General features: G+C 43.8%; 2 long non-coding RNA genes across 4 annotated transcripts; both read right to left on the reverse strand.

The window, feature by feature from the left end:
- Positions 1 to 5844: 5844 nt before the first annotated feature.
- On the reverse strand, positions 5845 to 240191 carry LOC307181417. Of its 3 annotated transcripts, none has more exons than XR_013826737.1 (3): positions 240130 to 240191; positions 7423 to 7508; positions 5845 to 5925 (listed from the first exon to the last, which is right to left on the reverse strand). It is a non-coding gene; the product is annotated as an uncharacterized lncRNA (long non-coding RNA). The 3 variants fall into 3 exon arrangements; XR_013826738.1 differs by lacking the exon at positions 240130 to 240191 and adding an exon at positions 79055 to 79120; XR_013826739.1 differs by lacking the exon at positions 240130 to 240191 and adding an exon at positions 75892 to 75958.
- LOC307181418 lies at positions 145378 to 169121 on the reverse strand. Its single transcript, XR_013826740.1, has 3 exons — positions 169065 to 169121; positions 151696 to 151777; positions 145378 to 145462 (listed from the first exon to the last, which is right to left on the reverse strand). It is a non-coding gene; the product is annotated as an uncharacterized lncRNA (long non-coding RNA).
- Positions 240192 to 288358: the final 48167 nt, after the last annotated feature.

Here is a 288358-nt window from a genome sequence, read left to right on the forward strand (position 1 = left end):
GAGAGGTTCGGTGAGCAAATGAAGACCCTTTGAAGTCATATTGCATGGTACCCATTCCACGGGTTTCAACTACCCAGGTTTAAGGTATTCTTCCTTCAGCTAAAACATGCATGTGGAACCTAGAGTATGATCAACCATGTGATCGGGAGACATGTTCAAATATGTCTCAGTTTTCGTACCCTGGTACTCGGGTGCAATATTCCAGACGCTTTACTAACACTCTCCCGACTTGGAGAGTCAGTCCCTTTAACCTCCTGTTTGGCCCAGTTTGCAATTTCTGCGGAAGATGAACAGGAATAGCGAGAACCAATGAGAGACTAGCTGGAGGTGTCTGGACGGGCAAATTTAACTCTCATTTCCCACCAGGAAGAGGAATTAACCAAAGGCTCAGCGTGCCGTGCCGGAACCAGATTAGGGCCTGAAGCCATCCTGCGGTGTTGCGGCCAGCTCACAAGAAAGCGAGTTGAAGAAAGGAGCTCAGGGGCACTGTAATTCACAAACCTGCAGAGTTATAAATGACAGCTATCGTCCAAAAATATACTGAAGTAAGGCTGCCAACAGGACTTGAAAGCGGGGCAGAATTGCAGGAAACCGATTTCAGGAGGTAGACTGGAATTGCATTGAAAGCATAGGAAGAGGCAGAACGTCCACAATGATGCACTTGGCCAAAAAGGGCGTATGCGTTTTTTCCTGAATATATTCAGGAAAAAACGCATACGCCCTTTTTGGCCAACCAAGCAAGTTTGCAAAGAAATCTGCACTATAATGAAGTCTCACTTCCCCCCGGTCAAAAGGGACATCTGATAAAAGTGTAAAATCCAGAAAGGCAGGACAGGCCATGGAGAACTGGGAGCCTTGTTATGCTGATGGGCGGGATGTAAATTGCCAACAACCACTCGGGGGAAGTGTATGGTGTTTCCTGAAACATCTAAAAAACAAAGCAACAGAGCCTAGGGCACTTCCACTTATGGTCCTATAGCTTAGGGAAATTAAAATCAAAAAGACACAGCCACCCCAATGTTTGGAATGGCTCTGTTTACAAGAACCTCGTTTACAGTACAAGTTCAACATCGCAGAAAGTGAAAAATGGATAAAGAAGTTGTGGTATTCACTTACAAAGCAATATCACTCAGCAATGAAATCTATGTCATCAGGCCCTTAGCAGCACAATGAGTGGATTCAGGTATGATGATTCTAACTGAAATAAGTCACACAGAAAAAGAAACATCATAAGATATCAGTAATACACGGAATGGAAACTTGGCTACACAGGAACTGAATTACAGAACAGAACAGGGTCTCAAATTTAGAAAACGAACTTCTGCTTGCTTAAGGGGAAAGGTGAGTTGGGGTGCTGCATAAAACCAGAGATTGAAATGAGCACAGATAAAGTTCCTTAAGCCAAATATGGAATAGACAAGAGCTACTCCTTGCTCAACGAAATGGACTCAACACCGCATATTAAACGCCTAAGAATGTACCTGACTAGTAAGTATCTTAAAACCTATGGATTGCTATGTCTCCGAAAGAGAATCAAGCATGTGTGCAGGTGCATAAACGCAGCAGTGATAGGATTGGAGAGGTTCGGTGAGCAAATGAAGACCCTTTGAAATCATATTGCATGGTACACATTCCACGGGTTTTAACTACCCAGGTTTTAGGTATTCTTCCTTCAGCTAAAACTTGCATGTGGAACCTAGAGTATGATCAACCATGTGATCGGGAGACCTGTTCAAATATGTCTCAGTTTTCGTACCCTGGTACTCGGGTGCAACATTCCAGACGCTTTACTAACACTCTCCCCACTTGGAGAGTCAGCGCCTTTAACCTCCTGTTTGGCCCAGTTTCCAATTTCTGCGGAAGATGAACAGGAATAGCGAGAACCAATGAGAGGCTAGCTGGAGATGTCTGGACGGGCAAATTTAACTCTCATTTCCCACCAGGAAGAGGAATTAACCAAAGGCTCAGCGTGCCGTGCCAGAACCAGATTAGGGCGTGAAGACATCCTGCGGTGTTGCGGCCAGGTCACAAGAAAGCGAGTTGAAGAAAGGAGCTCAGGGGCACTGTAATTCACAAACCTGCAGAGTTATAAATGACAGCTATCGTCCAAAAATAGACTGAAGTAAGGCTGCCAAGAGGACTTGAAAGCGGGGCAGAATTGCAGGAAACCGATTTCAGGAGGTAGACTGGAATTGCATCGAAAGCATAGGAAAAGAGGCAGAACGTCCACAATGATGCACTTGGCCAAAAAGGGCATATGCGTTTTTTCCTGAATATATTCAGGAAAAAACGCATATGCCCTTTTTGGCCAACCAAGCAAACTTGCAAAGGAAATCTGCACTACAATGAAGTCTCACTTCCCCCCGGTCAAACGGGCAATCTGAAAAAAGTGTAAAATCCAGAAAGGCAGGACAGGCCATGGAGAACTGGGAGCCTTGTTATGCTGATGGGCGGGATGTAAATTGCCAACAGACCCTCAGGAGAAGTGTATGCTGTTTCCTGAAACCTCTAAAAAACAAAGCAACAGAGCCTAGGGCACTTGCGCTTATGGTCCTATAGCTTAGGGAAATTAAAATCAAAAAGACACAGCCACCCCAAAGTTTGGGACGCCTCCGTTTACAAGAACCTCGTTTACCGTACAAGTTCAATATCACAGAAAGTGAAAAATGGATAAAGAACTTGTGGTACTTACGTACAATGCAGTATCACTCAGCAATGAAATCTATGTCATCAGGCCCGTAGCAGCATAATGAGTGGATTCAGGTACGATGATTCTAACTGAAATAAGTCACACAGAAAAAGAAACATCATAAGATATCACTAATACACGGAATGTAAACTTGGCTACACAGGAACTGCATTCCAACACAGAACAGGGTCTCAAATTTAGAAAACCAACTTATGCTTGCTTAAGGGGAAAGTTGAGTTGGGGTGCTGCATAAAACCAGAGATTGAAATGAGTACAGATAAAGTTCCGTAAGCCAAATATGGAATAGACAAGAGCTACTCCTTGCTCAACGAAATGGACACAAAACCCCATATTAAACGCCTAAGAATGCACCTGACTAGTAAGTATCTTAAAACCTATGGATTGCTATGTCTCCGAAAGAGAATCAAGCATGTGTACAGGGGCATAAACGCAGCAGTGATAGGATTGGAGAGGTTCGTGAGCAAATGAAGACCCTTTGAAGTCATATTGCATGGTACCCATTCCACGGGTTTCAACTACCCAGGTTTAAGGTATTCTTCCTTCATCTAAAACATGCATGTGGAACCTAGAGTATTATCAACCATGTGATCGGGAGACGTGTTCAAATATGTCTCAGTTTTCGTACCCTGGTACTCGGGTGCAACATTCCAGACGCTTTACTAACACTCTCCCCACTTGGAGAGTCAGTCCCTTTAACTTCCTGTTTGGCCCAGTTTGCAATTTCTGTGGAAGATGAACAGGAATAGCGAGAACCAATGAAAGACTAGCTGGAGGTGTCTGGATGGGCAAATATAACTCTCATTTCCCACCAGGAAAAGGAATTAACCAAAGGCTCAGCGTGCCGTGCCAGAACCAGATTAGGGCCTGAAGACATCCTGCGGTGTTGCGGCCAGGTCACAAGAAAGCGAGTTGAAGAAAGGAGCTCAGGGACACTGTAATTCACAAACCTGCAGAGTTATAAATGACAGCTATCGTCCAAAAATAGACTGAAGTAAGGCTGCCAAGAGGACTTGAAAGCAGGGCAGAATTGCAGGAAACCGATTTCAGGAGGTAGACTGGAATTGCATTGAAAGCATAGGAAAAGAGGCAGAAGGTCCACAATGATGCACTTGGCCAAAAAGGGCGTATGCGTTTTTTCCTGAATATATTCAGGAAAAAACGCATACGCCCTTTTTGGCCAACCAAGCAAGCTTGCAAAGGAAATCTGCACTACAATGAAGTCTCACTTCCCCCCGGTCAAAAGGGCCATCTGAAAAAAGTGTAAAATCCAGAAAGGCAGGACAGGCCATGGAGAACTGGGAGCCTTGTTATGTTGATGGGCGGGATGTAAATTGCCAACAACCACTCGGGAGAAGTGTATGGTGTTTCCTGAAACATCTAAAAAACAAAGCAACAGAGCCTAGGGCACTTCCACTTATGGTCCTATAGCTTAGGGAAATTAAAATCAAAAAGACACAGCCACCCCAAAGTTTGGATCGGCTCTGTTTACAAGAACCTCGTTTACAGTACAAGTTCAACATCGCAGAAAGTGAAAAATGGATAAAGAAGTTGTGGTATTTACTTACAAAGCAATATCACTCAGCAATGAAATCTGTGTCATCAGGCCCTTAGCAGCACAATGAGTGGATTCAGGTATGATGATTCTAACTGAAATAAGTCACACAGAAAAAGAAACATCATAAGATATCAGTAATACACGGAATGGAAACTTGGCTACACAGGAACTGAATTACAGAACAGAACAGGGTCTCAAATTTAGAAAACCAACTTATGCTTGCTTAAGGGGAAAGGTGTGTTGGGGTGCTGCATAAAACCAGAGATTGAAATGAGCACAGATAAAGTTCCTTAAGCCAAATATGGAATAGACAAGAGCTACTCCTTGCTCAACGAAATGGACTCAACACCCCATATTAAACGCCTAAGAATGTACCTGACTAGTAAGTATCTTAAAACCTATGGATTGCTATGTCTCCGAAAGAGAATCAAGCATGTGTACAGGGGCATAAACGCAGCAGTGATAGGATTGGAGAGGTTCGGTGAGCATATGAAGACCCTTTGAAGTCATATTTCATGGTACCAATTCCACGGGTCTCAACTCTCCAGGTTTAAGGTATTCTTCCTTCAGCTAAAACATGCATGTGGAACCCAGAGTATGATCAACCATGTGAACGGGAGACGTGTTCAAATATATCTCAGTTTTCCTCCCCTGGTACTCGGGTGCAACATTCCAGACGCTTTACTAACACTCTCCCGACTTGGAGAGTCAGTCCCTTTAACCTCCTGTTTGGCCCAGTTTGCAATTTCTGCGGAAGATGAACAGGAATAGCGAGAACCAATGAGAGGCTAGCTGGAGGTGTCTGGACGGGCAAATTTAACTCTCATTTCCCACCAGGAAGAGGAATTAACCAAAGGCTCAGCATGCCGGGCCGGAACCAGATTAGGGCCTGAAGCCATCATGCGGTGTTGCGGCCAGGTCACAAGAAAGCGAGTTGAAGAAAGGAGCTCAGGGGCACTGTAATTCACAAACCTGCAGAGTTATAAATGACAGCTATCGTCCAAAAATAGACTGAAGTAAGGCTGCCAAGAGGACTTGAAAGCGGGGCAGAATTGCAGGAAACCGATTCCAGGAGGTAGACTGGAATTGCATTGAAAGCATAGGAAAAGAGGCAGAGAGTCCACAATGATGCACTTGGCCAAAAAGGGCGTATGCGTTTTTTCCTGAATATATTCAGGAAAAAACGCATACGCCCTTTTTGGCCAACCAGCTTCCAAAGGAAATCTGCACTACAATGAAGTCTCACTTCCCCCCGGTCAAAAGGCCATCTGAAAAAAGTGTAAAATCCAGAAAGGCAACAGGCCATTGAGAACTGGGAGCCTTGTTATGCTGATGGGCGGGATGTAAATTGCCAACAACCACTCAGGAGAAGTGTATGGTGTTTCCTGAAACATCTAAAAAACAAAGCAACAGAGCCTAGGGCACTTCCACTTATGGTCCTATAGCTTAGGGAATTTAAAATCAAAAAGACACAGCCACCCCAAAGTTTGGAACAGCTCTGTTTACAAGAACCTCGTTTACAGTACAAGTTCAACATCGCAGAAAGTGAAAAATGGATAAAGAAGTTGTGGTATTTACTTAAAAAGCAATATCACTCAGCAATGAAATCTGTGTCATCAGGCCCTTAGCAGCACAATGAGTGGATTCAGGTATGATGATTCTAACTGAAATAAGTCACACAGAAAAAGAAACATCATAAGATATCAGTAATACACGGAATGTAAACTTGGCTACACAGGAACTGAATTACAGAACAGAACAGGGTCTCAAATTTAGAAAACCAACTTATGCTTGCTTAAGGGGAAAGGTGAGTTGGGGTGCTGCATAAAACCAGAGATTGAAATGAGCACAGATAAAGTTCCTTAAGCCAAATATGGAATAGACAAGAGCTACTCCTTGCTCAACGAAATGGACTCAACACCGCATATTAAACGCCTAAGAATGTACCTGACTAGTAAGTATCTTAAAACCTATGGATTGCTATGTCTCCGAAAGAGAATCAAGCATGTGTACAGGGGCATAAACGCAGCAGTGATAGGATTGGAGAGGTTCGGTGAGCAAATGAAGACCCTTTGAAGTCATATTGCATGGTACCCATTCCACGGGTTTCAACTACCCAGGTTTTAGGTATTCTTCATTCAGCTAAAACATGCATGTGGAACCCAAGTATTATCAACCATGTGAACGGGAGACGTGTTCAAATATGTCTCAGTTTTCCTCCCCTGGTACTCGGGTGCAACATTCCAGGCGCTTTACTAACACTCTCCCCACTTGGAGAGTCAGCGCCTTTAACCTCTTGTTTGGCCCAGTTTGCAATTTCTGCGGAAGATGAACAGGAATAGCGAGAACCAATGAGAGGCTAGCTGGAGGTGTCTGGACGGGCAAATTCAACTCTCATTTCCCACCAGGAAGAGGAATTAACCAAAGGCTCAGCGTGCCGTGCTGGAACCAGATTAGGGCCTGAAGCCATCCTGCGGTGTTGCGGCCAGGTCAAAAGAAAGCGAGTTGAAGAAAGGAGCTCAGGGGCACTGTAATTCACAAACCTGCAGAGTTATAAATGACAGCTATCGTCCAAAAATAGACTGAAGTAAGGCTGCCAAGAGGACTTGAAAGCGGGGCAGAATTGCAGGAAACCGATTTCAGGAGGTAGACTGGAATTGCATTGAAAGCATAGGAAAAGAGGCAGAACGTCCACAATGATGCACTTGGCCAAAAAGGGCGTATGCGTTTTTTCCTGAATATATTCAGGAAAAAACGCATACGCCCTTTTTGGCCAACCAAGCAAGCTTGCAAAGGAAATCTGCACTACAATGAAGTCTCACTTCCCCCCGGTCAAAAGGGCCATCTGAAAAAAGTGTAAAACCCAGAAAGGCAGGACAGGCCATGGAGAACTGGGAGCCTTGTTATGCTGATGGGCGGGATGTAAATTGTCAACAACCACACGGGAGAAGTGTATGGTGTTTACTGAAACATCTAAAAAACAAAGCAACAGAGCCTAGGGCACTTCCACTTATGGTCCTATAGCTTAGGGAATTTAAAATCAAAAAGACACAGCCACCCCAAAGTTTGGAACGGCTCTCTTTACAAGAACCTCATTTACAGTACAAGTTCAACATCGCAGAAAGTGAAAAATGGATAAAGAAGTTGTGGTATTTACTTAAAAAGCAATATCACTCAGCAATGAAATCTGTGTCATCAGGCCCTTAGCAGCACAATGAGTGGATTCAGGTATGATGATTCTAACTGAAATAAGTCACACAGAAAAAGAAACATCATAAGATATCAGTAATACACGGAATGTAAACTTGGCTACACAGGAACTGAATTACAGAACAGAACAGGGTCTCAAATTTAGAAAACCAACTTATGCTTGCTTAAGGGGAAAGGTGAGTTGGGGTGCTGCATAAAACCAGAGATTGAAATGAGCACAGATAAAGTTCCTTAAGCCAAATATGGAATAGACAAGAGCTACTCCTTGCTCAACGAAATGGACTCAACACCGCATATTAAACGCCTAAGAATGTACCTGACTAGTAAGTATCTTAAAACCTATGGATTGCTATGTCTCCGAAAGAGAATCAAGCATGTGTACAGGGGCATAAACGCAGCAGTGATAGGATTGGAGAGGTTCGGTGAGCAAATGAAGACCCTTTGAAGTCATATTGCATGGTACCCATTACACGGGTCTTAACTCTCCAGGTTTAAGGTATTCTTCCTTCAGCTTAAACATGCATGTGGAACCCAGAGTATGATCAACCATGTGAACGGGAGACGTGTTCAAATATGTCTCAGTTTTCCTCCCCTGGTACTCGGGTGCAACATTCCAGACGCTTTACTAACACTCTCCCGACTTGGAGAGTCAGTCCCTTTAACCTCCTGTTTGGCCCAGTTTGCAATTTCTGCGGAAGATGAACAGGAATAGCAAGAACCAATGAGAGATTACATGTAGGAATCTGGACGGGCAAAGTTAACTCTCATTTCCCACCAGGAAGAGGAATTAACCAAAGGCTCAGCGTGCCGTGCCGGAATCAGATTAGGGCCTGAAGCCATCCTGCGGTGTTGCGGCCAGGTCACAAGAAAGCGAGTTGAAGAAAGGAGCTCAGGGGCACTGTAATTCACAAACCTGCAGAGTTATAAATGACAGCTATCGTCCAAAAATAGACTGAAGTAAGGCTGCCAAGAGGACTTGAAAGCGGGGCAGAATTGCAGGAAACCGATTTCAGGAGGTAGACTGGAATTGCATTGAAAGCATAGGAAAAGAGGCAGAACGTCCACAATGATGCACTTGGCCAAAAAGGGCGTATGCGTTTTTCCCTGAATATATTCCGGAAAAAACGCATACGCCCTTTTTGGCCAACCAAGCAAGCTTCCAAAGGAAATCTGCACTACAATGAAGTCTCACTTCCCCCCGGTCCAAAGGCCATCTGAAAAAAGTGTAAAATCCAGAAAGGCAACAGGCCATTGAGAACTGGGAGCCTTGTTATGCTGATGGGCGGGATGGAAATTGCCAACAGACACTCAGGAGAAGTGTATGGTGTTTCCTGAAACATCTAAAAAACAAAGCAACAGAACCTAGGGCACTTCCACTTATGGTCCTATAGCTTAGGGAAATTAAAATCAAAAAGACACAGCCACCCCAAAGTTTGGAACGGCTCTGTTTACAAGAACCTCGTTTACAGTACAAGTTCAACATCGCAGAAAGTGAAAAATGGATAAAGAAGTTGTGGTATTTACTTACAAAGCAATATCACTCAGCAATGAAATCTGTGTCATCAGGCCCTTAGCAGCACAATGAGTGGATTCAGGTATGATGATTCTAACTGAAATAAGTCACACAGAAAAAGAAACATCATAAGATATCACTAATACACGGAATGTAAACTTGGCTACACAGGAACTGCATTCCAAAACAGAACAGGGTCTCAAATTTAGAAAACCAACTTATGCTTGCTTAAGGGGAAAGGTGAGTTGGGGTGCTGCATAAAACCAGAGATTGAAATGAGCACAGATAAAGTTCCTTAAGCCAAATATGGAATAGACAAGAGCTACTCCTTGCTCAACGAAATGGACTCAAAACCCCATATTAAACGCCTAAGAATGTACCTGACAAGTAAGTATCTTAAAACCTATGGATTGCTATGTCTCCAAAAGAGAATCAAGCGTGTGTACAGGGGCATAAACGCAGCAGTGATAGGATTGGAGAGGTTCGGTGAGCAAATGAAGACCCTTTGAAGTCATATTGCATGGTACCCATTACACGGGTCTCAACTCTCCAGGTTTAAGGTATTCTTCCTTCAGCTAAAACATGCATGTGGAACCCAGAGTATGATCAACCATGTGAACAGGAGACGTGTTCAAATATGTCTCAGTTTTCCTCCCCTGGTACTCGGGTGCAACATTCCAGACGCTTTACTAACACTCTCCCGACTTGGAGAGTCAGTCCCTTTAACCTCCTGTTTGGCCCAGTTTGCAATTTCTGCGGAAGATGAACAGGAATAGCGAGAACCAATGAGAGGCTAGCTGGAGGTGTCTGGACGGGCAAATTTAACTCTCATTTCCCACCAGGAAGAGGAATTAACCAAAGGCTCAGCATGCCGGGCCAGAACCAGATTAGGGCCTGAAGCCATCCTGCGGTGTTGCGGCCAGGTCACAAGAAAGCGAGTTGAAGAAAGGAGCTCAGGGGCACTGTAATTCACAAACCTGCAGAGTTATAAATGACAGCTATCGTCCAAAAATAGACTGAAGTAAGGCTGCCAAGAGGACTTGAAAGCGGGGCAGAATTGCAGGAAACCGATTTCAGGAGGTAGACTGGAATTGCATTGAAAGCATAGGAAAAGAGGCAGAACGTCCACAATGATGCACTTGGCCAAAAAGGGCGTATGCGTTTTTTCCTGAATATATTCAGGAAAAAACGCATACGCCCTTTTTGGCCAACCAAGCAAGCTTCCAAAGGAAATCTGCACTACAATGAAGTCTCACTTCCCCCCGGTCCAAAGGCCATCTGAAAAAAGTGTAAAATCCAGAAAGGCAACAGGCCATTGAGAACTGGGAGCCTTGTTATGCTGATGGACGGGATGTAAATTGCCAACAGACACTCAGGAGAAGTGTATGGTGTTTCCTGAAACATCTAAAAAACAAAGCAACAGAACCTAGGGCACTTCCACTTATGGTCCTATAGCTTAGGGAAATTAAAATCAAAAAGACACAGCCACCCCAAAGTTTGGAACGGCTCTGTTTACAAGAACCTCGTTTACAGTACAAGTTCAACATCGCAGAAAGTGAAAAATGGATAAAGAAGTTGTGGTATTCACTTACAAAGCAATATCACTCAGCAATGAAATCTATGTCATCAGGCCCTTAGCAGCACAATGAGTGGATTCAGGTACGATGATTCTAACTGAAATAAGTCACACAGAAAAAGAAACATCATAAGATATCACTAATACACGGAATGTAAACTTGGCTACACAGGAACTGCATTCCAAAACAGAACAGGGTCTCAAATTTAGAAAACCAACTTATGCTTGCTTAAGGGGAAAGGTGAGTTGGGGTGCTGCATAAAACCAGAGATTGAAATGAGCACAGATAAAGTTCCTTAAGCCAAATATGGAATAGACAAGAGCTACTCCTTGCTCAACGAAATGGACTCAAAACCCCATATTAAACGCCTAAGAATGTACCTGACTAGTAAGTATCTTAAAACCTATGGATTGCTATGTCTCCAAAAGAGAATCAAGCGTGTGTACAGGGGCATAAACGCAGCAGTGATAGGATTGGAGAGGTTCGGTGAGCAAATGAAGACCCTTTGAAGTCATATTGCATGGTACCCATTACACGGGTCTCAACTCTCCAGGTTTAAGGTATTCTTCCTTCAGCTAAAACATGCATGTGGAACCCAGAGTATGATCAACCATGTGAACGGGAGACGTGTTCAAATATGTCTCAGTTTTCCTCCCCTGGTACTCGGGTGCAACATTCCAGACGCTTTACTAACACTCTCCCGACTTGGAGAGTCAGTCCCTTTAACCTCCTGTTTGGCCCAGTTTGCAATTTCTGCGGAAGATGAACAGGAATAGCGAGAACCAATGAGAGGCTAGCTGGAGGTGTCTGGACGGGCAAATTCAACTCTCATTTCCCACCAGGAAGAGGAATTAACCAAAGGCTCAGCATGCCGGGCCGGAACCAGATTAGGGCCTGAAGCCATCCTGCGGTGTTGCGGCCAGGTCACAAGAAAGCGAGTTGAAGAAAGGAGCTCAGGGGCACTGTAATTCACAAACCTGCAGAGTTATAAATGACAGCTATCGTCCAAAAATAGACTGAAGTAAGGCTGCCAAGAGGACTTGAAAGCGGGGCAGAATTGCAGGAAACCGATTTCAGGAGGTAGACTGGAATTGCATTGAAAGCATAGGAAAAGAGGCAGAACGTCCACAATGATGCACTTGGCCAAAAAGGGCGTATGCGTTTTTTCCTGAATATATTCAGGAAAAAACGCATACGCCCTTTTTGGCCAACCAAGCAAGCTTGCAAAGGAAATCTGCACTACAATGAAGTCTCACTTCCCCCCGGTCAAAAGGGCCATCTGAAAAAAGGGTAAAATCCAGAAAGGCAGGACAGGCCATGGAGAACTGGGAGCCTTGTTATGCTGATGGGCAGGATGTAAATTGCCAAGAACCACTTGGGAGAAGTGTATGGTGTTTCCTGAAACAACTAAAAAACAAAGCAACAGAACCTAGGGCACTTCAACTTATGGTCCTATAGCTTAGGGAAATTAAAATGAAAAAGACACAGCCACCCCAAAGTTTGGAACGGCTCTGTTTACAAGAACCTCGTTTACAGTACAAGTTCAACATCGCAGAAAGTGAAAAATGGATAAAGAAGTTCTGGTATTTACTTACAAAGCAATATCACTCAGCAATGAAATCTGTGTCATCAGGCCCTTAGCAGCACAATGAGTGGATTCAGGTATGATGATTCTAACTGAAATAAGTCACACAGAAAAAGAAACATCATAAGATATCACTAACACACGGAATGTAAACTTGGCTACACAGGAACTGCATTCCAAAACAGAACAGGGTCTCAAATTTAGAAAACCAACTTATGCTTGCTTAAGGGGAAAGGTGAGTTGGGGTGCTGCATAAAACCAGAGATTGAAATGAGCACAGATAAAGTTCCTTAAGCCAAATATGGAATAGACAAGAGCTACTCCTTGCTCAACGAAATGGACTCAAAACCCCATATTAAACGCCTAAGAATGTACCTGACAAGTAAGTATCTTAAAACCTATGGATTGCTATGTCTCCAAAAGAGAATCAAGCGTGTGTACAGGGGCATAAACGCAGCAGTGATAGGATTGGAGAGGTTCGGTGAGCAAATGAAGACCCTTTGAAGTCATATTGCATGGTACCCATTACACGGGTCTCATCTACCCAGGTTTAAGGTATTCTTCCTTCAGCTAAAACATGCATGTGGAACCTAGAGTATGATCAACCATGTGATCGGGAGACGTGTTCAAATATGTCTCAGTTTTCGTACCCTGGTACTCGGGTGCAACATTCCAGACGCTTTACTAACACTCTCCCGACTTGGAGAGTCAGTCCCTTTAACCTCCTGTTTGGCCCAGTTTGCAATTTCTGCGGAAGATGAACAGGAATAGCGAGAACCAATGAGAGACTAGCTGGAGGTGTCTGGACGGGCAAATTTAACTCTCATTTCCCACCAGGAAGAGGAATTATCCAAAGGCTCAGCGTGCCGTGCCGGAACCAGATTAGGGCCTGAAGCCATCCTGCGGTGTTGCGGCCAGCTCACAAGAAAGCGAGTTGAAGAAAGGAGCTCAGGGGCACTGTAATTCACAAACCTGCAGAGTTATAAATGACAGCTATCGTCCAAAAATAGACTGAAGTAAGGCTGCCAAGAGGACTTGAAAGCGGGGCAGAATTCCAGGAAACCGATTTCAGGAGGTAGACTGGAATTGCATTGAAAGCATAGGAAAAGAGGCAGAACGTCCACAATGATGTACTTGGCCAAAAAGGGCGTATGCGTTTTTTCCTGAATATATTCAGGAAAAAACGCATACGCCCTTTTTGGCCAACCCAGCAAGCTTGCAAAGGAAATCTGCACTACAATGAAGTCTCACTTCCCCCCGGTCAAAAGGGCCATCTGAAAAAAGTGTAAAATCCAGAAAGGCAGGACAGGCCATGGAGAACTGGGAGCCTTGTTATGCTGATGGGCGGGATGTAAATTGCCAACAACCACTCGGGAGAAGTGTATGGTGTTTCCTGAAACATCTAAAAAACAAAGCAACAGAACCTAGGGCACTTCCACTTATGGTCCTATAGCTTAGGGAAATTAAAATGAAAAAGACACAGCCACCCCAAAGTTTGGAACGGCTCTGTTTACAAGAACCTCGTTTACAGTACAAGTTCAACATCGCAGAAAGTGAAAAATGGATAAAGAAGTTGTGGTATTTACTTACAAAGCAATATCACGCAGCAATGAAATCTGTGTCATCAGGCCCTTAGCAGCACAATGAGTGGATTCAGGTATGATGATTCTAACTGAAATAAGTCACACAGAAAAAGAAACATCATAAGATATCAGTAATACACGGAATGTAAACTTGGCTACACAGGAACTGAATTACAGAACAGAACAGGGTCTCAAATTTAGAAAAGCAACTTATGCTTGCTTAAGGGTAAAGGAGAGTTGGGGTGCAGCATAAAACCAGAGATTGAAATGAGCACAGATAAAGTTCCTTAAGCCAAATATGGAATAGACAAGAGCTACTCCTTGCTCAACGAAATGGACTCAACACCGCATATTAAACGCCTAAGAATGTACCTGACTAGTAAGTATCTTAAAACCTATGGATTGCTATGTCTCCAAAAGAGAATCAAGCATGTGTACAGGGGCATAAACGCAGCAGTGATAGGATTGGAGAGGTTCGGTGAGCAAATGAAGACCCTTTGAAGTCATATTGCATGGTACCCATTCCACGGGTTTCAACTACCCAGGTTTAAGGTATTCTTCCTTCAGCTAAAACATGCATGTGGAACCCAAGTATGATCAACCATGTGAACGGGAGACGTGTTCAAATATGTCTCAGTTTTCCTCCCCTGGTACTCGGGTGCAACATTCCAGACGCTTTACTGACACTCTCCCCACTTGGAGAGTCAGCGCCTTTAACCTCCTGTTTGGCCCAGTTTGCAATTTCTGCGGAAGATGAACAGGAATAGCGAGAACCAATGAGAGGCTAGCTGGAGGTGTCTGGACGGGCAAATTTAACTCTCATTTCCCACCAGGAAGAGGAAATAACCAAAGGCTCAGTGTGCCGTACCGGAACCAGATTAGGGCCTGAAGCCCTCCTGCGGTGTTGTGGCCAGCTCACAAGAAAACGAGTTGAAGAAAGGAGCTCAGGGGCACTGTAATTCACAAACCTGCAGAGTTATAAATGACAGCTATCGTCCAAAAATAGACTGAAGTAAGGCTGCCAAGAGGACTTGAAAGCGGGGCAGAATTGCAGGAAACCGATTTCAGGAGGTAGACTGGAATTGCATTGAAATCATAGGAAAGGAGGCCGAACGTCCACAATGATGCACTTGGCCAAAAAGGGCGTATGCGTTTTTTCCTGAATATATTCAGGAAAAAACGCATACGCCCTTTTTGGCCAACCAAGCAAGCTTGCAAAGGAAATCTGCACTACAATGAAGTCTCACTTCCCCCCGGTCAAAAGGGCCATCTGAAAAAAGTGTAAAATCCAGAAAGGCAGGACAGGCCATGGAGAACTGGGAGCCTTGTTATGCTGATGGGCGGGATGTAAATTGCCAACAACCACTCCGGAGAAGTGTATGGTGTTTCCTGAAACATCTAAAAAACAAAGCAACAGAGCCTAGGGCACTTCCACTTATGGTCCTATAGCTTAGGGAAATTAAAATCAAAAAGACACAGCCACCCCAAAGTTTGGAACGGCTCTGTTTACAAGAACCTCGTTTACAGTACAAGTTCAACATCGCAGAAAGTGAAAAATGGATAAAGAGGTTGTGGTACTTACGTACAATGCAGTATCACTCAGCAATGAAATCTATGTCATCAGGCCCTTAGCAGCACAATGAGTGGATTCAGGTATGATGATTCTAACTGAAATAAGTCACACAGAAAAAGAAACATCATAAGATATCACTAATACACGGAATGTAAACTTGGCTACACAGGAACTGAATTACAGAACAGAACAGGGACTCAAATTTAGAAAACCAACTTATGCTTGCTTAAGGGGAAAGGTGAGTTGGGGTGCTGCATAAAACCAGAGATTGAAATGAGCACAGATAAAGTTCCTTAAGCCAAATATGGAATAGACAAGAGCTACTCCTTGCTCAACGAAATGGACTCAATACCGCATATTAAACGCCTAAGAATGTACCTGAATAGTAAGTATCTTAAAACCTATGGATTGCTATGTCTCCGAAAGAGAATCAAGCATGTGTACAGGGGCATAAATGCAGCAGTGATAGGATTGGAGGGGTTCGTGAGCAAATGAAGACCCTTTGAAGTCATATTGCATGGTACCCATTCCACGGGTTTCAACTACCCAGGTGTAAGGTATTCTTCCTTCAGCTAAAACATGCATGTGGAACCTAGAGTATGATCAACCATGTGATCGGGAGACGTGTTCAAATATGTCTCAGTTTTCGTACCCTGGTACTCGGGTGCAAAATTCCAGACGCTTTACTAACACTCTCCCCACTTGGAGAGTCAGTCCCTTTAACCTCCTGTTTGGCCCAGTTTGCAATTTCTGTGGAAGATGAACAGGAATAGCGAGAACCAATGAGAGACTAGCTGGAGGTGTCTGGACGGGCAAATTTAACTCTCATTTCCCACCAGGAAGAGGAATTAACCAAAGGCTCAGCGTGCCGTGCCGGAACCAGATTAGGGCCTGAAGACATCCTGCGGTGTTGCGGCCAGGTCACAAGAAAGCGAGTTGAAGAAAGGAGCTCAGGGGCACTGTAATTCACAAACCTGCAGAGTTATAAATGACAGCTATCGTCCAAAAATAGACTGAAGTAAGGCTGCCAAGAGGACTTGAAAGCGGGGCAGAATTGCAGGAAACCGATTTCAGGAGGTAGACTGGAATTGCATTGAAAGCATAGGAAAAGAGGCAGAACGTCCAAAATGATGCACTTGGCCAAAAAGGGCGTATGCGTTTTTTCCTGAATATATTCAGGAAAAAACGCATACGCCCTTTTTGGCCAACCAAGCAAACTTGCAAAGGAAATCTGCACTACAATGAAGTCTCACTTCTCCCCGGTCAAAAGGGCCATCTGAAAAAAGTGTAAACTCCAGAAAGGCAGGACAGGCCATGGAGAACTGGGAGCCTTGTTATGCTGATGGGCGGGATGTAAATTGCCAACAGACACTCAGGAGAAGTGTATGGTGTTTCCTGAAACATCTAAAAAACAAAGCATCAGAGCCTAGGGCACTTCCACTTATGGTCCTATAGCTTAGGGAAATTAAAATCAAAAAGACACAGCCACCCCAAAGTTTGGGACGCCTCCGTTTAGAAGAACCTCGTTTACCGTACAAGTTCAACATCGCAGAAAGTGAAAAATGGATAAAGAAGTTGTGGTATTTACTTACAAAGCAATATCACTCAGCAATGAAATCTGTGTCATCAGGCCCTTAGCAGCAGAATGAGTGGATTCAGGTATGATGATTCTAACTGAAATAAGTCACACAGAAAAAGAAACATCATAAGATATCACTAATACACGGAATGTAAACTTGGCTACACAGGAACTGCATTCCAAAACAGAACAGGGTCTCAAATTTAGAAAACCAATTTATGCTTGCTTAAGGGTAAAGGAGAGTTGGGGTGCTGCATAAAACCAGAGATTGAAATGAGCACAGAGAAAGTTCCTTAAGCCAAATATGGAATAGACAAGAGCTACTCCTTGCTCAACTAAATGGACTCAACACCGCATATTAAACGCCTAAGAATGTACCTGACTAGTAAGTATCTTAAAACCTATGGATTGCTATGTCTCCGAAAGAGAATCAAGCATGTGTACAGGGGCATAAACGCAGCAGTGATAGGATTGGACAGGTTCGGTGAGCAAATGAAGACCCTTTGAAGTCATATTGCATGGTACCCATTCCACGGGTTTCAAATACCCAGGTTTAAGGTATTCTTCCTTCAGCTAAAACATGCATGTGGAACCTAGAGTATGATCAACCATGTGATCGGGAGACGTGTTCAAATATGTCTCAGTTTTCGTACCCTGGTACTCGGGTGCAACATTCCAGACGCTTTACTAACACTCTCCCGACTTGGAGAGTCAGTGCCTTTAACCTCCTGTTTGGCCCAGTTTGCAATTTCTGCGGAAGATGAACAGGAATAGCGAGAACCAATGAGAGACTAGCTGGAGGTGTCTGGACGGGTAAATTTAACTCTCATTTCCCACCAGGAAGAGGAATTAACCAAAGGCTCAGCGTGCCGTGCCGGAACCAGATTAGGGCCTGAAGCCATCCTGCGGTGTTGCGGCCAGGTCACAAGAAAGCGAGTTGAAGAAAGGAGCTCAGGGGCACTGTAATTCACAAACCTGCAGAGTTATAAATGACAGCTATCGTCCAAAAATAGACTGAAGTAAGGCTGCCAAGAGGACTTGAAAGCGGGGCAGAATTGCAGGAAACCGATTTCAGGAGGTAGACTGGAATTGCATTGAAAGCATAGGAAAAGAGGCCTAACGTCCACAATGATGCACTTGGCCAAAAAGGGCGTATGCGTTTTTTCCTGAATATATTCAGGAAAAAACGCATACGCCCTTTTTGGCCAAGCAAGCAAGCTTGCAAAGGAAATCTGCACTACAATGAAGTCTCACTTCCCCCCGGTCAAAAGGGCCATCTGAAAAAAGTGTAAAATCCAGAAAGGCAGGACAGGCCATGGAGAACTGGGAGCCTTGTTATGCTGATGGGCGGGATGTAAATTGCCAACAACCACTCGGGAGAAGTGTATGGTGTTTCCTGAAACATCTAAAAAACAAAGCAACAGAACCTAGGGCACTTCCACTTATGGTCCTATAGCTTAGGGAAATTAAAATCAAAAAGACACAGCCACCCCAAAGTTTGGAACGGCTCTGTTTACAAGAACCTCGTTTACAGTACAAGTTCAACATCGCAGAAAGTGAAAAATGGATAAAGAAGTTGTGGTATTTACTTACAAAGCAATATCACTCAGCAATGAAATCTGTGTCATCAGGCCCTTAGCAGCACAATGAGTGGATTCAGGTATGATGATTCTAACTGAAATAAGTCACACAGAAAAAGAAACATCATAAGATATCAGTAATACACGGAATGTAAACTTGGCTACACAGGAACTGAATTACAGAACAGAACAGGGTCTCAAATTTAGAAAACCAACTTATGCTTGCTTAAGGGGAAAGGTGAGTTGGGGTGCTGCATAAAACCAGAGATTGAAATGAGCACAGATAAAGTTCCTTAAGCCAAATATGGAATAGACAAGAGCTACTCCTTGCTCAACGAAATGGACTCAAAACCCCATATTAAACGCCTAAGAATGTACCTGACTAGTAAGTATCTTAAAACCTATGGATTGCTATGTCTCCAAAAGAGAATCAAGCGTGTGTACAGGGGCATAAACGCAGCAGTGATAGGATTGGAGAGGTTCGGTGAGCAAATGAAGACCCTTTGAAGTCATATTGCATGGTACCCATTACACGGGTCTCAACTCTCCAGGTTTAAGGTATTCTTCCTTCAGCTAAAACATGCATGTGGAACCCAGAGTATGATCAACCATGTGAACGGGAGACGTGTTCAAATATGTCTCAGTTTTCCTCCCCTGGTACTCGGGTGCAACATTCCAGACGCTTTACTAACACTCTCCCGACTTGGAGAGTCAGTCCCTTTAACCTCCTGTTTGGCCCAGTTTGCAATTTCTGCGGAAGATGAACAGGAATAGCGAGAACCAATGAGAGGCTAGCTGGAGGTGTCTGGACGGGCAAATTCAACTCTCATTTCCCACCAGGAAGAGGAATTAACCAAAGGCTCAGCATGCCGGGCCGGAACCAGATTAGGGCCTGAAGCCATCCTGCGGTGTTGCGGCCAGGTCACAAGAAAGCGAGTTGAAGAAAGGAGCTCAGGGGCACTGTAATTCACAAACCTGCAGAGTTATAAATGACAGCTATCGTCCAAAAATAGACTGAAGTAAGGCTGCCAAGAGGACTTGAAAGCGGGGCAGAATTGCAGGAAACCGATTTCAGGAGGTAGACTGGAATTGCATTGAAAGCATAGGAAAAGAGGCAGAACGTCCACAATGATGCACTTGGCCAAAAAGGGCGTATGCGTTTTTTCCTGAATATATTCAGGAAAAAACGCATACGCACTTTTTGGCCAACCAAGCAAGCTTGCAAAGGAAATCTGCACTACATTGAAGTCTCACTTCCCCCCGGTCAAAAGGGCCATCTGAAAAAAGTGTAAAATCCAGAAAGGCAGGACAGGCCATGGAGAACTGGGAGCCTTGTTATGCTGATGGGCGGGATGTAATTTGCCAACCACCACTCGGGAGAAGTGTATGGTGTATCCTGAAACATCTAAAAAACAAAGCAACAGAACCTAGGGCACTTCCACTTATGGTCCTATAGCTTAGGGAAATTAAAATGAAAAAGACACAGCCACCCCAAAGTTTGGAACGGCTCTCTTTACAAGAACCTCATTTACAGTACAAGTTCAACATCGCAGAAAGTGAAAAATGGATAAAGAAGTTGTGGTATTTACTTACAAAGCAATATCACTCAGCAATGAAATCTGTGTCATCAGGCCCTTAGCAGCACAATGAGTGGATTCAGGTATGATGATTCTAACTGAAATAAGTCACACAGAAAAAGAAACATCATAAGATATCACTAATACACGGAATGTAAACTTGGCTACACAGGAACTGCATTCCAAAACAGAACAGGGTCTCAAATTTAGAAAACCAACTTATGCTTGCTTAAGGGGAAAGGTGAGTTGGGGTGCTGCATAAAACCAGAGATTGAAATGAGCACAGATAAAGTTCCTTAAGCCAAATATGGAATAGACAAGAGCTACTCCTTGCTCAACGAAATGGACTCAAAACCCCATATTAAACGCCTAAGAATGTACCTGACTAGTAAGTATCTTAAAACCTATGGATTGCTATGTCTCCAAAAGAGAATCAAGCGTGTGTACAGGGGCATAAACGCAGCAGTGATAGGATTGGAGAGGTTCGGTGAGCAAATGAAGACCCTTTGAAGTCATATTGCATGGTACCCATTACACGGGTCTCAACTCTCCAGGTTTAAGGTATTCTTCCTTCAGCTAAAACATGCATGTGGAACCCAGAGTATGATCAACCATGTGAACGGGAGACGTGTTCAAATATGTCTCAGTTTTCCTCCCCTGGTACTCGGGTGCAACATTCCAGACGCTTTACTAACACTCTCCCGACTTGGAGAGTCAGTCCCTTTAACCTCCTGTTTGGCCCAGTTTGCAATTTCTGTGGAAGATGAACAGGAATAGCAAGAACCAATGAGAGGCTAGCTGGAGATGTCTGGACGGGCAAATTCAACTCTCATTTCCCACCAGGAAGAGGAATTAACCAAAGGCTCAGCATGCCGGGCCGGAACCAGATTAGGGCCTGAAGCCATCCTGCGGTGTTGCGGCCAGGTCACAAGAAAGCGAGTTGAAGAAAGGAGCTCAGGGGCACTGTAATTCACAAACCTGCAGAGTTATAAATGACAGCTATCGTCCAAAAATAGACTGAAGTAAGGCTGCCAAGAGGACTTGAAAGCGGGGCAGAATTGCAGGAAACCGATTTCAGGAGGTAGACTGGAATTGCATTGAAAGCATAGGAAAAGAGGCAGAACGTCCACAATGATGCACTTGGCCAAAAAGGGCGTATGCGTTTTTTCCTGAATATATTCAGGAAAAAACGCATACGCCCTTTTTGGCCAACCAAGCAAGCTTGCAAAGGAAATCTGCACTACAATGAAGTCTCACTTCCCCCCGGTCAAAAGGGCCATCTGAAAAAAGGGTAAAATCCAGAAAGGCAGGACAGGCCATGGAGAACTGGGAGCCTTGTTATGCTGATGGGCAGGATGTAAATTGCCAAGAACCACTTGGGAGAAGTGTATGGTGTTTCCTGAAACAACTAAAAAACAAAGCAACAGAACCTAGGGCACTTCAACTTATGGTCCTATAGCTTAGGGAAATTAAAATGAAAAAGACACAGCCACCCCAAAGTTTGGAACGGCTCTGTTTACAAGAACCTCGTTTACAGTACAAGTTCAACATCGCAGAAAGTGAAAAATGGATAAAGAAGTTCTGGTATTTACTTACAAAGCAATATCACTCAGCAATGAAATCTGTGTCATCAGGCCCTTAGCAGCACAATGAGTGGATTCAGGTATGATGATTCTAACTGAAATAAGTCACACAGAAAAAGAAACATCATAAGATATCACTAATACACGGAATGTAAACTTGGCTACACAGGAACTGCATTCCAAAACAGAACAGGGTCTCAAATTTAGAAAACCAACTTATGCTTGCTTAAGGGGAAAGGTGAGTTGGGGTGCTGCATAAAACCAGAGATTGAAATGAGCACAGATAAAGTTCCTTAAGCCAAATATGGAATAGACAAGAGCTACTCCTTGCTCAACGAAATGGACTCAAAACCCCATATTAAACGCCTAAGAATGTACCTGACAAGTAAGTATCTTAAAACCTATGGATTGCTATGTCTCCAAAAGAGAATCAAGCGTGTGTACAGGGGCATAAACGCAGCAGTGATAGGATTGGAGAGGTTCGGTGAGCAAATGAAGACCCTTTGAAGTCATATTGCATGGTACCCATTACACGGGTCTCATCTACCCAGGTTTAAGGTATTCTTCCTTCAGCTAAAACATGCATGTGGAACCTAGAGTATGATCAACCATGTGATCGGGAGACGTGTTCAAATATGTCTCAGTTTTCGTACCCTGGTACTCGGGTGCAAAATTCCAGACGCTTTACTAACACTCTCCCCACTTGGAGAGTCAGTCCCTTTAACCTCCTGTTTGGCCCAGTTTGCAATTTCTGTGGAAGATGAACAGGAATAGCGAGAACCAATGAGAGACTAGCTGGAGGTGTCTGGACGGGCAAATTTAACTCTCATTTCCCACCAGGAAGAGGAATTAACCAAAGGCTCAGCGTGCCGTGCCGGAACCAGATTAGGGCCTGAAGACATCCTGCGGTGTTGCGGCCAGGTCACAAGAAAGCGAGTTGAAGAAAGGAGCTCAGGGGCACTGTAATTCACAAACCTGCAGAGTTATAAATGACAGCTATCGTCCAAAAATAGACTGAAGTAAGGCTGCCAAGAGGACTTGAAAGCGGGGCAGAATTGCAGGAAACCGATTTCAGGAGGTAGACTGGAATTGCATTGAAAGCATAGGAAAAGAGGCAGAACGTCCACAATGATGCACTTGGCCAAAAAGGGCGTATGCGTTTTTTCCTGAATATATTCAGGAAAAAACGCATACGCACTTTTTGGCCAACCAAGCAAGCTTGCAAAGGAAATCTGCACTACAATGAAGTCTCACTTCCCCCCGGTCAAAAGGGCCATCTGAAAAAAGTGTAAAATCCAGAAAGGCAGGACAGGCCATGGAGAACTGGGAGCCTTGTTATGCTGATGGGCGGGATGTAATTTGCCAACCACCACTCGGGAGAAGTGTATGGTGTATCCTGAAACATCTAAAAAACAAAGCAACAGAACCTAGGGCACTTCCACTTATGGTCCTATAGCTTAGGGAAATTAAAATGAAAAAGACACAGCCACCCCAAAGTTTGGAACGGCTCTGTTTACAAGAACCTCGTTTACAGTACAAGTTCAACATCGCAGAAAGTGAAAAATGGATAAAGAAGTTGTGGTATTTACTTACAAAGCAATATCACTCAGCAATGAAATCTGTGTCATCAGGCCCTTAGCAGCACAATGAGTGGATTCAGGTATGATGATTCTAACTGAAATAAGTCACACAGAAAAAGAAACATCATAAGATATCACTAATACACGGAATGTAAACTTGGCTACACAGGAACTGCATTCCAAAACAGAACAGGGTCTCAAATTTAGAAAACCAACTTATGCTTGCTTAAGGGGAAAGGTGAGTTGGGGTGCTGCATAAAACCAGAGATTGAAATGAGCACAGATAAAGTTCCTTAAGCCAAATATGGAATAGACAAGAGCTACTCCTTGCTCAACGAAATGGACTCAAAACCCCATATTAAACGCCTAAGAATGTACCTGACTAGTAAGTATCTTAAAACCTATGGATTGCTATGTCTCCAAAAGAGAATCAAGCGTGTGTACAGGGGCATAAACGCAGCAGTGATAGGATTGGAGAGGTTCGGTGAGCAAATGAAGACCCTTTGAAGTCATATTGCATGGTACCCATTACACGGGTCTCAACTCTCCAGGTTTAAGGTATTCTTCCTTCAGCTAAAACATGCATGTGGAACCCAGAGTATGATCAACCATGTGAACGGGAGACGTGTTCAAATATGTCTCAGTTTTCCTCCCCTGGTACTCGGGTGCAACATTCCAGACGCTTTACTAACACTCTCCCGACTTGGAGAGTCAGTCCCTTTAACCTCCTGTTTGGCCCAGTTTGCAATTTCTGTGGAAGATGAACAGGAATAGCAAGAACCAATGAGAGGCTAGCTGGAGATGTCTGGACGGGCAAATTCAACTCTCATTTCCCACCAGGAAGAGGAATTAACCAAAGGCTCAGCATGCCGGGCCGGAACCAGATTAGGGCCTGAAGCCATCCTGCGGTGTTGCGGCCAGGTCACAAGAAAGCGAGTTGAAGAAAGGAGCTCAGGGGCACTGTAATTCACAAACCTGCAGAGTTATAAATGACAGCTATCGTCCAAAAATAGACTGAAGTAAGGCTGCCAAGAGGACTTGAAAGCGGGGCAGAATTGCAGGAAACCGATTTCAGGAGGTAGACTGGAATTGCATTGAAAGCATAGGAAAAGAGGCAGAACGTCCACAATGATGCACTTGGCCAAAAAGGGCGTATGCGTTTTTTCCTGAATATATTCAGGAAAAAACGCATACGCCCTTTTTGGCCAACCCAGCAAGCTTGCAAAGGAAATCTGCACTACAATGAAGTCTCACTTCCCCCCGGTCAAAAGGGCCATCTGAAAAAAGGGTAAAATCCAGAAAGGCAGGACAGGCCATGGAGAACTGGGAGCCTTGTTATGCTGATGGGCAGGATGTAAATTGCCAAGAACCACTTGGGAGAAGTGTATGGTGTTTCCTGAAACAACTAAAAAACAAAGCAACAGAACCTAGGGCACTTCAACTTATGGTCCTATAGCTTAGGGAAATTAAAATGAAAAAGACACAGCCACCCCAAAGTTTGGAACGGCTCTGTTTACAAGAACCTCGTTTACAGTACAAGTTCAACATCGCAGAAAGTGAAAAATGGATAAAGAAGTTCTGGTATTTACTTACAAAGCAATATCACTCAGCAATGAAATCTGTGTCATCAGGCCCTTAGCAGCACAATGAGTGGATTCAGGTATGATGATTCTAACTGAAATAAGTCACACAGAAAAAGAAACATCATAAGATATCACTAATACACGGAATGTAAACTTGGCTACACAGGAACTGCATTCCAAAACAGAACAGGGTCTCAAATTTAGAAAACCAACTTATGCTTGCTTAAGGGGAAAGGTGAGTTGGGGTGCTGCATAAAACCAGAGATTGAAATGAGCACAGATAAAGTTCCTTAAGCCAAATATGGAATAGACAAGAGCTACTCCTTGCTCAACGAAATGGACTCAAAACCCCATATTAAACGCCTAAGAATGTACCTGACAAGTAAGTATCTTAAAACCTATGGATTGCTATGTCTCCAAAAGAGAATCAAGCGTGTGTACAGGGGCATAAACGCAGCAGTGATAGGATTGGAGAGGTTCGGTGAGCAAATGAAGACCCTTTGAAGTCATATTGCATGGTACCCATTACACGGGTCTCATCTACCCAGGTTTAAGGTATTCTTCCTTCAGCTAAAACATACATGTGGAACCTAGAGTATGATCAACCATGTGATCGGGAGACGTGTTCAAATATGTCTCAGTTTTCGTACCCTGGTACTCGGGTGCAACATTCCAGACGCTTTACTAACACTCTCCCGACTTGGAGAGTCAGTCCCTTTAACCTCCTGTTTGGCCCAGTTTGCAATTTCTGCGGAAGATGAACAGGAATAGCGAGAACCAATGAGAGACTAGCTGGAGGTGTCTGGACGGGCAAATTTAACTCTCATTTCCCACCAGGAAGAGGAATTAACCAAAGGCTCAGCGTGCCGTGCCGGAACCAGATTAGGGCCTGAAGCCATCCTGCGGTGTTGCGGCCAGCTCACAAGAAAGCGAGTTGAAGAAAGGAGCTCAGGGGCACTGTAATTCACAAACCTGCAGAGTTATAAATGACAGCTATCGTCCAAAAATAGACTGAAGTAAGGCTGCCAAGAGGACTTGAAAGCGGGGCAGAATTGCAGGAAACCGATTTCAGGAGGTAGACTGGAATTGCATTGAAAGCATAGGAAAAGAGGCAGAACGTCCACAATGATGTACTTGGCCAAAAAGGGCGTATGCGTTTTTTCCTGAATATATTCAGGAAAAAACGCATACGCCCTTTTTGGCCAACCCAGCAAGCTTGCAAAGGAAATCTGCACTACAATGAAGTCTCACTTCCCCCCGGTCAAAAGGGCCATCTGAAAAAAGTGTAAAATCCAGAAAGGCAGGACAGGCCATGGAGAACTGGGAGCCTTGTTATGCTGATGGGCGGGATGTAAATTGCCAACAACCACTTGGGAGAAGTGTATGGTGTTTCCTGAAACATCTAAAAAACAAAGCAACAGAACCTAGGGCACTTCCACTTATGGTCCTATAGCTTAGGGAAATTAAAATGAAAAAGACACAGCCACCCCAAAGTTTGGAACGGCTCTGTTTACAAGAACCTCGTTTACAGTACAAGTTCAACATCGCAGAAAGTGAAAAATGGATAAAGAAGTTGTGGTATTTACTTACAAAGCAATATCACGCAGCAATGAAATCTGTGTCATCAGGCCCTTAGCAGCACAATGAGTGGATTCAGGTATGATGATTCTAACTGAAATAAGTCACACAGAAAAAGAAACATCATAAGATATCAGTAATACACGGAATGTAAACTTGGCTACACAGGAACTGAATTACAGAACAGAACAGGGTCTCAAATTTAGAAAAGCAACTTATGCTTGCTTAAGGGTAAAGGAGAGTTGGGGTGCAGCATAAAACCAGAGATTGAAATGAGCACAGATAAAGTTCCTTAAGCCAAATATGGAATAGACAAGAGCTACTCCTTGCTCAACGAAATGGACTCAACACCGCATATTAAACGCCTAAGAATGTACCTGACTAGTAAGTATCTTAAAACCTATGGATTGCTATGTCTCCAAAAGAGAATCAAGCATGTGTACAGGGGCATAAACGCAGCAGTGATAGGATTGGAGAGGTTCGGTGAGCAAATGAAGACCCTTTGAAGTCATATTGCATGGTACCCATTCCACGGGTTTCAACTACCCAGGTTTAAGGTATTCTTCCTTCAGCTAAAACATGCATGTGGAACCCAAGTATGATCAACCATGTGAACGGGAGACGTGTTCAAATATGTCTCAGTTTTCCTCCCCTGGTACTCGGGTGCAACATTCCAGACGCTTTACTGACACTCTCCCCACTTGGAGAGTCAGCGCCTTTAACCTCCTGTTTGGCCCAGTTTGCAATTTCTGCGGAAGATGAACAGGAATAGCGAGAACCAATGAGAGGCTAGCTGGAGGTGTCTGGACGGGCAAATTTAACTCTCATTTCCCACCAGGAAGAGGAAATAACCAAAGGCTCAGTGTGCCGTACCGGAACCAGATTAGGGCCTGAAGCCCTCCTGCGGTGTTGTGGCCAGCTCACAAGAAAACGAGTTGAAGAAAGGAGCTCAGGGGCACTGTAATTCACAAACCTGCAGAGTTATAAATGACAGCTATCGTCCAAAAATAGACTGAAGTAAGGCTGCCAAGAGGACTTGAAAGCGGGGCAGAATTGCAGGAAACCGATTTCAAGAGGTAGACTGGAATTGCATTGAAATCATAGGAAAGGAGGCCGAACGTCCACAATGATGCACTTGGCCAAAAAGGGCGTATGCGTTTTTTCCTGAATATATTCAGGAAAAAACGCATACGCCCTTTTTGGCCAACCAAGCAAGCTTGCAAAGGAAATCTGCACTACAATGAAGTCTCACTTCCCCCCGGTCAAAAGGGCCATCTGAAAAAAGTGTAAAATCCAGAAAGGCAGGACAGGCCATGGAGAACTGGGAGCCTTGTTATGCTGATGGGCGGGATGTAAATTGCCAACAACCACTCCGGAGAAGTGTATGGTGTTTCCTGAAACATCTAAAAAACAAAGCAACAGAGCCTAGGGCACTTCCACTTATGGTCCTATAGCTTAGGGAAATTAAAATCAAAAAGACACAGCCACCCCAAAGTTTGGAACGGCTCTGTTTACAAGAACCTCGTTTACAGTACAAGTTCAACATCGCAGAAAGTGAAAAATGGATAAAGAGGTTGTGGTACTTACGTACAATGCAGTATCACTCAGCAATGAAATCTATGTCATCAGGCCCTTAGCAGCACAATGAGTGGATTCAGGTATGATGATTCTAACTGAAATAAGTCACACAGAAAAAGAAACATCATAAGATATCACTAATACACGGAATGTAAACTTGGCTACACAGGAACTGAATTACAGAACAGAACAGGGACTCAAATTTAGAAAACCAACTTATGCTTGCTTAAGGGGAAAGGTGAGTTGGGGTGCTGCATAAAACCAGAGATTGAAATGAGCACAGATAAAGTTCCTTAAGCCAAATATGGAATAGACAAGAGCTACTCCTTGCTCAACGAAATGGACTCAATACCGCATATTAAACGCCTAAGAATGTACCTGAATAGTAAGTATCTTAAAACCTATGGATTGCTATGTCTCCGAAAGAGAATCAAGCATGTGTACAGGGGCATAAATGCAGCAGTGATAGGATTGGAGGGGTTCGTGAGCAAATGAAGACCCTTTGAAGTCATATTGCATGGTACCCATTCCACGGGTTTCAACTACCCAGGTGTAAGGTATTCTTCCTTCAGCTAAAACATGCATGTGGAACCTAGAGTATGATCAACCATGTGATCGGGAGACGTGTTCAAATATGTCTCAGTTTTCGTACCCTGGTACTCGGGTGCAAAATTCCAGACGCTTTACTAACACTCTCCCGACTTGGAGAGTCAGTCCCTTTAACCTCCTGTTTGGCCCAGTTTGCAATTTCTGCGGAAGATGAACAGGAATAGCGAGAACCAATGAGAGACTAGCTGGAGGTGTCTGGACGGGCAAATTTAACTCTCATTTCCCACCAGGAAGAGGAATTAACCAAAGGCTCAGCGTGCCGTGCCGGAACCAGATTAGGGCCTGAAGACATCCTGCGGTGTTGCGGCCAGGTCACAAGAAAGCGAGTTGAAGAAAGGAGCTCAGGGGCACTGTAATTCACAAACCTGCAGAGTTATAAATGACAGCTATCGTCCAAAAATAGACTGAAGTAAGGCTGCCAAGAGGACTTGAAAGCGGGGCAGAATTGCAGGAAACCGATTTCAGGAGGTAGACTGGAATTGCATTGAAAGCATAGGAAAAGAGGCAGAACGTCCAAAATGATGCACTTGGCCAAAAAGGGCGTATGCGTTTTTTCCTGAATATATTCAGGAAAAAACGCATACGCCCTTTTTGGCCAACCAAGCAAACTTGCAAAGGAAATCTGCACTACAATGAAGTCTCACTTCTCCCCGGTCAAAAGGGCCATCTGAAAAAAGTGTAAACTCCAGAAAGGCAGGACAGGCCATGGAGAACTGGGAGCCTTGTTATGCTGATGGGCGGGATGTAAATTGCCAACAGACACTCAGGAGAAGTGTATGGTGTTTCCTGAAACATCTAAAAAACAAAGCATCAGAGCCTAGGGCACTTCCACTTATGGTCCTATAGCTTAGGGAAATTAAAATCAAAAAGACACAGCCACCCCAAAGTTTGGGACGCCTCCGTTTAGAAGAACCTTGTTTACCGTACAAGTTCAACATCACAGAAAGTGAAAAATGGATAAAGAAGTTGTGGTATTTACTTACAAAGCAATATCACTCAGCAATGAAATCTGTGTCATCAGGCCCTTAGCAGCAGAATGAGTGGATTCAGGTATGATGATTCTAACTGAAATAAGTCACACAGAAAAAGAAACATCATAAGATATCACTAATACACGGAATGTAAACTTGGCTACACAGGAACTGCATTCCAAAACAGAACAGGGTCTCAAATTTAGAAAACCAATTTATGCTTGCTTAAGGGTAAAGGAGAGTTGGGGTGCTGCATAAAACCAGAGATTGAAATGAGCACAGAGAAAGTTCCTTAAGCCAAATATGGAATAGACAAGAGCTACTCCTTGCTCAACGAAATGGACTCAACACCGCATATTAAACGCCTAAGAATGTACCTGACTAGTAAGTATCTTAAAACCTATGGATTGCTATGTCTCCGAAAGAGAATCAAGCATGTGTACAGGGGCATAAACGCAGCAGTGATAGGATTGGACAGGTTCGGTGAGCAAATGAAGACCCTTTGAAGTCATATTGCATGGTACCCATTCCACGGGTTTCAAATACCCAGGTTTAAGGTATTCTTCCTTCAGCTAAAACATGCATGTGGAACCTAGAGTATGATCAACCATGTGATCGGGAGACGTGTTCAAATATGTCTCAGTTTTCGTACCCTGGTACTCGGGTGCAACATTCCAGACGCTTTACTAACACTCTCCCGACTTGGAGAGTCAGTGCCTTTAACCTCCTGTTTGGCCCAGTTTGCAATTTCTGTGGAAGATGAACAGGATAGCGAGAACCAATGAGAGACTAGCTGGAGGTGTCTGGACGGGTAAATTTAACTCTCATTTCCCACCAGGAAGAGGAATTAACCAAAGGCTCAGCGTGCCGTGCCGGAACCAGATTAGGGCCTGAAGCCATCCTGCGGTGTTGCGGCCAGCTCACAAGAAAGCGAGTTGAAGAAAGGAGCTCAGGGGCACTGTAATTCACAAACCTGCAGAGTTATAAATGACAGCTATCGTCCAAAAATAGACTGAAGTAAGGCTGCCAAGAGGACTTGAAAGCGGGGCAGAATTGCAGGAAACCGATTTCAGGAGGTAGACTGGAATTGCATTGAAAGCATAGGAAAAGAGGCCTAACGTCCACAATGATGCACTTGGCCAAAAAGGGCGTATGCGTTTTTTCCTGAATATATTCAGGAAAAAACGCATACGCCCTTTTTGGCCAACCAAGCAAGCTTGCAAAGGAAATCTGCACTACAATGAAGTCTCACTTCCCCCCGGTCAAAAGGGCCATCTGAAAAAAGTGTAAAATCCAGAAAGGCAGGACAGGCCATGGAGAACTGGGAGCCTTGTTATGCTGATGGGCGGGATGTAAATTGCCAACAACCACTCGGGAGAAGTGTATGGTGTTTCCTGAAACATCTAAAAAACAAAGCAACAGAACCTAGGGCACTTCCACTTATGGTCCTATAGCTTAGGGAAATTAAAATCAAAAAGACACAGCCACCCCAAAGTTTGGAACGGCTCTGTTTACAAGAACCTCGTTTACAGTACAAGTTCAACATCGCAGAAAGTGAAAAATGGATAAAGAAGTTGTGGTATTTACTTACAAAGCAATATCACTCAGCAATGAAATCTGTGTCATCAGGCCCTTAGCATCACAATGAGTGGATTCAGGTATGATGATTCTAACTGAAATAAGTCACACAGAAAAAGAAACATCATAAGATATCAGTAATACACGGAATGTAAACTTGGCTACACAGGAACTGAATTACAGAACAGAACAGGGTCTCAAATTTAGAAAACCAACTTATGCTTGCTTAAGGGTAAAGGTGAGTTGGGGTGCTGCATAAAACCAGAGATTGAAATGAGCACAGATAAAGTTCCTTAAGCCAAATATGGAATAGACAAGAGCTACTCCTTGCTCAATGAAATGGACTCAACACCGCATATTAAACGCCTAAGAATGTACCTGACTAGTAAGTATATTAAAACCTATGGATTGCTATGTCTCCAAAAGAGAATCAAGCGTGTGTACAGGGACATAAACGCAGCAGTGATAGGATTGGAGAAGTTCGGTGAGCAAATGAAGACCCTTTGAAGTCATATTGCATGGTACCCATTCCACGGGTTTCAAATACCCAGGTTTAAGGTATTCTTCCTTCAGCTAAAACATGCATGTGGAACCTAGAGTATGATCAACCATGTGATCGGGAGACGTGTTCAAATATGTCTCAGTTTTCGTACCCTGGTACTCGGGTGCAACATTCCAGACGCTTTACTAACACTCTCCCGACTTGGAGAGTCAGTCCCTTTAACCTCCTGTTTGGTCCAGTTTGCAATTTCTGCGGAAGATGAACAGGAATAGCGAGAACCAATGAGAGGCTAGCTGGAGGTGTCTGGACGGGCAAATTTAACTCTCATTTCCCACCAGGAAGAGGAAATAACCAAAGGCTCAGCGTGCCGTACCGGAACCAGATTAGGGCCTGAAGCCATCCTGCGGTGTTGCGGCCAGGTCACAAGAAAGCGAGTTGAAGAAAGGAGCTCAGGGGCACTGTAATTCACAAACCTGCAGAGTTATAAATGACAGCTATCGTCCAAAAATAGACTGAAGTAAGGCTGCCAAGAGGACTTGAAAGCGGGGCAGAATTGCAGGAAACCGATTTCAGGAGGTAGACTGGAATTGCATCGAAAGCATAGGAAAAGAGGCAGAACGTCCACAATGATGCACTTGGCCAAAAAGGGCGTATGCGTTTTTTCCTGAATATATTCAGGAAAAAACGCATACGCCCTTTTTGGCCAACCAAGCAAGCTTGCAAAGGAAATCTGCACTACAATGAAGTCTCACTTCCCCCCGGTCAAAAGGGCCATCTGAAAAAAGTGTAAAATCCAGAAAGGCAGGACACGTCATGGAGAACTGGGAGCCTTGTTATGCTGATGGGCGGGATGTAAATTGCCAACAACCACTCTGGAGAAATGTATGGTGTTTCCTGAAACATCTAAAAAACAAAGCAACAGTGCCTAGGGCACTGCCACTTATGGTCTTATAGCTTAGGGAAATTAAAATCAAAAAGACACAGCCACCCCAATGTTTGGGATGCCTCTGTTTACAAGAACCTCGTTTACAGTACAAGTTCAACATCGCAGAAATTGAAAAATGGATAAAGAAGTTGTGGTATTTACTTACAAAGCAATATCACTCAGCAATGAAATCTGTGTCATCAGGCCCTTAGCAGCACAATGAGTGGATTCAGGTATGATGATTCTAACTGAAATAAGTCACACAGAAACAGAAACATCATAAGATATCAGTAATACACGGAATGTAAACTTGGCTACACAGGAACTGAATTACAGAACAGAACAGGGTCTCAAATTTAGAAAACCAATTTATGCTTGCTTAAGGGGAAAGGTGAGTTGGGGTGCTGCATAAAACCAGAGATTGAAATGAGCACAGATAAAGTTCCTTAAGCCAAATATGGAATAGACAAGAGCTACTCCTTGCTCAACGAAATGGACTCAACACCCCATATTAAACGCCTAAGAATGTACCTGACTAGTAAGTATCTTAAAACCTATGGATTGCTATGTCTCCGAAAGAGAATCAAGCATGTGTACAGGGGCATAAACGCAGCAGTGATCGGATTCGAGAGGTGCGGTGAGCAAATGAAGACCCTTTGAAGTCATATTGCATGGTACCCATTCCAGGGGTTTCAACTACCCAGGTTTTAGGTATTCTTCCTTCAGCTAAAACATGCATGTGGAACCCAAGTATGATCAACCATGTGAATGGGAGACGTGTTCAAATATGTCTCAGTTTTCCTCCCCTGGTACTCCGGTGCAACATTCCAGACGCTTTACTAACACTCTGCCCACTTGGAGAGTCAGCGCCTTTAACCTCCTGTTTGGCCCAGTTTGCAATTTCTGCGGAAGATGAACAGGAATAGCGAGAACCAATGAGAGGCTAGCTGGAGGTGTCTGGACGGGCAAATTTAACTCTCATTTCCCACCAGGAAGAGGAAATAACCAAAGGCTCAGAGTGCCGTACCGGAACCAGATTAGGGCCTGAAGCCATCCTGCGGTGTTGCGGCCAGCTCAAAATAAAGCGAGTTGAAGAAAGGAGCTCAGGGGCACTGTAATTCACAAACCTGCAGAGTTATAAATGACAGCTATCGTCCAAAAATAGACTGAAGTAAGGCAGCCAAGAGGACTTGAAAGCGGGGCAGAATTGCAGGAAACCGATTTCAGGAGGTAGACTGGAATTGCATTGAAAGCATAGGAAAAGAGGCAGAACGTCCACAATGATGCACTTGGCCAAAAAGGGCGTATGCGTTTTTTCCTGAATATATTCAGGAAAAAACGCATACGCCCTTTTTGGCCAACCAAGCAAGCTTGCAAAGGAAATCTGCACTACAATGAAGTCTCACTTCCCCCCGGTCAAAAGGGCCATCTGAAAAAAGTGTAAAATCCAGAAAGGCAGGACAGGCCATGGAGAACTGGCAGCCTTGTTATGCTGATGGGCGGGATGTAAATTGCCAACAGACACTCGGGAGAAGTGTATGGTGTTTCCTGAAACATCCAAAAAACAAAGCAACAGAACCTATGGCACTTCCACTTATGGTCCTATAGCTTAGGGAAATTAAAATCAAAAAGACACAGCCACCCCAAAGTTTGGAACGGCTCTGTTTACAAGAACCTCTTTACAGTACAAGTTCAACATCGCAGAAAGTGAAAAATGGATAAAGAAGTTGTGGTATTTACTTACAAAGCAATATCACTCAGCAATGAAATCTGTGTCATCAGGCCCTTAGCATCACAATGAGTGGATTCAGGTATGATGATTCTAACTGAAATAAGTCACACAGAAAAAGAAACATCATAAGATATCAGTAATACACGGAATGGAAACTTGGCTACACAGGAACTGAATAACAGAACAGAACAGGTTCTCAAATTTAGAAAACCAACTTATGCTTGCTTAAGGGTAAAGGTGAGTTGGGGTGCTGCATAAAACCAGAGATTGAAATGAGCACAGATAAAGTTCCTTAAGCCAAATATGGAATAGACAAGAGCTACTCCTTGCTCAACGAAATGGACTCAACACCCCATATTAAACGCCTAAGAATGTACCTGACTAGTAAGTATCTTAAAACCTATGGATTGCTATGTCTCCGAAAGAGAATCAAGCATGTGTACAGCGGCATAAATGCAGCAGTGATAGGATTGGAGAGGTTCGGTGAGCAAATGAAGACCCTTTGAAGTCATATTGCATGGTACCCATTCCACGGGTTTCAACTACCCAGGTTTAAGGTATTCTTCCTTCAGCTAAAACATGCATGTGGAACCTAGAGTATGATCAACCATGTGATCGGGAGACGTGTTCAAATATGTCTCAGTTTTCGTAGGCTGGTACTCGGGTGCAACATTCCAGACGCTTTACTAACACTCTCCCCACTTGGAGAGTCAGCACCTTTAACCTCCTGTTTGGCCCAGTTTGCAATTTCTGTGGAAGATGAACAGGAATAGCGAGAACCATTGAAAGACTAGCTGGAGGTGTCTGGATGGGCAAATTTAACTCTCATTTCCCACCAGGAAGAGGAATTAACCAAAGGCTCAGCGTGCCATGCCGGAACGACATTAGGGCCTGAAGACATCCTGCGGTGTTGCGGCCAGCTCACAAGAAAGCGAGTTTAAGAAAGGAGCTCAGGGGCACTGTAATTCACAAACCGAAGAGTTATAAATGACAGCTATCGTCCAAAAATAGACTGAAGTAAGGCTGCCAAGAGGACTTGAAAGCGGGGCAGAATTGCAGGAAACCGATTTCAGGAGGTAGACTGGAATTGCATTTCAAGCATAGGAAAAGAGGCAGAACGTCCACAGTGATGCACTTGGCCAAAAAGGGCGTATGCGTTTTTTCCTGAATATATTCAGGAAAAAACGCATACGCACTTTTTGGCCAACCAAGCAAGCTTGCAAAGGAAATCTGCACTACAATGAAGTCTCACTTCCCCCCGGTCAAAAGGGCCATCTGAAAAAAGTGTAAAATCCAGAAAGGCAGGACAGGACATGGAGAACTGGGAGCCTTGTTATGCTGATGGGCGGGATGTAAATTGCCAACACACACTCCGGAGAAGTGTATGGTGTTTCCTGAAACATCTAAAAAACAAAGCAACAGAGCCTAGTGCACTTCCACTTATGGTCCTATAGCTTAGGGAAATTAAAATCAAAAAGACACAGCCACCCCAAAGTTTGGGACGCCTCTGTTTACAAGAACCTCGTTTACCGTACAAGTTCAATATCACAGAAAGTGAAAAATGGATAAAGAAGTTGTGGTACTCATGTACAAAGCAATATCACTCAGCAATGAAATCTATGTCACCAGGCCCGTAGCAGCATAATGAGTGTATTCGGGTACGGTGATTCTAACTGAAATAAGTCACACAGAAAAAGAAACATCAAAAAATATCACTAATACATGGAATTTAAACTTGGCTACAGAGGAACTGAATTACAAAACAGAACAGGGTCTCAAATTTAGAAAACCAACTTATGCTTGCTTAAGTGGAAAGGTGAGTTTGGGTGCTGCATAAAACCAGAGACTGAAATGAGCACAGATAAAGTTCCTTAAGCCAAATATGGAATAGACAAGAGCTACTCCTAGCTCAACGAAATGGACTCCACACCCCATATTAAACGCCTAAGAATATACCAGACTAGTAAGTATCTTAAAACCTATGGATTGCTATGTCTCCAAAAGAGAATCAAGCGTGTGTACAAGGGTCATTAACGCAGCAGTGATAGGATTGGAGAGATTCGGCGAGCAAATGAAGACCCTTTGAAGTCATATTGCACGGTACCCATTCCACGGGTCTTAACTCTCCAGGTTTTAGGTATTCTTCCTTCAGCTAAAACATGCATGTGGAACCCAAGTATGATCAACCATGTGAACGGGAGACGTGTTCAAATATGTCTCAGTTTTCGTCCCCTGGTACTCGCGTGCAACATTCCAGACTCTTTACTAACACTCTCCCCAATTGGAGAGTCAGCGCCTTTAACCTCCTGTTTGGCACAGTTTGCAATTTCTGTGGAAGATGAACAGGAATAGCGAGAACCAATGAGAGGCTAGCTGGAGGTGTCTGGACGGGCAAATTTAACTCTCATTTCCCACCAGGAAGAGGAAATAACCAAAGGCTCAGTGTGCCGTACCGGAACCAGATTAGGGCCTGAAGCCATCCTGCGGTGTTGCGGCCAGCTCAAAAGAAAGCGAGTTGAAGAAAGGAGCTCAGGGGCACTGTAATTCACAAACCTGCAGAGTTATAAATGACAGCTATCGTCCGAAAATAGACTGAAGTAAGGCTGCCAAGAGGACTTGAAAGCGGGGCAGAATTGCAGGAAACCGATTTCAGGAGGTAGACTGGAATTGCATTGAAAGCATAGGAAAAGAGGCAGAACGTCCACAATGATGCACTTGGCCAAAAAGGGCGTATGCGTTTTTTCCTGAATATATTCAGGAAAAAACGCATACGCCCTTTTTGGCCAACCAAGCAAGCTTGCAAAGGAAATCTGCACTACAATGAAGTCTCACTTCCCCCCGGTCAAAAGGGCCATCTGAAAAAAGTGTAAAATCCAGAAAGGCAACAGGCCATTGAGAACTGGGAGCCTTGTTATGCTGATGGGCGGGAGGTAAATTGCCAACAGACACTCGGGTGAAGTGTATGGTGTTTCCTGAAACATCTAAAAAACAAAGCAACAGAGCCTAGGGCACTTCCACTTATGGTCCTATAGCTTAGGGAAATTAATATCAAAAAGACACAGCAACCCCAAAATTTGGGACGGCTCTTTTTACAGGAATCTCTTCTACGGCACAAGTTAAATATCCCAGAGAGCAAATAATGGATAAAGAAGTTGCGGTACTTCTGTACAACAGAATACCACTCAGCAATGAAATCTATGTCACCAGGCCCGTACCAGCATAATGAGTGGATTGAGGCACGATGATTCTAAGTGAAATAAGTCACACAGAAAAAGAAACATCATAAGGTATCACTAATACACGGAATGTGAACTTGGCTACACATGAACTGAATTACAAAACAGAACAGGGTCTCAAGTTTAGAAAACCAACTTATGCCTGCTTAAGGGGGAAGGTGAGTTGGGGTGCTGCATAAAAGCAGAGTTTGAAATTAGCACAGATACCGTTCCATAAGCCAAATATGTAATAGACAAGAGCTACCCCTTGCTCAACGAAATGGATTCAACAATGAGGTATCACCTCACACCTGGTAGAATAGGCATCATTGAAAATCTACAAACAAAAAATGCTGGAAAGGGTGTGGAGAAAAGGAACCCTCTTCCACTATTGTTGGGAATATAAATTGATACAGTCATTATGGAGAACAATATGGAATTTCTTAAGAAACTAACAATAGAATTACCATATGATACAGCAATCCCAGTACTGGACATATACCCAGACAAAACCATAAATCAAAAAGAGTCATTCACCGCAATGTTCAATGCATCACTATTTACAATATCGAGGTAATGGAAGCAACCTAAATGCCCACAGACAGACGAATGCATAAAGCTGTGGTACATATATAAAATGGAATATTACTCAGCCATGAAAAGGAATGAAATTGGGTCATTTGTAGAGACGTCGATGGATCTAGAGACTGTCATACAGAGTGAAGTAAGTCAGAAAGAGAAAAACAAATCTTGTATATTCATGCATATATGTGGAACCTAGAAAAACTGTACAGATTAACCATTTTGCAAGGCATAAATAGAGCAACAGATGTAGACAACAAACGTATGGACAACAAGGGGGGAAAGCTGTTGGGGGGGTGGTGGTGGGAGGAGTTGAGAGACTGGGATTGGCATGTATACATTTATATGTATAAAATAGATAACCAATAAGAACCTGCTGTATAAAAATATAAAATAAAATTCAAAATTAAAAAGAAATAAAATTTAAAAAATAAAACAGAAAAAACAATTATTCCCTGCACATACATGTATTTATATGAATAAATTATTTCCATGCTTATATCTGTAAATACAAAAAAGAGGAATAAAATCTACCTTGAACCAAAAACGAAAAAGAGAAAAAAAACACAGAACCCACCAGTTACACAGAGGAAAACCGTATCAGGGCACTTGCTCCAGTTGTAAACAATTCTGAAGTTGGTCAGTGGTGGGGAATCGTCTCCCATTCAGCCAGCAGCCCCCACGCAACAAGCGTCCTCATTGCAAAGCTGGGGCACCGTGCCGAGGCATCTGTGAGTAAACGTGAGCTGAGCCCCAGGCCAGTTGCTGCTGAACTATTCCCACCCGTCCCAGGTAAAACACCTGAATATATACAAGGACTTGAAAGCCTAGAGGAAGGGCCATAGAGCCACACGAGTGACAGCATGCCGGCCGACTTGGTGCCTGCAGGCCAGCCAGGATGGTCCTGGCCCTGGGTGCTCTTCTGGAAGATTTCCATTTCCCTGCCTGAGATACCCGTCCTGTCCCTGCCCCCACTGCTTTTTTCCTTCCTCACCTCTGCCCAGGGAGAAATTCCAGCAGCAGGTATGGGTGACACATCCTCTTCTTTAGCAGGTGGCAGCCTGGCAACTGCTGCAGAAAGTCCAGCAGAGCCCCACTCACACTGGGCCACCCACAAAGCCGTGGCCTCTCACTCCCTCCCACCAGCCCAGCCCCGAGACTGCTGACAGGGCAGAGAAAATGGCGTCAGGCACGGCTGCAGGGGCTCTTGCTGCCTGGAGTGGTATTTTTATTGATCTCAACCCAGGCACACCTGGGGAGGGCTGGCCGGCACGGTAAGGCTGCCCAGGTCAGCCAATCATCACCCCTCAGGGGCTCACAGTTGCAGAAAATGGAACTTGCTGAACCGGCCAGGTCCAAGGAACAGGTGTGGGCTCCTGAGAGTCAGGATAGACAAGGGGCTGCAGCTTTGGCTTGTTTTCTAATCATTTTATCTGGCCCATGAGTGGGAGACAACTTCAAGAAAACCCTCTCCTAATGAGAGGAACCCAGGAGTCAGGGAGAGGAGGGGTGGGTGGTGGTTGGAGACAGAGGCCTGGTGCCCCGGGTGCAGTGGAAGTCTCTGGAAGACCAGGTGGAGGGAGGCCTCACGGAGTGATGCCCAGGGTCACAGACCTGTCGCAGCTGCTGTTTGTTAGTTCAAGTCCTGCTCTGAGGTGCTCTGTGTCAGCTCTGAGCGACAGGTGAGCTGGGGGTGCTCTGCAATGAGGGCTATGTGCACGGTTCCTGTGTGCCCAGCCCTGCCACGGTACCTGCAAGGGTAGCTCTGTATCCTGGGAGGGGCCTGACCACGAGAGCCCCGTGGGCTGGGGTGGGGGTGGGGTACTTGCCCAGGTGAGCTCCATATTCTGGGATTGGTCTGACCACGAGAGCCCCATGGGCTGCTGGGGACCTGGTAAAGGATGTCAGGACAGTCAGTGAAGCCACCGAGGATATACCTCCAGTTGCTCCTAATTCCTACACCCTGCTGGTCATTCTACCAACCACCAGGACATGGTATTCTGTATTAGTCTTCAATGATGCCTTCTTTTGTATTCCATTAGTCCCAGAGTCACAAGAAATTTTGGCTTGTGAGTGGCAGGACTCAACATACAACTAAAACAATACTTCCGGGCCGTCTGGCCCCAAGGGTGCAAAAATTCCCACACCATCTTTGGGGAAAGCTTAGCTAAAGACCTAAAAGTTCTACCTCTGGAAAAGGAAACCCTCCTTCAATATGCAGACGACATTCTGATCACCAGCCCTACTAAGGAGGCCTCTGAACTACCAAGCCAATAAAGGATAGAAGTTGTCCAAGAAAAAGCTCAAATATCACAGACTGCGGTGACCTGCCTGGGCTTCATTCTCACAGAAGGTCAGAGAAGCCCATCCCAGGAAAGGGAAGAAACCATTTTCAGCCTTACCCCTTTCTAAAACTAGAAGACAGCTTAGGGGTTCCTGGGGAGGCCAGGGTTTGCTGCTTCTGGATCCCTAACTACAGTCTACTAGCTGGGCCTCTATATGAAACACTGAAAGGAAAAGATGATGATCCTTTTGAATAGAATCCAGAAGTGGCCTTTCAAGAATGGAAAGAGCAGTCAATTCAGACCCTTGCCCTGGAACTCCCTAATTTAGCTAAACCCTTTGACCTTTACATTCCCGGTGAAAGGTGAATCGCCATTGGAGAATTAGTGCAAAAACTGGGACCACTTGAAATGGAACAATGCAAGAATGCCATCCAGGTAGGATAAACTACGGTCACTAAGGGGCTTGGCCCACTGCCACATCTGGCCAAGATACTGGCGGTATCTAAAAACCTGGAAATCAGCAGCCCAAAAGGCCACCTCCCTCCTAAGGGAAAAGGACCCCACGTGGTGATCCTAACCACCAACCATGCCCTGAAGTTGCAGGGTTCGCTCCGTGGGCACACCGACCTCGAGTGAGGAGGCCCTCCAACTCCAACATCCAGAGAGATAACCGGGGGCAACAGGGCACCATGACGACTCGTGTGAACATCACTTGACCTGGAGTTTCTCTCATAAAACAACAAGAGTGTGTCCCAAAAGAGTAGACTACTGCTTGCAGGACTTACTGCACCCAGAGGGGAGCTAATAATCTTGGCGGGGGAACAGTATACCACACTGTCACCATAGAAAAGCCTACAGACACCGTGATGATGGTGGCCAATAAGACCGGCTGGACTCCTGTTTACTTCAAAAGGCTGTTGACTCAGTAGCCATCATGGTCCTTGATCACCACTGACCCTGGACTGTCTGGGAGTTGAGCGGGCAGGGCTCTGACACCTGGTGCTGTTTGTACGTTAATTCAGGGGCCTAATTGAAGAAAGCGCAGACTACTGGTCAGAGCATCTAGGCTGGCAGAGACGGTCAGCCTAAGGTGGCCGAACAAATGTGGGGCGGGGTGAAACCGGCCCCCACAGCGTCTCTGCACATCTCTTTCCTGGACCCTTAAAGGTCATTAGAATCTATAACACTTCCAATGCTGGTGCTCAGGTGGACGAGCAGGGAGGCAGGTGTCCTGGGGACAATCAACGTCACCGGGAGGCTGCTGGGGAGAAGCTCTGACCCTCGCCCCAGGGTATGAGGGCTCCCAACTCAGCACTCAGCAGTTACAGAAGAAGGGTCTGCACCCTCAGCACTCCAAGAATGAGGAACGGGACAAAAGGCAGAGGAGGGGTTTGTCCCCAGCAAAGCCCATTAAAAATCCCTGGGAGATAAAAATAGAATCTGGGCAATAAAGTCAAGTCTAACCTTTTTTATCCTTTGTGCTTTGTCTAATTTCACGTGCTCCTAGGGTCCCGCATGCAGAGGTTCCACACCCGGCACTTCAGACCAGATTTCCTAGTGCAGAATGGCTGGGTCGACACCTCAGCTCCTGGGGCCCAGTGCAGACTCCACGATATAGAGCCTGAGCTACAGCCAACCCGGCCCTCGAGAGCTCCGCCGCCTCCCTCCCTCCCACTGACTCTGACAGGATCTCTACACAGCAGCCCAGCCCACAGCCCACGGGGTAGTGCATGCTCTCACCTCTCCATTCTCTGATCAAAATATAAAGTTTCCTTTGCTTGTGAACAAAACTCAGTCTCGATCTGTTGGCCCCAATGACACTGGGCAGGGGGACACTTGTTGGGGTCCACTCTGGAGGATCAGTAACAGAAATTGAGACTATTGTAACCTCAATGAACAGATGTGTGAGCCAAACTGTAGTTAACATAGAACAGTGTATAAGGCTCGGGTAAAATAAGATGTTTTTAACACTTCCATTTGATATTTCCATCACTTTTTATAAGCAAGTTCAGTGAAAAGGTTTGTCTTATTTGTCAGGTCAATATTAGAGAAACGAAGTGATTTCTTTCCAAGGATGTACAGCTAATAATCTTGGTTAAACCTTCAATCTTGTTTTAAATGCTTTTCCATTGAAAATGATACCTCTCTTTCAGCTCCCCCATTTCTGAGAAGTATAAAATCTTATAATTTATTATTACCAAAGGGGAAAGGTGGGAGGAGGGATAAATTAACAGTTTGGAATGAACACATACACACTGCTATGTATAAAATAGATCATCAACAAGGAACTACTGTATAGCACAGGGAACTACACTCAACATTTTGCAATAACCTATAAGGGGAAATAATCTGAAAAAGAATAGATATTTTTATTGACATCATCTATCAATGACAGTTAAAGTGTAGCCTAAGGGAAGCTGGTGGTGAGTGCTTCTGACCCTGAAGACTTCAATCATCTAAAGTTTGGACTCTGCCTACTTCCCAAGGCCCTTAATGAACATATGTGTAGCTGTAGCTTAAAAAATTCCCCAGTTTGGGTTTCGGGGAGACACTGATTTTGAAAAAGCCCTGGTGTTCTCCTTACATGAATGGGACTCTTCCTACTGCTAAAACATGTCTGTCACACCCAGAGGATGGTATACCGTCTGATCGGGAAGAGTTTGGAAAAGGCATCTCATCTCCTCATCTCCTGGTGCTCGGGTTCACCCCTCCAGCGTCTTTACTAACAGTCTCCCCACTTGGAGATGTCAGCACTGTCAACATCCTGTTGCGTACAGTTTGGAATTTGTCCAGAGGATGAAGCGGAAGGATGAGGAACAATGAGAGACAAGTCCTAGGTGTTCAGACAGGCACATGTCACTCTAATTTCCAATCAGGAAGACGAATTGACCAAAGGCTAGGGTTGCCCATGGAAACAGTATAGGGCTTGAGGAAATCCCGCTGCTTTGTGGCCAGTTCCCATAAACACAAGTTGAACAATGGAACTCAGGGGCAGTAAAATTCACAAAACTGCAGAGTTGAAAATATCCATCACTGAAAAATGTCTTGAGGAAAGTCAGAGAAAAGGACTTGTAAGCAAGGGAGAATGGCAGGAAAGGGATTTGAGGAGGTAGAAAGGACTCGCCATTAAGCACAAGAAAAGGAGCTGAACATTGCCAACATTGCCAACATTGCAGTTGGCCAAAAAGGGTGTATGCGTTCTTTTCTGTATATATTCAAGAAAAGGGCATACACTTTTTTAGCCAACCAAACAGGTGGGCACTGGAAGTCAATACTACAAAAGATATCACTTCGCATCAGTCAGAAGAGCCATCCTCATAAAGCGTAAACAACAGAAATGCAGGACAGGGCAACGAGAAGAGGGAGCCCTGTGAGACTTATAGTGGAAATGTATATTGCCAACGGCCATTCTGGAGAAGTGTATTGTGTTTACTAAAGCATCTAAAAAATGAGCTACAGAGCATAGGGCACTTGCACTCATGGGCGTATATCTTGGGAAAAACAAAAATCGAGAGGACACAGGCACCCCAATGTTTACCCCCTCTCTGTTTAAAAGATCCTCGACTAGGATATAACTTAAATGTCTCTGGAGGGAAAAAATGGATAGAGATGTGGTACTTAGGTAGAGTGGAATATTATTCAGCCTGGAAATCAATGAAATATGGCCAGTTGTAACAACTCCAGAGGAGTTACGTATGATCATTCTAAGTGACAGAATTCAAAAAGAAAAAGACACATATCATAAGATATCACTTAAAGGTGGAATCCAAAATGGCTACACATGAAATAAATTACAAAACAAAAACATAGTCAAATATGTAGAAAACACGCATAAGGCTGCTAAACGGGAAAGGTGGGGAGGGGTGAGGCATCATCCAGGAGGTTGAAATTAGCAAAGATACCATTCCAAATACCAAACTGATAATCAACAAGGCCTACACGGTAGCTAAAAGAACTGCACTCAGCACACTGAAGTCACCGGAAAAGAATATATACGACTGGTAAGAATCTGAAAAAGAATTTATTGATGTCTCTCTGTACGTGAATCAAGTGGATGTACAGCAGCAAGAAACAGAGCTTTGAAAATCAGCTGTAACCAATATAGTAATAAATTGAAAAAAATAAACGACAGAGAGACAGAGAAAACCTCTTACAACTTTTCCTCAGGGACGGTGATGCAACATGGATTGAACACATCTAGACCCACAGCAGGATGAGACATAAGGCTGGAAACTGTTTGCACTAAGAGAAATGTGAGGTTGGGTGAGGAAATGCACACCCTTTAAAGTAATACTACCTGGTACCCATTCAATGGGTCCCAAATCTGCAGGTTCAAGGGATCTTCCTACAGCTAAAACATGCATGGAAAACCCAGAGGACTGTACACCATGTGATCGGGAGATGTGTCTAAAATGCACCTCATTTATCCTCTCCTGGTGCTCCTGTTCACCATTCCAGCCACGCTACTTAGAATCTCCCCACTTGGAGAATCAGCACATTTAAACTTCTGTTTCACACATTTTGCAAATTGTGAGGAGGATGAACGGGAAGAGGGGGAACCAATGAGAGAAGAGTTGTAGGGGTTTGGACGGGCACATATCACTCTAATTTCCCATTAAGAATAAGAATTAAAGAAAGGCTCAGCCTGCCTCGCCGGAGCCAAAATAGGGCCTGAAGCAATCCTGTGGGTTTGAGGCCAGCTCACAAAAGAGCAACTTAAAAAATGGAGCTCAGGGTCACTGCAATTCACAAACCTGCAGAGTTATAAATGAAAACTAACGTCCAAAAATATGTTGAGGTAAGGCAAAGAAGAGGATCTGAATGCAAGACAGAATTGCAAGAAACAGATTTCAAGAGATAGATTGGACTCGTCTTTAACGCACATGAAAAGCGGCAGAATTTCGACAATGATGCAGTTGGCCCAAAAGGGCGTATGCGTTTTTTCCTGATTATATCCAGGAAAAAACGCATACGCACTTTATGGGCAACGAAGCAAGCAAGCAATGCAAATGTGCACAACAAAGAAGTCTCACTTCCCACCGGTCAAAAGGGCCATCCTAAAAAATTGTAAAAACCAGAAATGCAGGACAGGCCATGGAGAACAGGGAGCCTTTATACGCTGATGGGCAGTGTGTGAACTGCCAAGAGCCACTCTGGAGAAGTGTATGGTGGTTCCTAAATCATCTAAAAAACAGAGCTACAGAGCATAGGACACTTCCAATCATGGGAGTATATCTAGGGAAGTCTAAAAATCAACAAGACACAAGCACACCACAGTTTAGGGCTACTCTGTTTACAAGAACCTCAACTTCAGTACACCTTAAATATCCCAGGAAAGAGAACAATGGATAAAGAAGATGTGGTACTTATGTACAATGGAATATCTCTTCACCATGAAATCAATGTAATAAGGCTAGTAGAAGGATAAAGAGTGGATTTAGGTCCGATAATACTACTTGAAATAAGTCAAACAGAAAAAGAAACATATCATAAGATATCACTTATAGAGGGAGGGTAAATATGGCTGCACAAGAAATGAATTACAGAACAGAACAGTGTCTCACATTTAGAAAACACACTTATGTCAGCTTAAGGGGAAAGGAGAGGTGGGGTGATGCATAAAACCAGAGTTTGAAATTAGCACAGATACCGTTCAATAAACCAAATAGGTATTAGACAAGATCTACACCTTGCTCAATGAACAGGCCTCAACACACCCTATACACCGCAGAGAAATATATCTGAGTAATAAGAATCTTAAAACCCATGTATTGATATATCTCCATAAGGGAATCAAGTGTGTGCAGAGCGGCACAAACACAGCAGTGAAAAGGAGCTAAACCCCATTATAGAAATAAATTTTAAAAACAAAACGCTGAAACAATGAAAGAGAGAAAAATTCTTACAAAATTCGCTCAGGGGCTGTGATGCAACCTGGATTGACCACATATAAACCCACAGCTGGATAAGACATAAGGCTGGACACTTGGGGCTGACAGGATTGGTGAGCTTTGGTGAGCAACTGCCGAAAGTTTAATGCAATACTTCATGCTACTCAGTCCAAGGGTCCCAACACTCCAGGTTGAAGGGAATCTTCCTACAGCTAAACCATGCTTGGGAAACCCAGCGACTGGTATACCATATGATCGGGAAAGGTTTCTAAAACGCACCTCATTTTTCCTCTCCTGGGGCTCCGGATCGACATTCCAGCCGCTTTACTAACAACATCCCCACATGGAGTCAATGCCTTTAAGTTCTGGTATCGCACAGTCTGCAGTTAGTGCAGAGGATGAATGGGAATAGGGGGAACCAGTGAGAAACTAGCTGTAGCGGTTTCAATGGGCACATGTCACTCTAATATCACATCAGTAAGAAGAATTAACCAAAGGCACAGCAAGGTGCCCCAGAAGAAAAATAGGGCTTCAAGGAATCCTGTGGTTACGGGGCAAGACCACAAAAATAAGAGCTAAAAAATGGAGCTAAGGGCCACTGCAATTCAAAAACCTGCAGAGTTATAAAGGCCAACTATTTTTAAAAAATATATTGAGGTAAGGCTATGAAGAGGCATTGAAAGCAAGGCAGAATTGCAGGAAACCGATTTCAGGAGGTAGACTGGAATTGCATTGAAAGCATATGAAGAGAGTCAGAAACTCGACAATGATGCACTTGGCCAAAAAGGGCGTATGCGTTTTTTCCTGAATATATTCAGGAAAAAACGCATACGCCCTTTTTGGCCAACCAAGCAAGCTTGCAAAGGAAATCTGCACTACAATGAAGTCTCACTTCCACCTGGTCAAAAGGGCCATCTGAAAAAAGTGTAAAATCCATAAAGGCACGACAGGCCATGGAGAACTGGGAGCCTTGTTATGCTGATGGGTGGGATGTAAATTGCCAACAGCCACTCTGGAGAAGTGTATGGTGTTTCCTGAAACATCTAAAAAACAAAGCAACAGAGCCTAGGGCACTTCCACTTATGGTCCTATAGCTTAGGGAAATTAAAATCAAAAAGACACAGCCACCCCAAAGTTTGGGACGGCTCTGTTTACAAGAACCTCGTTTACGGTACAAGTTCAATATCGCAGAAAGTGAAAAATGGATAAAGAACTTGTGGTACTTACATACAATGCAATATCACTCAGCAATGAAATCTATGTAATCAGGCCAGAAGCAGCATAATGAGTGCATTCAGGTATGATGATTCGAACTGAAATAAGTCACACAGAAAAGAAACATCATAAGGTATCATTAATACACAGAATGTCGACTTGGCTACACATGAACTGAATTACAAAACAGAACAGTGTCTCATGTTTAGAAAACCAACTTATGCTTGCTTAAGGGGGAAGGTGAGTTGGGGTGCTGCATAAAACCAGAGATTGAAATGAGCACAGATAAAGTTCCTTAAGCCAAATATGGAATAGACAAGAGCTACTCCTTGCTCAACGAAATGGACTCAACACCCCATATTAAACGCCTAAGAATATACCTGACTAGTAAGTATCTTAAAACCTATGGATTGCTATGTCTCCAAAAGAGAATCAAGCGTGTGTACAGGGGCATAAACTCAGCAGTGATAGGATTGGAGAGGTTCGGTGAGCAAATGAAGACCCTTTGAAGTCATATTGCATGGTACCCATTACACGGGTCTCAACTCTCCAGGTTTAAGGTATTCTTCCTTCAGCTAAAACATGCATGTGGAACCCAGAGTATGATCAACCGTGTGAACGGGAGACGTGTTCAAATATGTCTCAGTTTTCCTCCCGTGGTACTCGGGTGCAACATTCCAGACGCTTTACTAACACTCTCCCCACTTGGAGAGTCAGCACCTTTAACCTCCTGTTTGGCCCCGTTTGCAATTTCTGCGGAAGATGAACAGGAATAGGGAGAAACAATGAGAGACTAGCTGGAGGTGTCTGGACGGGCAAATTTAACTCTCATTTCCCACCAGGAAGAGGAATTAACCAAAGGCTCGGCATGCCGGGCCGGAACCAGATTAGGGCCTGAAGCCATCCTGCGGTGTTGCGGCCAGCTCACAAGAAAGCGAGTTGAAGAAAGGAGCTCAGGGGCACTGTAATTCACAAACCTGCAGAGTTATAAATGACAGCTATCATCCAAAAATAGACTGAAGTAAGGCTGCCAAGAGGACTTGAAAGCGGGGCAGAATTGCAGGAAACCGATTTCAGGAGGTAGACTGGAATTGCATTGAAAGCATAGGAAAAGAGGCAGAACGTCCACAATGATGCACTTGGCCAAAAAGGGCATATGCGTTTTTTCCTGAATATATTCAGGAAAAAACGCATATGCCCTTTTTGGCCAACCAAGCAAGCTTGCAAAGGAAATCTGCACTACAATGAAGTCTCACTTCCCCCCGGTCAAAAGGGCCATCTGAAAAAAGTGTAAAATCCAGAAAGGCAGGACAGGCCATGCAGAACTGGGAGCCTTGTTATGCTGATGGGCGGGATGTAAATTGCCAACAGACACTCGGGAGAAGTGTATGGTGTTTCCTGAAACATCGAAAAAACAAAGCAACAGAGCCTAGGGCACTTCCACTTATGGTCCTATAGCTTAGGGAAATTAAAATCAAAAAGACACAGCCACCCCAAAGTTTGGGACGCCTCTGTTTACAAGAACCTCGTTTACAGTACAAGTTCAACATCGCAGAAAGTGAAAAATGGATAAAGAAGTTGTGGTATTTACTTACAAAGCAATATCACTCAGCAATGAAATCTGTGTCATCAGGCCCTTAGCAGCACAATGAGTGGATTCAGGTATGATGATTCTAACTGAAATAAGTCACACAGAAAAAGAAACATCATAAGATATCAGTAATACACGGATTGTAAACTTGGCTACACAGGAACTGAATTACAGAACAGAACAGGGTCTCAAATTTAGAAAACCAACTTATGCTTGCTTAAGGGTAAAGGTGAGTTGGGGTGCTGCATAAAACCAGAGATTGAAATGAGCACAGATAAAGTTCCTTAAGCCAAATATGGAATAGACAAGAGCTACTCCTTGCTCAACGAAATGGACTCAACACCCCATATTAAACGCCTAAGATTGTACCTGACTAGTAAGTATCTTAAAACCTATGGATTGCTATGTCTCCGAAAGAGAATCAAGCATGTGTACAGGGGCATAAACGTAGCAGTGATAGGATTGCAGATGTTCAGTGAGCAAATGAAGACCCTTTAAAGTCATATTGCATGGTACCCATTCCACGGGTTTCAACTACCCAGGTTTTTGGTATTCTTCCTTCAGCTAAAACATGCATGTGGAACCCAGAGTATGATCAACCATGTGATCGGGAGACGTTTTCAAATATGTCTCAGTTTTCGTACCCTGGTACTCGGGTGCAACATTCCAGATGCTTTACTAACACTCTCCCGACTTGGAGAGTCAGTCCCTTTAACCTCCTGTTTGGCCCAATTTGCAATTTCTGTGGAAGATGAACAGGAATAGCGAGAACCAATGAGAGACTAGCTGGAGGTGTCTGGATGGGCAAATTTAACTCTCATTTCCCACCAGGAAGAGGAATTAACCAAAGGCTCAGCGTGCCATGCCAGAACCAGATTAGGGCCTGAAGACATCCTGCGGTGTTGCGGCCAGCTCAAAAGAAAATGAGTTGAAGAAAGGAGCTCAGGGGCACTGTAATTCACAAACCTGCAGAGTTATAAATGACAGCTATCGTACAAAAATATACTGAAGTAAGGCTGCCAAGAGGACTTGAAAGCGGGGCAGAATTACAGGAAACCGATTTCAGGAGGTAGACTGGAATTGCATTTCAAGCATAGGAAAAGAGGCAGAACGTCCACAATGATGCACTTGGCCAAAAAGGGCGTATGCGTTTTTTCCTGAATATATTCAGGAAAAAACGCATACGCACTTTTTGGCCAACCAAGCAAACTTGCAAAGGAAATCTGCACTACAATGAAGTCTCACTTCCCCCCGGTCAAAAGAGCCATCTGAAAAAAGTGTAAAATCCAGAAAGGCAGGACAGGCCATGGAGAACTGGGAGCCTTGTTATGCTGATGGGCGGGATGTAAATTGCCAACAGACACTCAGGAGAAGTGTATGGTGTTTCCTGAAACATCTAGAAAACAAAGCAACAGAGCCTAGGGCACTTCCACTTATGGTCCTATAGCTTAGGGAAATTAAAATCAAAAAGACACAGCCACCCCAAAGTTTGGGACGCCTCTGTTTACAAGAACCTCGTTTACAGTACAAGTTCAACATCGCAGAAAGTGAAAAATGGATAAAGAAGTTGTGGTATTTACTTACAAAGCAATATCACTCAGCAATGAAATCTGTGTCATCAGGCCCTTAGCAGCACAATGAGTGGATTCAGGTATGATGATTCTAACTGAAATAAGTCACACAGAAAAAGAAACATCATAAGATATCAGTAATACACGGAATGGAAACTTGGCTACACAGGAACTGAATTACAGAACAGAACAGGGTCTCAAATTTAGAAAACCAACTTATGCTTGCTTAAGGGTAAAGGTGAGTTGGGGTGCTGCATAAAACCAGAGATTGAAATGAGCACAGATAAAGTTCCTTAAGCCAAATATGGAATAGACAAGAGCTACTCCTTGCTCAACGAAATGGACTCAACACCCCATATTAAACGCCTAAGAATGTACCTGACTAGTAAGTATCTTAAAACCTATGGATTTCTATGTCTCCGAAAGAGAATCAAGCATGTGTACAGGGGCATAAACGTAGCAGTGATAGGATTGCAGATGTTCGGTGAGCAAATGAAGACCCTTTAAAGTCATATTGCATGGTACCCATTCCACGGGTTTCAACTACCCAGGTTTTTGGTATTCTTCCTTCAGCTAAAACATGCATGTGGAACCCAGAGTATGATCAACCATGTGATCGGGAGACGTGTTCAAATATGTCTCAGTTTTCGTACCCTGGTACTCGGGTGCAACATTCCAGATGCTTTACTAACACTCTCCCAACTTGGAGAGTCAGTCCCTTTAACCTCCTGTTTGGCCCAGTTTGCAATTTCTGTGGAAGATGAACAGGAATAGCGAGAACCAATGAGAGACTAGCTGGAGGTGTCTGGATGGGCAAATTTAACTCTCATTTCCCACCAGGAAGAGGAATTAACCAAAGGCTCAGCGTGCCATGCCAGAACCAGATTAGGGCCTGAATACATCCTGCGGTGTTGCGGCCAGCTCAAAAGAAAATGAGTTGAAGAAAGGAGCTCAGGGGCACTGTAATTCACAAACCTGCAGAGTTATAAATGACAGCTATCGTACAAAAATATACTGAAGTAAGGCTGCCAAGAGGACTTGAAAGCGGGGCAGAATTACAGGAAACCGATTTCAGGAGGTAGACTGGAATTGCATTGAAAGCATAGGAAAAGAGGCAGAACGTCCACAATGATGCACTTGGCCGAAAAGGGCGTATGCGTTTTTTCCTGAATATATTCAGGAAAAAACGCATACGCACTTTTTGGCCAACCAAGCAAACTTGCAAAGGAAATCTGCACTACAATGAAGTCTCACTTCCCCCCGGTCAAAAGGGCCATCTGAAAAAAGTGTAAAATCCAGAAAGGCAGGACAGGCCATGGAGAACTGGGAGCCTTGTTATGCTGATGGGCGGGATGTAAATTGCCAACAGACACTCAGGAGAAGTGTATGGTGTTTCCTGAAACATCTAGAAAACAAAGCAACAGAGCCTAGGGCACTTCCACTTATGGTCCTATAGCTTAGGGAAATTAAAATCAAAAAGACACAGCCACCCCAAAGTTTGGGACGCCTCTGTTTACAAGAACCTCGTTTACCGTACAAGTGCAATATCACAGAAAGTGAAAAATGGATAAAGAACTTGTGGTACTTACGTACAATGCAGTATCACTCAGCAATGAAATCTATGTCATCAGGCCCATAGCAGCATAATGAGTGGATTCAGGTACGATGATTCTAACTGAAATAAGTCACACAGAAAAAGAAACATCATAAGATATCACTAATACACGGAATGTAAACTTGGCTACACAGGAACTGAATTGCAGAACAGAACAGGGTCTCAAATTTAGAAAACCAACTTATGCTTGCTTAAGGGGAAAGGTGAGTTGGGGTGCTGCATAAAACCAGAGATTGAAATGAGCACAGATAAAGTTCCTTAAGCCAAATATGGAATAGACAAGAGCTACTCCTTGCTCAACGAAATTTACTCAACACCGCATATTAAACGCCTAAGAGTGTAACTGACTAGTAAGTATCTTAAAACCTATGGATTGCTATGTCTCCGAAAGAGAATCAAGCATGTGTACAGGGGCATAAACGCAGCAGTGATAGGATTGGAGAGGTTCGGTGAGCAAATGAAGACCCTTTGAAGTCATATTGCATGGTACCCATTCCACGGGTTTCAAATACCCAGGTTTAAGATATTCTTCCTTCAGCTAAAACATGCATGTGGAACCTAGAGTATGATCAACCATGTGATCGGGAGACGTGTTCAAATATGTCTCAGTTTTCGTACCCTGGTACTCGGGTGCAATATTCCAGACGCTTTACTAACACTCTCCCCACTTGGAGAGTCAGTCCCTTTAACCTCCTGTTTGGCCCAGTTTGCAATTTCTGCGGAAGATGAACAGGAATAGCGAGAACCAATGAGAGACTAGCTGGAGGTGTCTGGACGGGCAAATTCAACTCTCATTTCCCACCAGGAAGAGGAATTAACCAAAGGCTCAGCATGCCGGGCCGGAACCAGATTAGGGCCTGAAGCCATCCTGCGGTGTTGCGGCCAGGTCACAAGAAAGCGAGTTGAAGAAAGGAGCTCAGGGGCACTGTAATTCACAAACCTGCAGAGTTATAAATGACAGCTATCGTCCAAAAATAGACTGAAGTAAGGCTGCCAAGAGGACTTGAAAGCGGGGCAGAATTGCAGGAAACCGATTTCAGGAGGTAGACTGGAATTGCATTGAAAGCATAGGAAAAGAGGCAGAACGTCCACAATGATGCACTTGGCCAAAAAGGGCGTATGCGTTTTTTCCTGAATATATTCAGGAAAAAACGCATACGCCCTTTTTGGCCAACCAAGCAAGCTTGCAAAGGAAATCTGCACTACAATGAAGTCTCACTTCCCCCCAGTCTAAAGGGCCGTCTGAAAAAAGTGTAAAATCCAGAAAGGCAGGACAGGCCATGGAGAACTGGGAGCCTTGTTATGCTGATGGGCGGGATGTAATTTGCCAACAACCACTCGGGAGAAGTGTATGGTGTTTCCTGAAACATCTAAAAAACAAAGCAACAGAACCTAGGGCACTTCCACTTATGGTCCTATAGCTTAGGGAAATTAAAATGAAAAAGACACAGCCACCCCAAAGTTTGGAATGGCTCTGTTTACAAGAACCTCGTTTATAGTACAAGTTCAACATCGCAGAAAGTGAAAAATGGATAAAGAAGTTGTGGTATTTACTTACAAAGCAATATCACTCAGCAATGAAATCTCTGTCATCAGGCCCTTAGCAGCACAATGAGTGGATTCAGGTATGATGATTGTAACTGAAATAAGTCACACAGAAAAAGAAACATCATAAGATATCACTAATACACGGAATGTAAACTTGGCTACACAGGAACTGCATTCCAAAACAGAACAGGGTCTCAAATTTAGAAAACCAACTTATGCTTGCTTAAGGGGAAAGGTGAGTTGGGGTGCTGCATAAAACCAGAGATTGAAATGAGCACAGATAAAGTTCCTTAAGCCAAATATGGAATAGACAAGAGCTACTCCTTGCTCAACGAAATGGACTCAACACCCCATATTAAACGCCTAAGAATGTACATGACTAGTAAGTATCTTAAAACCTATGGATTGCTATGTCTCTGAAAGAGAATCAAGCATGTGTACAGGGGCATAAACGCAGCAGTGATAGGATTGGAGAGGTTCTGTGAGCAAATGAAGACCCTTTGAAGTCATATTGCATGGTACCCATTCCACGGGTTTCAAATACCCAGGTTTAAGATATTCTTCCTTCAGCTAAAACATGCATGTGGAACCTAGAGTATGATCAACCATGTGATCGGGAGACGTGTTCAAATATGTCTCAGTTTTCGTACCCTGGTACTCGGGTGCAACATTCCAGACGCTTTACTAACACTCTCCCCACTTGGAGAGTCAGCGCCTTTAACCTCCTGTTTGGCACAGTTTGCAATTTCTGCGGAAGATGAACAGGAATAGCGAGAACCAATGAGAGACTAGCTGGATGTGTCTGGACGGGCAAATTTAACTCTCATTTCCCACCAGGAAGAGGAAATAACCAGAGGCTCAGCGTGCCGTGTCGGAACCAGATTAGGGCCTGAAGCCATCCTGCGGTGTTGCGGCCAGGTCACAAGAAAGCGAGTTGAAGAAAGGAGCTCAGGGGCACTGTAATTCACAAACCTGCAGAGTTATAAATGACAGCTATCGTCCAAAAATAGACTGAAGTAAGGCTGCCAAGAGGACTTGAAAGTGGGGCAGAATTGCAGGAAACCGATTTCAGGAGGTAGACTGGAATTGCATTGAAAGCATAGGAAAAGAGGCAGAACGTCCACAATGATGCACTTGGCCAAAAAGGGCGTATGCGTTTTTTCCTGAATATATTCAGGAAAAAACGCATACGCCCTTTTTGGCCAACCAAGCAAGCTTGCAAAGGAAATCTGCACTACAATGAAGTCTCACTTCCCCCTTGTCAAAAGGGTCATCTGAAAAAAGGGTAAAATCCAGAAAGGCAGGACAGGCCATGGAGAACTGGGAGCCTTGTTATGCTGATGGGCGGGATGTAAATTGCCAACAACCACTCGGGAGAAGTGTATGGTGTTTCCTGAAACATCTAAAAACAAAGCAACAGAACCTAGGGCACTTCCACTTATGGTCCTATAGCTTAGGGAAATTAAAATCAAAAAGACACAGCCACCCCAAAGTTTGGGACGTCTCTGTTTACAAGAACCTCGTTTACAGTACAAGTTCAACATCGCAGAAAGTGAAAAATGGATAAAGAAGTTGTGGTATTTACTTACAAAGCAATATCACTCAGCAATGAAATCTGTGTCATCAGGCCCTTAGCAGCACAATGAGTGGATTCAGGTATGATGATTCTAACTGAAATAAGTCACACAGAAAAAGAAACATCATAAGATATCAGTAATACACGGAATGGAAACTTGGCTACACAGGAACTGAATTACAGAACAGAACAGGGTCTCAAATTTAGAAAACCAACTTATGCTTGCTTAAGGGGAAAGGTGAGTTGGGGTGCTGCATAAAACCAGAGATTGAAATGAGCACAGATAAAGTTCCTTAAGCCAAATATGGAATAGACAAGAGCTACTCCTTGCTCAACGAAATGGACTCAACACCGCATATTAAACGCCTAAGAATGTACCTGACTAGTAAGTATCTTAAAACCTATGGATTGCTATGTCTCCGAAAGAGAATCAAGCGTGTGTACATGGGCATAAACGCAGCAGTGATAGGATTGGAGAGGTTCGGTGAGCAAATGAAGACCCTTTGAAGTCATATTGCATGGTACCCATTCCACGGGTTTCAACTACCCAGGTTTAAGGTGTTCTTCCTTCAGCTAAAACATCCATGTGGAACCTAGAGTATGATCAACCATGTGATCGGGAGACGTGTTCAAATATGTCTCAGTTTTCGTACCCTGGTACTCGGGTGCAACATTCCAGACGCTTTACTAACACTCTCCCCACTTGGAGAGTCAGTCCCTTTAACCTCCTGTTTGGCGTAGTTTGCAATTTCTGTGGAAGATGAACAGGAATAGCGAGAACCAATGAGAGACTAGCTGGAGGTGTCTGGATGGGCAAATTTAACTCTCATTTCCCACCAGGAAGAGGAATTAACCAAAGGCTCAGCGTGCCGTGCCAGAACCAGATTAGGGCCTGAAGACATCCTGCGGTGTTGCGGCCAGGTCACAAGAAAGCGAGTTGAAGAAAGGAGCTCAAGGGCACTGTAATTCACAAACCTGCAGAGTTATAAATGACAGCTATCGTCCAAAAGTATACTGAAGTAACGCTGCCAAGAGGACTTGAAAGCGGGGCAGAATTGCAGGAAACCGATTTCAGGAGGTAGACTGGAATTGCATTGAAAGCATAGGAAAAGAGGCAGAACGTCCACAATGATGCACTTGGCCAAAAAGGGCGTATGCGTTTTTTCCTGAATATATTCAGGAAAAAACGCATACGCACTTTTTGGCCAACCAAGCAAACTTGCAAAGGAAATCTGCACTACAATGAAGTCTCACTTCCCCCCGGTCAAAAGGGCCATCTGAAAAAAGTGTAAAATCCAGAAAGGCAGGACAGGCCATGGAGAACTGGGAGCCTTGTTATGCTGATGGGCGGGATGTAAATTGCCAACAGACACTTGGGAGAAGTGTATGGTGTTTCCTGAAACATCTAAAAAACAAAGCAACAGAGCCTAGGGCACTTCCACTTATGGTCCTATAGCTTAGGGAAATTAAAATCAAAAAGACACAGCCACCCCAAAGTTTGGGACGCCTCCGTTTACAAGAACCTCGTTTACCGTACAAGGTCAATATCACAGAAAGTGAAAAATGGATAAAGAACTTGTGGTACTTACGTACAATGCAGTATCACTCAGCAATGAAATCTATGTCATCAGGCCCGTAGCAGCATAATGAGTGGATTCAGGTACGATGATTCTAACTGAAATAAGTCACACAGAAAAAGAAACATCATAAGATATCACTAATACACAGATTGTAAACTTGGCTACACAGGAACTGAATTACAGAACAGAACAGGTTCTCAAATTTAGAAAACCAACTTATGCTTGCTTAAGGGGAAAGGTGAGTTGGGGTGCTGCATAAAACCAGAGATTGAAATGAGCACAGATAAAGTTCCTTAAGCCAAATATGGAATAGACAAGAGCTACTCCTTGCTCAACGAAATGGACTCAACACCGCATATTAAACACCTAAGAATGTACCTGACTAGTAAGTATCTTAAAACCTATGGATTGCTATGTCTCCGAAAGAGAATCAAGCATGTGTACAGGGGCATAAACGCAGCAGTGATAGGATTGGAGAGGTTCGGTGAGCAAATGAAGACCCTTTGAAGTCATATTGCATGGTACCCATTCCACGGGTTTCAACTACCCAGGTTTAAGGTATTCTTCCTTCAGCTAAAACATGCATGTGGAACCTAGACTATGATCAACCATGTGATCGGGAGACGTGTTCAAATATGTTCCAGTTTTCGTACCCTGGTACTCGGTTGCAACATTCAAGACGCTTTACTAACACTCTCCCGACTTGGAGAGTCAGTCCCTTTAACCTCCTGTTTGGCCCAGTTTGCAATTTCTGCGGAAGATGAACAGGAATAGCGAGAACCAATGAGAGACTAGCTGGAGGTGTCTGGATGGGCAAATTTAACTCTCATTTCCCACCAGGAAGAGGAATTAACCAAAGGCTCAGCGTGCCGTGCCGGAACCAGATTAGGGCCTGAAGACATCCTGCGGTGTTGCGGCCAGGTCACAAGAAAGCGAGTTGAAGAAAGGAGCTCAGGGGCACTGTAATTCACAAACCTGCAGCGTTATAAATGACAGCTATCGTCCAAAAATAGACTGAAGTAAGGCTGCCAAGAGGACTTGAAAGCGGGGCAGAATTGCAGGAAACCGATTTCAGGAGGTAGACTGGAATTGCATTGAAAGCATAGGAAAAGAGGCAGAACGTCCACAATGATGCACTTGGCCAAAAAGGGCGTATGCGTTTTTTCCTGAATATATTCAGGAAAAAACGCATACGCCCTTTTTCGCCAACCAAGCAAACTTGCAAAGGAAATCTGCACTACAATGAAGTCTCACTTCCCCCCGGTCAAAAGGGCCATCTGAAAAAAGTGTAAAATCCAGAAAGGCAGGACAGGCCATGGAGAACTGGGAGCCTTGTTATGCTGATGGGCGGGATGTAAATTGCCAACAGACACTCGGGAGAAGTGTATGGTGTTTCCTGAAACATCTAAAAAACAAAGCAACAGAGCCTAGGGCACTTCCACTTATGGTCCTATAGCTTAGGGAAATTAAAATCAAAAAGAGACAGCCACCCCAAAGTTTGGGACGCCTCTGTTTACAAGAACCTCGTTTACAGTACAAGTTCAACATCGCAGAAAGTGAAAAATGGATAAAGAAGTTGTGGTATTTACTTACAAAGCAATATCACTCAGCAATGAAATCTGTGTCATCAGGCCCTTAGCAGCAAAATGAGTGGATTCAGGTATGATGATTCTAACTGAAATAAGTCACACAGAAAAAGAAACATCATAAGATATCACTAATACACGGAATGTAAACTTGGCTACACAGTAACTGCATTCCAAAACAGAACAGGGTCTCAAATTTAGAAAACCAACTTATGCTTGCTTAAGGGGAAAGGTGAGTTGGGGTGCTGCATAAAACCAGAGATTGAAATGAGCACAGATAAAGTTCCTTAAGCCAAATATGGAATAGACAAGAGCTACTCCTTGTTCAACGAAATGGACTCAAAACCCTATATTAAACGCCTAAGAATGTACCTGACTAGTAAGTATCTTAAAACCTATGGATTGCTATGTCTCCAAAAGAGAATCAAGCATGTGTACAGGGGCATAAACACAGCAGTAATAGGATTGGAGAGGTTCGGTGAGCAAATGAAGACCCTTTGAAGTCATATTGCATGGTACCCATTACACGGGTCTCAACTCTCCAGGTTTAAGGTATTCTTCCTTCAGCTAAAACATGCATGTGGAACCCAGAGTATGATCAACCATGTGAACGGGAGACGTGTTCAAATATGTCTCAGTTTTCCTCCCCTGGTACTCGGGTGCAACATTCCAGATGCTTTAATAACACTCTCCCCACTTGGAGAGTCAGTCCCTTTAACCTCCTGTTTGGCCCAGTTTGCAATTTCTGCGGAAGATGAACAGGAATAGCGAGAACCAATGAGAGGCTAGCTGGAGGTGTCTGGACGGGCAAATTTAACTCTCATTTCCCACCAGGAAGAGGAATTAACCAAAGGCTCAGCATGCCAGGCCGGAACCAGATTAGGGCCTGAAGCCATCATGCGGTGTTGCGGCCAGGTCACAAGAAAGCGAGTTGAAGAAAGGAGCTCAGGGGCACTGTAATTCACAAACCTGCAGAGTTATAAATGACAGCTATCTTCCAAAAATACACTGAAGTAAGGCTGCCAAGAGGACTTGAAAGCGGGGCAGAATTGCAGGAAACCGATTTCAGGAGGTAGACTGGAATTGCATTGAAAGCATAGGAAAAGAGGCAGAACGTCCACAATGATGCACTTGGCCAAAAAGTGTGTATGCGTTTTTTCCTGAATATATTCAGGAAAAAACGCATACGCCCTTTTTGGCCAACCAACCAAGCTTGCAAAGGAAATCTGCACTACAATGAAGTCTCACTTCCACCCGGTCAAAAGGGCCATCTGAAAAAAGTGTAACATCCAGAAAGGCAGGACAGGCCATGGAGAACTGGGAGCCTTGTTATGCTGATGGGCGGGATGTAAATTGCCAAGAACCACTTGGGAGAAGTGTATGGTGTTTCCTGAAACAGCTAAAAAACAAAGCAACAGAACCTAGGGCACTTCCACTTATGGTCCTATAGCTTAGGGAAATTAAAATCAAAAAGACACAGCCACCCCAGAGTTTGGAACGGCTCTGTTTACAAGAACCTCGTTTACAGTACAAGTTCAACATCGCAGAAAGTGAAAAATGGATAAAGAAGTTGTGGTATTTACTTACAAAGCAATATCACTCAGCAATGAAATCTGTGTCATCAGGCCCTTAGCAGCACAATGAGTGGATTCAGGTATGATGATTCTAACTGAAATAAGTCACACAGAAAAAGAAACATCGTAAGATATCAATAATACACGGAATGTAAACTTGGCTACACAGGAACTGAATTACAGAACAGAACAGGGTCTCAAATTAGAAAACTAACTTATGCTTGCTTAAGGGGAAAGGTGAGTTGGGGTGCTGCATAAAACCAGAGATTGAAATGAGCACAGATAAAGTTCCTTAAGCCAAATATGGAATAGACAAGAGCTACTCCTTGCTCAACGAAATGGACTCAACACCGCATATTAAACGCCTAAGAATGTACCTGACTAGTAAGTATCTTAAAACCTATGGATTGCTATGTCTCCGAAAGAGAATCAAGCATGTGTACAGGGGCATAAATGCAGCAGTGATAGGATTGGAGAGGTTCGTGAGCAACTGAAGACCCTTTGAAGTCATATTGCATGGTACCCATTCCACGGGTTTCAACTACCCAGGTTTAAGGTATTCTTCCTTCAGCTAAAACATGCATGTGGAACGTAGAGTATGATCAACCATGTGATCGGGAGACGTGTTCAAATATGTCTCAGTTTTCGTACCCTGGTACTCGGGTGCAACATTCCAGACGCTTTACTAACACTCTCCCCACTTGGAGAGTCAGTCCCTTTAACCTCCTGTTTGGCCCAGTTTGCAATTTCTGTGGAAGATGAACAGGAATAGCGAGAACCAATGAGAGGCTAGCTGGAGGTGTCTGGATGGGCAAATTTAACTCTCATTTCCCACCAGGAAGAGGAATTAACCAAAGGCTCAGCGTGCCGTGCCAGAACCAGATTAGGGCCTGAAGACATCCTGCGGTGTTGCGGCCAGGTCACAAGAAAGCGAGTTGAAGAAAGGAGCTCAGGGGCGCTGTAATTCACAAACCTGCAGAGTTATAAATGACAGCTATCGTCCAAAAATAGACTGAAGTAAGGCTGCCAAGAGGACTTGAAAGTGGGGCAGAATTGCAGGAAACCGATTTCAGGAGGTAGACTGGAATTGCATTGAAAGCTTAGGAAAAGAGGCAGAACGTCCACAATGATGCACTTGGCCAAAAAGGGCGTATGCGTTTTTTCCTGAATATATTCAGGAAAAAACGCATACGCCCTTTTTGGCCAAGGAAGCAAACTTGCAAAGGAAATCTGCACTACAATGAAGTCTCACTTCTCCCCGGTCAAAAGGGCCATCTGAAAAAAGTGTAAAATCCAGAAAGGCAGGACAGGCCATGGAGAACTGGGAGCCTTGTTATGCTGATGGGCGGGATATAAATTGCCAACAGACACTCAGGAGAAGTGTATGGTGTTTCCTGAAACATCTAAAAAACAAAGCAACAGAGCCTAGGGCACTTCCACTTATGGTCCTATAGCTTAGGGAAATTAAAATCTAAAAGACACAGCCACCCCAAAGTTTGGGACGCCTCCGTTTACAACAACCTCGTTTACCGTACAAGTTCAATATCACAGAAAGTGAAAAATGGATAAAGAACTTGTGGTACTTACGTACAATGCAGTATCACTCAGCAATGAAATCTATGTCATCAGGCCCGTAGCAGCATAATGAGTGGATTCAGGTATGATGATTCTAACTGAAATAAGTCACACAGAAAAAGAAACATCATAAGATATCACTAATACAAGGAATGTAAACTTGGCTACACAGGAACTGCATTCCAAAACAGAACAGGGTCTCAAATTTAGAAAACCAACTTATGCTTGCTTAAGGGGAAAGGTGAGTTGGGGTGCTGCATAAAACCAGAGATTGAAATGAGCACAGATAAAGTTCCTTAAGCCAAATATGGAATAGACAAGAGCTACTTCTTGCTCAACGAAATGGACTCAAAACCCCATATTAAACGCCTAAGAATGTACCTGACTAGTAAGTATCTTAAAACCTATGGATTGCTATGTCTCCAAAAGAGAATCAAGCGTGTGTACAGGGGCATAAACGCAGCAGTGATAGGATTGGAGAGGTTCGGTGAGCAAATGAAGACCCTTTGAAGTCATATTGCATGGTACCCATTACACGGGTCTCAACTCTCCAGGTTTAAGGTATTCTTCCTTCAGCTAAAACATGCATGTGGAACCCAGAGTATGATCAACCATGTGAACGGGAGACGTGTTCAAATATGTCTCAGTTTTCCTCCCCTGGTACTCGGGTGCAACATTCCAGACGCTTTACTAACACTCTCCCGACTTGGAGAGTCAGTCCCTTTAACCTCCTGTTTGGCCCAGTTTGCAATTTCTGCGGAAGATGAACAGGAATAGCGAGAACCAATGAGAGGCTAGCTGGAGGTGTCTGGACGGGCAAATTTAACTCTCATTTCCCACCAGGAAGAGGAATTAACCAAAGGCTCAGCATGCCATGCCGGAACCAGATTAGGGCCTGAAGCCATCCTGCGGTGTTGCGGCCAGGTCACAAGAAAGCGAGTTGAAGAAAGGAGCTCAGGGGCACTGTAATTCACAAACCTGCAGAGTTATAAATGACAGCTATCGTCCAAAAATAGACTGAAGTAAGGCTGCCAAGAGGACTTGAAAGCGGGGCAGAATTGCAGGAAACCGATTTCAGGAGGTAGACTGGAATTGCATCGAAAGCATAGGAAAAGAGGCAGAACGTCCACAATGATGCACTTGGCCAAAAAGGGCATATGCGTTTTTTCCTGAATATATTCAGGAAAAAACGCATACGCACTTTTTGGCCAACCAAGCAAGCTTGCAAAGGAAATCTGCACTACAATGAAGTCTCACTTCCCCCCGGTCAAAAGGGCCATCTGAAAAAAGTGTAAAATCCAGAAAGGCAGGACAGGCCATTGAGAACTGGGAGTCTTGTTATGCTGATGGGCGGGATGTAAATTGCCAACAGACACTTGGGAGAAGTGTATGGTGTTTCCTGAAACATCTAAAACACAAAGCAACAGAGCCTAGGGCACTTCCACTTATGGTCCTATAGCTTAGGGAAATTAAAATCAAAAAGACACAGCCACCCCAAAGTTTGAAACGGCTCTGTTTACAAGAACCTCGTTTACAGTACAAGTTCAACATCGCAGAAGGTGAAAAATGGATAAAGAAGTTGTGGTATTTACTTACAAAGCAATATCACTCAGCAATGAAATCTGTGTCATCAGGCCCTTAGCAGCACAATGAGTGGATTCAGGTATGATGATTCTAACTGAAATAAGTCACACAGAAAAGGAAACATCATAAGATATCAATAATACACGGAATGTAAACTAGGCTACACAGGAACTGAATTACAGAACAGAACAGGGTCTCAAATTTAGAAAACTAACTTATGCTTGCTTAAGGGGAAAGGTGAGTTGGGGTGCTGCATAAAACCAGAGATTGAAATGAGCACAGATAAAGTTCCTTAAGCCAAATATGGAATAGACAAGAGCTACTCCTTGCTCAACGAAATGGACTCAACACCGCATATTAAACGCCTAAGAATGTACCTGACTAGTAAGTATCTTAAAACCTATGGATTGCTATGTCTCCGAAAGAGAATCAAGCATGTGTACAGGGGCATAAATGCAGCAGTGATAGGATTGGAGAGGTTCGTGAGCAAATGAAGACCCTTTGAAGTCATATTGCATGGTACCCATTCCACGGGTTTCAACTACCCAGGTTTAAGGTATTCTTCCTTCAGCTAAAACATGCATGTGGAACCTAGAGTATGATCAACCATGTGATTGGGAGACGTGTTCAAATATGTCTCAGTTTTCGTACCCTGGTATTCGGGTGCAACATTCCAGATGCTTTACTAACACTCTCCCCACTTGGAGAGTCAGTCCCTTTAACCTCCTGTTTGGCCCAGTTTGCAATTTCTGTGGAAGATGAACAGGAATAGCGAGAACCAATGAGAGGCTAGCTGGAGGTGTCTGGATGGGCAAATTTAACTCTCATTTCCCACCAGGAAGAGGAATTAACCGAACGCTCAGCGTGCCGTGCCAGAACCAGATTAGGGCCTGAAGACATCCTGCGGTGTTGCGGCCAGGTCACAAGAAAGCGAGTTGAAGAAAGGAGCTCAGGGGCGCTGTAACTCAGACACCTGCAGAGTTATAAATGACAGCTATCGTCCAAAAATATACTGAAGTAAGGCTGCCAAGAGGACTTGAAAGTGGGGCAGAATTGCAGGAAACCGATTTCAGGAGGTAGACTGGAATTGCATTGAAAGCATAGGAAAAGAGGCAGAACGTCCACAATGATGCACTTGGCCAAAAAGGGCGTATGCGTTTTTTCCTGAATATATTCAGGAAAAAACGCATACGCCCTTTTTGGCCAACGAAGCAAACTTGTAAAGGAAATCTGCACTACAATGAAGTCTCACTTCTCCCCGGTCAAAAGGGCCATCTGAAAAAAGTGTAAAATCCAGAAAGGCAGGACAGGCCATGGAGAACTGGGAGCCTTGTTATGCTGATGGGCGGGATGTAAATTGCCAACAGACACTCAGGAGAAGTGTATGGTGTTTCCTGAAACATCTAAAAAACAAAGCAACAGAGCCTAGGGCACTTCCACTTATGGTCCTATAGCTTAGGGAAATTAAAATCAAAAAGACACAGCCACCCCAAAGTTTGGGACGCCTCCGTTTACAAGAACCTCGTTTACCGTACAAGTTCAATATCACAGAAAGTGAAAAATGGATAAAGAACTTGTGGTACTTACGTACAATGCAGTATCACTCAGCAATGAAATCTATGTCATCAGGCCCGTAGCAGCATAATGAGTGGATTCAGGTATGATGATTCTAACTGAAATAAGTCACACAGAAAAAGAAACATCATAAGATATCACTAATACACGGAATGTAAACTTGGCTACACAGGAACTGCATTCCAAAACAGAACAGGGTCTCAAATTTAGAAAACCAACTTATGCTTACTTAAGGGGAAAGGTGAGTTGGGGTGCTGCATAAAACCAGAGATTGAAATGAGCACAGATAAAGTTCCTTAAGCCAAATATGGAATAGACAAGAGCTACTCCTTGCTCAACGAAATGGACTCAAAACCCCATATTAAACGCCTAAGAATGTACCTGACTAGTAAGTATCTTAAAACCTATGGATTGCTATGTCTCCAAAAGAGAATCAAGCGTGTGTACAGGGGCATAAACGCAGCAGTGATAGGACTGGAGAGGTTCGGTGAGCAAATGAAGACCCTTTGAAGTCATATTGCATGGTACCCATTACACGGGTCTCAACTCTCCAGGTTTAAGGTATTCTTCCTTCAGCTAAAACATGCATGTGGAACCCAGAGTATGATCAACCATGTGATCGGGAGACATGTTCAAATATGTCTCAGTTTTCGTACCCTGGTACTCGGGTGCAACATTCCAGACGCTTTACTAACACTCTCCCGACTTGGAGAGTCAGTCCCTTTAACCTCCTGTTTGGCCCAGTTTGCAATTTCTGCGGAAGATGAACAGGAATAGCGAGAACCAATGAGAGGCTAGCTGGAGGTGTCTGGACGGGCAAATTAAGTCTCATTTCCCACCAGGAAGAGGAATTAACCAAAGGCTCAGCATGCCATGCCGGAACCAGATTAGGGCCTGAAGCCATCCTGCGGTGTTGCGGCCAGGTCACAAGAAAGCGAGTTGAAGAAAGGAGCTCAGAGGCACTGTAATTCACAAACCTGCAGAGTTATAAATGACAGCTATCGTCAAAAAATAGACTGAAGTAAGGCTGCCAAGAGGACTTGAAAGCGGGGCAGAATTGCAGGAAACCGATTTCAGGAGGTAGACTGGAATTGCATTGAAAGCATAGGAAAAGAGGCAGAACGTCCACAATGATGCACTTGGCCAAAAAGGGCGTATGCGTTTTTTCCTGAATATATTCAGGAAAAAACGCAAACGCACTTTTTGGCCAACCAAGCAAGCTTGCAAAGGAAATCTGCACTACAATGAAGTCTCACTTCCCCCCGGTCAAAAGGGCCATCTGAAAAAAGTGTAAAATCCAGAAAGGCAGGACAGGCCATGGAGAACTGGGAGTCTTGTTATGCTGATGGGCGGGATGTAAATTGCCAACAGACACTTGGGAGAAGTGTATGGTGTTTCCTGAAACATCTAAAACACAAAGCAACAGAGCCTAGGGCACTTCCACTTATGGTCCTATAGCTTAGGGAAATTAAAATCAAAAAGACACAGCCACCCCAAAGTTTGAAACGGCTCTGTTTACAAGAACCTCGTTTACAGTACAAGTTCAACATCGCAGAAAATGAAAAATGGATAAAGAAGCTGTGGTATTTACTTACAAACCAATAACACTCAGCAATGAAATCTATGTCATCAGGCCCTTAGCAGCACAATGAGTGGATTCAGGTATGATGATTCTAACTGAAATAAGTCACACAGAAAAAGAAACATCATAAGATATCAGTAATACACGGAATGGAAACTTGGCTACACAGGGACTGAATTACAGAACAGAACAGGGTCTCAAATTTAGAAAACCAACTTATTCTTGCTTAAGGGTAAAGGTGAGTTGGGGTGCTGCATAAAACCAGAGATTGAAATGAGCACAGATAAAGTTCCTTAAGCCAAATATGGAATAGACAAGAGCTACTCCTTGCTCAATGAAATGGACTCAACACCCCATATTAAACGCCTAAGAATGTACCTGACTAGTAAGTATCTTAAAACCTATGGATTGCTATGTCTCCGAAAGAGAATCAAGCATGTGTACAGGGGCATAAACGCAGCAGTGATAGGATTGGAGAGGTTCGGTGAGCAATTGAAGACCCTTTGAAGTCATATTGCATGGTACCCATTCCACGGGTTTCAACTACCCATGTTTAAGGTATTCTTCCTTCTGCTAAAACATGCATGTGGAACCTAGAGTATGATCAACCATGTGATCGGGAGACATGTTCAAATATGTCTCAGTTTTCCTCCCCTGGTACTCGGGTGCAACATTCCAGATGCTTTAATAACACTCTCCCCACTTGGAGAGTCAGCGCCTTTAACCTCCTGTTTGGCCCAGTTTGCAATTTTTGCGGAAGATGAACAGGAATAGCGAGAACCAATGAGAGGCTAGCTGGAGGTGTCTGGACTGGCAAATTTAACTCTCATTTCCCACCAGGAAGAGGAAATAACCAAAGGTTCAGCGTGCCGTGCCAGACCCAGATTAGGACCTGAAGCAATCCTGCGGTGTTGCGGCCAGGTCACAAGAAAGCGAGTTGAAGAAAGGAGCTCAGGGGCACTGGAATTCACAAACCTGCAGAGTTATAAATGACAGCTATCGTCCAAAAATAGACTGAAGTAAGGCTGCCAAGAGGACTTGAAAGCGGGGCAGAATTACAGGAAACCGATTTCAGGAGGTAGACTGGAATTGCATTGAAAGCATAGGAAAAGAGGCAGAACGTCCACAATGATGCACTTGGCCAAAAAGGGCGTATGCGTTTTTTCCTGAATATATTCAGGAAAAAACGCATACGCCCTTTTTGGCCAACCAAGCAAGCTTGCAAAGGAAATCTGCACTACAATGAAGTCTCACTTCCCCCCGGTCAAAAGGGCCATCTGAAAAAAGTGTAAAATCCAGAAAGGCAGGACAGGCCATGGAGAACTGGGAGCCTTGTTATGCTGATGGGCGGGATGTAAATTGCCAACAACCACTCGGGAGAAGTGTATGGTGTTTCCTGAAACATCTAAAACACAAAGCAACAGAACCTAGGGCACTTCCACTTATGGTCCTATAGCTTAGGGAAATTAAAATCAAAAAGACACAGCCACCCCAAAGTTTGGAACGGCTCTGTTTACAAGAACCTCGTTTACAGTACAAGTTCAACATCGCAGAAAGTGAAAAATGGATAAAGAAGTTGTGGTATTTACTTACAAAGCAATATCACTCAGCAATGAAATCTGTGTCATCAGGCCCTTAGCAGCACAATGAGTGGATTCAGGTATGATGATTCTAACTGAAATAAGTCACACAGAAAAAGAAACATCATAAGATATCAGTAATACACGGAATGTAAACTTGGCTACACAGGTACAGAATTACAGAACAGAATAGGGTCTCAAATTTAGAAAACCAAGTTATTCTTGCTTAAGGGTAAAGGTGAGTTGGGGTGCTGCATAAAACCAGAGATTGAAATGAGCACAGATAAAGTTCCTTTAGCCAAATATGGAATAGACAAGAGCTACTCCTTGCTCAACGAAATGGACTCAACACCGCATATTAAACGCCTAAGAATGTACCTGACTAGTAAGTATCTTAAAACCTATGGATTGCTATGTCTCCGAAAGAGAATCAAGCATGTGTACAGGGGCATAAACGCAGCAGTGATAGGATTGGAGAGGTTCGGTGAGCAAATGAAGACCCTTTGAAGTCATATTGCATGGTACCCATTCCACGGGTTTCAACTACCAAGTTTTAAGGTATTCTTCCTTCAGCTAAAACATGCATGTGGAACGTAGAGTATGATCAACCATGTGATCGGGAGACGTGTTCAAATATGTCTCAGTTTTCGTACCCTGGTACTCGGGTGCAACATTCCAGACGCTTTACTAACACTCTCCCGACTTGGAGAGTCAATCCCTTTAACCTCCTGTTTGGCCCAGTTTGCAATTTCTGCGGAAGATGAACAGGAATAGCGAGAACCAATGAGGCTAGTTGGAGGTGTCTGGACGGGCAAATTTAACTCTCATTTCCCACCAGGAAGAGGAATTAACCAAAGGCTCAGCGTGCCGTGCCGGAACCAGATTAGGGCCTGAAGCCATGCTGCGGTGTTGCGGCCAGCTCACAAGAAAGCGAGTTGAAGAAAGGAGCTCAGGGGCACTGTAATTCACAAACCTGCAGAGTTATAAATGACAGCTATCGTCCAAAAATAGACTGAAGTAAGGCTGCCAAGAGGACTTGAAAGCGGGGCAGAATTGCAGGAAACCGATTTCAGGAGGTAGACTGGAATTGCATTGAAAGCATAGGAAAAGAGGCAGAACGTCCACAATGATGCACTTGGCCAAAAAGGGCGTATGCGTTTTTTCCTGAATATATTCAGGAAAAAACGCATACGCCCTTTTTGGCCAACCAAGCAAGCTTGCAAAGGAAATCTGCACTACAATGAAGTCTCACTTCCCCCCGGTCAAAAGGGCCATCTGAAAAAAGTGTAAAATCCACAAAGGCAGGACAGGCCATGGAGAACTGGGAGCCTTGTTATGCTGATGGGTGGGATGTAAATTGCCAACAGACACTTGGTAGAAGTGTATGGTGTTTCCTGAAACATCTAAAAAACAAAGCAACAGAACCTAGGGCACTTCCACTTATGGTCCTATAGCTTAGGGAAATTAAAATAAAAAAGACACAGCAACCCCAAAGTTTGGGACGGCTCTGTTTACAAGAACCTCGTTTACAGTACAAGTTCAACATCGCAGAAAATGAAAAATGGATAAAGAAGCTGTGGTATTTACTTACAAAGCAATAACACTCAGCAATGAAATCTATGTCATCAGGCCCTTAGCAGCACAATGAGTGGATTCAGGTATGATGATTCTAACTGAAATAAGTCACACAGAAAAAGAAACATCATAAGATATCAGTAATACACGGAATGGAAACTTGGCTACACAGGGACTGAATTACAGAACAGAACAGGGTCTCAAATTTAGAAAACCAACTTATTCTTGCTTAAGGGTAAAGGTGAGTTGGGGTGCTGCATAAAACCAGAGATTGAAATGAGCACAGATAAAGTTCCTTAAGCCAAATATGGAATAGACAAGAGCTACTCCTTGCTCAATGAAATGGACTCAACACCCCATATTAAACGCCTAAGAATGTACCTGACTAGTAAGTATCTTAAAACCTATGGATTGCTATGTCTCCGAAAGAGAATCAAGCATGTGTACAGGGGCATAAACGCAGCAGTGATAGGATTGGAGAGGTTCGGTGAGCAAATGAAGACCCTTTGAAGTCATATTGCATGGTACCCATTCCACGGGTTTCAACTACCCAGGTTTAAGGTATTCTTCCTTCTGCTAAAACATGCATGTGGAACCTAGAGTATGATCAACCATGTGATCGGGAGACGTGTTCAAATATGTCTCAGTTTTCCTCCCCTGGTACTCGGGTGCAACATTCCAGATGCTTTAATAACACTCTCCCCACTTGGAGAGTCAGCGCCTTTAACCTCCTGTTTGGCCCAGTTTGCAATTTTTGCGGAAGATGAACAGGAATAGCGAGAACCAATGAGAGACTAGCTGGAGGTGTCTGGACTGGCAAATTTAATTCTCATTTCCCACCAGGAAGAGGAAATAACCAAAGGTTCAGCGTGCCGTGCCAGACCCAGATTAGGGCCTGAAGCAATCCTGCGGTGTTGCGGCCAGGTCACAAGAAAGCGAGTTGAAGAAAGGAGCTCAGGGACACTGGAATTCACAAACCTGCAGAGTTATAAATGACAGCTATCGTCCAAAAATAGACTGAAGTAAGGCTGCCAAGAGGACTTGAAAGCGGGGCAGAATTACAGGAAACCGATTTCAGGAGGTAGACTGGAATTGCATTGAAAGCATAGGAAAAGAGGCAGAACGTCCACAATGATGCACTTGGCCAAAAAGGGCGTATGCGTTTTTTCCTGAATATATTCAGGAAAAAACGCATACGCCCTTTTTGGCCAACCAAGCAAGCTTGCAAAGGAAATCTGCACTACAATGAAGTCTCACTTCCCCCCGGTCAAAAGGGCCATCTGAAAAAAGTGTAAAATCCAGAAAGGCAGGACAGGCCATGGAGAACTGGGAGCCTTGTTATGCTGATGGGCGGGATGTAAATTGCCAACAACCACTCGGGAGAAGTGTATGGTGTTTCCTGAAACATCTAAAAAACAAAGCAACAGAACCTAAGGCACTTCCACTTATGGTCCTATAGCTTAGGGAAATTAAAATCAAAAAGACACAGCCACCCCAAAGTTTGGAACGGCTCTGTTTACAAGAACCTCGTTTACAGTACAAGTTCAACATCGCAGAAAGTGAAAAATGGATAAAGAAGTTGTGGTATTTACTTACAAAGCAATATCACTCAGCAATGAAATCTGTGTCATCAGGCCCTTAGCAGCACAATGAGTGGATTCAGGTATGATGATTCTAACTGAAATAAGTCACACAGAAAAAGAAACATCATAAGATATCAGTAATACACGGAATGTAAACTTGGCTACACAGGTACAGAATTACAGAACAGAACAGGGTCTCAAATTTAGAAAACCAACTTATTCTTGCTTAAGGGTAAAGGTGAGTTGGGGTGCTGCATAAAACCAGAGATTGAAATGAGCACAGATAAAGTTCCTTTAGCCAAATATGGAATAGACAAGAGCTACTCCTTGCTCAACGAAATGGACTCAACACCGCATATTAAACGCCTAAGAATGTACCTGACTAGTAAGTATCTTAAAACCTATGGATTGCTATGTCTCCGAAAGAGAATCAAGCATGTGTACAGGGGCATAAACGCAGCAGTGATAGGATTGGAGAGGTTCGGTGAGCAAATGAAGACCCTTTGAAGTCATATTGCATGGTACCCATTCCACGGGTTTCAACTACCCAGGTTTAAGGTATTCTTCCTTCTGCTAAAACATGCATGTGGAACCTAGAGTATGATCAACCATGTGATCGGGAGACGTGTTCAAATATGTCTCAGTTTTCCTCCCCTGGTACTCGGGTGCAACATTCCAGATGCTTTAATAACACTCTCCCCACTTGGAGAGTCAGCGCCTTTAACCTCCTGTTTGGCCCAGTTTGCAATTTTTGCGGAAGATGAACAGGAATAGCGAGAACCAATGAGAGACTAGCTGGAGGTGTCTGGACTGGCAAATTTAACTCTCATTTCCCACCAGGAAGAGGAAATAACCAAAGGTTCAGCGTGCCGTGCCAGACCCAGATTAGGACCTGAAGCAATCCTGCGGTGTTGCGGCCAGGTCACAAGAAAGCGAGTTGAAGAAAGGAGCTCAGGGGCACTGGAATTCACAAACCTGCAGAGTTATAAATGACAGCTATCGTCCAAAAATAGACTGAAGTAAGGCTGCCAAGAGGACTTGAAAGCGGGGCAGAATTACAGGAAACCGATTTCAGGAGGTAGACTGGAATTGCATTGAAAGCATAGGAAAAGAGGCAGAACGTCCACAATGATGCACTTGGCCAAAAAGGGCGTATGCGTTTTTTCCTGAATATATTCAGGAAAAAACGCATACGCCCTTTTTGGCCAACCAAGCAAGCTTGCAAAGGAAATCTGCACTACAATGAAGTCTCACTTCCCCCCGGTCAAAAGGGCCATCTGAAAAAAGTGTAAAATCCAGAAAGGCAGGACAGGCCATGGAGAACTGGGAGCCTTGTTATGCTGATGGGCGGGATGTAAATTGCCAACAACCACTCGGGAGAAGTGTATGGTGTTTCCTGAAACATCTAAAAAACAAAGCAACAGAACCTAGGGCACTTCCACTTATGGTCCTATAGCTTAGGGAAATTAAAATCAAAAAGACACAGCCACCCCAAAGTTTGGAACGGCTCTGTTTACAAGAACCTCGTTTACAGTACAAGTTCAACATCGCAGAAAGTGAAAAATGGATAAAGAAGTTGTGGTATTTACTTACAAAGCAATATCACTCAGCAATGAAATCTGTGTCATCAGGCCCTTAGCAGCACAATGAGTGGATTCAGGTATGATGATTCTAACTGAAATAAGTCACACAGAAAAAGAAACATCATAAGATATCAGTAATACACGGAATGTAAACTTGGCTACACAGGTACAGAATTACAGAACAGAACAGGGTCTCAAATTTAGAAAACCAACTTATTCTTGCTTAAGGGTAAAGGTGAGTTGGGGTGCTGCATAAAACCAGAGATTGAAATGAGCACAGATAAAGTTCCTTTAGCCAAATATGGAATAGACAAGAGCTACTCCTTGCTCAACGAAATGGACTCAACACCGCATATTAAACGCCTAAGAATGTACCTGACTAGTAAGTATCTTAAAACCTATGGATTGCTATGTCTCCGAAAGAGAATCAAGCATGTGTACAGGGGCATAAACGCAGCAGTGATAGGATTGGAGAGGTTCGGTGAGCAAATGAAGACCCTTTGAAGTCATATTGCATGGTACCCATTCCACGGGTTTCAACTACCAAGTTTTAAGGTATTCTTCCTTCAGCTAAAACATGCATGTGGAACGTAGAGTATGATCAACCATGTGATCGGGAGACGTGTTCAAATATGTCTCAGTTTTCGTACCCTGGTACTCGGGTGCAACATTCCAGACGCTTTACTAACACTCTCCCGACTTGGAGAGTCAATCCCTTTAACCTCCTGTTTGGCCCAGTTTGCAATTTCTGCGGAAGATGAACAGGAATAGCGAGAACCAATGAGGCTAGTTGGAGGTGTCTGGACGGGCAAATTTAACTCTCATTTCCCACCAGGAAGAGGAATTAACCAAAGGCTCAGCGTGCCGTGCCGGAACCAGATTAGGGCCTGAAGCCATGCTGCGGTGTTGCGGCCAGCTCACAAGAAAGCGAGTTGAAGAAAGGAGCTCAGGGGCACTGTAATTCACAAACCTGCAGAGTTATAAATGACAGCTATCGTCCAAAAATAGACTGAAGTAAGGCTGCCAAGAGGACTTGAAAGCGGGGCAGAATTGCAGGAAACCGATTTCAGGAGGTAGACTGGAATTGCATTGAAAGCATAGGAAAAGAGGCAGAACGTCCACAATGATGCACTTGGCCAAAAAGGGCGTATGCGTTTTTTCCTGAATATATTCAGGAAAAAACGCATACGCCCTTTTTGGCCAACCAAGCAAGCTTGCAAAGGAAATCTGCACTACAATGAAGTCTCACTTCCCCCCGGTCAAAAGGGCCATCTGAAAAAAGTGTAAAATCCAGAAAGGCAGGACAGGCCATGGAGAACTGGGAGCCTTGTTATGCTGATGGGTGGGATGTAAATTGCCAACAGACACTTGGTAGAAGTGTATGGTGTTTCCTGAAACATCTAAAAAACAAAGCAACAGAACCTAGGGCACTTCCACTTATGGTCCTATAGCTTAGGGAAATTAAAATAAAAAAGACACAGCAACCCCAAAGTTTGGGACGGCTCTGTTTACAAGAACCTCGTTTACAGTACAAGTTCAACATCGCAGAAAATGAAAAATGGATAAAGAAGCTGTGGTATTTACTTACAAAGCAATAACACTCAGCAATGAAATCTATGTCATCAGGCCCTTAGCAGCACAATGAGTGGATTCAGGTATGATGATTCTAACTGAAATAAGTCACACAGAAAAAGAAACATCATAAGATATCAGTAATACACGGAATGGAAACTTGGCTACACAGGGACTGAATTACAGAACAGAACAGGGTCTCAAATTTAGAAAACCAACTTATTCTTGCTTAAGGGTAAAGGTGAGTTGGGGTGCTGCATAAAACCAGAGATTGAAATGAGCACAGATAAAGTTCCTTAAGCCAAATATGGAATAGACAAGAGCTACTCCTTGCTCAATGAAATGGACTCAACACCCCATATTAAACGCCTAAGAATGTACCTGACTAGTAAGTATCTTAAAACCTATGGATTGCTATGTCTCCGAAAGAGAATCAAGCATGTGTACAGGGGCATAAACGCAGCAGTGATAGGATTGGAGAGGTTCGGTGAGCAAATGAAGACCCTTTGAAGTCATATTGCATGGTACCCATTCCACGGGTTTCAACTACCCAGGTTTAAGGTATTCTTCCTTCTGCTAAAACATGCATGTGGAACCTAGAGTATGATCAACCATGTGATCGGGAGACGTGTTCAAATATGTCTCAGTTTTCCTCCCCTTGTACTCGGGTGCAACATTCCAGATGCTTTAATAACACTCTCCCCACTTGGAGAGTCAGCGCCTTTAACCTCCTGTTTGGCTCAGTTTGCAATTTCTGCGGAAGATGAACAGGAATATCGAGAACCAATGAGAGACTAGCTGGAGGTGTCTGGACGGGCAAATTTAACTGTCATTTCCCAACAGGAAGAGGAAATAACCAAAGGCTCAGCGTGCCGTGCCAGAACCAGATTAGGGCCTGAAGCCATCCTGCGGTGTTGCGGCCAGGTCACAAGAAAGCGAGTTGAAGAAAGGAGCTCAGGGGCACTGTAATTCACAAACCTGCAGAGTTATAAATGACAGCTATCGTCCAAAAATAGACTGAAGTAAGGCTGCCAAGAGGACTTGAAAGCGCGGCAGAATTGCAGGAAACCGATTTCAGGAGGTAGACTGGAATTGCATTGAAAGCATAGGAAAAGAGGCAGAACGTCCACAATGATGCACTTGGCCAAAAAGGGCGTATGCGTTTTTTCCTGAATATATTCAGGAAAAAACGCATACGCCCTTTTTGGCCAACCAAGCAAACTTGCAAAGGAAATCTGCAGTACAATGAAGTCTCACTTCCCCACGGTCAAAAGGGCCATCTGAAAAAAGTGTAAAATCCAGAAAGGCAGGACAGGCCATGGAGAACTGGGAGCCTTGTTATGCTGATGGGCGGGATGTAAATTGCCAACAGACACTCAGGAGAAGTGTATGGTGTTTCCTGAAACATCTAAAAAACAAAGCAACAGAGCCTAGGGCACTTCCACTTATGGTCCTATAGCTTAGGGAAATTAAAATCAAAAAGACACAGCCACCCCAAAGTTTGGGACGCCTCTGTTTACAAGAAGCTCGTTTACCGTACAAGTTCAATATCATAGAAAGTGAAAAATGGATAAAGAACTTGTGGTACTTACGTACAATGCAGTATCACTCAGCAATGAAATATATGTCATCAGGCCCGAAGCAGCATAATGAGTAGATTCAGGTACGATGATTCTAACTGAAATAAGTCACACAGAAAAAGAAACATCATAAGATATCAGTAATACACGGAATGTAAACTTGGCTACACAGGAACTGAATTCCAAAACAGAACAGGTTCTCAAATTTAAAATACCAACTTATGCTTGCTTAAGGAGAAAGGTGAGTTGGGTTGCTGCATAAAACCAGAGATTGAAATGAGCACAGATAAAGTTCCTTAAGCCAAATATGGAATAGACAAGAGCTACTCCTTGCTCAACGAAATGGACTCAACACCCCATATTAAACACCTAAGAATGTACCTGACTAGTAAGTATCTTAAAACCTATGGATTGCTATGTCTCCGAAAGAGAATCAAGCATGTGTACAGGGGCATAAATGCAGCATGATAGGATTGAAGAGGTTCGGTGAGCAAATGAAGACCCTTTGAAGTCATATTGCATGGTACCCATTCCACGGGTTTCAACTACCTAGGTTTTAGGTATTCTTCCTTCAGCTAAAACATGCATGTGGAACCCAGAGTATGATCAACCATGTGATCGGGAGACGTGTTCCAATATGTCTCAGTTTTCCTCCCCTGGTACTCGGGTGCAACATTCCAGACGCTTTACTAACACTCTCCCCACTTGGAGAGTCAGCGCCTTTAACCTCCTGTTTGGCCCAGTTTGCAATTTCTGCGGAAGATGAACAGGAATAGCGAGAACCAATGAGAGGCTAGCTGGAGGTGTCTGGACGGGCAAATTTAACTCTCATTTCCCACCAGGAAGAGGAAATAACCAAAGGCTCAGCGTGCCGTACCGGAACCAGATTAGGGCCTGAAGCCATCCTGCGGTGTTGCGGCCAGCTCAAAAGAAAATGAGTTGAAGAAAGGAGCTCAGGGGCACTGTAATTCACAAACCTGCAGAGTTATAAATGACAGCTATCGTACAAAAATATACTGAAGTAAGGCTGCCAAGAGGACTTGAAAGCGGGGCAGAATTACAGGAAACCGATTTCAGGAGGTAGACTGGAATTGCATTGAAAGCATAGGAAAAGAGGCAGAACGTCCACAATGATGCACTTGGCCAAAAAGGGCGTATGCGTTTTTTCCTGAATATATTCAGGAAAAAACGCATACGCCCTTTTTGGCCAACCAAGCAAGCTTGCAAAGGAAATCTGCACTACAATGAAGTCTCACTTCCCCCCAGTCAAAAGGGCCATCTGAAAAAAGTGTAAAATCCAGAAAGGCAGGACAGGCCATGGAGAACTGGGAGCCTTGTTATGCTGAAGGGCGGGATGTAAATTGCCAACAACCACTCGGGAGAAGTGTATGGTGTTTCCTGAAACATCTAAAAAACAAAGCAACAGAACCTAGGGCACTTCCACTTATGGTCCTATAGCTTAGGGAAATTAAAATCAAAAAGACACAGCCACCCCAAAGTTTGGAACGGCTCTGTTTACAAGAACCTCGTTTACAGTACAAGTTCAACATCGCAGAAAGTGAAAAATGGATAAAGAAGTTGTGGTATTTACTTACAAAGCAATATCACTCAGCAATGAAATCTGTGTCATCAGGCCCTTAGCAGCACAATGAGTGGATTCAGGTATGATGATTCTAACTGAAATAAGTCACACAGAAAAAGAAACATCATAAGATATCAGTAATACACGGAATGTAAACTTGGCTACACAGGAACTGAATTACAGAACAGAAGAGGGTCTCAAATTTAGAAAACCAACTTATGGTTGCTTAAGGGTAAAGGTGAGTTGGGGTGCTGCATAAAACCAGAGATTGAAATGAGCACAGATAAAGTTCCTTAAGCCAAATATGGAATAGACAAGAGCTACTCCTTGCTCAACGAAATGGACTCAACACCGCATATTAAACGCCTAAGAATGTACCTGACTAGTAAGTATCTTAAAACCTATGGATTGCTATGTCTCCGAAAGAGAATCAAGCATGTGTACAGGGGCATAAACGCAGCAGTGATAGGACTGGAGAGGTTCGGTGAGCAAATGAAGACCCTTTGAAGTCATATTGCATGGTACCCATTACACGGGTCTCAACTCTCCAGGTTTAAGGTATTCTTCCTTCAGCTAAAACATGCATGTGGAACCCAGAGTATGATCAACCGTGTGATCGGGAGATGTGTTCAAATATGTTTCAGTTTTCCTCCCCTGGTACTCGGGTGCAACATTCCAGACGCTTTACTAACACTCTCCCCACTTGGAGAGTCAGCGCCTTTAATCTCCTGTTTGGCCCAGTTTGCAATTTCTGCAGTAGATGAACAGGAATAGGGAGAACCAATGAGAGACTAGCTGGAGGTGTCTGGACGGGCAAATTTAACTCTCATTTCCCACAAGGAAGAGGAAATAACCAAAGGCTCAGCGTGCCGTGCCGGAACCAGATTAGGGCCTGAAGCCATCCTGCGGTGTTGCGGCCAGCTCACAAGAAAGCGAGTTGAAGAAAGGAGCTCAGGGGCACTGTAATTCACAAACCTGCAGAGTTATAAATGACAGCTATCGTCCAAAAATAGATTGAAGTAAGGCTGCCAAGAGGACTTGAAAGCGGGGCAGAATTGCAGGAAACCGATTTCAGGAGGTAGACTTGAATTGCATTGAAAGCATAGGAAAAGAGGCAGAACGTCCACAATGATGCACTTGGCCAAAAAGGGCGTATGCGTTTTTTCCTGAATATATTCAGGAAAAAACGCATACGCCCTTTTTGGCCAACCAAGCAAGCTTGCAAAGGAAATCTGCACTACAATGAAGTCTCACTTACCCCCAGTCAAAAGGGCCATCTGAAAAAAGTGTAAAATCCAGAAAGGCAGGACAGGCCATGGAGAACTGGGAGCCTTGTTATGCTGATGGGCGGGATGTAAATTGCCAACAGACACTCGGGAGAAGTGTATGGTGTTTCCTGAAACATCTAAAAAACAAAGCAACAGAGCCTAGGGCACTGCCACTTATGGTCCTATAGCTTAGGGAAATTAAAATCAAAAAGACACAGCCACCCCAAAGTTTGGGACGCCTCTGTTTACAAGAACCTCGTTTACAGTACAAGTTCAACATCGCAGAAAGTGAAAAATGGATAAAGAAGTTGTGGTATTTACTTACAAAGCAATATCACTCAGCAATGAAATCTATGTCATCAGGCCCTTAGCATCACAATGAGTGGATTCAGGTATGATGATTCTAACTGAAATAAGTCACACAGAAAAAGAAACATCGTAAGATATCAGTAATATACGGAATGTAAACTTGGCTACACAGGAACTGAATTACAGAACAGAACAGGGTCTCAAATTTAGAAAACAAACTTATGCTTGCTTAAGGGGAAAGGTGAGTTGGGGTGCTGCATAAAACCAGAGATTGAAATGAGCACAGATAAAGTTCCTTAAGTCAAATATGGAATAGACAAGAGCTACTCCTTGCTCAACGAAATGGACTCAACACCGCATATTAAACGCCTAAGAATGTACCTGACTAGTAAGTATCGTAAAACCTATGGATTGCTATGTCTCCAAAAGAGAATCAAGCATGTGTACAGGGACATAAACGCAGCAGTGATAGGATTGGAGAGGTTCGGTGAGCAAATGAAGACCCTTTGAAGTCATATTGCATGGTACCCATTACACGGGTCTCAACTCTCCAGGTTTAAGGTATTCTTCCCTCAGCTAAAACATGCATGTGGAACCCAAGTATGATCAACCATGTGAACGGGAGACGTGTTCAAATATGTCTCAGTTTTCCTCCCCTGGTACTCGGGTGCAACATTCCAGACGCTTTACTAACGCTCTCCCGACTTGAAGAGTCAGTGCCTTTAACCTCCTGTTTGGCCCAGTTTGCAATTACTGCGGAAGTTGAAGAGGAATAGGGAGAACCAATGAGAGACTAGCTGGAGGTGTCTGGACGGGCAAATTTAACTCTTATTTCCCACCAGGAAGAGGAATTAACCAAAGGCTCAGCGTGCCGTGCCGGAACCAGATTAGGGCCTGAAGCCATCCTACGGTGTTGCGGCCAGGTCACAAGAAAGCAAGTTGAAGAAAGGAGCTCAGGGGCACTGTAATTCACAAACCTGCAGAGTTATAAATGACAGCTATCGTCCAAAAATAGACTGAAGTAAGGCTGCCAAGAGGACTTGAAAGCAGGGCAGAATTGGAGGAAACCGATTTCAGGAGGTAGACTGGAATTGCATTGAAAGCATAGGAAAAGAGGCAGAACGTCCACAATGATGCACTTGGCCAAAAAGGGCGTATGCGTTTTTTCCTGAATATATTCAGGAAAAAACGCATACGGCCTTTTTGGCCAACCAAGCAAGCTTGCAAAGGAAATCTGCACTACAATGAAGTCTCACTTCCCCCCGGTCAAAAGGGCCATCTGAAAAAGGTGTAAAATCCAGAAAGGCAGGACAGGCCATGGAGAACTGGGAGCCTTGTTATGCTGATGGGCGGGATGTAAATTGCCAACAGACACTCGGGAGAAGTGTATGGTGTTTCCTGAAACATCTAAAAAACAAAGCAACAGAGCCTAGGGCACTTCCACTTATGGTCCTATAGCTTAGGGAAGTTAAAATCAAAAACACACAGCCACCCCAAAGTTTGGGACGCCTCTGTTTACAAGAACCTCGTTTACCGTACAAGATCAATATCACAGAAAGTGAAAAATGGATAAAGAACTAGTGGTACTTACGTACAATGCATTATCACTCAGCAATGAAATCTATGTCATCAGGCCCGTAGCAGCATAATGAGTGCATTCAGGTACGATGATTCTAACTGAAATAAGTCACACAGAAAAAGAAACATCATAAGATATCACTAATACACGGAATGGAAACTTGGCTACACAGGAACGGAATTACAGAACAGAACAGGGTCTCAAATTTAGAAAACCAACTTATGCTTGCTTAAGGGGAAAGGTGAGTTGGGGTGCTGCATAAAACCAGAGATTGAAATGAGCACAGATAAAGTTCCTTAAGCCAAATATGGAATAGACAAGAGCTACTCCTTGCTCAACGAAATGGACACAACACCGCATATTAAACGCCTAAGAATATAACTGACTAGTAAGTATCTTAAAACCTATGGATTGCTATGTCTCCGAAAGAGAATCAAGCATGTGTACAGGGGCATAAACGCAGCAGTGATAGGACTGGACAGGTTCGGTGAGCAAATGAAGACCCTTTGAAGTCATATTGCATGGTACCCATTCCACGGGTTTCAACTACCCAGGTTTTAGGTATTCTTCCTTCAGCTAAAACATGTATGTGGAACCCAGAGTATGATCAACCATGTGATCGGGAGACGTGTTCAAATATGTCTCAGTTTTCGTACCCTGGTCCTCGGGTGCAACATTCCAGACGCTTTACTAACACTCTCCCGACTTGGAGAGTCAGCGCCTTTAACCTCCTGTTTGGCCCAGTTTGCAATTTCTGCGGAAGATGAACAGGAATAGCGAGAACCAATGAGAGGCTAGCTGGAGGTGTCTGGACGGGCAAATATAACTCTCATTTCCCACCAGGAAGAGGAAATAACCAAAGGCTCAGCGTGCCGTACCGGAGCCAGATTAGGGCCTGAAGGCATCCTGCGGTGTTGCGGCCAGCTCAAAAGAAAGCGAGTTGAAGAAAGGAGCTCAGGGGCACTGTAATTCACAAACCTGCAGAGTTATAAATGACAGCTATCGTCCAAAAATAGACTGAAGTAAGGCTGCCAAGAGGACTTGAAAGTGCGGCAGAATTGCAGGAAACCGATTTCAGGAGGTAGACTGGAATTGCATTGAAAGCATAGGAAAAGAGGCAGAACGTCCACAATGATGGCACTTGGCCAAAAAGGGCGTATGCGTTTTTTCCTGAATATATTCAGGAAAAAACGCATACGCCCTTTTTGGCCAACCAAGCAAGCTTGCAAAGGAAATCTGCACTACAATGAAGTCTCACTTCCCCCCGGTCAAAAGGGCCATCTGAAAAAAGTGTAAAATCCAGAAAGGCAGGACAGGCCATGGAGAACTGGGAGCCTTGTTATGCTGATGGGCGGGATGTAAATTGCCAACAACCACTCGGGAGAAGTGTATGGTGTTTCCTGAAACATCTAAAAAACAAAGCAACAGAACCTAGGGCACTGCCACTTATGGTCCTATAGCTTAGGGAAATTAAAATCAAAAAGACACAGCCACCCCAAAGTTTGGGATGCCTCTGTTTACAAGAACCTCATTTACAGTAGAAGTTCAACATCGCAGAAAGTGAAAAATGGATAAAGAAGTTGTGGTATTTACTTACAAAGCAATATCACTCAGCAATGAAATCTATGTCATCAGGCCCTTAGCAGCACAATGAGTGGATTCAGGTATGATGATTCTAACTGAAATAAGTCACACAGAAAAAGAACCATCATAAGATATCAGTAATACACGGAATGTAAACTTGGCTACACAGGAACTGAATTACAGAACAGAACAGGGTCTCAAATTTACAAAACCAACTTATGCTTGCTTAAGGGTAAAGGTGAGGTGGGGTGCTGCATAAAACCAGAGATTGAAATGAGCACAGATAAAGTTCCTTAAGTCAAATATGGAATAGACAAGAGCTACTCCTTGCTCAACGAAATGGACTCAACAACCCATATTAAACGCCTAAGAATGTACCTGACTAGTAAGTATCGTAAAACCTATGGATTGCTATGTCTCCAAAAGAGAATCAAGCATGTGTACAGGGGCATAAACGCAGCAGTGATAGGATTGGAGAGGTTCGGTGAGCAAATGAAGACCCTTTGAAGTCATATTGCATGGTACCCATTACACGGGTCTCAACTCTCCAGGTTTAAGGTATTCTTCCTTCAGCTAAAACATGCATGTGGAACCCAGAGTATGATTAACCATGTGAACGGGAGACGTGTTCAAATATGTCTCAGTTTTCCTTCCCTGGTACTCGGGTGCAACATTCCAGACGCTTTACTAACAGTCTCCCCACTTGGAGAGTCAGCGCCTTTAACCTCCTGTTTGGCCCAGTTTGCAATTTCTGCGGAAGATGAACAGGAATAGCGAGAACCAATGAGAGGCTAGCTGGAGGTGTCTGGACGGGCAAATTTAACTCTCATTTCCCACCAGGAAGAGGAAATAACCAAAGGCTCAGCGTGCCGTACCGGAACCAGATTAGGGCCTGAAGCCATCCTGCGGTGTTGCGGCCAGCTCAAAAGAAAGCGAGTTGAAGAAAGGAGCTCAGGGGCACTGTAATTCACAAACCTGCAGAGTTATAAATGACAGCTATCGTCCAAAAATAGACTGAAGTAAGGCTGCCAAGAGGACTTGAAAGCGGGGCAGAATTGCAGGAAACCGATTTCAGGAGGTAGACTGGAATTGCATTGAAAGCATAGGAAAAGAGGCAGAACGTCCACAATGATGCACTTGGCCAAAAAGGGCGTATGCGTTTTTCCTGAATATATTCAGGAAAAAACGCATACGCCCTTTTTGGCCAACCAAGCAAGCTTGCAAAGGAAATCTGCACTACAATGAAGTCTCACTTCCCCCAGTCAAAAGGGCCATCTGAAAAAAGTGTAAAATCCAGAAAGGCAGGACAGGCCATGGAGAACTGGGAGCCTTGTTATGCTGATGGGCGGGCTGTAAATTGCCAACAGACACTAGGGAGAAGTGTATGGTGTTTCCTGAAACATCTAAAAAACAAAGCAACAGAGCCTAGGGCACTGCCACTAATGGTCCTATAGCTTAGGGAAATTAAAATCAAAAAGACACAGCCACCCCAAAGTTTGGGACGCCTCTGTTTACAAGAACCTCGTTTACCGTACTAGTTCAATATCACAGAAAGTGAAAAATGGATAAAGAACTTGTGGTACTTACGTACAATGCAGTATCACTCAGCAATGAAATCTATGTCATCACGCCCGTAGCAGGATAATGAGTGGATTCAGGTACGATGATTCTAACTGAAATAAGTCACACAGAAAAAGAAACATCATAAGATATCACTAATACACGGAATTAAACTTGGCTACACAGGAACTGCATTCCAAAACAGAACAGGGTCTCAAATTTAGAAAACCAACTTATGCTTGCTTAAGGGGAAAGGTGAGTTGGGGTGCTGCATAAAACCAGTGATTGAAATGAGCACAGATAAAGTTCCTTAAGCCAAATATGGAATAGACAAGAGCTACTCCTTGCTCAACGAAATGGACTCAACACCGCATATTAAACGCCTAAGAATGTACCTGACTAGTAAGTATCTTAAAACCTATGGATTGCTATGTCTCCGAAAGAGAATCAAGCATGTGTACAGGGGCATAAACGCAGCAGTGCTAGGATTGGAGAGGTTCGGTGAGCAAATGAAGACCCTTTGAAGTCATATTGCATGGTACCCATTCCACGGGTTTCAACTACCCAGGTTTTAGGTATTCTTCCTTCAGCTAAAACATGCATGTGGAACCCAGAGTATGATCAACCATGTGATCGGGAGACGTGTTCAAATATGTCTCAGTTTTCCTCCCCTGGTACTCGGGTGCAACATTCCAGACACTTTACTAACACTCTCCCCACTTGGAGAGTCAGCGCCTTTAACCTCCTGTTTGGCACAGTTTGCAATTTCTGCGGAAGATGAACAGGAATAGCGAGAACCAATGAGAGGCTAGCTGGAGGTGTCTGGACGGGCAAATTTAACTCTCATTTCCCAACAGGAAGAGGAAATAACCAAAGGCTCAGCGTGCCGTACCGGAACCTGATTAGGGCCTGAAGCCATCCTGCGGTGTTGCGGCCAGCTCAAAAGAAAGCGAGTTGAAGAAAGGAGCTCAGGGGCACTGTAATTCACAAACCTGCAGAGTTATAAATGACAGCTATCGTCCAAAAATAGACTGAAGTAAGGCTGCCAAGAGGACTTGAAAGCGGGGCAGAATTGCAGGAAACCGATTTCAGGAGGTAGACTGGAATTGCATTGAAAGCATAGGAAAAGAGGCAGAACGTCCACAATGATGCACTTGGCCAAAAAGGGCGTATGCGTTTTTTCCTGAATATATTCAGGAAAAAATGCATACGCCCTTTTTGGCCAACCAAGCAAGCTTGCAAAGGAAATCTGCACTACAATGAAGTCTCACTTCCCCCCGGTCAAAAGGGCCATCTGAAACAAGTGTAAAATCCAGAAAGGCAGGACAGGCCATGGAGAACTGGGAGCCTTGTTATGCTGATGGGCGGGATGTAAATTGCCAACAACCACTCGGGAGAAGTGTATGGTGTTTCCTGAAACATCTAAAAAACAAAGCAACAGAACCTAGGGCACTTCCACTTATGGTCCTATAGCTTAGGGAAATTAAAATCAAAAAGACACAGCCACCCCAAAGTTTGGAACGGCTCTGTTTACAAGAACCTCGTTTACAGTACAAGTTCAACATCGCAGAAAGTGAAAAATGGATAAAGAAGTTGTGGTATTTACTTACAAAGCAATATCACTCAGCAATGAAATCTGTGTCATCAGGCCCTTAGCAGCACAATGAGTGGATTCAGGTATGATGATTCTAACTGAAATAAGTCACACAGAAAAAGAAACATCATAAGATATCAGTAATACACGGAATGTAAACTTGGCTACACAGGAACTGAATTACAGAACAGAACAGGGTCTCAAATTTAGAAAACCAACTTATACTTGCTTAAGGGTAAAGGTGAGTTGGGGTGCTGCATAAAACCAGAGATTGAAATGAGCACAGATAAAGTTCCTTAAGCCAAATATGGAATAGACAAGAGCTACTCCTTGCTCAACGAAATGGACTCAACACCCCATATTAAACGCCTAAGAATGTACCTGACTAGTAAGTATCTTAAAACCTATGGATTGCTATGTCTCCGAAAGAGAATCAAGCATGTGTACAGGGGCATAAACGCAGCAGTGATAGGATTGGAGAGGTTCGGTGAGCAAATGAAGACCCTTTGAAGTCATATTGCATGGTACCCATTCCACAGCTTTCAACTACCCAGGTTTAAGGTATTCTTCCTTCAGCTATAACATGCATGTGGAACCTAGAGTATGATCAACCATGTGATCGGGAGACGTGTTCAAATATGTCTCAGTTTTCCTCCCCTGGTACTCGGGTGCAACATTCCAGACGCTTTACTAACACTCTCCCCACTTGGAGAGTCAGTCCCTTTAACCTCCTGTTTGGCCCAGTTTGCAATTTCTGCGGAAGATGAACAGGAATAGCGAGAACCAATGAGAGGCTAGCTGGAGGTGTCTGGACGGGCAAATTTAACTCTCATTTCCCACCAGGAAGAGGAATTAACCAAAGGCTCAGCATGCCGGTCCGGAACAAGATTAGGGCTGAAGCCATCCTGCGGTGTTGCGGCCAGGTCACAAGAAAACGAGTTGAAGAAAGGAGCTCAGGGGCACTGTAATTCACAAACCTGCAGAGTTATAAATGACAGCTATCGTCCAAAAATAGACTGAAGTAAGGCTGCCAAGAGGACTTGAAAGCGGGGCAGAATTGCAGGAAACCGATTTCAGGAGGTAGACTGGAATTGCATTGAAAGCATAGGAAAAGAGGCAGAACGTCCACAATGATGCACTTGGCCAAAAAGGGCGTATGCGTTTTTTCCTGAATATAATCAGGAAAAAACCCATACGCCCTTTTTGGCCAACCAAGCAAGCTTGCAAAGGAAATCTGCACTACAATGAAGTCTCACTTCCCCCCGGTCAAAAGGGCCATCTGAAAAAAGTGTAAAATCCAGAAAGGCAACAGGCCATTGAGAACTGGGAGCCTTGTTATGCTGATGGGCGGGATGTAAATTGCCAACAGACACTTGGGAGAACTGTATGGTGTCTCCTGAAACATCTAAAAAACAAAGCAACAGAGCCTAGGGCACTTCCACTTATGGTCCTATAGCTTAGGGAAATTAAAATCAAAAAGACACAGCCACCCCAAGGTTTGGAACGGCTCTGTTGACAAGAACCTCGTTTACAGTACAAGTTCAACATCGCAGAAAGTGAAAAATGGATAAAGAACGTGTGGTACTTACGTACAATGCAGTATCACTCAGCAATGAAATCTATGTCATCAGGCCCGTAGCAGCATAATGAGTAGATTCAGGTACGATGATTCTAACTGAAATAAGTCACACAGAAAAAGAAACATCATAAGATATCAGTAATACACGGAATGTAAACTTGGCTACACAGGAACTGCATTCCAACACAGAACAGGTTCTCAAATTTAGAAAACCAACTTATGCTTGCTTAAGGGTAAAGGTGAGTTGGGGTGCTGCATAAAACCAGAGATTGAAATGAGCACAGATAAAGTTCCTTAAGTCAAATATGGAATAGACAAGAGCTACTCCTTGCTCAACGAAATGGACTCAACACCGCATATTAAACGCCTAAGAATGTACCTGACTAGTAAGTATCGTAAAACCTATGGATTGCTATGTCTCCAAAAGAGAATCAAGCATGTGTACAGGGGCATAAACGCAGCAGTGATAGGATTGGAGAGGTTCGGTGAGCAAATGAAGACCCTTTGAAGTCATATTGCATGGTACCCATTACACGGGTCTCAACTCTCCAGGTTTAAGGTATTCTTCCTTCAGCTAAAACATGCATGTGGAACCCAAGTATGATCAACCATGTGAACGGGAGACGTGTTCAAATATGTCTCAGTTTTCCTCCCCTGGTACTCGGGTGCAACATTCCAGACGCTTTACTAACACTCTCCCCACTTGGAGAGTCAGCGCCTTTAACCTCCTGTTTCGCCCAGTTTGCAATTTCTGCGGAAGATGAACAGGAATAGCGAGAACCAATGAGAGGCTAGCTGGAGGTGTCTGGACGGGCAAATTTAACTCTTATTTCCCAACAGGAAGAGGAAATAACCAAAGGCTCAGCGTGCCGTACCGGAACCAGATTAGGACCTGAATCCATCCTGCGGTGTTGCGGCCAGCTCAAAAGAAAGCGAGTTGAAGAAAGGAGCTCAGGGGCACTGTAATTCACAAACCTGCAGAGTTATAAATGACAGCTATCGTCCAAAAATAGACTGAAATAAGGCTGCCAAGAGGACTTGAAAGCGGGGCAGAATTGCAGGAAACCGATTTCAGGAGGTAGACTGGAATTGCATTGAAAGCATAGGAAAAGAGGCAGAACGTCCACAATGATGCACTTGGCCAAAAAGGGCGTATGCGTTTTTTCCTGAATATATTCAGGAAAAAACGCATACGCCCTTTTTGGCCAACCAAGCAAGCTTGCAAAGGAAATCTGCACTACAATGAAGTCTCACTTCCCCCCGGTCAAAAAGGCCATCTGAAAAAAGTGTAAAATCCAGAAAGGCAGGACAGGCCATGGAGAACTGGGAGCCTTGTTATGCTGATGGGCGGGATGTAAATTGCCAACAACCACTCGGGAGAAGTGTATGGTGTTTCCTGAAACATCTAAAAAACAAAGCAACAGAACCTAGGGCACTTCCACTTATGGTCCTATAGCTTAGGGAAATTAAAATCAAAAAGACACAGCCACCCCAAAGTTTGGAACGGCTCTGTTTACAAGATACTCGTTTACAGTACAAGTTCAACATCGCAGAAAGTGAAAAATGGATAAAGAAGTTGTGGTATTTACTTACAAAGCAATATCACTCAGCAATGAAATCTGTGTCATCAGGCCCTTAGCAGCACAATGAGTGGATTCAGGTATGATGATTCTAACTGAAATAAGTCACACAGAAAAAGAAACATCATAAGATATCAGTAATACACGGAATGTAAATTTGGCTACAAAGGAACTGAATTACAGAACAGAACAGGGTCTCAAATTTAGAAAACCAACTTATGCTTGCTTAAGGGTAAAGGTGAGTTGGGGTGCTGCATAAAACCAGAGATTGAAATGAGCACAGATAAAGTTCCTTAAGCCAAATATGGAATAGACAAGAGCTACTCCTTGCTCAACGAAATGGACTCAACACCCCATATTAAACGCCTAAGAATGTACCTGACTAGTAAGTATCTTAAAACCTATGGATTGCTATGTCTCCGAAAGAGAATCAAGCATGTGTACAGGGGCATAAACGCAGCAGTGATAGGATTGGAGAGGTTCGGTGAGCAAATGAAGACCCTTTGAAGTCCTATTGCATGGTACCCATTCCACGGGTTTCAACTAACCAGGTTTAAGGTATTCTTCCTTCAGCTAAAACATGCATGTGGAACCTAGAGTATGATCAACCATGTGATCGCTAGACGTGTTCAAATATGTCTCAGTTTTCCTCCCCTGGTACTCGGGTGCAACATTCCAGACGCTTTACTAACACTCTCCCCACTTGGAGAGTCAGTCCCTTTAACCTCCTGTTTGGCCCAGTTTGCAATTTCTGAGGAAGATGAACAGGAATAGCGAGAACCAATGAGAGGCTAGCTGGAGGTGTCTGGACGGGCAAATTTAACTCTCATTTCCCACCAGGAAGAGGAATTAACCAAAGGCTCAGCATGCCGGGCCGGAACCAGATTAGGGCCTGAAGCCATCCTGCGGTGTTGCAGCCAGGTCACAAGAAAGCGAGTTGAAGAAAGGAGCTCAGGGGCACTGTAATTCACAAACCTGCAGAGTTATAAATGACAGCTATCTTCCAAAAATACACTGAAGTAAGGCTGCCAAGAGGACTTGAAAGCGGGGCAGAATTGCAGGAAACCGATTTCAGGAGGTAGACTGGAATTGCATTGAAAGCATAGGAAAAGAGGCAGAGCGTCCACAATGATGCACTTGGCCAAAAAGGGCGTATGCGTTTTTCCTGAATATATTCAGGAAAAAACGCATACGCCCTTTTTGGCCAACCAAGCAAGCTTGCAAAGGAAATCTGCACTACAATGAAGTCTCACTTCCCCCCGGTCAAAAGGGCCATCTGAAAAAAGTGTAAAATCCAGAAAGGCAGGACAGGCCATGGAGAACTGGGAGCCTTGTTATGCTGATAGGCGGGATGTAAATTGCCAGCATCCACTCGGGAGAAGTGTATGGTGTTTCCTGAAACATCTAAAAAACAAAGCAACAGAACCTAGGGCACTTCCACTTATGGTCCTATAGCTTAGGGAAATTAAAATCAAAAAGACACAGCCACCCCAAAGTTTGGAATGGCTCTGTTTACAAGAACCTCGTTTACAGTACAAGTTCAACATCGCAGAAAGTGAAAAATGGATAAAGAAGTTGTGGTATTTACTTACAAAGCAATATCACTCAGCAATGAAATCTGTGTCATCAGGCCCTTAGCAGCACAATGAGTGGATTCAGGTATGATGATTCTAACTGAAATAAGTCACACAGAAAAAGAAACATCATAAGATATCAGTAATACACGGAATGTAAACTTGGCTACACAGGAACTGAATTACAGAACAGAACAGGGTCTCAAATTTAGAAAACCAACTTATGCTTGCTTAAGGGTAAAGGTGAGTTGGGGTGCTGCATAAAACCAGAGATTGAAATGAGCACAGATAAAGTTCCTTAAGCCAAATATGGAATAGACAAGAGCTACTCCTTGCTCAACGAAATGGACTCAACACCGCATATTAAACGCCTAAGAATGTACCTGACTAGTAAGTATCTTAAAACCTATAGATTGCTATGTCTCCGAAAGAGAATCAAGCATGTGTACAGGGGCATAAACGCAGCAGTGATAGGATTGGAGATTCGGTGAGCAAATGAAGACCCTTTGAAGTCATATTGCATGGTACCCATTCCACGGGTTTCAACTACCCAGGTTTTAGGTATTCTTCCTTCAGGTAAAACATGCATGTGGAACCCAGAGTATGATCAACCATTTGATCGGGAGACGTGTTCAAATATGTCTCAGTTTTCCTCCCCTGGTACTTGGGTGCAACATTCCAGACGCTTTACTAACACTCTCCCCACTTGGAGAGTCAGCGCCTTTAACCTCCTGTTTGGCCCAGTTTGCAATTTCTGCGGAAGATGAACAGGAATAGCGAGAACCAATGAGAGGCTAGCTGGAGGTGTCTGGACGGGCAAATTTAACTCTCATTTCCCACCAAGAAGAGGAATTAACCAAAGGCTCAGCGTGCCGGGCCGGAACCAGATTAGGGCCTGAAGCCATCCTGCGGTGTTGCGGCCAGGTAACAAGAAAGCGAGTTGAAGAAAGGAGCTCAGGGGCACTGTAATTCACAAACCTGCAGAGTTATAAATGACAGCTATCGTCCAAAAATAGACTGAAGTAAGGCTGCCAAGAGGACTTGAAAGCGGGGCAGAATTGCAGGAAACCGATTTCAGGAGGTAGACTGGAATTGCATTGAAAGCATAGGAAAAGAGGCAGAACGTCCACAATGATGCACTTGGCCAAAAAGGGCGTATGCGTTTTTTCCTGAATATATTCAGGAAAAAACGCATACGCCCTTTTTGGCCAACCAAGCAAGCTTGCAAAGGAAATCTGCACTACAATGAAGTCTCACTTCCCCCCGGTCAAAAGGGCCATCTGAAAAAAGTGTAAAATCCAGAAAGGCAGGACAGGCCATGGAGAACTGGGAGCCTTGTTATGCTGATGGGCGGGATGTAAAATGCCAACAACCACTCGGGAGAAGTGTATGGTGTTTCCTGAAACATCAAAAAAACAAAGCAACAGAACCTAGGGCACTTCCACTTATGGTCCTATAGCTTAGGGAAATTAAAATCAAAAAGACACAGCCACCCCAAAGTTTGGAACGGCTCTGTTTACAAGAACCTCGTTTACAGTACAAGTTCAACATCGCAGAAAGTGAAAAATGGATAAAGAAGTTGTGGTATTTACTTACAAAGCAATATCACTCAGCAATGAAATCTGTGTCATCAGGCCCTTAGCAGAACAATGAGTGGATTCAGGTATGATGATTCTAACTGAAATAAGTCACACAGAAAAAGAAACATCATAAGATATCACTAATACAAGGAATGTAAACTTGGCTACACAGGAACTGCATTCCAAAACAGAACAGGGTCTCAAATTTAGAAAACCAACTTATGCTTGCTTAAGGGGAAAGGTGAGTTGGGGTGCTGCATAAAACCAGAGATTGAAATGAGCACAGATAAAGTTCCTTAAACCAAATATGGAATAGACAAGAGCTACTCCTTGCTCAACGAAATGGACTCAACACCGCATATTAAAAGCCTAAGAATGTACCTGACTAGTAAGTATCGTAAAACCTATGGATTGCTATGTCTCCAAAAGAGAATCAAGCATGTGTACAGGGGCATAAACGCAGCAGTGATAGGATTGGAGAGGTTCGGTGAGCAAATGAAGACCCTTTGAAGTCATATTGCATGGTACCCATTACACGGGTCTCAACTCTCCAGGTTTAAGGTATTCTTCCTTCAGCTAAAACATGCATGTGGAACCCAAGTATGATCAACCATGTGAACGGGAGACGTGTTCAAATATGTCTCAGTTTTCCTCCCCTGGTACTCGGGTGCAACATTCCAGACGCTTTACTAACACTCTCCCCACTTGGAGAGTCAGCGCCTTTAACCTCCTGTTTGGCCCAGTTTGCAATTTCTGAGGAAGATGAACAGGAATAGCGAGAACCAATGAGAGGCTAGCTGGAGGTGTCTGGACGGGCAAATTTAACTCTCATTTCCCACCAGGAAGAGGAAATAACCAAAGGCTCAACGTGCCGTACCGGAGCCAGATTAGGGCCTGAAGCAATCCTGCGGTGTTGCGGCCAGCTCAAAAGAAAGCGAGTTGAAGAAAGGAGCTCAGGGGCACTGTAATTCACAAACCTGCAGAGTTATAAATGACAGCTATCGTCCAAAAATAGACTGAAGTAAGGCTGCCAAGAGGACTTGAAAGCGGGGCAGAATTGCAGGAAACCGATTTCAGGAGGTAGACTGGAATTGCATTGAAAGCATAGGAAAAGAGGCAGAACGTCCACAATGATGCACTTGGCCAAAAAGGGCGTATGCGTTTTTTCCTGAATATATTCAGGAAAAAACGCATACGCCCTTTTTGGCCAACCAAGCAAGCTTGCAAAGGAAATCTGCACTACAATGAAGTCTCACTTCCCCCCGGTCAAAAGGGCCATCTGAAAAAAGTGTAAAATCCAGAAAGGCAGGACAGTCCATGGAGAACTGGGAGCCTTGTTATGCTGATGGGCGGGATGTAAATTGCCAACAACCACTCGGGAGAAGTGTATGGTGTTTCCTGAAACATCAAAAAAACAAAGCAACAGAACCTAGGGCACTTCCACTTATGGTCCTATAGCTTAGGGAAATTAAAATCAAAAAGACACAGCCACCCCAAAGTTTGGAATGGCTCTGTTTACAAGAACCTCATTTACAGTACAAGTTCAACATCGCAGAAAGTGAAAAATGGATAAAGAAGTTGTGGTATTTACTTACAAAGCAATATCACTCAGCAATGAAATCTGTGTCATCAGGCCCTTAGCAGCACAATGAGTGGATTCAGGTATGATAATTCTAACTGAAATAAGTCACACAGAAAAAGAAACATCATAAGATATCAGTAATACACGGAATGTAAACTTGGCTACACAGGAACTGAATTACAGAACAGAACAGGGTCTCAAATTTAGAAAACCAACTTATGCTTGCTTAAGGGTAAAGGTGAGTTGGGGTGCTGCATAAAACCAGAGATTGAAATGAGCACAGATAAAGTTCCTTAAGCCAAATATGGAATAGACAAGAGCTACTCCTTGCTCAACGAAATGGACTCAACACCGCATATTAAACGCCTAAGAATGTACCTGACTAGTAAGTATCGTAAAACCTATGGATTGCTATGTCTCCAAAAGAGAATCAAGCATGTGTACAGGGGCATAAACGCAGCAGTGATAGGATTGGAGAGGTTCGGTGAGCAAATGAAGACCCTTTGAAGTCATATTGCATGGTACCCATTACACGGGTCTCAACTCTCCAGGTTTAAGGTATTCTTCCTTCAGCTAAAACATGCATGTGGAACCCAAGTATGATCAACCATGTGAACGGGAGACGTGTTCAAATATGTCTCAGTTTTCCTCCCCTGGTACTCGGGTGCAACATTCCAGACGCTTTACTAACACTCTCCCCACTTGGAGAGTCAGCGCCTTTAACCTCCTGTTTGGCCCAGTTTGCAATTTCTGAGGAAGATGAACAGGAATAGCGAGAACCAATGAGAGGCTAGCTGGAGGTGTCTGGACGGGCAAATTTAACTCTCATTTCCCACCAGGAAGAGGAAATAACCAAAGGCTCAACGTGCCGTACCGGAGCCAGATTAGGGCCTGAAGCCATCCTGCGGTGTTGCGGCCAGCTCAAAAGAAAGCGAGTTGAAGAAAGGAGCTCAGGGGCACTGTAATTCACAAACCTGCAGAGTTATAAATGACAGCTATCGTCCAAAAATAGACTGAAGTAAGGCTGCCAAGAGGACTTGAAAGCGGGGCAGAATTGCAGGAAACCGATTTCAGGAGGTAGACTGGAATTGCATTGAAAGCATAGGAAAAGAGGCAGAACGTCCACAATGATGCACTTGGCCAAAAAGGGCGTATGCGTTTTTTCCTGAATATATTCAGGAAAAAACGCATACGCCCTTTTTGGCCAACCAAGCAAGCTTGCAAAGGAAATCTGCACTACAATGAAGTCTCACTTCCCCCCGGTCAAAAGGGCCATCTGAAAAAAGTGTAAAATCCAGAAAGGCAGGACAGTCCATGGAGAACTGGGAGCCTTGTTATGCTGATGGGCGGGATGTAAATTGCCAACAACCACTCGGGAGAAGTGTATGGTGTTTCCTGAAACATCAAAAAAACAAAGCAACAGAACCTAGGGCACTTCCACTTATGGTCCTATAGCTTAGGGAAATTAAAATCAAAAAGACACAGCCACCCCAAAGTTTGGAATGGCTCTGTTTACAAGAACCTCATTTACAGTACAAGTTCAACATCGCAGAAAGTGAAAAATGGATAAAGAAGTTGTGGTATTTACTTACAAAGCAATATCACTCAGCAATGAAATCTGTGTCATCAGGCCCTTAGCAGCACAATGAGTGGATTCAGGTATGATAATTCTAACTGAAATAAGTCACACAGAAAAAGAAACATCATAAGATATCAGTAATACACGGAATGTAAACTTGGCTACACAGGAACTGAATTACAGAACAGAACAGGGTCTCAAATTTAGAAAACCAACTTATGCTTGCTTAAGGGTAAAGGTGAGTTGGGGTGCTGCATAAAACCAGAGATTGAAATGAGCACAGATAAAGTTCCTTAAGCCAAATATGGAATAGACAAGAGCTACTCCTTGCTCAACGAAATGGACTCAACACCGCATATTAAACGCCTAAGAATGTACCTGACTAGTAAGTATCGTAAAACCTATGGATTGCTATGTCTCCAAAAGAGAATCAAGCATGTGTACAGGGGCATAAACGCAGCAGTGATAGGATTGGAGAGGTTCGGTGAGCAAATGAAGACCCTTTGAAATCATATTGCATGGTACCCATTACACGGGTCTCAACTCTCCAGGTTTAAGGTATTCTTCCTTCAGCTAAAACATGCATGTGGAACCCAAGTATGATCAACCATGTGAACGGGAGACGTGTTCAAATATGTCTCAGTTTTCCTCCCCTGGTACTCGGGTGCAACATTCCAGACGCTTTACTAACACTCTCCCCACTTGGAGAGTCAGCGCCTTTAACCTCCTGTTTGGCCCAGTTTGCAATTTCTGCGGAAGATGAACAGGAATAGCGAGAACCAATGAGAGGCTAGCTGGAGGTGTCTGGACGGGCAAATTTAACTCTCATTTCCCACCAGGAAGAGGAAATAACCAAAGGCTCAGCGTGCCGTACCGGAACCAGATTAGGGCCTGAAGCCATCCTGCGGTGTTGCGGCCAGCTCAAAAGAAAGCGAGTTGAAGAAAGGAGCTCAGGGGCACTGTAATTCACAAACCTGCAGAGTTATAAATGACAGCTATCGTCCATAAATAGACTGAAGTAAGGCTGCCAAGAGGACTTGAAAGCGGGGCAGAATTGCAGGAAACCGATTGCAGGAGGTAGACTGGAATTGCATTGAAAGCATAGGAAAAGAGGCAGAACGTCCACAATGATGCACTTGGCCAAAAAGGGCGTATGCATTTTTTCCTGAATATATTCAGGAAAAACCGCATACGCCCTTTTTGGCCAACCAAGCAAGCTTGCAAAGGAAATCTGCACTACAATGAAGTCTCACTTCCCCCCGGTCAAAAGGGCCATCTGAAAAAAGTGTAAAATCCAGAAAGGCAGGACAGGCCATGGAGAACTGGGAGCCTTGTTATGCTGATGGGCGGGATGTAAATTGCCAACAGACACTGGGGAGAAGTGTATGGTGTTTCCTGAAACATCTAAAAAACAAAGCAACAGAGCCTAGGGCACTGCCACTTATGGTCCTATAGCTTAGGGAAATTAAAATCAAAAAGACACAGCCACCCCAAAGTTTGGGCCGCCTCTGTTTACAACAACCTCGTTTACAGTACAAGTTCAACATCGCAGAAAGTGAAAAATGGATAAAGAAGTTGTGGTATTTACTTACAAAACAATATCACTCAGCAATGAAATCTATGTCATCAGGCCCTTAGCATCACAATGAGTGGATTCAGGTATGATGATTCTAACTGAAATAAGTCACACAGAAAAAGAAACATCATAAGATATCTGTAATACACGGAATGTAAACTTGGCTACACAGGAACTGAATTACAGAACAGAACAGGGTCTCAAATTTAGAAAACCAACTTATGCTTGCTTAAGGGTAAAGGTGAGTTGGGGTGCTGCATAAAACCAGAGATTGAAATGAGCACAGATAAAGTTCCTTAAGTCAAATATGGAATAGACAAGAGCTACTCCTTGCTCAACGAAATGGACTCAACACCGCATATTAAACGCCTAAGAATGTACCTGACTAGTAAGTATCGTAAAACCTATGGATTGCTATGTCCCCAAAAGAGAATCAAGCATGTGTACAGGGGCATAAACGCAGCAGTGATAGGATTGGAGAGGTTCGGTGAGCAAATGAAGACCCTTTGAAGTCATATTGCATGGTACCCATTCCACGGGTCTCAACTCTCCAGGTTTAAGGTATTCTTCCTTCAGCTAAAACATGCATGTGGAACCCAAGTATGATCAACCATGTGAATGGGAGACGTGTTCAAATATGTCTCAGATTTCCTCCCCTGGTACTCGGGTGCAACATTCCAGACGCTTTACTAACACTCTCCCCACTTGGAGAGTCAGCGCCTTTAACCTCCTGTTTGGCCCAGTTTGCAATTTCTGAGGAAGATGAACAGGAATAGCGAGAACCAATGAGAGGCTAGCTGGAGGTGTCTGGACGGGCAAATTTAACTCTCATTTCCCACCAGGAAGAGGAAATAACCAAAGGCTCAGCGTGCCGTACCGGAACCAGATTAGGGCCTGAAGCCATCTTGCGGTGTTGCGGCCAGCTCAAAAGAAAGCGAGTTGAAGAAAGGAGCTCAGGGGCACTGTAATTCACAAACCTGCAGAGTTGTAAATGACAGCTATCGTCCAAAAATAGACTGAAGTAAGGCTGCCAAGAGGACTTGAAAGCGGGGCAGAATTGCAGGAAACCGATTTCAGGAGGTAGACTGGAATTGCATTGAAAGCATAGGAAAAGAGGCAGAACGTCCACAATGATGCACTTGGCCAAAAAGGGCGTATGCGTTTTTTCCTGAATATATTCAGGAAAAACCGCATACGCCCTTTTTGGCCAACCAAGCAAGCTTGCAAAGGAAATCTGCACTACAATGAAGTCTCACTTCCCCCTGGTCAAAAGGGCCATCTGAAAAAATTGTAAAATCCAGAAAGGCAGGACAGGCCATGGAGAACTGGGAGCCTTGTTATGCTGATGGGCGGGATGTAAATTGCCAACAGACACTCGGGAGAAGTGTATGGTGTTTCCTGAAACATCTAAAAAACAAAGCAACAGAGCCTAGGGCACTGCCACTTATGGTCCTATAGCTTAGGGAAATTAAAATCAAAAAGACACAGCCACCCCAAAGTTTGGGACGCCTCTGTTTACAAGAACCTCGTTTACAGTACAAGTTCAACATCGCAGAAAGTGAAAAATGGATAAAGAAGTTGTGGTATTTACTTACAAAGCAATATCACTCAGCAATGAAATCTATGTCATCAGGCCCTTAGCATCACAATGAGTGGATTCAGGTATGATGATTCTAACTGAAATAAGTCACACAGAAAAAGAAACATCATAAGTTATCAGTAATACACGGAATGTAAACTTGGCTACACAGGAACTGAATTACAGAACAGAACAGGGTCTCAAATTTAGAAAACCAACTTATGCTTGCTTAAGGGTAAAGGTGAGTTGGGGTGCTGTATAAAACCAGAGATTGAAATGAGCACAGATAAAGTTCCTTAAGTCAAATATGGAATAGACAAGAGCTACTCCTTGCTCAACGAAATGGACTCAACACCGCATATTAAACGCCTAAGAATGTACCTGACTAGTAAGTATCTTAAAACCTATAGATTGCTATGTCTCCGAAAGAGAATCAAGCATGTGTACAGGGGCATAAACGCAGCAGTGATAGGATTGGAGAGGTTCGGTGAGCAAATGAAGACCCTTTGAAGTCATATTGCATGGTACCCATTCCACGGGTTTCAACTACCCAGGTTTTAGGTATTCTTCCTTCAGCTAAAACATGCATGTGGAACCCAGAGTACAATCAACCATGTGATCGGGAGACGTGTTCAAATATGTCTCAGTTTTCCTCCCCTGGTACTCGGGTGCAACATTCCAGACGCTTTACTTACACTCTCCCCACTTGGAGAGTCAGCGCCTTTAACCTCCTGTTTGGCACAGTTTGCAATTTCTGCGGAAGATGAACAGGAATAGCGAGAACCAATGAGAGGCTAGCTGGAGGTGTCTGGACGGGCAAATTTAACTCTCATTTCCCACCAGGAGGAGGAAATAACCAAAGGCTCAGCGTGCCGTGCCAGAACCAGATTAGGGCCTGAAGCCATCCTGCGGTGTTGCGGCCAGGTCACAAGAAAGCGAGTTGAAGAAAGGAGCTCAGGGGCACTGTAATTCACAAACCTGCAGAGTTATAAATGACAGCTATCGTCCAAAAATAGACTGAAGTAAGGCTGCCAAGAGGACTTGAAAGCGGGGCAGAATTGCAGGAAACCGATTTCAGGAGGTAGACTGAAATTGCATTGAAAGCATAGGAAAAGAGGCAGAACGTCCACAATGATGCACTTGGCCAAAAAGGGCGTATGCGTTTTTTCCTGAATATATTCAGGAAAAAACGCATACGCCCTTTTTGGCCAACCAAGCAAGCTTGCAAAGGAAATCTGCACTACAATGAAGTCTCACTTCCCCCCGGTCAAAAGGGCAATCTGAAAAAAGTGTAAAATCCAGAAAGGCAGGACAGGCCATGGAGAACTGGGAGCCTTGTTATGCTGATGGGCGGGATGTAAATTGCCAACAGACACTCGGGAGAAGTGTATGGTGTTTCCTGAAACATCTAAAAAACAAAGCAACAGAGCCTAGGGCACTGCCACTTATGGTCCTATAGCTTAGGGAAATTAAAATCAAAAAGACACAGCCACCCCAAAGTTTGGGACGCCTCTGTTTACAAGAACCTCGTTTACAGTACAAGTTCAACATCGCAGAAAGTGAAAAATGGATAAAGAAGTTGTGGTATTTACTTACAAAGCAATATCACTCAGCAATGAAATCTATGTCATCAGGCCCTTAGCATCACAATGAGTGGATTCAGGTATGATGATTCTAACTGAAATAAGTCACACAGAAAAAGAAACATCATAAGTTATCAGTAATACACGGAATGTAAACTTGGCTACACAGGAACTGAATTACAGAACAGAACAGGGTCTCAAATTTAGAAAACCAACTTATGCTTGCTTAAGGGTAAAGGTGAGTTGGGGTGCTGTATAAAACCAGAGATTGAAATGAGCACAGATAAAGTTCCTTAAGTCAAATATGGAATAGACAAGAGCTACTCCTTGCTCAACGAAATGGACTCAACACCGCATATTAAACGCCTAAGAATGTACCTGACTAGTAAGTATCTTAAAACCTATAGATTGCTATGTCTCCGAAAGAGAATCAAGCATGTGTACAGGGGCATAAACGCAGCAGTGATAGGATTGGAGAGGTTCGGTGAGCAAATGAAGACCCTTTGAAGTCATATTGCATGGTACCCATTCCACGGGTTTCAACTACCCAGGTTTTAGGTATTCTTCCTTCAGCTAAAACATGCATGTGGAACCCAGAGTACAATCAACCATGTGATCGGGAGACGTGTTCAAATATGTCTCAGTTTTCCTCCCCTGGTACTCGGGTGCAACATTCCAGACGCTTTACTTACACTCTCCCCACTTGGAGAGTCAGCGCCTTTAACCTCCTGTTTGGCACAGTTTGCAATTTCTGCGGAAGATGAACAGGAATAGCGAGAACCAATGAGAGGCTAGCTGGAGGTGTCTGGACGGGCAAATTTAACTCTCATTTCCCACCAGGAGGAGGAAATAACCAAAGGCTCAGCGTGCCGTGCCAGAACCAGATTAGGGCCTGAAGCCATCCTGCGGTGTTGCGGCCAGGTCACAAGAAAGCGAGTTGAAGAAAGGAGCTCAGGGGCACTGTAATTCACAAACCTGCAGAGTTATAAATGACAGCTATCGTCCAAAAATAGACTGAAGTAAGGCTGCCAAGAGGACTTGAAAGCGGGGCAGAATTGCAGGAAACCGATTTCAGGAGGTAGACTGAAATTGCATTGAAAGCATAGGAAAAGAGGCAGAACGTCCACAATGATGCACTTGGCCAAAAAGGGCGTATGCGTTTTTTCCTGAATATATTCAGGAAAAAACGCATACGCCCTTTTTGGCCAACCAAGCAAGCTTGCAAAGGAAATCTGCACTACAATGAAGTCTCACTTCCCCCCGGTCAAAAGGGCAATCTGAAAAAAGTGTAAAATCCAGAAAGGCAGGACAGGCCATGGAGAACTGGGAGCCTTGTTATGCTGATGGGCGGGATGTAAATTGCCAACAGACACTCGGAAGAAGTGTATGGTGTTTCCTGAAACATCTAAAACACAAAGCAACAGAGCCTAGGGCACTGCCACTTATGGTCCTATAGCTTAGGGAAATTAAAATCAAAAAGACACAGCCACCCCAAAGTTTGGGACGCCTCTGTTTACAAGAACCTCGTTTACAGTACAAGTTCAAAATCGCAGAAAGTGAAAAATGGATAAAGAAGTTGTGGTATTTACTTACAAAGCAATATCACTCAGCAATGAAATCTATGTCATCAGGCCCTTAGCATCACAATGAGTGGATTCAGGTATGATGATTCTAACTGAAATAAGTCACACAGAAAAAGAAACATCATAAGTTATCAGTAATACACGGAATGTAAACTTGGCTACACAGGAACTGAATTACAGAACAGAACAGGGTCTCAAATTTAGAAAACCAACTTATGCTTGCTTAAAGGGAAAGGTGAGGTGGGGTGCTGCATAAAACCAGAGATTGAAATGAGCACAGATAAAGTTCCTTAAGCAAAATATGGAATAGACAAGAGCTACTCCTTGCTCAACGAAATGGACTCAACACCGCATATTAAACGCCTAAGAATGTACCTGACTAGTAAGTATCTTAAAACCTATGGATTGCTATGTCTCCGAAAGAGAATCAAGCATGTGTACAGGGGCATAAACGCAGCAGTGATAGGATTGGGGAGGTTCGGTGAGCAAATGAAGACCCTTTAAAGACATATTGCATGGTACCCATTCCACGGGTCTCAACTCTCCAGGTTTAAGGTATTCTTCCTTCAGCTAAAACATGCATGTGGAACCCAGAGTATGATCAACCGTGTGAACGGGAGACGTGTTCAAATATGTCTCAGTTTTCCTCCCCTGGTACTCGGGTGCAACATTCCAGATGCTTTACTAACACTCTCCCGACTTGGAGAGTCAGTCCCTTTAACCTCCTGTTTGGCCCAGTTTGCAATTTCCGCGGAAGATGAACAGGAATAGCGAGAACCAATGAGAGGCTAGCTGGAGGTGTCTGGACGGGCAAATTTAACTCTCATTTCCCACCAGGAAGAGGAATTAACCAAAGGCTCAGCATGCCGGGCCGGAACCAGATTAGGGCCTAAAGCCATCCTGCGGTGTTGCGGCCAGCTCACAAGAAAGCGAGTTGAAGAAAGGAGCTCAGGGGCACTGTAATTCACAAACCTGCAGAGTTATAAATGACAGCTATCGTCCAAAAATAGACTGAAGTAAGGCTGCCAAGAGGACTTGAAAGCGGGGCAGAATTGCAGGAAACCGATTTCAGGAGGTAGACTGGAGTTGCACTGAAAGCATAGGAAAAGAGGCAGAACGTCCACAATGATGCACTTGGCCAAAAAGGGCGTATGCGTTTTTTCCTGAATATATTCAGGAAAAAACGCATACGCCCTTTTTGGCCAACCAAGCAAGCTTGCAAAGGAAATCTGCACTACAATGAAGTCTCACTTCCCCCCGGTCAAAAGGGCCATCTGAAAAAAGTGTAAAATCCAGAAAGGCAGGACAGGCCATGGAGAACTGGGAGCCTTGTTATGCTGATGGGCGGGATGTAAATTGCCAACAACCACTCGGGAGAAGTGTATGGTGTTTCCTGAAACATCTAAAAAACAAAGCAACAGAACCTATGGCACTTCCACTTATGGTCCTATAGCTTAGGGAAATTAAAATCAAAAAGACACAGCCACCGGAAAGTTTGGAATGGCTCTGTTTACAAGAACCTCGTTTACAGTACAAGTTCAACATCGCAGAAAGTGAAAAATGGATAAAGAAGTTGTGGTATTTACTTACAAAGCAATATCACACAGCAATGAAATCTGTGTCATCAGGCCCTTAGCAGCACAATGAGTGGATTCAGGTATGATGATTCTAACTGAAATAAGTCACACAGAAACAGAAACATCATAAGATATCAGTAATACACGGAATGTAAACTTGGCTACACAGGAACTGAATTACAGAACAGAACAGGGTCTCAAATTTAGAAAACCAACTTATTCTTGCTTAAAGGTAAAGGTGAGTTCGGGTGCTGCATAAAACCAGAGATTGAAATGAGCACAGATAAAGTTCCTTAAGCCAAATATGGAATAGACAAGAGCTACTCCTTGCTCAACGAAATGGACTCAACACCCCATATTAAACGCCTAAGAATGTACCTGACTAGTAAGTATCTTAAAACCTATGGATTGCTATGTCTCCGAAAGAGAATCAAGCATGTGTACAGGGGCATAAACGCAGCAGTGATAGGATTGGAGAGGTTCGTTGAACAAATGAAGACCCTTTGAAGTCATATTGCATGGTACCCATTCCACGGGTTTCAACTACCCAAGTTTAAGGTATTCTTCCTTCAGCTAAAACATGCATGTGTAACCTAGAGTATGATCAACCATGTGATCGGGAGACGTGTTCAAATATGTCTCAGTTTTCCTCCCCTGGTACTCAGGTGCAACATTCCAGATGCTTTACTAACACTCTCCCCACTTGGAGAGTCAGTCCCTTTAACCTCCTGTTTGGCCCAGTTTGCAATTTCTGCGGAAGATGAACAGGAATAGCGAGAACCAATGAGAGGCTAGCTGGAGGTGTCTGGACGGGCAAATTTAACTCTCATTTCCCACCAGGAAGAGGAAATAACCAAAGGATCAGCGTGCCGTGCCGGATCCAGATTAGGGCCTGAAGCCATCCTGCGGTGTTGCGGCCAGGTCACAAGAAAGCGAGTTGAAGAAAGGAGCTCAGGGGCACTGTAATTCACAAACCTGCAGAGTTATAAATGACAGCTATCGTCCAAAAATAGACTGAAGTAAGGCTGCCAAGAGGACTTGAAAGCGGGGCAGAATTGCAGGAAACCGATTTCAGGAGGTAGACTGGAATTGCATTGAAAGCATAGGAAAAGAGGCAGAATGTCCACAATGATGCACTTGGCCAAAAAGGGCGTATGCGTTTTATCCTGAATATATTCAGGAAAAAACGCATACGCCCTTTTTGGCCAACCAAGAAAGCTTGCAAAGGAAATCTGCACTACAATGAAGTCTCACTTCCCCCCGGTCAAAAGGGCCATCTGAAAAAAGTGTAAAATCCAGAAATGCAACAGGCCATTGAGAACTGGGAGCCTTGTTATGCTGATGGGCGGGATGTAAATTGCCAACAGACACTCGGGAGAAGTGTATGGTGTTTCCTGAAACATCTAAAAAACAAAGCAACAGAGCCTAGGGCACTTCCACTTATGGTCCTATAGCTTAGGGAAATTAAAATCAAAAAGACACAGCCACCCCAAAGTTTGGAACGGCTCTGTTTACAAGAACCTCGTTTACAGTACAAGTTCAACATCGCAGAAAGTGAAAAATGGATAAAGAAGTTGTGGTATTCACTTACAAAGCAATATCACTCAGCAATGAAATCTATGTCATCAGGCCCTTAGCAGCACAATGAGTGGATTCAGGTATGATGATTCTAACTGAAATAAGTCACACAGAAAAAGAAACATCATAAGATATCAGTAATACACGGAATGGAAACTTGGCTACACAGGAACTGAATTACAGAACAGAACAGGGTCTCACATTTAGAAAACCAACTTATGCTTGCTTAAGGGTAAAGGTGAGTTGGGGTGCTGCATAAAACCAGAGATTGAAATGAGCACAGATAAAGTTCCTTAAGCCAAATATGGAATAGACAAGAGCTACTCCTTGCTCAACGAAATGGACTCAACACCGCATATTAAACGCCTAAGAATGTACCTGACTTGTAAGTATCTTAAAACCTATGGATTGCTATGTCTCTGAAAGAGAATCAAGCATGTGTACAGGGGCATAAACGCAGCAGTGATAGGATTGGAGAGGTTCGGTGAGCAAATGAAGACCCTTTGAAGTCATATTGCATGGTACCCATTCAACGGGTTTCAACTACCCAGGTTTAAGGTATTCTTCCTTCAGCTAAAACATGCATGTGGAACCCAAGTATGATCAACAATGTGAACGGGAGACGTGTTCAAATATGTCTCAGTTTTCCTCCCCTGGTACTCGGGTGCAACATTCCAGACGCTTTACTAACACTCTCCCCACTTGGAGAGTCAGTCCCTTTAACCTCCTGTTTGGCCCAGTTTGCAATTTCTGCGGAAGATGAACAGGAATAGCGAGAACCAATGAGAGGCTAGCTGGAGGTGTCTGGACGGGCAAATTTAACTCTCATTTCCCACCAGGAAGAGGAATTAACCAAAGGCTCAGCATGCCGGGCCGGAACCAGATTAGGGCCTGAAGCCATCCTGCGGTGTTGCGGCCAGGTCACAAGAAAGCGAGTTGAAGAAAGGAGCTCAGGGGCACTGTAATTCACAAACCTGCAGAGTTATAAATGACAGCTATCGTCCAAAAATAGACTGAAGTAAGGCTGCCAAGAGGACTTGAAAGCGGGGCAGAATTGCAGGAAACCGATTTCAGGAGGTAGACTGGAATTGCATTGAAAGCATAGGAAAAGAGGCAGAACGTCCACAATGATGCACTTGGCCAAAAAGGGCGTATGCGTTTTTTCCTGAATATATTCAGGAAAAAACGCATACGCCCTTTTTGGCCAACCAAGCAAGCTTGCAAAGGAAATCTGCACTACAATGAAGTCTCACTTCCCCCCGGTCAAAAGGGCCATCTGAAAAAATTGTAAAATCCAGAAAGGCAACAGGCCATTGAGAACTGGGAGCCTTGTTATGCTGATGGGCGGGATGTAAATTGCCAACAGACACTCGGGAGAAGTGTATGGTGTTTCCTGAAACATCTAAAAAACAAAGCAACAGAGCCTAGGGCACTTCCACTTATGGTCCTATAGCTTAGGGAAATTAAAATCAAAAAGACACAGCCAACCCAAAGTTTGGGACGCCTCTGTTTACAAGAACCTCATTTACCGTACAAGTTCAATATCACAGAAAGTGAAAAATGGATAAAGAACTTGTGGTATTTACTTACAAAGCAATATCACTCAGCAATGAAATCTGTGTCATCAGGCCCTTAGCAGCACAATGAGTGGATTCAGGTATGATGATTCTAACTGAAATAAGTCACACAGAAAAAGAAACATCATAAGATATCAGTAATACACGGAATGTAAACTTGGCTACACAGGAACTGAATTACAGAACAGAACAGGGTCTCAAATTTAGAAAACCATCTTATTCTTGCTTAAGGGTAAAGGTGAGTTGGGGTGCTGCATAAAACCAGAGATTGAAATGAGCACAGATAAAGTTCCTTAAGCCAAATATGGAATAGACAAGAGCTACTCCTTGCTCAACGAAATGGACTCAAAACCCCATATTAAACGCCTAAGAATGTACCTGACTAGTAAGTATCTTAAAACCTATGGATTGCTATGTCTCCAAAAGAGAATCAAGCATGTGTACAGGGGCATAAACGCAGCAGTGATAGGATTGGAGAGGTTCGGTGAGCAAATGAAGACCCTTTGAAGTCATATTGCATGGTACCCATTACACGGGTCTCAACTCTCCAGGTTTAAGGTATTCTTCCTTCAGCTAAAACATGCATGTGGAACCCAGAGTATGATCAACCATGTGAACGGGAGACGTGTTCAAATATGTCTCAGTTTTCCTCCCCTGGTACTCGGGTGCAACATTCCAGACGCTTTACTAACACTCTCCCCACTTGGAGAGTCAGTCCCTTTAACCTCCTGTTTGGCCCAGTTTGCAATTTCTGCGGAAGATGAACAGGAATAGCAAGAACCAATGAGAGGCTAGCTGGAGGTGTCTGGACGGGCAAATTCAACTCTCATTTCCCACCAGGAAGAGGAATTAACCAAAGGCTCAGCATGCCGGGCCGGAACCAGATTAGGGCCTGAAGCCATCCTGCGGTGTTGCGGCCAGGTCACAAGAAAGCGAGTTGAAGAAAGGAGCTCAGGGGCACTGTAATTCACAAACCTGCAGAGTTATAAATGACAGCTATCGTCCAAAAATAGACTGAAGTAAGGCTGCCAAGAGGACTTGAAAGCGGGGCAGAATTGCAGGAAACCGATTTCAGGAGGTAGACTGGAATTGCATTGAAAGCATAGGAAAAGAGGCAGAACGTCCACAATGATGCACTTGGCCAAAAAGGGCGTATGCGTTTTTTCCTGAATATATTCAGGAAAAAACGCATACGCCCTTTTTGGCCAACCAAGCAAGCTTGCAAAGGAAATCTGCACTACAATGAAGTCTCACTTCCCCCCGGTCAAAAGGGCCATCTGAAAAAAGTGTAAAATCCAGAAAGGCAGGACAGGCCATGGAGAACTGGGAGCCTTGTTATGCTGATGGGCGGGATGTAAATTGCCAAGAACCACTTGGGAGAAGTGTATGGTGTTTCCTGAAACAACTAAAAAACAAAGCAACAGAACCTAGGGCACTTCCACTTATGGTCCTATAGCTTAGGGAAATTAAAATGAAAAAGACACAGCCACCCCAAAGTTTGGAATGGCTCTGTTTACAAGAACCTCGTTTACAGTACAAGTTCAACATCACAGAAAGTGAAAAATGGATAAAGAAGTTGTGGTATTTACTTACAAAGCAATATCACTCAGCAATGAAATCTGTGTCATCAGGCCCTTAGCAGCACAATTGGTGGATTCAGGTATGATGATTCTAACTGAAATAAGTCACACAGAAAAAGAAACATCATAAGATATCACTAATACATGGAATGTAAACTTGGCTACACAGGAACTGCATTCCAAAACAGAACAGGGTCTCAAATTTAGAAAACCAACTTATGCTTGCTTAAGGGGAAAGGTGAGTTGGGGTGCTGCATAAAACCAGAGATTGAAATGAGCACAGATAAAGTTCCTTAAGCCAAATATGGAATAGACAAGAGCTACTCCTTGCTCAACGAAATGGACTCAAAACCCCATATTAAACGCCTAAGAATGTACCTGACTAGTAAGTATCTTAAAACCTATGGATTGCTATGTCTCCGAAAGAGAATCAAGCGTGTGTACAGGGGCATAAACGCAGCAGTGATAGGATTGGAGAAGTTCGGTGAGCAAATGAAGACCCTTTGAAGTCATATTGCATGGTACCCATTCCACGGGTTTCAAATACCCAGGTTTAAGGTATTCTTCCTTCAGCTAAAACATGCATGTGGAACCCAAGTATGATCAACCATGTGAACGGGAGACGTGTTCAAATATGTCTCAGTTTTCCTCCCCTGGTACTCGGGTGCAACATTCCAGACGCTTTACTAACACTCTCCCCACTTGGAGAGTCAGCACTTTAAACTCCTGTTTGGCCCAGTTTGCAATTTCTGCGGAAGATGAACAGGAATAGCGAGAACCAATGAGACTAGCTGAAGGTGTCTGGACGGGCAAATTTAACTCTCATTTCCCACCAGGAAGAGCAAATAACCAAAGGCTCAGCGTGTCGTGCCGGAACCAGATTAGGGCCTGAAGCCATCCAGCGGTGTTGCGGCCAGCTCACAAGAAAGCGAGTTGAAGAAACGAGCTCAGGGGCACTGTAATTCACAAACCTGCAGAGTTATAAATGACAGCTATCGTCCAAAAATATACTGAAGTAAGGCTGCCAAGAGGACTTGAAAGCAGGGCAGAATTGCAGGAAACCGATTTCAGGAGGTAGACTGGAATTGCATTGAAAGCATAGGAAAAGAGGCAGAACGTCCACAATGATGCACTTAGCCAAAAAGGGCGTATGCGTTTTTTCCTGAATATATTCAGGAAAAAACGCATACGCCCTTTTTGGCCAACCAAGCAAGCTTGCAAAGGAAATCTGCACTACAATGAAGTCTCACTTCCCCCCGGTCAAAAGGGCCATCTGAAAAAAGTGTAAAATCCAGAAAGGCAGGACAGGCCATGGAGAACTGGGAGCCTTGTTATGCTGATGGGCGGGATGTAAATTGCCAACAACCACTCGGGAGAAGTGTATGGTGTTTCCTGAAACATCTAAAAAACAAAGCAACAGAACCTAGGGCACTTCCACTTATGGTCCTATAGCTTAGGGAAATTAAAATCAAAAAGACACAGCCACCCCAAAGTTTGGAACGGCTCTGTTTACAAGAAACTCATTTATAGTACAAGTTCAACATCGCAGAAAGTGAACAATGGATAAAGAAGTTGTGGTATTTACTTACAAAGCAACATCACTCAGCAATGAAATCTGTGTCACAAGGCCCTTAGCAGCACAATGAGTGGATTCAGGTATGATGATTCTAACTGAAATAAGTCACACAGAAAAAGAAACATCATAAGATATCAGTAATACACGGAATGTAAACTTGGCTACACAGGAATTGAATTACAGAACAGAACAGGGTCTCAAATTTAGAAAACCAACTTATGCTTGCTTAAGGGGAAAGGTGAGTTGGGGTGCTGCATAAAATCAGAGATTGAAATGAGCACAGATAAAGTTCCTTAAGCCAAATATGGAATAGACAAGAGCTACTCCTTGCTCAACGAAATGGACTCAACACCGCATATTAAACGCCTAAGAATGTACCTGACTAGTAAGTATCTTAAAACCTATGGATTGCTATGTCTCTGAAAGAGAATCAAGCATTTGTACAGGGGCATAAACGTAGCAGTGATAGGATTGGAGAGGTTCGGTGAGCAAATGAAGACCCTTTGAAGTCATATTGCATGGTACCCATTCCACGGGTCTCAACTCTCCAGGTTTAAGGTATTCTTCCTTCAGCTAAAACATGCATGTGGAACCCAGAGTATGATCAACCGTGTGAACGGGAGACGTGTTCAAATATGTCTCAGTTTTCCTCCCCTGGTACTCGGGTGCAACATTCCAGATGCTTTACTAACACTCTCCCGACTTGGAGAGTCAGTCCCTTTAACCTCCTGTTTGGCCCAGTTTGCAATTTCTGTGGAAGATGAACAGGAATAGCGAGAACCAATGAGAGGCTAGGTGGAGGTGTCTGGATGGGCAAATTTAACTCTCATTTCCCACCAGGAAGAGGAATTATCCAAAGGCTCAGCGTGCCGTGCCAGAACCAGATTAGGGCCTGAAGCCATCCTGCGGTGTTGCGGCCAGGTCACAAGAAAGCGAGTTGAAGAAAGGAGCTCAGGGGCACTGTAATTCACAAACCTGCAGAGTTATAAATGACAGCTATCGTCCAAAAATAGACTGAAGTAAGGCTGCCAAGAGGACTTGAAAGCGGGGCAGAATTGCAGGAAACCGATTTCAGGAGGTAGACTGGAATTGTATTGAAAGCATAGGAAAAGAGGCAGAACGTCCACAATGATGCACTTGGCCAAAAAGGGCGTATGCGTTTTTTCCTGAATATATTCAGGAAAAAACGCATACGCCCTTTTTGGCCAACCAAGCAAGCTTGCAAAGGAAATCTGCACTACAATGAAGTCTCACTTCCCCCCGGTCAAAAGGGCCATCTGAAAAAAGTGTAAAATCCAGAAAGGCAGGACAGGCCATGGAGAACTGGGAGCCTTGTTATGCTGATGGGCGGGATGTAAATTGCCAACAGACACTCCGTAGAAGTGTATGGTGTTTCCTGAAACATCTAAAAAACAAAGCAACAGAGCCTAGGGCTCTTCCACTTATGGACGTATAGCTAACGGAAATTAAAATCAAAAAGACACAGCCACCCCAAAGTTTGGGACGCCTCTGTTTACAAGAACCTCGTTTACAGTACAAGTTCAACATCGCAGAAAGTGAAAAATGGATAAAGAAGTTGTGGTATTTACTTACAAAGAAATATCACTCAGCAATGAAATCTATGTCATCAGGCCCTTAGCAGCACAATGAGTGGATTCAGGTATGATCATTCTAACTGAAATAAGTCACACAGAAAAAGAAACATCATAAGATATCAGTAATACACGGAATGTAAACTTGGCTACACAGGAACTGAATTACAGAACAGAACAGGGTCTCAAATTTAGAAAACCAACTTATGCTTGCTTAAGGGGAAAGGTGAGTTGGGGTGCTGCATAAAACCAGAGATCGAAATGAGCACAGATAAAGTTCCTTAAGCCAAATATGGAATAGACAAGAGCTACTCCTTGCTCAACGAAATGGACTCAACACCCCATATTAAACGCCTAAGAATGTACCTGACTAGTAAGTATCTTAAAACCTATGGATTGCTATGTCTCCAAAAGGGAATCAAGCGTGTGTACAGGGGCATAAACGCAGGAGTGATAGGATTGGAGAGGTTCGGTGAGCAAATGAAGACCCTTTGAAGTCATATTGCATGGTACCCATTCCACGGGTCTCAACTCTGCAGGTTTCAGGTATTCTTCCTTCAGCTAAAACATGCATGTGGAACCCAGAGTATGATCAACTGTGTGAACGGGAGACGTGTTCAAATATGTCTCAGTTTTCCTCCCCTGGAACTCGGGTGCAACATTCCAGATGCTTTATTAACACTCTCCCCACTTGGAGAGTCAGCACCTTTAACCTCCTGTTTGGCCCAGTTTGCAATTTCTGCGGAAGATGAACAGGAATAGCGAGAACCAATGGGAGACTAGATGGAGGTGTCTGGACGGGCAAATTTAACTCTCATTTCCCATCAGGAAGAGGAATTAACCAAAGGCTCAGCGTGCCGTGCCGGTACCAGATTAGGGCCTGAAGCCATCCTGCGGTGTTGCGGCCAGCTCACAAGAAAGCGAGTTGAAGAAAGGAGCTCAGGGGCACTGTAATTCACAAACCTGCAGAGATATAAATGACAGCTATCGTCCAAAAATAGACTGAAGTAAGGCTGCCAAGAGGACTTGAAAGCGGGGCAGAATTGCAGGAAACCGATTTCAGGAGGTAGACTGGAATTGCATTGAAAGCATAGGAAAAGAGGCAGAACGTCCACAATGATGCACTTGGCCAAAAAGGGCGTATGCGTTTTTTCCTGAATATATTCAGGAAAAAACGCATACGCCCTTTTTGGCCAACCAAGCAAGCTTGCAAAGAAGTCTGCAGTACAATGAAGTCTCAATTCCCCCCGGTCAAAAGGGCCATCTGAAAAAAGTGTAAAATCCTGAAAGGCATGACAGGCCCTGGAGAACTGGGAGCCTTGTTATGCTGATGGGCGGGATGTAAATTGCCAACAGACACTAGGGAGATGTGTATGGTGTTTTCTGAAACATCTAAAAAACAAAGCAACAGAGCCTAGGGCACTTCCACTTATGGTCCTATAGCTTAGGGAAATTAAAATCAAAAAGACACAGCCACCCCAAAATTTGGGACGCCTCTGTTTACAAGAACCTCGTTTACCGTACAAGTTCAATATCAAAGAAAGTGAAAAATGGATAAAGAACTTGTGGTACTTACGTACAATGCAGTATCACTCAGCAATGAAATCTATGTCATCAGGCCCGTAGCAGCATAGTGAGTGGATTCAGGTACGATGATTCTAACTGAAATAAGTCACACAGAAAAAGAAACATCGTAAGATATCACTAATACACGGAATGTAAACTTGGCTACACAGGAACTGAATTCCAAAACAGCACAGGGTCTCAAATTCAGAAAACCAACTTATGCTTGCTTAAGGGGAAAGGTGAGTTGGGGTGCTGCATAAAACCAGAGATTGAAATGAGCACAGATAAAGTTCCTTAAGCCAAATATGGAATAGACAAGAGCTACTCCTTGCTCAACGAAATGGACTCAACACCCCATATTAAACGCCTAAGAATGTAACTGACTAGTAAGTATCTTAAAACCTATGGATTTATATGTCTCCAAAAGAGAATCAAGCGTGTGTACAGGGGCATAAACGCATCAGTGATAGGATTGGAGAGGTTCGGTGAGCAAACGAAGACCCTTTGAAGTCATATTGCATGGTACCCATTCCACGGGTTTCAACTACCCAGGTTTAAGGTATTCTTCCTTCAGCTAAAACATGCATGCGGAACCTAGAGTATGATCAACCATGTGATCGGGAGATGTGTTCAAATATGTCTCAGTTTTTGTACCCTGGTACTCGGGTGCAACATTCCAGACGCTTTACTAACACTCTCCCGACTTCAGAGTCAATCCCTTAAATCTCCTGTTTGGCTCAGTTTGCAATTTCTGCGGAAGATGAACAGGAATAGCGAGAACCAATGAGAGACTAGCTGGAGGTGTCCTGACGGGCAAATTTAACACTCACATCCCACCAGGAAGAGGAATTAACCAAAGGCTCAGCGTGCCGTGCCGGAACCAGATTAGGGCCTGAAGCCATCCTGCGGTGTTGCGGCCAGCTCACAAGAAAGCGAGTTGAAGAAAGGAGCTCAGGGGCACTGTAATTCACAAACCTGCAGAGTTATAAATGACAGCTATCGTCCAAAAATACACTGAAGTAAGGCTGCCAAGAGGACTTGAAAGCGGGGCAGAATTGCAGGAAACCGATTTCAGGAGGTAGACTGGAATTGCATTGAAAGCATAGGAAAAGAGGCAGAACGTCCACAATGATGCACTTGGCCAAAAAGGGCGTATGCGTTTTTTCCTGAATATATTCAGGAAAAAACGCATACGCACTTTTTGGCCAACCAAGCAAATTTGCGAAGGAAATCTGCACTACAATGAAGTCTCACTTCCCCCCGGTCAAAAGAGCCATCTGAAAAAAGTGTAAAATCCAGAAAGGCAGGACAGGCCATGGAGAACTGGGACCTTGTTATGCTGATGGGCGGGATGTAAATTGCCAACAGACACTCAGGAGAAGTGTATGGTGTTTCCTGAAACATCGAAAAAACAAAGCAACAGAGTCTAGGGCACTTCCACTTATGGTCCTATAGCTTAGGGAAATTAAAATCAAAAAGACACAGCCACCCCAAAGTTTGGGACGCCTCTGTTTACAAGAACCTCGTTTACCGTGCAAGTTCAATATCACAGAAAGTGAAAAATGGATAAAGAACTTGTGGTACTTACGTACAATGCAGTATCAATCAGCAATGAAATCTATGTCATCAGGCCCGTAGCAGCATAATGAATGGATTCAGGTACGATGATTCTAACTGAAATAAGTCACACAGAAAAAGAAACATCATAAAATATCACTAATACACGGAATGTAAACTTGGCTACACAGGAACTGAATTCCAAAACAGAACAGGGTCTCAAATTTAGAAAACCAACTTATGCTTGCTTAAGGGGAAAGGTGAGTTGGGGTGCTGCATAAAACCAAAGATTGAAATGAGCACAGATAAATTTCCTTAAGCCAAATATGGAATAGACAAGAGCTACTCCTTGCTCAGCGAAATGGACTCAACACCCCATATTAAACGCCTAAGAATGTACGTGACTAGTAAGTATCTTAAAACCTATGGATTGCTATGTCTCCAAAAGAGAATCAAGCGTGTGTACAGGGGCATAAACACAGCAGTGAAAGGATTGGAGAGGTTCGGTGAGCAAAAGAAGACCCTTTGAAGTCATATTACATGGTACCCATTCCACGGGTTTCAACTACCCAGGTTTAAGGTATTCTTCCTTCAGCTAAAACATGCATGTGGAACCTAGAGTATGATCAACCATGTGATCGGGAGACGTGTTCAAATATGTCTCAGTTTTCATACCCTGGTACTCGGGTGGAACATTCCAGACGCTTTACTAACACTCTCCCGACTTGGAGAGTCAGTCCCTTTAACCTCCTGTTTGGCCCAGTTTGCAATTTCTGCGGAAGATGAACAGGAATAGCGAGAACCAATGAGAGACTAGCTGGAGGTGTCTGGACGGGCAAATTTAACTCTCATTTCCCACCAGGAAGATGAATTAACCAAAGGCTCAGCGTGCCGTGCCAGAACCAGATTAGGGCCTGAAGCCATCCTGCGGTGTTGCGGCCAGCTCAAAAGAAAGCGAGTTGAAGAAAGGAGCTCAGGGGCACTGTAATTCACAAACCTGCAGAGTTATAAATGACAGCTATCGTCCAAAAATAGACTGAAGTAAGGCTGCCAAGAGGACTTGAAAGCAGGGAAGAATTGCAGGAAACCGATTTCAGGAGGTAGACTGGAATTGCATTGAAAGCATAGGAAAAGAGGCAGAACGTCCACAATGATGCACTGAGCCAAAAAGGGCGTATGCGTTTTTTCCTGAATATATTCAGGAAAAAACGCATACGCCCTTTTTGGCCAACCAAGCAAGCTTGCAAAGGAAATCTGCACTACAATGAAGTCTCACTTCCCCCCGGTCATAAGGGCCATCTGAAAAAGGTGTAAAATCCAGAAAGGCAGGACAGGCCATGGAGAACTGGGAGCCTTGTTATGCTGATGGGCGGGATGTAAATTGCCAACAGAAACTCGGGAGAAGTGTATGGTGTTTCCTGAAACATCGAAAAAACAAAACAACAGAGTCTAGGGCACTTCCACTTATGGTCCTATAGCTTAGGGAAATTAAAATCAAAAAGACACAGCCACCCCAAAGTTTGGAACGGCTCTGTTTACAAGAACCTCGTTTACAGTACAAGTTCAACATCGCAGAAAGTGAAAAATGGATAAAGAAGTTGTGGTATTTACTTACAAAGCAATATCACTCAGCAATGAAATCTGTGTCATCAGGCCCTTAGCAGCACAATGAGTGGATTCAGGTATGATGATTCTAACTGAAATAAGTCACACAGAAAAAGAAACATCATAAGATATCAGTAATACACGGAATGTAAACTTGGCTACACAGGAACTGAATTACAGAACAGAACAGGGTCTCAAATTTAGAAAACCAACTTATGCTTGCTTAAGGGGAAAGGTGAGTTGGGGTGCTGCATAAAACCAGAGATTGAAATGAGCACAGATAAAGTTCCTTAAGCCAAATATGGAATAGACAAGAGCTACTCCTTGCTCAACGAAATGGACTCAACACCGCATATTAAACGCCTAAGAATGTACCTGACTAGTAAGTATCTTAAAACCTATGGATTGCTATGTCTCCGAAAGAGAATCAAGCATGTGTACAGGGGCATAAACGCAGCAGTGATAGGATTGGAGAGGTTCGGTGAGCAAATGAAGACCCTTTGAAGTCATATTGCATGGTGCCCATTCCACGGGTTTCAACTACCCAGGTTTTAGGTATTCTTCCTTCAGCTAAAACATGCATGTGGAACCCAGAGTATGATCAACCATGTGATCGGGAGATGTGTTCAAATATGTCTCAGTTTTCGTACCCTGGTACTCGGGTGCAACATTCCAGACGCTTTACTAACACTCTCCCCACTTGGAGAGTCAGTCCCTTTAACCTCCTGTTTGGCCCAGTTTGCAATTTCTGCGGAAGATGAACAGGAATAGTGAGAACCAATGAGAGACTAGCTGGAGGTGTCTGGACGGGCAAATTTAACTCTCATTTCCCACCAGGAAGAGGAATTAACCAAAGGCTCAGCGTGCCGTGCCGGAACCAGATTAGGGCCTGAAGCCATCCTGCGGTGTTGCGGCCAGCTCAAAAGAAAGCGAGTTGAAGAAAGGAGCTCAGGGGCACTGTAATTCACAAACCTGCAGAGTTATAAATGACAGCTATCGTCCAAAAATAGACTGAAGTAAGGCTGCCAAGAGGACTTGAAAGCGGGGCAGAATTGCAGGAAACCGATTTCAGGAGGTAGACTGGAATTGCATTGAAAGCATAGGAAAAGAGGCAGAACGTCCACAATGATGCACTTGGCCAAAAAGGGCGTATGCGTTTTTTCCTGAATATATTCAGGAAAAAACGCATACGCCCTTTTTGGCCAACCAAGCAAGCTTGCAAAGGAAATCTGCACTACAAAGAAGTCTCACTTCCCCCCGGTCAAAAGGGCCATCTGAAAAAAGTGTAAAATCCAGAAAGGCAGGACAGGCCATGGAGAACTGGGAGCCTTGTTATTCTGAAGGGCGGGATGTAAATTGCCAAGAACCACTCGGGAGAAGTGTATGGTGTTAACTGAAACATCTAAAAAACAAAGCAACAGAGCCTAGGGCACTTCCACTTATGGTCCTATAGCTTAGGGAATTTAAAATCTAAAAGACACAGCCACCCCAAAGTTTGGAACGGCTCTGTTTACAAGAACCTCGTTTACAGTACAAGTTCAACATCGCAGAAAGTGAAAAATGGATAAAGAAGTTGTGGTATTTACTTACAAAGCAATATCACTCAGCAATGAAATCTATGTCATCAGGCCCTTAGCAGCACAATGAGTGGATTCAGGTCTGATGATTCTAACTGAAATAAGTCACACAGAAAAAGAAACATCATAAGATATCACTAATACACGGAATGGAAACTTGGCTACACAGGAACTGAATTACAGAACAGAACAGGGTCTCAAATTTAGAAAACCAACGTATTCTTGCTTAAAGGTAAAGGTGAGGTGGGGTGCTGCATAAAACCAGAGATTGAAATGAGCACAGATAAAGTTCCTTAAGTCAAATATGGAATAGACAAGAGCTACTCCTTGCTCAACGAAATGGACTCAACACCGCATATTAAACGCCTAAGAATGTACCTGACTAGTAAGTATCTTAAAACCTATGGATTTCTATGTCTCCGAAAGAGAATCAAGCATGTGTACAGGGGCATAAACGCAGCAGTGATAGGATTGGAGAGGTTCGGTGAGCAAATGAAGACCGTTTGAAGTCATATTGCATGCTACCCATTCCACGGGTTTCAACTACCCAGGTTTAAGGTATTCTTCCTTCAGCTAAAACATGCATGTGGAACCTAGAGTATGATCAACCATGTGATCGGGAGACGTGTTCAAATATGTCTCAGTTTTCGTACCCTGGTACTCGGGTGCAACATTCCAGACGCTTTACTAACACTCTCCCGACTTGGAGAGTCAGTCCCTTTAACCTCCTGTTTGGCCCAGTTTGCAATTTCTGCGGAAGATGAACAGGAATAGCGAGAACCAATGAGAGACTAGCTGGAGGTGTCTGGACGGGCAAATTTAACTCTCATTTCCCACCAGGAATAGGAATTAACCAAAGGCTCAGTGTGCCGTGCCGGAACCAGATTAGGGCCTGAAGCCATCCTGCGGTGTTGCGGCCAGCTCACAAGAAAGCGAGTTGAAGAAAGGAGCTCAGGGGCACTGTAATTCACAAACCTGCAGAGTTATCAATGACAGCTATCGTCCAAAAATAGACTGAAGTAAGGCTGCCAAGAGGACTTGAAAGCGGGGCAGAATTGCAGGAAACCGATTTCAGGAGGTAGACTGGAATTGCATTGAAAGCATAGGAAAAGAGGCAGAACGTCCACAATGATGCACTTGGCCAAAAAGGGCGTATGCGTTTTTTCCTGAATATATTCAGGAAAAAACGCATACGCCCTTTTTGGCCAACCAAGCAAGCTTGCAAAGGAAATCTGCACTACAAAGAAGTCTCACTTCCCCCCGGTCAAAAGGGCCATCTGAAAAAAGTGTAAAATCCAGAAAGGCAGGACAGGCCATGGAGAACTGGGAGCCTTGTTATTCTGAAGGGCGGGATGTAAATTGCCAAGAACCACTCGGGAGAAGTGTATGGTGTTAACTGAAACATCTAAAAAACAAAGCAACAGAGCCTAGGGCACTTCCACTTATGGTCCTATAGCTTAGGGAATTTAAAATCTAAAAGACACAGCCACCCCAAAGTTTGGAACGGCTCTGTTTACAAGAACCTCGTTTACAGTACAAGTTCAACATCGCAGAAAGTGAAAAATGGATAAAGAAGTTGTGGTATTTACTTAGAAAGCAATATCACTCAGCAATGAAATCTATGTCATCAGGCCCTTAGCAGCACAATGAGTGGATTCAGGTATGATGATTCTAACTGAAATAAGTCACACAGAAAAAGAAACATCATAAGATATCACTAATACACGGAATGGAAACTTGGCTACACAGGAACTGAATTACAGAACAGAACAGGGTCTCAAATTTAGAAAACCAACTTATTCTTGCTTAAAGGTAAAGGTGAGGTGGGGTGCTGCATAAAACCAGAGATTGAAATGAGCACAGATAAAGTTCCTTAAGTCAAATATGGAATAGACAAGATCTACTCCTTGCTCAACGAAATGGACTCAACACCGCATATTAAACGCCTAAGAATGTACCTGACTAGTAAGTATCTTAAAACCTATGGATTTCTATGTCTCCGAAAGAGAATCAAGCATGTGTACAGGGGCATAAACGCAGCAGTGATAGGATTGGAGAGGTTCGGTGAGCAAATGAAGACCCTTTGAAGTCATATTGCATGCTACCCATTCCACGGGTTTCAACTACCCAGGTTTAAGGTATTCTTCCTTCAGCTAAAACATGCATGTGGAACCTAGAGTATGATCAACCATGTGATCGGGAGACGTGTTCAAATATGTCTCAGTTTTCGTACCCTGGTACTCGGGTGCAACATTCCAGACGCTTTACTAACACTCTCCCGACTTGGAGAGTCAGTCCCTTTAACCTCCTGTTTGGCCCAGTTTGCAATTTCTGCGGAAGATGAACAGGAATAGCGAGAACCAATGAGAGACTAGCTGGAGGTGTCTGGACGGGCAAATTTAACTCTCATTTCCCACCAGGAAGAGGAATTAACCAAAGGCTCAGCGTGCCGTGCCAGAACCAGATTAGGGCCTGAAGCCATCCTGCGGTGTTGCGGCCAGCTCAAAAGAAAGCGAGTTGAAGAAAGGAGCTCAGGGGCACTGTAATTCACAAACCTGCAGAGTTATAAATGACAGCTATCGTCCAAAAATAGACTGAAGTAAGGCTGCCAAGAGGATTTGAAAGCAGGGCAGAATTGCAGGAAACCGATTTCAGGAGGTAGACTGGAATTGCATTGAAAGCATAGGAAAAGAGGCAGAACGTCCACAATGATGCACTTGGCCAAAAAGGGCGTATGCGTTTTTTCCTGAATATATTCAGGAAAAAATGCATACGCCCTTTTTGGCCAACCAAGCAAGCTTGCAAAGGAAATCTGCACTACAAAGAAGTCTCACTTCCCCCCGGTCAAAAGGGCCATCTGAAAAATGTGTAAAATCCAGAAAGGCAGGACAGGCCATGGAGAACTGGGAGCTTTGTTATGCTGATGGGCGGGATGTAAATTGTCAACAGACACTCCTGAGAAGTGTATGGTGTTTCCTGAAACATCTAAAAAACAAAGCAACAGAGCCTAGGGCACTTCCACTTATGGTCCTATAGCTTAGGGAAATTAAAATCAAAAAGACACAGCCACCCAAAAGTTTGGGACTCCTCTGTTTACAAGAACCTCGTTTACTGTAAAAGTTCAATATCGCAGAAAGTGAAAAATGGATAAAGAAGTTGTGGTACTTACGTACAATGCAGTATCACTCAGCAATGAAATCTTTGTCATCAGGCCCGTAGCAGATTAATGAGTGGATTCAGGTACGATGTTTCTAACTGAAATAAGTCACACAGAAAAAGAAACATCATAAGATATCACTAATACACGGAATGTAAACTTGGCTACACAGGAACTGAATTACAGAACAGAACAGGGTCTCAAATTTAGAAAACCAACTTATGCTTGCTTAAGGGGAAAGGTGAGTTGGGGTGCTGCATAAAACCAGAGATTGAAATGAGCACAGATAAAGTTCCTTAAGCCAAATATGGAATAGACAAGAGCTACTCCTTGCTCAACGAAATGGACTCAACACCGCATATTAAACGCCTAAGAATGTACCTGACTAGTAAGTATCTTAAAACCTATGGATTGCTATGTCTCCGAAAGAGAATCAAGCATGTGTACAGGGGCATAAACGCAGCAGTGATAGGATTGGAGAGGTTTGGTGAGCAAATGAAGACCCTTTGAAGTCATATTGCATGGTACCCATTCCACGGGTTTCAACTCTCCAGGTTTAAGGTATTCTTCCTTCAGCTAAAACATGCATGTGGAACCTAGAGTATGATCAACCATGTGATCGGGAGACGTGTTCAAATATTTCTCAGTTTTCGTACCCTGGTACTCGGGTGCAACATTCCAGACGCTTTACTAACACTCTCCCGACTTGGAGAGTCAGTCCCTTTAACCTCCTGTTTGGCCCAGTTTGCAATTTCTGCGGAAGATGAACAGGAATAGCGAGAACCAATGAGAGACTAGCTGGAGGTGTCTGGACGGGCAAATTTAACTCTCATTTCCCACCAGGAAGAGGAATTAACCAAAGGCTCAGCGTGCCGTGCCAGAACCAGATTAGGGCCTGAAGCCATCCTGCGGTGTTGCGGCCAGCTCACAAGAAAGCGAGTTGAAGAAAGGAGCTCAGGGGCAGTGTAATTCACAAACCTGCAGAGTTATAAATGACAGCTATCGTCCAAAAATAGACTGAAGTAAGGCTGCCAAGAGGACTTGAAAGCGGGGCAGAATTGCAGGAAACTGATTTCAGGAGGTAGACTGGAATTGCATTGAAAGCATAGGAAAAGAGGCAGAACGTCCACAATAATGCACTTGGCCAAAAAGGGCGTATGCGTTTTTTCCTGAATATATTCAGGAAAAAACGCATACGCCCTTTTTGGCCAACCAAGCAAGCTTGCAAAGGAAATCTGCACTACAATGAAGTCTCACTTCCCCCCGGTCAAAAGGGCCATCTGAAAAAAGTGTAAAATCCAGAAAGGCAGGACAGGCCATGGAGAACTGGGAGCCTTGTTATTCTGAAGGGCGGGATGTAAATTGCCAACAGACACTCGGGAGAATTGTATGGTGTTTCCTGAAACATCTAAAAAACAATGCAACAGAGCCTAGGACACTGCCACTTATGGTCCTATAGCTTAGGGAAATTAAAATCAAAAAGACACAGCCACCCCAAAGTTTGGGACGCCTCTGTTTACAAGAACCTCGTTTACAGTACAAGTTCAACATTGTAGAAAGTGAAAAATGGATAAAGAAGTTGTGGTATTTACTTACAAAGCAATATCACTCAGCAATGAAATCTGTGTCATCAGGCCCTTAGCAGCACAATGAGTGGATTCAGGTATGATGATTCTAACTGAAATAAGTCACACAGAAAAAGAAACATCATAAGATATCAGTAATACACGGAATGGAAACTTGGCTACACAGGAACTGAATTACAGAACAGAACAGGGTCTCAAATTTAGAAAACCAACTTATGCTTGCTTAAGGGGAAAGGTGAGTTGGGGTGCTGCATAAAACCAGAGATTGAAATGAGCACAGATAAAGTTCCTTAAGCCAAATATGGAATACACAAGAGCTACTCCTTGCTCAACGAAATGGACTCAACACCGCATATTAAACGCCTAAGAATGTACCTGACTAGTAAGTATCTTAAAACCTATGGATTGCTATGTCTCCGAAAGAGAATCAAGCATGTGTACAGGGGCATAAACGCAGCAGTGATAGGATTGGAGAGGTTCGGTGAGCAAATGAAGACCCTTTGAAGTCATATTGCATGGTACCCATTCCACGGGTTTCAACTACCCAGGTTTTAGGTATTCTTCCTTCAGCTAAAACATGCATGTGGAACCCAGAGTATGATCAACCATGTGATCAGGAGACGTGTTCAAATATGTCTCAGTTTTCGTACCCTGGTACTCGGGTGCAACATTCCAGACGCTTTACTAACACTCTCCCGACTTGGAGAGTCAGTCCCTTTAACCTCCTGTTTGGCCCAGTTTGCAATTTCTGCGGAAGATGAACAGGAATAGTGAGAACCAATGAGAGACTAGCTGGAGGTGTCTGGACAGGCAAATTTAACTCTCATTTCCCACCAGGAAGAGGAATTAACCAAAGGCTCAGCGTGCCGTGCCGGAACCAGATTAGGGCCTGAAGCCATCCTGCGGTGTTGCGGCCAGCTCAAAAGAAAGCGAGTTGAAGAAAGGAGCTCAGGGGCACTGTAATTCACAAACCTGCAGAGTTATAAATGACAGCTATCGTCCAAAAATAGACTGAAGTAAGGCTGCCAAGAGGACTTGAAAGCGGGGCAGAATTGCAGGAAACCGATTTCAGGAGGTAGACTGGAATTGCATTGAAAGCATAGGAAAAGAGGCAGAACGTCCACAATGATGCACTTGGCCAAAAAGGGCGTATGCGTTTTTTCCTGAATATATTCAGGAAAAAACGCATACGCCCTTTTTGGCCAACCAAGCAAGCTTGCAAAGGAAATCTGCACTACAATGAAGTCTCACTTCCCCCCGGTCAAAAGGGCCATCTGAAAAAAGTGTAAAATCCAGAAAGGCAGGACAGGCCATGGAGAACTGGGAGCCTTGTTATGCTGATGGGCGGGATGTAAATTGCCAACCGACACTCGGGAGAAGTGTATGGTGTTTCCTGAAACATCTAAAAAACAAAGCAACAGAGCCTAGGGCACTTCCACTTATGGTCCTATAGCTTAGGGAAATTAAAATAAAAAAGACACAGACACCCCAAAGTTTGGGACGCCTCTGTTTACAAGAACCTCGTTTACAGTACAAGTTCAACATTGCAGAAAGTGAAAAATGGATAAAGAAGTTGTGGTATTTACTTACAAAGCAATATCACTCAGCAATGAAATCTGTGTCATCAGGCCCTTAGCAGCACAATGAGTGGATTCAGGTATGATGATTCTAACTGAAATAAGTCACACAGAAAAAGAAACATCATAAGATATCAGTAATACACGGAATGGAAACTTGGCTACACAGGAACTGAATTACAGAACAGAACAGGGTCTCAAATTTAGAAAACCAACTTATGCTTGCTTAAGGGTAAAGGTGAGTTGCGGTGCTGCATAAAACCAGAGATTGAAATGAGCACAGATAAAGTTCCTTAAGCCAAATATGGAATAGACAAGAGCTACTCCTTGCTCAACGAAATGGACTCAACACCGCATATTAAACGCCTAAGAATGTACCTGACTAGTAAGTATCTTAAAACCTATGGATTGCAATGTCTCCGAAAGAGAATCAAGCATGTGTACAGGGGCATAAACGCAGCAGTGATAGGTTTGGAGATGTTCGATGAGCAAATGAAGACCCTTTGAAGTCATATTGCATGGTACCCATTCCACGGGTTTCAACTACCCAGGTTTAAGGTATTCTTCCTTCAGCTAAAACATGCATGTGGAACCTAGAGTATGATCAACCATGTGATCGGGAGACGTGTTCAAATATGTCTCAGTTTTCGTACCCTGTTACTCGGGTGCAACATTCCAGACGCTTTACTAACACTCTCCCGACTTGGAGAGTCAGTCCCTTTAACCTCCTGTTTGGCCCAGTTTGCAATTTCTGCGGAAGATGAACAGGAATAGTGAGAACCAATGAGAGACTAGCTGGAGGTGTCTGGACAGGCAAATTTAACTCTCATTTCCCACCAGGAAGAGGAATTAACCAAAGGCTCAGCGTGCCGTGCCGGAACCAGATTAGGGCCTGAAGCCATCCTGCGGTGTTGCGGCCAGCTCAAAAGAAAGCGAGTTGAAGAAAGGAGCTCAGGGGCACTGTAATTCACAAACCTGCAGAGTTATAAATGACAGCTATCGTCCAAAAATAGACTGAAGTAAGGCTGCCAAGAGGACTTGAAAGCGGGGCAGAATTGCAGGAAACCGATTTCAGGAGGTAGACTGGAATTGCATTGAAAGCATAGGAAAAGAGGCAGAACGTCCACAATGATGCACTTGGCCAAAAAGGGCGTATGCGTTTTTTCCTGAATATATTCAGGAAAAAACGCATACGCCCTTTTTGGCCAACCAAGCAAGCTTGCAAAGGAAATCTGCACTACAATGAAGTCTCACTTCCCCCCGGTCAAAAGGGCCATCTGAAAAAAGTGTAAAATCCAGAAAGGCAGGACAGGCCATGGAGAACTGGGAGCCTTGTTATGCTGATGGGCGGGATGTAAATTGCCAACCGACACTCGGGAGAAGTGTATGGTGTTTCCTGAAACATCTAAAAAACAAAGCAACAGAGCCTAGGGCACTTCCACTTATGGTCCTATAGCTTAGGCAAATTAAAATAAAAAAGACACAGACACCCCAAAGTTTGGGACGCCTCTGTTTACAAGAACCTCGTTTACAGTACAAGTTCAACATTGCAGAAAGTGAAAAATGGATAAAGAAGTTGTGGTATTTACTTACAAAGCAATATCACTCAGCAATGAAATCTGTGTCATCAGGCCCTTAGCAGCACAATGAGTGGATTCAGGTATGATGATTCTAACTGAAATAAGTCACACAGAAAAAGAAACATCATAAGATATCAGTAATACACGGAATGGAAACTTGGCTACACAGGAACTGAATTACAGAACAGAACAGGGTCTCAAATTTAGAAAACCAACTTATGCTTGCTTAAGGGTAAAGGTGAGTTGCGGTGCTGCATAAAACCAGAGATTGAAATGAGCACAGATAAAGTTCCTTAAGCCAAATATGGAATAGACAAGAGCTACTCCTTGCTCAACGAAATGGACTCAACACCGCATATTAAACGCCTAAGAATGTACCTGACTAGTAAGTATCTTAAAACCTATGGATTGCAATGTCTCCGAAAGAGAATCAAGCATGTGTACAGGGGCATAAACGCAGCAGTGATAGGTTTGGAGATGTTCGATGAGCAAATGAAGACCCTTTGAAGTCATATTGCATGGTACCCATTCCACGGGTTTCAACTACCCAGGTTTAAGGTATTCTTCCTTCAGCTAAAACATGCATGTGGAACCTAGAGTATGATCAACCATGTGATCGGGAGACGTGTTCAAATATGTCTCAGTTTTCGTACCCTGTTACTCGGGTGCAACATTCCAGACGCTTTACTAACACTCTCCCCACTTGGAGAGTCAGTCCCTTTAACCTCCTGTTTGGCCCAGTTTGCAATTTCTGCGGAAGATGAACAGGAATAGCGAGAACCAATGAGAGACTAGCTGGAGGTGTCTGAACGGGCAAATTTAACTCTCATTTCCCACCAGGAAGAGGAATTAACCAAAGGCTCAGCGCGCCGTGCCAGAACCAGATTAGGGCCTGAAGCCATCCTGCGGTGTTGCGGCCAGCTCACAAGAAAGCGAGTTGAAGAAAGGAGCTCAGGGGCACTGTAATTCACAAACCTGCAGAGTTATAAATGACAGCTATCGTCCAAAAATAGACTGAAGTAAGGCTGCCAAGAGGACTTGAAAGCGGGGCAGAATTGCAGGAAACCGATTTCAGGAGGTAGACTGGAATTGCATTGAAAGCATAGGAAAAGAGGCAGAACGTCCACAATGATGCACTTGGCCAAAAAGGGCGTATGCGTGTTTTCCTGAATATATTCAGGAAAAAACGCATACGCCCTTTTTGGCCAACCAAGCAAGCTTGCAAAGGAAATCTGCACTACAATGAAGTCTCACTTCCCCCCGGTCAAAAGGGCCATCTGAAAAAAGTGTAAAATCCAGAAAGGCAGGACAGGCCATGGAGAACTGGGAGCCTTGTTATGCTGATGGGCGGGATGTAAATTGCCAACAGACACTCGGGAGAAGTGTATGGTGTTTCCTGAAACATCTAAAAAACAAAGCAACAGAGCCTAGGGCAATGCCACTTATGGTCCTATAGCTTAGGGAAATTAAAATCAAAAAGACACAGCCACCCCAAAGTTTGGGATGCCTCTGTTTACAAGAACCTCGTTTACAGTACAAGTTCAACATCGCAGAAAGTGAAAAATGGATAAAGAAATTGTGGTACTTACGTACAATGCAGTATCACTCAGCAATGAAATATATGTCATCAGGCCCGTAGCAGCATAATGAGTGGATTCAGGTACGATGATTCTAACTGAAATAAGTCACACAGAAAAAGAAACATCATAAGATATCACGAATACACGGAATGTAAACTTGGCTACACAGGAACTGCATTCCAAAACAGAACAGGGTCTCAAATTTAGAAAACCAACTTATGCTTGCTTAAGGGGAAAGGTGAGTTGGGGTGCTGCATAAAACCAGAGATTGAAATGAGCACAGATAAAGTTCCTTAAGCCAAATATGGAATAGACAAGAGCTACTCCTTGCTCAACGAAATGGACTCAACACCCCATATTAAACGCCTAAGAATGTACCTGACTAGTAAGTATCCTAAAACCTATGGATTGCTATGTCTCCCAAAGAGAATCAAGCTTGTGTACAGGGGCATAAACGCAGCAGTGATAGGATTGGAGAGGTTCGGTGAGCAAATGAAGACCCTTTGAAGTCATATTGCATGGTACCCATTACACGGGTCTCAACTCTCCAGGTTTAAGGTATTCTTCCTTCAGCTAAAACATGCATGTTGAACCCAGAGTATGATCAACCATGTGCACGGGAGACGTGTTCAAATATGTCTCAGTTTTCCTCCCCTGGTACTCGGGTGCAACATTCCAAACGCTTTACTAACACTCTCCCGACTTGGAGAGTCAGTGCCTTTAACCTCCTGTTTGGCCCAGTTTGCAATTTCTGCGGAAGATGAACAGGAATAGCGAGAACCAATGAGAGGCTAGCTGGAGGTGTCTGAACGGGCAAATTTAACTCTCATTTCCCACCAGGAAGAGGAATTAATCAAAGGCTCAGCATGCCGGGCCGGAACCAGATTAGGGCCTGAAGCCATCCTGCGGTGTTGCGGCCAGGTCACAAGAAAGCGAGTTGAAGAAAGGAGCTCAGGGGCACTGTAATTCACAAACCTGCAGAGTTATAAATGACAGCTATCGTCCAAAAATAGACTGAAGTAAGGCTGCCAAGAGGACTTGAAAGCGGGGCAGAATTGCAGGAAACCGATTTCAGGAGGTAGACTGGAATTGCATTGAAAGCATAGGAAAAGAGGCAGAACGTCCACAATGATGCACTTGGCCAAAAAGGGCGTATGCGTGTTTTCCTGAATATATTCAGGAAAAAACGCATACGCCCTTTTTGGCCAACCAAGCAAGCTTGCAAAGGAAATCTGCACTACAATGAAGTCTCACTTCCCCCCGGTCAAAAGGGCCATCTGAAAAAAGTGTAAAATCCAGAAAGGCAGGACAGGCCATGGAGAACTGGGAGCCTTGTTATGCTGATGGGCGGGATGTAAATTGCCAACAGACACTCGGGAGAAGTGTATGGTGTTTCCTGAAACATCTAAAAAACAAAGCAACAGAGCCTGGGCAATGCCACTTATGGTCCTATAGCTTAGGGAAATTAAAATCAAAAAGACACAGCCACCCCAAAGTTTGGGATGCCTCTGTTTACAAGAACCTCGTTTACAGTACAAGTTCAACATCGCAGAAAGTGAAAAATGGATAAAGAAATTGTGGTACTTACGTACAATGCAGTATCACTCAGCAATGAAATATATGTCATCAGGCCCGTAGCAGCATAATGAGTGGATTCAGGTACGATGATTCTAACTGAAATAAGTCACACAGAAAAAGAAACATCATAAGATATCACGAATACACGGAATGTAAACTTGGCTACACAGGAACTGCATTCCAAAACAGAACAGGGTCTCAAATTTAGAAAACCAACTTATGCTTGCTTAAGGGGAAAGGTGAGTTGGGGTGCTGCATAAAACCAGAGATTGAAATGAGCACAGATAAAGTTCCTTAAGCCAAATATGGAATAGACAAGAGCTACTCCTTGCTCAACGAAATGGACTCAACACCCCATATTAAACGCCTAAGAATGTACCTGACTAGTAAGTATCCTAAAACCTATGGATTGCTATGTCTCCCAAAGAGAATCAAGCTTGTGTACAGGGGCATAAACGCAGCAGTGATAGGATTGGAGAGGTTCGGTGAGCAAATGAAGACCCTTTGAAGTCATATTGCATGGTACCCATTACACGGGTCTCAACTCTCCAGGTTTAAGGTATTCTTCCTTCAGCTAAAACATGCATGTTGAACCCAGAGTATGATCAACCATGTGAACGGGAGACGTGTTCAAATATGTCTCAGTTTTCCTCCCCTGGTACTCGGGTGCAACATTCCAAACGCTTTACTAACACTCTCCCGACTTGGAGAGTCAGTGCCTTTAACCTCCTGTTTGGCCCAGTTTGCAATTTCTGCGGAAGATGAACAGGAATAGCGAGAACCAATGAGAGGCTAGCTGGAGGTGTCTGAACGGGCAAATTTAACTCTCATTTCCCACCAGGAAGAGGAATTAATCAAAGACTCAGCATGCCGGGCCGGAACCAGATTAGGGCCTGAAGCCATCCTGCGGTGTTGCGGCCAGGTCACAAGAAAGCGAGTTGAAGAAAGGAGCTCAGGGGCACTGTAATTCACAAACCTGCAGAGTTATAAATGACAGCTATCGTCCAAAAATAGACTGAAGTAAGGCTGCCAAGAGGACTTGAAAGCGGGGCAGAATTGCAGGAAACCGATTTCAGGAGGTAGACTGGAATTGCATTGAAAGCATAGGAAAAGAGGCAGAACGTCCACAATGATGCACTTGGCCAAAAAGGGCGTATGCGTTTTTTCCTGAATATATTCAGGAAAAAACGCATACGCCCTTTTTGGCCAACCAAGCAAGCTTGCAAAGGAAATCTGCACTACAATGAAGTCTCACTTCCCCCCGGTCAAAAGGGCCATCTGAAAAAAGTGTAAAATCCAGAAAGGCAGGACAGGCCATGGAGAACTGTGAGCCTTGTTATGCTGAAAGGCGGGATGTAAATTGCCAACAACCACTCGGGAGAAGTGTATGGTGTTTCCTGAAACATCTAAAAAACAAAGCAACAGAGCCTAGGGCACTTCCACTTATGGTCCTATAGCTTAGGGAATTTAAAATCAAAAAGACACAGCCACCCCAAAGTTTGGAACGGCTCTGTTTACAAGAACCTCGTTTACAGTACAAGTTCAACATCGCAGAAAGTGAAAAATGGATAAAGAAGTTGTGGTATTTACTTACAAAGCAATATCACTCAGCAATGAAATCTGTGTCATCAGGCCCTTAGCAGCACAATGAGTGGATTCAGGTATGATGATTCTAACTGAAATAAGTCACACAGAAAAAGAAACATCATAAGATATCAGTAATACACGGAATGTAAACTTGGCTACACAGGAACTGAATTACAGAACAGAACAGGGTCTCAAATTTAGAAAACCAACTTATGCTTGCTTAAGGGGAAAGGTGAGTTGGGGTGCTGCATAAAACCAGAGATTGAAATGAGCACAGATAAAGTTCCTTAAGCCAAATATGGAATACACAAGAGCTACTCCTTGCTCAACGAAATGGACTCAACACCCCATATTAAACGCCTAAGAATGTACCTGACTAGTAAGTATCTTAAAACCTATGGATTGCTATGTCTCTGAAAGAGAATCAAGCATGTGTACAGGGGCATAAACGCAGCAGTGATAGGATTGGAGAGGTTCGGTGAGCAAATGAAGACCCTTTGAAGTCATATTGCATGGTACCCATTACACGTGTCTTAACTCTCCAGGTTTAAGGTATTCTTCCTTCAGCTAAAACATGCATGTGGAACCCAGAGTATGATCAACCATTTGATCGGGAGACGTGTTCAAATATGTCTCAGTTTTCGTACCCTGGTACTCGGGTGCAACATTCCAGACGCTTTACTAACACTCTCCCGACTTGGAGAGTCAGTCCCTTTAACCTCCTGTGTGGCCCAGTTTGCAATTTCTGTGGAAGATGAACAGGAATAGCGAGAACCAATGAGAGACTAGCTGGAGGTGTCTGGATGGGAAATTTAACTCTCATTTCCCACCAGGAAGAGGAATTAACCAAAGGCTCAGCGTGCCGTGCCGGATTCAGATTAGGGCCTGAAGCCATCGTGCGGTGTTGCGGCCAGCTCAAAAGAAAGCGAGTTGAAGAAAGGAGCTCAGGGGCACTGTAATTCACAAACCTGCAGAGTTATAAATGACAGCTATCGTCCAAAAATAGACTGAAGTAAGGCTGCCAAGAGGACTTGAAAGCGGGGCAGAATTGCAGGAAACCGATTTCAGGAGGTAGACTGGAATTGCATTGAAAGCATAGGAAAAGAGGCAGAACGTCCACAATGATGCACTTGGCCAAAAAGGGCGTATGCGTGTTTTCCTGAATATATTCAGGAAAAAACGCATACGCCCTTTTTGGCCAACCAAGCAAACTTGCAAAGGAAATCTGCACTACAAAGAAGTCTCACTTCCCCCCGGTCAAAAGGGCCATCTGAAAAAAGTGTAAAATCCAGAAAGGCAGGACAGGCCATGGAGAACTGGGAGCCTTGTTATGCTGATGGGCGGGATGTAAATTGCCAACAGAAACTCGGGAGAAGTGTATGGTGTTTCCTGAAACATCGAAAAAACAAAACAACAGAGTCTAGGGCACTTCCACTTATGGTCCTATAGCTTAGGGAAATTAAAATCAAAAAGACACAGCCACCCCAAAGTTTGGGACGCCTCTGTTTACAAGAACCTCGTTTACCGTGCAAGTTCAATATCACAGGAAGTGAAAAATGGATAAAGAACTTGTGGTACTTACGTACAATGCAGTATCACTCAGCAATGAAATCTATGTCATCAGGCCCGTAGCAGCATAATGAGTGGATTCAGGTACGATGATTCTAACTGAAATAAGTCACACAGAAAAAGAAACATCATAATATATCACTAATACACGGAATGTAAACTTGGCTACACAGGAACTGAATTCCAAAACAGAACAGGGTCTCAAATTTAGAAAACCAACTTATGCTTGCTTAAGGGGAAAGGTGAGTTGGGGTGCTGCATAAAACCAAAGATAGAAATGAGCACAGATAAATTTCCTTAAGCCAAATATGGAATAGACAAGAGCTACTCCTTGCTCAACGAAATGGACTCAACACCCCATATTAAACGCCTAAGAATGTACGTGACTAGTAAGTATCTTAAAACCTATGGATTGCTATGTCTCCAAAAGAGAATCAAGCGTGTGTACAGGGGCATAAACACAGCAGTGAAAGGATTGGAGAGGTTCGGTGAGCAAAAGAAGACCCTTTGAAGTCATATTACATGGTACCCATTCCACGGGTTTCAACTACCCAGGTTTAAGGTATTCTTCCTTCAGCTAAAACATGCATGTGGAACCTAGAGTATGATCCACCATGTGATCGGGAGACGTGTTCAAATATGTCTCAGTTTTCATACCCTGGTACTCGGGTGCAACATTCCAGACGCTTTACTAACACTCTCCCGACTTGGAGAGTCAGTCCCTTTAACCTCCTGTTTGGCCCAGTTTGCAATTTCTGCGGAAGATGAACAGGAATAGCGAGAACCAATGAGAGACTAGCTGGAGGTGTCTGGCCGGGCAAATTTAACTCTCATTTCCCACCAGGAAGAGGAATTAACCAAAGGCTCAGCGTGCCGTGCCGGAACCAGATTAGGGCCTGAAGCCATCCTGCGGTGTTGCGGCCAGCTCAAAAGAAAGCGAGTTGAAGAAAGGAGCTCAGGGGCACTGTAATTCACAAACCTGCAGAGTTATAAATGACAGCTATCGTCCAAAAATAGACTGAAGTAAGGCTGCCAAGAGGACTTGAAAGCAGGGCAGAATTGCAGGAAACCGATTTCAGGAGGTAGACTGGAATTGCATTGAAAGCATAGGAAAAGAGGCAGAACGTCCACAATGATGCACTTGGCCAAAAAGTGCGTATGCGTTTTTTGTGAATATATTCAGGAAAAAACGCATACGCCCTTTTTGGCCAACCAAGCAAACTTGCAAAGGAAATCTGCACTACAAAGAAGTCTCACTTCCCCCCGGTCAAAAGGGCCATCTGAAAAAAGTGTAAAATCCAGAAAGGCAGGACAGGCCATGGAGAACTGGGAGCCTTGTTATGCTGATGGGCGGGATGTAAATTGCCAACAGAAACTCGGGAGAAGTGTATGGTGTTTCCTGAAACATCGAAAAAACAAAACAACAGAGTCTAGGGCACTTCCACTTATGGTCCTATAGCTTAGGGAAATTAAAATCAAAAAGACACAGCCACCCCAAAGTTTGGGACGCCTCTGTTTACAAGAACCTCGTTTACCGTGCAAGTTCAATATCACAGGAAGTGAAAAATGGATAAAGAACTTGTGGTACTTACGTACAATGCAGTATCACTCAGCAATGAAATCTATGTCATCAGGCCCGTAGCAGCATAATGAGTGGATTCAGGTACGATGATTCTAACTGAAATAAGTCACACAGAAAAAGAAACATCATAATATATCACTAATACACGGAATGTAAACTTGGCTACACAGGAACTGAATTCCAAAACAGAACAGGGTCTCAAATTTAGAAAACCAACTTATGCTTGCTTAAGGGGAAAGGTGAGTTGGGGTGCTGCATAAAACCAAAGATAGAAATGAGCACAGATAAATTTCCTTAAGCCAAATATGGAATAGACAAGAGCTACTCCTTGCTCAACGAAATGGACTCAACACCCCATATTAAACGCCTAAGAATGTACGTGACTAGTAAGTATCTTAAAACCTATGGATTGCTATGTCTCCGAAAGAGAATCAAGCGTGTGTACAGGGGCATAAACACAGCAGTGAAAGGATTGGAGAGGTTCGGTGAGCAAAAGAAGACCCTTTGAAGTCATATTACATGGTACCCATTCCACGGGTTTCAACTACCCAGGTTTAAGGTATTCTTCCTTCAGCTAAAACATGCATGTGGAACCTAGAGTATGATCCACCATGTGATCGGGAGACGTGTTCAAATATGTCTCAGTTTTCATACCCTGGTACTCGGGTGCAACATTCCAGACGCTTTACTAACACTCTCCTGACTTGGAGAGTCAGTCCCTTTAACCTCCTGTTTGGCCCAGTTTGCAATTTCTGCGGAAGATGAACAGGAATAGCGAGAACCAATGAGAGACTAGCTGGAGGTGTCTGGCCGGGCAAATTTAACTCTCATTTCCCACCAGGAAGAGGAATTAACCAAAGGCTCAGCGTGCCGTGCCGGAACCAGATTAGGGCCTGAAGCCATCCTGCGGTGTTGCGGCCAGCTCAAAAGAAAGCGAGTTGAAGAAAGGAGCTCAGGGGCACTGTAATTCACAAACCTGCAGAGTTATAAATGACAGCTATCGTCCAAAAATAGACTGAAGTAAGGCTGCCAAGAGGACTTGAAAGCAGGGCAGAATTGCAGGAAACCGATTTCAGGAGGTAGACTGGAATTGCATTGAAAGCATAGGAAAAGAGGCAGAACGTCCACAATGATGCACTTGGCCAAAAAGTGCGTATGCGTTTTTTGTGAATATATTCAGGAAAAAACGCATACGCCCTTTTTGGCCAACCAAGCAAGCTTGCAAAGGAAATCTGCACTACAAAGAAGTCTCACTTCCCCCCGGTCAAAAGGGCCATCTGAAAAAGGTGTAAAATCCAGAAAGGCAGGACAGGCCATGGAGAACTGGGAGCTTTGTTATGCTGATGGGCGGGATGTAAATTGTCAACAGACACTCCTGAGAAGTGTATGGTGTTTCCTGAAACATCTAAAAAACAAAGCAACAGAGCCTAGGGCACTTCCACTTATGGTCCTATAGCTTAGGGAAATTAAAATCAAAAAGACACAGCCACCCAAAAGTTTGGGACTCCTCTGTTTACAAGAACCTCGTTTACTGTAAAAGTTCAATATCGCAGAAAGTGAAAAATGGATAAAGAAGTTGTGGTACTTACGTACAATGCAGTATCACTCAGCAATGAAATCTTTGTCATCAGGCCCGTAACAGCTTAATGAGTGGATTCAGGTACGATGTTTCTAACTGAAATAAGTCACACAGAAAAAGAAACATCATAAGATATCACTAATACATGGAATGTAAACTTGGCTACACAGGAACTGAATTACAGAACAGAACAGGGTCTCAAATTTAGAAAACCAACTTATGCTTGCTTAAGGGGAAAGGTGAGTTGGGGTGCTGCATAAAACCAGAGATCGAAATGAGCACAGATAAAGTTCCTTAAGCCAAATATGGAATACACAAGAGCTACTGCTTGCTCAACGAAATGGACTCGACACCGCATATTAAACGCCTAAGAATGTACCTGACTAGTAAGTATCTTAAAACCTATGGATTGCTATGTCTCCGAAAGAGAATGAAGCATGTGTACAGGGGCATAAACACAGCAGTGAAAGGATTGGAGAGGTTCGGTGAGCAAAAGAAGACCCTTTGAAGTCATATTACATGGTACCCATTCCATGGGTTTTAACTACCCAGGTTTAAGGTATTCTTCCTTCAGCTAAAACTTGCATGTGGAACCTAGAGTATGATCAACCATGTGATCGGGAGACGTGTTCAAATATGTCTCAGTTTTCGTACCCTGGTACTCGGGTGCAACATTCCAGATGCTTTACTAACACTCTCCCCACTTGGAGAGTCAGTCCCTTTAACCTCCTGTTTGGCCCAGTTTGCAATTTCTGTGGAAGATGAACAGGAATAGCGAGAACCAATGAGAGACTAGCTGAAGGTGTCTGGATGGGCAAATTTAACTCTCATTTCCCACCAGGAAGAGGAATTAACCAAAGGCTCAGCGTGCCGTGCCAGAACCAGATTAGGGCCTGAAGACATCCTGCGGTGTTGCGGCCAGCTCACAAGAAAGCGAGTTGAAGAAAGGAGCTCAGGGGCACTGTAATTCACAAACCTGCAGAGTTATAAATGACAGCTATCGTCCAAAAATAGACTGAAGTAAGGCTGCCAAGAGGACTTGAAAGCGGGGCAGAATTGCAGGAAACCGATTTCAGGAGGTAGACTGGAATTGCATTGAAAGCATAGGAAAAGAGGCAGAACGTCCACAATGATGCACTTGGCCAAAAAGGGCGTATGCATTTTTTCCTGAATATGTTCAGGAAAAAACGCATACGCCCTTTTTGGCCAACCAAGCAAACTTGCAAAGGAAATCTGCACTACAAAGAAGTCTCACTTCTCCCCGGTCAAAAGGGCCATCTGAAAAAAGTGTAAAATCCAGAAAGGCAGGACAGGCCATGGAGAACTGGGAGCCTTGTTATGCTGATGGGCTGGATGTAAATTGCCAACAGAAACTCAGGAGAAGTGTATGGTGTTTCCTGAAACATCAAAAAAACAAAACAACAGAGTCTAGGGCACTTCCACTTATGGTCCTATAGCTTAGGGAAATTAAAATAAAAAAGACACAGCCACCCCAAAGTTTGGGACGCCTCTGTTTACAAGAACCTCGTTTACCGTGCGAGTTCAATATCACAGAAAGTGAAAAATGGATAAAGAACTTGTGGTACTTACGTACAATGCAGTATCAATCAGCAATGAAATCTATGTCATCAGGCCCGTAGCAGCATAATGAGTGGATTCAGGTACGATGATTCTAACTGAAATAAGTCACACAGAAAAAGAAACATCATAAAATATCACTAATACACGGAATGTAAACTTAGCTACACAGGAACTGAATTCCAAAACAGAACAGGGTCTCAAATTTAGAAAACCTACTTATGCTTGCTTAAGGGGAAAGGTGAGTTGGGGTGCTGTATAAAACCAAAGATTGAAATGAGCACAGATAAAGTTCCTTAAGCCAAATATGGAATAGACAAGAGCTACTCCTTGCTCAACGAAATGGACTCAACACCGCATATTAAACGCCTAAGAATGTACCTGACTAGTAAGTATCTTAAAACCTATGGATTTCTATGTCTCCGAAAGAGAATCAAGCATGTGTACAGGGGCATAAACGCAGCAGTGATAGGATTGGAGAGGTTCGGTGAGCAAATGAAGACCCTTTGAAGTCATATTGCATGGTACCCATTCCACGGGTTTCAACTACCCAGGTTTAAGGTATTCTTCCTTCAGCTAAAACATGCATGTGGAACCTAGAGTATGATCAACCATGTGATCGGGAGACGTGTTCAAATATGTCTCAGTTTTCGTACCCTGGTACTCGGGTGCAACATTCCAGACGCTTTACTAACACTCTCCCGACTTGGAGAGTCAGTCCCTTTAACCTCCTGTTTGGCCCAGTTTGCAATTTCTGCGGAAGATGAACAGGAATAGCGAGAACCAATGAGAGACTAGCTGGAGGTGTCTGGACGGGCAAATTTAACTCTCATTTCCCACCAGGAAGAGGAATTAACCAAAGGCTCAGCGTGCCATGCCAGAACCAGATTAGGGCCTGAAGCCATCCTGCGGTGTTGCGGCCAGCTCACAAGAAAGCGAGTTGAAGAAAGGAGCTCAGGGGCACTGTAATTCACAAACCTGCAGAGTTATAAATGACAGCTATCGTCCAAAAATAGACTGAAGTAAGGCTGCCAAGAGGACTTGAAAGCGGGGCAGAATTGCAGGAAACCGATTTCAGGAGGTAGACTGGAATTGCATTGAAAGCATAGGAAAAGAGGCAGAACGTCCACAATGATGCACTTGGCCAAAAAGGGCGTATGCGTTTTTTCCTGAATATATTCAGGAAAAAACGCATACGCCCTTTTTGGCCAACCAAGCAAGCTTGCAAAGGAAATCTGCACTACAATGAAGTCTCACTTCCCCCCGGTCAAAAGGGCCATCTGAAAAAAGTGTAAAATCCAGAAAGGCAGGACAGGCCATGGAGAACTGGGAGCCTTGATATGCTGATGGGCGGGATGTAAATTGCCAACAGACACTCGGGAGAAGTGTATGGTGTTTCCTGAAACATCTAAAAAACAATGCAACAGAGCCTAGGACACTGCCACTTATGGTCCTGTAGCTTAGGGAAATTAAAATCAAAAATACACAGCCACCCCAAAGTTTGGAACGCCTCTGTTTACAAGAACCTCGTTTACAGTACAAGTTCAACATTGTAGAAAGTGAAAAATGGATAAAGAAGTTGTGGTATTTACTTACAAAGCAATATCACTCAGCAATGAAATCTGTGTCATCAGGCCCTTAGCAGCACAATGAGTGGATTCAGGTATGATGATTCTAACTGAAATAAGTCACACAGAAAAAGAAACATCATAAGATATCAGTAATACACGGAATGTAAACTTGGCTACACAGGAAGTGAATTACAGAACAGAACAGGGTCTCAAATTTAGAAAACCAACTTATGCTTGCTTAAGGGTAAAGGTGAGTTGGGGTGCTGCATAAAACCAGAGATTGAAATGAGCACAGATAAAGTTCCTTAAGCCAAATATGGAATAGACAAGAGCTACTCCTTGCTCAACGAAATGGACTCAACACCGCATATTAAACGCCTAAGAATGTACCTGACTTGTAAGTATCTTAAAACCTATGGATTGCTATGTCTCCGAAAGAGAATCAAGCATGTGTACATGGGCATAAACGCAGCAGTGATAGGATTGGAGAGGTTTGGTGAGCAAATGAAGACCCTTTGAAGTCATATTGCATGGTACCCATTCCACGGGTTTCAACTACCCAGGTTTAAGGTATTCTTCCTTCAGCTAAAACATGCATGTGGAACCTAGAGTATGATCAACCATGTGATCAGGAGACATGTTCAAATATGTCTCAGTTTTCGTACCCTGGTACTCGGGTGCAACATTCCAGACGCTTTACTAACACTCTCCCGACTTGGAGAGTCAGTCCCTTTAACCTCCTGTTTGGCCCAGTTTGCAATTTCTGCGGAAGATAAACAGGAATAGCGAGAACCAATGAGAGACTAGCTGGAGGTGTCTGGACAGGCAAATTTAACTCTCATTTCCCACCAGGAAGAGGAATTAACCAAAGGCTCAGCGTGCCGTGCCGGAACCAGATTAGGGCCTGAAGCCATCCTGCGGTGTTGCGGCCAGCTCACAAGAAAGCGAGTTGAAGAAAGGAGCTCAGGGGCACTGTAATTCACAAACCTGCAGAGTTATAAATGACAGCTATCGTCCAAAAATAGACTGAAGTAAGGCTGCCAAGAGGACTTGAAAGCGGGGCAGAATTGCAGGAAACCGATTTCAGGAGGTAGACTGGAATTGCATTGAAAGCATAGGAAAAGAGGCAGAACGTCCACAATGATGCACTTGGCCAAAAAGGGCGTATGCGTTTTTTCCTGAATATATTCAGGAAAAAACGCATACGCCCTTTTTGGCCAACCAAGCAAGCTTGCAAAGGAAATCTGCACTACAATGAAGTCTCACTTCCCCCCGGTCAAAAGGGCCATCTGAAAAAAGTGTAAAATCCAGAAAGGCAGGACAGGCCATGGAGAACTGGGAGCCTTGTTATTCTGAAGGGCGGGATGTAAATTGCCAACAGACACTCGGGAGAAGTGTATGGTGTTTCCTGAAACATCTAAAAAACAATGCAACAGAGCCTAGGACACTGCCGCTTATGGTCCTATAGCTTAGGGAAATTAAAATCAAAAAGACACAGACACCCCAAAGTTTGGGACGCCTCTGTTTACAAGAACCTCGTTTACAGTACAAGTTCAACATTGTAGAAAGTGAAAAATGGATAAAGAAGTTGTGGTATTTACTTACAAAGCAATATCACTCAGCAATGAAATCTGTGTCATCAGGCCCTTAGCAGCACAATGAGTGGATTCAGGTATGATGATTCTAACTGAAATAAGTCACACAGAAAAAGAAACATCATAAGATATCAGTAATACACGGAATGTAAACTTGGCTACACAGGAACTGAATTACAGAACAGAACAGGGTCTCAAACTTAGAAAACCAACTTATGCTTGCTTAAGGGTAAAGGTGAGTTGGGGTGCTGCATAAAACCAGAGATTGAAATGAGCACAGATAAAGTTCCTTAAGCCAAATATGGAATAGACAAGAGCTACTCCTTGCTCAACGAAATGGACTCAACACCCCATATTAAACGCCTAAGAATGTACCTGACTTGTAAGTATCTTAAAACCTATGGATTGCTATGTCTCCGAAAGAGAATCAAGCATGTGTACAGGGGCATAAACGCAGCAGTGATAGGATTGGAGAGGTTTGGTGAGCAAATGAAGACCCTTTGAAGTCATATTGCATGGTACCCATTCCACGGGTTTCAACTACCCAGGTTTAAGGTATTCTTCCTTCAGCTAAAACATGCATGTGGAACCTAGAGTATGATCAACCATGTGATCGGGAGACGTGTTCAAATATGTCTCAGTTTTCGTACCCTGGTACTCGGGTGCAACATTCCAGACGCTTTACTAACACTCTCCCGACTTGGAGAGTCAGTCCCTTTAACCTCCTGTTTGGCCCAGTTTGCAATTTCTGCGGAAGATGAACAGGAATAGTGAGAACCAATGAGAGACTAGCTGGAGGTGTCTGGACGGGCAAATTTAACTCTCATTTCCCACCAGGAAGAGGAATTAACCAAAGGCTCAGCGTGCCGTGCCGGAAGCAGATTAGGGCCTGAAGCCATCCTGCGGTGTTGCGGCCAGCTCAAAAGAAAGCGAGTTGAAGAAAGGAGCTCAGGGGCACTGTAATTCACAAACCTGCAGAGTTATAAATGACAGCTATCGTCCAAAAATAGACTGAAGTAAGGCTGCCAAGAGGACTTGAAAGCGGGGCAGAATTGCAGGAAACCGATTTCAGGAGGTAGACTGGAATTGCATTGAAAGCATAGGAAAAGAGGCAGAACGTCCACAATGATGCACTTGGCCAAAAAGGGCATATGCGTTTTTTCCTGAATATATTCAGTAAAAAACGCATATGCCCTTTTTGGCCAACCAAGCAAGCTTGCAAAGGAAATCTGCACTACAATGAAGTCTCACTTCCCCCCGGTCAAAAGGGCCATCTGAAAAAAGTGTAAAATCCAGAAAGGCAGGACAGGCCATGGAGAACTGGGAGCCTTGTTATGCTGATGGGCGGGATGGAAATTGCCAACAGACACTCGGGAGAAGTGTATGGTGTTTCCTGAAACATCTAAAAAACAAAGCAACAGAGCCTAGGGCACTTCCACTTATGGTCCTATAGCTTAGGGAAATTAAAATAAAAAAGACACAGACACCCCAAAGTTTGGGACGCCTCTGTTTACAAGAACCTCGTTTACAGTACAAGTTCAACATCGCAGAAAGTGAAAAATGGATAAAGAAGTTGTGGTATTTACTTACAAAGCAATATCACTCAGCAATGAAATCTGTGTCATCAGGCCCTTAGCAGCACAATGAGTGGATTCAGGTATGATGATTATAACTGAAATAAGTCACACAGAAAAAGAAACATCATAAGATATCAGTAATACACGGAATGTAAACTTGGCTACACAGGAACTGAATTACAGAACAGAACAGGGTCTCAAATTTAGAAAACCAACTTATGCTTGCTTAAGGGGAAAGGTGAGTTGCGGTGCTGCATAAAACCAGAGACTGAAATGAGCACAGATAAAGTTCCTTAAGCCAAATATGGAATAGACAAGAGCTACTCCTTGCTCAACGAAATGGACTCAACACCGCATATTAAACGCCTAAGAATGTACCTGACTAGTAAGTATCTTAAAACCTATGGATTGCAATGTCTCCGAAAGAGAATCAAGCATGTGTACAGGGGCATAAACGCAGCAGTGATAGGTTTGGAGATGTTCGGTGAGCAAATGAAGACCCTTTGAAGTCATATTGCATGGTACCCATTCCACGGGTTTCAACTACCCAGGTTTAAGGTATTCTTCCTTCAGCTAAAACATGCATGTGGAACCTAGAGTATGATGAACCATGTGATCGGGAGACGTGTTCAAATATGTCTCAGTTTTCGTACCCTGGTACTCGGGTGCAACATTCCAGACGCTTTACTAACACTCTCCCCACTTGGAGAGTCAGTCCCTTTAACCCTGTTTGGCCCAGTTTGCAATTTCTGCGGAAGATGAACAGGAATAGCGAGAACCAATGAGAGACTAGCTGGAGGTGTCTGAACGGGCAAATTTAACTCTCATTTCCCACCAGGACGAGGAATTAACCAAAGGCTCAGCGTGCCGTGCCAGAACCAGATTAGGGCCTGAAGCCATCCTGCGGTGTTGCGGCCAGCTCACAAGAAAGCGAGTTGAAGAAAGGAGTTCAGGGGCACTGTAATTCACAAACCTGCAGAGTTATAAATGACAGCTATCGTCCAAAAATAGACTGAAGTAAGGCTGCCAAGAGGACTTGAAAGCGGGGCAGAATTGCAGGAAACCGATTTCAGGAGGTAGACTGGAATTGCATTGAAAGCATAGGAAAAGAGGCAGAACGTCCACAATGATGCACTTGGCCAAAAAGGGCGTATGCGTGTTTTCCTGAATATATTCAGGAAAAAACGCATACGCACTTTTTGGCCAACCAAGCAAGCTTGCAAAGAAATCTGCACTACAATGAAGTCTCACTTCCCCCCGGTCAAAAGGGCCATCTGAAAAAAGTGTAAAATCCAGAAAGGCAGGACAGGCCATGGAGAACTGGGAGCCTTGTTATGCTGATGGGCGGGATGGAAATTGCCAACAGACACTCGGGAGAAGTGTATGGTGTTTCCTGAAACATCTAAAAAACAAAGCAACAGAGCCTAGGGCACTTCCACTTATGGTCCTATAGCTTAGGGAAATTAAAATAAAAAAGACACAGACACCCCAAAGTTTGGGACGCCTCTGTTTACAAGAACCTCGTTTACAGTACAAGTTCAACATCACAGAAAGTGAAAAATGGATAAAGAAGTTGTGGTATTTACTTACAAAGCAATATCACTCAGCAATGAAATCTGTGTCATCAGGCCCTTAGCAGCACAATGAGTGGATTCAGGTATGATGATTCTAACTGAAATAAGTCACACAGAAAAAGAAACATCATAAGATATCAGTAATACACGGAATGTAAACTTGGCTACACAGGAACTGAATTACAGAACAGAACAGGGTCTCAAATTTAGAAAACCAACTTATGCTTGCTTAAGGGGAAAGGTGAGTTGCGGTGCTGCATAAAACCAGAGATTGAAATGAGCACAGATAAAGTTCCTTAAGCCAAATATGGAATAGACAAGAGCTACTCCTTGCTCAACGAAATGGACTCAACACCGCATATTAAACGCCTAAGAATGTACCTGACTAGTAAGTATCTTAAAACCTATGGATTGCAATGTCTCCGAAAGAGAATCAAGCATGTGTACAGGGGCATAAACGCAGCAGTGATAGGTTTGGAGATGTTCGGTGAGCAAATGAAGACCCTTTGAAGTCATATTGCATGGTACCCATTCCACGGGTTTCAACTACCCAGGTTTAAGGTATTCTTCCTTCAGCTAAAACATGCATGTGGAACCTAGAGTATGATCAACCATGTGATCGGGAGACGTGTTCAAATATGTCTCAGTTTTCGTACCCTGGTACTCGGGTGCAACATTCCAGACGCTTTACTAACACTCTCCCCACTTGGAGAGTCAGTCCCTTTAACCTCCTGTGTGGCCCAGTTTGCAATTTCTGTGGAAGATGAACAGGAATAGCGAGAACCAATGAGAGACTAGCTGGAGGTGTCTGGATGGGAAATTTAACTCTCATTTCCCACCAGGAAGAGGAATTAACCAAAGGCTCAGCGTGCCGTGCCGGATCCAGATTAGGGCCTGAAGCCATCCTGCGGTGTTGCGGCCAGCTCAAAAGAAAGCGAGTTGAAGAAAGGAGCTCAGGGGCACTGTAATTCACAAACCTGCAGAGTTATAAATGACAGCTATCGTCCAAAAATAGACTGAAGTAAGGCTGCCAAGAGGACTTGAAAGCGGGGCAGAATTGCAGGAAACCGATTTCAGGAGGTAGACTGGAATTGCATTGAAAGCATAGGAAAAGAGGCAGAACGTCCACAATGATGCACTTGGCCAAAAAGGGCGTATGCGTTTTTTCCTGAATATATTCAGGAAAAAACGCATACGCGCTTTTTGGCCAACCAAGCAAACTTGCAAAGGAAATCTGCACTACAATGAAGTCTCACTTCCCCCCGGTCAAAAGGGCCATCTGAAAAAAGTGTAAAATCCAGAAAGGCAGGACAGGCCATGGAGAACTGGGAGCCTTGTTATGCTGATGGGCGGGATGTAAATTGCCAACAGACACTCCGGAGAAGTGTATGGTCTTTCCTGAAACATCTAAAAAACAAAGCAACAGAGCCTAGGGCACTTCCACTTATGGTCCTATAGCTTAGGGAAATTAAAATCAAAAAGACACAGCCACCCCAAAGTTTGGGACGCCTCTGTTTACAAGAACCTCGTTTACCATACAAGTTCAATATCACAGAAAGTGAAAAATGCATAAAGAACTTGTGGTACTTACGTACAATGCAGTATCACACAGCAATGAAATCTATGTCATCAGGCCCGTAGCAGCATAATGAGTAGATTCAGGTACGATGATTCTAACTGAAATAAGTCACACAGAAAAAGAAACATCATAAGATATCAGTAATACACGGAATGTAAACTTGGCTACACAGGAACTGAATTACAGAACAGAACAGGGTCTCAAATTTAGAAAACCAACTTATGCTTGCTTAAGGGGAAAGGTGAGTTGGGGTGCTGCATAAAACCAGAGATTGAAATGAGCACAGATAAAGTTCCTTAAGCCAAATATGGAATAGACAAGAGCTACTCCTTGCTCAATGAAATGGACTCAACACCCCATATTAAACGCCTAAGAATGTACCTGACTAGTAAGTATCTTAAAACCTATGGATTGCTATGTCTCCGAAAGAGAATCAAGCATGTGTACAGGGGCATAAACGCAGCAGTGATAGGATTGGAGATGTTCGGTGAGCAAATGAAGACCCTTTGAAGTCATATTGCATGGTACCCATTCCACGGGTTTCAACTACCCAGGTTTTAGGTATTCTTCCTTCAGCTAAAACATGCATGTGGAACCCAGAGTATGATCAACCATGTGATCGGGAGACGTGTTCAAATATGTCTCAGTTTTCGTACCCTGGTACTCGGGTGCAACATTCCAGACGCTTTACTAACACTCTCCCGACTTGGAGAGTCAGTCCCTTTAACCTCCTGTTTGGCCCAGTTTGCAATTTCTGTGGAAGATGCACAGGAATAGCGAGAACCAATGAGAGACTAGCTGGAGGTGTCTGGATTGGCAAATTTAACTCTCATTTCCCACCAGGAAGAGGAATTAACCAAAGGCTCAGCGTGCCGTGCCGGAACCAGATTAGGGCCTGAAGCCATCCTGCGGTGTTGCGCCCAGCTCAAAAGAAAGCGAGTTGAAGAAAGGAGCTCAGGGGCACTGTAATTCACAAACCTGCAGAGTTATAAATGACAGCTATCATCCAAAAATAGACTGAAGTAAGGCTGCCAAGAGGACTTGAAAGCGGGGCAGAATTGCAGGAAACCGATTTCAGGAGGTAGACTGGAATTGCATTGAAAGCATAGGAAAAGAGGCAGAACGTCCACAATGATGCACTTGGCCAAAAAGGGCGTATGCGTTTTTTCCTGAATATATTCAGGAAAAAACGCATACGCACTTTTTGGCCAACCAAGCAAGCTTGCAAAGGAAATCTGCACTACAATGAAGTCTCACTTCCCCCCGGTCAAAAGGGCCATCTGAAAAAAGGGTAAAATCCAGAAAGGCAGGACAGCCCATGGAGAACTGGGAGCCTTGTTATGCTGAAGGGCGGGATGTAAATTGCCAACAACCACTCGGGAGAAGTGTATGGTGTTTCCTGAAACATCTAAAAAACAAAGCAACAGAACCTAGGGCACTTCCACTTATGGTCCTATAGCTTAGGGAAATTAAAATCTAAAAGACACAGCCACCCCAAAGTTTGGAACGGCTCTGTTTACAAGAACCTCGTTTACAGTACAAGTTCAACATCGCAGAAAGTGAAAAATGGGTAAAGAAGTTGTGGTATTTACTTACAAAACAATATCACTCAGCAATGAAATCTGTGTCATCAGGCCCTTAGCAGCACAATGAGTGGATTCAGGTATGATGATTCTAACTGAAATAAGTCACACAGAAAAAGAAACATCATAAGATATCAGTAATACACGGAAGGTAAACTTGGTTACACAGGAACTGAATTACAGAACAGAACAAGGTCTCAAATTTAGAAAACCAACTTATGCTTGCTTAAGGGGAAAGGTGAGTTGGGGTGCTGCATAAAACCAGAGATTGAAATGAGCACAGATAAAGTTCCTTAAGCCAAATATGGAATAGACAAGAGCTACTCCTTGCTCAACGAAATGGACTCAACACCGCATATTAAACGCCTAAGAATGTACCTGACTAGTAAGTATCTTAAAACCTATGGATTGCTATGTCTCCGAAAGAGAATCAAGCATGTGTACAGGGGCATAAACGCAGCAGTGATAGGTTTGGAGATGTTCGGTGAGCAAATGAAGACCCTTTGAAGTCATATTGCATGGTACCCATTCCACGGGTTTCAACTACTCAGGTTTTAGGTATTCTTCCTTCAGCTAAAACATGCATGTGGAACCTAGAGTATGATCAACCATGTGATCGGGAGACGTGTTCAAATATGTCTCAGTTTTCGTACCCTGGTACTCGGGTGCAACATTCCAGACGCTTTACTAACACTCTCCCGACTTGGAGAGTCAGTCCCTTTAACCTCCTGTTTGGCCCAGTTTGCAATTTCTGCGGAAGATGAACAGGAATAGCGAGAACCAATGAGAGGCTAGCTGGAGATGTCTGGACGGGCAAATTTAACTCTCATTTCCCACCAGGAAGAGGAAATAACCAAAGGCTCAGCGTGCCGTACCGGAACCAGATTAGGGCCTGAAGCCATCCTGCGGTGTTGCGGCCAGCTCAAAAGAAAGCGAGTTGAAGAAAGGAGCTCAGGGGCACTGTAATTCACAAACCTGCAGAGTTATAAATGACAGCTATCGTCCAAAAATATACTGAAGTAAGGCTGCCAAGAGGACTTGAAAGCGGGGCAGAATTGCAGGAAACCGATTTCAGGAGGTAGACTGGAATTGCATTGAAAGCATAGGAAAAGAGGCAGAACGTCCACAATGATGCACTTGGCCAAAAAGGGCGTATGCGTTTTTTCCTGAATATATTCAGGAAAAAACGCATACGCCCTTTTTGGCCAACCAAGCAAGCTTGCAAAGGAAATCTGCACTACAATGAAGTCTCACTTCCCCCCGGTCCAAATGGCCATCTGAAAAAAGTGTAAAATCCAGAAAGGCAACAGGCCATTGAGAACTGGGAGACTTGTTATGCTGATGGGCGGGATGTAAATTGCCAACAGACACTCAGGAGAAGTGTATGGTGTTTCCAGAAACATCTAAAAAACAAAGCAACAGAGCCTAGGGCACTTCCATCTATGGTCCTATAGCTTAGGGAAATTAAAATCAAAAAGACACAGCCACCCCAAAGTTTGGAACGGCTCTGTTTACAAGAACCTCGTGTACAGTACAAGTTCAACATCGCAGAAAGTGAAAAATGGATAAAGAAGTTGTGGTATTTACTTACAAAGCAATATCACTCAGCAATGAAATCTGTGTCATCAGGCCCTTAGCAGCACAATGAGTGGATTCAGGTATGATGATTCTAACTGAAAAAAGTCACACAGAAAAAGAAACATCATAAGATATCAGTAATACACGGAATGGAAACTTGGCTACACAGGAACTGAATTACAGAACAGAACAGGGTCTCAAATTTAGAAAACTAACTTATGCTTGCTTAAGGGGAAAGGTGAGTTGGGGTGCTGCATAAAACCAGAGATTGAAATGAGCATAGATAAAGTTCCTTAAGCCAAATATGGAATAGACAAGAGCTACTCCTTGCTCAACGGAATGGACTCAACACCCCATATGGAACGCCTAAGAATGTACCTGACTAGTAAGTATCTTAAAACCTATGGATTGCTATGTCTCCGAAAGAGAATCAAGCATGTGTACAGGGGCATAAACGCAGCAGTGATAGGATTGGAGAGGTTCGTGAGCAAATGAAGACCCTTTGAAGTCATATTGCATGGTACCCATTCCACGGGTTTCAACTACCCAGGTTTAAGGTATTCTTCCTTCAGCTAAAACATGCATGTGGAACCTAGAGTATGATCAACCATGTGATCGGGAGACGTGTTCAAATATGTTTCAGTTTTCGTACCCTGGTACTCGGGTGCAACTTTCCAGACGCTTTACTAACACTCTCCCGACTTGGAGAGTCAGTCCCTTTAACCTCCTGTTTGGCCCAGTTTGCAATTTCTGTGGAAGATGAACAGGAATAGCGAGAACCAATGAAAGAAAAGCTGGAGGTGTCTGGATGGGCAAATTTAACTCTCATTTCCCACCAGGAAGAGGAATTAACCAAAGGCTCAGCGTGCCGTGCCAGAACCAGATTAGGGCCTGAAGCCATCCTGCGGTGTTGCGGCCAGCTCAAAAGAAAGCGAGTTGAAGAAAGGAGCTCAGGGGCACTGTAATTCACAAACCTGCAGAGTTATAAATGACAGCTATCGTCCAAAAATATACTGAAGTAAGGCTGCCAAGAGGACTTGAAAGCGGGGCAGAATTGCAGGAAACCGATTTCAGGAGGTAGACTGGAATTGCATTGAAAGCATAGGAAAAGAGGCAGAACGTCCACAATGATGCACTTGGCCAAAAAGGGCGTATGCGTTTTTTCCTGAATATATTCAGGAAAAAACGCATACGCCCTTTTTGGCCAACCAAGCAAACTTGCAAAGGAAATCTGCACTACAATGAAGTCTCACTTCCCCCCGGTCAAAAGGGCCATCTGAAAAAAGTGTAAAATCCAGAAAGGCAGGACAGGCCATGGAGAACTGGGAGCCTTGTTATGCTGATGGGCGGGATGTAAATTGCCAACAGACACTCAGGAGAAGTGTATGGTGTTTCCTGAAACATCTAAAAAAGAAAGCAACAGAGCCGAGGGCACTTGCGCTTATGGTCCTATAGCTTAGGGAAATTAAAATCAAAAAGACACAGCCACCCCAAACTTTGGGACGCCTCCGTTTACAAGAACCTCGTTTACCGTACAAGTTCAATATCACAGAAAGTGAAAAATGGATAAAGAACTTGTGGTACTTACCTACAATGCAGTATCACGCAGCAATGAAATCTATGTCATCAGGCCCGTAGCAGCATAATGAGTGGATTCAGGTACGATGATTCTAACTGAAATAAGTCACACAGAAAAAGAAACATCATAAGATATCACTAATACACGGAATGTAAACTTGGCTACACAGGAACTGCATTCCAAAACAGAACAGGGTCTCAAATTTAGAAAACCAACTTATGCTTGCTTAAGGGGAAAGGTGAGTTGGGGTGCTGCATAAAACCAGAGATTGAAATGGGCACAGATAAAGTTCCTTAAGCCAAATATGGAATACACAAGAGCTACTCCTTGCTCAATGAAATGGACACAAAACCCCATATTAAACGCCTAAGAATACACCTGACTAGTAAGTATCTTAAAACCTATGGATTGCTATGTCTCCGAAAGAGAATCAAGCATGTGTACAGGGGCATAAACGCAGCAGTGATAGGATTGGAGAGGTTCGTGAGCAAATGAAGACCCTTTGAAGTCATATTGCATGGTACCCATTCCACGGGTTTCAACTACCCAGGTTTAAGGTATTCTTCCTTCAGCTAAAACATGCATGTGGAACCTAGAGTATGATCAACAATGTGATCGGGAGACGTGTTCAAATATGTCTCAGTTTTCGTACCCTGGTACTCGGGTGCAACATTCCAGACGCTTTACTAACACTCTCCCGACTTGGAGAGTCAGTCCCTTTAACCTCCTGTGTGGCCCAGTTTGCAATTTCTGTGGAAGATGAACAGGAATAGCGAGAACCAATGAGAGACTAGCTGGAGGTGTCTGGATGGGAAATTTAACTCTCATTTCCCACCAGGAAGAGGAATTAACCAAAGGCTCAGCGTGCCGTGCCGGATCCAGATTAGGGCCTGAAGCCATCCTGCGGTGTTGCGGCCAGCTCAAAAGAAAGCGAGTTGAAGAAAGGAGCTCAGGGGCACTGTAATTCACAAACCTGCAGAGTTATAAATGACAGCTATCGTCCAAAAATAGACTGAAGTAAGGCTGCCAAGAGGACTTGAAAGCGGGGCAGAATTGCAGGAAACCGATTTCAGGAGGTAGACTGGAATTGCATTGAAAGCATAGGAAAAGAGGCAGAACGTCCACAATGATGCACTTGGCCAAAAAGGGCGTATGCGTTTTTTCCTGAATATATTCAGGAAAAAACGCATACGCGCTTTTTGGCCAACCAAGCAAACTTGCAAAGGAAATCTGCACTACAATGAAGTCTCACTTCCCCCCGGTCAAAAGGGCCATCTGAAAAAAGTGTAAAATCCAGAAAGGCAGGACAGGCCATGGAGAACTGGGAGCCTTGTTATGCTGATGGGCGGGATGTAAATTGCCAACAGACACTCCGGAGAAGTGTATGGTCTTTCCTGAAACATCTAAAAAACAAAGCAACAGAGCCTAGGGCACTTCCACTTATGGTCCTATAGCTTAGGGAAATTAAAATCAAAAAGACACAGCCACCCCAAAGTTTGGGACGCCTCTGTTTACAAGAACCTCGTTTACCATACAAGTTCAATATCACAGAAAGTGAAAAATGCATAAAGAACTTGTGGTACTTACGTACAATGCAGTATCACACAGCAATGAAATCTATGTCATCAGGCCCGTAGCAGCATAATGAGTAGATTCAGGTACGATGATTCTAACTGAAATAAGTCACACAGAAAAAGAAACATCATAAGATATCAGTAATACACGGAATGTAAACTTGGCTACACAGGAACTGAATTACAGAACAGAACAGGGTCTCAAATTTAGAAAACCAACTTATGCTTGCTTAAGGGGAAAGGTGAGTTGGGGTGCTGCATAAAACCAGAGATTGAAATGAGCACAGATAAAGTTCCTTAAGCCAAATATGGAATAGACAAGAGCTACTCCTTGCTCAATGAAATGGACTCAACACCCCATATTAAACGCCTAAGAATGTACCTGACTAGTAAGTATCTTAAAACCTATGGATTGCTATGTCTCCGAAAGAGAATCAAGCATGTGTACAGGGGCATAAACGCAGCAGTGATAGGATTGGAGATGTTCGGTGAGCAAATGAAGACCCTTTGAAGTCATATTGCATGGTACCCATTCCACGGGTTTCAACTACCCAGGTTTTAGGTATTCTTCCTTCAGCTAAAACATGCATGTGGAACCCAGAGTATGATCAACCATGTGATCGGGAGACGTGTTCAAATATGTCTCAGTTTTCGTACCCTGGTACTCGGGTGCAACATTCCAGACGCTTTACTAACACTCTCCCGACTTGGAGAGTCAGTCCCTTTAACCTCCTGTTTGGCCCAGTTTGCAATTTCTGTGGAAGATGCACAGGAATAGCGAGAACCAATGAGAGACTAGCTGGAGGTGTCTGGATTGGCAAATTTAACTCTCATTTCCCACCAGGAAGAGGAATTAACCAAAGGCTCAGCGTGCCGTGCCGGAACCAGATTAGGGCCTGAAGCCATCCTGCGGTGTTGCGCCCAGCTCAAAAGAAAGCGAGTTGAAGAAAGGAGCTCAGGGGCACTGTAATTCACAAACCTGCAGAGTTATAAATGACAGCTATCATCCAAAAATAGACTGAAGTAAGGCTGCCAAGAGGACTTGAAAGCGGGGCAGAATTGCAGGAAACCGATTTCAGGAGGTAGACTGGAATTGCATTGAAAGCATAGGAAAAGAGGCAGAACGTCCACAATGATGCACTTGGCCAAAAAGGGCGTATGCGTTTTTTCCTGAATATATTCAGGAAAAAACGCATACGCACTTTTTGGCCAACCAAGCAAGCTTGCAAAGGAAATCTGCACTACAATGAAGTCTCACTTCCCCCCGGTCAAAAGGGCCATCTGAAAAAAGGGTAAAATCCAGAAAGGCAGGACAGGCCATGGAGAACTGGGAGCCTTGTTATGCTGAAGGGCGGGATGTAAATTGCCAACAACCACTCGGGAGAAGTGTATGGTGTTTCCTGAAACATCTAAAAAACAAAGCAACAGAACCTAGGGCACTTCCACTTATGGTCCTATAGCTTAGGGAAATTAAAATCTAAAAGACACAGCCACCCCAAAGTTTGGAACGGCTCTGTTTACAAGAACCTCGTTTACAGTACAAGTTCAACATCGCAGAAAGTGAAAAATGGGTAAAGAAGTTGTGGTATTTACTTACAAAACAATATCACTCAGCAATGAAATCTGTGTCATCAGGCCCTTAGCAGCACAATGAGTGGATTCAGGTATGATGATTCTAACTGAAATAAGTCACACAGAAAAAGAAACATCATAAGATATCAGTAATACACGGAAGGTAAACTTGGTTACACAGGAACTGAATTACAGAACAGAACAAGGTCTCAAATTTAGAAAACCAACTTATGCTTGCTTAAGGGGAAAGGTGAGTTGGGGTGCTGCATAAAACCAGAGATTGAAATGAGCACAGATAAAGTTCCTTAAGCCAAATATGGAATAGACAAGAGCTACTCCTTGCTCAACGAAATGGACTCAACACCGCATATTAAACGCCTAAGAATGTACCTGACTAGTAAGTATCTTAAAACCTATGGATTGCTATGTCTCCGAAAGAGAATCAAGCATGTGTACAGGGGCATAAACGCAGCAGTGATAGGATTGGAGATGTTCGGTGAGCAAATGAAGACCCTTTGAAGTCATATTGCATGGTACCCATTCCACGGGTTTCAACTACTCAGGTTTTAGGTATTCTTCCTTCAGCTAAAACATGCATGTGGAACCTAGAGTATGATCAACCATGTGATCGGGAGACGTGTTCAAATATGTCTCAGTTTTCGTACCCTGGTACTCGGGTGCAACATTCCAGACGCTTTACTAACACTCTCCCGACTTGGAGAGTCAGTCCCTTTAACCTCCTGTTTGGCCCAGTTTGCAATTTCTGCGGAAGATGAACAGGAATAGCGAGAACCAATGAGAGGCTAGCTGGAGATGTCTGGACGGGCAAATTTAACTCTCATTTCCCACCAGGAAGAGGAAATAACCAAAGGCTCAGCGTGCCGTACCGGAACCAGATTAGGGCCTGAAGCCATCCTGCGGTGTTGCGGCCAGCTCAAAAGAAAGCGAGTTGAAGAAAGGAGCTCAGGGGCACTGTAATTCACAAACCTGCAGAGTTATAAATGACAGCTATCGTCCAAAAATATACTGAAGTAAGGCTGCCAAGAGGACTTGAAAGCGGGGCAGAATTGCAGGAAACCGATTTCAGGAGGTAGACTGGAATTGCATTGAAAGCATAGGAAAAGAGGCAGAACGTCCACAATGATGCACTTGGCCAAAAAGGGCGTATGCGTTTTTTCCTGAATATATTCAGGAAAAAACGCATACGCCCTTTTTGGCCAACCAAGCAAGCTTGCAAAGGAAATCTGCACTACAATGAAGTCTCACTTCCCCCCGGTCAAAAGGGCCATCTGAAAAAAGTGTAAAATCCAGAAAGGCAACAGGCCATTGAGAACTGGGAGACTTGTTATGCTGATGGGCGGGATGTAAATTGCCAACAGACACTCAGGAGAAGTGTATGGTGTTTCCAGAAACATCTAAAAAACAAAGCAACAGAGCCTAGGGCACTTCCATCTATGGTCCTATAGCTTAGGGAAATTAAAATCAAAAAGACACAGCCACCCCAAAGTTTGGAACGGCTCTGTTTACAAGAACCTCGTGTACAGTACAAGTTCAACATCGCAGAAAGTGAAAAATGGATAAAGAAGTTGTGGTATTTACTTACAAAGCAATATCACTCAGCAATGAAATCTGTGTCATCAGGCCCTTAGCAGCACAATGAGTGGATTCAGGTATGATGATTCTAACTGAAAAAAGTCACACAGAAAAAGAAACATCATAAGATATCAGTAATACACGGAATGGAAACTTGGCTACACAGGAACTGAATTACAGAACAGAACAGGGTCTCAAATTTAGAAAACTAACTTATGCTTGCTTAAGGGGAAAGGTGAGTTGGGGTGCTGCATAAAACCAGAGATTGAAATGAGCATAGATAAAGTTCCTTAAGCCAAATATGGAATAGACAAGAGCTACTCCTTGCTCAACGGAATGGACTCAACACCCCATATGGAACGCCTAAGAATGTACCTGACTAGTAAGTATCTTAAAACCTATGGATTGCTATGTCTCCGAAAGAGAATCAAGCATGTGTACAGGGGCATAAACGCAGCAGTGATAGGATTGGAGAGGTTCGTGAGCAAATGAAGACCCTTTGAAGTCATATTGCATGGTACCCATTCCACGGGTTTCAACTACCCAGGTTTAAGGTATTCTTCCTTCAGCTAAAACATGCATGTGGAACCTAGAGTATGATCAACCATGTGATCGGGAGACGTGTTCAAATATGTTTCAGTTTTCGTACCCTGGTACTCGGGTGCAACTTTCCAGACGCTTTACTAACACTCTCCCGACTTGGAGAGTCAGTCCCTTTAACCTCCTGTTTGGCCCAGTTTGCAATTTCTGTGGAAGATGAACAGGAATAGCGAGAACCAATGAAAGAAAAGCTGGAGGTGTCTGGATGGGCAAATTTAACTCTCATTTCCCACCAGGAAGAGGAATTAACCAAAGGCTCAGCGTGCCGTGCCAGAACCAGATTAGGGCCTGAAGCCATCCTGCGGTGTTGCGGCCAGCTCAAAAGAAAGCGAGTTGAAGAAAGGAGCTCAGGGGCACTGTAATTCACAAACCTGCAGAGTTATAAATGACAGCTATCGTCCAAAAATATACTGAAGTAAGGCTGCCAAGAGGACTTGAAAGCGGGGCAGAATTGCAGGAAACCGATTTCAGGAGGTAGACTGGAATTGCATTGAAAGCATAGGAAAAGAGGCAGAACGTCCACAATGATGCACTTGGCAAAAAAGGGCGTATGCGTTTTTTCCTGAATATATTCAGGAAAAAACGCATACGCCCTTTTTGGCCAACCAAGCAAACTTGCAAAGGAAATCTGCACTACAATGAAGTCTCACTTCCCCCCGGTCAAAAGGGCCATCTGAAAAAAGTGTAAAATCCAGAAAGGCAGGACAGGCCATGGAGAACTGGGAGCCTTGTTATGCTGATGGGCGGGATGTAAATTGCCAACAGACACTCAGGAGAAGTGTATGGTGTTTCCTGAAACATCTAAAAAAGAAAGCAACAGAGCCGAGGGCACTTGCGCTTATGGTCCTATAGCTTAGGGAAATTAAAATCAAAAAGACACAGCCACCCCAAACTTTGGGACGCCTCCGTTTACAAGAACCTCGTTTACCGTACAAGTTCAATATCACAGAAAGTGAAAAATGGATAAAGAACTTGTGGTACTTACCTACAATGCAGTATCACGCAGCAATGAAATCTATGTCATCAGGCCCGTAGCAGCATAATGAGTGGATTCAGGTACGATGATTCTAACTGAAATAAGTCACACAGAAAAAGAAACATCATAAGATATCACTAATACACGGAATGTAAACTTGGCTACACAGGAACTGCATTCCAAAACAGAACAGGGTCTCAAATTTAGAAAACCAACTTATGCTTGCTTAAGGGGAAAGGTGAGTTGGGGTGCTGCATAAAACCAGAGATTGAAATGGGCACAGATAAAGTTCCTTAAGCCAAATATGGAATACACAAGAGCTACTCCTTGCTCAATGAAATGGACACAAAACCCCATATTAAACGCCTAAGAATACACCTGACTAGTAAGTATCTTAAAACCTATGGATTGCTATGTCTCCGAAAGAGAATCAAGCATGTGTACAGGGGCATAAACGCAGCAGTGATAGGATTGGAGAGGTTCGTGAGCAAATGAAGACCCTTTGAAGTCATATTGCATGGTACCCATTCCACGGGTTTCAACTACCCAGGTTTAAGGTATTCTTCCTTCAGCTAAAACATGCATGTGGAACCTAGAGTATGATCAACAATGTGATCGGGAGACGTGTTCAAATATGTCTCAGTTTTCGTACCCTGGTACTCGGGTGCAACATTCCAGACGCTTTACTAACACTCTCCCCACTTGGAGAGTCAGTCCCTTTAACTTCCTGTTTGGCCCAGTTTGCAATTTCTGTGGAAGATGAACAGGAATAGCGAGAACCAATGAAAGACTAGCTGGAGGTGTCTGGATGGGCAAATATAACTCTCATTTCCCACCAGGAAGAGGAATTAACCAAAGGCTCAGCGTGCCGTGCCAGAACCAGATTAGGGCCTGAAGACATCCTGCGGTGTTGCGGCCAGGTCACAAGAAAGCGAGTTGAAGAAAGGAGCTCAGGGGCACTGTAATTCACAAACCTGCAGAGTTATAAATGACAGCTATCGTCCAAAAATAGACTGAAGTAAGGCTGCCAAGAGGACTTGAAAGCGGGGCAGAATTGCAGGAAACCGATTTCAGGAGGTAGACTGGAATTGCATTGAAAGCATAGGAAAAGAGGCAGAACGTCCACAATGATGCACTTGGCCAAAAAGGGCGTATGCGTTTTTTCCTGAATATATTCAGGAAAAAACGCATAGGCACTTTTTAGCCAACCAAGCAAGCTTGCAAAGGAAATCTGCACTACAATGAAGTCTCACTTCCCCCCGGTCAAAAGGGCCATCTGAAAAAAGTGTAAAATCCAGAAAGGCAGGACAGGCCATGGAGAACTGGGAGCCTTGTTATGCTGATGGGCGGGATGTAAATTGCCAACAACCACTTGGGAGAAGTGTATGGTGTTTCCTGAAACATCTAAAAAACAAAGCAACAGAACCTAGGGCACTTCCACTTATGGTCCTATAGCTTAGGGAAATTAAAATTAAAAAGACACAGCCACCCCAAAGTTTGGAACGGCTGTGTTTACAAGAAACTCGTTTACAGTACAAGTTCAACATCGCAGAAAGTGAAAAATGGATAAAGAAGTTGTGGTATTTACTTACAAAGCAATATCACTCAGCAATGAAATCTGTGTCATCAGGCCCTTAGCATCACAATGAGTGGATTCAGGTATGATGATTCTAACTGAAATAAGTCACACAGAAAAAGAAACATCATAAGATATCAGTAATACACGGAATGTAAACTTGGCTACACAGGAACTGAATTACAGAACAGAACAGGGTCTCAAATTTAGAAAACCAACTTATGCTTGCTTAAGGGGAAAGGTGAGTTGGGGTGCTGCATAAAACCAGAGATTGAAATGAGCACAGATAAAGTTCCTTAAGCCAAATATGGAATAGACAAGAGCTACTCCTTGCTCAACGAAATGGACTCAACACCCCATATTAAACGCCTAAGAATGTATCTGACTAGTAAGTATCTTAAAACCTATGGATTGCTATGTCTCCGAAAGAGAATCAAGCATGTGTACAGGGGCATAAACGCAGCAGTGATAGGATTGGAGAGGTTCGTGAGCCAATGAAGACCCTTTGAAGTCATATTGCATGGTACCCATTCCACGGGTTTCAACTACCCAGGTTTAAGGTATTCTTCCTTCAGCTAAAACATGCATGTGGAACCTAGAGTATGATCAACCATGTGATCGGGAGACGTGTTCAAATATGTCTCAGTTTTTGTACCCTGGTACTCGGGTGCAACTTTCCAGACGCTTTACTAACACTCTCCCGACTTGGAGAGTCAGTCCCTTTAACCTCCTGTTTGGCCCAGTTTGCAATTTCTGTGGAAGATGAACAGGAATAGCGAGAACCAATGAAAGAATAGCTGGAGGTGTCTGGATGGGCAAATTTAACTCTCATTTCCCACCAGGAAGAGGAATTAACCAAAGGCTCAGCTTGCCGTTCCAGAACCAGATTAGGGCCTGAAGACATCCTGCGGTGTTGCGGCCAGGCCATAAGAAAGCGAGTTGAAGAAAGGAGCTCAGGGGCACTGTAATTCACAAACCTGCAGAGTTATAAATGACAGCTATCGTCCAAAAATAGACTGAAGTAAGGCTGCCAAGAGGACTTGAAAGCGGGGCAGAATTGCAGGAAATCGATTTCAGGAGGTAGACTGGAATTGCATTGAAAGCATAGGAAAAGAGGCAGAACGTCCACAATGATGCACTTGGCCAAAAAGGGCGTATGCGTTTTTTCCTGAATATATTCAGGATAAAACGCATACGCACTTTTTGGCCAACCAAGCAAGCTTGCAAAGGAAATCTGCACTACAATGAAGTCTCACTTCCCCCCGGTCAAAAGGGCCATCTGAAAAAAGTGTAAAATCCAGAAAGGCAGGACAGGCCATTGAAAACTGGGAGTCTTCTTATGCTGATGGGCGGGATGTAAATTGCCAACAGACACTTGGGAGAAGTGTATGGTGTTTCCTGAAACATCTAAAACACAAAGCAACAGAGCCTAGGGCACTTCCACTTATGGTCCTATAGCTTAGGGAAATTAAAATCAAAAAGACACAGCCACCCCAAAATTTGGGACGCTCCGTTTACAAGAACCTCGTTTACCGTACAAGTTCAATATCACAGAAAGTGAAAAATGGATAAAGAACTTGTGGTACTTACGTACAATGCAGTATCACTCAGCAATGAAATCTATGTCATCAGGCCCGTAGCAGCATAATGAGTGGATTCAGGTACGATGATTCTAACTGAAATAAGTCACACAGAAAAAGAAACATCATAAGATATCTCTAATACACGGAATGTAAACTTGGCTACACAGGAACTGCATTCCAAAACAGAACAGGGTCTCAAATTTAGAAAACCAACTTATGCTTGCTTAAGGTGAAAGGTGAGTTGGGGTGCTGCATAAAACCAGAGATTGAAATGAGCACAGATAAAGTTCCTTAAGCCAAATATGGAATACACAAGAGCTACTCCTTGCTCAACGAAATGGACACAAAACCCCATATTAAACGCCTAAGAATGCACCTGACTAGTAAGTATCTTAAAACCTATGGATTGCTATGTCTCTGAAAGAGAATCAAGCATGTGTACAGGGGCATAAACGCAGCAGTGATAGGATTGGAGAGGTTCGTGAGCAAATGAAGACCCTTTGAAGTCATATTGCATGGTACCCATTCCACGGGTTTCAACTACCCAGGTTTAAGGTATTCTTCCTTCATCTAAAACATGCATGTGGAACCTAGAGTATGATCAACCATGTGATCGGGAGATGTGTTCAAATATGTCTCAGTTTTCGTACCCTGGAACTCGGGTGCAACATTCCAGACGCTTTACTAACACTCTCCCCACTTGGAGAGTCAGTTCCTTTAACTTCCTGTTTGGCCCAGTTTGCAATTTCTGTGGAAGATGAACAGGAATAACGAGAACCAATGAAAGACTAGCTGGAGGTGTCTGGATGGGCAAATTTAACTCTCATTTCCCACCAGGAAGAGGAATTAACCAAAGGCTCAGCGTGCCGTGCCAGAACCAGATTAGGGCCTGAAGACTTCCTGCGGTGTTGCGGCCAGCTCAAAAGAAAGCGAGTTGAAGAAAGGAGCGCAGGGGCACTGTAATTCACAAACCTGCAGAGTTATAAATGACAGCTATCGTCCAAAAATACACTGAAGTAAGGCTGCCAAGAGGACTTGAAAGCGGGGCAGAATTGCAGGAAACCGATTTCAGGAGGTAGACTGGAATTGCATTGAAAGCATAGGAAAAGAGGCAGAACGTCCACAATGATGCACTTGGCCAAAAAGGGCGTATGCGTTTCTTCCTGAATATATTCAGGAAAAAACGCATACGCCCTTTTTGGCCAACCAAGCAAGCTTGCAAAGGAAATCTGCACTACAATGAAGTCTCACTTCCCCCCGGTCAAAAGGGCCATCTGAAAAAAGTGTAAAATCCAGAAAGGCAGGACAGGCCATGGAGAACTGGGAGCCTTGTTATGCTGATGGGCGGGATGTAAATTGCCAACAACCACTTGGGAGAAGTGTATGGTGTTTCCTGAAACATCTAAAAAACAAAGCAACAGAACCTAGGGTACTTCCACTTATGGTCCTATAGCTTAGGGAAATTAAAATCAAAAGGACACAGCCACCCCAAAGTTTGGAACGGCTCTGTTTACAAGAACCTCGTTTACAGTACAAGTTCAACATCGCAGAAAGTGAAAAATGGATAAAGAAGTTGTGGTATTTACTTACAAAGCAGTATCACTCAGCAATGAAATCTGTGTCATCAGGCCCTTAGCATCACAATGAGTGGATTCAGGTATGATGATTCTAACTGAAATAAGTCACACAGAAAAAGAAACATCATAAGATATCAGTAATACACGGAATGTAAACTTGGCTACACAGGAACTGAATTACAGAACAGAACAGGGTCTCAAATTTAGAAAACCAACTTATGCTTGCTTAAGGGGAAAGGTGAGTTGGGGTGCTGCATAAAACCAGAGATTGAAATGAGCACAGATAAAGTTCCTTAAGCCAAATATGGAATAGACAAGAGCTACTCCTTGCTCAACGAAATGGACTCAACACCGCATATTAAACGCCTAAGAATGTACCTGACTAGTAAGTATCTTAAAACCTATGGATTGCTATGTCTCCGAAAGAGAATCAAGCATGTGTACATGGGCATAAATGCAGCAGTGATAGGATTGGAGGGGTTCGTGAGCAAATGAAGACCCTTTGAAGTCATATTGCATGGTACCCATTCCACGGGTCTCAACTCTCCAGGTTTAAGGTATTGTTCCTTCAGCTAAAACATGCATGTGGAACCTAGATTATGATCAACCATGTGATCGGGAGACGTGTTCAAATATGTCTCAGTTTTCGTACCCTGGTACTCGGGTTCAACATTCCAGACGCTTTACTAACACTCTCCCCACTTGGAGAGTCAGTCCCTTTAACCTCCTGTTTGGCCCAGTTTGCAATTTCTGTGGAAGATGAACAGGAATAGCGAGAACCAATGAGAGACTAGCTGGAGGTGTCTGGATGGGCAAATTTAACTCTCATTTCCCACCAGGAAGAGGAATTAACCAAAGGCTCAGCGTGCCGTGCCGGAACGAGATTAAGGCCTGTAGACATCCTGCGGTGTTGCGGCCAGGTCACAAGAAAGCGAGTTGAAGAAAGGAGCTCAGGGGCACTGTAATTCACAAACCTGCAGAGTTATAAATGACAGCTATCGTCCAAAAATAGACTGAAGTAAGGCTGCCAAGAGGACTTGAAAGCGGGGCAGAATTGCAGGAAACCGATTTCAGGAGGTAGACTGGAATTGCATTGAAGGCATAGGAAAAGAGGCAGAACGTCCACAATGATGCACTTGGCCAAAAAGGGCGTATGCGTTTTTTCCTGAATATATTCAGGAAAAAACGCATACGCCCTTTTTGGCCAACCAAGCAAACTTGCAAAGGAAATCTGCACTACAATGAAGTCTCACTTCTCCCCGGTCAAAAGGGTCATCTGAAAAAAGTGTAAACTCCAGAAAGGCAGGACAGGCCATGGAGAACTGGGAGCCTTGTTATGCTGATGGGCGGGATGTAAATTGCCAACAGACACTCAGGAGAAGTGTATGGTGTTTCCTGAAACATCTAAAAAACAAAGCATCAGAGCCTAGGGCACTTCCACTTATGGTCCTATAGCTTAGGGAAATTAAAATCAAAAAGACACAGCCACCCCAAAGTTTGGGACGCCTCCGTTTACAAGAACCTCGTTTACCGTACAAGTTCAATATCACAGAAAGTGAAAAATGGATAAAGAACTTGTGGTACTTACGTACAATGCAGTATCACTCAGCAATGTAATCTATGTCATCAGGCCCGTAGCAGCATAATGAGTGGATTCAGGTATGATGATTCTAACTGAAATAAGTCACACAGAAAAAGAAACATCATAAGATATCACTAATACACGGAATGTAAACTTGGCTACACAGGAACTGCATTCCAAAACAGAACAGGGTCTCAAATTTAGAAAACCAACTTATGCTTGCTTAAGGGGAAAGGTGAGTTGGGGTGCTGCATAAAACCAGAGATTGAAATGAGCACAGATAAAGTTCCTTAAGCCAAATATGGAATAGACAAGAGCTACTCCTTGCTCAACGAAATGATCTCAAAACCCCATATTAAACGCCTAAGAATGTACCTGACTAGTAAGTATCTTAAAACCTATGGATTGCTATGTCTCCGAAAGAGAATCAAGCATGTGTACAGGGGCATAAACGCAGCAGTGATAGGATTGGAGAGGTTCGGTGAGCAAATGAAGACCCTTTGAAGTCATATTGCATGGTACCCATTACACGGGTCTTAACTCTCCAGGTTTAAGGTATTCTTCCTTCAGCTAAATCATGCATGTGGAACCCAGAGTATGATCAACCATGTGAACGGGAGACGTGTTCAAATATGTCTCAGTTTTCCTCCCCTGGTACTCTGGTGCAACATTCCAGACGCTTTACTAACACTCTCCCCACTTGGAGAGTCAGTCCCTTTAACCTCCTGTTTGGCCCAGTTTGCAATTTCTGCGGAAGATGAACAGGAATAGCGAGAACCAATGAGAGACTACCTGGAGGTGTCTGGACGGGCAAATTTAACTCTCATTTCCCACCAGGAAGAGGAATTAACCAAAGGCTCAGCGTGCCGTGCCGGAACCAGATTAGGGCCTGAAGCCATCTTGCGGTGTTGCGGCCAGGTCACAAGAAAGCGAGTTGAAGAAAGGAGCTCAGGGGCACTGTAATTCACAAACCTGCAGAGTTATAAATGACAGCTATCGTCCAAAAATAGACTGAAGTAAGGCTGCCAAGAGGACTTGAAAGCGGGGCAGAATTGCAGGAAACCGATTTCAGGAGGTAGACTGGAATTGCATTGAAAGCATAGGAAAAGAGGCAGAACGTCCACAATGATGCACTTGGCCAAAAAGGGCGTATGCGTTTTTTCCTGAATATATTCAGGAAAAAACGCATACGCCCTTTTTGGCCAACCAAGCAAGCTTGCAAAGGAAATCTGCACTACAATGAAGTCTCACTTCCCCACGGTCAAAAGGGCCATCTGAAAAAAGTGTAAAATCCAGAAAGGCAGGACAGGCCATGGAGAACTGGGAGCCTTGTTATGCTGATGGGCGGGATGTAATTTGCCAACAACCACTCGGGAGAAGTGTATGGTGTTTCCTGAAACATCTAAAAAACAAAGCAACAGAACCTAGGGCACTTCCACTTATGGTCCTATAGCTTAGGGAAATTAAAATGAAAAAGACACAGCCACCCCAAAGTTTGGAACGGCTCTGTTTACAAGAACCTCGTTTACAGTACAAGTTCAACATCGCAGAAAGTGAAAAATGGATAAAGAAGTTGTGGTATTTACTTACAAAGCAATATCACTCAGCAATGAAATCTGTGTCATCAGGCCCTTAGCAGCACAATGAGTGGATTCAGGTATGATGATTCTAACTGAAATAAGTCACACAGAAAAAGAAACATCATAAGATATCACTAATACACGGAATGTAAACTTGGCTACACAGGAACTGCATTCCAAAACAGAACAGGGTCTCAAATTTAGAAAACCAACTTATGCTTGCTTAAGGGGAAAGGTGAGTTGGGGTGCTGCATAAAACCAGAGATTGAAATGAGCACAGATAAAGTTCCTTAAGCCAAATATGGAATAGACAAGAGCTACTCCTTGCTCAACGAAATGGACTCAAAACCCCATATTAAACGCCTAAGAATGTACCTGACTAGTAAGTATCTTAAAACCTATGGATTGCTATGTCTCCAAAAGAGAATCAAGCGTGTGTACAGGGGCATAAAAGCAGCAGTGATAGGATTGGAGAGGTTCGGTGAGCAAATGAAGACCCTTTGAAGTCATATTGCATGGTACCCATTACACGGGTCTCAACTCTCCAGGTTTAAGGTATTCTTCCTTCAGCTAAAACATGCATGTGGAACCCAGAGTATGATCAACCATGTGAACGGGAGACGTGTTCAAATATGTCTCAGTTTTCCTCCCCTGGTACTCGGGTGCAACATTCCAGACGCTTTACTAACACTCTCCCGACTTGGAGAGTCAGTCCCTTTAACCTCCTGTTTGGCCCAGTTTGCAATTTCTGTGGAAGATGAACAGGAATAGCGAGAACCAATGAAAGAATAGCTGGAGGTGTCTGGACGGGCAAATTTAACTCTCATTTCCCACCAGGAAGAGGAATTAACCAAAGGCTCAGCGTGCCGTGCCAGAACCAGATCAGGGCCTGAAGACATCCTGCGGTGTTGCGGCCAGGCCACAAGAAAGCGAGTTGAAGAAAGGAGCTCAGGGGCACTGTAATTCACAAACCTGCAGAGTTATAAATGACAGCTATCGTCCAAAAATAGACTGAAGTAAGGCTGCCAAGAGGACTTGAAAGCGGGGCAGAATTGCAGGAAACCGATTTCAGGAGGTAGACTGGAATTGCATTGAAAGCATAGGAAAAGAGGCAGAACGTCCACAATGATGCACTTGGCCAAAAAGGGCGTATGCGTTTTTTCCTGAATATATTCAGGAAAAAACGCATACGCCCTTTTCGGCCAACCAAGCAAACTTGCAAAGGAAATCTGCACTACAATGAAGTCTCACTTCCCCCCGGTCAAAAGGGCCATCTGAAAAAAGTGTAAAATCCAGAAAGGCAGGACAGGCCATGGAGAACTGGGAGCCTTGTTATGCTGATGGGCGGGATGTAAATTGCCAACAGACACTCAGGAGAAGTGTATGGTGTTTCCTGAAACATCTAAAAAACAAAGCAACAGAGCCGAGGGCACTTGCGCTTATGGTCCTATAGCTTAGGGAAATTAAAATCAAAAAGACACAGCCACCCCAAAGTTTGGGACGCCTCCGTTTACAAGAACCTCGTTTACCGTACAAGTTCAATATCACAGAAAGTGAAAAATGGATAAAGAACTTGTGGTACTTACGTACAATGCAGTATCACTCAGCAATGAAATCTATGTCATCAGGCCCGTAGCAGCATAATGAGTGGATTCAGGTACGATGATTCTAACTGAAATAAGTCACACAGAAAAAGAAACATCATAAGATATCACTAATACACGGAATGTAAACTTGGCTGCACATGAACTGCATTCCAAAACAGAACAGGGTCTCAAATTTAGAAAACCAACTTATGCTTGCTTAAGGTGAAAGGTGAGTTGGGGTGCTGCATAAAACCAGAGATTGAAATGAGCACAGATAAAGTTCCTTAAGCCAAATATGGAATACACAAGAGCTACTCCTTGCTCAACGAAATGGACACAAAACCCCATATTAAACGCCTAAGAATGCACCTGACTAGTAAGTATCTTAAAACCTATGGATTGCTATGTCTCCAAAAGAGAATCAAGCATGTGTACAGGGGCATAAACGCAGCAGTGATAGGATTGGAGAGGTTCGTGAGCAAATGAAGACCCTTTGAAGTCATATTGCATGGTACCCATTCCACGGGTTTCAACTACCCAGGTTTAAGGTATTCTTCCTTCAGCTAAAACATGCATGTGGAACCCAGAGTATGATCAACCATGTGAACGGGAGACGTGTTCAAATATGTCTCAGTTTTCCTCCCCTGGTACTCGGGTGCAACATTCCAGACGCTTTACTAACACTCTCCCGACTTGGAGAGTCAGTCCCTTTAACGTCCTGTTTGGCCCAGTTTGCAATTTCTGTGGAAGATGAACAGGAATAGCGAGAACCAATGAAAGAATAGCTGGAGGTGTCTGGACGGGCAAATTTAACTCTCATTTCCCACCAGGAAGAGGAATTAACCAAAGGCTCAGCGTGCCGTGCCAGAACCAGATCAGGGCCTGAAGACATCCTGCGGTGTTGCGGCCAGGCCACAAGAAAGCGAGTTGAAGAAAGGAGCTCAGGGGCACTGTAATTCACAAACCTGCAGAGTTATAAATGACAGCTATCGTCCAAAAATAGACTGAAGTAAGGCTGCCAAGAGGACTTGAAAGCGGGGCAGAATTGCAGGAAACCGATTTCAGGAGGTAGACTGGAATTGCATTGAAAGCATAGGAAAAGAGGCAGAACGTCCACAATGATGCACTTGGCCAAAAAGGGCGTATGCGTTTTTTCCTGAATATATTCAGGAAAAAACGCATACGCCCTTTTCGGCCAACCAAGCAAACTTGCAAAGGAAATCTGCACTACAATGAAGTCTCACTTCCCCCCGGTCAAAAGGGCCATCTGAAAAAAGTGTAAAATCCAGAAAGGCAGGACAGGCCATGGAGAACTGGGAGCCTTGTTATGCTGATGGGCGGGATGTAAATTGCCAACAGACACTCAGGAGAAGTGTATGGTGTTTCCTGAAACATCTAAAAAACAAAGCAACAGAGCCGAGGGCACTTGCGCTTATGGTCCTATAGCTTAGGGAAATTAAAATCAAAAAGACACAGCCACCCCAAAGTTTGGGACGCCTCCGTTTACAAGAACCTCGTTTACCGTACAAGTTCAATATCACAGAAAGTGAAAAATGGATAAAGAACTTGTGGTACTTACGTACAATGCAGTATCACTCAGCAATGAAATCTATGTCATCAGGCCCGTAGCAGCATAATGAGTGGATTCAGGTACGATGATTCTAACTGAAATAAGTCACACAGAAAAAGAAACATCATAAGATATCACTAATACACGGAATGTAAACTTGGCTACACATGAACTGCATTCCAAAACAGAACAGGGTCTCAAATTTAGAAAACCAACTTATGCTTGCTTAAGGTGAAAGGTGAGTTGGGGTGCTGCATAAAACCAGAGATTGAAATGAGCACAGATAAAGTTCCTTAAGCCAAATATGGAATACACAAGAGCTACTCCTTGCTCAACGAAATGGACACAAAACCCCATATTAAACGCCTAAGAATGCACCTGACTAGTAAGTATCTTAAAACCTATGGATTGCTATGTCTCCAAAAGAGAATCAAGCATGTGTACAGGGGCATAAACGCAGCAGTGATAGGATTGGAGAGGTTCGTGAGCAAATGAAGACCCTTTGAAGTCATATTGCATGGTACCCATTCCACGGGTTTCAACTACCCAGGTTTAAGGTATTCTTCCTTCAGCTAAAACATGCATGTGGAACCCAGAGTATGATCAACCATGTGAACGGGAGACGTGTTCAAATATGTCTCACTTTTCCTCCCCTGGTACTCGGGTGCAACATTCCAGACGCTTTACTAACACTCTCCCGACTTGGAGAGTCAGTCCCTTTAACCTCCTGTTTGGCCCAGTTTGCAATTTCTGTGGAAGATGAACAGGAATAGCGAGAACCAATGAAAGAATAGCTGGAGGTGTCTGGACGGGCAAATTTAACTCTCATTTCCCACCAGGAAGAGGAATTAACCAAAGGCTCAGCGTGCCGTGCCAGAACCAGATTAGGGCCTGAAGACATCCTGCAGTGTTGCGGCCAGGCCACAAGAAAGCGAGTTGAAGAAAGGAGCTCAGGGGCACTGTAATTCACAAACCTGCAGAGTTATAAATGACAGCTATCGTCCAAAAATAGACTGAAGTAAGGCTGCCAAGAGGACTTGAAAGCGGGGCAGAATTGCAGGAAACCGATTTCAGGAGGTAGACTGGAATTGCATTGAAAGCATAGGAAAAGAGGCAGAACGTCCACAATGATGCACTTGGCCAAAAAGGGCGTATGCGTTTTTTCCTGAATATATTCAGGAAAAAACGCATACGCCCTTTTCGGCCAACCAAGCAAACTTGCAAAGGAAATCTGCACTACAATGAAGTCTCACTTCCCCCCGGTCAAAAGGGCCATCTGAAAAAAGTGTAAAATCCAGAAAGGCAGGACAGGCCATGGAGAACTGAGAGCCTTGTTATGCTGATGGGCGGGATGTAAATTGCCAACAGACACTCAGGAGAAGTGTATGGTGTTTCCTGAAACATCTAAAATACAAAGCAACAGAGCCGAGGGCACTTGCGCTTATGGTCCTATAGCTTAGGGAAATTAAAATCAAAAAGACACAGCCACCCCAAAGTTTGGGACGCCTCCGTTTACAAGAACCTCGTTTACCGTACAAGTTCAATATCACAGAAAGTGAAAAATGGATAAAGAACTTGTGGTACTTACGTACAATGCAGTATCACTCAGCAATGAAATCTATGTCATCAGGCCCGTAGCAGCATAATGAGTGGATTCAGGTACGATGATTCTAACTGAAATAAGTCACACAGAAAAAGAAACATCATAAGATATCACTAATACACGGAATGTAAACTTGGCTACACATGAACTGCATTCCAAAACAGAACAGGGTCTCAAATTTAGAAAACCAACTTATGCTTGCTTAAGGTGAAAGGTGAGTTGGGGTGCTGCATAAAACCAGAGATTGAAATGAGCACAGATAAAGTTCCTTAAGCCAAATATGAAATACACAAGAGCTACTCCTTGCTCAATGAAATGGACACAGAACCCCATATTAAACGCCTAAGAATGCACCTGACTAGTAAGTATCTTAAAACCTATGGATTGCTATGTCTCCGAAAGAGAATCAAGCATGTGTACAGGGGCATAAACGCAGCAGTGATAGGATTGGAGAGGTTCGTGAGCAAATGAAGACCCTTTGAAGTCATATTGCATGGTACCCATTCCACGGGTTTCAACTACCCAGGTTTAAGGTATTCTTCCTTCATCTAAAACATGCATGTGGAACCTAGAGTATGATCAACTATGTGATCGGGAGACGTGTTCAAATATGTCTCAGTTTTCGTACCCTGGTACTCGGGTGCAACATTCCAGACGCTTTACTAACACTCTCCCCACTTGGAGAGTCAGTCCCTTTAACTTCCTGTTTGGCCCAGTTTGCAATTTCTGTGGAAGATGAACAGGAATAGCGAGAACCAATGAAAGACTAGCTGGAGGTGTCTGGATGGGCAAATATAACTCTCATTTCCCACCAGGAAGAGGAATTAACCAAAGGCTCAGCGTGTCGTGCCAGAACCAGATTAGGGCCTGAAGACATCCTGCGGTGTTGCGGCCAGGTCACAAGAAAGCGAGTTGAAGAAAGGAGCTCAGGGGCACTGTAATTCACAAACCTGCAGAGTTATAAATGACAGCTATCGTCCAAAAATAGACTGAAGTAAGGCTGCCAAGAGGACTTGAAAGCGGGGCAGAATTGCAGGAAACCGATTTCAGGAGGTAGACTGGAATTGCATTGAAAGCATAGGAAAAGAGGCAGAACGTCCACAATGATGCACTTGGCCAAAAAGGGCGTATGCGTTTTTTCCTGAATATATTCAGGAAAAAACGCATACGCCCTTTTTGGCCAACCAAGCAAGCTTGCAAAGGAAATCTGCACTACAATGAAGTCTCACTTCCCCCCGGTCAAAAGGGCCATCTGAAAAAAGTGTAAAATCCAGAAAGGCAGGACAGGCCATGGAGAACTGGGAGCCTTGTTATGCTGATGGGCGGGATGTAATTTGCCAACAACCACTCGGGAGAAGTGTATGGTGTTTCCTAAAACATCTAAAAAACAAAGCAACAGAACCTAGGGCACTTCCACTTATGGTCCTATAGCTTAGGGAAATTAAAATGAAAAAAACACAGCCACCCCAAAGTTTGGAACGGCTCTGTTTACAAGAACCTCGTTTACAGTACAAGTTCAACATCGCAGAAAGTGAAAAATGGATAAAGAAGTTGTGGTATTTACTTACAAAACAATAACACTCAGCAATGAAATCTGTGTCATCAGGCCCTTAGCAGCAAAATGAGTGGATTCAGGTATGATGATTCTAACTGAAATAAGTCACACAGAAAAAGAAACATCATAAGATATCACTAATACACGGAATGTAAACTTGGCTACACAGGAACTGCATTCCAAAACAGAACAGGGTCTCAAATTTAGAAAACCAACTTATGCTTGCTTAAGGGGAAAGGTGAGTTGGGGTGCTGCATAAAACCAGAGATTGAAATGAGCACGGATAAAGTTCCTTAAGCCAAATATGGAATAGACAAGAGCTACTCCTTGCTCAACGAAATGGACTCAAAACCCCATATTAAACGCCTAAGAATGTACCTGACTAGTAAGTATCTTAAAACCTATGGATTGATATGTCTCCAAAAGAGAATCAAGCGTGTGTACAGGGGCATAAACGCAGCAGTGATAGGATTGGGGAGGTTCGGTGAGCAAATGAAGACCCTTTGAAGTCATATTGCATGGTACCCATTACACGGGTCTCAACTCTCCAGGTTTAAGGTATTCTTCCTTCAGCTAAAACATGCATGTGGAACCCAGAGTATGATCAACCATGTGAACGGGAGACGTGTTCAAATATGTCTCAGTTTTCCTCCCCTGGTACTCGGGTGCAACATTCCAGACGCTTTACTAACACTCTCCCGACTTGGAGAGTCAGTCCCTTTAACCTCCTGTTTGGCCCAGTTTGCAATTTCTGTGGAAGATGAACAGGAATAGCGAGAACCAATGAAAGAATAGCTGGAGGTGTCTGGACGGGCAAATTTAACTCTCATTTCCCACCAGGAAGAGGAATTAACCAAAGGCTCAGCGTGCCGTGCCAGAACCAGATTAGGGCCTGAAGACATCCTGCGGTGTTGCGGCCAGGCCACAAGAAAGCGAGTTGAAGAAAGGAGCTCAGGGGCACTGTAATTCACAAACCTGCAGAGTTATAAATGACAGCTATCGTCCAAAAATACACTGAAGTAAGGCTGCCAAGAGGACTTGAAAGCGGGGCAGAATTGCAGGAAACCGATTTCAGGAGGTAGACTGGAATTGCATTGAAAGCATAGGAAAAGAGGCAGAACGTCCACAATGATGCACTTGGCCAAAAAGGGCGTATGCGTTTTTTCCTGAATATATTCAGGAAAAAACGCATACGCCCTTTTCGGCCAACCAAGCAAACTTGCAAAGGAAATCTGCACTACAATGAAGTCTCACTTCCCCCCGGTCAAAAGGGCCATCTGAAAAAAGTGTAAAATCCAGAAAGGCAGGACAGGCCATGGAGAACTGGGAGCCTTGTTATGCTGATGGGCGGGATGTAATTTGCCAACAGACACTCAGGAGAAGTGTATGGTGTTTCCTGAAACATCTAAAAAACAAAGCAACAGAGCCGAGGGCACTTGCCCTTATGGTCCTATAGCTTAGGGAAATTAAAATCAAAAAGACACAGCCACCCCAAAGTTTGGGACGCCTCCGTTTACAAGAACCTCGTTTACCGTACAAGTTCAATATCACAGAAAGTGAAAAATGGATAAAGAACTTGTGGTACTTACGTACAATGCAGTATCACTCAGCAATGAAATCTATGTCATCAGGCCCGTAGCAGCATAATGAGTGGATTCAGGTATGATGATTCTAACTGAAATAAGTCACACAGAAAAAGAAACATCATAAGATATCACTAATACACGGAATGTAAACTTGGCTACACAGGAACTGCATTCCAAAACAGAACAGGGTCTCAAATTTAGAAAACCAACTTATGCTTGCTTAAGGTGAAAGGTGAGTTGGGGTGCTGCATAAAACCAGAGATTGAAATGAGCACAGATAAAGTTCCTTAAGCCAAATATGGAATACACAAGAGCTACTCTTTGCTCAACGAAATGGACACAAAACCCCATATTAAACGCCTAAGAATGCACCTGACTAGTAAGTATCTTAAAACCTATGGATTGCTATGTCTCCGAAGGAGAATCAAGCATGTGTACAGGGGCATAAACGCAGCAGTGATAGGATTGGAGAGGTTCGTGAGCAAATGAAGACCCTTTGAAGTCATATTGCATGGTACCCATTCCACGGGTTTCAACTACCCAGGTTTAAGGTATTCTTCCTTCATCTAAAACATGCATGTGGAACCTAGAGTATGATCAACCATGTGATCGGGAGACGTGTTCAAATATGTCTCAGTTTTCGTACCCTGGTACTCGGGTGCAACATTCCAGACGCTTTACTAACACTCTCCCCACTTGGAGAGTCAGTCCCTTTAACCTCCTGTTTGGCCCAGTTTGCAATTTCTGCGGAAGATGAACAGGAATAGCGAGAACCAATGAGAGGCTAGCTGGAGGTGTCTGGACGGGCAAATTCAACTCTCATTTCCCACCAGGAAGAGGAATTAACCAAAGGTTCAGCATGCCGGGCCGGAACCAGATTAGGGCCTGAAGCCATCCTGCGGTGTTGCGGCCAGGTCACAAGAAAGCGAGTTGAAGAAAGGAGCTCAGGGGCACTGTAATTCACAAACCTGCAGAGTTATAAATGACAGCTATCGTCCAAAAATAGACTGAAGTAAGGCTGCCAAGAGGACTTGAAAGCGGGGCAGAATTGCAGGAAACCGATTTCAGGAGGTAGACTGGAATTGCATTGAAAGCATAGGAAAAGAGGCAGAACGTCCACAATGATGCACTTGGCCAAAAAGGGCGTATGCGTTTTTTCCTGAATATATTCAGGAAAAAACGCATACGCCCTTTTTGGCCAACCAAGCAAGCTTGCAAAGGAAATCTGCACTACAATGAAGTCTCACTTCCCCCCGGTCAAAAGGGCCATCTGAAAAAAGTGTAAAATCCAGAAAGGCAGGACAGGCCATGGAGAACTGGGAGCCTTGTTATGCTGATGGGCGGGATGTAAATTGCCAAGAACCACTTGGGAGAAGTGTATGGTGTTTCCTGAAACAACTAAAAAACAAAGCAACAGAACCTAGGGCACTTCCACTTATGGTCCTATAGCTTAGGGAAATTAAAATGAAAAAGACACAGCCACCCCAAAGTTTGGAATGGCTCTGTTTACAAGAACCTCGTTTACAGTACAAGTTCAACATCACAAAAAGTGAAAAATGGATAAAGAAGTTGTGGTATTTACTTACAAAGCAATATCACTCAGCAATGAAATCTGTGTCATCAGGCCCTTAGCAGCACAATTGGTGGATTCAGGTATGATGATTCTAACTGAAATAAGTCACACAGAAAAAGAAACATCATAAGATATCACTAATACATGGAATGTAAACTTGGCTACACAGGAACTGCATTCCAAAACAGAACAGGGTCTCAAATTTAGAAAACCAACTTATGCTTGCTTAAGGGGAAAGGTGAGTTGGGGTGCTGCATAAAACCAGAGATTGAAATGAGCACAGATAAAGTTCCTTAAGCCAAATATGGAATAGACAAGAGCTACTCCTTGCTCAACGAAATGGACTCAAAACCCCATATTAAACGCCTAAGAATGTACCTGACTAGTAAGTATCTAAAAACCTATGGATTGCTATGTCTCCAAAAGAGAATCAAGCGTGTGTACAGGGGCATAAACGCAGCAGTGATAGGATTGGAGAGGTTCGGTGAGCAAATGAAGACCCTTTGAAGTCATATTGCATGGTACCCATTACACGGGTCTCAACTCTCCAGGTTTAAGGTATTCTTCCTTCAGCTAAAACATGCATGTGGAACCCAGAGTATGATCAACCATGTGAACGGGAGACGTGTTCAAATATGTCTCAGTTTTCCTCCCCTGGTACTCGGGTGCAACATTCCAGACGCTTTACTAACACTCTCCCCACTTGGAGAGTCAGTCCCTTTAACCTCCTGTTTGGCCCAGTTTGCAATTTCTGCGGAAGATGAACAGGAATAGCGAGAACCAATGAGAGGCTAGCTGGAGGTGTCTGGACGGGCAAATTCAACTCTCATTTCCCACCAGGAAGAGGAATTAACCAAAGGCTCAGCATGCCGGGCCGGAACCAGATTAGGGCCTGAAGCCATCCTGCGGTGTTGCGGCCAGGTCACAAGAAAGCGAGTTGAAGAAAGGAGCTCAGGGGCACTGTAATTCACAAACCTGCAGAGTTATAAATGACAGCTATCGTCCAAAAATAGACTGAAGTAAGGCTGCCAAGAGGACTTGAAAGCGGGGCAGAATTGCAGGAAACCGATTTCAGGAGGTAGACTGGAATTGCATTGAAAGCATAGGAAAAGAGGCAGAACGTCCACAATGATGCACTTGGCCAAAAAGGGCGTATGCGTTTTTTCCTGAATATATTCAGGAAAAAACGCATACGCCCTTTTTGGCCAACCAAGCAAGCTTGCAAAGGAAATCTGCACTACAATGAAGTCTCACTTCCCCCGGTCAAAAGGGCCATCTGAAAAAGGGTAAAATCCAGAAAGGCAGGACAGGCCATGGAGAACTGGGAGCCTTGTTATGCTGATGGGCGGGATGTAAATTGCCAACAACCACTTGGGAGAAGCGTATGGTGTTTCCTGAAACAACTAAAAAACAAAGCAACAGAACCTAGGGCACTTCCACTTATGGTCCTATAGCTTAGGGAAATTAAAATGAAAAAGACACAGCCACCCCAAAGTTTGGAATGGCTCTGTTTACAAGAACCTCGTTTACAGTACAAGTTCAACATCGCAGAAAGTGAAAAATGGATAAAGAAGTTGTGGTATTTACTTACAAAGCAATATCACTCAGCAATGAAATCTGTGTCATCAGGCCCTTAGCAGCACAATGAGTGGATTCAGGTATGATGATTCTAACTGAAATAAGTCACACAGAAAAAGAAACATCATAAGATATCACTAATACACGGAATGTAAACTTGGCTACACAGGAACTGCATTCCAAAACAGAACAGGGTCTCAAATTTAGAAAACCAACTTATGCTTGCTTAAGGGGAAAGGTGAGTTGGGGTGCTGCATAAAACCAGAGATTGAAATGAGCACAGATAAAGTTCCTTAAGCCAAATATGGAATAGACAAGAGCTACTCCTTGCTCAACGAAATGGACTCAAAACCCCATATTAAACGCCTAAGAATGTACCTGACTAGTAAGTATCTTAAAACCTATGGATTGCTATGTCTCCAAAAGAGAATCAAGCGTGTGTACAGGGGCATAAAAGCAGCAGTGATAGGATTGGAGAGGTTCGGTGAGCAAATGAAGACCCTTTGAAGTCATATTGCATGGTACCCATTCCACGGGTCTCAACTCTCCAGGTTTAAGGTATTGTTCCTTCAGCTAAAACATGCATGTGGAACCTAGATTATGATCAACCATGTGATCGGGAGACGTGTTCAAATATGTCTCAGTTTTCGTACCCTGGTACTCGGGTTCAACATTCCAGACGCTTTACTAACACTCTCCCCACTTGGAGAGTCAGTCCCTTTAACCTCCTGTTTGGCCCAGTTTGCAATTTCTGCGGAAGATGAACAGGAATAGCGAGAACCAATGAGAGACTAGCTGGAGGTGTCTGGATGGGCAAATTTAACTCTAATTGCCCACCAGGAAGAGGAATTAACCAAAGGCTCAGCGTGCCGTGCCGGAACCAGATTAGGGCCTGTAGACATCCTGCGGTGTTGCAGCCAGGTCACAAGAAAGCGAGTTGAAGAAAGGAGCTCAGGGGCACTGTAATTCACAAACCTGCAGAGTTATAAATGACAGCTATCGTCCAAAAATAGACTGAAGTAAGGCTGCCAAGAGGACTTGAAAGCGGGGCAGAATTGCAGGAAACCGATTTCAGGAGGTAGACTGGAATTCCATTGAAGGCATAGGAAAAGAGGCAGAACGTCCACAATGATGCACTTGGCCAAAAAGGGCGTATGCGTTTTTTCCTGAATATATTCAGGAAAAAACGCATACGCGCTTTTTGGCCAACCAAGCAAACTTGCAAAGGAAATCTGCACTACAATGAAGTCTCAGTTCTCCCCGGTCAAAAGGGCCGTCTGAAAAAAGTGTAAACTCCAGAAAGGCAGGACAGGCCATGGAGAACTGGGAGCCTTGTTATGCTGATGGGTGGGACGTAAATTGCCAACAGACACTCGGGAGAAGTGTATGGTGTTTCCTGAAACATCTAAAAAACAAAGCATCAGAGCCTAGGGCACTTCCACTTATGGTCCTATAGCTTAGGGAAATTAAAATCAAAAAGACACAGCCACCCCAAAGTTTGGAACGGCTCTGTTTACAAGAACCTCGTTTACAGTACAAGTTCAACATCGCAGAAAGTGAAAAATGGATAAAGAAGTTGTGGTATTTACTTACAAAGCAATATCACTCAGCAATGAAATCTGTGTCATCAGGCCCTTAGCAGCACAATGAGTGGATTCAGGTATGATGATTCTAACTGAAATAAGTCACACAGAAAAAGAAACATCATAAGATATCACTAATACACGGAATGTAAACTTGGCTACACAGGAACTGCATTCCAAAACAGAACAGGGTCTCAAATTTAGAAAACCAACTTATGCTTGCTTAAGGGGAAAGGTGAGTTGGGGTGCTGCATAAAACCAGAGATTGAAATGAGCACAGATAAAGTTCCTTAAGCCAAATATGGAATAGACAAGAGCTACTCCTTGCTCAACGAAATGGACAAAAAACCCCATATTAAACGCCTAAGAATGTACCTGACTAGTAAGTATCTTAAAACCTATGGATTGCTATGTCTCCAAAAGAGAATCAAGCGTGTGTACAGGGGCATAAACGCAGCAGTGATAGGATTGGAGAGGTTCGGTGAGCAAATGAAGACCCTTTGAAGTCATATTGCATGGTACCCATTACACGGGTCTCAACTCTCCAGGTTTAAGGTATTCTTCCTTCAGCTAAAACATGCATGTGGAACCCAGAGTATGATCAACCATGTGAACGGGAGACGTGTTCAAATATGTCTCAGTTTTCCTCCCCTGGTACTCGGGTGCAACATTCCAGACGCTTTACTAACACTCTCCCGACTTGGAGAGTCAGTCCCTTTAACCTCCTGTTTGGCCCAGTTTGCAATTTCTGCGGAAGATGAACAGGAGTAGCGAGAACCAATGAGAGGCTAGCTGGAGGTGTCTGGACGGGCAAATTCAACTCTCATTTCCCACCAGGAAGAGGAATTGACCAAAGGCTCAGCATGCCGGGCCGGAACCAGATTAGGGCCTGAAGCCATCTTGTGGTGTTGCGGCCAGGTCACAAGAAAGCGAGTTGAAGAAAGGAGCTCAGGGGCACTGTAATTCACAAACCTGCAGAGTTATAAATGACAGCTATCGTCCAAAAATAGACTGAAGTAAGGCTGCCAAGAGGACTTGAAAGCGGGGCAGAATTGCAGGAAACCGATTTCAGGAGGTAGACTGGAATTGCATTGAAAGCATAGGAAAAGAGGCAGAACGTCCACAATGATGCACTTGGCCAAAAAGGGCGTATGCGTTTTTTCCTGAATATATTCAGGAAAAAACGCATACGCCCTTTTTGGCCAACCAAGCAAGCTTGCAAAGGAAATCTGCACTACAATGAAGTCTCACTTCCCCCCGGTCAAAAGGGCCATCTGAAAAAAGTGTAAAATCCAGAAAGGCAGGACAGGCCATGGAGAACTGGGAGCCTTGTTATGCTGATGGGCGGGATGTAAATTGCCAAGAACCACTTGGGAGAAGTGTATGGTGTTTCCTGAAACAACTAAAAAACAAAGCAACAGAACCTAGGGCACTTCCACTTATGGTCCTATAGCTTAGGGAAATTAAAATGAAAAAGACACAGCCACCCCAAAGTTTGGAACGGCTCTGTTTACAAGAACCTCGTTTACAGTACAAGTTCAACATCGCAGAAAGTGAAAAATGGATAAAGAAGTTGTGGTATTTACTTACAAAGCAATATCACTCAGCAATGAAATCTGTGTCATCAGGCCCTTAGCAGCACAATGAGTGGATTCAGGTATGATGATTCTAACTGAAATAAGTCACACAGAAAAAGAAACATCATAAGATATCACTAATACACGGAATGTAAACTTGGCTACACAGGAACTGCATTCCAAAACAGAACAGGGTCTCAAATTTAGAAAACCAACTTATGCTTGCTTAAGGGGAAAGGTGAGTTGGGGTGCTGCATAAAACCAGAGATTGAAATGAGCACAGATAAAGTTCCTTAAGCCAAATATGGAATAGACAAGAGCTACTCCTTGCTCAACGAAATGGACTCAAAACCCCATATTAAACGCCTAAGAATGTACCTGACTAGTAAGTATCTTAAAACCTATGGATTGCTATGTCTCCAAAAGAGAATCAAGCGTGTGTACAGGGCCATAAACGCAGCAGTGATAGGATTGGAGAGGTTCGGTGAGCAAATGAAGACCCTTTGAAGTCATATTGCATGGTACCCATTACACGGGTCTCAACTCTCCAGGTTTAAGGTATTCTTCCTTCAGCTAAAACATGCATGTGGAACCCAGAGTATGATCAACCATGTGAACGGGAGACGTGTTCAAATATGTCTCAGTTTTCCTCCCCTGGTACTCGTGTGCAACATTCCAGACGCTTTACTAACACTCTCCCGACTTGGAGAGTCAGTCCCTTTAACCTCTTGTTTGGCCCAGTTTGCAATTTCTGCGGAAGATGAACAGGAATAGCGAGAACCAATGAGAGGCTAGCTGGAGGTGTCTGGACGGGCAAATTCAACTCTCATTTCCCACCAGGAAGAGGAATTAACCAAAGGCTCAGCATGCCGGGCCGGAACCAGATTAGGGCCTGAAGCCATCCTGCGGTGTTGCGGCCAGGTCACAAGAAAGCGAGTTGAAGAAAGGAGCTCAGGGGCACTGTAATTCACAAACCTGCAGAGTTATAAATGACAGCTATCGTCCAAAAATAGACTGAAGTAAGGCTGCCAAGAGGACTTGAAAGCGGGGCAGAATTGCAGGAAACCGATTTCAGGAGGTAGACTGGAATTGCATTGAAAGCATAGGAAAAGAGGCAGAACGTCCACAATGATGCACTTGGCCAAAAAGGGCGTATGCGTTTTTTCCTGAATATATTCAGGAAAAAACGCATACGCCCTTTTTGGCCAACCAAGCAAACTTGCAAAGGAAATCTGCACTACAATGAAGTCTCACTTCCCCCCGGTCAAAAGGGCCATCTGAAAAAAGTGTAAAATCCAGAAAGGCAGGACAGGCCATGGAGAACTGGGAGCCTTGTTATGCTGATGGGCGGGATGTAAATTGCCAAGAACCACTTGGGAGAAGTGTATGGTGTTTCCTGAAACAACTAAAAAACAAAGCAACAGAACCTAGGGCACTTCCACTTATGGTCCTATAGCTTAGGGAAATTAAAATGAAAAAGACACAGCCACCCCAAAGTTTGGAACGGCTCTGTTTACAAGAACCTCGTTTACAGTACAAGTTCAACATCGCAGAAAGTGAAAAATGGATAAAGAAGTTGTGGTATTTACTTACAAAGCAATATCACTCAGCAATGAAATCTGTGTCATCAGGCCCTTAGCAGCACAATGAGTGGATTCAGGTATGATGATTCTAACTGAAATAAGTCACACAGAAAAAGAAACATCATAAGATATCACTAATACACGGAATGTAAACTTGGCTACACAGGAACTGCATTCCAAAACAGAACAGGGTCTCAAATTTAGAAAACCAACTTATGCTTGCTTAAGGGGAAAGGTGAGTTGGGGTGCTGCATAAAACCAGAGATTGAAATGAGCACAGATAAAGTTCCTTAAGCCAAATATGGAATAGACAAGAGCTACTCCTTGCTCAACGAAATGGATTCAAAACCCCATATTAAACGCCTAAGAATGTACCTGACTAGTAAGTATCTTAAAACCTATGGATTGCTATGTCTCCAAAAGAGAATCAAGCGTGTGTACAGGGCCATAAACGCAGCAGTGATAGGATTGGAGAGGTTCGGTGAGCAAATGAAGACCCTTTGAAGTCATATTGCATGGTACCCATTACACGGTTTTCAACTCTCCAGGTTTAAGGTATTCTTCCTTCAGCTAAAACATGCATGTGGAACCCAGAGTATGATCCACCATGTGAATGGGAGACGTGTTCAAATATGTCTCAGTTTTCCTCCCCTGGTACTCGGGTGCAACATTCCAGACGCTTTACTAACACTCTCCCCACTTGGAGAGTCAGTCCCTTTAACCTCCTGTTTGGCCCAGTTTGCAATTTCTGCGGAAGATGAACAGGAATAGCGAGAACCAATGAGAGGCTAGCTGGAGGTGTCTGGACGGGCAAATTCAAATTTCATTTACCACCAGGAAGAGGAATTAACCAAAGGCTCAGCATGCCGGGCCGGAACCAGATTAGGGCCTGAAGCCATCCTGCAGTGTTGCGGCCAGGTCACAAGAAAGCGAGTTGAAGAAAGGAGCTCAGGGGCACTGTAATTCACAAACCTGCAGAGTTATAAATGACAGCTATCGTCCAAAAATAGACTGAAGTAAGGCTGCCAAGAGGACTTGAAAGCGGGGCAGAATTGCAGGAAACCGATTTCAGGAGGTAGACTCGAATTGCATTGAAAGCATAGGAAAAGAGGCAGAACGTCCACAATGATGCACTTGGCCAAAAAGGGCGTATGCGTTTTTTCCTGAATATATTCAGGAAAAAACGCATACGCCCTTTTTGGCCAACCAAGCAAGCTTGCAAAGGAAATCTGCACTACAATGAAGTCTCACTTCCCCCCGGTCAAAAGGGCCATCTGAAAAAAGGGTAAAATCCAGAAAGGCAGGACAGGCCATGGAGAACTGGGAGCCTTGTTATGCTGATGGGCGGGATGTAAATTGCCAACAGACACTCAGGAGAAGTGTATGGTGTTTCCTGAAACATCTAAAAAACAAAGCAACAGAGCCTAGGGCACTTCCACTTATGGTCCTATAGCTTAGGGAATTTAAAATCAAAAAGACACAGCCACCCCAAAGTTTGGAACGGCTCTGTTTACAAGAACCTCGTTTACAGTACAAGTTCAACATCGCAGAAAGTGAAAAATGGATAAAAAAGTTGTGGTCATTACTTACAAAGCAATATCACTCAGCAATGAAATCTGTGTCATCAGGCCCTTAGCAGCACAATGAGTGGATTCAGGTATGATGATTCTAACTGAAATAAGTCACACAGAAAAAGAAACATCATAAGATATCAGTAATACACGGAATGTAAACTTGGCTACACAGGAACTGAATTACAGAACAGAACAGGGTCTCAAATTTAGAAAACAAACTTATGCTTGCTTAAGGGGAAAGGTGAGTTGGGGTGCTGCATAAAACCAGAGATTGAAATGAGCACAGATAAAGTTCCTTAAGCCAAATATGGAATAGACAAGAGCTACTCCTTGCTCAACGAAATGGACTCAACACCCCATATTAAACGCCTAAGAATGTACCTGACTAGTAAGTATCTTAAAACCTATGGATTGCTATGTCTCCAAAAGAGAATCAAGCATGTGTACAGGGGCATAAACGCAGCAGTGATAGGATTGGAGAGGTTCGGTGAGCAAATGAAGACCCTTTGAAGTCATATTACATGGTACCCATTCCACGGGTTTCAAATACCCAGGTTTAAGGTATTCTTCCTTCAGCTAAAACATGCATGTGGAACCTAGACTATGATCAACCATGTGATCGGGAGACGTGTTCAAATATGTCTCAGTTTTCGTACCCTGGTACTCGTGTGCAACATTCCAGACGCTTTACTAACACTCTCCCGACTTGGAGAGTCAGTCCCTTTAACCTCCTGTTTGGCCCAGTTTGCAATTTCTGCGGAAGATGAACAGGAAGAGCGAGAACCAATGAGAGACTAGCTGGAGGTGTCTGGACGGGCAAATTTAACTCTCATTTCCCACCAGGAAGAGGAAATAACCAAAGGCTCAGCATGCCGTACCGGAACCAGATTAGGGCCTGAAGCCATCCTGCGGTGTTGCGGCCAGCTCAAAAGAAAGCGAGTTGAAGAAAGGAGCTCAGGGGCACTGTAATTCACAAACCTGCAGAGTTATAAATGACAGCTATCGTCCAAAAATATACTGAAGTAAGGCTGCCAAGAGGACTTGAAAGCGGGGCAGAATTGCAGGAAACCGATTTCAGGAGGTAGACTGGAATTGCATTGAAAGCATAGGAAAAGAGGCAGAACGTCCACAATGATGCACTTGGCCAAAAAGGGTGTATGCGTTTTTTCCTGAATATATTCAGGAAAAAACGCATACGCACTTTTTGGCCAACCAAGCAAGCTTGCAAAGGAAATCTGCACTACAATGAAGTCTCACTTCCCCCCTGTCAAAAGGGCCATCTGAAAAAAGTGTAAAATCCAGAAAGGCAGGACAGGCCATGGAGAACTGGGAGCCTTGTTATGCTGAAGGGCGGGATGTAAATTGCCAACAACCACTCGGGAGAAGTGTATGGTGTTTCCTGAAACATCTAAAAAACAAAGCAACAGAGCCTAGGGCACTTCCACTTATGGTCCTCTGCTTAGGGAATTTAAAATCAAAAAGACACAGCCACCCCAAAGTTTGGAACGGCTCTGTTTACAAGAACCTCGTTTACAGTACAAGTTCAACATCACAGAAAGTGAAAAATGGATAAAGAAGTTGTGGTATTTACTTACAAAGCAATATCACTCAGCAATGAAATCTGTGTCATCAGGCCTTTAGCAGCACAATGAGTGGATTCAGGTATGATGATTCTAACTGAAATAAGTCACACAGAAAAAGAAACATCATAAGATATCACTAATACACGGAATGTAAACTTGGCTACACAGGAACTGAATTACAGAACAGAACAAGGTCTCAAATTTAGAAAACCAACTTATGCTTGCTTAAGGGTAAAGGTGAGTTGGGGTGCTGCATAAAACCAGAGATTGAAATGAGCACAGATAAAGTTCCTTAAGCCAAATATGGAATAGACAAGAGCTACTCCTTGCTCAACGAAATGGACTCAACACCGCATATTAAACGCCTAAGAATGTACCTGACTAGTAAGTATCTTAAAACCTATGGATTGCTATGTCTCCGAAAGAGAATCAAGCATGTGTACAGGTTCATAAACGCAGCAGTGATAGGATTGGAGAGGTTCGGTGAGCAAATGAAGACCCTTTGAAGTCATATTGCATGGTACCCATTCCACGGGTTTCAACTACCCAGGTTTTAGGTATTCTTCCTTCAGCTAAAACATGCATGTGGAACCCAAGTATGATCAACCATGTGAATGGGAGACGTGTTCAAATATGTCTCAGTTTTCCTCCCCTGGTACTCGGGTGCAACATTCCAGACGCTTTACTAACACTCTCCCCACTTGGAAAGTCAGCGCCTTTAACCTCCTGTTTGGCCCAGTTTGCAATTTCTGCAGAAGATGAACAGGAATAGCGAGAACCAATGAGAGGCTAGCTGGAGGTGTCTGGACGGGCAAATTTAACTCTCATTTCCCACCAGGAAGAGGAAATAACCAAAGGCTCAGTGTGCCGTGCCGGAACCAGATTAGGACCTGAAGCCATTCTGCGGTGTTGCGGCCAGGTCACAAGAAAGCGAGTTGAAGAAAGGCGCTCAGGGGCACTGTAATTCACAAACCTGCAGAGTTATAAATGACAGCTATCGTCCAAAAATAGACTGAAGTAAGGCTGCCAAGAGGACTTGAAAGCGGGGCAGAATTGCAGGAAACCGATTTCAGGAGGTAGACTGGAATTGCATTTAAAGCATAGGAAAAGAGGCAGAACGTCCACAATGATGCACTTGGCCATAAAGTGCGTATGCGTTTTTTCCTGAATATATTCAGGAAAAAACGCATACGCACTTTTTGGCCAACGGAGCAAGCTTGCAAAGGAAATCTGAACTACAATGAAGTCTCACTTCCCCCCGGTCAAAAGGGCCATCTGAAAAAAGTGTAAAATCCAGAAAGGCAGGACAGGCCATGGAGAACTGGGAGCCTTGTTATGCTGATGGGCGGTATGTAAATTGCCAACAACCACTCAGGAGAAGTGTATGGTGTTTCCTGAAACATCTAAAATACAAAGCAACAGAGCCTAGGGCACTTCCACTTATGGTCCTATAGCTTAGGGAAATTAAAATCAAAAAGACACAGTCACCCCAAAGTTTCGAACGGCTCTGTTTACAAGAACCTCGTTTACAGTACAAGTTCAACATCGCAGAAATTGAAAAATGGATAAAGAAGTTGTGGTATTTACTTACAAAGCAATATCACTCAGCAATGAAATCTGTGTCATCAGGCCCTTAGCAGCACAATGAGTGGATTCAGGTATGATGATTCTAACTGAAATAAGTCACACAGAAAAAGAAACATCATAAGATATCAGTAATACACGGAATGTAAACTTGGCTACACAGGAACTGAATTGCAGAACAGAACAGGGTCTCAAATTTAGAAAACCAACTTATGCTTGCTTAAGGGGAAAGGTGAGTTGGGGTGCTGCATAAAACCAGAGATTGAAATGAGCACAGATAAAGTTCCTTAAGCCAAATATGGAATAGGCAAGAGCTACTCCTTGCTCAACGAAATGGACTCAACACCGCATATTAAACGCCTAAGAATGTACCTGACTAGTAAGTATCTTAAAACCTATGGATTGCTATGTCTCCGAAAGAGAATCAAGCATGTGTACAGGGGCATAAACGCAGCAGTGATAGGATTGGAGAGGTTCGTTGAGCAAATGAAGACCCTTTGAAGTCATATTGCATGGTACCCATTCCACAGGTTTCAAATACCCAGGTTTAAGGTATTCTTCCTTCAGCTAAAACATGCATGTGGAACCTAGAGTATGATCAACCATGTGCTCGGGAGACGTGTTCAAATATGTCTCAGTTTTCCTCCCCTGTTACTCGGGTGCAACATTCCAGACGCTTTACTAACACTCTCCCCACTTGGAGAGTCAGTCCCTTTAACCTCCTGTTTGGCCCAGTTTGCAATTTCTGCGGAAGATGAACAGGAATAGCGAGAACCAATGAGAGACTAGCTGGAGGTGTCTGGACAGGCAAATTTAACTCTCATTTCCCACCAGGAAGAGGAATTAACCAAAGGCTCAGCGTGCCGTGCCGGAACCAGATTAGGGCCTGAAGCCATCCTGCGGTGTTGCGGCCAGCTCACAAGAAAGCGAGTTGAAGAAAGGAGCTCAGGGGCACTGTAATTCACAAACCTGCAGAGTTATAAATGACAGCTATCGTCCAAAATTGACTGAAGTAAGGCTGCCAAGAGGACTTGAAAGCGGGGCAGAATTGCAGGAAACCGATTTCAGGAGGTAGACTGGAATTGCATTGAAAGCATAGGAAAAGAGGCAGAACGTCCACAATGATGCACTTGGCCAAAAAGGGCGTATGCGTTTTTTCCTGAATATATTCAGGAAAAAACGCATACGCCCTTTTTGGCCAACCAAGCAAGCTTGCAAAGGAAATCTGCACTACAATGAAGTCTCACTTCCCCCCGGTCAAAAGGGCCATCTGAAAAAAGTGTAAAATCCAGAAAGGCAGGACAGGCCATGGAGAACTGGGAGCCTTGTTATGCTGATGGGCGGGATGTAAATTGCCAACAACCACTCGGGAGAAGTGTATGGTGTTTCCTGAAACATCTAAAAAACAAAGCAACAGAACCTAGGGCACTTCCACTTATGGTCCTATAGCTTAGGGAAATTAAAATCAAAAAGACACAGCCACCCCAAAGTTTGGAACGGCTCTGTTTACAAGAACCTCATTTACAGTACAAGTTCAACATCACAGAAAGTGAAAAATGGATAAAGAAGTTGTGGTATTTACTTACAAAGCAATATCACTCAGCAATGAAATCTGTGTCATCAGGCCCTTAGCAGCACAATGAGTGGATTCAGGTATGATGATTCTAACTGAAATAAGTCACACAGAAAAAGAAACATCATAAGATATCAGTAATACACGGAATGTAAACTTGGCTACACAGGAACTGAATTACAGAACAGAACAGGGTCTCAAATTTAGAAAACCAACTTATGCTTGCTTAAGGGGAAAGGTGAGTTGGGGTGCTGCATAAAACCAGAGATTGAAATGAGCACAGATAAAGTTCCTTAAGCCAAATATGGAATAGACAAGAGCTACTCCTTGCTCAACGAAATGGACTCAACACCGCATATTAAACGCCTAAGAATGTACCTGACTAGTAAGTATCTTAAAACCTATGGATTGATATGTCTCCGAAAGAGAATCAAGCATGTGTACAGGGGCATAAACGCAGCAGTGATAGGATTGGAGAGGTTCGGTGTGCAAATGAAGACCCTTTGAAGTCATATTGCATGGTACCCATTCCACGGGTTTCAACTACCCAGATTTTAGGAATTCTTCCTTCAGCTAAAATATGCATGTGGAACCCAAGTATGATCAACCATGTGAATGGGAGACGTGTTCAAATATGTCTCAGTTTTCCTCCCCTGGTACTCGGGTGCAACATTCCAGACGCTTTACTAACACTCTCCCCACTTGGAGAGTCAGCGCCTTTAACCTCCTGTTTGGCCCAGTTTGCAATTTCTGCGGAAGATGAACAGGAATAGCGAGAACCAATGAGAGGCTAGCTGGACGTGTCTGGACGGGCAAATTTAACTCTCATTTCCCACCAGGAAGAGGAATTAACCAAAGGCTCAGCGTGCCGTGCCGGAACCAGATTAGGGCCTGAAGCCATCCTGCGGTGTTGCGGCCAGGTCACAAGAAAGCGAGTTGAAGAAAGCAGCTCAGGGGCACTGTAATTCACAAACCTGCAGCGTTATAAATGACAGCTATCGTCCAAAAATAGACTGAAGTAAGGCTGCCAAGAGGACTTGAAAGCGGGGCAGAATTGCAGGAAACCGATTTCAGGAGGTAGACTGGAATTGCATTGAAAGCATAGGAAAAGAGGCAGAACGTCCACAATGATGCACTTGGCCAAAAAGGGCGTATGCGTTTTTTCCTGAACATATTCAGGAAAAAACGCATACGCCCTTTTAGGCCAACCAAGCAAACTTGCAAAGGAAATCTGCACTACAATGAAGTCTCACTTCCCCCCGGTCAAAAGGGCCATCTGAAAAAAGTGTAAAATCCAGAAAGGCAGGACAGGCCATGGAGAACTGGGAGCCTTGTTATGCTGATGGGCGGGATGTAAATTGCCAACAGACACTCGGGAGAAGTGTATGGTGTTTCCTGAAACATCTAAAAAACAAAGCAACAGAGCCTAGGGCACTTCCACTTATGGTCCTATAGCTTAGGGAAATTAAAATCAAAAAGACACAGCCACCCCAAAGTTTGGGACGCCTCTGTTTACAAGAACCTCGTTTACCGTACAAGTTCAATATCACAGAAAGTGAAAAATGGATAAAGAACTTGTGGTACTTACGTACAATGCAGTATCACTCAGCAATGAAATCTATGTCATCAGGCCTGTAGCAGCATAATGAGTGGATTCAGGTACGATGATTCTAACTGAAATAAGTCACACAGAAAAAGAAACATCATAAGATATCACTAATACACGGATTGTAAACTTGGATACACAGGAACTGAATTACAGAACAGAACAGGGTCTCAAATTTAGAAAACCAACTTATGCTTGCTTAAGGGGAAAGGTGAGTTGGGGTGCTGCATAAAACCAGAGATTGAAATGAGCACAGATAAAGTTCCTTAAGCCAAATATGGAATAGACAAGAGCTACTCCTTGCTCAAAGAAATGGACTCAACACCGCATATTAAACGCCTAAGAATGTACCTGACTAGTAAGTATCTTAAAACCTAGGGATTGCTATGTCTCCGAAAGAGAATCAAGCATGTGTACAGGGGCATAAACGCAGCAGTGATAGGATTGGAGAGGTTCGGTGAGCAAATGAAGACCCTTTGAAGTCATATTGCATGGTACCCATTCCACGGGTTTCAACTACCCAGGTTTTAGGTATTCTTCCTTCAGCTAAAACATGCATGTGGAACCCAGAGTATGATCAACCATGAGATCGGGAGACGTGTTCAAATATGTCTCAGTTTTCCTCCCCTGGTACTCGGGTGCAACATTCCAGACGCTTTACTAACACTCTCCCCACTTGGAGAGTCAGCGCCTTTACCTCCTGTTTGGCCCAGTTTGCAATTTCTGCGGAAGATGAACAGGAATAGCGAGAACCAATGAGAGACTAGCTGGAGGTGTCTGGACGGGCAAATTTAACTCTCATTTCCCACCAGGAAGAGGAAATAACCAGAGGCTCAGCGTGCCGTGCCGGAACCAGATTAGGGCCTGAAGCTATCCTGCGGTGTTGCGGCCAGCTCACAAGAAAGCGAGTTGAAGAAAGGAGCTCAGGGGCACTGTAATTCACAAACCTGCAGAGTTATAAATGACAGCTATCGTCCAAAAATAGACTGAAGTAAGGCTACCAAGAGGACTTGAAAGCGGGGCAGAATTGCAGGAAACCGATTTCAGGAGGTAGACTGGAATTGCATTGAAAGCATAGGAAAAGAGGCAGAACGTCCACAATGATGCACTTGGCAAAAAAGGGCGTATGCGTTTTTTCCTGAATATATTCAGGAAAAAACGCATACGCCCTTTTTGGCCAACCAAGCAAGCTTGCAAAGGAAATCTGCACTACAATGAAGTCTCACTTCCCCCCGGTCAAAAGGGCCATCTGAAAAAAGTGTAAAATCCAGAAAGGCAGGACAGGCCATGGAGAACTGGGAGCCTTGTTATGCTGATGGGCGGGATGTAAATTGCCAACAACCACTCGGGAGAAGTGTATGGTGTTTCCTGAAACATCTAAAAAACAAAGCAACAGAACCTAGGGCACTTCCACTTATGGTCCTATAGCTTAGGGAAATTAAAATCAAAAACACAGCCACCCCAAAGTTTGGAACGGCTCTGTTTACAAGAACCTCGTTTACCGTACAAGTTCAACATCGCAGAAAGTGAAAAATGGATAAAGAAGTTGTGGTATTTACTTACAAAGCAATATCACTCAGCAATGAAATCTGTGTCATCAGGCCCTTAGCAGCACAATGAGTGGATTCAGGTATGATGATTCTAACTGAAATAAGTCACACAGAAAAAGAAACATCATAAGATATCAGTAATACACGGAATGTAAACTTGGCTACACAGGAACTGAATTACAGAACAGAACAGGGTCTCAAATTTAGAAAACCAACTTATGCTTGCTTAAGGGGAAAGGTGAGTTGGGGTGCTGCATAAAACCAGAGATTGAAATGAGCACAGATAAAGTTCCTTAAGCCAAATATGGAATAGACAAGAGCTACTCCTTGCTCAACGAAATGGACTCAACACCGCATATTAAACGCCTAAGAATGTACCTGACTAGTAAGTATCTTAAAACCTATGGATTGCTATGTCTCTGAAAGAGAATCAAGCATGTGTACAGGGGCATAAACGCAGCTGTGATAGGATTGGAGAGGTTCGGTGAGAAAATGAAGACCCTTTGAAGTCATATTGCATGGTACCCATTCCATGGGTTTCACCTACCCAGGGTTAAGGTATTCTTCCTTCAGCTAAAACATGCATGTGGAACCTAGAGTATGATCAACCATGTGATCGGGAGACGTGTTCAAATATGTCTCAGTTTTCGTACCCTGGTACTCGGGTGCAACATTCCAGACACTTTACTAACACTCTCCCGACTTGGAGAGTCAGTGCCTTTAACCTCCTGTTTGGCCCAGTTTGCAATTTCTGCGGAAGATGAACAGGAATAGCGAGAACCAATGAGAGACTAGCTGGAGGTGTCTGAACGGGCAAATTTAACTCTCATTTCCCACCAGGAAGAGGAATTAACCAAAGGCTCAGCGTGCCGTGCCGGAACCAGATTAGGGCCTGAAGACATCCTGCGGTGTTGCGGCCAGGTCACAAGAAAGCGAGTTGAAGAAAGGAGCTCAGGGGCACTGTAATTCACAAACCTGCAGAGTTATAAATGACAGCTATCGTCCAAAAATATACTGAAGTAAGGCTGCCAAGAGGACTTGAAAGCGGGGCAGAATTGCAGGAAACCGATTTCAAGAGGTAGACAGGAATTGCATTGAAAGCATAGGAAAAGAGGCAGAACGTCCAAAATGATGCACTTGGCCAAAAAGGGCGTATGCGTTTTTTCCTGAACATATTCAGGAAAAAACGCATACGCCCTTTTTGGCCAACCAAGCAAACTTGCAAAGGAAATCTGCACTACAATGAAGTCTCACTTCCCCCCGGTCAAAAGGGCCATCTGAAAAAAGTGTAAAATCCAGAAAGGCAGGACAGGCCATGGAGAACTGGGAGCCTTGTTATGCTGATGGGCGGGATGTAAGTTGCCAACAGACACTCGGGAGAAGTGTATGGTGTTTCCTGAAACATCTAAAAAACAAAGCAACAGAGCCTAGGGCACTTCCACTTATGGTCCTATAGCTTAGGGAAATTAAAATCAAAAAGACACAGCCACCCCAAAGTTTGGGACGCCTCTGTTTACAAGAACCTCGTTTACAGTACAAGTTCAATATCACAGAAAGTGAAAAACGGATAAAGAACTTGAGGTACTTACGTACAATGCAGTATCACTCAGCAATGAAATCTATGTCATCAGGCCTGTAGCAGCATAATGAGTGGATTCAGGTACGATGATTCTAACTGAAATAAGTCACACAGAAAAAGAAACATCATAAGATATCACTAATACACGGATTGTAAACTTGGATACACAGGAACTGAATTACAGAACAGAACAGGTTCTCAAATTTAGAAAACCAACTTATGCTTGCTTAAGGGGAAAGGTGAGTTGGGGTGCTGCATAAAACCAGAGATTGAAATGAGCACAGATAAAGTTCCTTAAGCCAAATATGGAATAGACAAGAGCTACTCCTTGCTCAAAGAAATGGACTCAACACCGCATATTAAACGCCTAAGAATGTACCTGACTAGTAAGTATCTTAAAACATAGGGATTGCTATGTCTCCGAAAGAGAATCAAGCATGTGTACAGGGGCATAAACGCAGCAGTGATAGGATTGGAGAGGTTCGGTGAACAAATGAAGACCCTTTGAAGTCATATTGCATGGTACCCATTCCACGTGTTTCAACTACCCAGGTTTTAGGTATTCTTCCTTCAGCTAAAACATGCATGTGGAACCCAGAGTATGATCAACCATGTGATCGGGAGACGTGTTCAAATATGTCTCAGTTTTCCTCCCCTGGTACTCGGGTGCAACATTCCAGACGCTTTACTAACACTCTCCCCACTTGGAAAGTCAGCGCCTTTAACCTCCTGTTTGGCCCAGTTTGCAATTTCTGCGGAAGATGAACAGGAATAGCGAGAACCAATGAGAGGCTAGCTGGAGGTGTCTGGACGGGCAAATTTAACTCTCATTTCCCACCAGGAAGAGGAAATAACCAAAGGCTCAGCATGCCGTGCCGGAACCAGATTAGGGCCTGAAGCCATCCTGCGGTGTTGCGGCCAGCTCAAAAGAAAGCGAGTTGAAGAAAGCAGCTCAGGGGCACTGTAATTCACAAACCTGCAGAGTTATAAATGACAGCTATCGTCCAAAAATAGACTGAAGTAAGGCTGCCAAGAGGACTTGAAAGCGGGGCAGAATTGCAGGAAACCGATTTCAGGAGGTAGACTGGAATTGCATTGAAAGCATAGGAAAAGAGGCAGAACGTCCACAATGATGCACTTGGCCAAAAAGGGCGTATGCGTTTTTTCCTGAATATATTCAGGAAAAAACGCATACGCCCTTTTTGGCCAACCAAGCAAGCTTGCAAAGGAAATCTGCACTACAATGAAGTCTCACTTCCCCCCGGTCAAAAGGGCCATCTGAAAAAAGTGTAAAATCCAGAAAGGCAGGACAGGCCATGGAGAACTGGGAGCCTTGTTATGCTGATGGCCGGGATGTAAATTGCCAACAACCACTCGGGAGAAGTGTATGGTGTTTCCTGAAACATCTAAAAAAAAAGCAACAGAACCTAGGGCACTTCCACTTATGGTCCTATAGCTTAGGGAAATTAAAATCAAAAAGACACAGCCACCCCAAAGTTTGGAATGGCTCTGTTTACAAGAACCTCTTTTACCGTACAAGTTCAACATCGCAGAAAGTGAAAAATGGATAAAGAAGTTGTGGTATTTACTTACAAAGCAATATCACTCAGCAATGAAATCTGTGTCATCAGACCCTTAGCAGCACAATGAGTGGACTCAGGTATGATGATTCTAACTGAAATAAGTCACACAGAAAAAGAAACATCATAAGATATCAGTAATACACGGAATGTAAACTTGGCTACACAGGAACTGAATTACAGAACAGAACAGGGTCTCAAATTTAGAAAACCAACTTATGCTTGCTTAAGGGGAAAGGTGAGTTGGGGTGCTGCATAAAACCAGAGATTGAAATGAGCACAGATAAAGTTCCTTAAGCCAAATATGGAATAGACAAGAGCTACTCCTTGCTCAACGAAATGGACTCAACACCGCATATTAAACGCCTAAGAATGTACCTGACTAGTAAGTATCTTAAAACCTATGGATTGCTATGTCTCCGAAAGAGAATCAAGCATGTGTACAGGGGCATAAACGCAGCAGTGATAGGATTGGAGAGGTTCGGTGAGAAAATGAAGACCCTTTGAAGTCATATTGCATGGTACCCATTCCACGGGTTTCACCTACCCAGGTTTAAGGTATTCTTCCTTCAGCTAAAACATGCATGTGGAACCTAGAGTATGATCAACCATGTGATCGGGAGACGTGTTCAAATATATCTCAGTTTTCGTACCCTGGTACTCGGGTGCAACATTCCAGACGCTTTACTAACACTCTCCCGACTTGGAGAGTCAGTCCCTTTAACCTCCTGTTTGGCCCAGTTTGCAATTTCTGCGGAAGATGAACAGGAATAGCGAGAACCAATGAGAGAATAGCTGGAGGTGTCTGAACGGGCAAATTTAACTCTCATTTCTCACCAGGAAAAGGAATTAACCAAAGGCTCAGCGTGCCGTGCCGGAACCAGATTAGGGCCTGAAGACATCCTGCGGTGTTGCGGCCAGGTCACAAGAAAGCGAGTTGAAGAAAGGAGCTCAGGGGCACTGTAATTCACAAACCTGCAGAGTTATAAATGACAGCTATCGTCCAAAAATAGACTGAAGTAAGGCTGCCAAGAGGACTTGAAAGCGGGGCAGAATTGCAGGAAACCGATTTCAGGAGGTAGACTGGAATTCCATTGAAAGCATAGGAAAAGAGGCAGAATGTCCACAATGATGCACTTGGCCAAAAAGGGCGTATGCGTTTTTTCCTGAATATATTTTTCCTGAATATATTCAGGAAAAAACGCATACGCCCTTTTTGGCCAACCAAGCAAGCTTGCAAAGGAAATCTGCACTACAATGAAGTCTCACTTCCCCCCGGTCAAAAGGCCCATCTGAAAAAAGTGTAAAATCCAGAAAGGCAGGACAGGCCATGGAGAACTGGGAGCCTTGTTATGCTGATGGGCGGGATGTAAATTGCCAACAACCACTCGGGAGAAGTGTATGGTGTTTCCTGAAACATCTAAAAAACAAAGCAACAGAGCCTAGGGCACTTCCACTTATGGTCCTATAGCTTAGGGAAATTAAAATGAAAAAGACACAGCCACCCCAAAGTTTGGAACGGCTGTGTTTACAAGAACCTCGTTTACACTACAAGTTCAACATCGCAGAAAGTGAAAAATGGATAAAGAAGTTGTGGTATTTACTTACAAAGCAATATCACTCAGCAATGAAATCTGTGACATCAGGCCCTTAGCAGCACAATGAGTGGATTCAGGTATGATGATTCTAACTGAAATAAGTCACACAGAAAAAGAAACATCATAAGATATCAGTAATACACGGAATGTAAACTTGGCTACACAGGAACTGAATTACAGAACAGAACAGGGTCTCAAATTTAGAAAACCAACTTATGCTTGCTTAAGGGGAAAGGTGAGTTGGGGTGCTGCATAAAACCAGAGATTGAAATGAGCACAGATAAATTTCCTTAAGCCAAATATGGAATAGACAAGAGCTACTCCTTGCTCAACGAAATGGATTCAACACCGCATATTAAACGCCTAAGAATGTACCTGACTAGTAAGTATCTTAAAACCTATAGATTGCTATGTCTCCGAAAGAGAATCAAGCATGTGTACAGGGGCATAAATGCAGCAGTGATAGGATTGGAGAGGTTCAGTGAGCAAATGAAGACCCTTTGAAGTCATATTGCATGGTACACATTCCACGGGTTTCACCTACCCAGATTTTAGGTATTCTTCCTTCAGCTAAAACATGCATGTGGAACCCAGAGTATGATCAACCATGTGATTGGGAGACGTGTTCAAATATGTCTCAGTTTTCCTCCCCTGGTACTCGGGTGCAACATTCCAGACGCTTTACTAACACTCTCCCCACTTGGAGAGTCAGCGCCTTTAACCTCCTGTTTGGCCCAGTTTGCAATTTCTGCGGAAGATGAACAGGAATAGCGAGAACCAATGAGAGGCTAGCTGGAGGTGTCTGGCCGGGCAAATTTAACTCTCATTTCCCAACAGAAAGAGGAAATAACCAAAGGCTCAGCGTGCCGTGCCAGAACCAGATTAGGGCCTGAAGACATCCTGCGGTGTTGCGGCCAGGTCACAAGAAAGCGAGTTGAAGAAAGGAGCTCAGGGGCACTGTAATTCACAAACCTGCAGAGTTATAAATGACAGCTATCGTCCAAAAATAGACTGAAGTAAGGCTGCCAAGAGGACTTGAAAGCGGGGCAGAATTGCAGGAAACCGATTTCAGGAGGTAGACTCGAATTGCATTGAAAGCATAGGAAAAGAGGCAGAACGTCCACAATGATGCACTTGGCCAAAAAGGGCGTATGCGTTTTTTCCTGAATATATTCAGGAAAAAACGCATACGCCCTTTTTGGCCAACCAAGCAAGCTTACAAAGGAAATCTGCACTACAATGAAGTCTCACTTCCCCCCGGTCAAAAGGGCCATCTGAAAAAAGTGTAAAATCCAGAAAGGCAGGACAGGCCATGGAGAACTGGGAGCCTTGTTATGCTGATGGGCGGGATGTAAATTGCCAACAACCACTCGGGAGAAGTGTATGGTGTTTCCTGAAACATCTAAAAAACAAAGCAACAGAGCCTAGGGCACTTCCACTTATGGTCCTATAGCTTAGGGAATTTAAAATCAAAAAGACACAGCCACCCCAAAGTTTGGAATGGCTCTGTTTACAAGAAGCTCGTTTACAGTACAAGTTCAACATCGCAGAAAGTGAAAAATGGATAAAGAAGTTGTGGTATTTACTTACAAAGCAATATCACTCAGCAATGAAATCTGTGTCATCAGGCCCTTAGCAGCACAATGAGTGGATTCAGGTATGATGATTCTAACTGAAATAAGTCACACAGAAAAAGAAATATCATAAGATATCAGTAATACACGGAATGTAAACTTGGCTACACAGGAACTGAATTACAGAACAGAACAGGGTCTCAAATTTAGAAAACCAACTTATGCTTGCTTAAGGGGAAAGGTGAGTTGGGGTGCTGCATAAAACCAGAGATTGAAATGAGCACAGATAAATTTCCTTAAGCCAAATATGGAATAGACAAGAGCTACTCCTTGCTCAATGAAATGGACTCAACACCGCATATTAAACGCCTAAGAATGTACCTGACTAGTAAGTATCTTAAAACCTATGGATTGCTATGTCTCCGAAAGAGAATCAAGCATGTGTACAGGGGCATAAACGCAGCAGTGATAGGATTGGAGAGGTTCCGTGAGCAAATGAAGACCCTTTGAAGTCATATTGCATGGTACCCATTCCACGGGTTTCAACTACCCAGGTTTTAGGTATTCATCCTTCAGCTAAAACATGCATGTGGAACCCAAGTATTATCAACCATGTGAACGGGAGACGTGTTCAAATATGTCTCAGTTTTCGTACCCTGGTACTCGGGTGCAACATTCCAGACGCTTTACTAACACTCTCCCCACTTGGAAAGTCAGCGCCTTTAACCTCCTGTTTGGCCCAGTTTGCAATTTCTGCGGAAGATGAACAGGAATAGCGAGAACCAATGAGAGGCTAGCTGGAGGTGTCTGGACGGGCAAATTTAACTCTCATTTCCCACCAGGAAGAGGAATTAACCAAAGGCTCAGCGTGCCGTGCCGGAACCAGATTAGGGCCTGAAGCCATCCTGCGGTGTTGCGGCCAGCTCAAAAGAAAGCGAGTTGAAGAAAGCAGCTCAGGGGCACTGTAATTCACAAACCTGCAGAGTTATAAATGACAGCTATCGTCCAAAAATAGACTGAAGTAAGGCTGCCAAGAGGACTTGAAAGCGGGGCAGAATTGCAGGAAACCGATTTCAGGAGGTAGACTGGAATTGCATTGAAAGCATAGGAAAAGAGGCAGAACGTCCACAATGATGCACTTGGCCAAAAAGGGCGTATGCGTTTTTTCCTGAATATATTCAGGAAAAAACGCATACGCCCTTTTTGGCCAACCAAGCAAGCTTGCAAAGGAAATCTGCACTACAATGAAGTCTCACTTCCCCCCGGTCAAAAGGGCCATCTGAAAAAAGTGTAAAACCCAGAAAGGCAGGACAGGCCATGGAGAACTGGGAGCCTTGTTATGCTGATGGGCGGGATGTAAATTGCCAACAAACACTCCGGAGAAGTGTATGGTGTTTCCTGAAACATCTAAAAAACAAAGCAACAGAGCCTAGGGCACTTCCACTTATGGTCCTATAGCTTAGGGAATTTAAAATCAAAAAGACACAGCCACCCCAAAGTTTCGAACGGCTCTGTTTACAAGAACCTCGTTTACAGTACAAGTTCAACATCGCAGAAAGTGAAAAATGGATAAAGAAGTTGTGGTATTTACTTACAAAGCAATATCACTCAGCAATGAAATCTCTGTCATCAGGCCCTTAGCAGCACAATGAGTGGATTCAGGTATGATGATTCTAACTGAAATAAGTCACACAGAAAAAGAAACATCATAAGATATCACTAATACACGGAATGTAAACTTGGCTACACAGGAACTGAATTACAGAACAGAACAGGTTCTCAAATTTAGAAAACCAACTTATGCTTGCTTAAGGGGAAAGGTGAGTTGGGGTGCTGCATAAAACCAGAGATTGAAATGAGCACAGATAAAGTTCCTTAAGCCAAATATGGAATAGACAAGAGCTACTCCTTGCTCAACGAAATGGACTCAAAACCCCATATTAAATGCCTAAGAATGTACCTGACTAGTAAGTATCTTAAAACCTATGGATTGCTATGTCTCCAAAAGAGAATCAAGTGTGTGTACAGGGGCATAAACGCAGCAGTGATAGGATTGGAGAGGTTCGGTGAGCAAATGAAGACCCTTTGAAGTCATATTGCATGGTACCCATTCCACGGGTTTCAAATACCCAGGTTTAAGGTATTCTTCCTTCAGCTAAAACATGCATGTGGAACCCAAGTATGATCAACCATGTGAACGGGAGACGTGTTCAAATATGTCTCAGTTTTCCTCCCCTGGTACTCGGGTGCAACATTCCAGACGCTTTACTAACACTCTCCCCACTTGGAGAGTCAGCGCTTTAAACTCCTGTTTGGCCCAGTTTGCAATTTCTGCGGAAGATGAACAGGAATAGCGAGAACCAATGAGACTAGCTGAAGGTGTCTGGACGGGCAAATTTAACTCTCATTTCCCACCAGGAAGAGCAAATAACCAAAGGCTCAGCGTGTCGTGCCGGAACCAGATTAGGGCCTGAAGCCATCCAGCGGTGTTGCGGCCAGCTCACAAGAAAGCGAGTTGAGGAAACGAGCTCAGGGGCACTGTAATTCACAAACCTGCAGAGTTATAAATGACAGCTATCGTCCAAAAATAGACTGAAGTAAGGCTGCCAAGAGGACTTGAAAGCGGGGCAGAATTGCAGGAAACCAATTTCAGGAGGTAGACTGGAATTGCATTGAAAGCATAGGAAAGGAGGCAGAACGTCCACAATGATGCACTTGGCCAAAAAGGGCGTATGCGTTTTTTCCTGAATATATTCAGGAAAAAACGCATACGCCCTGTTCGGCCAACCAAGCAAGCTTGCAAAGGAAATCTGCACTACAATGAAGTCTCACTTCCCCCCGGTCAAAAGGGCCATCTGAAAAAAGTGTAAAATCCAGAAAGGCAGGACAGGCCATGGAGAACTGGGAGCCTTGTTATGCTGATGGGCGGGATGTAAATTGCCAACAACCACTCGGGAGAAGTGTATGGTGTTTCCTGAAACATCTAAAAAACAAAGCAACAGAGCCTAGGGCACTTCCACTTATGGTCCTATAGCTTAGGGAAATTAAAATCAAAAAGACACAGCCACCCCAAAGTTTGGAACGGCTCTGTTTACAAGAACCTCGTTTACAGTACAAGTTCAACATCACAGAAAGTGAAAAATGGATAAAGAACTTGTGGTACTTACGTACAATGCAGTATCACTCAGCAATGAAATCTATGTCATCAGGCCCGTAGCAGCATAATGAGTGGATTAAGGTACGATGATTCTAACTGAAATAAGTCACACAGAAAAAGAAACATCATAAGATATCACTAATACAAGGAATGTAAACTTGGCTACACAAGAACTGCATTCCAAAACAGAACAGGGTCTCAAATTTAGAAAACCAACTTATGCTTGCTTAAGGGTAAAGGTGAGTTGGGGTGCTGCATAAAACCAGAGATTGAAATGAGCACAGATAAAGTTCCTTAAGCCAAATATGGAATAGACAAGAGCTACTCCTTGCTCAACGAAATGGACTCAAAACCCCATATTAAACGCCTAAGAATGTACCTGACTAGTAAGTATCTTAAAACCTATGGATTGCTATGTCTCCGAAAGAGAATCAAGCATGTGTACAGGGGCATAAACGCAGCAGTGATAGGATTGGAGAGGTTCGGTGAGCAAATGAAGACCCTTTGAAGTCATATTGCATGGTACCCATTCCACGGGTCTCAACTCTCCAGGTTTAAGGTATTCTTCCTTCAGCTAAAACATGCATGTGGAACCCAGAGTATGATCAACCATGTGATCGGGAGACGTGTTCAAATATGTCTCAGTTTTCCTCCCCTGGTACTCGGGTGCAACATTCCAGACGCTTTACTAACACTCTCCCGACTTGGAGAGTCAGTCCCTTTAACCTCCTGTTTGGCCCAGTTTGCAATTTCTGCGGAAGATGAACAGGAATAGCGAGAACCAATGAGAGGCTAGCTGGAGGTGTCTGGACGGGCAAATTTAACTCTCATTTCCCACCAGGAAGAGGAATTAACCAAAGGCTCAGCGTGCCGGGCCGGAACCAGATTAGGGCCTGAAGCCATCCTGCGGTGTTGCGGCCAGGTCACAAGAAAGCGAGTTGAAGAAAGGAGCTCAGGGGCACTGTAATTCACAAACCTGCAGAGTTATAAATGACAGCTATCGTCCAAAAATAGACTGAAGTAAGGCTGCCAAGAGGACTTGAAAGCGGGGCAGAATTGCAGGAAACCGATTTCAGGAGGTAGACTGGAATTGCATTGAAAGCATAGGAAAAGAGGCAGAACGTCCACAATGATGCACTTGGCCAAAAAGGGCGTATGCGTTTTTTCCTGAATATATTCAGGAAAAAACGCATACGCCCTTTTTGGCCAACCAAGCAAGCTTGCAAAGGAAATCTGCACTACAATGAAGTCTCACTTCCCCCCGGTCAAAAGGGCCATCTGAAAAAAGTGTAAAATCCAGAAAGGCAGGACAGGCCATGGAGAACTGGGAGCCTTGTTATGCTGATGGTCGGGATGTAAATTGCCAAGAACCACTTGGGAGAAGTGTATGGTGTTTCCTGAAACATCTAAAAAACAAAGCAACAGAACCTAGGGCAATTCCACTTATGGTCCTATAGCTTAGGGAAATTAAAATGAAAAAGACACAGCCACCCCAAAGTTTGGAACGGCTCTGTTTACAAGAACCTCGTTTACCGTACAAGTTCAACATCGCAGAAAGTGAAAAATGGATAAAGAAGTTGTGGTATTTACTTACAAAGCAATATCACTCAGCAATGAAATCTGTGTCATCAGGCCCTTAGCAGCACAATGAGTGGATTCAGGTATGATGATTCTAACTGAAATAAGTCACACAGAAAAAGAAACATCATAAGATATCACTAATACACGGAATGTAAACTTGGCTACACAGGAACTGCATTCCAAAACAGAACAGGGTCTCAAATTTAGAAAACCAACTTATGCTTGCTTAAGGGGAAAGGTGAGTTGGGGTGCTGCATAAAACCAGAGATTGAAATGAGCACAGATAAAGTTCCTTAAGCCAAATATGGAATAGACAAGAGCTACTCCTTGCTCAACGAAATGGACTCAAAACCCCATATTAAACGCCTAAGAATGTCCCTGACTAGTAAGTATCTTAAAACCTATGGATTGCTATGTCTCCAAAAGAGAATCAAGCGTGTGTACAGGGGCATAAACGCAGCAGTGATAGGATTGGAGAGGTTCGGTGAGCAAATGAAGACCCTTTGAAGTCATATTGCATGGTACCCATTACACGGGTCTCAACTCTCCAGGTTTAAGGTATTCTTCCTTCAGCTAAAACATGCATGTGGAACCCAGAGTATGATCAACCATGTGAACGGGAGACGTGTTCAAATATGTCTCAGTTTTCCTCCCCTGGTACTCGGGTGCAACATTCCAGACGCTTTACTAACACTCTCCCGACTTGGAGAGTCAGTCCCTTTAACCTCCTGTTTGGCCCAGTTTGCAATTTCTGCGGAAGATGAACAGGAATAGCGAGAACCAATGAGAGGCTAGCTGGAGGTGTCTGGACGGGCAAATTCAACTCTCATTTCCCACCAGGAAGAGGAATTAACCAAAGGCTCAGCATGCCGGGCCGGAACCAGATTAGGGCCTGAAGCCATCCTGCGGTGTTGCGGCCAGGTCACAAGAAAACGAGTTGAAGAAAGGAGCTCAGGGGCACTGTAATTCACAAACCTGCAGAGTTATAAATGACAGCTATCGTCCAAAAATAGACTGAAGTAAGGCTGCCAAGAGGACTTGAAAGCGGGGCAGAATTGCAGGAAACCGATTTCAGGAGGTAGACTGGAATTGCATTGAAAGCATAGGAAAAGAGGCAGAACGTCCACAATGATGCACTTGGCCAAAAAGGGCGTATGCGTTTTTTCCTGAATATATTCAGGAAAAAACGCATACGCCCTTTTTGGCCAACCAAGCAAGCTTGCAAAGGAAATCTGCACTACAATGAAGTCTCACTTCCCCCCGGTCAAAAGGGCCATCTGAAAAAAGTGTAAAATCCAGAAAGGCAGGACAGGCCATGGAGAACTGGGAGCCTTGTTATGCTGATGGGCGGGATGAAAATTGCCAAGAACCACTTGGGAGAAGTGTATGGTGTTTCCTGAAACAAATAAAAAACAAAGCAACACAACCTAGGGCACTTCCACTTATGGTCCTATAGCTTAGGGAAATTAAAATGAAAAAGACACAGCCACCCCAAAGTTTGGAACGGCTCTGTTTACAAGAACCTCGTTTACAGTACAAGTTCAACATCGCAGAAAGTGAAAAATTGATAAAGAAGTTGTGGTATTTACTTACAAAGCAATATCACTCAGCAATGAAATCTGTGTCATCAGGCCCTTAGCAGCACAATGAGTGGATTCAGGTATGATGATTCTAACTGAAATAAGTCACACAGAAAAAGAAACATCATAAGATATCACTAATACACGGAATGTAAACTTGGCTACACAGGAACTGCATTCCAAAACAGAACAGGGTCTCAAATTTAGAAAACCAACTTATGCTTGCTTAAGGGGAAAGGTGAGTTGGGGTGCTGCATAAAACCAGAGATTGAAATGAGCACAGATAAAGTTCCTTAAGCCAAATATGGAATAGACAAGAGCTACTCCTTGCTCAATGAAATGGACTCAAAACCCCATATTAAACGCCTAAGAATGTACCTGACTAGTAAGTATCTTAAAACCTATGGATTGCTATGTCTCCAAAAGAGAATCAAGCGTGTGTACAGGGGCATAAACGCAGCAGTGATAGGATTGGAGAGGTTCGGTGAGCAAATGAAGACCCTTTGAAGTCATATTGCATGGTACCCATTACACGGGTCTCAACTCTCCAGGTTTAAGGAATTCTTCCTTCAGCTAAAACATGCATGTGGAACCCAGAGTATGATCAACCATGTGAACGGGAGTCGTGTTCAAATATGTCTCAGTTTTCCTCCCCTGGTACTCGTGTGCAACATTCCAGACGCTTTACTAACACTCTCCCGACTTGGAGAGTCAGTCCCTTTAACCTCCTGTTTGGCCCAGTTTGCAATTTCTGCGGAAGATGAACAGGAATAGCGAGAACCAATGAGAGGCTAGCTGGAGGTGTCTGGACAGGCAAATTCAACTCTCATTTCCCACCAGGAAGAGGAATTAACCAAATGCTCAGCATGCCGGGCCGGAACCAGATTAGGGCCTGAAGCCATCCTGCGGTGTTGCGGCCAGCTCAAAAGAAACCGAGTTGAAGAAAGGAGCTCAGTGGCACTGTAATTCACAAACCTGCAGAGTTATAAATGACAGCTATCGTCCAAAAATAGACTGAAGTAAGGCTGCCAAGAGGACTTGAAAGCGGGGCAGAATTGCAGGAAAACGATTTCAGGAGGTAGACTGGAATTGCATTGAAAGCATAGGAAAAGAGGCAGAACGTCCACAATGATGCACTTGGCCAAAAAGGGCGTATGCGTTTTTTCCTGAATATATTCAGGAAAAAACGCATACGCCCTTTTTGGCCAACCAAGCAAGCTTGCAAATGAAATCTGCACTACAATGAAGTCTCACTTCCCCCCGGTCAAAAGGGCCATCTGAAAAAAGTGTAAAATCCAGAAAGGCAGGACAGGCCATGGAGAACTGGGAGCCTTGTTATGCTGATGGGCGGGATGTAAATTGCCAAGAACCACTTGGGAGAAGTGTATGGTGTTTCCTGAAACAACTAACAAACAAAGCAACAGAACCTAGGGCACTTCCACTTATGGTCCTATAGCTTAGGGAAATTAAAATGAAAAAGACACAGCCACCCCAAAGTTTGGAACGGCTCTGTTTACAAGAACCTCGTTTACAGTACAAGTTCAACATCGCAGAAAGTGAAAAATGGATAAAGAAGTTGTGGTATTTACTTACAAAGCAATATCACTCAGCAATGAAATCTGTGTCATCAGGCCCTTAGCAGCACAATGAGTGGATTCAGGTATGATGATTCTAACTGAAATAAGTCACACAGAAAAAGAAACATCATAAGATATCACTAATACACGGAATGTAAACTTGGCTACACAGGAACTGCATTCCAAAACAGAACAGGGTCTCAAATTTAGAAAACCAACTTATGCTTGCTTAAGGGGAAAGGTGAGTTGGGGTGCTGCATAAAACCAGAGATTGAAATGAGCACAGATAAAGTTCCTTAAGCCAAATATGGAATAGACAAGAGCTACTCCTTGCTCAACGAAACGGACTCAACACCGCATATTAAACGCCTAAGAATGTACCTGACTAGTAAGTATCTTACGACCTATGGATTGCTATGTCTCTGAAAGAGAATCAAGCATGTGTACAGGGATATAAACGCAGCAGTGATAGGATTGGAGAGGTTCGGTGAGCAAATGAAGACCCTTTGAAGTCATATTGCATGGTACCCATTACACGGGTCTTAACTCTCCAGGTTTAAGGTATTCTTCCTTCAGCTAAAACATGCATGTGGAACCCAAGTATGATCAACCATGTGAACGGGAGACGTGTTCAAATATGTCTCAGTTTTCGTACCCTGGTACTCGGGTGCAACATTCCAGACGCTTTACTAACACTCTCCCGACTTGGAGAGTCAGTCCCTTTAACCTCCTGTTTGGCCCAGTTTGCAATTTCTGTGGAAGATGAACAGGAATAGCGAGAACCAATGAGAGACTAGCTGGAGGTGTCTGGATGGGCAAATTTAACTCTCATTTCCCACCAGGAAGAGGAATTAACCAAAGGCTCAGCGTGCCGTGCCAGAACCAGTTTAGGGCCTGAAGACATCCTGCGGTGTTGCGGCCAGGTCACAAGAAAGCGAGTTGAAGAAAGGAGCTCAGGGGCACTGTAATTCACAAACCTGCAGAGTTATAAATGACAGCTATCGTCCAAAAATATACTGAAGTAAGGCTGCCAAGAGGACTTGAAAGCGGGGCAGAATTGCAGGAAACCGATTTCAGGAGGTAGACTGGAATTGCATTGAAAGCATAGGAAAAGAGGCAGAACGTCCACAATGATGCACTTGGCCAAAAAGGGCGTATGCGTTTTTTCCTGAATATATTCAGGAAAAAACGCATACGCCCTTTTTGGCCAACCAAGCAAGCTTGCAAAGGAAATCTGCACTACAATGAAGTCTCACTTCCCTCCGGTCAAAAGGGCCATCTGAAAAAAGTGTAAAATCCAGAAAGGCAGGACAGGCCATGGAGAACTGGGATCCTTGTTATGCTGATGGGCGGGATGTAAATTGCCAAGAACCACTTGGGAGAAGTGTATGGTGTTTCCTGAAACAACTAACAAACAAAGCAACAGAACCTAGGGCACTTCCACTTATGGTCCTATAGCTTAGGGAAATTAAAATGAAAAAGACACAGCCACCCCAAAGTTTGGAACGGCTCTGTTTACAAGAACCTCGTTTACAGTACAAGTTCAACATCGCAGAAAGTGAAAAATGGATAAAGAAGTTGTGGTATTTACTTACAAAGCAATATCACTCAGCAATGAAATCTGTGTCATCAGGCCCTTAGCAGCACAATGAGTGGATTCAGGTATGATGATTCTAACTGAAATAAGTCACACAGAAAAAGAAACATCATAAGATATCACTAATACACGGAATGTAAACTTGGCTACACAGGAACTGCATTCCAAAACAGAACAGGGTCTCAAATTTAGAAAACCAACTTATGCTTGCTTAAGGGGAAAGGTGAGTTGGGGTGCTGCATAAAACCAGAGATTGAAATGAGCACAGATAAAGTTCCTTAAGCCAAATATGGAATAGACAAGAGCTACTCCTTGCTCAACGAAACGGACTCAACACCGCATATTAAACGCCTAAGAATGTACCTGACTAGTAAGTATCTTACGACCTATGGATTGCTATGTCTCTGAAAGAGAATCAAGCATGTGTACAGGGATATAAACGCAGCAGTGATAGGATTGGAGAGGTTCGGTGAGCAAATGAAGACCCTTTGAAGTCATATTGCATGGTACCCATTACACGGGTCTTAACTCTCCAGGTTTAAGGTATTCTTCCTTCAGCTAAAACATGCATGTGGAACCCAAGTATGATCAACCATGTGAACGGGAGACGTGTTCAAATATGTCTCAGTTTTCGTACCCTGGTACTCGGGTGCAACATTCCAGACGCTTTACTAACACTCTCCCGACTTGGAGAGTCAGTCCCTTTAACCTCCTGTTTGGCCCAGTTTGCAATTTCTGTGGAAGATGAACAGGAATAGCGAGAACCAATGAGAGACTAGCTGGAGGTGTCTGGACGGGCAAATTTAACTCTCATTTCCCACCAGGAAGAGGAATTAACCAAAGGCTCAGCGTGCCGTGCCAGAACCAGTTTAGGGCCTGAAGACATCCTGCGGTGTTGCGGCCAGGTCACAAGAAAGCGAGTTGAAGAAAGGAGCTCAGGGGCACTGTAATTCACAAACCTGCAGAGTTATAAATGACAGCTATCGTCCAAAAATATACTGAAGTAAGGCTGCCAAGAGGACTTGAAAGCGGGGCAGAATTGCAGGAAACCGATTTCAGGAGGTAGACTGGAATTGCATTGAAAGCATAGGAAAAGAGGCAGAACGTCCACAATGATGCACTTGGCCAAAAAGGGCGTATGCGTTTTTTCCTGAATATATTCAGGAAAAAACGCATACGCCCTTTTTGGCCAACCAAGCAAGCTTGCAAAGGAAATCTGCACTACAATGAAGTCTCACTTCCCTCCGGTCAAAAGGGCCATCTGAAAAAAGTGTAAAATCCAGAAAGGCAGGACAGGCCATGGAGAACTGGGATCCTTGTTATGCTGATGGGCGGGATGTAAATTGCCAAGAACCACTTGGGAGAAGTGTATGGTGTTTCCTGAAACAACTAACAAACAAAGCAACAGAACCTAGGGCACTTCCACTTATGGTCCTATAGCTTAGGGAAATTAAAATGAAAAAGACACAGCCACCCCAAAGTTTGGAACGGCTCTGTTTACAAGAACCTCGTTTACAGTACAAGTTCAACATCGCAGAAAGTGAAAAATGGATAAAGAAGTTGTGGTATTTACTTACAAAGCAATATCACTCAGCAATGAAATCTGTGTCATCAGGCCCTTAGCAGCACAATGAGTGGATTCAGGTATGATGATTCTAACTGAAATAAGTCACACAGAAAAAGAAACATCATAAGATATCACTAATACACGGAATGTAAACTTGGCTACACAGGAACTGCATTCCAAAACAGAACAGGGTCTCAAATTTAGAAAACCAACTTATGCTTGCTTAAGGGGAAAGGTGAGTTGGGGTGCTGCATAAAACCAGAGATTGAAATGAGCACAGATAAAGTTCCTTAAGCCAAATATGGAATAGACAAGAGCTACTCCTTGCTCAACGAAACGGACTCAACACCGCATATTAAACGCCTAAGAATGTACCTGACTAGTAAGTATCTTAAAACCTATGGATTGCTATGTCTCCGAAAGAGAATCAAGCATGTGTACAGGGGCATAAACGCAGCAGTGATAGGATTGGAGAGGTTCGGTGAGCAAATGAAGACCCTTTGAAGTCATATTGCATGGTACCCATTCCACGGGTTTCAACTACCCGGGTTTAAGGTATTCTTCCTTCAGCTAAAACATGCATGTGGAACCTAGAGTATGATCAACCATGTGATCGGGAGACGTGTTCAAATATGTCTCAGTTTTCGTACGCTGGTACTCGGGTGCAACATTCCAGACGCTTTACTAACACTCTCCCGACTTGGAGAGTCAGTCCCTTTAACCTCCTGTTTGGCCCAGTTTGCAATTTCTGCGGAAGATGAACAGGAATAGCGAGAACCAATGAGAGACTAGCTGGAGGTGTCTGGACGGGCAAATTTAACTCATTTCCCACCAGGAAGAGGAATTAACCAAAGGCTCAGCGTGCCGTGCCGGAACCAGATTAGGGCCTGAAGCCATCCTGCGGTGTTGCAGCCAGGTCACAAGAAAGCGAGTTGAAGAAAGGAGCTCAGGGGCACTGTAATTCACAAACCTGCAGAGTTATAAATGACAGCTATCGTCCAAAAATAGACTGAAGTAAGGCTGCCAAGAGGACTTGAAAGCGGGGCAGAATTGCAGGAAACCGATTTCAGGAGGTAGACTGGAATTGCATTGAAAGCATAGGAAAAGAGGCAGAACGTCCACAATGATGCACTTGGCCAAAAAGGGCGTATGCGTTTTTTCCTGAATATATTCAGGAAAAAACGTATACGCCCTTTTTGGCCAACCAAGCAAACTTGCAAAGGAAATCTGCACTACAATGAAGTCTCACTTCTCCCCGATCAAAAGGGCCATCTGAAAAAAGTGTAAAATCCAGAAAGGCAGGACAGGCCATGGAGAACTGGGAGCCTTGTTATGCTGATGGGCGGGATGTAAATTGCCAACAGAGACTCAGAAGAAGTGTATGGTGTTTCCTGAAACATCTAAAAAACAAAGCAACAGAGCCTAGGGCACTTCCACTTATGGTCCTATAGCTTAGGGAAATTAAAATCAAAAAGACACAGCCACCCCAAAGTTTGGGACGCCTCCGTTTACAAGAACCTCGTTTACCGTACAAGTGCAATATCACAGAAAGTGAAAAATGGATAAAGAACTTGTGGTACTTACGTACAATGCAGTATCACTCAGCAATGAAATCTATGTCATCAGGCCCGTAGCAGCATAATGAGTGGATTCAGGTACGATGATTCTAACTGAAATAAGTCACACAGAAAAAGAAACATCATAAGATATCACTAATACACGGAATGTAAACTTGACTACACAGGAACTGCATTCCAAAACAGAACAGGGTCTCAAATTTAGAAAACCAACTTATGCTTGCTTAAGGGTAAAAGTGAGTTGGGGTGCTGCATAAAACCAGAGATTGAAATGAGCACAGATAATGTTCCTTAAGCCAAATATGGAATAGACAAGAGCTACTCCTTGCTCAATGAAATGGACTCAACACCGCATATTAAACGCCTAAGAATGTACCTGACTAGTAAGTATCTTAAAACCTATGGATTGGTATGTCTCCAAAAGAGAATCAAGCGTGTGTACAGGGGCATAAACGCAGCAGTGATAGGATTGGAGAGGTTCGGTGAGCAAATGAAGACCCTTTGAAGTCATATTGCATGGTACCCATTACACGGGTCTCAACTCTCCAGGTTTAAGGTATTCTTCCTTCAGCTAAAACATGCATGTGGAACCCAGAGTATGATCAACCATGTGAACGGGAGACGTGTTCAAATATGTCTCAGTTTTCGTACCCTGGTACTCGGGTGCGACATTCCAGACGCTTTACTAACACTCTCCCGACTTGGAGAGTCAGTGCCTTTAACCTCCTGTTTGGCCCAGTTTGCAATTTCTGCGGAAGATGAACAGGAATAGCGAGAACCAATGAGAGGCTAGCTGGAGGTGTCTGAACGGGCATATTTAACTCTCATTTCCACCAGGAAGAGGAATTAACCAAAGGCTCAGCGTGCCGTGCCGGAACCAGATTAGGGCCTGAAGACATCCTGCGGTGTTGCGGCCAGGTCACAAGAAAGCGAGTTGAAGAAAGGAGCTCAGGGGCACTGTAATTCACAAACCTGCAGAGTTATAAATGACAGCTATCGTCCAAAAATAGACTGAAGTAAGGCTGCCAAGAGGACTTGAAAGCGGGGCAGAATTGCAGGAAACCGATTTCAGGAGGTAGACTGGAATTGCATTGAAAGCATAGGAAAAGAGGCAGAACGTCCACAATGATGCACTTGGCCAAAAAGGGCGTATGCGTTTTTTCCTGAATATATTCAGGAAAAAACGCATACGCCCTTTTTGGCCAACCAAGCAAGCTTGCAAAGGAAATCTGCACTACAATGAAGTCTCACTTCCCCCCGGTCAAAAGGGCCATCTGAAAAAAGTGTACAATCCAGAAAGGCAGGACAGGCCATGGAGAACTGGGAGCCTTGTTATGCTGATGGGCCGGATGTAAATTGCCAACAGACACTTGGGAGAAGTGTATGGTGTTTCCTGAAACATCTAAAAAACAAAGCAACAGAGCCTAGGGCACTTCCACTTATGGTTCTATAGCTTAGGGAAATTAAAATCAAAAAGACACAGCCACCCCAAAGTTTGGGACGGCTGTGTTTACAAGAACCTCGTTTACACTACAAGTTCAACATCGCAAAAAGTGAAAAATGGATAAAGAAGTTGTGGTATTCACTTACAAAGCAATATCACTCAGCAATGAAATCTATGTCATCAGGCCCTTAGCAGCACAATGAGTGGATTCAGGTATGATGATTCTAACTGAAATAAGTCACACAGAAAAAGAAACATCATAAGATATCAGTAATACACGGAATGTAAACTTGGCTACACAGGAACTGAATTACAGAACAGAAGAGGGTCTCAAATTTAGAAAACCAACTTATGCTTGCTTAAGGGGAAAGGTGAGTTGGGGTGCTGCATAAAACCAGAGATTGAAATGAGCACAGATAAAGTTCCTTAAGCCAAATATGGAATAGACAAGAGCTACTCCTTGCTCAACGAACTGGACTCAACACCCCATATTAAACGCCTAAGAATGTACCTGACTAGAAGTATCTTAAAACCTATGGATTGCTATGTCTCCGAAAGAGAATCAAGCATGTGTACAGGGGCATAAACGCAGCAGTGATAGGATTGGAGAGGTTCGGTGAGCAAATGCAGACCCTTTGAAGTCATATTGCATGGTACCCATTCCACGGGTTTCAACTACCCAGGTTTAAGGTATTCTTCCTTCAGCTAAAACATGCATGTGGAACCTAGAGTATGATCAACCATGTGATCGGGAGACGTGTTCAAATATGTCTCAGTTTTCCTCCCCTGGTACTCGGGTGCAACATTCCAGATGCTTTACTAACACTCTCCCGACTTGGAGAGTCAGTGCCTTTAACCTCCTGTTTGGCCCAGTTTGCAATTTCTGCGGAAGATGAACAGGAATAGCGAGAACCAATGAGAGACTAGCTGGAGGTGTCTGCACGGGCAAATTTAACTCTCATTTCCCACTACGAAGAGGAATTAACCAAAGGCTCAGCGTGCCGTGCCGGAACCAGATTAGGGCCTGAAGCCATCCTGCGGTGTTGCGGCCAGCTCACAAGAAAGCGAGTTGAAGGAAGGAGCTCAGGGGCACTGTAATTCACAAACCTGCAGAGTTATAAATGACAGCTATCGTCCAAAAATATACTGAAGTAAGGCTGCCAAGAGGACTAGAAAGCGGGGCAGAATTGCAGGAAACCGATTTCAGGAGGTAGACTGGAATTGCACTGAAAGCATAGGAACAGAGGCAGAACGTCCACAATGATGCACTTGGCCAAAAAGGGCGTATGCGTTTTTTCCTGAATATATTCAGGAAAAAACGCATACGCCCTTTTTGGCCAACCAAGCAAGCTTGCAAAGGAAATCTGCACTACAATGAAGTCTCACTTCCCCCCGGTCAAAAGGGTCATCTGAAAAAAGTGTAAAATCCAGAAAGGCAGGACAGGCCATGGAGAACTGGGATCCCTGTTATGCTGATGGGCGGGATGTAAATTGCCAACAACCACTCGGGAGAAGTGTATGGTGTTTCCTGAAACATCTAAAAAACAAAGCAACACAACCTAGGGCACTTCCACTTATGGTCCTATAGCTTAGGGAAATTAAAATCAAAAAGACACAGCCACCCCAAAATTTGGGATGCCTCCGTTTACAAGAACCTCGTTTACCGTACAAGTGCAATATCACAGAAAGTGAAAAATGGATAAAGAACTTGTGGTACTTACGTACAATGCAGTATCACTCAGCAATGAAATCTATGTCATCAGGCCCGTAGCAGCACAATGAGTGGATTCAGGTACGATGATTCTAACTGAAATAAGTCACACAGAAAAAGAAACATCATAAGATATCACTAATACACGGAATGTAAACTTGGCTACACAGGAACTGCATTCCAAAACAGAACAGGGTCTCAAATTTAGAAAACCAACTTATGCTTGCTTAAGGGGAAAGGTGAGTTGGGGTGCTGCATAAAACCAGAGATTGAAATGAGCACAGATAAAGTTCCTTAAGCCAAATATGGAATAGACAAGAGCTACTCCTTGCTCAACGAAATGGACTCAACACCCCATATTAAATGCCTAAGAATGTACCTGACTAGTAAGTATCTTAAAACCTATGGATTGCTATGTCTCCAAAAGAGAATCAAGCGTGTGTACAGGGGCATAAACGCAGCAGTGATAGGATTGGAGAGGTTCGGTGAGCAAATGAAGACCCTTTGAAGTCATATTGCATGGTACCCATTACACGGGTCTCAACTCTCCAGGTTTAAGGTATTCTTCCTTCAGCTAAAACATTCATGTGGAACCCAGAGTATGATCAACCATGTGAACGGGAGACGTGTTCAAATATGTCTCAGTTTTCCTCCCCTGGTACTCGGGTGCAACATTCCAGACGCTTTACTAACACTCTCCCGACTTGGAGAGTCAGTGCCTTTAACCTCCTGTTTGGCCCAGTTTGCAATTTCTGCGGAAGATGAACAGGAATAGCGAGAACCAATGAGAGGCTAGCTGGAGGTGTCTGAACGGGCAAATTTAACTCTCATTTCCCACCAGGAAGAGGAATTAACCAAAGGCTCAGCATGCCGGGCCGGAACCAGATTAGGGCCTGAAGCCATCCTGCGGTGTTGCGGCCAGGTCACAAGAAAGCGAGTTGAAGAAAGGAGCTCAGGGGCACTGTAATTCACAAACCTGCAGAGTTATAAATGACAGCTATCGTCCAAAAATATACTGAAGTAAGGCTGCCAAGAGGACTTGAAAGCGGGGCAGAATTGCAGGAAACCGATTTCAGGAGGTAGACTGGAATTGCATTGAAAGCATAGGAAAAGAGGCAGAACGTCCACAATGATGCACTTGGCCAAAAAGGGCGTATGCGTTTTTTCCTGAATATATTCAGGAAAATACGCATACGCCCTTTTTGGCCAACCAAGCAAACTTGCAAAGGAAATCTGCACTACAATGAAGTCTCACTTCCCCCCGGTCAAAAGGGTCATCTGAAAAAAGTGTAAAATCCAGAAAGGCAGGACAGGCCATGGAGAACTGGGAGCCTTGTTATGCTGATGGGCGGGATGTAAATTGCCAACAGCCACTCGGGAGAAGTGTATGGTGTTTCCTGAAACATCTAAAAAACAAAGCAACAGTGCCTAGGGCACTTCCACTTATGGTCCTATAGCTTAGGGAAATTAAAATCAAAAAGACACAGCCACCCCAAAGTTTGGGACGCCTCTGTTTACAAGAACCTCGTTTACAGTACAAGTTCAATATCACAGAAAGTGAAAAATGGATAAAGAACTTCTGGTACTTACGTACAATGCAGTATCACTCAGCAATGAAATCTATGTCATCAGGCCCATAGCAGCATCATGAGTGGATTCAGGTACGATGATTCTAACTGAAATAAGTCACACAGAAAAAGAAACATCATAAGATATCACTAATACACGGAATGTAAACTTGGCTACACAGGAACTGAATTACAGAACAGAACAGGTTCTCAAATTTAGAAAACCAACTTATGCTTGCTTAAGGGGAAAGGTGAGTTGGGGTGCTGCATAAAACCAGAGATTGAAATGAGCACAGATAAAGTTCCTTAAGCCAAATATGGAATAGACAAGAGCTACTCCTTGCTCAACGAAATGGACTCAACACCGCATATTAAACGCCTAAGAATGTACCTGACTAGTAAGTATCTTAAAACCTATGGATTGCTATGTCTCCGAAAGAGAATCAAGCATGTGTACAGGGGCATAAACGCAGCAGTGATAGGATTGGAGAGGTTCGGTGAGCAAATGAAGACCCTTTAAAGTCATATTGCATGGTACCCATTCCACGGGTTTCAACTACCCAGGTTTTAGGTATTCTTCCTTCAGCTAAAACATGCATGTGGAACCCAGAGTATGATCAACCATGTGATCGGGAGACGTGTTCAAATATGTCTCAGTTTTCGTACCCTGGTACTCGGGTGCAACATTCCAGATGCTTTACTAACACTCTCCCGACTTGGAGAGTCAGTCCCTTTAACCTCCTGTTTGGCCCAGTTTGCAATTTCTGTGGAAGATGAACAGGAATAGCGAGAACCAATGAGAGACTAGCTGGAGGTGTCTGGACGGGCAAATTTAACTCTCATTTCCCACCAGGAAGAGGAATTAACCAAAGGCTCAGCGTGCCATGCCAGAACCAGATTAGGGCCTGAAGACATCCTGCGGTGTTGCGGCCAGCTCAAAAGAAAGCGAGTTGAAGAAAGGAGCTCAGGGGCACTGTAATTCACAAACCTGCAGAGTTATAAATGACAGCTATCGTCCAAAAATAGACTGAAGTAAGGCTGCCAAGAGGACTTGAAAGCGGGGCAGAATTGCAGGAAACCGATTTCAGGAGGTAGACTGGAACTGCATTGAAAGCATAGGAAAAGAGGCAGAACGTCCACAATGATGCACTTGGCCAAAAAGGGCGTATGCGTTTTCTCCTGAATATATTCAGGAAAAAACGCATACGCCCTTTTTGGCCAACCAAGCAAACTTGCAAAGGAAATCTGCACTACAATGAAGTCTCACTTCCCCCCGGTCAAAAGGGCCATCTGAAAAAAGTGTAAAATCCAGAAAGGCAGGACAGGCCATGGAGAACTGGGAGCCTTGTTATGCTGATGGGCGGGATGTAAATTGCCAACAGACACTCGGGAGAAGTGTATGGTGTTTCCTGAAACATCTAAAAAACAAAGCAACAGAGCCTAGGGCACTTCCACTTATGGTCCTATAGCTTAGGGAAATTAAAATCAAAAAGACACAGCCACCCCAAAGTTTGGGACGCCTCTGTTTACAAGAACCTCGTTTACAGTACAAGTTCAATATCACAGAAAGTGAAAAATGCATAAAGAACTTGTGGTACTTACGTACAATGCAGTATCACTCAGCAATGAAATCTATGTCATCAGGCCCGTAGCAGCATCATGAGTGGATTCAGGTACGATGATTCTAACTGAAATAAGTCACACAGAAAAAGAAACATCATAAGATATCACTAATACACGGAATGTAAACTTGGCTACACAGGAACTGCATTACAGAACAGAACAGGTTCTCAAATTTAGAAAACCAACTTATGCTTGCTTAAGGGGAAAGGTGAGTTGGGGTGCTGCATAAAACCAGAGATTGAAATGAGCACAGATAAAGTTCCTTAAGCCAAATATGGAATAGACAAGAGCTACTCCTTGCTCAACGAAATGGACTCAACACCGCATATTAAACGCCTAAGAATGTACCTGACTAGTAAGTATCTTAAAACCTATGGATTGCTATGTCTCCGAAAGAGAATCAAGCATGTGTACAGGGGCATAAACGCAGCAGTGATAGGATTGGAGATGTTCGGTGAGCAAATGAAGACCCTTTAAAGTCATATTGCATGGTACCCATTCCACGGGTTTCAACTACCCAGGTTTTAGGTATTCTTCCTTCAGCTAAAACATGCATGTGGAACCCAGAGTATGATCAACCATGTGATCGGGAGACGTGTTCAAATATGTCTCAGTTTTCGTACCCTGGTACTTGGGTGCAACATTCCAGATGCTTTACTAACACTCTCCCGACTTGGAGAGTCAGTCCCTTTAACCTCCTGTTTGGCCCAGTTTGCAATTTCTGTGGAAGATGAACAGGAATAGCGAGAACCAATGAGAGACTAGCTGGAGGTGTCTGGATGGGCAAATTTAACTCTCATTTCCCACCAGGAATAGGAATTAACCAAAGGCTCAGCGTGCCATGCCAGAACCAGATTAGGGTCTGAAGACATCCTGCGGTGTTGCGGCCAGCTCACAAGAAAGCGAGTTGAAGAAAGGAGCTCAGGGGCACTGTAATTTACAAACCTGCAGAGTTATAAATGACAGCTATCGTCCAAAAATATACTGAAGTAAGGCTGCCAAGAGGACTTGAAAGAGGGGCAGAATTGCAGGAAACCGATTTCAGGAGGTAGACTGGAATTGCATTGAAAGCATAGGAAAAGAGGCAGAACGTCCACAATGATACACTTGGCCAAAAAGGGCGTATGCGTTTTTTCCTGAATATATTCAGGAAAAAACGCATACGCCCTTTTTGGCCAACCAAGCAAACTTGCAAAGGAAATCTGCACTACAATGAAGTCTCACTTCCCCCCGGTCAAAAGGGCCATCTGAAAAAAGTGTAAAATCCAGAAAGGCAGGACAGGCCATGGAGAACTGGGAGCCTTGTTATGCTGATGGGCGGGATGTAAATGGCCAACAGACACTCGGGAGAAGTGTATGGTGTTTCCTGAAACATCTAAAAAACAAAGCAACAGAGCCTAGGTTATTTCCACTTATGGTCCTATAGCTTAGGGAAATTAAAATCAAAAAGACACAGCCACCCCAAAGTTTGGGACGCCTCCGTTTACAAGAACCTCGTTTACCGTACAAGTGCAATATCACAGAAAGTGAAAAATGGATAAAGAACTTGTGGTACTTACGTACAATGCAGTATCACTCAGCAATGAAATCTATGTCATCAGGCCCGTAGCAGCATCATGAGTGGATTCAGGTACGATGATTCTAACTGAAATAAGTCACACAGAAAAAGAAACATCATAAGATATCACTAATACACGGAATGTAAACTTGGCTACACAGGAACTGAATTACAGAACAGAACAGGGTCTCAAATTTAGAAAACCAACTTATGCTTGCTTAAGGTTAAAGGTGTGTTGGGGTGCTGCATAAAACCAGAGATTGAAATGAGCACAGATAAAGTTCCTTAAGCCAAATATGGAATAGACAAGAGCTACTCCTTGCTCAACGAAATGGACTCAACACCGCATATTAAACGCCTAAGAATGTACCTGACTAGTAAGTATCTTAAAACCTAGGGATTGCTATGTCTCCGAAAGAGAATCAAGCATGTGTAGAGGGCATAAACGCAGCAGTGATAGGATTGGAGAGGTTCGGTGAGCAAATGAAGACCCTTTGAAGTCATATTGCATGGTACCCATTCCACGGGTTTCAACTACCCAGGTTTTAGGTATTCTTCCTTCAGCTAAAACATGCATGTGGAACCCAGAGTATGATCAACCATGTGATCGGGAGACGTGTTCAAATATGTCTCAGTTTTCCTCCCCTGGTACTCGGGTGCAACATTCCAGACGCTTTACTAACACTCTCCCCACTTGGAGAGTCAGCGTCTTTAACCTCCTGTTTGGCCCAGTTTGCAATTTCTGCGGAAGATGCACAGGAATAGCGAGAACCAATGAGAGACTAGCTGGAGGTGTCTAGACGGGCAAATTTAACTCTCATTTCCCACCAGGAAGAGGAATTAACCAAAGGCTCAGCGTGCCGTGCCAGAACCAGATTAGGGCCTGAAGCCATCCTGCGGTGTTGCGGCCAGCTCAAAAGAAAGCGAGTTGAAGAAAGGAGCTCAGGGGCACTGTAATTCACAAACCTGCAGAGTTATAAATGACAGCTATCGTCCAAAAATAGACTGAAGTAAGGCTGCCAAGAGGACTTGAAAGCGGGGCAGAATTGCAGGAAACCGATTTCAGGAGGTAGACTGGAATTGCATTGAAAGCATAGGAAAAGAGGCAGAACGTCCACAATGATGCACTTGGCCAAAAAGGGCGTATGCGTTTTTTCCTGAATATATTCAGGAAAAAACGCATACGCCCTTTTTGGCCAACCAAGCAAGCTTGCAAAGGAAATCTGCACTACAATGAAGTCTCACTTCCCCCCGGTCAAAAGGGCCATCTGAAAAAAGTGTAAAATCCAGAAAGGCAGGACAGGCCATGGAGAACTGGGAGCCTTGTTATGCTGATGGGCGGGATGTAAATTGCCAACAGACACTCGGGAGAAGTGTATGGTGTTTCGTGAAACATCTAAAAAACAAAGCAACAGAGCCTAGGGCATTTCCACTTATGGTCCTATAGCTTAGGGAAATTAAAATCAAAAAGACACAGCCACCCCAAAGTTTGGGACGCCTCCGTTTACAAGAACCTCGTTTACCGTACAAGTTCAATATGACAGAAAGTGAAAAATGGATAAAGAACTTGTGTTACTTACGTACAATGCAGTATCACTCAGCAATGAAATCTATGTCATCAGGCCCGTAGCAGCATCATGAGTGGTTTCAGGTACGATGATTCTAACTGAAATAAGTCACACAGAAAAAGAAACATCATAAGATATCACTAATACACGGAATGTAAACTTGGCTACACAGGAACTGCATTCCAAAACAGAACAGGGTCTCAAATTTAGAAAACCAACTTATGCTTGCTTAAGGGGAAAGGTGAGTTGGGGTGCTGCATAAAACCAGAGATTGAAATGAGCACAGATAAAGTTCCTTAAGCCAAATATGGAATAGACAAGAGCTACTCCTTGCTCAACGAAATGGACTCAAAACCCCATATTAAACGCCTAAGAATGTACCTGACTAGTAAGTATCTTAAAACCTATGGATTGCTATGTCTCCAAAAGAGAATCAAGCGTGTGTACAGGGGCATAAACGCAGCAGTGATAGGATTGGAGAGGTTCGGTGAGCAAATGAAGACCCTTTGAAGTCATATTGCACGGTACCCATTCCACGGGTCTCAACTCTCCAGGTTTAAGGTATTCTTCCTTCAGCTAAAACATGCATGTGGAACCCAGAGTATGATCAACCATGTAAACGGGAGACGTGTTCAAATATGTCTCAGTTTTCCTCCCCTGGTACTCGGGTGCAACATTCCAGACGCTTTACTAACACTCTCCCCACTTGGAGAGTCAGTCCCTTTAACCTCCTGTTTGGCCCTGTTTGCAATTTCTGCGGAAGATGAACAGGAATAGCGAGAACCAATGAGAGACTAGCTGGAGGTGTCTGGACGGGCAAATTTAACTCTCATTTCCCACCAGGAAGAGGAATTAACCAAAGGCTCAGCGTGCCGTGCCGGAACCAGATTAGGGCCTGAAGCCATCCTGCGGTGTTGCGGCCAGCTCAAAAGAAAGCGAGTTGAAGAAAGGAGCTCAGGGGCACGGTTATTCACAAACCTGCAGAGTTATAAATGACAGCTATCGTCCAAAAATATACTGAAGTAAGGCTGCCAAGAGGACTTGAAAGCGGGGCAGAATTGCAGGAAACCGATTTCAGGAGGTAGACTGGAATTGCATTGAAAGCATAGGAAAAGAGGCAGAACGTCCACAATGATGCACTTGGCCAAAAAGGGCGTATGCGTTTTTTCCTGAATATATTCAGGAAAAAACGCATACGCCCTTTTTGGCCAACCAAGCAAGCTTGCGAAGGAAATCTGCACTACAATGAAGTCTCACTTCCCCCCGGTCAAAAGGGCCATCTGAAAAAAGTGTAAAATCGAGAAAGGCAGGACAGGCCATGGAGAACTGGGAGCCTTGTTATGCTGATGGGCGGGATGTAAATTGCCAACAGACACTCGGGAGAAGTGTATGGTGTTTCCTGAAACATCTAAAAAACAAAGCAACAGAGCCTAGGGCACTTCCACTTACGGTCCTATAGCTTAGGGAAATTAAATTCAAAAAAAAACAGCCACCCCAACATTTGGCACGGCTCTGTTTACAAGAACCTCGTTTACAGTACAAGTTCAACATCGCAGAAAGTGAAAAATGGATAAAGAAGATGTGGTATTTACTTACAAAGCAATATCACTCAGCAATGAAATCTATGTCATCAGGCCCTTAGGAGCACAATGAGTGGATTCAGGTACGATGATTCTAACTGAAATAAGTAACACAGAAAAAGAAACATCATAAGATATCACTAATACACAGAATGTAAACTTGGTTACACAGGAACTGAATTACAAAACATAACAGGGTCTCAAATTTAGAAAACCAACTTATGCTTGCTTAAGGGGAAAGGTGAGTTGGGGTGCTGCATAAAACCAGAGATTGAAATGAGCACAGATAAAGTTCCTTAAGCCAAATATGGAATAGACAAGAGCTACTCCTTGCTCGACGAAATGGACTCAACACCGCATATTAAACGCCTAAGAATGTACCTGACTAGTAAGTATCTTAAAACCTATGGATTGCTATGTCTCCGAAAGAGAATCAAGCATGTGTACAGGGGCATAAATGCAGCAGCGATAGGATTGGAGAGGTTCGGTGAGCAAATGAAGACCCTTTGAAGTCATATTGCATGGTACCCATTCCACGGGTTTCAACTACCCAGGTTTAAGGTATTCTTCCTTCAGCTAAAACATGCATGTGGAACCTAGAGTATGATCAACCATGTGATCGGGAGACGTGTTCAAATATGTCTCAGTTTTCGTACCCTGGTACTCGGGTGCAACATTCCAGACGCTTTACTAACACTCTCCCCACTTGGAGAGTCAGTCCCTTTAACCTCCTGTTTGGCCCTGTTTGCAATTTCTGCGGAAGATGAACAGGAATAGCGAGAACCAATGAGAGACTAGCTGGAGGTGTCTGGACGGGCAAATTTAACTCTAATTGCCCACCAGGAAGAGGAATTAACCAAAGGCTCAGTGTGCCGTGCCGGAACCAGATTAGGGCCTGAAGCCATCCTGCGGTGTTGCGGCCAGCTCAAAAGAAAGCGAGTTGAAGAAAGGAGCTCAGGGGCACTGTAATTCACAAACCTGCAGAGTTATAAATGACAGCTATCGTCCAAAAATAGACTGAAGTAAGGCTGCCAAGAGGACTTGAAAGCGGGGCAGAATTGCAGGAATCCGATTTCAGGAGGTAGACTGGAATTGTATTGAAAGCATAGGAAAAGAGGCAGAACGTCCACAATGATGCACTTGGCCAAAAAGGGCGTATGCGTTTTTTCCTGAATATATTCAGGAAAAAACGCATACGCCCTTTTTGGCCAACCAAGCAAGCTTGCAAAGGAAATCTGCACTACAATGAAGTCTCACTTCCCCCCGGTCAAAAGGGCCATCTGAAAAAAGTGTAAAATCCAGAAAGGCAGGACAGGCCATGGAGAACTGGGAGCCTTGTTATGCTGATGGGCGGGATGTAAATTGCCAACAGACACTTGGGAGAAGTGTATGGTGTTTCCTGAAACATCTAAAAAACAAAGCAACAGAGCCTAGGGCACTTCCACTTATGGTCCTATAGCTTAGGGAAATTAAAATCAAAAAGACACAGCCACCCCAAAGTTTGGAACGGCTCTGTTTACAAGAACCTCGTTTACAGTACAAGTTCAACATCGCAGAAAGTGAAAAATGGATAAAGAAGTTGTGGTAATCACTTACAAAGCAATATCACTCAGCAATGAAATCTATGTCATCAGGCCCTTAGCAGCACAATGAGTGGATTCAGGTATGATGATTCTAACTGAAATAAGTCACACAGAAAAAGAAACATCATAAGATATCAGTAATACACGGAATGGAAACTTGGCTACACAGGAACTGAATTACAGAACAGAACAGGGTCTCAAATTTAGAAAACCAACTTATGCTTGCTTAAGGGGAAAGGTGAGTTGGGGTGCTGCATAAAACCAGAGATTGAAATGAGCACAGATAAAGTTCCTTAAGCCAAATATGGAATAGACAAGAGCTACTCCTTGCTCGACGAAATGGACTCAACACCGCATATTAAACGCCTAAGAATGTACCTGACTAGTAAGTATCTTAAAACCTATGGATTGCTATGTCTCCGAAAGAGAATCAAGCATGTGTACAGGGGCATAAACGCAGCAGTGATAGGATTGGAGAGGTTCGGTGAGCAAATGAAGACCCTTTGAAGTCATATTGCATGGTACCCATTCCACGGGTTTCAACTACCCAGGTTTAAGGTATTCTTCCTTCAGCTAAAACATGCATGTGGAACCTAGAGTATGATCAACCATGTGATCGGGAGACGTGTTCAAATATGTCTCAGTTTTCGTACCCTGGTACTCGGGTGCAACATTCCAGACGCTTTACTAACACTCTCCCCACTTGGAGAGTCAGTCCCTTTAACCTCCTGTTTGGCCCTGTTTGCAATTTCTGCGGAAGATGAACAGGAATAGCGAGAACCAATGAGAGACTAGCTGGAGGTGTCTGGACGGGCAAATTTAACTCTCATTTCCCACCAGGAAGAGGAATTAACCAAAGGCTCAGCGTGCCGTGCCGGAACCAGATTAGGGCCTGAAGCCATCCTGCGGTGTTGCGGCCAGCTCAAAAGAAAGCGAGTTGAAGAAAGGAGCTCAGGGGCACGGTTATTCACAAACCTGCAGAGTTATAAATGACAGCTATCGTCCAAAAATATACTGAAGTAAGGCTGCCAAGAGGACTTGAAAGCGGGGCAGAATTGCAGGAAACCGATTTCAGGAGGTAGACTGGAATTGCATTGAAAGCATAGGAAAAGAGGCAGAACGTCCACAATGATGCACTTGGCCAAAAAGGGCGTATGCGTTTTTTCCTGAATATATTCAGGAAAAAACGCATACGCCCTTTTTGGCCAACCAAGCAAGCTTGCGAAGGAAATCTGCACTACAATGAAGTCTCACTTCCCCCCGGTCAAAAGGGCCATCTGAAAAAAGTGTAAAATCGAGAAAGGCAGGACAGGCCATGGAGAACTGGGAGCCTTGTTATGCTGATGGGCGGGATGTAAATTGCCAACAGACACTCGGGAGAAGTGTATGGTGTTTCCTGAAACATCTAAAAAACAAAGCCACAGAGCCTAGGGCACTTCCACTTACGGTCCTATAGCTTAGGGAAATTAAATTCAAAAAAAAACAGCCACCCCAACATTTGGCACGGCTCTGTTTACAAGAACCTCGTTTACAGTACAAGTTCAACATCGCAGAAAGTGAAAAATGGATAAAGAAGATGTGGTATTTACTTACAAAGCAATATCACTCAGCAATGAAATCTATGTCATCAGGCCCTTAGGAGCACAATGAGTGGATTCAGGTACGATGATTCTAACTGAAATAAGTAACACAGAAAAAGAAACATCATAAGATATCACTAATACACAGAATGTAAACTTGGTTACACAGGAACTGAATTACAAAACATAACAGGGTCTCAAATTTAGAAAACCAACTTATGCTTGCTTAAGGGGAAAGGTGAGTTGGGGTGCTGCATAAAACCAGAGATTGAAATGAGCACAGATAAAGTTCCTTAAGCCAAATATGGAATAGACAAGAGCTACTCCTTGCTCGACGAAATGGACTCAACACCGCATATTAAACGCCTAAGAATGTACCTGACTAGTAAGTATCTTAAAACCTATGGATTGCTATGTCTCCGAAAGAGAATCAAGCATGTGTACAGGGGCATAAATGCAGCAGCGATAGGATTGGAGAGGTTCGGTGAGCAAATGAAGACCCTTTGAAGTCATATTGCATGGTACCCATTCCACGGGTTTCAACTACCCAGGTTTAAGGTATTCTTCCTTCAGCTAAAACATGCATGTGGAACCTAGAGTATGATCAACCATGTGATCGGGAGACGTGTTCAAATATGTCTCAGTTTTCGTACCCTGGTACTCGGGTGCAACATTCCAGACGCTTTACTAACACTCTCACCACTTGGAGAGTCAGTCCCTTTAACCTCCTGTTTGGCCCAGTTTGCAATTTCTGCGGAAGATGAACAGGAATAGCGAGAACCAATGAGAGACTAGCTGGAGGTGTCTGGACGGGCAAATTTAACTCTAATTGCCCACCAGGAAGAGGAATTAACCAAAGGCTCAGTGTGCCGTGCCGGAACCAGATTAGGGCCTGAAGCCATCCTGCGGTGTTGCGGCCAGCTCAAAAGAAAGCGAGTTGAAGAAAGGAGCTCAGGGGCACTGTAATTCACAAACCTGCAGAGTTATAAATGACAGCTATCGTCCAAAAATATACTGAAGTAAGGCTGCCAAGAGGACTTGAAAGCGGGGCAGAATTGCAGGAAACCGATTTCAGGAGGTAGACTGGAATTGCATTGAAAGCATAGGAAAAGAGGCAGAACGTCCACAATGATGCACTTGGCCAAAAAGGGCGTATGCGTTTTTTCCTGAATATATTCAGGAAAAAACGCATACGCCCTTTTTGGCCAACCAAGCAAGCTTGCAAAGGAAATCTGCACTACAATGAAGTCTCACATCCCCCCGGTCAAAAGGGCCATCTGAAAAAAGTATAAAATCCAGAAAGGCAGGACAGGCCATGGAGAACTGGGTGCCTTGTTATGCTGATGGGCGGGATGTAAATTGCCAACAGACACTCCGGAGAAGTGTATGGTGTTTCCTGAAACATCTAAAAAACAAAGCAACAGAGCCTAGGGCACTTCCACTTACGGTCATATAGCTTAGGGAAATTAAATTCAAAAAGACACAGCCATCCCAAAGTTTGGGACGGCTCTGTTTACAAGAACCTCGTTTACAGTACAAGTTCAACATCGCAGAAAGTGAAAAATGGATAAAGAAGTTGTGGTATTTACTTAAAAAGCAATATCGCTCAGCAATGAAATCTATGTCATCAGGCCCTTAGCAGCACAATGAGTGGATTCAGGTACGATGATTCTAACTGAAATAAGTCACACAGAAAAAGAAACATCATAAGATATCAGTAATACACGGAATGTAAACTTGGCTACACAGGAACTGAATTCCAAAACAGAACAGGGTCTTAAATTTAGAAAACAAACTTATGCTTGCTTAAGGGGAAAGGTGAGTTGGGGTGCTGCATAAAACCAGAGATTGAAATGAGCACAGATAAAGTTCCTTAAGCCAAATATTGAATAGACAAGAGCTACTCCTTGCTCAACGAAATGGACTCAACACCCCATATTAAACACCTAAGAATGTACCTGACTAGTAAGTATCTTAAAACCTATGGATTGCTATGTCTCCAAAAGAGAATCAAGCGTGTGTACAGGGGCATAAACGCAGCAGTGATAGGATTGGAGAGGTTCGGTGAGCAAATGAAGACCCTTTGAAGTCATATTGCATGGTACCCATTCCACGGGTCTCAACACTCCAGGTTTAAGGTATTCTTCCTTCAGCTAAAACATGCATGTGGAACCTAGAGTATGATCAACCATGTGATCGGGAGACGTGTTCAAATATGTCTCAGTTTTCGTACCCTGGTACTCGGGTGCAACATTCCAGACGCTTTACTAACACTCTCCCCACTTGGAGAGTCAGCGCCTTTAACCTCCTGTTTGGCCCAGATTGCAATTTCTGCGGAAGATGAACAGGAATAGGGAGAACCAATGAGAGACTAGCTGGAGGTGTCTGGACGGGCAAATTTAACTCTCATTTCCCACCAGGAAGAGGAAATAACCAAAGGCTCAGCGTGCCGTGCCGGAACCAGATTAGGGCCTGAAGCCATCCTGCGGTGTTGCGGCCAGCTCACAAGAAAGCGAGTTGAAGAAAGGAGCTCAGGGGCACTGTAATTCACAAACCTGCAGAGTTATAAATGACAGCTATCGTCCAAAAATATACTGAAGTAAGGCTGCCAAGAGGACTTGAAAGCGGGGCAGAATTGCAGGAAACCGATTTCAGGAGGTAGACTGGAATTGCATTGAAAGCATAGGAAAAGAGGCAGAGCGTCCACAATGATGCACTTGGCCAAAAAGGGCGTATGCGTTTTTTCCTGAATATATTCAGGAAAAAACGCATACGCCCTTTTTGGCCAACCAAGCAAGCTTGCAAAGGAAATCTGCACTACAATGAAGTCTCACTTCCCCCCGGTCAAAAGGGCCATCTGAAAAAAGTGTAAAATCCAGAAAAGCAGGAGAGGCCATGGAGAACTGGGAGCCTTGTTATGCTGATGGGCGGGATGGAAATTGCCAACAGACACTCGGGAGAAGTGTATGGTGTTTCCTGAAACATCTAAAAAACAAAGCAACAGAGCCTAGGGCACTTCCACTTATGGTCCTATAGCATAGGGAAATTAAAATCAAAAAGACACAGCGTCCCCAAAGCTTGGGACACCTCTGTTTACAAGAACCTCGTTTACAGTACAAGTTCAACATCGCAGAAAGTGAAAAATGGATAAAGAACTTGTGGTATTTGCTTACAAAGCAATATCACTCAGCAATGAAATCTATGTCATCAGGCCCGTAGCAGCATAATGAGTGGATTCAGGTACGATGATTCTAACTGAAATAAGTCACACAGAAAAAGAAACATCATAAGATATCAGTAATACACGGAATGTAAACTTGGCTACACAGGAACTGAATTCCAAAACAGAACAGGGTCTCAAATTTAGAAAACCAACTTATGCTTGCTTAAGGGGAAAGGTGAGTTGGGGTGCTGCATAAAACCAGAGATTGAAATGAGCACAGATAAAGTTCCTTAAGCCAAATATGGAATAGACAAGAGCTACTCCTTGCTCAACGAAATGGACTCAACACGCCATATTAAACGCCTAAGAATGTACCTGACTAGTAAGTATCTTAAAACCTATGGACTGCTATGTCTCCAAAAGAGAATCAAGCGTGTGTACAGGGGCATAAACGCAGCAGTGATAGGATTGGAGCGGTTCGGTGAGCAAATGAAGACCCTTTGAAGTCATATTGCATGGTACCCATTCCACGGGTCTCAACTCTCCAGGTTTAAGGTATTCTTCCTTCAGCTAAAACATGCATGTGGAACCCAGAGTATGATCAACCGTGTGAACAGGAGACGTGTTCAAATATGTCTCAGTTTTCCTCCCCTTGTACTCGGGTGCAACATTCCAGACGCTTTACTAACACTCTCCCCACTTGGAAAGTCAGCGCCTTTAACCTCCTGTTTGGCCCAGTTTGCAATTTCTGCGGAAGATGAACAGGAATAGGGAGAACCAATGAGAGACTAGCTGGAGGTGTCTGGACGGGCAAATTTAACTCTCATTTCCCACCAGGAAGAGGAAATAACCAAAGGCTCAGCGTGCCGTGCCGGAACCAGATTAGGGCCTGAAGCCATCCTGCGGTGTTGCGGCCAGCTCACAAGAAAGCGAGTTGAAGAAAGGAGCTCAGGGGCACTGTAATTCACAAACCTGCAGAGTTATAAATGACAGGTATCGTCCAAAAATATACTGAAGTAAGGCTGCCAAGAGGACTTGAAAGGGGGGCAGAATTGCAGGAAACCGATTTCAGGAGGTAGACTGGAATTGCATTGAAAGCATAGGAAAAGAGGCAGAGCGTCCACAATGATGCACTTGGCCAAAAAGTGCGTATGCGTTTTTTCCTGAATATATTCAGGAAAAAACGCATACGCACTTTTTGGCCAACCAAGCAAGCTTGCAAAGGAAATCTGCACTACAATGAAGTCTCACTTCCCCCCGGTCAAAAGGGCCATCTCAAAAAAGTGTAAAATCCAGAAAAGCAGGAGAGGCCATGGAGAACTGGGAGCCTTGTTATGCTGATGGGCGGGATGGAAATTGCCAACAGACACTCGGGAGAAGTGTATGGTGTTTCCTGAAACATCTAAAAAACAAAGCAACAGAGCCTAGGGCACTTCCACTTATGGTCCTATAGCTTAGGGAAATTAAAATCAAAAAGACACAGCGTCCCCAAAGCTTGGGACGCCTCTGTTTACAAGAACGTCGTTTACAGTACAAGTTCAACATCGCAGAAAGTGAAAAATGGATAAAGAACTTGTGGTATTTGCTTACAAAACAATATCACTCAGCAATGAAATCTATGTCATCAGGCCCGTAGCAGCATAATGAGTGGATTCAGGTACGATGATTCTAACTGAAATAAGTCACACAGAAAAAGAAACATCATAAGATATCAGTAATACACGGAATGTAAACTTGGCTACACAGGAACTGAATTCCAAAACAGAACAGGGTCTCAAATTTAGAAAACCAACTTATGCTTGCTTAAGGGGAAAGGTGAGTTGGGGTGCTGCATAAAACCAGAGATTGAAATGAGCACAGATAAAGTTCCTTAAGCCAAATATGGAATAGACAAGAGCTACTCCTTGCTCAACGAAATGGACTCAACACCCCATATTAAACGCCTAAGAATGTACCTGACTAGTAAGTATCTTAAAACCTATGGATTGCTATGTCTCCAAAAGAGAATCAAGCGTGTGTACAGGGGCATAAACGCAGCAGTGATAGGATTGGAGAGGTTCGGTGAGCAAATGAAGACCCTTTGAAGTCATATTGCATGGTACCCATTCCACGGGTCTCAACACTCCAGGTTTAAGGTATTCTTCCTTCAGCTAAAACATGCATGTGGAACCTAGAGTATGATCAACCATGTGATCGGGAGACGTGTTCAAATATGTCTCAGTTTTCGTACCCTGGTACTCGGGTGCAACATTCCAGACGCTTTACTAACACTCTCCCCACTTGGAGAGTCAGCGCCTTTAACCTCCTGTTTGGCCCAGTTTGCAATTTCTGCGGAAGATGAACAGGAATAGTGAGAACCAATGAGAGACTAGCTGGAGGTGTCTGGATGGGCAAATTTAACTCTCATTTCCCACCAGGAAGAGCAATTAACCAAAGGCTCAGCGTGCCGTGCCGGAACCAGATTAGGGCCTGAAGCCATCCTGCGTTGTTGCGGCCAGCTCAAAAGAAAGCGAGTTGAAGAAAGGAGCTCAGGGGCACTGTAATTCACAAACCTGCAGAGTTATAAATGACAGCTATCGTCCAAAAATATACTGAAGTAAGGCTGCCAAGAGGACTTGAAAGCGGGGCAGAATTGCAGGAAACCGATTTCAGGAGGTAGACTGGAATTGCATTGAAAGCATAGGAAAAGAGGCAGAACGTCCACAATGATGCACTTGGCCAAAAAGGGCGTATGCCTTTTTTCCTCAGGAAAAAACGCATACGCACTTTTTGGCCAACCAAGCAAGCTTGCAAAGGAAATCGGCACTAAAATGAAGTCTCACTTCCCCCCGGTCAAAAGGGACATCTGAAAAAAGTGTAAAATAATGAAAGGCAGGACAGGCCATGGAGAACTGGGAGCCTTGTTATGCTGATGGGCGGGATTTAAATTGCCAACAGACACTCGGGAGAAGTGTATGGTGTTTCCTGAAACATCTAAGACACAAAGCAACAGAGCCTAGGGCACTTCCACTTATGGTCCTATAGCTTAGGGAAATTAAAATCAAAAAGACACAGCCACCCCAAAGTTTGGAACGGCTCTGTTTACAAGAACCTCATTTACAGAACAAGTTCAACATCGCAGAAAGTGAAAAATGGATAAAGAAGTTGTGGTATTTACTTACAAAGCAATATCACTCAGCAATGAAATCTATGTCATCAGGCCCTTAGCAGCACAATGAGTGGATTCAGGTATGATGATTCTAATTGAAATAAGTCACAGAGAAAAAGAAACATCATAAGATATCAGTAATACATGGAATGTAAACTTGGCTACACAGGAACTGAATTACAGAACAGAACAGGGTCTCAAATTTAGAAAAGCAACTTATGCTTGCTTAAGGGTAAAGGTGAGTTGGGGTGCTGCATAAAACCAGAGATTGAAATAAGCACAGATAAAGTTCTTTAAGCCAAATATGGAATAGAAAAGAGCTACTCCTTGCTCAACGAAATGGACTCAACACCGCACATTAAACGCCTAAGAATGTACCTGACTAGTAAGTATCTTAAAACCTATGGATTGCTATGTCTCCAAAAGAGAATCAAGCGTGTGTACAGGGGCATAAACGCAGCAGTGATAGGATTGGAGAGGTTCGGTGAGCAAATGAAGACCCTTTGAAGTCATATTGCATGGTACCCATTCCACGGGTCTCAACACTCCAGGTTTAAGGTATTCTTCCTTCAGCTAAAACATGCATGTGGAACCTAGAGTATGATCAACCATGTGATCGGGAGACGTGTTCAAATATATCTCAGTTTTCGTACCCTTGTACTCGGGTGCAACATTCCAGACGCTTTACTAACACTCTCCCCACTTGGAGAGTCAGCGCCTTTAACCTCCTGTTTGGCCCAGTTTGCAATTTTTGCGGAAGATGAACAGGAATAGCGAGAACCAATGAGAGACTAGCTGGAGGTGTCTGGACGGGCAAATTTAACTCTCATTTCCCACCAGGAAGAGGAATTAACCAAAGGCTCAGCGTGCCGTGCCGGAACCAGATTAGGGCCTGAAGCCATCCTGCGGTGTTGCGGCCAGCTCAAAAGAAAGCGAGTTGAAGAAAGGAGCTCAGGGGAAGTGTAATTCACAAACCTGCAGAGTAATAAATGACAGCTATCGTCCAAAAATATACTGAAGTAAGGCTGCCAAGAGGACTTGAAAGCGGGGCAGAATTGCAGGAAACCGATTTCAGGAGGTAGACTGGAATTGCATTGAAAGCATAGGAAAAGAGGCAGAGCGTCCACAATGATGCACTTGGCCAAAAAGTGCGTATGCGTTTTTTCCTGAATATATTCAGGAAAAAACGCATACGCCCTTTTTGGCCAACCAAGCAAGCTTGCAAAGGAAATCTGCACTACAATGAAGTCTCACTTCCCCCCGGTCAAAAGGGCCATCTGAAAAAAGTGTAAAATCCAGAAAGGCAGGACAGGCCATGGAGAACTGGGAGCCTTGTTATGCTGATGGGCGGGATGTAAATTGCCAACAGACACTCGGGAGAAGTGTATGGTGTTTCCTGAAACATCTAAAAAACAAAGCAACAGAGCCTAGGGCACTTCCACTTATGGTCCTATAGCTTAGGGAAATTAAAATCAAAAAGACACAGCGTCCCCAAAGCTTGGGACACCTCTGTTTACAAGAACCTCGTTTACAGTACAAGTTCAACATCGCAGAAAGTGAAAAATGGATAAAGAACTTGTGGTATTTGCTTACAAAGCAATATCACTCAGCAATGAAATCTATGTCATCATGCCCGTAGCAGCATAATGAGTGGATTCAGGTACGATGATTCTAACTGAAATAAGTCACACAGAAAAAGAAACATCATAAGATATCAGTAATACACGGAATGTAAACTTGGCTACACAGGAACTGAATTCCAAAACAGAACATGGTCTCAAATTTAGAAAACCAACTTATGCTTGCTTAAGGGGAAAGGTGAGTTGGGGTGCTGCATAAAACCAGAGATTGAAATGAGCACAGATAAAGTTCCTTAAGCCAAATATGGAATAGACAAGAGCTACTCCTTGCTCAACGAAATGGACTCAACACGCCATATTAAACGCCTAAGAATGTACCTGACTAGTAAGTATCTTAAAACCTATGGATTGCTATGTCTCCAAAAGAGAATCAAGCGTGTGTACAGGGGCATAAACGCAGCAGTGATAGGATTGGAGAGGTTCGGTGAGCAAATGAAGACCCTTTGAAGTCATATTGCATGGTACCCATTCCACGGGTCTCAACACTCCAGGTTTAAGGTATTCTTCCTTCAGCTAAAACATGCATGTGGAACCTAGAGTATGATCAACCATGTGATCGGGAGACGTGTTCAAATATGTCTCAGTTTTCGTACCCTGGTACTCGGGTGCAACATTCCAGACGCTTTACTAACACTCTCCCCACTTGTAGAGTCAGCGCCTTTAACCTCCTGTTTGGCCCAGTTTGCAATTTCTGCGGAAGATGAACAGGAATAGGGAGAACCAATGAGAGACTAGCTGGAGGTGTCTGGACGGGCAAATTTAACTCTCAATTCCCACCAGGAAGAGCAATTAACCAAAGGCTCAGCGTGCCGTGCCGGAACCAGATTAGGGCCTGAAGCCATCCTGCGGTGTTGCGGCCAGCTCAAAAGAAAGCGAGTTGAAGAAAGGAGCTCAGGGGCACTGTAATTCACAAACCTGCAGAGTTATAAATGACAGCTATCGTCCAAAAATATACTGAAGTAAGGCTGCCAAGAGGACTTGAAAGCGGGGCAGAATTGCAGGAAACCGATTTCAGGAGGTAGACTGGAATTGCATTGAAAGCATAGGAAAAGAGGCAGAACGTCCACAATGATGCACTTGGCCAAAAAGGGCGTATGCCTTTTTTCCTCAGGAAAAAACGCATACGCCCTTTTTGGCCAACCAAGCAAGCTTGCAAAGGAAATCGGCACTAAAATGAAGTCTCACTTCCCCCCGGTCAAAAGGGCCATCTGAAAAAAGTGTAAAATAATGAAAGGCAGGACAGGCCATGGAGAACTGGGAGCCTTGTTATGCTGATGGGCGGGATGTAAATTGCCAACAGACACTCGGGAGAAGTGTATGGTGTTTCCTGAAACATCTAAGAAACAAAGCAACAGAGCCTAGGGCACTTCCACTTATGGTCCTATAGCTTAGGGAAATTAAAATCAAAAAGACACAGCCACCCCAAAGTTTGGGACGCCTCTGTTTACAAGAACCTCGTTTACTGTACAAATTCAATATCACAGAAAGTGAAAAATGGATAAAGAACTTGTGGTACATACGTACAATGCAGTATCACTCAGCAATGAAATCTATGTCATCAGGCCCGTAGAAGCTTAATGAGTGGATTCAGGTACGATGATTCTAACTGAAATAAGTCACACAGAAAAAGAAACATCATAAGATGTCACTAATACACGGAATTAAACTTGGCTACACAGTAACTGAATTACAGAACAGAACAGGGTCTCAAATTTAGAAAACCAACTTATGCTTGCTTAAGGGGAAAGGTGAGTTGGGGTGCTGCATAAAACCAGAGATTGAAATGAGCACAGATAAAGTTCCTTAAGCCAAATATGGAATAGACAAGAGCTACTCCTTGCTCAACGAAATGGACTCAACACCGCATATTAAACGCCTAAGAATGTACCTGACTAGTAAGTATCTTAAAACCTATGGATTGCTATGTCTCCGAAAGAGAATCAAGCATGTGTACAGGGGCATAAACGCAGCAGTGATAGGATTGGAGAGGTTCGCTGAGCAAATGAAGACCCATTGAAGTCATATTGCATGGTACCCATTCCACGGGTTTCAACTACCCAGGTTTAAGGTATTCTTCCTTCAGCTAAAACATGCATGTGGAACCCAAGGTATGATCAACTGTGTGAACGGGAGACGTGTTCAAATATGTCTCAGTTTTCCTCCCCTGGTACTCGGGTGCAACATTTCAGACGATTTACTAACACTCTCCACACTTGGAGAGTCAGCGCCTTTAACCTCCTGTTTGGCCCAGTTTGCAATTTCTGCGGAAGATGAACAGGAATAGCGAGAACCAATGAGAGACTAGCTGGAGGTGTCTGGACGGGCAAATTTAACTCTCATTTCCCACCAGGAAGAGCAATGAACCAAAGGCTCAGCGTGCCGTGCCGGAACCAGATTAGGGCCTGAAGCCATCCTGCGGTGTTGCGGCCAGCTCACAAGAAAGCGAGTTGAAGAAAGGAGCTCAGGGGAACTGTAATTCACAAACCTGCAGAGTTATAAATGACAGCTATCGTCCAAAAATATACTGAAGTAAGGCTGCCAAGAGGACTTGAAAGCGGGGCAGAATTGCAGGAAACCGATTTCAGGAGGTAGACTGGAATTGCATTGAAAGCATAGGAAAAGAGGCAGAACGTCCACAATGATGCACTTGGTCAAAAAGGGCGTATGCGTTTTTTCCTGAATATATTCAGGAAAAAACGCATACGCCCTTTTTGGCCAACCAAGCAAGCTTGCAAAGGAAATCTGCACTACAATGAAGTCTCACTTCCCCCCGGTGAAAAGGGCCATCTGAAAAAAGTGTAAAATCCAGAAAGGCAGGACAGGCCATGGAGAACTGGGAGCCTTGTTATGCTAATGGGCGGGATGGAAATTGCCAACAGACACTCGGGAGAAGTGTATGGTGTTTCCTGAAACATCTAAAAAACAAAGCAACAGAGCCTAGGGCACTTCCACTTATGGTCCTATAGCTTAGGGAAATTAAAATCAAAAAGACACAGCCACCCCAAAGTTTGGAACGCCTCTGTTTACAAGAACCTCGTTTACAGTACAAGTTCAACATCGCAGAAAGTGAAAAATGGATAAAGAAGTTGTGGTATTTACTTACAAAGCAATATCACTCAGCCATGAACTCTATGTCATCAGGCCCTTAGCAGCACAATGAGTGGATTCAGGTATGATGATTCTAACTGAAATAAGTCACACAGAAAAAGAATCATCATAAGATATCAGTAATACACGGAATGTAAACCTGGCTACACAGGAACTGAATTACAGAACAGAACAGGGTCTCAAATTTAGAAAACCAACTTATGCTTGCTTAAGGGGAAAGGTGAGTTGGGGTGCTGCATAAAACCAGAGATTGAAATGAGCACAGATAAAGTTCCTTAAGCCAAATATGGAATAGACAAGAGCTACTCCTTGCTCAATGAAATGGACTCAACACCGCATATTAAACGCCTAAGAATGTACCTGACTAGTAAGTATCTTAAAACCTATGGATTGCTATGTCTCCGAAAGAGAATCAAGCATGTGTACAGGGACATAAACGCAGCAGTGATAGGATTGGAGAGGTTCGGTGATCAAATGAAGACCCTTTGAAGTCATATTGCATGGTACCCATTCCACGGGTTTCAACTACCCAGGTTTAAGGTATTCTTCCTTCAGCTAAAACATGCATGTGGAACCTAGAGTATGATCAACCATGTGATCGGGAGACGTGTTCAAATATGTCTCAGTTTTCGTACCCTGGTACTCGGGTGCAACATTCCAGACGCTTTACTAACACTCTCCCGACTTGGAGAGTCAGTCCCTTTAACCTCCTGTTTGGCCCAGTTTGCAATTTCTGCGGAAGATGAACAGGAATAGCGAGAAACAATGAGAGACTAGCTGGAGGTGTCTGGACGTGTAAATTTAACTCTCATTTCCCACCAGGAAGAGGAATTAACCAAAGGCTCAGCGTGCCGTGCCGGGATCAGATAAGGGCCTGAAGCCATCCTGCGGTGTTGCGGCCAGGTCACAAGAAAGCGAGTTGAAGAAAGGAGCTCAGGGGCACTGTAATTCACAAACCTGCAGAGTTATAAATGACAGCTATCGTCCAAAAATATACTGAAGTAAGGCTGCCAAGAGGACTTGAAAGTGGGGCAGAATTGCAGGAAACCGATTTCAGGAGGTAGACTGGAATTGCATTGAAAGCATAGGAAAAGAGGCAGAACGTCCACAATGATGCACTTGGCCAAAAAGGGCGTATGCGTTTTTTCCTGAATATATTCAGGAAAAAACGCATACGCCCTTTTTGGCCAACCAAGCAAACTTGCAAAGGAAATCTGCACTACAATGAAGTCTCACTTCCCCCCGGTCAAAAGGGCCATCTGAAAAAAGTGTAAAATCCAGAAAGGCAGGACAGGCCATGGAGAACTGGGAGCCTTGTTATGCTGATGGGCGGGATGTAAATTGCCAACAGACACTCAGGAGAAGTGTATGGTGTTTCCTGAAACATCTAAAAAACAAAGCAACAGAGCCTAGGGCACTTCCACTTATGGTCCTATAGCTTAGGGAAATTAAAATCAAAAAGACACAGCCACCCCAAAGTTTGGGACGCCTCTGTTTACAAGAACCTCGTTTACCGTACAAGTTCAATATCACAGAAAGTGAAAAATGGATAAAGAACTTGTGGTACTTACGTACAATGCAGTATCACTCAGCAATGAAATCTATGTCATCAGGCCCTTAGCAGCACAATGAATGGATTCAGGTATGATGATTCTAACTGAAATAAGTCACACAGAAAAAGAAACATCATAAGATATCACTAATACACGGAATGTAAACTTGGCTACACAGGAACTGAATTACAGAACAGAACAGGGTCTCTAATTTAGAAAACCAACTTATGCTTGCTTAAGGGGAAAGGTGAGTTGGGGTGCTGCATAAAACCAGAGATTGAAATGAGCACAGATAAAGTTCCTTAAGCCAAATATGGAATAGACAAGTGCTACTTCTTGCTCAACGAAATGCACTCAACACCCCATATTAAACGCCTAAGAATGTACCTGACTAGTAAGTATCTTAAAACCTATGGATTGCTATGTCTCCAAAAGAGAATCAAACGTGTGTGCAGGGGCATAAACGCAGCAGTGTTAGGATTGGAGAGGTTCGGTGAGCAAATGAAGACCCTTTGAAGTCATATTGCATGGTACCCATTCCACGGGTTTCAACTACCTAGGTTTAAGGTATTCTTCCTTCAGCTAAAACATGCATGTGGAACCTAGAGTATGATCAACCATGTGATCGGGAGACGTGTTCAAATATGTCTCAGTTTTCCTCCCCTGGTACTTCGGTGCAACATTCCAGACGCTTTACTAACACTCTCCCCACTTGGAGAGTCAGCGCCTTTAACCTCCTGTTTGGCCCAGTTTGCAATTTCTGCGGAAAATGAACAGGAATAGGGAGAACCAATGAGAGACTAGCTGGAGGTGTCTGGACGGGCAAATTTAACTCACATTTCCCACCTGGAAGAGCAAATAACCAAAGGCTCAGCGTGCCGTGCCGGAACCAGATTAGGGCCTGAAGCCATCCTGCGGTGTTGAGGTCAGCTCAAAAGAAAGCGAGTTGAAGAAAGGAGTTCAGGGGCACTGTAATTCACAAACCTGCAGAGTTATAAATGACAGCTATCGTCCAAAAATATACTGAAGTAAGTCTGCCAAGAGGACTTGAAAGCGGGGCAGAATTGCAGGAAACCGATTTCAGGAGGTAGACTGGAATTGCATTGAAAGCATAGGAAAAGAGGCAGAAAGTCCACAATTATGCACTTGGCCAAAAAGGGCGTATGCGTTTTTTCCTGAATATATTCCAGAAAAAAACGCATACGCCCTTTTTGGCCAACCAAGCAGGTTTGCAAAGGAAATCGGCACTAAAATGAAGTCTCACTTCCCCCCGGTCAAAAGGGACATCTGAAAAAAGTGTAAAATAATGAAAGGCAGGACAGGCCATGGAGAACTGGGAGCCTTGTTATGCTGATGGGCGGGATTTAAATTTCCAACAGACACTCGGGAGAAGTGTATGGTGTTTCCTGAAACATCTAAGAAACAAAGCAACAGAGCCTAGGGCACTTCCACTTATGGTCCTATAGCTTAGGGAAATTAAAATCAAAAAGACACAGCCACCCCAAAGTTTGGAACGGCTCTGTTTACAAGAACCTCATTTACAGAACAAGTTCAACATCGCAGAAAGTGAAAAATGGATAAAGAAGTTGTGGTATTTACTTACAAAGCAATATCACTCAGCAATGAAATCTATGTCATCAGGCCCTTAGCAGCACAATGAGTGGATTCAGGTATGATGATTCTAATTGAAATAAGTCACAGAGAAAAAGAAACATCATAAGATATCAGTAATACATGGAATGTAAACTTGGCTACACAGGAACTGAATTACAGAACAGAACAGGGTCTCAAATTTAGAAAAGCAACTTATGCTTGCTTAAGGGTAAAGGTGAGTTGGGGTGCTGCATAAAACCAGAGATTGAAATAAGCACAGATAAAGTTCTTTAAGCCAAATATGGAATAGAAAAGAGCTACTCCTTGCTCAACGAAATGGACTCAACACCGCACATTAAACGCCTAAGAATGTACCTGACTAGTAAGTATCTTAAAACCTATGGATTGCTATGTCTCCAAAAGAGAATCAAGCGTGTGTACAGGGGCATAAACGCAGCAGTGATAGGATTGGAGAGGTTCGGTGAGCAAATGAAGACCCTTTGAAGTCATATTGCATGGTACCCATTCCACGGGTCTCAACACTCCAGGTTTAAGGTATTCTTCCTTCAGCTAAAACATGCATGTGGAACCTAGAGTATGATCAACCATGTGATCGGGAGACGTGTTCAAATATATCTCAGTTTTCGTACCCTTGTACTCGGGTGCAACATTCCAGACGCTTTACTAACACTCTCCCCACTTGGAGAGTCAGCGCCTTTAACCTCCTGTTTGGCCCAGTTTGCAATTTTTGCGGAAGATGAACAGGAATAGCGAGAACCAATGAGAGACTAGCTGGAGGTGTCTGGACGGGCAAATTTAACTCTCATTTCCCAACAGGAAGAAAAATTAACCAAAGGCACAGCGTGCCGTGCCGGAACCAGATTAGGGCCTGAAGCCATCCTGCGGTGTTGCGGCCAGCTCAAAAGAAAGCGAGTTGAAGAAAGGAGCTCAGGGGAAGTGTAATTCACAAACCTGCAGAGTAATAAATGACAGCTATCGTCCAAAAATATACTGAAGTAAGGCTGCCAAGAGGACTTGAAAGCGGGGCAGAATTGCAGGAAACCGATTTCAGGAGGTAGACTGGAATTGCATTGAAAGCATAGGAAAAGAGGCAGAGCGTCCACAATGATGCACTTGGCCAAAAAGGGTGTATGCGTTTTTTCCTGAATATATTCAGGAAAAAACGCATACGCCCTTTTTGGCCAACCAAGCAAGCTTGCAAAGGAAATCTGCACTACAATGAAGTCTCACTTCCCCCCGGTCAAAAGGGCCATCTGAAAAAAGTGTAAAATCCAGAAAGGCAGGACAGGCCATGGAGAACTGGGAGCCTTGTTATGCTGATGGGCGGGATGTAAATTGCCAACAGACACTCGGGAGAAGTGTATGGTGTTTCCTGAAACATCTAAAAAACAAAGCAACAGAGCCTAGGGCACTTCCACTTATGGTCCTATAGCTTAGGGAAATTAAAATCAAAAAGACACAGCGTCCCCAAAGCTTGGGACACCTCTGTTTACAAGAACCTCGTTTACAGTACAAGTTCAACATCGCAGAAAGTGAAAAATGGATAAAGAACTTGTGGTATTTGCTTACAAAGCAATATCACTCAGCAATGAAATCTATGTCATCATGCCCGTAGCAGCATAATGAGTGGATTCAGGTACGATGATTCTAACTGAAATAAGTCACACAGAAAAAGAAACATCATAAGATATCAGTAATACACGGAATGTAAACTTGGCTACACAGGAACTGAATTCCAAAACAGAACATGGTCTCAAATTTAGAAAACCAACTTATGCTTGCTTAAGGGGAAAGGTGAGTTGGGGTGCTGCATAAAACCAGAGATTGAAATGAGCACAGATAAAGTTCCTTAAGCCAAATATGGAATAGACAAGAGCTACTCCTTGCTCAACGAAATGGACTCAACACGCCATATTAAACGCCTAAGAATGTACCTGACTAGTAAGTATCTTAAAACCTATGGATTGCTATGTCTCCAAAAGAGAATCAAGCGTGTGTACAGGGGCATAAACGCAGCAGTGATAGGATTGGAGAGGTTCGGTGAGCAAATGAAGACCCTTTGAAGTCATATTGCATGGTACCCATTCCACGGGTCTCAACACTCCAGGTTTAAGGTATTCTTCCTTCAGCTAAAACATGCATGTGGAACCTAGAGTATGATCAACCATGTGATCGGGAGACGTGTTCAAATATGTCTCAGTTTTCGTACCCTGGTACTCGGGTGCAACATTCCAGACGCTTTACTAACACTCTCCCCACTTGTAGAGTCAGCGCCTTTAACCTCCTGTTTGGCCCAGTTTGCAATTTCTGCGGAAGATGAACAGGAATAGGGAGAACCAATGAGAGACTAGCTGGAGGTGTCTGGACGGGCAAATTTAACTCTCAATTCCCACCAGGAAGAGCAATTAACCAAAGGCTCAGCGTGCCGTGCCGGAACCAGATTAGGGCCTGAAGCCATCCTGCGGTGTTGCGGCCAGCTCAAAAGAAAGCGAGTTGAAGAAAGGAGCTCAGGGGCACTGTAATTCACAAACCTGCAGAGTTATAAATGACAGCTATCGTCCAAAAATATACTGAAGTAAGGCTGCCAAGAGGACTTGAAAGCGGGGCAGAATTGCAGGAAACCGATTTCAGGAGGTAGACTGGAATTGCATTGAAAGCATAGGAAAAGAGGCAGAACGTCCACAATGATGCACTTGGCCAAAAAGGGCGTATGCCTTTTTTCCTCAGGAAAAAACGCATACGCCCTTTTTGGCCAACCAAGCAAGCTTGCAAAGGAAATCGGCACTAAAATGAAGTCTCACTTCCCCCCGGTCAAAAGGGCCATCTGAAAAAAGTGTAAAATAATGAAAGGCAGGACAGGCCATGGAGAACTGGGAGCCTTGTTATGCTGATGGGCGGGATGTAAATTGCCAACAGACACTCGGGAGAAGTGTATGGTGTTTCCTGAAACATCTAAGAAACAAAGCAACAGAGCCTAGGGCACTTCCACTTATGGTCCTATAGCTTAGGGAAATTAAAATCAAAAAGACACAGCCACCCCAAAGTTTGGGACGCCTCTGTTTACAAGAACCTCGTTTACTGTACAAATTCAATATCACAGAAAGTGAAAAATGGATAAAGAACTTGTGGTACATACGTACAATGCAGTATCACTCAGCAATGAAATCTATGTCATCAGGCCCGTAGAAGCTTAATGAGTGGATTCAGGTACGATGATTCTAACTGAAATAAGTCACACAGAAAAAGAAACATCATAAGATGTCACTAATACACGGAATTAAACTTGGCTACACAGTAACTGAATTACAGAACAGAACAGGGTCTCAAATTTAGAAAACCAACTTATGCTTGCTTAAGGGGAAAGGTGAGTTGGGGTGCTGCATAAAACCAGAGATTGAAATGAGCACAGATAAAGTTCCTTAAGCCAAATATGGAATAGACAAGAGCTACTCCTTGCTCAACGAAATGGACTCAACACCGCATATTAAACGCCTAAGAATGTACCTGACTAGTAAGTATCTTAAAACCTATGGATTGCTATGTCTCCGAAAGAGAATCAAGCATGTGTACAGGGGCATAAACGCAGCAGTGATAGGATTGGAGAGGTTCGCTGAGCAAATGAAGACCCATTGAAGTCATATTGCATGGTACCCATTCCACGGGTTTCAACTACCCAGGTTTAAGGTATTCTTCCTTCAGCTAAAACATGCATGTGGAACCTAGATTATGATCAACCATGTGATCGGGAGACGTGTTCAAATATGTCTCAGTTTTCCTCCCCTGGTACTTCGGTGCAACATTCCAGACGCTTTACTAACACTCTCCCCACTTGGAGAGTCAGTCCCTTTAACCTCCTGTTTGGCCCAGTTTGCAATTTCTGCGGAAGATGAACAGGAATAGGGAGAACCAATGAGAGACTAGCTGGAGGTGTCTGGACGGGCAAATTTAACTCACATTTCCCACCAGGAAGAGCAAATAACCAAAGGCTCAGCGTGCCGTGCCGGAACCAGATTAGGGCCTGAAGCCATCCTGCGGTGTTGAGGTCAGCTCAAAAGAAAGCGAGTTGAAGAAAGGAGCTCAGGGGCACTGTAATTCACAAACCTGCAGAGTTATAAATGACAGCTATCGTCCAAAAATATACTGAAGGAAGGCTGCCAAGAGGACTTGAAAGCGGGGCAGAATTGCAGGAAACCGATTTCAGGAGGTAGACTGGAATTGCATTGAAAGCATAGGAAAAGAGGCAGAAAGTCCACAATGATGCACTTGGCCAAAAAGGGCGTATGCGTTTTTTCCTGAATATATTCCAGAAAAAAACGCATACGCCCTTTTTGGCCAACCAAGCAAGTTTGCAAAGGAAATCTGCACTACAATGAAGTCTCACTTCCCCCCGGTCAAAAGAGCCATCTGAAAAAAGTGTAAAATCCACAAAGGCAGGACAGGCCATGGAGAACTGGGAGCCTTGTTATGCTGATGGGTGGGATGAAAATTGCCAACACACACACAGGAGAAGTGTATGGTGTTTCCTGAAACATCTAAAAAACAAAGCAACAGAGCCTAGGGCACTTCCACTTATGGTCCTATAGCTTAGGGAAATTAAAATCAAAAAGACACAGCCACCCCAAAGTTTGGAACGGCTCTGTTTACAAGAACCTCATTTACAGAACAAGTTCAACATCGCAGAAAGTGAAAAACGGATAAAGAGGTTGTGGTATTTACTTACAAAGCAATATCACTCAGCAATGAAATCTATGTCATCAGGCCCTAAGCAGCACAATGAGTGGATTCAGGTATGATGATTCTAATTGAAATAAGTCACAGAGAAAAAGAAACATCATAAGTTATCAGTAATACACGGAATGTAAACTTGGCTACACAGGAACTGAATTACAGAACAGAACAGGGTCTCAAATTTAGAAAACCAACTTATGCTTGCTTAAGGGGAAAGGTGAGTTGGGGTGCTGCATAAAACCAGAGATTGAAATGAGCACAGATAAAGTTCCTTAAGCCAAATATGGAATAGACAAGAGCTACTCCTTGCTCAACGAAATGGACTCAACACGCCATATTAAACGCCTAAGAATGTACCTGACTAGTAAGTATCTTAAAACCTATGGATTGCTATGTCTCCAAAAGAGAATCAAGCGTGTGTACAGGGACATAAACGCAGCAGTGATAGGATTGGAGAGGTTCGGTGAGCAAATGAAGATCCTTTGAAGTCATATTGCATGGTACCCATTACACGGGTCTCAACTCTCCAGTTTTAAGGTATTCTTCCTTCAGCTAAAACATGCATGTGGAACCCAAGGTATGATCAACTGTGTGAACGGGAGACGTGTTCAAATATGTCTCAGTTTTCCTCCCCTGGTACTCGGGTGCAACATTTCAGACGATTTACTAACACTCTCCACACTTGGAGAGTCAGCGCCTTTAACCTCCTGTTTGGCCCAGTTTGCAATTTCTGCGGAAGATGAACAGGAATAGCGAGAACCAATGAGAGACTAGCTGGAGGTGTCTGGACGGGCAAATTTAACTCTCATTTCCCACCAGGAAGAGCAATGAACCAAAGGCTCAGCGTGCCGTGCCGGAACCAGATTAGGGCCTGAAGCCATCCTGCGGTGTTGCGGCCAGCTCACAAGAAAGCGAGTTGAAGAAAGGAGCTCAGGGGAACTGTAATTCACAAACCTGCAGAGTTATAAATGACAGCTATCGTCCAAAAATATACTGAAGTAAGGCTGCCAAGAGGACTTGAAAGCGGGGCAGAATTGCAGGAAACCGATTTCAGGAGGTAGACTGGAATTGCATTGAAAGCATAGGAAAAGAGGCAGAACGTCCACAATGATGCACTTGGTCAAAAAGGGCGTATGCGTTTTTTCCTGAATATATTCAGGAAAAAACGCATACGCCCTTTTTGGCCAACCAAGCAAGCTTGCAAAGGAAATCTGCACTACAATGAAGTCTCACTTCCCCCCGGTGAAAAGGGCCATCAAAAAAAGTGTAAAATCCAGAAAGGCAGGACAGGCCATGGAGAACTGGGAGCCTTGTTATGCTAATGGGCGGGATGGAAATTGCCAACAGACACTCGGGAGAAGTGTATGGTGTTTCCTGAAACATCTAAAAAACAAAGCAACAGAGCCTAGGGCACTTCCACTTATGGTCCTATAGCTTAGGGAAATTAAAATCAAAAAGACACAGCCACCCCAAAGTTTGGAACGCCTCTGTTTACAAGAACCTCGTTTACAGTACAAGTTCAACATCGCAGAAAGTGAAAAATGGATAAAGAAGTTGTGGTATTTACTTACAAAGCAATATCACTCAGCCATGAACTCTATGTCATCAGGCCCTTAGCAGCACAATGAGTGGATTCAGGTATGATGATTCTAACTGAAATAAGTCACACAGAAAAAGAATCATCATAAGATATCAGTAATACACGGAATGTAAACCTGGCTACACAGGAACTGAATTACAGAACAGAACAGGGTCTCAAATTTAGAAAACCAACTTATGCTTGCTTAAGGGGAAAGGTGAGTTGGGGTGCTGCATAAAACCAGAGATTGAAATGAGCACAGATAAAGTTCCTTAAGCCAAATATGGAATAGACAAGAGCTACTCCTTGCTCAATGAAATGGACTCAACACCGCATATTAAACGCCTAAGAATGTACCTGACTAGTAAGTATCTTAAAACCTATGGATTGCTATGTCTCCGAAAGAGAATCAAGCATGTGTACAGGGACATAAATGCAGCAGTGATAGGATTGGAGAGGTTCGGTGATCAAATGAAGACCCTTTGAAGTCATATTGCATGGTACCCATTCCACGGGTTTCAACTACCCAGGTTTAAGGTATTCTTCCTTCAGCTAAAACATGCATGTGGAACCTAGAGTATGATCAACCATGTGATCGGGAGACGTGTTCAAATATGTCTCAGTTTTCGTACCCTGGTACTCGGGTGCAACATTCCAGACGCTTTACTAACACTCTCCCGACTTGGAGAGTCAGTCCCTTTAACCTCCTGTTTGGCCCAGTTTGCAATTTCTGCGGAAGATGAACAGGAATAGCGAGAAACAATGAGAGACTAGCTGGAGGTGTCTGGACGTGTAAATTTAACTCTCATTTCCCACCAGGAAGAGGAATTAACCAAAGGCTCAGCGTGCCGTGCCGGGATCAGATAAGGGCCTGAAGCCATCCTGCGGTGTTGCGGCCAGGTCACAAGAAAGCGAGTTGAAGAAAGGAGCTCAGGGGCACTGTAATTCACAAACCTGCAGAGTTATAAATGACAGCTATCGTCCAAAAATATACTGAAGTAAGGCTGCCAAGAGGACTTGAAAGCGGGGCAGAATTGCAGGAAACCGATTTCAGGAGGTAGACTGGAATTGCATTGAAAGCATAGGAAAAGAGGCAGAACGTCCACAATGATGCACTTGGCCAAAAAGGGCGTATGCGTTTTTTCCTGAATATATTCAGGAAAAAACGCATACGCCCTTTTTGGCCAACCAAGCAAACTTGCAAAGGAAATCTGCACTACAATGAAGTCTCACTTCCCCCCGGTCAAAAGGGCCATCTGAAAAAAGTGTAAAATCCAGAAAGGCAGGACAGGCCATGGAGAACTGGGAGCCTTGTTATGCTGATGGGCGGGATGTAAATTGCCAACAGACACTCAGGAGAAGTGTATGGTGTTTCCTGAAACATCTAAAAAACAAAGCAACAGAGCCTAGGGCACTTCCACTTATGGTCCTATAGCTTAGGGAAATTAAAATCAAAAAGACACAGCCACCCCAAAGTTTGGGACGCCTCTGTTTACAAGAACCTCGTTTACCGTACAAGTTCAATATCACAGAAAGTGAAAAATGGATAAAGAACTTGTGGTACTTACGTACAATGCAGTATCACTCAGCAATGAAATCTATGTCATCAGGCCCTTAGCAGCACAATGAATGGATTCAGGTATGATGATTCTAACTGAAATAAGTCACACAGAAAAAGAAACATCATAAGATATCACTAATACACGGAATGTAAACTTGGCTACACAGGAACTGAATTACAGAACAGAACAGGGTCTCTAATTTAGAAAACCAACTTATGCTTGCTTAAGGGGAAAGGTGAGTTGGGGTGCTGCATAAAACCAGAGATTGAAATGAGCACAGATAAAGTTCCTTAAGCCAAATATGGAATAGACAAGAGCTACTTCTTGCTCAACGAAATGCACTCAACACCCCATATTAAACGCCTAAGAATGTACCTGACTAGTAAGTATCTTAAAACCTATGGATTGCTATGTCTCCAAAAGAGAATCAAACGTGTGTACAGGGGCATAAACGCAGCAGTGTTAGGATTGGAGAGGTTCGGTGAGCAAATGAAGACCCTTTGAAGTCATATTGCATGGTACCCATTCCACGGGTTTCAACTACCTAGGTTTAAGGTATTCTTCCTTCAGCTAAAACATGCATGTGGAACCTAGAGTATGATCAACCATGTGATCGGGAGACGTGTTCAAATATGTCTCAGTTTTCCTCCCCTGGTACTTCGGTGCAACATTCCAGACGCTTTACTAACACTCTCCCCACTTGGAGAGTCAGCGCCTTTAACCTCCTGTTTGGCCCAGTTTGCAATTTCTGCGGAAGATGAACAGGAATAGGGAGAACCAATGAGAGACTAGCTGGAGGTGTCTGGACGGGCAAATTTAACTCACATTTCCCACCAGGAAGAGCAAATAACCAAAGGCTCAGCGTGCCGTGCCGGAACCAGATTAGGGCCTGAAGCCATCCTGCGGTGTTGAGGTCAGCTCAAAAGAAAGCGAGTTGAAGAAAGGAGTTCAGGGGCACTGTAATTCACAAACCTGCAGAGTTATAAATGACAGCTATCGTCCAAAAATATACTGAAGTAAGTCTGCCAAGAGGACTTGAAAGCGGGGCAGAATTGCAGGAAACCGATTTCAGGAGGTAGACTGGAATTGCATTGAAAGCATAGGAAAAGAGGCAGAAAGTCCACAATTATGCACTTGGCCAAAAAGGGCGTATGCGTTTTTTCCTGAATATATTCCAGAAAAAAACGCATACGCCCTTTTTGGCCAACCAAGCAGGTTTGCAAAGGAAATCTGCACTACAATGAAGTCTCACTTCCCCCCGGTCAAAAGAGCCATCTGAAAAAAGTGTAAAATCCAGAAAGGCAGGACAGGCCATGGAGAACTGGGAGCCTTGTTATGCTGATGGGCGGGATGTAAATTGCCAACACACACTCAGGAGAAGTGTATGGTGTTTCCTGAAACATCTAAAAAACAAAGCAACAGAGCCTAGGGCACTTCCACTTATGGTCCTATAGCTTAGGGAAATTAAAATCAAAAAGACACAGCCACCCCAAAGTTTGGAACGGCTCTGTTTACAAGAACCTCGTTTACAGAACAAGTTCAACATCGCAGAAAGTGAAAAATGGATAAAGAAGTTGTGGTATTTACTTACAAAGCAATATCACTCAGCAATGAAATCTATGTCATCAGGCCCTTAGCAGCACAATGAGTGGATTCAGGTATGATGATTCTAATTGAAATAAGTCACAGAGAAAAAGAAACATCATAAGATATCTGTAATACACGGAATGTAAACTTGGCTACACAGGAACTGAATTACAGAACAGAACAGGGTCTCAAATTTAGAAAACCAACTTATGCTTGCTTAAGGGGAAAGGTGAGTTGGGGTGCTGCATAAAACCAGAGATTGAAATGAGCACAGATAAAGTTCTTTAAGCCAAATATGGAATAGAAAAGAGCTACTCCTTGCTCAACAAAATGGACTCAACACCGCATATTAAACGCCTAAGAATGTACCTGACTACTAAGTATCTTAAAACCTATGGATTGCTATGTCTCCAAAAGAGAATCAAGCGTGTGTACAGGGGCATAAATGCAGCAGTGATAGGATTGGAGAGGTTCGGTGAGCAAATGAAGACCCTTTGAAGTCATATTGCATGGTACCCATTCCACGGGTCTCAACTCTCCAGGTTTAAGGTATTCTTCCTTCAGCTAAAACATGCATGTGGAATCCAGAGTATGATCAACCATGTGATCGGGAGACGTGTTCAAATATGTCTCAGTTTTCCTCCCCTGGTACTCGGGTGCAACATTCCAGACGCTTTACTAATACTCTCCCCACTTGGAGAGTCAGCGCCTTTAACCTCCTGTTTGGCCCAGTTTGCAATTTCTGCGGAAGATGAACAGGAATAGCGAGAACCAATGAGAGATTGGCTGGAGGTGTCTGGACGGGCAAATTTAACTCTCATTTCCCAACAGGAAGAGGAATTAACCAAAGGCTCAGCGTGCCGTGCTGGAACCAGATTAGGGCCTGAAGCCATCCTGCGGTGTTGCGGCTAGCTCACAAGAAAGCGAGTTGAAGAAAGGAGCTCAGGGGCACTGTAATACACAAACCTGCAGAGTTATAAATGACAGCTATCGTCCAAAAATAGACTGAAGTAAGGCTGCCAAGAGGACTTGAAAGCGGGGAAGAATTGTAGGAAAACGATTTCAGGAGGTAGACTGGAATTGCATTGAAAGCATAGGAAAAGAGGCAGAACGTCCACAATGCTGTACTTGGCCAAAAAGGGCGTATGCGTTTTTTCCTGAATATATTCAGGAAAAAACGCATACGCCCTTTTTGGCCAACCAAGCAAGCTTGCAAAGGAAATCTGCACTACAATGAAGTCTCACTTCCCCCCAGTCAAAAGGGCCATCTGAAAAAAGTGTAAAATCCAGAAAGGCAGGACAGGCCATGGAGAACTGGGAGCCTTGTTATGCTGATGGGCGGGATGTAAATTGCCAACACACACTCAGGAGAAGTGTATGGTGTTTCCTGAAACATCTAAAAAACAAAGCAACAAAGCATAGGGTACTTCCACTTATGGTCCTATAGCTTAGGGAAATTAAAATCAAAAAGACACAGCCACCCCAAAGTTTGGGACGCCTCTGTTTACAAGAACCTCGTTTACCGTACAAATTCAACATCGCAGAAAGTGAAAAATGGATAAAGAACTTGTGGTACTTACGTACAATGCAGTATCACTCAGCAATGAAATCTATGTCATCAGGCCCGTAGCAGCATAATGAGTGGATTCAGGTACGATGATTCTAACTGAAATAAGTCACAGAGAAAAAGAAACATCATAAGATATCACTAATACACGGAATGTAAACTTGGCTACACAGGAACTGAATTCCAAAACAGAACAGGGTCTCAAATTTAGAAAACCAACTTATGCTTGCTTAAGGGGAAAGGTGAGTTGGGGTGCTGCATAAAACCAGAGATTGAAATGAGCACAGATAAAGTTCCTTAAGCCAAATATGGAATAGACAAGAGCTACTCCTTGCTCAACGAAATGGACTCAACACGCCATATTAAACGCCTAAGAATGTACCTGTCTAGTAAGTATCTTAAAACCTATGGATTGCTATGTCTCCGAAAGAGAATCAAGCATGTGTACAGGGACATAAACGCAGCAGTGATAGGATTGGAGAGGTTCGGTGATCAAATGAAGACCCTTTGAAGTCATATTGCATGGTACCGATTCCACGGGTTTCAACTACCCAGGTTTAAGGTATTCTTCCTTCAGCTAAAACATGCATGTGGAACCCAGAGTATGATCAACCATGTGATCGGGAGACGTGTTCAAATATGTCTCAGTTTTCCTCCCCTGGTACTCGGGTGCAACATTCCAGACACTTTACTAACACTCTCCTCACTTGGAGAGTCAGTCCCTTTAACCTCCTGTTTGGCCCAGTTTGCAATTTCTGCGGAAGATGAACAGGAATAGCGAGAACCAATGACAGACTAGCTGGAGGTGTCTGGACGGGCAAATTTAACTCTCATTTCCCACCAAAAAGAGGAATTAACCAAAGGCTCAGCGTGCCGTTCCGGAACCAGATTAGGGCCTGAAGCCATCCTGCGGTGTTGCGGCCAGGTCACAAGAAAGCGAGTTGAAGAAAGGAGCTCAGGGGAACTGTAATTCACAAACCTGCAGAGTTATAAATGACAGCTATCGTCCAAAAATATACTGAAGTAAGGCTGCCAAGAGGACTTGAAAGCGGGGCAGAATTGCAGGAAACCGATTTCAGGAGGTAGACTGGAATTGCATTGAAAGCATAGGAAAAGAGGCAGAACGTCCACAATGATGCACTTGGCCAAAAAGGGCGTATGCCTTTTTTCCTGAATATATTCAGGAAAAAACGCATACGCCCTTTTTGGCCAACCAAGCAAGCTTGCAAAGGAAATCTGCACTACAATGAAGTCTCACTTCCCCCCGGTCAAAAGGGCCATCTGAAAAAAGTGTAAAATCCAGAAAGGCAGGACAGGCCATGGAGAACTGGGAGCCTTGTTATGCTGATGGGCGGGATGTAAATTGCCAACAGACACTCGGGAGAAGTGTATGGTGTTTCCTGAAATATCTAAAAAACAAAGCAACAGAGCCTAGGGCACTTCCACTTATGGTCCTATAGCTCAGGGAAATTAAAATCAAAAATACACAGCCACCCCAAAGTTTGGGACGCCTCTGTTTACAAGAACCTCGTTTACCGTACAAGTTCAATATCACAGAAAGTGAAAAATGGATAAAGAACTTGTGGTACTTATGTACAATGCAGTATCACTCAGCAATGAAATCTATGTCATCAGGCCCTTAGCAGCATAATGAGTGGATTCAGGTACAATGATTCTAACTGAAATAAGTCACACAGAAAAAGAAACATCATAAGATATCACTAATACACGGAATGTAAACTTGGCTACACAGGAACTGAATTCCAAAACAGAACAGGGTCTCAAATTTAGAAAACCAACTTATGCTTGCTTAAGGGGAAAGGTGAGTTGGGGAGCTGCATAAAACCAGAGATTGAAATGAGCACAGATAAATTTCCTTAAGCCAAATATGGAATAGACAAGAGCTACTCCTTGCTCAACGAAATGGACTCAACACCCCATATTAAACGCCTAAGAATGTACCTGACTAGTAAGTATCTTAAAACCTATGGATTGCTATGTCTCCAAAAGAGAATCAAGCATGTGTACAGGGGCATAAACGCAGCAGTGATAGGATTGGAGAGGTTCGGTGAGCAAATGAAGACCCTTTGAAGTCATATTGCATGGTACCCATTCCACGGGTCTCAACTCTCCAGGTTTAAGGTATTCTTCCTTCAGCTAAATCATGCATGTGGAACCTAGAGTATGATCAACCATGTGATCGGGAGACGTGTTCAAATATGTCTCAGTTTTCGTACCCTGATACTCGGGTGCAACATTCCAGACGCTTTACTAACACTCTCCCCACTTGGAGAGTCAGTCCCTTTAACCTCCTGTTTGGCCCAGTTTGCAATTTCTGCGGAAGATGAACTGGAATAGCGAGAAACAGTGAGAGACTAGCTGGAGGTGTCTGGACGTGTAAATTTAACTCTCATTTCCCACCAGGAAGAGGAATTAACCAAAGGCTCAGCGTGCCGTGCCGGGATCAGATTAGGGCCTGAAGCCATCCTGCGGTGTTGCGGCCAGCTCACAAGAAAGCGAGTTGAAGAAAGGAGCTCAGGGGCACTGTAATTCACAAACCTGCAGAGTTATAAATGACAGCTATCGTCCAAAAATACACTGAAGTAAGGCTGCCAAGAGGACTTGAAAGCGGGGCAGAATTGCAGGAAACCGATTTCAGGAGGTAGACTGGAATTGCATTGAAAGCATAGGAAAAGGGGCAGAACGTCCACAATGATGCACTTGGCCAAAAAGGGCGTATGCGTTTTTTCCTGAATATATTCAGGAAAAAACGCATACGCCCTTTTTGGCGAACCAAGCAAACTTGCAAAGGAAATCTGCAGTACAATTAAGTCTCACTTCCCCCCGGTCAAAAGGGCCATCTGAAAAAAGTGTAAAATCCAGAAAGGCAGGACAGGCCATGGAGAACTGGGAGCCTTGTTATGTTGATGGGCGGGATGTAAATTGCCAACAGACACTCGGGAGAAGTGTATGGTGTTTCCTGAAACATCTAAAAAACAAAGCAACAGAGCCAAGGTCACTTCCACTTATGGTCCTATAGCTTAGGGAAATTAAAATCAAAAAGACACAGCCACCCCAAAGTTTGGGACGCCTCTGTTTACAAGAACCTCGTTTACCGCACAAGTTCAATATCACAGAAAGTGAAAAATGGATAAAGAACTTGTGGTACTTACGTACAATGCAGTATCACTCAGCAATGAAATCTATGTCATCAGGCCCGTAGCAGCATAATGAGTGGATTCAGGTACGATGATTCTAACTGAAATAAGTCACACAGAAAAAGAAACATCATAAGATATCACTAATACACGGAATGTAAACTTGGCTACACAGGAACTGAATTCCAAAACAGAACAGGGTCTCAAATTTAGAAAACCAACTTATGCTTGCTTAAGGGGAAAGGTGATTTGGGGTGCTGCATAAAACCAGAGATTGAAATGAGCACAGATAAAGTTCCTTAAGCCAAATATGGAATAGACAAGAGCTAATCCTTGCTCAACGAAATGGACTCAACACCCCATATTAAACGCCTAAGAATGTACCTGACTAGTAACTATCTTAAAACTTATGGATTGCTATGTATCCAAAAGAGAATCAAGCATGTGTACAGGGGCATAAACGCAGCAGTGATAGGATTGGAGAGGTTCGGTGCTCAAATGAAGACCCTTTGAAGTCATATTGCATGGTACCCATTCCACGGGTCTCAACTCTCCAGGTTTAAGGTATTCTTCCTTCAGCTAAAACATGCATGTGGAACCCAGAGTATGATCAACCGTGTGAACGGGAGATGTGTTCAAATATGTCTCAGTTTTCCTCCCCTGGTACTCGGGTGCAACATTCCAGACTCTTTACTAACACTCTCCCCACTTTGAGAGTCAGTGCCTTTAAACTCTTGTTTGAACCAGTTTGCAATTTCTGCGGAAGATGAACAGGAATAGGGAGAACCAATGAGAGACTAGCTGGAGGTGTCTGGACGGGCAAATTTAACTCTCATTTCCCACCAGGAAGAGGAAATAACCAAAGGCTCAACGTGCCATGCTGGAACCAGATTAGGGCCGGAAGCCATCCTGCGGTGTTGCGGCCAGCTCAAAAGAAAGCGAGTTGAAGAAAGGAGCTCAGGGGCACTGTAATTCACAAACCTGCAGAGTTATAAATGACAGCTATCGTCCAAAAATATACTGAAGTAAGGCTGCCAAGAGGACTTGAAAGCGGCGCAGAATTGCAGGAAACCGATTTCAGGAGGTAGACTGGAATTGCATTGAAAGCATAGGAAAAGAGGCAGAACGTCCACAATGATGCACTTGGCCAAAAAGGGCGTATGCGTTTTTTCCTGAATATATTCAGGAAAAAACGCATACGCCCTTTTTGGCCAACCAAGCAAACTTGCAAAGGAAATCTGCACTACAATGAAGTCTCACTTCCCCGCGGTCAAAAGGGCCATCTGAAAAAAGTGTAAAATCCAGAAAGGCAGGACAGGCCATGGAGAACTGGGAGCCTTGTTATGCTGATGGGCGGGATGTAAATTGCCAACAGACACTCGGGAGAAGTGTATGGTGTTTCCTGAAACATCTAAAAAACAAAGCAACAGAGCCAAGGTCACTTCCACTTATGGTCCTATAGCTTAGGGAAATTAAAATCAAAAAGACACAGCCACCCCAAAGTTTGGGACGCCTCTGTTTACAAGAACCTCGTTTACCGTACAAGTTCAATATCACAGAAAGTGAAAAATGGATAAAGAAGTTGTGGTATTTACTTACAAAGCAATATCACTCAGCCATGAACTCTATGTCATCAGGCCCTTAGCAGCACAATGAGTTGATTCAGGTATGATGATTCTAACTGAAATAAGTCACACAGAAAAAGAATCATCATAAGATATCAGTACTACACGGAATGTAAACTTGGCTACACAGGAACTGAATTACAGAACAGAACAGGGTCTCAAATTTAGAAAACCAACTTATGCTTGCTTAAGGGGAAAGGTGAGTTGGGGTGCTGCATAAAACCAGAGATTGAAATGAGCACAGATAAAGTTCCTTAAGCCAAATATGGAATAGACAAGAGCTACTCCTTGCTCAACGAAATGGACTCAACACCGCATATTAAACGCCTAAGAATGTACCTGACTAGTAAGTATCTTAAAACCTATGGATTGCTATGTCTCCGAAAGAGAATCAAACATGTGTACAGGGACATAAACGCAGCAGTGATAGGATTGGAGAGGTTCGGTGAGCAAATGAAGACCCTTTGAAGTCATATTGCATGGTACCCATTCCACGGGTTTCAACTACCCAGGTTTAAGGTATTCTTCCTTCAGCTAAAACATGCATGTGGAACCTAGAGTATGATCAACCATGTGATCGGGAGACGTGTTCAAATATGTCTCAGTTTTCCTCCCCTGGTACTCGGGTGCAACATTCCAGACGCTTTACTAACACTCTCCCCACTTGGAGAGTCAGTCCCTTTAACCTCCTGTTTGGCCCAGTTTGCAATTTCTGCGGAAGATGAACAGGAATAGCGAGAACCAATGAGAGACTAGCTGGAGGTGTCTGGACGTGTAAATTTAACTCTCATTTCCCACCAGGAAGAGGAATTAACCAAAGGCTCAGCGTGCCGTGCCGGGACCAGATTAGGGCCTGAAGCCATCCTGCGGTGTTGCGGCCAGCTCACAAGAAAGCGAGTTGAAGAAAGGAGCTCAGGGGCACTGTAATTCACAAACCTGCAGAGTTATAAATGACAGCTATCATCCAAAAATATACTGAAATAAGGCTGCCAAGAGGACTTGAAAGCGGGGCAGAATTGCAGGAAACCGATTTCAGGAGGTAGACTGGAATTGCATTGAAAGCATAGGAAAAGAGGCAGAACGTCCACAATGATGCACTTGGCCAAAAAGGGCGTATGCGTTTTTTCCTGAATATATTCAGGAAAAAACGCATACGCCCTTTTTGGCCAACCAAGCAAGCTTGCAAAGGAAATCTGCACTACAATGAAGTCTCACTTCCCCCCGGTCAAAAGGGCCATCTGAAAAAAGTGTAAAATCCAGAAAGGCAGGACAGGCCATGGAGAACTGGGAGCCTTGTTATGCTGATGGGCGGGATGTAACTTGCCAGCAGACACTCGGGAGAAGTGTATGGTGTTTCCTGAAACATCTAAAAAACAAAGCAACAGAGCCTAGGGCACTTCCAATTATGGTCCTATAGCTTAGGGAAATTAAAATCAAAAAGATACAGCCACCCCAAAGTTTGGGACACCTCTGTTTACAAGAACCTCGTTTACAGTACAAGTTCAACATCGCAGAAAGTGAAAAATGGATAAAGAAGTTGTGGTATTTACTTACAAAGCAATATCACTCAGCAATGAAATCTATGTCATCAGGCCCTTAGCAGCACAATGAGTGGATTCAGGTATGATGATTCTAACTGAAATAAGTCACACAGAAAAAGAAACATCATAAGATATCAGTAATACATGGAATGTAAACTTGGCTACACAGGAACTGAATTCCAAAACAGAACAGGGTCTCAAATTTAGAAAACCAACTTATGCTTGCTTAAGGGTAAAGGTGAGTTGGGGTGCTGCATAAAACCAGAGATTGAAATGAGCACAGATAAAGTTCCTTAAGCCAAATATGGAATAGACAAGAGCTACTCCTTGCTCAACGAAATGGACTCAACACCGCATATTAAACGCCTAAGAATGTACCTGACTAGTAAGTATCTTAAAACCTATGGATTGCTATGTCTCCAAAAGAGAATCAAGCATGTGTGCAGGGGCATAAACGCAGCAGTGATAGGATTGGAGAGGTTCGGTGAGCAAATGAAGACCCTTTGAAGTCATATTGCATGGTTTCCATTACACGGGTCTCAACTCTCCAGGTTTAAGGTATTCTTCCTTCAGCTAAAACATGCATGTGGAACCCAGAGTACGATCAACCGTGTGAATGGGAGACGTGTTCAAATATGTCTCAGTGTTCCTCCCCTGGTACTCGGGTGCAACATTCCAGATGCTTAACTAACACTCTCCCCACTTGGAGAGTCAGCGCCTTTAACCTCCTGTTTGGCCCAGTTTGCAATTTCTGCGGAAGATGAACAGGAATAGCGAGCATAATGAGAGACTAGCTGGAGGTGTCTGGACGGGCAAATTTAACTCTCATTTCCCACCAGGAAGAGGAAATAACCAAAGGCTCAGCGTGCCGTGCCGGAACCAGATTAGGGTCTGAAGCCATCCTGCGGTGTTGCGGCCAGCTCACAAGAAAGCGAGTTGAAGAAAGGAGCTCAGGGGCACTGTAATTCACAAACCTGCAGAGTTATAAATGACAGCTATCATCCAAAAATATACTGAAGTAAGGCTGCCAAGAGGACTTGAAAGAAGGGCAGAATTGCAGGAAACCGATTTCAGGAGGTAGACTGGAATTGCATTGAAAGCATAGGAAAAGGGGCAGAACGTCCACAATGATGCACTTGGCCAAAAAGGGCGTATGCGTTTTTTCCTGAATATATTCAGGAAAAAACGCATACGCCCTTTTTGGCCAACCAACCAAACTTGCAAAGGAAATCTGCAGTACAATGAAGTCTCACTTCCCCCCGGTCAAAAGGGCCATCTGAAAAAAGTGTAAAATCCAGAAAGGCAGGACAGGCCATGGAGAACTGGGAGCCTTGTTATGTTGATGGGCGGGATGTAAATTGCCAACAGACACTCGGGAGAAGTGTATGGTGTTTCCTGAAACATCTAAAAAACAAAGCAACAGAGCCAAGGTCACTTCCACTTATGGTCCTATAGCTTAGGGAAATTAAAATCAAAAAGACACAGCCACCCCAAAGTTTGGGACGCCTCTGTTTACAAGAACCTCGTTTACCGCACAAGTTCAATATCACAGAAAGTGAAAAATGGATAAAGAACTTGTGGTACTTACGTACAATGCAGTATCACTCAGCAATGAAATCTATGTCATCAGGCCCGTAGCAGCATAATGAGTGGATTCAGGTACGATGATTCTAACTGAAATAAGTCACACAGAAAAAGAAACATCATAAGATATCACTAATACACGGAATGTAAACTTGGCTACACAGGAACTGAATTCCAAAACAGAACAGGGTCTCAAATTTAGAAAACCAACTTATGCTTGCTTAAGGGGAAAGGTGATTTGGGGTGCTGCATAAAACCAGAGATTGAAATGAGCACAGATAAAGTTCCTTAAGCCAAATATGGAATAGACAAGAGCTAATCCTTGCTCAACGAAATGGACTCAACACCCCATGTTAAACGCCTAAGAATGTACCTGACTAGTAACTATCTTAAAACCTATGGATTGCTATGTATCCAAAGGAGAATCAAGCATGTGTACAGGGGCATAAACGCAGCAGTGATAGGATTGGAGAGGTTCGGTGCTCAAATGAAGACCCTTTGAAGTCATATTGCATGGTACCCATTACACGGGTCTCAACTCTCCAGGTTTAAGGTATTCTTCCTTCACCTAAAACATGCATGTGGAACCCAGAGTATGATCAACCGTGTGAACGGGAGACGTGTTCAAATATGTCTCAGTTTTCCTCCCCTGGTACTCGGGTGCAACATTCCAGACTCTTTACTAACACTCTCCCCACTTTGAGAGTCAGTGCCTTTAAACTCTTGTTTGAACCAGTTTGCAATTTCTGCGGAAGATGAACAGGAATAGGGAGAACCAATGAGAGACTAGCTGGAGGTGTCTGGACGGGCAAATTTAACTCTCATTTCCCACCAGGAAGAGGAAATAACCAAAGGCTCAACGTGCCATGCTGGAACCAGATTAGGGCCGGAAGCCATCCTGCGGTGTTGCGGCCAGCTCAAAAGAAAGCGAGTTGAAGAAAGGAGCTCAGGGGCACTGTAATTCACAAACCTGCAGAGTTATAAATGACAGCTATCGTCCAAAAATATACTGAAGTAAGGCTGCCAAGAGGACTTGAAAGCGGCGCAGAATTGCAGGAAACCGATTTCAGGAGGTAGACTGGAATTGCATTGAAAGCATAGGAAAAGAGGCAGAACGTCCACAATGATGCACTTGGCCAAAACGGGCGTATGCGTTTTTTCCTGAATATATTCAGGAAAAAACGCATACGCCCTTTTTGGCCAACCAAGCAAACTTGCAAAGGAAATCTGCACTACAATGAAGTCTCACTTCCCCGCGGTCAAAAGGGCCATCTGAAAAAAGTGTAAAATCCAGAAAGGCAGGACAGGCCATGGAGAACTGGGAGCCTTGTTATGCTGATGGGCGGGATGTAAATTGCCAACAGACACTCGGGAGAAGTGTATGGTGTTTCCTGAAACATCTAAAAAACAAAGCAACAGAGCCAAGGTCACTTCCACTTATGGTCCTATAGCTTAGGGAAATTAAAATCAAAAAGACACAGCCACCCCAAAGTTTGGGACGCCTCTGTTTACAAGAACCTCGTTTACCGTACAAGTTCAATATCACAGAAAGTGAAAAATGGATAAAGAAGTTGTGGTATTTACTTACAAAGCAATATCACTCAGCCATGAACTCTATGTCATCAGGCCCTTAGCAGTACAATGAGTTGATTCAGGTATGATGATTCTAACTGAAATAAGTCACACAGAAAAAGAATCATCATAAGATATCAGTACTACACGGAATGTAAACTTGGCTACACAGGAACTGAATTACAGAACAGAACAGGGTCTCAAATTTAGAAAACCAACTTATGCTTGCTTAAGGGGAAAGGTGAGTTGGGGTGCTGCATAAAACCAGAGATTGAAATGAGCACAGATAAAGTTCCTTAAGCCAAATATGGAATAGACAAGAGCTACTCCTTGCTCAACGAAATGGACTCAACACCGCATATTAAACGCCTAAGAATGTACCTGACTAGTAAGTATCTTAAAACCTATGGATTGCTATGTCTCCGAAAGATAATCAAACATGTGTACAGGGACATAAACGCAGCAGTGATAGGATTGGAGAGGTTCGGTGAGCAAATGAAGACCCTTTGAAGTCATATTGCATGGTACCCATTCCACGGGTTTCAACTACCCAGGTTTAAGGTATTCTTCCTTCAGCTAAAACATGCATGTGGAACCTAGAGTATGATCAACCATGTGATCGGGAGACGTGTTCAAATATGTCTCAGTTTTCCTCCCCTGGTACTCGGGTGCAACATTCCAGACGCTTTACTAACACTCTCCCCACTTGGAGAGTCAGTCCCTTTAACCTCCTGTTTGGCCCAGTTTGCAATTTCTGCGGAAGATGAACAGGAATAGCGAGAACCAATGAGAGACTAGCTGGAGGTGTCTGGACGTGTAAATTTAACTCTCATTTCCCACCAGGAAGAGGAATTAACCAAAGGCTCAGCGTGCCGTGCCGGGACCAGATTAGGGCCTGAAGCCATCCTGCGGTGTTGCGGCCAGCTCACAAGAAAGCGAGTTGAAGAAAGGAGCTCAGGGGCACTGTAATTCACAAACCTGCAGAGTTATAAATGACAGCTATCATCCAAAAATATACTGAAATAAGGCTGCCAAGAGGACTTGAAAGCGGGGCAGAATTGCAGGAAACCGATTTCAGGAGGTAGACTGGAATTGCATTGAAAGCATAGGAAAAGAGGCAGAACGTCCACAATGATGCACTTGGCCAAAAAGGGCGTATGCGTTTTTTCCTGAATATATTCAGGAAAAAACGCATACGCCCTTTTTGGCCAACCAACCAAGCTTGCAAAGGAAATCTGCACTACAATGAAGTCTCACTTCCCCCCGGTCAAAAGGGCCATCTGAAAAAAGTGTAAAATCCAGAAAGGCAGGACAGGCCATGGAGAACTGGGAGCCTTGTTATGCTGATGGGCGGGATGTAACTTGCCAACAGACACTCGGGAGAAGTGTATGGTGTTTCCTGAAACATCTAAAAAACAAAGCAACAGAGCCTAGGGCACTTCCAATTATGGTCCTATAGCTTAGGGAAATTAAAATCAAAAAGATACAGCCACCCCAAAGTTTGGGACACCTCTGTTTACAAGAACCTCGTTTACAGTACAAGTTCAACATCGCAGAAAGTGAAAAATGGATAAAGAAGTTGTGGTATTTACTTACAAAGCAATATCACTCAGCAATGAAATCTATGTCATCAGGCCCTTAGCAGCACAATGAGTGGATTCAGGTATGATGATTCTAACTGAAATAAGTCACACAGAAAAAGAAACATCATAAGATATCAGTAATACATGGAATGTAAACTTGGCTACACAGGAACTGAATTCCAAAACAGAACAGGGTCTCAAATTTAGAAAACCAACTTATGCTTGCTTAAGGGTAAAGGTGAGTTGGGGTGCTGCATAAAACCAGAGATTGAAATGAGCACAGATAAAGTTCCTTAAGCCAAATATGGAATAGACAAGAGCTACTCCTTGCTCAACGAAATGGACTCAACACCGCATATTAAACGCCTAAGAATGTACCTGACTAGTAAGTATCTGAAAACCTATGGATTGCTATGTCTCCAAAAGAGAATAAAGCATGTGTGCAGGGGCATAAACGCAGCAGTGATAGGATTGGAGAGGTTCGGTGAGCAAATGAAGACCCTTTGAAGTCATATTGCATGGTTTCCATTACACGGGTCTCAACTCTCCAGCTTTAAGGTATTCTTCCTTCAGCTAAAACATGCATGTGGAACCCAGAGTACGATCAACCGTGTGAATGGGAGACGTGTTCAAATATGTCTCAGTGTTCCTCCCCTGGTACTCGGGTGCAACATTCCAGATGCTTAACTAACACTCTCCCCACTTGGAGAGTCAGCGCCTTTAACCTCCTGTTTGGCCCAGTTTGCAATTTCTGCGGAAGATGAACAGGAATAGCGAGCATAATGAGAGACTAGCTGGAGGTGTCTGGACGGGCAAATTTAACTCTCATTTCCCACCAGGAAGAGGAAATAACCAAAGGCTCAGCGTGCCGTGCCGGAACCAGATTAGGGTCTGAAGCCATCCTGCGGTGTTGCGGCCAGCTCACAAGAAAGCGAGTTGAAGAAAGGAGCTCAGGGGCACTGTAATTCACAAACCTGCAGAGTTATAAATGACAGCTATCATCCAAAAATATACTGAAGTAAGGCTGCCAAGAGGACTTGAAAGAAGGGCAGAATTGCAGGAAACCGATTTCAGGAGGTAGACTGGAATTGCATTGAAAGCATAGGAAAAGGGGCAGAACGTCCACAATGATGCACTTGGCCAAAAAGGGCATATGCGTTTTTTCCTGAATATATTCAGGAAAAAACGCATACGCCCTTTTTGGCCAACCAACCAAACTTGCAAAGGAAATCTGCAGTACAATGAAGTCTCACTTCCCCCCGGTCAAAAGGGCCATCTGAAAAAAGTGTAAAATCCAGAAAGGCAGGACAGGCCATGGAGAACTGGGAGCCTTGTTATGTTGATGGGCGGGATGTAAATTGCCAACAGACACTCGGGAGAAGTGTATGGTGTTTCCTGAAACATCTAAAAAACAAAGCAACAGAGCCAAGGTCACTTCCACTTATGGTCCTATAGCTTAGGGAAATTAAAATCAAAAAGACACAGCCACCCCAAAGTTTGGGACGCCTCTGTTTACAAGAACCTCGTTTACCGCACAAGTTCAATATCACAGAAAGTGAAAAATGGATAAAGAACTTGTGGTACTTACGTACAATGCAGTATCACTCAGCAATGAAATCTATGTCATCAGGCCCGTAGCAGCATAATGAGTGGATTCAGGTACGATGATTCTAACTGAAATAAGTCACACAGAAAAAGAAACATCATAAGATATCACTAATACACGGAATGTAAACTTGGCTACACAGGAACTGAATTCCAAAACAGAACAGGGTCTCAAATTTAGAAAACCAACTTATGCTTGCTTAAGGGGAAAGGTGATTTGGGGTGCTGCATAAAACCAGAGATTGAAATGAGCACAGATAAAGTTCCTTAAGCCAAATATGGAATAGACAAGAGCTAATCCTTGCTCAACGAAATGGACTCAACACCCCATGTTAAACGCCTAAGAATGTACCTGACTAGTAACTATCTTAAAACCTATGGATTGCTATGTATCCAAAGGAGAATCAAGCATGTGTACAGGGGCATAAACGCAGCAGTGATAGGATTGGAGAGGTTCGGTGCTCAAATGAAGACCCTTTGAAGTCATATTGCATGGTACCCATTACACGGGTCTCAACTCTCCAGGTTTAAGGTATTCTTCCTTCAGCTAAAACATGCATGTGGAACCCAGAGTATGATCAACCGTGTGAACGGGAGACGTGTTCAAATATGTCTCAGTTTTCCTCCCCTGGTACTCGGGTGCAACATTCCAGACTCTTTACTAACACTCTCCCCACTTTGAGAGTCAGTGCCTTTAAACTCTTGTTTGAACCAGTTTGCAATTTCTGCGGAAGATGAACAGGAATAGCGAGAACCAATGAGAGACTAGCTGGAGGTGTCTGAACGGGCAAATTTAACTCTCATTTCCCACTAGGAAGAGGAATTAACCAAAGGCTCAGCGTGCCGTGCCGGAAACAGATTAGGGACTGAAGACATCGTGCGGTGTTGCGGCCAGGTCACAAGAAAGCGAGTTGAAGAAAGGAGCTCAGGGGCACTGTAATTCACAAACCTGCAGAGTTATAAATGACAGCTATCGTCCAAAAATAGACTGAAGTAAGGCTGCCAAGAGGACTTGAAAGCGGGGCAGAATTGCAGGAAACCGATTTCAGGAGGTAGATTGGAATTGCATTGAAAGCATAGGAAAAGAGGCAGAACGTCCACAATGATGCACTTGGCCAAAAAGGGCGTATGCGTTTTTTCCTGAATATATTCAGGAAAAAACGCATACGCCCTTTTTGGCCAACCAAGCAAACGTGCAAAGGAAATCTGCACTACAATGAAGTCTCACTTCCCCCCGGTCAAAAGGGCCATCTGAAAAAAGTGTAAAATCCAGAAAGGCAGGACAGGCCATGGAGAACTGGGAGCCTTGTTATGCTGATGGGCGGGATGTAAATTGCCAACAGACACTCGGGAGAAGTGTATGGTGTTTCCTGAATCATCTAAAAAACAAAGCAACAGAGCCTAGGGCACTTCCACTTATGGTCCTATAGCTTAGGGAAATTAAAATCAAAAAGACACAGCCACCCCAAAGTTTGGGACGACTCTGTTTACAAGAACCTCGTTTACAGTACAAGTTCAATATCACAGAAAGTGAAAAATGGATAAAGAACTTGTGGTACTTACGTACAATGCAGTATCACTCAGCAATGAAACCTATGTCATCAGGCCCGTAGCAGCATAATGAGTGGATTCAGGTACGATGATTCTAACTGAAATAAGTCACACAGAAAAAGAAACATCATAAGATATCAGTAATACACGGAATGTAAACTTGGCTACACAGGAACTGAATTACAGAACAGAACAGGGTCTCAAATTTAGAAAACCAACTTATGCTTGCTTAAGGGGAAAGGTGAGTTGGGGTGCTGCATAAAACCAGAGATTGAAATGAGCACAGATAAAGTTCCTTAAGCCAAATATGGAATAGACAAGAGCTACTCCTTGCTCAACAAAATGGACTCAACACCGCATATTAAACGCCTAAGAATGTACCTGACTAGTAAGTATCTTAAAACCTATAGATTGCTATGTCTCCGAAAGAGAATCAAGCATGTGTACAGGGGCATAAACGCAGCAGTGATAGGATTGGAGAGGTTCGGTGAGAAAATGAAGACCCTTTGAAGTCATATTGCATGGTACCCATTCCACGGCTTTCACCTACCCAGGTTTAAAGTATTCTTCCTTCAGCTAAAACATGCATGTGGAACCTAGAGTATGATCAACCATGTGATCGGGAGACGTGTTCAAATATGTCTCAGATTTCGTACCCTGGTACTCGGGAGCAACATTCCAGACGCTTTACTAACACTCTCCCGACTTGGAGAGTCAGTCCCTTTAACCTCCTGTTTGGCCAAGTTTGCAATTTCTGCGGAAGATGAACAGGAATAGCGAGAACCAATGAGAGACTAGCTGGAGGTGTCTGGACGGGCAAATTTAACTCTCATTTCCCACCAGGAAGAGGAATTAACCAAAGGCTCAGCGTGCCGTGCCGGAACCAGATTAGGGCCTGAAGCCATCCTGCGGTGTTGCGGCCAGCTCACAAGAAAGCGAGTTGAAGAAAGGAGCTCAGGGGCACTGTTATTCACAAACCTGCAGAGTTATATATGACAGCTATCATCCAAAAATATACTGAAGTAAGGCTGCCAAGAGGACTTGAAAGCGGGGCAGAATTGCAGGAAACCGATTTCAGGAGGTAGACTGGAATTGCATTGAAAGCATAGGAAAAGAGGCAGAACGTCCACAATGATGCACTTGGCCAAAAAGGGCGTATGCGTTTTTTCCTAAATATATTCAGGAAAAAACGCATACGCCCTTTTTGGCCAACCAAGCAAGCTTGCAAAGGAAATCTGCACTACAATGAAGTCTCACTTCCCCCCGGTCAAAAGGGCCATCTGAAAAAAGTGTAAAATCCAGAAAGGCAGGACAGGCCATGGAGAACTGGGAGCCTTGTTATGCTGATGGGCGGGATGTAAATTGCCAACAGACACTCGGGAGAAGTGTATGGTGTTTCCTGAAACATCTAAAAAACAAAGCAACAGAGCCTAGGGCACTTCCACTTATGGTCCTATAGCTTAGGGAAATTAAAATCAAAATGACACAGCCACCCCAAAGTTTGGGACGCCTCTGTTTACAAGAACCTCGTTTACAGTACAAGTTCAACATCGCAGAAAGTGAAAAATGGATAAAGAAGTTGTGGTATTTACTTACAAAGCAATATCACTCAGCAATGAAATCTATGTCATCAGGCCCTTAGCAGCACAATGAGTGGATTCAGGTATGATGATTCTAACTGAAAAAAGTCACACAGAAAAAGAAATATCATAAGATATCAGTAATACACGCAATAAACTTGGCTACACAGGAAATGAATTACAGAACAGAACAGGGTCTCAAATTTAGAAAACCAACTTATGCTTAATTAAGGGTAAAGGTGAGTTGGGGTGCTCCATAAAACCAGAGATCGAAATGAGCACAGATAAAGTTCCTTAAGCCAAATATGGAATAGACAAGAGCTACTCCTTGCTCAACGAAATGGACTCAACACCGCATATTAAACGCCTAAGAATGTACCTGACTAGTAAGTATCTTAAAACCTATGGATTGCTATGTCTCCGAAAGAGAATCAAGCATGTGTACAGGGGCATAAACGCAGCAGTGATAGGATTGGAGAGGTTCGGTGAGCAAATGAAGACCCTTTGAAGTCATATTGCATGGTACCCATTCCACGGGTTTCTACTACCCAGGTTTAAGGTATTCTTCCTTCAGCTAAAACATGCATGTGGAACCTAGAGTATGATCAACCATGTGATGGGGAGACATGTTCAAACATGTCTCAGTTTTCGTACCCTGGTACTCGGGTGCAACATTCCAGACGCTTTACTAACACTCTCCCGACTTGGAGAGTCAGTCCCTTTAACCTCCTGTTTGGCCCAGTTTGCAATTTCTGCGGAAGATGAACAGGAATAGCGAGAACCAATGAGAGACTAGCTGGAGGTGTCTGGACGGGCAAATTTAACTCTCATTTCCCACCAGGAAGAGCAATTAACCAAAGGCTCAGCGTGCCGTGCCGGAACCAGATTAGGGCCTGAAGCCATCCTGCGGTGTTGCGGCCAGGTCACAAGAAAGCGAGTTGAAGAAAGGAGCTCAGGGTCACTGTAATTCACAAACCTGCAGAGTTATAAATGACAGCTATCGTCCAAAAATATACTGTAGTAAAGCTGCCAAGGGGACTTGAAAGCGGGGCAGAATTGCAGGAAACCGATTTCAGGAGGTAGACTGGAATTGCATTGAAAGCATAGGAAAAGAGGCAGAACGTCCACAATGATGCACTTGGCCAAAAAGGGCGTATGCGTTTTTTCCTGAATATATTCAGGAAAAAACGCATACGCCCTTTTTGGCCAACCAAGCAAGCTTGCAAAGGAAATCTGCACTACAATGAAGTCTCACATCCCCCCGGTCAAAAGGGCCATCTGAAAAAAGTGTAAAATCGAGAAAGGCAGGACAGGCCATGGAGAACTGGGAGCCTTGTTATGCTGATGGGCGGGATGTAAATTGCCAACAGACACTCGGGAGAAGTGTATGGTGTTTCCTGAAACATCTAAAAAACAAACCAACAGAGCCTAGGGCACTTCCACTTATGGTCCTATAGCTTAGGGAAATTAAATTCAAAAAGACACAGCCACCCCAAAGTTTGGGACGGCTCTGTTTACAAGAACCTCGTTTACAGTACAAGTTCAATATCACAGAAAGTGAAAAATGGATAAAGAACTTATGGTACTTACGTACAATGCAGTATCACTCAACAATGAAATCTATGTCATCAGGCCCGTAGCAGCATAATGAGTGGTTTCAGATACGATGATTCTAACTGAAATAAGTCACACAGAAAAAGAAACATCATAAGATATCACTAATACACGGAATGTAAACTTGGCTACACAGGAACTGAATTCCAAAACAGAACAGGATCTCAAATTTAGAAAACAAACTTATGCTTGTTTAAGGGGAAAGGTGAGTTGGGGTGTTGCATAAAACCAGAGATTGAAATGAGCACAGATAAAGTTTCTTAAGGCAAATATGGAATAGACAAGAGCTACTCCTTGCTCAACGTAATGGACTCAACACCCCATATTAAACGCCTAAGAATGTACCTGACTAGTATGTATCTTAAAACCTATGGATTGCTATGTCTCCAAAAGAGAATCAAGCGTGTGTACAGGGGCATAAACGCAGCAGTGATAGGATTGGAGAGGTTCGGTGAGCAAATGAAGACCCTTTGAAGTCATATTGCATGGTACCCATTCCACGGGTTTCAACTCTCCAGGTTTAAGGTATTCTTCCTTCAGCTAAAACATGCATGTGGAACCTAGAGTATGATCAACCATGTGATCGGGAGACGTGTTCAAATATGTCTCAGTTTTCGTACCCTGGTACTCGGGTGCAACATTCCAGACGCTTTACTAACACTCTCCCGACTTGGAGAGTCAGTGCCTTTAACCTCCTGTTTGGCCCAGTTTGCAATTTCTGCGGAAGATGAACAGGAATAGCGAGAACCAATGAGAGACTCGCTGGAGGTGTCTGGACGGGCAAATTTAACTCTCATTTCCCACCAGGAAGAGGAATTAACCAAAGGCTCAGCGTGCCGTGCCGGAACCAGATTAGGGCCTGAAGCCATCCTGCGGTGTTGCGGCCAGGTCACAAGAAAGCGAGTTGAAGAAAGGATCTCAGGGACACTGTAATTCACAAACCTGCAGAGTTATAAATGACAGCTATCGTCCAAAAATATACTGAAGTAAGGCTGCCAAGAGGACTTGAAAGCGGGGCAGAATTGCAGGAAACCGATTTCAGGAGGTAGACTGGAATTGCATTGAAAGCATAGGAAAAGGGGCAGAGCGTCCACAATGATTCACTTGGCCAAAAAGTGCGTATGCGTTTTTTCCTGAATATATTCAGGAAAAAACGCATACGCCCTTTTTGGCCAACCAAGCAAGCTTGCAAAGGAAATCTGCACTACAATGAAGTCTCACTTCCCCCCGGTCAAAAGGGCCATCTGAAAAAAGTGTAAAATCCAGAAAGGCTGGACAGGCCATGGAGAACTGGGAGCCTTGTTATGCTGATGGGCGGGATGTAAATTGCCAACAGACACTCGGGAGAAGTGTATGGTGTTTCCTGAAACATCTAAAAAACAAAGCAACAGAGCCTAGGGCACTTCCACTTATGGTCCTATAACTTAGGGAAATTAAAATCAAAAAGACACAGCCACCCCAAAGTTTGGGACACCTCTGTTTACAAGAACCTCGTTTACCATATAAGTTCAATATCACAGAAAGTGAAAAATGGATAAAGAACTTGTGGTACTTACGTACAATGCAGTATCACTCAGCAATGAAATCTATGTCATCAGGCCCTTAGGAGCACAATGAGTGGATTCAGGTACGATGATTCTAACTGAAATAAGTAACACAGAAAAAGAAACATCATAAGATATCACTAATACACGGAATGTAAACTTGGCTACACAGGAACTGAATTACAAAACATAACAGGGTCTCAAATTTAGAAAACCAACTTATGCTTGCTTAAGGGAAAAGGTGAGTTGGGGTGCTGCATAAAACCAGAGATTGAAATGAGCACAGATAAAGTTCCTTAAGCCAAATATGGAATAGACAAGAGCTACTCCTTGCTCAACGAAATGGACTCAACACCGCATATTAAACGCCTAAGAATGTACCTGACTAGTAAGTATCTTAAAACCTATGGATTGCTATGTCTCCGAAAGGGAATCAAGCATGTGTACAGGGACATAAACGCAGCAGTGATAGGATTGGAGAGGTTCGGTGAGCAAATGAAGACCCTTTGAAGTCATATTGCATGGTACCCATTCCACGGGTTTCAACTACCCAGGTTTAAGGTATTCTTCCTTCAGCTAAAACATGCATGTGGAACCTAGAGTATGATCAACCATGTGATCGGGAGACATGTTCAAATATGTCTCAGTTTTCGTACCCTGGTACTCGGGTGCAACATCCCAGACGCTTTACTAACACTCTCCCGACTTGGAGAGTCAGTCCCTTTAACCTCCTGTTTGGCCCAGTTTGCAATTTCTGCGGAAGATGAACAGGAATAGCGAGAACCAATGAGAGACTAGCTGGAGGTGTCTGGACTGGCAAATTTAACTCTCATTTCCCACCAGGAAGAGGAAGTAACTAAAGGCTCACCGTGCCACGCCGGAACCAGATTAGGGCCTGAAGCCATCCTGTGGTGTTGCGGCCAGCTCACAAGAAAGCGAGTTGAAGAAAGGAGCTCAAGGTCACTGTAATTCACAAACCTGCAGAGTTATAAATGACAGCTATCGTCCAAAAATATACTGAAGTAAGGCTGCCAAGAGGACTTGAAAGCGGGGCAGAATTGCAGGAAACCGATTTCAGGAGGTAGACTGGAATTGCATTGAAAGCATAGGAAAAGAGGCAGAACGTCCACAATGATGCACTTGGCCAAAAAGGGCGTATGCGTTTTTTCCTGAATATATTCAGGAAAAAACGCATACGACCTTTTTGGCCAACCAAGCAACCTTGCAAAGCAAATCTACACTACAATGAAGTCTCACATCCCCCCGGTCAAAAGGGTCATCTGAAAAAAGTGTAAAATCCAGAAAGGCAGGACAGGCCATGGAGAACTGGGAGCCTTGTTATGTTGATGGGCGGGATGTAAATTGCCAACAGACACTCGGGAGAAGAGTATGGTGTTTCCTGAAACATCTAAAAAACAAAGCAACAGAGCCTAGGGCACTTCCACTTATGGTCCTATAGCTTAGGGAAATTAAAATCAAAAAGACAGAGCCACCTGAAAGTTTGGCACGGCTCTGTATACAAGAACCTCGTTTACAGTACAAGTTCAACATCGCAGAAAGTGAAAAATGGATAAAGAAGTTGTGGTATTTACTTACAAAGCAATATCACTCAGCAATGAAATCTATGTCATCAGGCCCTTAGGAGCACAATGAGTGGATTCAGGTACGATGATTCTAACTGAAATAAGTAACACAGAAAAAGAAACATCATAAGATATCAGTAATACACGGAATGTAAACTTGGCTACACAGGAACTGAATTACAAAACAAAACAGGGTCTCAAATTTAGAAAACCAACTTATGCTTGCTTAAGGGGAAAGGTGAGTTGGGGTGCTGCATAAAACCAGAGATTGAAATGAGCACAGATAAAGTTCCTTAAGCCAAATATGGAATAGACAAGAGCTACTCCTTGCTCGACGAAATGGACTCAACACCGCATATTAAACGCCTAAGAATGTACCTGACTAGTAAGTATCTTAAAACCTATGGATTGCTATGTCTCCGAAAGAGAATCAAGCATGTGTACAGGGGCATAAACGCAGCAGTGATAGGATTGGAGAGGTTCGGTGAGCAAATGAAGACCCTTTGAAGTCATATTGCATGGTACCCATTCCACGGGTTTCAACTACCCAGGTTTAAGGTATTCTTCCTTCAGCTAAAACATGCATGTGGAACCTAGAGTATGATCAACCATGTGATCGGGAGACGTGTTCAAATATGTCTCAGTTTTCGTACCCTGGTACTAAGGTGCATCATTCCAGACACTTTACTAACACTCTCACAACTTGGAGAGTCAGTCCCTTTAACCTCCTGTTTGGCCCAGTTTGCAATTTCTGCGGAAGATGAACAGGAATAGCGAGAACCAATGAGAGACTAGCTGGAGGTGTCTGGACGGGCAAATTTAACTCTCATTTCCCACCAGGAAGAGGAATTAACCAAAGGCTCAGCGTGCCGTGCCGGAACCATATTAGGGCCTGAAGCCATCCTGTAGTGTTGCGGCCAGCTCACAAGAAAGCGAGTTGAAGAAAGGAGCTCAGGGGCACTGTAATTCACAAACCTTCAGAGTTATAAATGACAGCTATCGTCCAAAAATATACTGAAGTAAGGCTGCCAAGAGGACTTGAAAGCGGCGCAGAATTGCAGGAAACCGATTTCAGGAGGTAGACTGGAATTGCATTGAAAGCATAGGAAAAGAGGCAGAACGTCCACAATGATGCACTTGGCCAAAAAGGGCGTATGGGTTTTTTCCTGAATATATTCAGGAAAAAACGCATACGCCCTTTTTGGCCAACCAAGCAAGCTTGCAAAGGAAATCTGCACTACAATGAAGTCTCACATCCCCCCAGTCAAAAGGGCCATCTGAAAAAAGTGTAAAATCCAGAAAGGCTGGACAGGCCATGGAGAACTGGGAGCCTTGTTATGCTGATGGGCGGGATGTAAATTGCCAACAGACACTCGGGAGAAGTGTATGGTGTTTCCTGAAACATCTAAAAAACAAAGCAACAGAGCCTAGGGCACTTCCACTTAGGGTCCTATAGCATAGGGAAATTAAATTCAAAAAGACAGAGCCATCCCAAAGTTTGGGATGGCTCTGTTTACAAGAACCTCGTTTACAGTACAAGTTCAACATCGCAGAAAGTGAAAAATGGATAAAGAAGTTGTGGTATTTACTTACAAAGCAATATCACTCAGCAATGAAATCTATGTCATCAGGCCCTTAGGAGCACAATGAGTGGATTCAGGTACGATGATTCTAACTGAAATAAGTAACACAGAAAAAGAAACATCATAAGATATCACTAATACACGGAATGTAAACTTGGCTACACAGGAACTGAATTACAAAACAAAACAGGGTCTCAAATTTAGAAAACCAACTTATGCTTGCTTAAGGGGAAAGGTGAGTTGGGGTGCTGCATAAAACCAGAGATTGAAATGAGCACAGATAAAGTTCCTTAAGCCAAATATGGAATAGACAAGAGCTACTCCTTGCTCGACGAAATGGACTCAACACCGCATATTAAACGCCTAAGAATGTACCTGACTAGTAAGTATCTTAAAACCTATGGATTGCTATGTCTCCGAAAGAGAATCAAGCATGTGTACAGGGGCATAAACGCAGCAGTGATAGGATTGGAGAGGTTCGGTGAGCAAATGAAGACCCTTTCAAGTCATATTGCATGGTACCCATTCCACGGGTTTCAACTACCCAGGTTTAAGGTATTCTTCCTTCAGCTAATACATGCATGTGGAACCTAGAGTATGATCAACCATGTGATCGGGAGACGTGTTCAAATATGTCTCAGTTTTCCTCCCCTGGTACTCGGGTGCAACATCCCAGACGCTTTACTAACACTCTCCCGACTTGGAGAGTCAGTCCCTTTAACCTCCTGTTTGGCCCAGTTTGCAATTTCTGCGGAAGATGAACAGGAATAGCGAGAACCAATGAGAGACTAGCTGGAGGTGTCTGGACGGGCAAATTTAACTCTCATTTCCCACCAGGAACAGGAAGTAACTAAAGGCTCACCGTGCCACGCCAGAACCAGATTAGGGCCTGAAGCCATCCTGTGGTTTTGCGGCCAGCTCACAAGAAAGCGAGTTGAAGAAAGGAGCTCAGGGGCACTGTAATTCACAAACCTGCAGAGTTATAAATGACAGCTATCGTCCAAAAATATACTGAAGTAAGGCTGCCAAGAGGACTTGAAAGCGGGGCAGAATTGCAGGAAACCGATTTCAGGAGGTAGACTGGAATTGCATTGAAAGCATAGGAAAAGAGGCAGAATGTCCACAATGATGCACTTGGCCAAAAAGGGCGTATGCGTTTTTTCCTGAATATATTCAGGAAAAAACGCATACGCCCTTTTTGGCCAACCAAGCAAGCTTGCAAAGGAAATCTGCACTACAATGAAGTCTCACTTCCCCCCGGTCAAACGGGCCATCTGAAAAAAGTGTAAAATCCAGAAAGGCAGGACAGGCCATGGAGAACTGGGAGCCCTGTTATGCTGATGGGCGGGATGTAAATTGCCAACAGACACTCGGGAGAAGTGTATGGTGTTTCCTGAGACATCTAAAAAACAAAGCAACAGAGCCTAGGGCACTTCCACTTATGGTCCTATAGCTTAGGGAAATTAAAATCAAAAAGACACAGCCACCCCAAAGTTTGGGACGCCTCTGTTTACGAGAACCGCGTTTACCGTACAAGTTAAATATCACAGAAAGTGAAAAATGGATAAAGAACTTGTGGTACTTACGTACAATGCAGTATCACTCAGCAATGAAATCTATGTCATCAGGCCCATAGCAGCATAATGAGTGGATTAAGGTACGATTATTCTAACTGAAATAAGTCACACAGAAAAAGAAACATCATAAGATATCTCTAATACACGGAATGTAAACCTGGCTACACAGGTACTGAATTACAGAACAGAACAGGGTCTCAAATTTAGAAAACCAACTTATGCTTGCTTAAGGGTAAAGGTGAGTTGGGTTGCTGCATAAAACCAGAGATTGAAATGAGCACAGATAAAGTTCCTTAAGCCAAATATGGAATAGACAAGAGCTACTCCTTGCTCAACGAAATGGACTCAACACCCCATATTAAATGCCTAAGAATGTACCTGACTAGTATGTATCTTAAAACCTATGGATTGCTATGTCTCCAAAAGAGAATCAAGCGTGTGTACAGGGGCATAAACGCAGCAGTGATAGGATTGGAGAGGTTCGGTGAGCAAATGAAGACCCTTTGAAGTCATATTGCATGGTACCCATTCCACGGGTCTCAACTCTCCAGGTTTAAGGTATTCTTCCTTCAGCTAAAACATGCATGTGGAACCCAGAGTATGATCAACCGTGTGAACGGGAGACATGTTCAAATATGTCTCAGTTTTCCTCCCCTGGTACTTGGGTGCAACTTTCCAGACGCTTTACTAACACTCTCCCGACTTGGAGAGTCAGTCCCTTTAACCTCCTGTTTGGCCCAGTTTGCAATTTCTGCGGAAGATGAACAGGAATAGCGAGAACCAATGAGAGACTAGCTGGAGGTGTCTGGACGGGCAAATTTAACTCTCATTTCCCACCAGGAAGAGGAAATAACCAAAGGCTCAGCGTGCCGTGCCGGACAAGATTAGGGCCTGAAGCCATTCTGCGGTGTTGCGGCCAGCTCAAAAGAAAGCGAGTTGAAGAAAGGAGCTCAGGGGCACTGTAATTCACAAACCTGCAGAGTTATAAATGGCAGCTATCGTCCAAAAATATACTGAAGTAAGGCTGCCAAGAGGACTTGAAAGCGGGGCAGAATTGCAGGAAACCGATTTCTGGAGGTAGACTGGAATTGCATTGAAAGCATAGGAAAAGAGGCAGAGCGTCCACAATGATGCACTTGGCCAAAAAGGGCGTATGCGTTTTTTCCTGAATATATTCAGGAAAAAACGCATACACCCCTTTTGGCCAACCAAGCAAGCTTGCAAAGAAATCTGCACTACAATGAAGTCTCACTTCCCCCCGGTCAAATGGTCCACCTGAAAAAAGCGTAAAATCCAGAAAGGCAGGACAGGCCATGGAGAACTGGGAGCCTTGTTATGCTGATGGGCGAGATGGAAATTGCCAACAGACACTCGGGAGAAGTGTATGGTGTTTCCTGAAATATCTAAAAAACAAAGCTACAGAGCCTAGGGCACTTCCACTTATGGTCCTATAGCTTAGGGAAATTAAAATCAAAAAGACACAGCCACCCCAAAGTTTGGAATGCCTCTGTTTACAAGAACCTCATTTACCGTACAAGTTCAATATCACAGAAAGTGAAAAATGGATAAAGAACTTGTGGTACTTACGTACAATGCAGTATCACTCAGCAATGAAATCTATGTCATCAGGCCCGTAGCAGCATAATGAGTGGATTCAGGTACGATGATTCTAACTGAAATAAGTCACACAGAAAAAGAAACATCATAAGATATCACTAATACACGGAATGTAAACTTGGCTACACAGGAACTGAATTCCAAAACAGAACAGGGTCTCAAATTTAGAAAACCAACTTATGCTTCCTTAAGGGGAAAGGTGAGTTGGGGTGCTGCATAAAACCAGAGATTGAAATGAGCACAGATAAAGTTCCTTAAGCCAAATATGGAATAGACAAGAGCTACTCCTTGCTCAACGAAATGGACTCAACACCCCATATTAAACGCCTAAGAATGTACCTGACTAGTAAGTATCTTAAAACCTATGGATTGCTATGTCTCCAAAAGAGAATCAAGTGTGTGTACAGGGGCATAATCGCAGCAGTGATAGGATTGGAGAGGTTCGGTGAGCAAATGAAACCCTTTGAAATCATATTGCATGGTACCCATTACACGGGTCTCAACTCTCCAGGTTTAAGGTATTCTTCCTTCTGCTAAAACATGCATGTGGAACCCAGAGTATGATCAACCATGTGAACGGGAGATGTGTTCAAATATGTCTCAGTTTTCGTCCCCTGGTACTCGGGTGCAACATTCCAGACGCTTTACTAACACTCTCCCCACTTGCAGAGTCAGCGCCTTTAACTTCCTGTTTGGCCCAGTTTGCAATTGCTGCGGAAGATGAACAGGAATAGGGAGAACAAATGAGAGACTAGCTGGAGGTGTCTGGACAGGCAAATTTAACTCTCATTTCCCACCAGGAAGAGGAAATAACCAAAGGCTCAGCGTGCCATGCCGGAACCAGATTAGGGCCTGAAGCCATCCTGCGGTGTTGCGGCCAGCTCAAAAGAAAGCGAGTTGAAGAAAGGAGCTCAGGGGCACTGTAATTCACAAACCTGCAGAGTTATAAATGACAGCTATCGTCCAAAAATATACTGAAGGAAGGCTGCCAAGAGGACTTGAAAGCAGGGCAGAATTGCAGGAAACCGATTTCAGGAGGTAGACTGGAATTGCATTGAAAGCATAGGAAAAGAGGCAGAACGTCCACAATGATGCACTTGGCCAAAAAGGGCGTATGCGTTTTTTCCTGAATATATTCAGGAAAAAACGCATACGCCCTTTTTGGCCAACCAACCAAGCTTGCAAAGGAAATCTGCACTACAATGAAGTCTCACTTCCCCCCGGTCAAAAGGGCCATCTGAAAAAGGTGTAAAATCCAGAAAGGCAGGACAGGCCATGGAGAACTGGGAGCCTTGTTATGCTGATGGGCGGGATGGAAATTGCCAACAGACACTCGGGAGAATTGTATGGTGTTTCCTGAAACATCTAAAAAACAAAGCAACAGAGCCTAGGGCACTTCCACTTATGGTCCTATAGCTTAGGGAAATTAAAATCAAAAAGACACAGCCACCCCAAAGTTTGGGACGCCTCTGTTTACAAGAACTTCGGTTACCGTACAAGTTCAATATCACTGAAAGTGAAAAATGGATAAAGAACTTGTGGTACTTACGTACAATGCAGTATCACTCAGCAATGAAATCTATGTCATCAGGCCCGTAGCAGCATAATGAGTGGATTCAGGTATGATGATTCTAACTGAAATAAGTCACACAGAAAAAGAAACATCATAAGATATCACTAATACACGGAATGTAAACTTGGCTACACAGGAACTGAATTACAGAACAGAACAGGGTCTCAAATTTAGAAAACCAACTTATGCTTGCTTAAGGGGAAAGGTGAGTTGGGGTGCTGCATAAAACCAGAGATCGAAATGAGCACAGATAAAGTTCCTTAAGCCAAATATGGAATAGACAAGAGCTACTCCTTGCTCAACGAAATGGACTCAACACCGCATATTAAACGCCTAAGAATGTACCTGACTAGTAAGTATCTTAAAACCTATGGATTGCTATGTCTCCGAAAGAGAATCAAGCATGTGTACAGGGGCATAAACGCAGCAGTGATAGGATTGGAGAGGTTCGGTGAGCAAATGAATACCCTTTGAAATCATATTGCATGGTACCCATTACACGGGTCTCAACTCTCCAGGTTTAAGGTATTCTTCCTTCAGCTAAAATATGCATGTGGAACCCAGAGTATGATCAACCGTGTGAACGGGAGACGTGTTCAAATATGTCTCAGTTTTCCTCTCCTGGTACTCTTGTGCAACATTCCAGATGCTTTAATAACACTCTCCCCACTTGGAGAGTCAGCGCCTTTAACCACCTGTTTGGCCCAGTTTGCAATTTCTGCGGAAGATGAACAGGAATAGGGAGAACCAATGAGACACTAGCTGGAGGTGTCTGGACACGCAAATTTAACTCTCATTTCCCACCAGGAAGAGGAAATAACCAAAGGCTCAGCGTGCCGTGCCGGAACAAGATTAGGGCCTGAAGCCATCCTGCGGTGTTGCGGCCAGCTCACAAGAAAGCGAGTTGAAGAAAGGAGCTCAGGGACACTGTAATTCACAAACCTGCAGAGTTATAAATGACAGCTATCGTCCAAAAATATACTGAAGTAAGGCTGCCAAGAGGACTTGAAAGCGGGGCAGAATTGCAGGAAACCGATTTCAGGAGGTAGACTGGAATTGCATTGAAAGCATAGGAAAAGAGGCAGAGCGTCCACAATGATGCACTTGGCCAAAAAGGACGTATGCGTTTGTTCCTGAATATATTCAGGAAAAAACGCATACGCACTTTTTGGCCAACCAAGCAAGCTTGCAAAGGAAATCTGCACTACAATGAAGTCTCACTTCCCCCCGGTTAAACGGGCCATCTGAAAAAAGCGTAAAATCCAGAAAGGCACGACAGGCCATGGAGAACTGAGAGCCTTGTTATGCTGATGGGCGGGATGTAAATTGCCAACAGACACTCGGGAGAAGTGTATGGTGTTTCCTGAAACATCTAAAAAACAAAGCAACAGAGCCTAGGGCACTTCCACTTATGGTCCTATAGCTTAGGGAAATTAAAATCAAAAAGACACAGCCACCCCAAAGCTTGGGACGCCTCTGTTTCCAAGAACCTCATTTACCGTACAAGTTCAATATCACAGAAAGTGAAAAATGAATAAAGAACTTGTGGTACTTACGTACAATGCAGTATCAAACAGCAATGAAATCTATGTCATCAGGCCCGTAGCAGCATAATGAGTGGATTCAGGTACGATGATTCTAACTGAAATAAGTCACACAGAAAAAGAAACATCATAAGATATCACTAATACACGGAATGTAAACTTGGCTACACAGGAACTGAATTCCAAAACAGAACAGGGTCTCAAATTTAGAAAACCAACTTATGCTTGCTTAAGGGGAAAGGTGAGTTGGGGTGCTGCATAAAACCAGAGATTGAAATGAGCACAGATAAATTTCCTTAAGCCAAATATGGTATAGAAAAGAGCTACTCCTTGCTCAACGAAATGGACTCAACACCCCATATTAAACGCCTAAGAATGTACCTGACTAGTAAGTATCTTAAAACTTATGGATTGCTATGTCTCCAAAAGAGAATCAAGTGTGTGTACAGGGACATAATCGCAGCAGTGATAGGATTGGAGACGTTCCGTGAGCAAATGAAGACCCTTTGAAGTCATATTGCATGGTACCCATTCCACGGGTCTCAACTCTCCAGGTTTAAGGTATTCTTCCTTCTGCTAAAACATGCATGTGGAACCCAGAGTATGATCAACCGTGTGAACGGGAGATGTGTTCAAATATGTCTCAGTTTTCCTCCCCTGGTACTTGAGTGCAACATTCAAGACGCTTTACTAACATTCTCCCCACTTGGAGAGTCAGCGCCTTTAACCTCCTGTTTGGCCCAGTTTGCAATTTCTGCGGAAGATGAACAGGAATAGGGAGAACCAATGAGAGACTAGCTGGAGGTGTCTGGACGGGCAAATTTAACTCTCATTTCCCACCAGGAAGAGGAAATAACCAAAGGCTCAGCGTGCCATGCCGGAACCAGATTAGGGCCTGAAGCCATCCTGCGGTGTTGCGGCCAGCTCAAAAGAAAGCGAGTTGAAGAAAGGAGCTCAGGGGCACTGTAATTCACAAACCTGCAGAGTTATAAATGACAGCTATCGTCCAAAAATAGACTGAAGGAAGGCTGCCAAGAGGACTTGAAAGCAGGGCAGAATTGCAGGAAACCGATTTCAGGAGGTAGACTGGAATTGCATTGAAAGCATAGGAAAAGAGGCAGAACGTCCACAATGATGCACTTGGCCAAAAAGGGCGTATGCGTTTTTTCCTGAATATATTCAGGAAAAAACGCATACGCCCTTTTAGGACAACCAACCAAGCTTGCAAAGGAAATCTGCACTACAATGAAGTCTCACTTCCCCCCGGTCAAAAGGGCCATCTGAAAAAGGTGTAAAATCCAGAAAGGCAGGACAGGCCATGGAGAACTGGGAGCCTTGTTATGCTGATGGGCGGGATGGAAATTGCCAACAGACACTCGGGAGAATTGTATGGTGTTTCCTGAAACATCTAAAAAACAAAGCAACAGAGCCTAGGGCACTTCCACTTATGGTCCTATAGCTTAGGGAAATTAAAATCAAAAAGACACAGCCACCCCAAAGTTTGGGACACCTCTGTTTACAAGAACTTCGGTTACTGTACAAGTTCAATATCACTGAAAGTGAAAAATGGATAAAGAACTTGTGGTACTTACGTACAATGCAGTATCACTCAGCAATGAAATCTATGTCATCAGGCCCGTAGCAGCATAATGAGTGGATTCAGGTACGATGATTCTAACTGAAATAAGTCACACAGAAAAAGAAACATCATAAGATATCACTAATACACGGAATGTAAACTTGGCTACACAGGAACTGAATTACAGAACAGAACAGGGTCTCAAATTTAGAAAACCAACTTATGCTTGCTTAAGGGGAAAGGTGAGTTGGGGTGCTGCATAAAACCAGAGATCGAAATGAGCACAGATAAAGTTCCTTAAGCCAAATATGGAATAGACAAGAGCTACTCCTTGCTCAACGAAATGGACTCAACACCGCATATTAAACGCCTAAGAATGTACCTGACTAGTAAGTATCTTAAAACCTATGGATTGCTATGTCTCCGAAAGAGAATCAAGCATGTGTACAGGGGCATAAACGCAGCAGTGATAGGATTGGAGAGGTTCGGTGAGGAAATGAAGACCCTTTGAAGTCATATTGCATGGTACCCATTACACGGGTCTCAACTCTCCAGGTTTAAGGTATTCTTCCTTCAGCTAAAATATGCATGTGGAACCCAGAGTATGATCAACCGTGTGAATCGGAGACGTGTTCAAATATGTCTCAGTTTTCCTCTCCTGGTACTCTTGTGCAACATTCCAGATGCTTTACTAACACTCTCCCCACTTGGAGAGTCAGCGCCTTTAACCACCTGTTTGGCCCAGTTTGCAATTTCTGCGGAAGATGAACAGGAATAGGGAGAACCAATGAGAGACTAGCTGGAGGTGTCTGGACGGGCAAATTTAACTCTCATTTCCCACCAGGAAGAGGAAATAACCAAAGGCTCAGCGTGCTATGCCGGAACCAGATTAGGGCCTGAAGCCATCCTGCGGTGTTGCGGCCAGCTCAAAAGAAAGCGAGTTGAAGAAAGGAGCTCAGGAGCACTGTAATTCACAAACCTGCAGAGTTATAAATGACAGCTATCGTCCAAAAATATACTGAAAGAAGGCTGCCAAGAGGACTTGAAAGCAGGGCAGAATTGCAGGAAACCGATTTCAGGAGGTAGACTGGAATTGCATTGAAAGCATAGGAAAAGAGGCAGAACGTCCACAATGATGCACTTGGCCAAAAAGGGCGTATGCGTTTTTTCCTGAATATATTCAGGAAAAAACGCATACGCCCTTTTTGGCCAACCAACCAAGCTTGCAAAGGAAATCTGCACTACAATGAAGTCTCACTTCCCCCCGGTCAAAAGGGCCATCTGAAAAAGGTGTAAAATCCAGAAAGGCAGGACAGGCCATGGAGAACTGGGAGCCTTGTTATGCTGATGGGCGGGATGGAAATTGCCAACAGACACTCGGGAGAAGTGTATGGTGTTTCCTGAAACATCTAAAAAACAAAGCAACAGAGCCTAGGGCACTTCCACTTATGGTCCTATAGCTTAGGGAAATTAAAATCAAAAAGACACAGCCACCCCAAAGTTTGGGACACCTCTGTTTACAAGAACCTCGTTTACCGTACAAGTTCAATATCACAGAAAGTGAAAAATGGATAAAGAACTTGTGGTACTTACGTACAATGCAGTATCACTCAGCAATGAAATCTATGTCATCAGGCCCATAGCAGCATAATGAGTGGATTCAGGTACGATGATTCTAACTGCAATAAGTCACACAGAAAAAGAAACATCATAAGACATCACTAATACACGGAATGTAAACTTGGCTACACAGGAACTGAATTAGAGAACAGAACAGGGTCTCAAATTTAGAAAACCAACTTATGCTTGCTTAAGGGGAAAGGTGAGTTGGGGTGCTGCATAAAACCAGAGATTGAAATGAGCACAGATAAAGTTCCTTAAGCCAAATATGGAATAGACAAGAGCTACTCCTTGCTCAACGAAATGGACTCAACACCCCATATTAAACGCCTAAGAATGTACCTGACTAGTAAGTATCTTAAAACCTATGGATTGCTATGTCTCCAAAAGAGAATCAAGCGTGTGTACACGGGCATAAACGCAGCAGTGATAGGATTGGAGAGGTTCGGTGAGCAAATGAAGACCCTTTGAAGTCATATTGCATGGTACCCATTACAGGGGTCTCAACTCTCCAGGTTTAAGGTATTCTTCCTTCAGCTAAAACATGCATGTGGAACCCAGAGTATGATCAACCATGTGATCGGGAGACGTGTTCAAATATGTCTCAGTTTTCGTACCCTGGTACTCGGGTGCAACATTCCAGACGCTTTACTAACACTCTCCCCACTTGGAGAGTCAGCGCCTTTAACCTCCTGTTTGGCCCAGTTTGCTATTTCTGCGGAAGATGAACAGGAATAGCGAGAACCAATGAGAGACAAGCTGGAGGTGTCTGGACGGGCAAATTTAACTCTCATTTCCCACCAGGAAGAACAATTAACCAAAGGCTCAGCGTGCCGTGCCGGAACCAGATTAGGGCCTGAAGCCATCCTGCGGTGTTGCGGCCAGCTCACAAGAAAGCGAGTTGAAGAAAGGAGCTCAGGGGCACTGTAATTCACAAACCTGCAGAGTTATAAATGACAGCTATCATCCAAAAATATACTGAAGTAAGGCTGCCAAGAGGACTTGAAAGCGGGGCAGAATTGCAGGAAACCGATTTCAGGAGGTAGACTGGAATTGCATTGAAAGCATAGGAAAAGAGGCAGAGCGTCCACAATGATGCACTTGGCCAAAAAGGGCGTATGTGTTTTTTCCTGAATATATTCAGGGAAAAACGCATACGCCCTTTTTGGCCAACCAAGCAAGCTTGCAAAGGAAATCTGCACTACAATGAAGTCTCACTTCCCCCCGGTCAAAAGGGCCATCTGAAAAAAGTGTAAAATCCAGAAAAGCAGGAGAGGCCATGGAGAACTGGGAGCCTTGTTATGCTGATGGGCGGGATGGAAATTGCCAACAGACACTCGGGAGAAGTGTATGGTGTTTCCTGAAACATCTAAAAAACAAAGCAACAGAGCCTAGGGCACTTCCAGTTATGGTCCTATAGCTTAGGGAAATTAAAATCAAAAAGACACAGCATCCCCAAAGCTTGGGACGCCGCTGTTTACAAGAACCTCTTTTACAGTACAAGTTCAACATCGCAGAAAGTGAAAAATGGATAAAGAACTTGTGGTATTTGCTTACAAAGCAATATCACTCAGCAATGAAATCTATGTCATCAGGCCCGTAGCAGCATAATGAGTGGATTCAGGTACGATGATTCTAACTGAAATAAGTCACACAGAAAAAGAAACATCATAAGATATCAGTAATACACGGAATGTAAACTTGGCTACACAGGAACTGAATTCCAAAACAGAACAGGGTCTTAAATTTAGAAAACCAACTTATGCTTGCTTAAGGGTAAAGGTGAGTTGGAGTGCTGCATAAAACCAGAGATTGAAATGAGCACAGATAAAGTTCCTTAAGCCAAATATGGAATAGACAAGAGCTACTCCTTGCTCAACGAAATGGACTCAACACCCCATATTAAACGCCTAAGAATGTACCTGACTAGTAAGTATCTTAAAACCTATGGATTGCTATGTCTCCAAAAGAGAATCAAGCGTGTGTACAGGGGCGTAAACGCAGCAGTGATAGGATTGGAGAGGTTCGGTGAGCAAATGAAGACCCTTTGAAGTCATATTGCATGGTACCCATTCCACGGGTCTCAACACTCCAGGTTTAAGGTATTCTTCCTTCAGCTAAAACATGCATGTGGAACCTAGAGTATGATCAACCATGTGATCGGGAGACGTGTTCAAATATGTCTCAGTTTTCGTACCCTGGTACTCGGGTGCAACATTCCAGACGCTTTACTAACACTCTCCCCACTTGGAGAGTCAGCGCCTTTAACCTCCTGTTTGGCCCAGTTTGCAATTTCTGCGGAAGATGAACAGGAATAGCGAGAACCAATGAGAGACTAGCTGGAGGTGTCTGGACGGGCAAATTTAACTCTCATTTCCCACCAGGAAGAGCAATTAACCAAAGGCTCAGCGTGCCGTGCCGGAACCAGATAAGGGCCTGAAGCCATCCTGCGGTGTTGCGGCCAGCTCACAAGAAAGCGAGTTGAAGAAAGGAGCTCAGGGGCACTGTAATTCACAAACCTGCAGAGTTATAAATGACAGCTATCGTCCAAAAATATACTGAAGTAAGGCTGCCAAGAGGACTTGAAAGCGGGGCAGAATTGCAGGAAACCGATTTCAGGAGGTAGACTGGAATTGCATTGAAAGCATAGGAAAAGAGGCAGAACGTCCACAATGATGCACTTGGCCAAAAAGGGCGTATGCCTTTTTTCCTCAGGAAAAAACGCATACGCCCTTTTTGGCCAACCAAGCAAGCTTGCAAAGGAAATCGGCACTAAAATGAAGTCTCACTTCCCCCCGGTCAAAATGGCCATCTAAAAAAAGTGTAAAATCCAGAAAGGCAGGACAGGCCATGGAGAACTGGGAGCCTTGTTATGCTGATGGGCGGGATGTAAATTGCCAACAGACACTCGGGAGAAGTGTATGGTGTTTTTGAAACATCTAAAAAACAAAGCAACAGAGCCTAGGGCACTTCCACTTATGGTCCTATAGCTTAGGGAAATTAAAATAAAAAAGACACAGCGTCCCCAAAGCTTGGGACGCCTCTGTTTACAAGCACCTGGTTTACTGTACAAGTTCAATATCACAGAAAGTGAAAAATGGATAAAGAACTTGTGGTACATACGTACAATGCAGTATCACTCAGCAATGAAATCTATGTCATCAGGCCCGTAGCAGCATAATGAGTGGATTCAGGTATGATGATTCTAACTGAAATAAGTCACACAGAGAAAGAAACATCATAAGACATAACTAATACACGGAATGTAAACTTGGCTACACAGGAACTGAATTAGAGAACAGAACAGGGTCTCAAATTTAGAAAACCAACTTATGCTTGCTTAAGGGGAAAGGTGAGTTGGGGTGCTGCATAAAACCAGAGATTGAAATGAGCACAGATAAAGTTCCTTAAGCCAAATATGGAATAGACAAGAGCTACTCCTTGCTCAACGAAATGGACTCAACACCCCATATTAAACGCCTAAGAATGTGCCTGACTAGTAAGTATCTTAAAACCTATGGATTGCTATGTCTCCAAAAGAGAATCAAGCGTGTGTACACGGGCATAAACGCAGCAGTGATAGGATTGGAGAGGTTCGGTGAGCAAATGAAGACCCTTTGAAGTCATATTGCATGGTACCCATTACACGGGTCTCAACTCTCCAGGTTTAAGGTATTCTTCCTTCAGCTAAAACATGCATGTGGAACCCAGAGTATGATCAACCGTGTGAATGGGAGACGTGTTCAAATATGTCTCACTTTTCCTCCCCTTGTACTCGGGTGCAACATTCCAGACGCTTTACTAACACTCTTCCCTCTTGGAAAGTCAGCGTCTTTAACCTCCTGTTTGGCCCAGTTTGCAATTTCTGCGGAAGATGAACAGGAATAGGGAGAACCAATGAGAGACTAGCTGGAGGTGTCTGGACGGGCAAATTTAACTCTCATTTCCCACCAGGAAGAGGAAATAACCAAAGGCTCAGCGTGCCGTGCCGGAACCAGATTAGGGCCTGAAGCCATCCTGCGGTGTTGCGGCCAGCTCACAAGAAAGCGAGTTGAAGAAAGGAGCTCAGGGGCACTGTAATTCACAAACCTGCAGAGTTATAAATGACAGCTATCGTCCAAAAATATACTGAAGTAAGGCTGCCAAGAGGACTTGAAAGCGGGGCAGAATTGCAGGAAACCGATTTCAGGAGGTAGACTGGAATTGCATTGAAAGCATAGGAAAAGAGGCAGAGCGTCCACAATGATGCACTTGGCCAAAAAGAGCGTATGCGTTTTTTCCTGAATATATTCAGGAAAAAACGCATACGCACTTTTTGGCCAACCAAGCAAGCTTGCAAAGGAAATCTGCACTACAATGAAGTCTCACTTCCCCCCGGTCAAAAGGGCCATCTGAAAAAAGTGTAAAATCCAGAAAAGCAGGAGAGGCCATGGAGAACTGGGAGCCTTGTTATGCTGATGGGCGGGATGGAAATTGCCAACAGACACTCGGGAGAAGTGTATGGTGTTTCCTGAAACATCTAAAAAACAAAGCAACAGAGCCTAGGGCACTTCCACTTATGGTCCTATAGCTTAGGGAAATTAAAATCAAAAAGACACAGCGTCCCCAAAGCTTGGGACGCCTCTGTTTACAAGAACGTCGTTTACAGTACAAGTTCAACATCGCAGAAAGTGAAAAATGGATAAAGAACTTGTGGTATTTGCTTACAAAACAATATCACTCAGCAATGAAATCTATGTCATCAGGCCCGTAGCAGCATAATGAGTGGATTCAGGTATGATGATTCTAACTGAAATAAGTCACACAGAAAAAGAAACATCATAAGATATCAGTAATACACGGAATGTAAACTTGGCTACACAGGAACTGAATTCCAAAACAGAACAGGGTCTCAAATTTAGAAAACCAACTTATGCTTGCTTAAGGGGAAAGGTGAGTTGGGGTGCTGCATAAAACCAGAGATTGAAATGAGCACAGATAAAGTTCCTTAAGCCAAATATGGAATAGACAAGAGCTACTCCTTGCTCAACGAAATGGACTCAACACCCCATATTAAACGCCTAAGAATGTACCTGACTAGTAAGTATCTTAAAACCTATGGATTGCTATGTCTCCAAAAGAGAATCAAGCGTGTGTACAGGGGCATAAACGCAGCAGTGATAGGATTGGAGAGGTTCGGTGCGCAAATGAAGACCCTTTGAAGTCATATTGCATGGTACCCATTCCACGGGTCTCAACACTCCAGGTTTAAGGTATTCTTCCTTCAGCTAAAACATGCATGTGGAACCTAGAGTATGATCAACCATGTGATCGGGAGACGTGTTCAAATATGTCTCAGTTTTCGTACCCTGGTACTCGGGTGCAACATTCCAGACGCTTTACTAACACTCTCCCCACTTGGAGAGTCAGTCCCTTTAACCTCCTGTTTGGCCCAGTTTGCAATTTCTGCGGAAGATGAACAGGAATAGCGAGAACCAATGAGAGACTAGCTGGAGGTGTCTGGACGGGCAAATTTAACTCTCATTTCCCACCAGGAAGAGCAATTAACCAAAGGCTCAGCGTGCCGTGCCGGAACCAGATTAGGGCCTGAAGCCATCCTGCGGTGTTGCGGCCAGGTCACAAGAAAGCGAGTTGAAGAAAGGAGCTCAGGGGCACTGTAATTCACAAACCTGCAGAGTTATAAATGACAGCTATCGTCCAAAAATATACTGAAGTAAGGCTGCCAAGAGGACTTGAAAGCGGGGCAGAATTGCAGGAAACCGATTTCAGGAGGTAGACTGGAATTGCATTGAAAGCATAGGAAAAGAGGCAGAACGTCCACAATGATGCACTTGGCCAAAAAGGGCGTATGCCTTTTTTCCTCAGGAAAAAACGCATACGCCCTTTTTGGCCAACCAAGCAAGCTTGCAAAGGAAATCGGCACTAAAATGAAGTCTCACTTCCCCCCGGTCCAAAGGGCCATCTAAAAAAAGTGTAAAATCCAGAAAGGCAGGACAGGCCATGGAGAACTGGGAGCCTTGTTATGCTGATGGGCGGGATGTAAATTGCCAACAGACACTTGGGAGAAGTGTATGGTGTTTTTGAAACATCTAAAAAACAAAGCAACAGAGCCTAGGGCACTTCCACTTATGGTCCTATAGCTTAGGGAAATTAAAATCAAAAAGACACAGCGTCCCCAAAGCTTGGGACGCCTCTGTTTACAAGAACCTCGTTTACTGTACAAGTTCAATATCACAGAAAGTGAAAAATGGATAAAGAACTTGTGGTACATACGTACAATGCAGTATCACTCAGCAATGAAATCTATGTCATCAGGCCCGTAGCAGCATAATGAGTGGATTCAGGTATGATGATTCTAACTGAAATAAGTCACACAGAAAAAGAAACATCATAAGACATAACTAATACACGGAATGTAAACTTGGCTACACAGGAACTGAATTCCAAAACAGAACAGGGTCTCAAATTTAGAAAACCAACTTATGCTTGCTTAAGGGGAAAGGTGAGTTGGGGTGCTGCATAAAACCAGAGATTGAAATGAGCACAGATAAAGTTCCTTAAGCCAAATATGGAATAGACAAGAGCTACTCCTTGCTCAATGAAATGGACTCAACACCCCATATTAAACGCCTAAGAATGTACCTGACTAGTAAGTATCTTAAAACCTATGGATTGCTATGTCTCCAAAAGAGAATCAAGCGTGTGTACACGGGCATAAACGCAGCAGTGATAGGATTGGAGAGGTTCGGTGAGCAAATGAAGACCCTTTGAAGTCATATTGCATGGTACCCATTCCACGGGTCTCAACTCTCCAGGTTTAAGGTATTCTTCCTTCAGCTAAAACATGCATGTGGAACCCAGAGTATGATCAACCGTGTGAATGGGAGACGTGTTCAAATATGTCTCACTTTTCCTCCCCTTGTACTCGGGTGCAACATTCCAGACGCCTTACTAACACTCTTCCCTCTTGGAAAGTCAGCGTCTTTAACCTCCTGTTTGGCCCAGTTTGCAATTTCTGCGGAAGATGAACAGGAATAGGGAGAACCAATGAGAGACTAGCTGGAGGTGTCTGGACGGGCAAATTTAACTCTCATTTCCCACCAGGAAGAGGAAATAACCAAAGGCTCAGCGTGCCGTGCCGGAACCAGATTAGGGCCTGAAGCCATCCTGCGGTGTTGCGGCCAGCTCACAAGAAAGCGAGTTGAAGAAAGGAGCTCAGGGGCACTGTAATTCACAAACCTGCAGAGTTATAAATGACAGCTATCGTCCAAAAATATACTGAAGTAAGGCTGCCAAGAGGACTTGAAAGCGGGGCAGAATTGCAGGAAACCGATTTCAGGAGGTAGACTGGAATTGCATTGAAAGCATAGGAAAAGAGGCAGAGCGTCCACAATGATGCACTTGGCCAAAAAGGGCGTATGCGTTTTTTCCTGAATATATTCAGGAAAAAACGCATACGCCCTTTTTGGCCAACCAAGCAAGCTTGCAAAGGAAATCTGCACTACAATGAAGTCTCACTTCCCCCCGGTCAAAAGGGCCATCTGAAAAAAGTGTAAAATCCAGAAAAGCAGGAGAGGCCATGGAGAACTGGGAGCCTTGTTATGCTGATGGGCGGGATGGAAATTGCCAACAGACACTCGGGAGAAGTGTATGGTGTTTCCTGAAACATCTAAAAAACAAAGCAACAGAGCCTAAGGCACTTCCACTTATGGTCCTATAGCTTAGGGAAATTAAAATCAAAAAGACACAGCGTCCCCAAAGCTTGGGACGCCTCTGTTTACAAGAACGTCGTTTACAGTACAAGTTCAACATCGCAGAAAGTGAAAAATGGATAAAGAACTTGTGGTATTTGCTTACAAAACAATATCACTCAGCAATGAAATCTATGTCATCAGGCCCGTAGCAGCATAATGAGTGGATTCAGGTACGATGATTCTAACTGAAATAAGTCACACAGAAAAAGAAACATCATAAGATATCAGTAATACACGGAATGTAAACTTGGCTACACAGGAACTGAATTCCAAAACAGAACAGGGTCTCAAATTTAGAAAACCAACTTATGCTTGCTTAAGGGGAAAGGTGAGTTGGGGTGCTGCATAAAACCAGAGATTGAAATGAGCACAGATAAAGTTCCTTAAGCCAAATATGGAATAGACAAGAGCTACTCCTTGCTCAACGAAATGGACTCAACACCCCATATTAAACGCCTAAGAATGTACCTGACTAGTAAGTATCTTAAAACCTATGGATTGCTATGTCTCCAAAAGAGAATCAAGCGTGTGTACAGGGGCATAAACGCAGCAGTGATAGGATTGGAGAGGTTCGGTGAGCAAATGAAGACCCTTTGAAGTCATATTGCATGGTACCCATTCCACGAGTCTCAACACTCCAGGTTTAAGGTATTCTTCCTTCAGCTAAAACATGCATGTGGAACCTAGAGTATGATCAACCATGTGATCGGGAGACGTGTTCAAATATGTCTCAGTTTTCGTACCCTGGTACTCGGGTGCAACATTCCAGACGCTTTACTAACACTCTCCCCACTTGGAGAGTCAGTCCCTTTAACCTCCTGTTTGGCCCAGTTTGCAATTTCTGCGGAAGATGAACAGGAATAGCGAGAACCAATGAGAGACTAGCTGGAGGTGTCTGGACGGGCAAATTTAACTCTCATTTCCCACCAGGAAGAGCAATTAACCAAAGGCTCAGCGTGCCGTGCCGGAACCAGATTAGGGCCTGAAGCCATCCTGCGGTGTTGCGGCCAGGTCACAAGAAAGCGAGTTGAAGAAAGGAGCTCAGGGGCACTGTAATTCACAAACCTGCAGAGTTATAAATGACAGCTATCGTCCAAAAATATACTGAAGTAAGGCTGCCAAGAGGACTTGAAAGCGGGGCAGAATTGCAGGAAACCGATTTCAGGAGGTAGACTGGAATTGCATTGAAAGCATAGGAAAAGAGGCAGAACGTCCACAATGATGCACTTGGCCAAAAAGGGCGTATGCCTTTTTTCCTCAGGAAAAAACGCATACGCCCTTTTTGGCCAACCAAGCAAGCTTGCAAAGGAAATCGGCACTAAAATGAAGTCTCACTTCCCCCCGGTCAAAAGGGCCATCTAAAAAAAGTGTAAAATCCAGAAAGGCAGGACAGGCCATGGAGAACTGGGAGCCTTGTTATGCTGATGGGCGGGATGTAAATTGCCAACAGACACTCGGGAGAAGTGTATGGTGTTTTTGAAACATCTAAAAAACAAAGCAACAGAGCCTAGGGCACTTCCACTTATGGTCCTATAGCTTAGGGAAATTAAAATCAAAAAGACACAGCGTCCCCAAAGCTTGGGACGCCTCTGTTTACAAGAACCTCGTTTACTGTACAAGTTCAATATCACAGAAAGTGAAAAATGGATAAAGAACTTGTGGTACATACGTACAATGCAGTATCACTCAGCAATGAAATCTATGTCATCAGGCCCGTAGCAGCATAATGAGTGGATTCAGGTATGATGATTCTAACTGAAATAAGTCACACAGAAAAAGAAACATCATAAGACATAACTAATACACGGAATGTAAACTTGGCTACACAGGAACTGAATTAGAGAACAGAACAGGGTCTCAAATTTAGAAAACCAACTTATGCTTGCTTAAGGGGAAAGGTGAGTTGGGGTGCTGCATAAAACCAGAGATTGAAATGAGCACAGATAAAGTTCCTTAAGCCAAATATGGAATAGACAAGAGCTACTCCTTGCTCAACGAAATGGACTCAACACCCCATATTAAACGCCTAAGAATGTACCTGACTAGTAAGTATCTTAAAACCTATGGATTGCTATGTCTCCAAAAGAGAATCAAGCGTGTGTACACGGGCATAAACGCAGCAGTGATAGGATTGGAGAGGTTCGGTGAGCAAATGAAGACCCTTTGAAGTCATATTGCATGGTACCCATTCCACGGGTCTCAACTCTCCAGGTTTAAGGTATTCTTCCTTCAGCTAAAACATGCATGTGGAACCCAGAGTATGATCAACCGTGTGAATGGGAGACGTGTTCAAATATGTCTCACTTTTCCTCCCCTTGTACTCGGGTGCAACATTCCAGACGCTTTACTAACACTCTTCCCTCTTGGAAAGTCAGCGTCTTTAACCTCCTGTTTGGCCCAGTTTGCAATTTCTGCGGAAGATGAACAGGAATAGGGAGAACCAATGAGAGACTAGCTGGAGGTGTCTGGACGGGCAAATTTAACTCTCATTTCCCACCAGGAAGAGGAAATAACCAAAGGCTCAGCGTGCCGTGCCGGA

The sequence above is a fragment of the Stenella coeruleoalba genome (assembly GCF_951394435.1).
Source record: "Stenella coeruleoalba genome assembly, contig: scaffold_167, whole genome shotgun sequence".
NCBI lineage: Eukaryota > Metazoa > Chordata > Mammalia > Artiodactyla > Delphinidae > Stenella > Stenella coeruleoalba.